Genomic DNA, 247,094 nt, shown 5'->3' with positions numbered 1-247,094 from the left:
AAGATTTTCAGTCAATGTTGTTAGACTTGGACTGGACAGAAAACTAGAAAAGCTAACTGGATCACTGATGGTTGGTCAGATCATTCAGTCCATAAGAACTGTCAAATAGCTGGGACCAAGAAAGCTGACTGGATCACTAGTAATCAACTAGTGTGGTCCAACTCTGGCAACACTGATTTCAGCAACTCACTCATTCTTTTCCTACTAAAAGCAGTGCTAATAAAATTAAGGCTCAATTTTGTAGGCCTGATCAAAGTACCATCATCATTTTTTTTTTAATCTTTGTCAAGGTCATCTGAACGCATCCTTAGCAAATCTTTCTTCATTTAACTGATCCACTATTCTGTTTGTTTTTTACCCTGCCCTTTAAGAACCTTCCACTTACACTAATTATTTCCGAGGAAATAAATATTTTAGAAATGTAAGGGCCCAACTGGGTTGCAACTAGTAGCTCAACTGTTCTTCAGTCAAATTTTTTACCACTAAGCCATTATCCATGACCCGTGTATCCATTCCTGACTAATGCAGTAATGCTTATGAAATTGTATCTTATTCAATTTATGGGATTCAAACAATTACAAGTTATTCTATTGTTTGGGAATATACGGTAGTTAGGTTTTGTGAACTCTGTACTTGACTGAGTATAACAAAAAATCAAATTCAATTTGCCTAATCTATTGTCAAATGCATAACTATTTCATTATGAGAAGATCAAGTACCTGAGAAACCTCATTAAGCAGTTATGTACATCTTGAGATAATTCTGATTTTTTTGAGTATTTAAGTTAGGTTGATTATTAAAAATGTTGGCTTAGCTTCACATGGAAATCTTTGGTATCAGAAAGTTTTGAGCGAGGCTGGATATGTACCTTCAAGTTCTCAAAAATATCCTTTAGAAGGGGTTGTTTCTGCCATTGAGAATGCTGTGGGGGCTTCCCCATTATTGGTTTGCTCAGATGGTGCTGTGGAAGAACTTCATATATGCTTCTCTAAAAACCTGAAGGTAGACTCATTTCCTCACCCTTTGGAAATTGGACTATATGACACTCAGCCAAAAGAAAGATGCAGTGGAATCATGCTGCTTGGTACAGGCAGTACATATGAAATTTAACAAGAGGAATGGTCATTATGTTCTGAAACTTTTCATGTGTTGCAGCCTCGTAATTGTATAACCGACTCCAGAAGCACTTGTCCTCAACATATAACTTTTCCTGGCCCTGTGCCATTAAGTAAGTTACTTTTTATCCTTTATGATATCATCATTATGACTTGCTTAACAATTGCCTTCAAAGTAGGCTCATTTAGTTTGTACAGCTTTCTGTGGAATCTTCTGAGTTGTTACTAATTGGTTTCTACTGATTAGAACGTGCTAGGTAAGCCTCCCTTCACCTGTTTCTAGTCTTAGTTCTGTGAGTTAATATTTTCGTGACAATGTTCTTAAATATTGAAGTTGGTTCACTAGTTGCTTATTGAAGGAGACTAGACGTTGCAGGAATCTTCCTTGTGCAAGATGCTATGGGGTTCAAAAAGGCCTCACCTGTTCCAATTTCTGTCTTTATTTGATATAAGCTTCAGCTTAAAACTCTTAGCAGATGGCCAACACAAGCCCTTATTTGGCACACTTTCTAAAATTAAGATATTGGAACTTTAAATAGCTTGTATTATACAGGGAAAGCTTCAAGTCAAGTCTGGTTATGGGTTTGATGTGGATGGGGGGAATAAGCAGGTAGCTGTTTTAAAGCATCCGCAACCAAATAGACAATTTGTGTTGTCAGATCATAACTTCATGTGACAAGAAACAGGTTAGGTTATGTAGGAAAGCTCCCTACCTGACCCAATTAGGAGACCTTTTTTCCTGTAAGAGTATTGTTTATAGATTGTATGACCAAACCAATTTGTTTATTTACTCATTCTGTTCAATTAAGTCATTATGAAATTTATTTTCTTCTTTTGATATCCATCAATATTGTCATAATCATCATCATTGCCTTGTCCCAACTATAAATGGATCAACTAAATGAATTCAGTTCTGCCATTCCATTCTATTCAGTGCAATATCTGTTAACAATACAACTGAAAATCTAACCTGAAGCCAACAGTACAACTGAAAAATCTGAGAACCAAACCGATCAGTTTGGTTTTGCTTTATTTTTTAGAGGTTCAGTTTTTGGTTTTGTTTCGTTTAACCTAGGGAAAAAATCGCAGTTAACCGAACCATCTGGTATATTTATAATATATATATATATATATATATATATATTTATTTATTTATTTATTAATTTATATTATAATTATATAAGTTTCAAAATTGTCAAATGCTAAAATGACATTTGAGATTGCCGTTTGTAAACTCACTCAGCCACCCCTCTGCTATTTGAATTCCTCTAGTTAGGGTTATTTGTATTATTTAATAAGTTGAATATTGTGTTGTTTTTTGACAATATTGTGGATGATTTTGAATTATTTGTGCTTGGCTTATTAGAAGTTGTCATTGAAGATTGACGTGGTTTTATAATAATTATTAGTTGTTTGGTTCATTTGGTTGTATTTAGATAAATATTGTTGAAATGTTATTATAGATATTTTGTTTTGTTGGTGATGAAATATTAGTTGGTTGTTTTCTTTAATTTAGGGAAAGAAGAGATTTTTTTTTGTTTACATGAAAATTACAATAAAAAACCAATAAACTGAACCAGTTTTGGTTCATTTAGGAAAATATGCTCACGGTTTGGTTAACCGAATCATGAGCACCCTTACTTGAAGCCAATGATTGATTATATTTAATTTACATTTTTCCTTGTGCCTATTTCTGCAGGGTCTGAAAACTGCATCACTGAGGTCACAGAGTTATCTGAGAATGAAACTTAAGCTCATTGCAGTATCAGTTGATAAAGGTCTATAATTTGTGCAGTAAAATTTGACGAGAATTGATCTGAGCTTTATAAGTATTAAGTAATTGTCAAACACTAAAATGCCTTGTAAAACACCAAGTTATTTAACATTCTTTCAACTTTAGGTGTCTTTGCATTCTTGTCAAGATAGTGCATAGTTTTACCATGCTACTTAAAACATGAAGATAGAAGCTTGGCGTTGGCTGATAAAACCCATGGATAAATAGATCGGAATGTTGGTACACTTTCTGCTGTTAGAAGTTTTTCTTAATGGGCAGTGCAGGAAATTTCTGGTGACACACATGGTGGGGAATATCGATGTTTTGAAAACCATACCGGGCATTAATCCAGAAACCAGAAAAGCTCCTTTCTGCGGCTTGACTGGTTTGACTGTAACATCAACATAATGTCATGATGTCATAAATAAGTACAAATAGAAGAAACGAACAATATATGAACTGTTCCAATTCTTCATGCCTAAACGGTTCAAACTTCAAACTAGTTTAAACCAATGTCAATGGTTTCTAAGAATAATCTGGGTGGTTCTTATTTGGGAACTAGGAAGGTGTCTGGTTCTGGTAGAACCAGCCAACCTGGTTGTAACTGGCCTGTCAAGTCTGATTGCATTTGGGGAGTATTGGGCCCATCAAATAACAGTTTGAACTTGAGCAAAAACCGATATCTAAGATATATGAGCAGAGAAGAGAAAAGAAGTAATCTCCCAGTCTTGACTCTTGATCGAGCAAGTACAAAGCAGAAATCGTTTGAACTTTGAATACGCTTTAAGATTACATCATTATGAACTCTTACCAAACACTTGAAAGCTTTTCTTGCTCAATTTTACTTGCCACAGCCCAAAGCTCGACAGAAGAAACCTATCCAAACATAATCCTTCATTACCCTTGCCACACACTAACTAAAGAGAAAGAACTAAAACGTAAGGGTAAATAAAGAAATAGACGGCAAGAAGAAAAGGACATATCAGCTAGTTGGCTACTCTTGGTAATTGGTAATTTTAATAAGGGGAATTATCTAAAACTCACCATGAATTTTCAACATTTCTCTTAAACTCAATACAACTTTTCAAAATGTCTAATACTCATCATGTCAGTAAGTTTTTATTTTCCAAACATCACCTTCTGTTAGCGCACTGTTAATGCTTCTTAACAGAGGTGTCCATGGCAACATAAATAACAATTATCATGACCAAACTACCCTTGAATGGTGAATTAGAGGAAAAATGGTATTTTTCAATTTTCAATTTTCTTGTTCTTTATTTGCATTTTCAGTATTTTGTTATAATTTCCAATGTTTTTTATAATTTCTATTTTTTTTTACAATTTTCTCTTTTCTACAATCTATAAATTTTCTTGTATTTTTGTTATTTATTTGCAATTTCTGTGTTTTTCTATAATTTTTGGTGTTTCTCTACAATTTTTATTTTCTGATTTTTTTCAATTTCTATAGTTTCTATAATATGAAAATATTTTTTTTTATTTTGTTTCCAATTTCTATAATTTTTATATTTTTTTTGTAATTTCTATATTTTTATGTATTTTATTTTTGAAAATATTTTTTAAACCTTTTTTTCATGTCTAAATATCAAAATGGTAATATATTAACACCTGTTAATTTATTTTGTATATATTTTATATTTTTCTATGAAGGTTAAAATGGTAATATATTAACACCCGTTAGTTTGTTTAATGTCAAGTGAGTGACATGGTGAGTTTTAGACATTTTTAAAAGTTGTGGTGAGTTTATGAGAAATGCTGAAAACTCATGGTGAGTTTTAGATAATTTCCCATTTAATAAAAAAGAGTAATTCTTGCAAGATTTTAAGCAATAATTTCTGCAATTTTGGATAAATTTCAATGAACTATTTATTTCTAATTATTGCTAGTAATTATTAATAATAAAAAAATAATTGATAATTATTATTGTAATTTATATTTAGAAAAAAAATAATTTAATATAAAGGTTTCCACGCTAATGAAATCTACTGAAAAATGATTAATTGATAATTATTTTATTTATTGAAAATAATGAAAAATATTGTCACAAGTCATGGCAAATTTCAACGAAATAATCTCTTTTTACATGAACATACCTGGTTGAATTATTTGATATTGTTACATTTAATATTTTGCTTTATTTATATAGATTATTGTAATTGATATAGCCATTACTATCCATGGCGGATCCAATCCGATCCGAAGATCCAGTCAAATCCGATAGGCAAGGATCTAAATTTGAATCCGATCGGGAAGTCAAATCTTTGGATCCTATCGCATCTGAATTTGTTTTTTTTAATTATTAGACGATTAAAAGAAAAAAATAAAATATACCAATTTAAATAAAGAAAAAAATACAAGTATTTTTTTAAAATTATTTTCATCATATACATACATGTTTTTTTATAAAAAAATTAATATAATTAATTTACAAAAATACAATATAAATAATATATCTGTAAATAAATAACATATATATGTATTATATATATTTATATAAATAAATATATAACATATATAGGATCGGATAGGGGGTGATTTGAATCCGATCCAAAGATCCGAATAGGGGCTATTCGAATCCGACCAAATAGGATTGGATTGGATCATGATCCGATCCATTTACACCCCTAAGTAGATTTATGGATTTTTTCAAAAAAAAAAAATCCAAAAATTACAAAAACAATTTATTTTATGTCTAAAATGATTTATGAAACCACTGATCCAACAATAATTTATGCCAAAAATGATATCTTCTCTTCATTTTTGGTAATTTACACAAAAATAATAAAACTAAAAGTCTAAAATGATCATATTAATATTTATACATATTGATTATTTGATGAAATAAAATTATTATTTATCTATATGTTTAAGATTTCTGATATTGCTTGTTGTTGCCAAATATAGAGTCTAGGGCAACAACGTAATTTCTAGCGTCTGAGGTCGATGGGTCCAACCTGTTGAGAGAAAGCAGATGTTAGAGGCTCTAAGAGTTATCCCAGGGAAGAAGACTCTGACGGTCAAGTTAGCAGAAGGCTGCAAGGGTCGGATCAAGCAAGAGAGGAGACTTAGAGCTTAAGTTCCAAAGAGTCTTTATCTCAATGTGGGAGACCCTTTTTATAGTTGGAGTTAGGGGTGCTCACGGTTCAGTTAATCGAACCATGGAGTAAATTTTTTGACTGAATCGGTATGTTTGGTTTTTACATTTAATCGAACCAAAACCGAACCAATGCAATTGATTAATTGGTCAACCGGTTAACCGGTGGATCGTTTAACCGTGGTTCAGTTTTTTCGGTTTTTTATGCCCTTAAAATAAAAAAAGGAAAAACAGTAGAAGAGAACTAGGATGCCACTTTGTCGGTGTCGCCGAGATACAATAGAGCCTCTAACTTGTAGCCAAGCCTTCGGTGTCGCCGAAGAGGCAAGAGAGAGAGCTCAGAGAGAGAGAGAGAGAGGCGAGAGTTGCAAGACGAGAGAGAGAGAGAGAGAGAGAGAGAGAGAGAGAGAGAGAGAGAGAGAGAGAGAGAGAGAGAGAGAGAGAGAGAGGGAGTATGAGGGAGTGAGAGTCCAAGAGAGAGAGGGGGAAAGAAAGGGATGAGGGAAATAGGGAATAGGGATCCTATGCATACGGGGCGGGTGTTAGAGTCAGACGACTCAAACTATCAGACAGGCTGTTCGCCAGTCTGGCAGCTTGAAAGTCTCAGACTATCAGTAGTCAGCTTGGTAGTTTAAAACTTTAAATGTGTTTATTAGATTTAAAAAATATATATAATATATATAATATTATATAAAAAATATATTACTATATATCGGTCGGTTCGGTTAATCGTCAATTTTTTTAAAATGATTAACTGAAACTGAACCAGAACTGTTAGTTTTCTGAAAATATTGAACCAAAATCGAACTGATCGGTTCGGTTTTTTGGTTATTTTTTCTCACCCCTAATTGGAGTTGCCTTAGAGGAGGAGCATGTGGGAGCAGGGGGCGGCGATTGGCAGTGGTTAGTGATGAACGACCTAGATACATCCGACCAACGCCACGTGCCTAGGTCCCTAGGTCGGCTAGATATTCCTACATCACTTGCCCCCCACTTTTGAGGCCGTATCGGCCAAGGCCAGTTGGCAAATTTTGCAGAGGCCTCAACTTTGGCTGAAGAGAGTATGGAAGATGCGCGTAGAGGCGTCTGCCTAGGCTGTAGAGCTCTTCTCAGTGACTGTACGGTAACTGCTCCTCCATTCACCCTTTGCGTCAATAAAGGACCACTCCAGACTGAGGGGATGTGACTGTGGCTCGTGCAGTGTAGGCTATCCACTCCATTGTCCATGGCCCGTACGGGTGTTGATGTCACCCGTCATATGTCCGTATGCAGGATGGGCATTGGGGTCGATTGAATGAAGTTGTAAACAAGACGATATTTGGGGGGGGGGGTTCTGCGTATCCTTGAGTCGGAGTTGACGGGTAAAACAACCCCGTCTCTTGGCATCATTTCGTCTCCTGAGGTTGGTGCTACATGGAGACCATCGGTTCGGGCTATCAGGTCTGTAGGTCCATTGCCGTTGGATCAATTGGATTTGAGCTGTACATTTTTTTTTTTTAAATAGGGAGGACACCTCGGCTATCAACAACCAATCTCTTAGACCCTCTTTAACTAACATTTTTAGGTAAAGAGTTCCTATCCCCAACATGTTGGCCTTGGATTTTGGTTGTGAGGCTTATAACTTTCTTGACTGGAGTAGTCTTAGCAACACTCCTAGTAGTGATGGGAGTGATAATAGTGACTCTGAAAACTCCTCTCAGACATATAGCATCTAAGTGTTGAGAGAGAGGATCGTGTCTCATGGGGCTGAGCGTGACCATCAGATTGCGAACTTTGCTAATGAGAGTACCAATTCCATGCGGTCGAGGTCTGATGCCCCAAGGAATGTTCTTGGGCTCCTTGATGTGTAGGAGTGTAAATGGATTGGATTCGAATCGGATTAGGCAATATCTGAATTCAAATTCGATTGGAAAATTTGATATCCAAATTCAATTTGATATCCGACGGATATTGAAAATTAATATTCGAATTTGAATCCGATTAAATATTCGAATATTCGATTCAAATTTGATTAATTAATTATTTTGGATAATTAATATATATATATATATAATAAATGTTTTATTGATATAAAGTATATAAATATATAATTTTTTATATAACTTAATTATTATATATAAATTATATAAAATATTTTATATATTATATATAAGAATTAAATAATCAGTCGAATTTAGATATTTATCAAATCGAATTAAGTCATTAACGAATTCGAATCCGATTAACTATTCAATATGAATAGGATATCCGAATTTGATCGATTAGATTATTTGAATTATCCAAATTTGATTTGATTATGTCGAATATCAAATTCAAAATCGGATTTTTGAATACTGTTTGCACCCCTATTGATGTGGTAGATGTGGAAGAGGCCAAGGAGCCCACTACTGAGGTTGAGTGTTAAGGCATGATGCTAGGGCATTATCCCCGCTCTGATCTAGATAGCACTCTCGGCAAGGGGCAAGTTAGCGCGTTGGTTGATAAGTACTACATTCCAGGGGACTATAGGGTAATAGTCCCCTATGTAGGTGATTGGTCATGGCTTGCTCCTGAAGGGGAGGTGTGCGACCACAATCATTACCTTCACTTTGGGTTGTAGTTTCACTTGCACCCCCTCATTCTCGAGATCCTGAACCATTATAGCCTCACCCTTAGCCAACTCGTTCCCAATGCCATTAGGACGATAGTGGCCATATTGGTGATGGTCCATCTCCGAGAGGTGTCAGTGACGTTGAACATATTCTAGAGTTTGTTTGCATTGAAGAAGCATCCTGATGGGGAAGGCTTATGGTACTTCCAAGGCCAACGAGAAGGGTGGTGGACAACCCATCATCTATCCACAACTAGAAGAAGAAAGTCTTATTTGTTAGTTGCCCCCAAGGTTGGTCCTTTCGGTCTAGTTGGGGGAACCTAGATACACTGGCCGAGAGGATTAAGCCATGCAACAACGATGAGGACAAGGTTGTGACAACTCGAATTTGGTTGGGCAGGACAATTCATACGGAATCCTTGATGAAGGAGGAGGCCTTGGTGATGGCTGGCCTTAGTTCTGCCCTTGTTGGCATGGACTCTCCCGTTGTCTGCCAGTTTCGAAATTACTTGAGTTTTGTTGGTGCTCTTTTGACCCATTTTCTTCTCTTGTTTGCTGAAATGGAGGGCAATAGAAAGGAGAAGTTGCTAGAGGCCGCGACATCTAAGAGAGCCATTGGGAGCATGCCTTGGCGTCCACCAGAGGATGGGGCCACCAGACAATGGGCCAAGGTCGAGGCGGCCCATAAGAAGACACCGACATAGAAATGCTCTACAGAAACGATCCAAGACCCTCAGGCAAAAAGAATTCAGCGGTGCAAACTGCAGTAGCCTAGAGGACCTCGGGTGGGCTCATCAGCCGGTACCTCGGTCGCTTGACCCTCGAGAGAATGAGCCGCTCACCACTCATCGAACCTACTAGCCCCAATGGGGTGTCCGAGAGGGGGCTCCTTATCGGTTCCTGGCATCAACCAGCAGCTAGCGGTTGGCATGTTCCTTCTCGAGGACTGCTAGTCTTGGATGCAACACTCAATGGATTCGGTCTGGGACACACTTTTGGACAAGGCTGCTGAGGTATGCACACACTTATTTAAGCCTATTGTGTTGTTGAGGTCTTCTTGATGAAATGTGATTGACAAATTTCCTTTTTTATGTATAGATGGTCTCTTTCTTGGTCGGCCTTTGCGATAAGGTTGAGGTGTTGATCCAACAGGTTCGACAGGTGCAAGAGGATATTGAGCGCCTAAAGCAGTAGATGGCCGAGGGTCAGGCATGCGACGGGCATGAGTATCACATGAAGGTTGAGGTCAAGATAGCAAATAATAGGGAGCTCATGAAGGAGCTAAAGTCATCCCTAGCAACAATGAAGCAGCATCTGGAGGAGTCGGCCGCAAAGACAGTTGAAAAGTACAAGACCTTGGAGGAGCACGTGACCACCTTTGCCTCCTAGGCTTACTTAAAGGGCTTCGACGATTACAAGGCTCAAGTGACGAAGATCCTTTTGAGCTTCGACATCGGCTAGCTGGATTCATTCGTTATTGAAGCTCAACAGATAATAGATATATTGGTGATGGACGAGAACCCAACCGTCGTTGCTACTGCCCAAGCCGCCGCTTAGGCTGGAGGGGGCCAATAAACTGTTTTCTTATTTCTGGGCCTGTGTGCCCCTAAAACTTCTACATTTTTCCTTCTTTCTTTTTTGTAAGGGGTTGACGGCTCCCCCATAAGAGGCCTTTCTTTTTGAAAGATACTGGAGTAAATGGAACTTAAGTTTCTTGCCAAAAGATGCTCTTCCTTTATTCTGTTCTCTTCTTTTTTTTTTTTTTATGTGCAAGGGGCCGAAGAGGCATCCTTGTGAAGAAACTTGCCGTCCTTTAATAAAGATTCTTTATTTTTAAAATGTTGGTCTTTTGTGAGGACATTCCGTATTAGAGACTTTTGGGCTGATGCCGACACCATGTGACGCTCAATAGCAGCTATCGAAGTCTTGGAACTCCTTGCCTTAGCGAAAATTATGGTCGAGGCCGACATCATGCTTAGTGCATCATTACACAAGGGCTTTGTGGCCAAGGTCACGAGTGGTTGCCTTAGTGGAGAAATGCTATCGTCGTGTTTTTATTAAGTAATTAGCCGATGTTGGCTCTTTGGTCTTCAAAAGATTCGCTTCTTTAAGGGTCTTTGAGGCTAATGTTGAGGTCATAGGCCACTTATCAACAGTTGCCGTGAAGGGATTAGAGATCCATCATATGGATGGCTGAACCCTACAGGAAGGTTGGGTGAAATTTCAAAAATTTCTCTCCCATGTGAGAGTTGCATTCCCTATTTTAGAAAACTGCATTTTCAAGGATCAATTTTGAAACCAAACCAGACCAGATCTGAAACCAAAAGGGAGGAGAGGGATATACCTGATACGGAGTAACAATAACTCCCAATGAAGGTGTTCACGCCCAAGGAGGAAAACCAAAGACTGCTTCCATCGAAGATGACATGGTGTGACGTGAAGCAGAATCAACAGGATGGCTCTTCAGCAACAATCGATTTCTTCAACAAGAATATGATGGAGGGCTGGTGAGCACGGTTTCAGATTGCCTTTTCTAGCAAAAGGCAATATCAAGAACCTTTCTTGATCACTCCCACTGGTGGAGATTGAACTGGGTAAGGGTGGCAAGAGCAGGAAAGAAAGGAGCAGAAGATAAGAACAGTCAAACTGTATTGTCTCTCTGTAATCTACGAACTGTAAGTTGTGCTTTGAGGTCCGCCCTACTCTCCTATTTATAGCCTTAAAGAGAGGTTCTCGTAATCTCATTAGGAGTTTCTTAATCCAAATATTTTATTTGGATCTGGACTCTCTTTAAGAGATAAGGATAATCCCTTATCTTATCTGCAGATAAAGATCAGCCTTCCTAATCAAATTAGGAGTTTCCTGATCCAAATTTTTATTTGGATTTGGACTTTTTAAATGGATAGGGATAATCCTTTATCTTATCTGCTAATCTAAATCCCAGAACCGCCTCTATTTAATTAATCTTATGAAGCTAGTTTGAATTGGGCTTTAGGCCCATTAAGTCTTTGTGCTCCCTAGCCCTCTTAATTTGCTGCTAAGTTGGCTATCCTTGTATGACGAGGGACCCAAACATTGATCTACACATCAACTACATGGGTTCGGCCCAGCCTTTGTTACTAGCCCTGGCCAAATTCACTATAGGAGACAATGAACCCCTGAGTCTATCACCAGGGGCTCTTAATGGGCCCAACATTTACACTAAATGGTCCTTGGGTCCAACCACCTTATGAAAACCCAAGGATTGTGGGCATATGCAAGATTATCCTATCAGGTATTACCCTTAATGGTTTTACACTTAACCTCTCAGTCCATAATGATCAAACACTGCCCGACAAGAAATGACCTCTCCCTCGACTGTAAGGTACAGTGCTGCACTCTTTACTCATATGGATCCTGAGAATTAAAATCTTTTGCAAAAATTTTGAAACCATAATATATATATGTATATCTTTATATAATTATATTTTGCAAAACAAATTTCAACGGTTGACATTAACTGCCGGCAATTTAGGTTTCCATCAGAGAGGGTGCATCCCCGATCATTCACTTTGTCCGATAAAGGGGCTGATCCTGTCACTATGATCACCCATTTAGATGAATTCTCAAACTGTCCCAACATACCCAGGTTTTGACCCCCTCTAAGGATCTCATTGATTGACATATCAAAGATAGTCCAATCCAACACCTAGTATAGTATCATAATCGAGTCTGGGGGTCAGGTGTAACATTCCAGTTTTGCCCATCTATCTCCAAGGTACCGGGCAATATTGGAATTTTGGTCTGGTTTAGGGTTTCAAGAAAACCCACACAACATGTACCTCTAGTCTCACCCTGGCAGCTGAGACAAGCCACCCCAACCAACTTGGCGGCACATCAGTGTCAGCATTGGTAGGATAAATCTCCCCAGATCTATCCAATGAATGTGAAGATTCTAAACTAACACGAGTCTCATTAAGTGTCCAGTTTAAGGGTATTACATAGAAACACACCACAATGACATGAATCAATTATGTAATTTATTCATTTACAATAAATGTCAAAAAGGTACACCAATCTGATTAGAGCTAAAGGGCATAACTGTCTAACAACCGAAGGCCCGAAAGCTCTTGCCTTTGTTAAAGAAGGCCAAAAAGCAACTAAGCATATGATTCACAAAGTGTTGTATGCCTTGGGCCGACACCTAGTCCACACGTATGACCTTAAGGAAGGTCGTGTGTTGCGGTTGGTCGGCTGATGGGGCCGCTGTCTGATCTGAACGTATAACCTTAAGATAGGTCGTTTGTTGTGGTTGGTCGGTTAAGGCATCCTGATGACTGGGAGGAGTGAGAATGTTTACACAAAGAAGGATCTAAAGTGAGAGGAACTTGCACTTTTCATTTACATTTTTTCACTAAGGTATTTACAACCTTATTGATTGTACATTCGGAGGTTTTTGGAGTTCCAAGTGTGAGGCATTGATCTTGTACCCTTGTATTCTAGCCGAAAGGTGCTAGGTCCTACTATTTTCTTGATTCTATAGGGCTTTTTCCAATTTGGGCCTAGCTTTTCAACGTCGGGTTCTGGAACCATGACCTTTTTGAGGATGAGGTCACATTCCTTGAAGTGACGCTCTTTGACTCAAGAGTTGTAATGTCTTCTAACTCTTTGCTGGTAGGCTGTGACCCTGATTTGGGCTTGTTCTTAGACACCTTTTAATTGGTCAAGGTTGTTCCTTAACTCTTTATTTTTCTCAGCTTCCTAGTATGCCTCAGCCCAAAGCGTTGACTGGTTGATCTCTGTTGGGATGATAGCCTCTGTCCCGTATGTCAAGTTGAAGGAAGTTTCACCCATGGCAATTCGAGGTGTCGTTCGGTAGGCCCATAGAATGTTGTACATCTCATCCACGGAAAGCCCTTTTGGCTCTGTCTAATCTTGCCTTTAGTCTATCTAGGGTCTTTCTATTTGTGACCTCGGCTAGTCCATTAGTTCATGGGTGTTGACCGAGGTGTACTACAACCTTATTCCTAGGCTTCCACACCATTCTCTAAACTTGGCATCGTCGAACTGTTAGTTTTCAGTGATGATCATGTGTGGATACCAAACTGGCAAATGATATTATTCTAAAAGAAGCTTTGAGTCGTCTTAGCTGCAATGGTTTCCAAGGCCTTGGCTTCGACCCACTTGGTGAAGTAGTTTACTACCATTACGAGGTCTCTCCTATTCTTCGTGGTCAAGGGGAAAGGCCCAAGGAGGTCCATTCGCCATTTTTCATAGGACCAGGGGCTGTTGAGGGCCGAGAGGGTCATTGTAGGCCGTTGGAGGATGTTGGAGTGCCTTTGGCATTGATCACATTATGTACCAACTTGATATTGTCCTTTTAGATGGTCGGCCAGAAATATCCTTGTCTGAGTGCCTTCTATGCCAGGGCCTTGCCCCTAGATGGTTGTCGCTGGATTTCTTTTAGTAGGAACTCGCCCTCCTCTCGGCGGATGCATCTGAGATAGGGCAGGGTAAGGGAACTTATGTACAACTTCTCTTCAAGTACACCATATCATGCTAACTGTCATCAGACTCTCCTTACCTCGTTCCTGTCAGATGGTAATTGTTCATGTTGCAAGTAGGTGAGAATGGGATCCATCCTTCAAGGTTCATCTTGGATAGGGAACACTTACCTATCTTCGCTGCTGGGATGTGTCAATCTCTCGATGTATATAGTGTGGCTGAGGCCGGACCTGAATAGCTTGCAAGTTTTGACAGGGCATCGGCTCATGTGTTGTTGGCCCATGGGACTTGGTGGAGAGTGATGTGCTGGAAGTGGCCGGTTAGCTCTCGAACTTTGTTCAAGTATTCGTCCATATTTGGTTCTTTGGCTTCATACTCTCCATTCACCTGGTTCACAATGAATTGTGAGTTGCTGAAGATCTCAATGTGCTTGCCTCTGAGGTCTTTTGCAAGCTGAAGGCTGGCTAGCAAGACCTCGTACTTGGCTTCATTGTTGGAAGTAGGGAAACCAAACCACAATGCATATTCTAGCTCGTTATTATCCGGGGTAAGAAGTATGAGGCAGCCTCCGCTTCCCTTGGCATTGGAGGATCCATCGATGAACAAGGTCCATGTCAACAACTGTTCCTCTTCATTCTCAGGGGCTTGGTTGTTGCTATGGCTAAAGTGCTCCAATTAAGAAGTCTGCTAATGCTTGTGCCTTTATTGTAGGCTTCGGCTGATAGTGCAAGTCCAACTCTGATAACTCGATGGGCCACTTGGATAGTTAACCCGAGGTCTTGGGCTTTGAAAGCTTCGACTTGAGGGGGTTGGTTGGTCAACACGGAGATGTTATGGGCTTGAAAGTAAGGGCCCAGTTTCTTGGCCTAGATCACTAGCACAAAAGCTATTTTCTCTACCTCTGGGTATCTGGTCTCGACCTTGTGGAGCACCTTGCTGATGCAATATATTGGCCTTTGCACTCCCTTGTCTTCTTAAACCAACACCGAGCTAACTACCTCAACCCCAGTCTAGAGGTACAAGAATAAGGTTTATCCTGGGAGGGGCCTCATGAGCACTGGTGGTGATGCAAGGTAGGACTTTAACTCCTCGAAGTCTTTCTGGAAGTCTTTTGTCCATTGAAAATCCTTCAACTTCTTAATGGATCGAAAGAAGGGTATGCATCGGTCGACTGACTTGGACATGAATCGGCTAAGGGTCGTGACTTGGCCAGTGAGCCTCTAGGTTTAGTAGGAATCTGCTGAATTAAAAAATATGAATGAAAGTAGTTTATTGAAGAGAGAAGGAGAAGAAGAGAAGTTGAAAAGAAAAGAGAGCAATAATCTGGCCGCCCCTTCACTATTTATACTAAAATAATAGAACAGTACAAAGACACTATGCCCTTATAGGACGACAAAACATAAAACAACATATATAACACTAAAAAAATATAATAAAATTTGGACTCACATAACTATTGTGGTCCCCACTCCCTATCTAACAATTAACATAAAACATCTACTCAGAAAAATATCATAAAACTAATTAATCATCAACACTCGCCCTCAAGTTGGGAGTAAATGTCACATTCCCAACTTGTGTAGATCATGTTCAAGCTTGTTCCTTGCCACCCCTTTAGTGAGAACATTAGCCAGCTGCAACTCTGAAGAGACATAAGGCAAATAAAGTTCTCCGGTTGTTACCCTTTCTCTTATAAAGTGTCTATCAACTTCAATGTGTTTTGTCTTATCATGCTGAATTGGATTGTTGTTAATATTGATTGCAGCCTGATTGTCACAGTATAACATCATAGTTTCCTCTGCTTTTACCCCAATCTCACTCCAAAGAGATCTAACCCAAAGAAGTTCTGAGACACCATGAGCCATGGATCTATACTCAGCCTCTGCACTTGACCTTGCCACAACCGCTTGCTTCTTACTCTTCCAAGAGATCAGGTTTCCACCTACAAATGTATACACTCCTGATGTAGACCTCCTATCCTCTAAGCATCCTGCCCATCTGCATCTGTATAGGATTCTAGTTTCAGATTCTCATTATTTGAGAAAAGAATGCCTCTGCCAAGGTTCTTTTTCAGATATGCAAGTATTCTCTCAATAGCTTCCCAATGTTGAACTTGAGGTGCATGCATGTACTGACTCACAACACTGATAACATAAGAAATACCTGGTCGTGTCATACACAAATACAACGGTCAGCCCACCATTCTTTGATATCTCCCCACATCCTTTACTAATTCACCATCCACGCCATTAATTCTATGATTTGGATCAATAGGAGTGTCTGCTGGTTTGGTCCCCAGCTTCCTAGTCTCTCGTAGTAGGTCAAGTACATACTTTCTATGTGAAATGGAGATCCCGATGCTTGGATCTTGCAACTTCAATCCCTAAGAAGTATTTGAGCTCACCAAGATCTTTGATCTCAAATTCTTGTTGCAATGATTTTTTGAGATCATCAATCTCCTCTAGATCATTTTCTGTCACCACTATATCATCCACATACCCAATCATAATTAACACCAAAGCATCTCTCATCTTCACAAAGAGGGTGTGATCAGACTGTGTGTGTATCCAAAACGGATGGGTGCTGCTTTGGACCTGTCAAACCAAGCCCTAAGTGATTGTTTAGTTCCATACAAAGATCTTTTGAGTCTGCACACATTTCCTTTACCAAAATTTTCATAAAAGTCTACTAAATGTCCATATATACGTCCTCCTATAAGTCACCATTGAGGAAAGCATTTTTGACATCAAACTGGAACAAGGGCCATGAATAGGTGGCTACTAGAGATAAAAGGATATGAACTGAACTCATCTTAGCTACTGGTGCAAAGGTTTTCAAATAATCAACACCATAGGCCTGAGTATACCCTTTTGCTACCAACCTTGCCTTGTACCTCTCTATTTTGCCATTGGCCTTATACTTCACAGTGAATACCCATCGACATCCGACTGTCTCCTTGTCGGGGGGAGATCAACTATTTCCCAAGTTTGGTTTTTGACCAAAGCATCCATCTCATCTTGCATGATTGTTTTCCACTCAGGCTTGGAGAGAGCCTCAATAACATTCCTAGGTATAGATACAAAATCCAGGGAAGAAAGAAAAGCACGATAGGACGGTGATAAGGCATTGTAGGAAAGATTGTGTGAAATGCAGTGGGCTGTACACTTTCTCTTCCCTTACGAAGTGCAATGGGAAGATCAAGGTCAGTGAGATCAACTGCAACAATGGTGTTAGAGACAGAAACATTATCATCAGAAAACCTAACAGGCTCAGGCTCAAGAGGAATACCTGGAATTGTATTTTCCAAATCTGGAGTTTCAGAAGGACTGATAGAGAGTGGTGTGGGTTAAGGATGTGTGGAGTCAACCATAATTTGCTGACGTTGATATTGCTGTGAGGCTGCCCGTAGTGGCTTAGGTAATGAAACTGGAGGTGCAGGTGGTGGCTGGACTGATGTAGATGTGGGCTGAACTAATGAAGGCACCACATAAATAGGAAGATGAACAAATTGTAAGTTCTCCTCCCCAAAACTCGCCCCCTGAGGAGAACCATTCAAGAAGAAGAATGTGGATTCAAAAAAGGTAACATCCATAGTGACAACTCTGCTCCTCGACATTGGGTCATAACAACAATACCCTTTTTGGTTCTGAGCATACCCAAGACAAACACATTTTTTGTCCTTAGGATCTAATTTCTTGTGATGAGGGCCAAGAATGTGAACAAAAGAAACACAACTAAAAACCCTTAGACGTATATGAAATATCTCTCAATCTGAAAAAAAAAGGCTAAATGGCACCTTAAACCCCAAAGTCCATGAAGGAACATGGTTAATCACATGTACGACTGTAAGAACTGCACAGGAATTGAAGCACACACCATAAGACTCTGTGCCACATCCACAACGTGTTTGTTTTTCCTCTCAGCAACTCCATTCTGTTGTGGTGTATATGCACAACTGCTCTGATGAACTACACCATGTTCTAAGAAATATGTAGTTAGGTCCTTCTCAAAGTACTCTCTGTCATTATCTGATTTAAAAGCCTTAGTTCTCACTCCAAATTGTGTGAGAACCATCTGGTGGAATTGTCATACTAAGTTAGGAACCTCATCATGAGATCTCATCAAATATATCCAAGAATATCGTGTATAATCATCCACAAACAAGAGAAAGTAATGAAATCCTCCCATGGAAGGGATTTGATATGGCCCCCATATATCAGTGTGAACAATATTAAAAGCAGTACTTCTTTTATTAGGTTTAAAAGATTGTCTACAATGCTTTCCTAACTGATAAATCTCACACTCCAAAATAGATAATTGAATAGACTCAAACAACTTTGGGAAAAGATATTTCAAAGAACTAAAAGAAAGATGTCACAAGCAATTGTGCCAAAGCATAATCTAGTTCATTGACTCTGACCCACTACTACTACTGCTGCTATCATGATGGCCCTGATGTCTTGGAATCTCATCCAGAAGGTAGATTCCATTCTCTTCATGACCACTCCCAATCATCTTCTTTGACTCTAGATCCTAGAAAACGCAATTACTAGGAAAAAATGTCACATAACACTTCAATTTTTTTGTCAAAGAACTAACAGACAATAGGTTGGTATGAAATCTAGGGACATGTAAGATAGAAGATAGAGTTATATCATTAGTCACTCTAACTATCCTCTTCCCAACAATGGGCATATGTGAACCATCTGCAGAGCACAACTAATAGGAACTGAAAATGGTAGGGGCATTAGTCATATGCTCAAATGCTCTTGAGTCTATAATCCAGGGAGGTCCCTCCTTACATGAAGTGGATACAAGATTTGCAGTTGCATATGAACTACCTGTATGTAGACCTGTTCATGGGCCGGGTTGGGCTGGGTTCGGGCAGCGCTTTCACTTGTCACTAATGAAAATATACTAGGCCCAAGCCCGAGGCATGCCTGACCAACAGGCCTATAACTTGGGCCCGAGCCCGGCCCTGATAAAAAGCCCGAAGCCCAAGCCCGAGCCTGAAGCCTAACCTAATTAAAAAAGAAAATAACTTTTCTTATTCAAATTAGAATTAAAAATTCAGATAGTATTTTTTTTTTCTATTTAAATGAACAATGGGCCTACAAGATGGTATTTTTTTCCCTTTCTTTTATATTTTAAAACACAGTTTCACATTATTAAATCAAAAAATTTATTCAAATGGACATAATCACATAACTCATTTTAAGTTTAATATTAGGTTGGGCTGGGCCGGGCTCGGGCAGGGCTATTTTGGCAAAGCCCGAGCCCGGATCGAATTTTATGCGGGCTGGATTTTTAGCCCAAGGTTAAGCCCGTGGGCCAAAAAGCCTGTTCAAGCCCGTCCGGGAGCTGGGCCGGCCTGTCGGGCCACCCAACCCATGAACAGGTCTACCTGTATGTGCAAAGGAAGTGGTGTAGTTGGCTCCTACATTCTGCTGTTCATCTGGAAGGCTAGAGTTGGGTGAATCTTTCTTACTCATAAGATATCCAAACCTCTCCAACTCTGTTCTCACTGCTATTACTGGAATGGATTCCCAATCAGTTTGGGAGAGAGGGGATGAAGAGTCTCCTATAGTGGCTACATTTGCATTTCCCTTATTGTTTCTTATCCGAGCAGGGATAAGATTTGGATGAAACTTCAACAAGTGTCCCTGGTATGCTTAGGCTTCTTGCAATAATCACACACGAAGTCCTTATCTTCCCTTCTAGTCTCACTATTCCCCTTGTCTCCATTCGACTTAGGTTTTGTTGTACCAACCATAGCCGACTGGTCAATCCGAGGCTATCTTGGCATTACATTCCTCCTACTCTCCTCTCCAGAGACAAAAGCATAGGCCTGAGAGAGTGTCACACCCTCCCTAGAAAGAATGTGCTGCCTAGCAATGTCAAATTCAGGATTCAGCCCTACCAAGAACTCAAAAATCCTATTCCTTTGTACCAAATTGTGATAAGTTGTTGCATTATTTACACTTTCTCGTACCACAGTTTCTAAGTGATCTATTTCCTGCCATAGGGTTTACAGCATGGAGAAATACACGACAAGAGGTTTTTCTCCCTATTTCATACTTATCACCTGATTTCTTAACTGATAGGTTGTGGTTTCATTTTACTTCTGAGAGTAGGTTTCAGTCACTCCATCCCTAATCTCCTTAGTAGTATTAGCACATAGGAAATTTTTTTGCAATATGAGGTAACATAGAATTACACAGCCAGGACATTACCATGTAATTCTCTTGCACCCATCAAGAAGAGTCTGTATCAGGTTTCTTCTCCTCCCTAGTGAGATACCCTAATTTTCCACGGGCACCAATAGCCATCTTAGCTGATTGTGCCCACTCCAAATAATTCGTACGATCAAGTTTTATTGTAGTAATGATCCAAGACCCAAAAATATCACTACTACCTCCAACACCCAGTCCCATAGTATCGGTAGATTTCATCTCGGTATTCCAACTCTCCATTTTACTTCAAAAGTTCAACAGTAAGAAAAAATAGATTGAAGACCTTCAAAAAATAATTTAATACCACACACAGAAACCAACCCTTTCGAAAGTAGAAAACCTTAGCTGGAGGGAAATCTCTCTCCTCCCTATGCCTCCCAACAGAGAGAAAAGTGAATCGATCACTCCGGGAGGCCTAGAAAATTTCAGAAACCAAACTGCTCTCTTCAGAAAATTGAAAGAAAACTAACAATACCTGGGCACCCAAGATCAGATACAAAACAAAGACTCTAGCTTTTCTGGGACTCTTCCCATACTCCAGTTCTTCCTGATTTTGATGCTGAATAGTAGATCACCTTCCTGATGTCTAGATCCCACCAAAAACTCCAAGAACTGGGCAATCTATAGCATATCAATTTTCCCTTTACTACTTCATGCAGTCGGCTGATCTAGGACTGCATGAGAATGCTTCAATAAACCCTAGCCGATGCTCTGATACCAAGTAAGAATCTGCTAATTAAAAAATATGTAAGAAAGTAGTTTCTTGAAGAGAGAAGGAAGAGAGAAGAAGAAGAAGAGAAGAAGGGAAGTTGAAAAGAAAAGAGAGCAATAATTTGGCCGCCGCTTTCACTTATTATTTATACTAAAATAATAGAACTGTACAGCGACAACTATGCCCTTATAGGGCGACAACACATAAAACAACATATATAACACTCAAAAAACATAATAAAATTTGGACTCACATAACTACTGTGGTCCCTACCTCCTATCTAACAACTAACATAAAACATCTACTCAGAAAAACATCATAAAATTAATTAATCTTCAACAGGTTTCTAGATAGACCGAGGTGGCTCCATGTCCAGTATGGCTTGTGTCTTCTTAGGGTTGGCCTCTATGCCTCGTTGGGTGACTACAAAACCCAAGAATTTTCCTGAGGTACCCCAAATGTGCATTTGGTGGGGCTCAGCTTCATGTTGTACTTTCTTAGTACCCCAAATGTCTTGCCGAGTTTTGAGGTGTGTTGGCTAGCCCTAAGACTCTTCACAACCATGTGATCAATGTAGGCCTCAATGTTCCTCCCTATTTGATCTCTAAAAATCTCGTTCACCTGTCTTTGGTAAGTGGCCTCGACATTCTTTAGTCCAAAAGGCATCACCTTATAGCAATAGGTGCTGTGCTCGATAATGAATGAAGTCTTTTCCTCGTCGATCGAATGCTTCTTTATCTGGTTGTAGCCGGAGAAAGCGTCAATGAAGCTTAATAGCTCGTACCTTGTGGTGGCATCGATGAGGTGATCAATCCTTGGCAAAGGAAAGCTGTCTTTGGGGAAGGCCTTGTTGATATCTACGAAGTCGATGCATATGCGCAGTTTCCCATTAGCTTTTCTAACCACGACCACATTAGATGGCCATTTGGGGTAGTGTACTTCTCTTACGAAGTTGATACCGAGTTGCTTGTCCACCTCCTCTTCGATGGCTTTTGACGCTGAACCTATTTGTTATGATCGAGGGGTTAATTCTTAGCATAGCAGTGGTGGACCAATCAAATATGTTAGTATTGGATTTAAGGAAGCTTACTAGTTTGAAAAGTATGTCCTGAGGGAGGCGAGACCCGACTCGTACCATTTTGTGGGGGTCAGCCTCGTCTAGGGGAACCGTGATGAGGTCCTTTTTTAGATGGCCTTGACTGGACGGTTCATCCCTGAGGTCGATCCCCTCTAGTGGTAGGGTTTCATTGTTCTTGGCTTTTAGCCCTGTAATGTTGCACTATCTGGTAGCTTTCCTTTAAGCGTCCCTGTGGTCAAGCCCCTCCATGGACAACTTCATAGCGAGATGGTAAGGTTTGACGATTGCCTTGAGTGCTTGAAGGGTCAGCCTCCTTATGATGGCTTTATAAGGTGAGTTTATCTTCACGACGTTCCAAGGTTCAATCCTTATAATGACCAATAGGGTTATTTTTCCTTCGGGTCTGACAACTACATCTCATAGAACAAGATGTCAGCTGAGGAGCCAATGTTTATGAGGATCCTTTTCACCATGTAGTTGGCGATAGTCATTGACACCACCAATGCGTCATCTTGGGGCACAAATTCCCTCCATATAGGTCATCATCTAAGAAGGAAATGAGGTCATCCGACTTGGCCTCTTCAGTGCTTGGCTCTAGATGTTGTATTACTGTGCGTATGCTTTCTAAGATGAAGGGGATGCTCTCCCCGAGGCTGAGCCTTTGACTATGACTTCAATGACTCTGGCTAGGGTGTGATGATTGTGGGGCTTGGCTTATGACTGTTGCGAGGATGATGCTGGGGCATCGCCTTCTACAAAATCCTTTAAATGCCCATGACGGATGAGGGACTCGATCTGGTTCTTGTGCTTGTAGCAGTTCTTGGTGTCATGGTTGGTGCTGCGGTAGTACTTGCAATACTTATTGGGGTTCCCCCTTTTTGGGTTACTCTTTAACTTAGACGACCACTTCATGAATTCTTCCTTATTTGCATTAGTATGTGCGTTTAGGAGGAATTTAGCAGCGTGTACTTATTGAAGGAAGGTTCTCCCCACATGCATGGAGACCAAAGGGTCGAGGTCCTTGACCTCGAGTTCTTCCTCATTGAACCTCTTCATATATGCTCGAAGGCTCTCCTCGAACTTCTGCTTGACGAGCATCAGGGAGATGATGGATTTTTGACACCGTTAGCTGCTCATAAAGTGACCTGGGAAGAGGTCCACGAACTGTTCCCTAAGAGCCGATGGAGTGTAGAGGAATCATTAGTGCGTTGCTCCCTTGAATTTGGCCTGGAAGGCCTGACACATTAGGGTGTCAGAGTATCTATGTAGGAGCATAAGGGCCTGGAAGCTTTCTAGGTGGTCCTTGGGGTCTGTACTCCCGTCGTAGGTCTCTAACGTCGAGGCCTTGAAATTTGGTGGGAGGGGCTCAGAGAGGATAGAATCTATGAATAATTCTATTCAAGACCTGCCAAAGCTGGTCTTGAATGGCGTCAATCTACGCCTAATTATCTTCGAGGCACTAGTCGATGTATGGCATTGTTGCTTTGGCTTAGTCTTGGTTCTCTCTCACGTAGGATGGGCCGACCCCATTTCCAGAGTGATTGAACGCCCACACATCCTAAGCCTTGCGGGCACAACGATCATTTTGGAGGTCATGAAGGTCGGAAACTGGTGGGGGAGGGGTGTGGCGCTGGCCTCCTGCCTTTGGATGGGGGTTGTAGTGGCTTGAGTGCCCGCTGTCGTCTCGGTTTGGATGGGGGTTCTTGTGCTTGGCATGGGACCCCACGGGGTCGGCCCCTCAACTGGGGAGTCGAGGGGTTGTGGAACGAGGTTTTCTAGCCCATTGGCTACTATTTTTTTGGCTCTGAGGGGTCAACTCTCTCTAGGCTGCCCAAGTGCTGGCTTAGCGAGGTATGGGTGGATCACCCACTGTGTTGCCAATGGCTTCCTATGGGGTGGCCACCCTATGTGTAGCCTGTTCAGGACTGGCTCGAATTGGTCAATTGTGACTAAGTTTCGGATGTTAGGGAAGGGGTCTTGCTTATTAGCCATTTCAGGGACACTAAAGGGTACATTTTTTAAACTAACCTTATGATTTAGCTAATTGACTAAATATACCCTTACTATTTAAAAATTGACTGATGTCCTATTATTTCTGACAATTGACTAAATCTACCTTTATTATTAACATCCGTTCGTATTCCATGAAAACTCTTTTTATTTACCCTCCCTCATTGGCTTCCTCCTCAAAACCAGAGCTGATAGAGAAACAATGACCCATTTATCTCTAGACTCGACGGTTGAGAGAACCAGGTGTTGTGGCCGTGGCCATGCGAAGCTCCTAACCTGACATCTAATAGGCTCAATTGCATGAGGTACCTCCAGAGCTTCATATCGACTCCAGATCCTAAATCAAAGCAGTTTCTGGGTTATTCCGTTCTGGGTTCTCTAAAATCTCCATTTCAAGCTTCTTGAAGATGTCGACTGATGGGAATACGTGGATCTGCCTATCGTTACCTATGATTTCCCTTCCATTCTTTTGTTTGTTTATTTAGAATCCTCCGTTCTGATTTTCCTTGATCTGCAACGTGATGTAGACGTCAATGTACTGAAGAAGGTCATTTAGTGAAAGGCATTGCGGTGACAGTTAAGGGCGCTAGCCGCCAGGTCTGTCAGCTCATGCCATCCGCTCGCTCTCCCACTCCCCTCGAACCGAAATCTGTTGGGTTTGAGGCACTACTGTACTTTGTGTTGGGTGTGAAGGTGAATCAAGAGTTGAAGGCGGAGAGGCATCGGCACAGAGGTTCTGAAGATGGGGTTTATTGTGGAGAAAGTGTTGAAGGAAGGAGGGAAGGGACGAACTGGAAGGGTTTTTGGAATGAAGGACGAATCCAAAATCTATGGGGATGCACTTCGATGCGTTGGCGAATGTGGAGGGAGAGAAGGTTGTACCGGAAAGGGTGGTGCTGGTTAGAAGATAGTGTTGCGCCTCACATCCTCACTGGTAACATGACCATGTCGAAGACCCCTGTCTTACACCCTCCTCCGAATCCCTTTACCTTGTGAGATTTTTGCTTGAACTTTACCTCCGAATCCTTTTACCTTGGAATCCCTTAAAAAAAGCTGGTTTCAGCTTTCAATTTTCAAGAAAAAATAAAAAATTGTAAATAAAGAAATGTTATAAAAAGAGTTCGTCCCCTCTACCCATTCTTCGATCAAGGGAGATAACTAAAACTGAGTGATGTTGCCGCTAGGTTCATCGTTCTTGTTGGGGAAAATGACAGACTGCGTTGCTTAGTTGTCCATAGAGAGAGAGAGAAATTAGGGAAGAAGAGTTGCCGCTGGTTTTCTCGACGGTGGGTTTCTGGGTGGAGCTCTCCTACGACCTCCTGATTCATAACAACTTTGATCAAACGCCATCTCTGTGCTGGCCGCTGCTACTGATTTGAGTAGAAGGGTAACCAATCAATGGGTATTTTGTGTAAACGGTATGTGACAGAGACTTAATGGGGAGGGAGTTGTGCGTCAATTGTCAGAAAAAGTAAGGGTGGAATAGAGTTGGTCAATTTCCTAAACTTAGGATAGTTTAAGAAAATTTTCCTTTATTAAATTAGGTTTGTTTTTTTAAGGGAAAGTTTTTAAAACGTTTACAAATAACGCCAATTGTTGATCGGGGGCAACAACATAATTTCTAGCATTTGAGGCCTATAGGTCCAATTTGTTGAGAGAAATCTCAGGGGCGAAAACTCCAATGGTCAAAATAGCAAAAGGCTACAAAGGATTAGACCAAGCAAGAGAGGAGATTTAGAGCTTAAGTTTTAGAGAGCCTTTACCTCAATGTAAGAGTCCCTTTTTATAGTCGGAATTGCCTTAGAGGAGCAGGTGATGGCAGTTGGCAATGGTTGGTAATGAACATCTTGCATACATCCATCTAATGCCACGTGTCAAGATCCCCAGGTTGACCAGATATTCCTATTTATTGTAACGTTTTTTTTTTTCATAAAGAATATTGAAATACGTATTTATCATATAGTTATACCTTATACATGATTATTTTCACCTAGATTTAATATCATGTGATTTATGAAAGTTTTTTTAAATGTATCATATTTTTTCCCCGTATCCATCCATGTGTAGGAGTACCATGATATATATCGATGTCCAAACTTACCATAACATACAACATCAATACTGATAGCTTGGCCCACCCAACTAGCTTTAATTTATTCGAGGGTAGAAATCGTGCAAGTTTTATATTCCATACCCATTTCTTTCAAAAAAAAAAAAAAAAAAGAAAGAAATTCGATACCCATTGAAATATTGAATGGATTTATCTTCTTTTCTATTCTCATATAAAAAGAAAGGAGCTTTTTTGTTTTTCCATGCATATCGAATAAATTGATATCCGTTTCCTTTCTTTTCTTTTTTGTGCTCTGAGCATGGTCCATATGGGTGGGTGGAGACCGTGGAGCAGAAAAGGCTTGCTGCCTTTTGACAGTTCACCCAATAATAAGGCTTACGCTTCCCTTCTTTTAGTTTAGTCATTAGACAATAGTTACTGTTTTGAAGTTAAAAGGTAGTGCCTTCAAGTGTTGTAGGAATCAGGACTGAAAATCGAGAGTTGTTAGATCAATTTCTTCATCTTAATCATCTTTGAGACCAGAGAAGAAAGTATGGCCGGAGTTGTTTCCAGCGCGGTTGCAGAGGAATTGGTCAAGAAATTGATTTTCACTGTTTCCCAAGACTCCCTTTTGGCATGGGATGTCCAAGGGGTGCTGAAAAAGCTTCAGGGAAGCTTAACAGTCATCCAATACTTTCTTCGGGACGCCCAAAGGCAGCAACTGCACAGTTCAGAGGTAAGAAGCTGGCTGAAGAGGCTTAAAGACGTAGCGTACGATGCAGATGACCTGTTGGATGAGTTCGAGTATGAAGCTTTATGCTGTAACATGGAGATCCAGAATACCCAGGACTCCATCGAGAGTGAGGTACGTGACGCCTCTTCCTTCAGCAACCCAATTGCATTTAGTTTCGAGATGGCTTCTAAACTGAAGGATATAAATGGGATCTTATATGGTCTAATTAGGGATGCTGTTAGCTCATCAGTCCAACTTCAAATAGAACCCATTTCTGGGGTTGGAGTTGGAGGGAGGGAAAGTGGTTATGTGTCTGCAGATACAACCAATCTGGGTGGAACAGGAAAGATGGCACTGAATGCAGTTAAGAGTACTCTAGGAGGTTTGAGAAGTGGGAGTGGTGATATTTGGGACAACAGTGGAGTCTCAGCTGAACTGAAGTTGAGATATGATCGTTTGCCATCACCTGTTAAGCAATGTTTCGCGTATTGCTCCATTTTGCCCAAGGATGGTACCCATGAGAAGGATACTGTAATCAAGTTGTGGATGGCGGAAGGATTTCTTGAAGTAGCTGCAGCCAATTGAAGTAAACTGATGGAGGACATTGGAGATGAGTATTTCAATACGTTGGTATCGAATTCTCTGTTTGAAGTTGAAAGAAGAGACACTTATGGGGACGTTCGATATTTCAGAATTGATGGGTCTGTACATGATCTTGTGAAGTTAGTTGCAGGGAAGGAGTGTTCGACAGTGAAGGACAAGGAAGGTAGTAGCATGGAAGGTGTTTCTGAGATTCGTCGCCTGTCAGATGAAATAAAAACTGGCCCAAAATCTTTGCATGAGGCGAAGAAATTGCGGACTGTTCGTTCCACAGATGTATCGTCCTTGTTATGTTTCAACTGTCTGCGTGTGTTGGATTTGCGAGGGATTATGGTCAACGAATTGCCGAGTTCAATCGGCAACTTGAAACATCTAAGGTATCTTGACCTCACAGGCTCCACTATTAAATCAGGGTCACTACCAGACTCCATTACTAGACTCTACAAACTGCAGACCCTGAAAGCACTCAAACTTCGTTGGGGTTTTTGGGAGCTTCCGGTAGAAATGAGAAAGATGATTGGCTTGAGACATCTGGAGGTTGAAAGGTGGAAGGTGCCAATTGAGGTAGGACGACTAAGTTGCCTTCAAACTTTACGTTTCTTTGCTGTGGAGCAGGAAAGAGGAAATGGGATCGAACAATTGAGAAATCTAAACTTCCTGAGAGGCTTCCTAGAGATTATTTTATTGGAGAAAGTGAGAAATGGAAGGGAAGCCATGGAGGCCAATTTGAAGCAGAAGAAATACCTTCAAGAGTTGAAATTGCAATGGGTTGAAAACGATACTATTACTGATGCAGATGATGTCTTGGAAGGCCTCCAGCCTCATGAAAACTTGAAAAAACTGGAAATTTATGGATTTGTAGGTCTGCAATTTCCCACATGGTTGAACTGTACATGTTATGCCTCACCACTCCCTAATTTGGTATCCCTCACTCTGTATCATTGCAATGGATGTGAAAATCTCCCAATGCTTGGACAGCTACCTTCTCTTAGGTATTTTTATATATTTACTATGGAGAATGTAAGGTGTTTGGGAGGGGAGTTTTATCAAGGAAGAAGTAGTACTGGTTATGGTGAAGTAAGAGGCAGAAGAAGAATACTTCCATCATTGGAAGAACTTGTTCTATCTGACTTGCCTAAACTAGAAGAATGGCTAGAAGCAGAGAAAGAATGCAAGAGGCCAAATGAAGATCAAGAACTAGTTTTCTTCCCTTGCCTCAGAGAATTGAGTATTGACAAGTGCCCTCTTTTGAAAAGATTGCCAACTCGGTTTCCTTGTCTTAAGCAATTGCACATGTTTTCCATCAACAGCACATTGCTTTGGTCATCAGCAGCCACCCTGCTGACCTCTCTCACTACCCTTGAGGAGTTGCTCATTGGTAGCTTTGTTGATCACCCAGATTATTTCACAGGAGAGGGTATCCAACACCTCATCTCCCTCAAAAAATTTGGTATTTCTCTTTCTATCTTTTCAGAAGATTATTAAGATGTGATGCATGACGACGATGGGAAACTTTATGTGCAGGCACCAATAAGGTACCCAGAATATTAGGATTAGGACTGCACTTGTAATTTTTGTTGTAAAAGGAAGCTTGTAATAAAACCAATTCTCCAATATGTTCAATGTCGATGATATTCAGTCGCAACATGATAGTATTAACACCGATATGGATGCTATTGATATTGACAGGACTTCCACCCCTAGTAATGACACTAGGGGAAAGAAAAAGAATGCCACAAAATTGATTAACCCAGTTTGGAAGATATTTAAAATAAAGGAGGTTCAGGGGAAGGGAAAAAGAGTTGTTTGCCAAAAATGTAGGAAAGACTTGTGGTATTGGCCATTTGGACAGACATTTGCTCACCCATGAGAAAGAAGAAGAAGAAGAAGGGAGAGAAACAACACAAACACAAATTGGGTAAGGGGGTTGGTACTTTTAAATATTCTCAAGAAAAAATGAGGCAAGAATTAATAAAATATATTGTATATGCTGAACAACCATTTTTATTACCTGAAGATACTAAACTTGAAAAATGGTTACATAAATTTGTAAATCCACAATTATCGGTCATTTTATTGATTATGGTTTTTAAATAAAAGAATTTTAAGTTTTAGTAGACTTGAATGGCCACATACTAGGTCAGCTATTACTACAAATATTTTAAATACTTTACATGCTTATGGAATTGACATTAAATTATTTTCTATTAGTTTTGATAATGCTAGTAATAATGATTCAGTAATAAATATTTTAAAATTTCAATTAAAACCATGTTTAAATGATAAATTATTTCATATCAGGTGTGCATGTCACATCTTAAAGTTATGTATTCAAGATGCTTTAAATATCATTTCTATCATATTTCTAGAATTAGAAATTGTATTATATATATTAATAGTTTTGGAGCAAGAAAAAAAGAATTTAAATATTTATGTCAAAATTATGGTTTAAAATATAAACATTTTATATTAGAAGTTAAACATAGATGGAGTTCTACCAATGCTATGTTAGAAAGTTGTATTTTTAACAAACAAGTTTTTAGTGATTTTTATAATGCCAAAATGCCTACTGATATTATATTTGAGGAAGGTTAGGAAATGACAATTTGTATAAGAGATTTTTTAAAACATTTTTATGATACAACAAATGAATTATTGAGTATTTATTATCCAACTAGTTGTAATTTAACTTATCAATTAATGATGATTAATAATTGTTTTGTAAAATATAGAAATGATCCACAATTTAAAAGTATTGTTGAAATAATGGAAAATAAATTTAAAGAATATTGGGAGAACATTTCTCCTCTTTATTGCTTAGCTATAATATTAGATCTTAGGATTATGAAAGATGGTTTAGATATTTTACTTGAGACATATTGTGAAAATATGAATATTAAAATTGGAAATAAAAAAGAAAAAACTAATAGCTTATTATTTGAAATGTATAGTTTATATGAATTTGAAATAACAAGGAATAATAAAATTTCTATAACTTGTATAACTGCATCTTCCAATTTTGAACTTGAGTCTAGTAGTGGAAGAGAAAAACTTTTTTATATAATGAGAGGTAGAAATCCACTGCTTCAACAATAAGTTCATTTATTGAACTTAATTTTTATTTACAAGCAATTTTTTCTACTTTAGGTGATTCTTCCTTCACCTCGAAGAGAACAAATAATTTTGATATTCTAGTCCAGTGGAGTGAATATGCAAAAAACTTATCCAGTTCTCGCCGCCATGGCACGTGATCTACTAACCCCTTTGGTGTCTACAATTCCATCGAAGTCTTGTTTTAGTGTAGGTACTAGAGTTTTGGACGACAAGAGAAATTGTATGAATGGCAAAAATCTAGAGATGTGCATCTGCTTTAAAGATTGGCTAAATGCTGAAGATAGATTACAAGACAAAGGAGGGCATGACACTACACCTGATGTTTCACCTAAAGCAGTTGATCAAAGTCAAGAACAATAGGAGAAAATGATAAAGTCAATATTTTTTGTATACTCAATAGTTGTATAGCATTATTTCAAAGTACTTTAAATTTTGTTTTAATTTTATTTAACTTATTTGATATTTTTTTAATAACATAATTTTTTATCTTCAATTTGTAACTATATTGTGTTTGTATATTTTATTAATTTATTCAATTTTCCAAATTTCATATTTCATTCATCTAACCATTGTGTGCTTTGTATCATTTAAATTAAATGAAATAAAATTCCTATTTTTCTTCCAATTTGTTATTCACTTTGAGTTTTGCCTCTTTGACTTCTTATTTGGTTAAGTACTTTTTTTTTTTTTAATTTCTTTGTTAGATTTCATATTTTTTCAAATAGTTTCCAAAAGAAAGTTAAATATTTTAGTTTTACTTAGCAAGAAAAAAGAAATATATAAGAAAACAAAAAAAGCCAGTCTAGCCTGATTCGGTCCATGCCAAGGCTCGACTTGTGGCCTAGCTTGGTACGGCATGGGCCCGCACGGGCTTGGGCCATGCTAAGCCGATCCCCACCCCCAAATTATCCCTAGGGAAGGCGACACGGCCCAGGACGTCCTACAGGTCGACACAACACAGCCCATTTTACACCTCTACAAGTTCCAAAAACAAACCAAAATCATTTGATTTGAAAACAATTTTGGTTCTTAAAATGGAAACACAGATGCAGGTTCTTGGTCATACATGGCTTTCTTTTTTTTTCTTTTTTTTTTGTTTCTAAAACTGAACTGTTTATAAAGAATATGTTTTCGCATGCTGATTTATCATGTTCCATAAATCATATAGTGGTACCTTTGTCACCTCTACTCAATGTTTTGTGTTGTTCAATACTAATTTTTGAGAAATTGTCTTGTCATAAGAAAACCATTTCCACTAAAAAAACGTATTAGATTAAGTGTTGGCATTTATAGTAGAAGCACTTCGACATTTTGTAAAGAAACAACAATGATTTCAAATGTTGTATTGATAACTCAAAGCATTTTTGGTAAAAAAAAATATTTTCTTATAAAATATATATTGACCAACCGAAAACGTTGTAAGTGGAAGTGGCAATGGTATTGATGTAGCTCAAATAGAAAGAGAAATTGTGAAAGAAACTTGTTCAAAGAATTGGAAAAGAAGGAAAAAGAAATTTGGATAAAACTTCACTAATATGAGATGACTTGCAATATAAGGCGATATGGTTGGGGACTCACTCAATCTAAGAGAGGACTCTCTCAACTCTCAAAGAAAGCTCTAAGCTTCTCTAAACAAAGAAAATAACATGATACCTCTAGCTTGATATTACAAAGCTTTATATAAAGAACAAAAACAAGTAGTTGGAGCAATGAAATATTTAATATAAAACTAACCGTTAGAAACCCATTAACAACTTAATCATTAGAAGTCCACTACTAAACTTGTTGTTGGAAGCCCATTAACCAAAATGGTTGTTGAAAGCTCATCAATGAGTTCAAATTCATGCCTATTTGCCTCCTTTTAAAATAATATGGTGCTTCTTGGGGAAGATTACTACTTCGCCAGTGTCGTCAGACGACATACCACCCAACCAAACTTGACTGAATAGGATGACATAGGCTAGTCCTAGCTACTAATTGGAGTCCGTTATTATCTGCTCTATACTTCTGCGAAATACAAACTGAGAAATGAGGCAATATCTGAAATGCCTTAAGCCTATAACCTCCCTGGTTCCATACGTTCTCCATGATTTATGGATATTACTTTTTTTTAAGCTTAAAAACACAATCGATTAGAGGAACCAATAAACCCTAATACACTATGGTCTGCATCAATTATCTATAGTGTAGTTGCAGTTATTTCCAAATAAAGAATTAGAATAAGTATGCCAGAGAACAGACCTACAAGATATTCACATTGCTAACATCCCTATAGCACATTACATGTTATATATATGTTCTAGTGTTCCTCATTGATGCATGTCAATAGTTTGCAATTCAAGGGAGATAAATCCCTATCAATAAACTAAGAATTACAATTCATGCTGACCTTTTTTTTTATGAAAAGAACAGAAGTGTACTACACACAAGGTGAGGAGGGGGCGGGTAATACATCCCCAAAAGTCAACAGAACAAATAAGAAGAAGAGAAGGAAGAAGAAATGAGATGCTAAAATCTACAGAGGAAGAAGAAGAAAGAGCCTCACGAGCAAGCCAGTCGATCACCTGATTTGCTTCTTTGAAAATATTTTGATACTGAAGACCTCCTTCAATCAGATCTCTCCTCCGCAAGCAGCGTAAGATAATGCGTTTTAGCTTTCAAGGAATACCTACCTTTATTTTGAGGCAAGAGATGACAAGAGACGAATCTCCCTCAATGATGATAGGAAACTCCTTGTAGTTTGTGGCATGGACGTGGGCTTTTCATGCAACCCATGCTTCAGCCTGGTTGATAGAGCTTGTACTAAGTTTATAAGCTTTGACCACTAGCACCCTACCAAGATGGTCCTAGACTATACTAGCCATTGAACATTTTCCATCGCTATTGTGAGAGGTATCAAATTTTATTTTAATATAGCCATATTTTGGAGCATTCTAACTAATTTGTTTCCAAATATTGCGAGATGTGATAGAGGTAATAAATTTACTCCCATAAATAATTTTCATAATCATATTGAGAGCTCTATCTAAAATTAATTATTGGAATGGGAATAGTAACATCATTAAAGGTTTTGGAGTTCCTATTTTTTCAGACAAGAAAACAAAAGCTAGTTTTTCCTTTACAAATAGAGTTTTATTTTCTTTTTTAATAGCGGGGACTCGTGCTATGAACGGAATGTGAAAGATTTAATAAATTTATTTACTTTTAATTAATATTAAATTAATAATCAAAATTTGTTGTTAATTAACTAAAAGTATTCAAAATTATTGTTAATATCTAAAGTTTTAATAATTGTAATTTTCATTTAATGTTGATTTATAGACAATAATTATTGTTAATTTAATATGAACAAATATTTTTTAATAAACTTAGTTTTATTAATAATTTGTAGTAATTTTAATAATTGTTATTATTTTATTATATTTAAATGAAAATTTTATCAACTTTAAATAAATAAAAAGTAATTATAAAAGCTAATACATTTTTATTAATTTGACTAACAATTAGCACTTATATAGGAATGACAATGGGGTGGGTTCAGCGTGGGGCACCCCATCCCTATCCCTGCCGCATAGTCAAGACACTCTACTCCATCCCCGCCTTGTCCCTAGTGTCAGGCGGGTTCAGGGCAAGGCAACCACTCTTCAATGTTGGGCGAGTCCAAGGACAAGGCCTCCCACTCCTCATTAAGGATGGGGAATCATCAAATTTCCCCGCCCCGTCCCTAGTATTGGGTGGGTTCAAGTTTAGGTGTAAATCGGGTGTGCGGGCCGTGTTGTATTGGCCCACAGAGCGTCTTGGGCTATGCCTCCCTCCCTTGGGATAATTTGTGGGGTTGGTTCAGCATGACCCACGGCCTGAGCCCACACGGTCGTGCCATGCCATGGGTCGGGCTGGTCCATGGGATGAGCCTTGGGCCAGGCCAACCTGTGGACTAGGCCAAGATGTAAGAGGTCCATTTAAAAAAAATGGAAAAGATGTTTAAATTTTAATTTCATATAATTTTTGATGTATACAATTGTCTATATAAATTAATATAAAATTTGTTGTTTAAATATTATCTAATAATATTTACCATATATGCATATAACTTCCAAGTTGGGCTTATTAGCCTGGCCCCTATCTACTAAAGCCATCATTGGACTCCAAGAGTTTGATACCCAATTAGACTTCGAGCCCAACTTGATACTATTACATATATAAAAAAATATTTATGTTATATATAGTAAATATATATATATATATATATATATATATATATATATATATGTGTGTGTGTGTGTGTGTGTGTGTGTGTGTGTGTGCTTTTTAAATTATTAATAGATATCAATTTACTATTAGGAAATATAATTTAGTTTATTAATTATTAAATTATTACTAAATTAATATAATATTAATTTATAACAGTATATTGAAAATAAGACATTTTGTGTACAGATCAGGCTTCGGGCTCAGGCTTGAGCTTCGAGCTTTATACAAGGGCTGGGCTTGAGCTCAAGGTCTAGGCCCGATGGTTGGGCTAGGCTCGGGCTTGGGCTTGCACATTTTCTATTGATAAAGAGTCATTTGTTAATTATAAAACTATGTTTTTTTATAAATTAGCATTTTTATTTAATTCTAGTCTAGTATAAAAAATATATAACATTTCTCTATATATATTAATATAAAATTTGTTTTTTAAATATTATATAATAATATTTACCATATATGCATATAACGTCAAAGTTGAGCTTATTAGGGGTTGTTTATCTTGGGCCCTATTCGCTAAAGCCATCATTGGACTCTAAAAGTTTGATACCCAATTAGACTTCGAATTTAATTATCCTTAATAATGTGTGAGCATGATGCATATCTCAGCTAGACCTAACTCAAAAGAAAATAGTTGCTTTAACCTGCAAATTTATAAATTTAATCGAGCTAGGTTAAGTTATAAACAATTAATAGTACTTCCATCACCCATTGCCAACGGGATCTCATTTTAATGAGATCTCTAGCAAGGAGGATGCCTCTCCAGGCCCAAGAGATTCATTTTTTAGTTTTGATGTTCAAAAAGTTTTTCCTTCTCAAATATTTACTCTTAATAACTTTCACCCATAAGTTATTTTCCTCATTTATTATCCCCCACCCTAATTTAGCCAAACAGGCCTCATTGACCCAGTGGAGTCTTCTTATTCCCATACCTTGCCACCTTTTAGGAGTGCAGGTTTTTCCCCAATTCACCAAGCGGAGAGCTTTCTGACCATTAGTATTGTTCCAAAAGAAAATCCCTTTAAATTTTATCTAACTCGTTTATAGCATTTTTAGGGATTTTAAAGGAACTCATTATATAGTGAGGCATCATGTTTGTTATTGAATTGATGATGGTTAATCTATCCACAATTGATCGAGAATGTTTTTTTTTTAATTTGCCAATTTATTCATTATTTTTTCTTTGATCTGAGTAAATGTGCTTTTTGTAAATCTTCTGATGATATTGGGGGCCCCTAAATAAGAATTAGATTTAACTTCCAAAGGGATTCTAAGCATTTTAGAGAGCATCTTTTGGAATTTATAAGGAGTATTCTTTGAGAAACAAACTACAGATTTGTTAAAATTTGGAGATATTGGCTTGAGGCTTTTGCATAATTTGTAATGATTTCCTTAATATTCATGCACGTAGGAATGGTAGTATTTGCAAAAATGAAACAGTCATACGCAAATTGCAAGATGAGAATCTTTGGACCCCCCATCGAGATTCTACAACCAATCTACTTTTCATTATCCCTTGCTTCTTTTTTTAGTTTCTTTGAAAGTGTTTCAACACATAGAACAAAAATGTACGGAGATAGAGGATCTTCTTGCTTAATACCTCTACTAGGTTTAAATTCATTTGTTGGACTCCCATTAATTAAAATCTTATAGGAGACCATTTTTATACACTCCATAACCCATGCAATCCTTTTTTCTTGAAAACCAAATTTCTTTAGCACATTCTCAACAAATTCCATTCCATTTTATCATAGGTTTTCTCCATATCAATTTTATAGGCCATAATTCCTGAGTTTCCTTTCTTCTTTTTCATAGTATATTTCATCTCATGTGTAATAAGGATATTATCAGTTATTTGTCCGTTTAGCACAAAGGCACTCTAATAAAGGAATATAATTTTGTCTTGGAGATGTTTAATCCTATTGACAAGGATTTTAGTAATGATTTTATAAATGACACTATAGAGATTGATAGGCTTATAATCATTCATAGTTTTAGGGTTCTTTTTTGGGATGCGAATGATAAAAGTTTGGTTCAAAATTCTAGGTAATTTTCCACTATGGAAGAAAGCTTTAACTACACCACACACTGATCTCCTATAATATTCCAGAATTTTTGGAAAAATAATACATTTAAACCATCTGGACCTGGAGCCTTGAGATCCTTCATAGACTCAAGAGCCTCGTGAATCTCAACATTTGTAACATCTCTAGAGATTTGAGCATTCTGCTCCTCAGTCACACACTGGTTAATGTCATTTATGAAATTTTTGATTTCATAAGTACCCTCTGATTTGAACGCTTGCCTATATTTTTTTGTGAAGTGAGATGTAATTCCTAGTTGGTTGTTGATCCAATCACCATCACATTTTTGACTTTAATAATTCTATTTCAATATTTTCTAATAATAGCCATTGTATGAAAGAACTTATTGTTCCTGTCTCCCAACTTGATTCAGTCAATTCTTGCTCTTTGAGCGCAATAAGGCTCTTAAAAAACAATTTGATAAATTGTTGGAAAGGGATAATTTAATACTATAAGTTCTCCACTTTGGAAAATCATCTGCCAATCCTCAGGCATTATCGCCAATGAGCTAGTGCTCATAGTTGCAACCAATGTTCAAAATATCGATACATCTGATACGACGGTATGGGCGTATTGGGCGAATTGATACAACTTTTAATGCTTTTTTTTTTTATTTTTTTTTCGCAACCGGTTTAGAGGGCTGGGTTAGGGCTCCTCCACCCCTTGAACTAGTCAGACACCCGATACACCCACTATAGGGGCATATCGGAGGGGTGTCAGAATGATATGTATTGGTTGATACGTATTGATACTTTGAACCTTGGTTGCAACCATCGAGGAGGATTGTCTCTCAAAGAGGTCTTGCTAACTCCAACAGTTCAGAGAAGTATGTTCAAGGGCGAGTACCCTGAGTCGGATGTTTTTGATTGAATTGGAATTGTCCTTAATTAGCTCAAGAGATAGTAATTGATGCTATTTATCGAGGACTGCGAGAGTGCAAAAAAAAAAAAAAAAAGAACGAATAGGTGATAGAATTTGTCCCTCCTTAGCTCAGAAGAATATTCATCCAACACTTTCTCGATCTGTGGGTTGATAAGAGTTGGTCCCTCGTTGTTTAATTTCTTCCGTTACTTTTTGCAAAAGGTATATATAACTTGCCTTTGGCAGATCTCGTTAGACCTTCTTCCCATCTATCACCTCTGAGTTCTTTCAGCCGCAATCCCTGCAAAGACTACGTTTTGGGCATCTCGAAAACTCAAAGTTTACTTGGAAAATCAAATCAAATAAATCAAAAATTTAAAAATCAAAATAGAAGAATAAAAACTGAACGAAAACCAAAATAGTTGAAACCAACATTTTTGGTTTGGTTTTTTGGTTAAAACTGAATTTCATTAACATACGTAAAATATTATATATTATAATGTATTATATATGGATATATTAGGAAATTGAATTTCATTATAATATTTTATATATTATATACAAGGATAAAAGTATTGGGATCGAGTATCGTATCGGATCACTTAGATATGGATACAAATACAAATATGTCTTTGAAACGCATGAATACGAACGAAAAAATATGGAGACGCTTGGATACGTTAGGAAAAGCATATAAATTCCATAAATATATTAATAACATTATATTTAAGGTCAAAATAACAATAATTGATGCATAGATATAAAGCAAATGTATATTTTAATGGTAATTGTGAAGAGATATATTACAATCACTATAGCAGGATACCTAGAAATCATAAAATTTTATTAATAATGTATCAACCAAGAGTTCTAGAACATACTATATTTATTTTTGCAAATTAACACATGCACATAAGCTATTATCGTATTATTTTCTATTGAAGTTGAAGGCACAAAGCATATGCAACTATTATATATGAAATATTATATCAATTATTTCATATTTTACTATTTTTAGTTTTTAACATTAACACAAAAGTCAAGTAAAATTCATTTTCAAATGTTTGGTAAACAATATTTTTATTTTTATAAACAATAAACATATTATAAAATTAATTAAAATTTTAATTAATGATTTATAAAAGTATATAATCTTAAAAAATATCAAACATATTAAAATTTATACGATACATACCATATGAAAATTCATAGTTTTTAATTACTAAACTAATTATTTTATTATTAATATTTTTATTTATATAAATTTTATGAAATAAAAAATCTTTTTGATGTGAAAGTAAATTAGTGGATTTGAAAAATTCAATTTATACTATATTCTCAAGTATTTTATAAATATTTTTATTTTTGTAAATAATAAATATGTTGCTATTTAATGTAAATTAAAATATTAATTAATAATTTATAAAAATTTTAAGATACATATCATGCTCAAATTTACAAATTTTGAGTAGTAAAATAATTATTCTATTATTAATATTTTTATTTACATAGATTTATTGACATTAAAAACCACTTTTTGATATAAAGGTGGATATGGGAAATCATTTATTGTATTATTTTATAAAATAATAATTTTGAATAATATTTTTTCATCTTTAGTTGATGTTAAACATAAGTATAATTTATTTGTTGGGATAACATTTAGATGTTTGAATGAATAAAGGTTACTTTATTTCATTAATTATCACAAGATCAAATTCGATCTAGTGGTTTAAAATTGTATTTAAATTTTGCATTTTGCATGATTTGGGTAAAAATCGTCCCAAGCGCATTTTTTAGATACGTGGAACTGTGGAAGTTGAAACTTCAAACATGCTCCTTAATGTATCATATCAATGCATATCGGCCGATACAATACAATACGAGCTGGTACAAGTGTGTATTGGAGCGATACATACGATTAAGGGGATATGGGTTTAGTCGTAGCGTATCTCGTATCCCCCTTGACCGATACCAATACGATACGCTCTGTATCGAACTTATCGTGTTGATATTTAAATCCTTGATAATATATTAATATATAAAAATATAATATATTATATATATTACATGCTATATAATGAAATTCGTTTTTTTATTAATCGAATTTCTAAATTTAAAAACCAAATTAACCGAACTGAATTAACCAAAAATTAAAAAATTGAAACCAAAATTTTTAATTCGGTTTTTCGGTTTTAAAAACAATAATGTTCACCCCGAACAATAGGGGGTTTCCTACGAGAAAGGTCTGCTCAAACTGCCTTCCGACATGCATTCCATTCCTCTTCTTCTAGCAAGTCTAAACAGAAAGCTCGTGCCATAATCGGGGGTTCCAGCTTTTCCACCTCGACGTGAATCTCAATCTTCAACCCTAAGACAAGCATCCCTCTAGATAATCTTCAGGCAACCCAATCTCAATCTTCAACCCAAAGACAAAGCACCCCACTAGATAATCCTCAGGCAATCCCTTTTACTCTGCTAGACAGCCTTTGAAATTCCTTCATGTATTCTTGCATCATCGTCACCTGGCTTAGTATAGAGAGATGACCTACATAGTTGCTACCTTGTGGGCTGATAAATCTGGTTACCATGGTTGTGACAAGCTGTGACTAGGTGGGGTTCGGTTGGTACTCTTTGAACCAGCTGTGCCATTCTACCACCTTCCATTTAAAACCCAGATCGGCTACCGTGGCCCAACGCTCCTCCGGTATCTCTTCAATCTCCTAAGTATTGCCCGACCAACAACAGTCGTCCTTCCAGGCTAGTGCCGTTGAATTTGTGTAGGTTCACCTTCCAAAACTTCAGTTGGGTGCCTAGGACACCTCCCGACTGCAAGGAGCACTCCCCATTTATCTTGATTCGCCATTACCATTGGGAGTGAGACTCTTACAATGCCTCTGTTCGTGAACCTTGCCAATTTAGACATTCAGTGATCTCCACCAATTGCTTCAGGATTGCTTCTTGGGTTTTCTAGAAGGCCTCTTACAACTTCTCCATGCTGTTGAGTCATTCTTCAAGGCCAATCATCTGGTAGTCCCATGAGACCGCTTTGCCACGCCCAAGCTGTATGGCATTCACTTGGCCCTCCAAGCAAGTCAACCAAATTGAATGCCCAAGACCCTTCTTGATAGGTTGCTTAAGTACTAAGGACACACACCAAGGCACACAAGAACACACCAAGTATTGTAGGAGGAAGAAATTGTATTGTACTAGAAGAAAAAAGCTTACAACTCAAGGAATGCTCTTACAACTTGGATGCCTGTTGCAAATGGAGGGGACTCCTATTTATACACTAACCTCCTCAAGGAATCCTCCAGAACTATGTACACTTATCATCTAGAAGCACCTCTAGAACATTCTACCTTCTATACTTTTCTAGGGGATACCCATTCTATAAGATACAAGAACACTCTAGAGTAAGTCTAGATTACTCTCAACCCCTTTAGGGCATTCTACACAAACCCGGATTGTTCCACAAAGTTCTAAAGAGTACCACCAGCATCTAGTCTCTTCTAAACACACGGAGAATACTCCAGAACACCCTAGAACGCTCTAGAGCAGCCCAGAAACATGCAGAATTGGCTAAGAGCCTCAGGAAACATTTAAAAAACCTCTAGCCAAGCAACCCATTATATCACCTGTGACAACTTACCACAATGTCATGGACCTCTTCTCGTTGCCAAGAAGAAAGGCTTGGATTTAAGCTATAGTGACGACACCGCTTGAAGAGGATACACGGGAGAGACAAAAGGATTAGTTAGAGAAATATTGGATTCAAAAAGCAAGATGTCTTTATTTCTCATACTATTTATAAGCAATGTTGGTTACAAATTTACAATCATTTGACACGTCACCAGAATCATAACAGAATGAGATGTCAGAAAAATCATAACATAAATGATTGAAAATAATAACTGCCTAATGATCGGCCTTTCGACCGTTGGGGTGTTTGGGGGAATATTCTCAGTGGCCAGCTGGTGGACGCGGTGATAGAGACGATGGGGATTTGATTGTTTGAGAAAGAAGAGAAGCGAGGTTAAGTGTGACAATTTATAGATATTATGAACCAACCAAAGATAATGAAATAAAGAAAGTAGAAAATATTTCATAAAGGAAAATAGAAGAACCACATTAATCAAGATATGGGTGATGTATAATAGAGAAAGAGAGCCACCCGATTTGATGTATCAACGGTAGCAGAGGAAAAAACTTGGTTGATAGTGGAAGAAAGGTGACTGAAACAAAAAACTACATAAGAATAGGTCTGATCATTGTAGATAAAAAGAGTGTCTACCAACTCATTCCAATCTGTCAACCAAGAGAACAATACATCTAATAGATGCTGCTAATTCGGTCAGAAGTTAGGCAAAAGAGAAAGAGAAGAAGGGGAGAGTGAGAGACGTGAACAATGGGACTCACCTGCAATTAATATTTTTATTAATTAATTATTAAATAGAATTAATTATTTTTTGTTTTTATTCTTGGTCATTTGTAAACCAATGAGAATTTTAAGTGAGATTCAGCTCAATGAATGACCTATTATATCCATAGAGTAATTGGAATTTCTTCTTTAATGATTTTTCTTTTATTTTTTTTTATATTTTCATGATCCAATTATAAGAACTGAATATATTGTAGATCTATGGATGATCTATCATATCCATAGAGCATTTGAATGCATTGTAGATCTATGGTGTGCAAGCCTAAAAAATAAGGGGGTTTTGGGGTGCGAAGGGTGGGGTTCTTTAACAAAGCTTTGTTGGGAAAGCGAATGTGGAGATTTAGAAGAGAGAGGAACTATGGAGGAGAGTAGTGGCTGGTAAATATGGGGTGGTGAACTTTGGGTGGCATTCAAAGGAAGTAAGACACTCTTATGGGGTATGTGTATGGAAAGGAATAATGAGTTTCAATTCTTTAATGGTTTCTCATTATTCCTGGAGGGTGGGGAAATGATTGGTCTGGATTAGGGAAGTTCCGTGAAATCTATCCAAGGTTGTACAAATTATGTCAGAAGGGTGTACCTATTCTGAATGTTACGAAGTCTCAAATGGTTCTGTGGTGTGGACACCAAATTTTAGAAGACCTCTACTCAACTGGGAGCTTGAGGAATGTGTGGAACTGTTGTCAAAATTGCAATATTTGGAAATTAATCCATCATCTGGTGAGTGGTGCCATGAGATGGTGAAAGGAATGCATTGATGGAAAACTTACAGTCAAGTCAACGTACTCTATTCTGATAAGAAATATGATGGAAGCTGATCCAATTTCGGGAGTGTGAGGGAAGCCAGTGCCCTCAAGAGTGGAAGCCTTTGCATGGTTGATAGCCAGTGAGTGTATCTTGACTCAGGACATCATAAAGAGTCAAGGATTTCAATTTCCAAGCAGGTGTGCCCTGTGCTTATCTAGAGAAGAAAACATTATGCATTTGTCCTATAAGTGCAGCTTCATTTCCCTAATATGATTCTACTTCTTTAAGATGTTTAATGTGGATTGGTGGTCAATCTCAGATTAGTCTGAAATCTTTAGACATTGGCCAAGAGTTCAGGGTGGTTCTAAGGTCAAGCTGACATGGTGTTGCATTCCATTTGTGGTGTGCTGGGAAGTTTGGAAGGAAAGAAATAGAAGAATCTTTGAGAATAAGAAGAAAAGTTGGGAACAGGTGCTGGGTCGGATCAGCTCTTAGTCATTGATTAGGTGTTAATTCTGCCAGATTTTCAAGGATTAAAGAAAGAAGATTTTGGGGTGAACTTCTAGACCTCTTTGAATGCTTAATTTTTTGGGTTTCTGATGTATTTTGCATATCCATATGTATCTTTTAGTGTTTACATGTATGTATCTTAAATTTTCTCCAACACATGCATATCTAAGTGTGTATCTTGATACATCTCTTAAAATTGCCATTATAATACACTTGGCATTTCTGATATTTTGAACCTTGGTCCTGGGTTCTGCCTTGGAATGAAACTGAACCAACCCATGCTCACCCCTAGTTATACCCCTCAGTTCCATCAAATAAACAAACAAGGAAACAAATAAATAAATAGATGAAAGTTGCTATGGCCATTAGCCAATCTTGAAAAGTCAAACAAGTTAATCGGAGAAAAGAAAAGTTAAACATATATTACAGTTCTTACATTGAATGTTGGCAATCAGCATCACGCAATACCTGATGGCTCTATCCCTGCATCATAAAGTTTGGTATGTTAGTGAAAAAACAAAATCAGAGCCAAAAGTTACCTTAAGGGTGCAGTATTTTAGTAGAATGACCAATTATCCTATCACCCCAACCAAAAATGGCACCAAGGTGGAAAAACCTTGACATGATAATGCTTTAACCTATGGAATATTAATTGCAGAATTAAAATTATGCAGAAAAATCCATTTCACTTAGCTTGAAGGTAGAAGGCAAATGGCCTCCCCAAAGTTCCATAGAGCACAGAATTGGAGCAAAGTGTGATAAACATAGTCAAGTTATAAAATAGAAGTGAAAGGTTTCTTTCAGAATCTAGGCACCCACAGGCTATGGTTCTTGTAGTTTTGGTTCAGGTAACATACATTAACATATATATTGGCAAAGTGAGCCTACATTATGTACGCATGTGGCAATACCCAGACTAAAAATAGAGGTAACAAGAATTTGAAAATGATAATATCATACTAATACAAAAAGTGATAACATTGCTTCCAGGAACTGTAATTCATAGTAACCAACCTTTACAACTAAAAAATGCCTTCTAGTTTTACTGCCCACGTTTGGGTGGCTTGGTCAAAGAAGAGCTGCTGCTGGTTTTTCTTGAAGCTTGGAGGCACATTAAAATGGGAAAAGTTAGAGCTAATTAGACAAAAAAAAAAGGTAATACAGTCCTTGGACCAGTAAAGAAGGTAACTGTACAATTTTCAAGGAATATCAGCTAACTCAGCAAGATATCAAACTATACATACTTGGTGACAACTTAGACAAGTCCTTAGACGATGATGGCCGAACCATTTTTTCTTGCCCCTGCTTCTGTATAATTGCTGACAACTTAGACAAGTCCTTAGATGATGATGGCCGAACCATTTTTGCTTGTCTCTGCTTTTGTAGTGATGGTCGAAGCATTTTTGATGGTGCTTTATCCCTGCATCATATAGTTTGGTATGTTAATAACAAAACTCAGTCAAAAGTTACCTTAATGGTGCAGTATATTTAGTAGCATGCCACATATCCCATCACCCAACCAAAACTGGCATCAATAAGGTGGAAACCTTGACATGATTTTGGTTTAACCAATGGGTGATTAATTGCAGGATTAAAATTGTGCTGTAAAATCCATTTCACTTAGCTTTAGGTTAGAAGGCAAGTAGCCTCCCCAAAGTTCAATAGAGTTCATAGTTGGAACAAATTATAAGAAACCGGTAGTCCAATTATAAAATATAAGTGAAAGGTTTCTTACAGAATCTAGGCACCTGAAGGCTATAGTTCTTGTAGTTTTCATTCAGGTAACAAATCTTTTGCATTCTATCATTTGTCATGTGTAATACTTAATTTATCATATAGAGCCCCAATAACCATTTCACAAAAAAAAAAAAAAAAGGAAAGAAGAAAAATAATTCAGAACATCAATATGGAACATATATAGAACATAGCCCTTTCAAATAAATACAAAGCATTATGGTATGTGTAGTGATGTAATTATGAGAATGCTGGTTTCTGCACATCAATCAACTAGCTGCATTAGAAAAGCAATTAGAATAATATAAGCACTAACATGTTGTTTGTGTCTCCAACTAATTAAGCAAACCATCAAAAGCTTTGGAGTTTCAACTTTCTGTAACTACTATGGTAAGAATTATGTCCCCAAACAGGCAAAGACACATGGAAAAGAACGAAAAAAAAGAGAAAATACTCACTTCTCTGTGCTCTCTGCTGGTTTTGAACCCTCAGGGCTTTCTGGTGGTTTTGAACTGTCAGGGCTTTCTGGTGGTTTTGAACCCTCAGAGAAAGGACTGAACTCGACAACACTGCATATTGAGCCATCAGTTTCTGTACCCATGGAGAGGCCACTGTCAGATATGTCACTTGATCTCTCAGAATCTGGATTTCCAAACCCTAAAAGCTCAACGTCTGCAGAAAAATTTTGTCCTGAATCCCCTGCAGCAAGCTTTGACTGACAGAAAAGTTCCTTATGATGCCTGAAGTCGTCTAGAGATTGCTGAGAACTAGCATCAGAGTGTTTATCATTGTTCTCTGAGCACTTGTCCTGGTCAGAAGTTGCTTTGTCATGTTTTGAGCCTTTCTCCCCTGACTGTCTTTGGCTTTGTGAAGGAGTTGCACTAAGAGAGTGTTTGCTTGGTAAGGAAGATCCGCGCCACAGAAGGCTTGTGTCCTGCTTTTCACAATTGACACTGGGAGACATAGTTCTAAGATCTTTCAGTAGTTGCAACTGTTCAATTTCCTCATCTTTTTTTGCAATTGTGTCCTTCAGTGATGCCACCTGCAAGGTCAATAAGAAATAGATGATAATCATGTAAATGAGCTGAAAAAATATGTAAGATAACATTTCATTGATTATTAATAAAATATTCACATATTCAAATGTACATTTACATAGGGATGGCATTATTCAGTTAAAACCGAAAAACCGAATTGGAAATTTCGGTTTTGTTTTTGGTTAATTCAGTTTTTTAATATTTTGGTTTTGGTTTCGATTTTTAAAATTAGAAATCCAGTTAACAAAAAAAAAACCAAATTAAACGAATTTTGTTATATAATATGTAATATATAATATATAACATATAATATATTATATTTTTATATTAATGTATAATATATTCTAATGAAATATGGTTTCGTAATATATATTATATATTATATGTTATGATATCTATCTATATATATATATATATATATATATATATATTATTGAAATTCAGTTTTAACTGAAATAACCAAAAACTGAACTGAAATTTTCAGTTTTCCTCTAGTTTGGTTTTTGGTTTGGATTTTAGTTTTTAATTTCGGTTTATTTGGTTCTGTTTCTAACCGAATAAACCAAATGCTTACCCCTAATTTGGTTTTGGTATGAATATGACGCACCTTTCAAAAGTATTCATTAATTATGGACAAAGCCAGAGTTGAAGTTAGAGATTTCTTAGAAATATCTGAACAAGAATGGGTTATTAGACGCTATACCTAAAGAATGCAAAGTCCATTTTGTAAAGGCAAAGTTTAAGGAACTGACATTAATCTAGTGGAATTGGTTGATTGGGAAGTAGATACCTGACAAGGGAAACAATGACTTATTACCAAGAGTGAAAACAACAAGGAAAGTATTTCTTTAGAACATCTTGACAAAAAAGAAAATAAAAGTGACCATCTAATCAATTGGGAATTGGGATAGTGTTGGTAAATATGAGAGATAGGGACAAAGGGACAATGGGATTTAGAATTACTTATTTGATTGAGATGTGGTTGTGGAGGTTCCCTCTTTTTGAAGGCGGACCTTATTTGTAATCAAGGGCATTTATATCATTTCATGTGGCTTTTCTATCTCTCTATTAATCAAGGATCAAGGATATCTTTGTAATTTTATACATGATCATATATGCATGGGGCGTGGGCCTCACAATGGTTCACAATATTGGTGATATTTGTTTGCTAGGTGGTGATATGAAATTTTCTGAGAATATTTTTTTTCCAACATCTCCAACATTTTGCCAAATTGTTGGTAATATTTTAGATTTCTTGATAGAATATATTTCTAAGATTTAGGATTTTAAAATATTACTAACAACTTTCGATATTTCAATAAAATCATTATAAATTTTTAAATCTTTTCCTAAAAGAACCAATGGGGAACTGGTGATCAGATAATTGGCTACTATTTTGATATGGTTCACTTACAAGTTACCATTAAGGTTGGTTTATATGTTCTGAAGTTAGATACAAATGCCAGAAGGGGTATGCCGGTGAAAAAGTAGCAGAGAATCAAACAAGGGGTGAAAAATGTTTTTATAAGTCCATCCCCAAGGGTACCAAATCCCCTATTTATAGGAAAATGTGGCCATGCAGATAGGCATGGCCTCTCGATACTCCAGAACATTCTGAGGAAGTTGTAAGTTGCAGCTACAGATCCTAGGTTGTCATGGGTGAAGACACATTCCCGGAGGGGACTTGCATGGTTTTCCCTATCTCCTTCACGATCTCACCACATGGTGCGATCTAAGCTTCTATACTCTTCATGCGTAAAGTACTAATTTGTTTGGATGTGAGGGCTGTGAAGCCAGGTTTTGGCGAATACTCCTGTGAGATTCACTAATTTACGCACTCAACAAATGTTGCGAATCTTAGAATCCGAATATTAAGGAATCACAATGCTTTAATGCAGCGCCATGACAATAGGCATGTCTATCCCCTTAGAACTATAATTCAAAGGATTCTCAATCTAATCAAAACATACAGTAACAAAAAAAAAAAACAAAGTCAAAATGGCACGTAAATGACATATTTAATGATGCTAAAAGACTAAAAGGGAGACAGAGAAAGATTCCTATTGACATCTCTTAATTTTCTCTTATTTGATTTATACATTACTTTGCTAAGGTTTTTAAGCTTTAAATGTGCAATTATACTTTTCTAACAATTCTTTAACTAATTGTGTTTCTAGGAAACTTCTTAATTTTTAGTTTTATGCAACCCCATATTGCTAGAAACTTTATGTTCTTAGAGTCAATAACCCAAGAAGAAGATTTTGATTGAGAAGCAATACAAGCGATACATGACTTTGCAAGAGTCACAGTATTATTGGAAGAAGAGCTACATAGCTGTTCATACTCCTTATGAGTAATAGATAAAAGTTCCTTCCCTATCTCTCCACCTGAAGCAACCATCATATCAGCTGATGGATTCTCAATACTAGGTGAGTAGGTGACTCACAAGCAAGGTTTAAAATATCAATACAGGCCGATACGCCGGTAGGGGTATATCAACCTCTATTGTGGCTTGCCTTTTATTTTTTTTGTTATTTTTTAGTTTTTCTTCTCCAACTGGTTCAGAGGGGTCGGTTTAAGGTCCTTCTACCCCCTGAACCAGGTCAGACCCCGAAACACCCCCTGTAGGGGTGTATCGGGAAGCCACCAATACGATACGTATCGGTCGATATGGCCTGATACGTAACGAAATTTTGAACCTTGTTCACAAGTCGTAGCTGCATGGTTGGCCTAGGTCAAAGGTGGGTCATGTAAATCATAGCAAGAGTTAATGGTATGACCATCAGCTCCATAATAACACTTTCAAGTAATGCCCCTTCCACAACCATTTCTTCAATGAACTCCCCCCAGCTCCTTACCTACATCTCGTCCAACACCAATATTTTGAGAAGCACATCTACCACCCTTGGCACCCCTTGCACTTCCTTTCTCCACATCCAGCACCTTTAACTACTACCATAGCTGTTCTGTTCCCATGAGTATTAGAAACTGCACCGTGATTCATCAAGGAGGCTCTCCTAACCCAAGAAAACACATCTGTAAGAGAAGGAAGCTCACTACTCCCCAGTATCTAGGCCCGTATTGGTTCAAACTAGGTCTAAGTCCTAACAAGAACCTTACTACATCTAATTAATCACAGTATTTTTGTTGCTTTGAAAAATCAAGTGTGAGGGGTTGATCCAGTTCATTCTGAATATTTTGAGAGTGAAATAGTACTCCACATTTTTACCTTCTTGTTGAAGTAGAAAGTAATCTTGATAAAGCTGATATATTCAGGTAATATTATTTTGTCCAGAATACAAGTGCTTGCAATGATCTCATATTTACTTTGTTGTGTCCAGATACATAATGTTGGTCCTGATTTTCACCTCCATTGTCCATACTATTCCACAACCAGGTCATTATCTATGCATTTTCCTGTACCCACTCACTATAGTTACATGAAGTGGTTTCTGGTTTGTCTTCAAAGGTATGCTTCTGCTTTCCATTAGTTGTCAGGAATACTTCAATAAACTTGGACCAAGGAACATAATTTTCTCCATTCAGTTTTGTAGAAGTCATTTTACCAATAAATATATTAGGACTAATAACCAGTCCAGATTTGAGTCCCCACTTAACTAAATTGACATGACTCACTCTAAACTTGAAACTGACTTGAAGGTAAGAACTAACTTCTTTAAGATTTGAAGAGAAGGATGACCCAAATGACAGTGCCACTGGTGAGGTGTGAAAGAAGAATGGAGATTTTTCTGTGAACCACCATCACCATCCAAATAGTAAAATTATCCAACTTTCCCATCTTGAGATCCTGAAAGACACAATAAGAAGGATAAAAGGTGACTAAGCAATTAAGAGATTCAGTTAGTTTGCTCACAGACAAAAAACTACAGGGGAATTTGGATACATAACATAGAATATAAAGCGAGGTCATAATCAAGAGACACATTACCAATACCAGTGATAGGATCTACCACTCTGTTAGATAGAGTGAATACCCTAAAAGTGACTTCTCTAATGGATACCTAAATCTACCGGCAGTACGTTTCAATTGGTTTGAAACCGGTTTTGCAAAATGTATATTATATTAAAAAATGGTTTCATTTCAAAATCATAATCATTATATTCATCATCCAAGCCTTATACCAACTATATAGGATTGACAACATGAATCCTATTTTTTCATTCCATACTGTTGAAAGCCATATCCATTGTTAAACTATTGGTGCTTAAATCACCTTTTGCTACTTCTATCCAAGTTCTTTTTGATCTACCCCTAGCCCTTTTTATCTCTTTCAATTTGCAACAAATCACTTCTTCTTATGGTTATGGGTGTTGTTGACTTCTATGCACGTGACCAAACAATATATGTCTACATTCTCTAATAGTTTATTTTCAAAATGGGTTTTCAAAGTTTCCTGGGATTCCATCATGACAGAAGATATGACACTGATTTTATCTCAATGGGGAATAAGTCCTTCCCTTGTTTATAACAATTATGTTGCAAATGTTTGTTAGGCCCCAAAACCTAATAAAGATGTTTCAAATTAGGCCAATGGACTGGACCTAGAATAGGTCCAAATTCACTCTGTGAATTTGACTCTAAAGCTTGGCTTGATTTGAACTCCTATGAATCCCACACTATACAAACTACCTCTCTTACTCATATATCTATTTGAATGAGAAATCAAAGCCTTGCCTTGGAAATGCCCTTGGTGAGAAAATCTGCCAATTGTCCTTCAGAAGTAATGAATGGAAGACACACTTCACCGGAGGAGACTCTTTCACGAATAAAGTGTCTATCAACCTCAATATGTTTGGTTCTATCATGTTGTACCGGGTTGTGAGCAATGTTGATGGCAGCCTGATTATCACAGTACAACATCATGGGTTTGTCATGATCTACCCCAAGTTCTTCCATTAAGGACCTTAGCCACAACAATTCCGAGACTCCATGTGCCATGGCTTTATATTCTGCTTCTGCGGAGGATCGAGCCACAACTGTTTGTTTCTTACTCCTCCAAGAGACAACATTACCAGCCACCAGACTGCAATACCCTGAAGTAGATCTTCTATCATCAATATTTCCAGCCCAATCAACATCAGTATAGGCTTCAAGTTTCAGATGACCATGTTTGGCAAATAGAATTCCTTTTCCTGGAGAGCCTTTCAGATAGCACAAAATCCGTTCTGCTGCTGCCATATGGGTATCTCTAGGAGCATGCATGAACTGGCTAATGCAACTGACAGCATACGCAATATCTGGCCTAGTCATGCACAGGTACAAAAGCTTCCCAAGAAGTCTCTGAAAGACCCCTTTGTCTTCCAACAAAGTTCCATCCGAAGCTGAAAGTTTGTGACTCATATCAATAGGAGTTGCAGCTGGTCTTGCACCCAATTTTCCAGTTTCAGACAACAAATCAAGGACATATTTCCTCTGAGAAATAAGAATCCCATCCCTGGATCTGGCAACTTCTATGCCAAGGAAATATCTCAACTCCCCTAGATCCTTAATCTCAAATTCTGTATGGAGGAAAGACTTAAGGCCCAGAATGCCTGAGGCATCATCACCAGTCACTATAATGTCATCAACATACACAATGAGATATACTGCTAGAGACCCACCTTTCTTCACAAAAAGAGTATGATCTGACTGTGTCTGAACATAGCCGAATTTAACAAGTGCAGCTCTAAATCTCTCAAACCAGGCTCTAGGAGATTGTTTGAGGCCATAAAGAGATTTCTTCAGTTTACATACCTTGCCTTGCATATCTTTCCCATACATTCCTGGAGGAAGACACATGTAGACCTCCTCATGTAAGTCACCATTCAGAAATGCATTCTTTACATCTAACTGATAGAGAGGCCAATCAAAGTGAGCTGCCAGAGATAAAAGAACTCTCACAGATGTCATCTTAGCAACAGGGGCAAAAGTCTCCAGATAGTCAATTCCATATGTCTGTGTGTAGCCCTTTGCAACAAGTCTGGCCTTGTACTTCTCAATAGTCCCATCTGCCCTGTATTTAATGGTAAAAACCCACTTGCATCCAACTGGATCCTTCCCTTCAGGCAAATCCACCACCTCCCAAGTACCATTTTCATGTAGAGCATCCATTTCAGCCTGCATGGCATCTCTCCATTCTGGAATCCCAAGAGCTTCTGATACAGACCTAGGAATGGGGTTAGAAGCAACTGAAGAGAGGTAGGCACAATATGAAGGGGAAAGTAGGTCATAAGAAAGGTGTTTGGAAATGCAGTGTGCAGTACATTTCCGCTTTCCTTTCCTAACAGCAATGGGGACTTCAAGATCTGGGAAGGAGGATTCCAAGGGAGCTGAAGCAATACCTGTTATCTCATCCGTGATTGGGAGGGTATGAGCCTCATCTGTTGTAAGGGAAACCACTTGCTCATTCCTGGATCTCTGCCTTTGATACACTTTGGGATTATGGGTAGGACGAGGAGGTAAAGAAATAGGAGCACTAGGACAAGAGGAATGAAGTGGTTGATCCTCCTTTGATTCATTTGGTGAGGATACAGATTTGTCAAGAGACTGAACTGGGACAGGAAGGGGAAGAGCAAAAACTTGTGACAGACTCTCCCCCTGTTGACAATGTCCTTCCTGAGAGGAACCATAAAAAGGAGAAAGTTCATCAAAGGTAACATCCATAGAGACATGTCTGGTGCCAGTCTTTGGAACAAAACAACAATAACCCTTTTGTGTGGGGGAGTAACAAAGGAAGATGCATTTGTGGGCTTTTGGTTCAAACTTGTGTCTCTGCACACTTGGAATGTGAACATAACAGGTACAACCAAATACATGAAGAGGAATTGGGAAGAGATTCTTATCTGGATGAAGAAGACTGAAGGGGGATTTAAACCCTAAAACCCTGGATGGCATACAGTTTATGAGATAGGTAGCAGTAAGTACAGCATCACCCCAAAATCTTGTGGGAACATGTGAGGCAAATAAAAGGCTCCTTGCAACTTCAACAATATGTCTATTTTTCCTCTCAGCAACTCCATTTTGTTCAGGGGTTCTAACACTGGAGCTTTGGTGAATAACCCCCATGTCAGAGAGATACAACGATAAGCTTTTCTCAAAATACTCTTTTGCATTGTCAGATCTGAAAACCTTAAATCTGGTACCAAATTGAGTTAAAACAAGCTCATGAAATTGCCTCACAAGTCTCGGGACTTCGTCTCGGGATTTCATTAAGTATATCCAAGTGAATCTAGAAAAGTCATCAATGAACAGGATAAAGTATTTGTAGCCCCCCATAGAGGATAAGTGGTAAGGCCCCCACACATCAGAGTGTACAATATGAAAAAGAAAAGAGGATCTTTTATTGCTCACAGGGTAATTTTTTCTACAATGCTTTGACAATTGACATGACTCACAATTGAGACTGGACACACTGACTCCCTTAAACAGTTTGGGAAGCAAATGACTTAAAGCAGAAAAAGGTAAATGACCCAACCGACAATGACTCAACATAATTTGACTGACAGACTCTGAAGAAGTAGAACCAAAAGCAACATTCTTGGGATGATCAAAGCATTGGTCAGGGGTGTCGAGCAAGTATATTCCATTCGCTTCATGGCCACTCCCAATCACCTTCCGAGACTTCAGGTCCTGAAACACACAGTGAGAAGGGAAAAATGTTACACAACAATTCAATGACTTGGTCAAGCTACTTATAGATAACAAGTTGGTATTTAACTTAGGTACATGAAGAGTGGAAGATAAGAGTAAAGAGTCTGTAGGCTTGACAGTTCCCTTGCCAGAAATAGGGGCAAGAGAACCATCAGCTAAGGTGATTTTGTCACGACCAAGAAGCAAATCATATGACACAAACAAAGTGGAAAGGTTGGTCATGTGATCAGAAGCACCTGAGTCAATGATCCAAGGGGTCTTGGGATTACCTGAGGTAGATGCATGGTTAGCAGAAGCCCTTATACCTGAGTGAGCAAATGCAGTGGTGGCTGGACTTCCAGAAGGGTTGGATGATGAAGTTACACCTTCAAGCTGGCTGATCATCCTTCCAAACTTCTCATATTCAGCTTTCATGGCTGCCAATTGTGCACTTGCAGACTCAAACTCTGTATCTGTACTTGTGGCTGTATGTGCACTTCCTGTCTTTCTACTGTCATTCTTCTTCTGGAATCGGATAGGGACAAGACTGGGATGCAATTTCCAGCACTTGTCCTTAGTGTGTTTCGGCTTCTTGCAAGATGTTTTGCTTTGTAATGTCATATTCAGAATTCAGCCCTATCAAGTACTCAAAGACCCTATTCCTTTCAACCAATTTCCTATATGTTTCAGCATCCTTAGGGGTATCCCATGTCACGGCCTCTATCAAATCAATCTCTTGCCATATAGATTTTAGGGCTGAGAAGTATGCTGCAAGTGACTTCTCCCCCTGTCTTAGATTCTTCACATCACTTCTCAGTTTGTAAGCTCTGGCAACATTCAACTTCTGGGAGTAAGTTTCTGCAACACTATCCCAGATTTCTTTAGCCGAGTTCATCCACAGATAATGCTGACTAATCTGTGGCTGCATTGAATTCACAAGCCACCCAATCACTGTGTAGTTTTCTTGTACCCATCTCTCATAAGATGGATCATCCTCTGGAGGAGCTTTCTTGCTCCCAGAAATAAAACCCCATTTTCCTTTGCTACAAATGTGGATTTTCACTGATTGTGACCAAGCCAAGTAGTTGGTCCCATCAAGCTTAACTGTAGTTACAGCCAGCATAGAATCAGTTGGGGTTCCCAAAATCTGTCCATATTCAGCAGCATTCTTGTTTTCAAGACTTGAGAAAGCCATCATGTAAAGGCTCCAATTAGGATTTTTAAAAGGTTTCTCAAGGAACTGGGGTCTTGATGAGTTTAGTTTGAGCTGAATAGGCAACAACAACTAGCTCACAGAATCAGTTCAGACTTGATAACTGTGACAGTCCAGTTCGGTGGTAGTTTTTTCTTTACTGTTTCACCCTTTAAAGGACACCCAACAAACCTCCAATCACAAGGTATTTCAGGTTCTCAACAACCGTTGTCCCAAAGAGAAGAAAACAGGGCCACGGTCCTTAAGAGACCTTTTGTCGAACACTTGGTGTGCAGTAGTTAACAGCCTACTGTTAACTAGAAGAAACCACTTCAAGGTGTTCAGTATAGGTCCAAGAAGAGGCTAGGATGAAGATGAGACTAGTACCACTTAGTTTTAGATCAGTTTTAGCAGCTTGGCAGTCCAATAATCAGCCGAATAGCACTTCCAAAACAACCCAGAAAAAACAGTCCAGCAACAGTGGGCCGAATGTTGTGGGCTTTGAATGCTTTAATAGTCCTCCCAAACAACAAAAAATAACTCAGCAAATGACTGAGAAAAGACTTACAGCAAGAGAGTCTCTGGTTTGTACTATAAACCAGGCCGAACACTTGTTCTCTGAGATAACTTCGAAAGTCCTTTTCTCTGATTTCAAATCAGGCCAAACAACTTGCTCTCTGATTCTTCCTGGTCACCGAACCCTTCTCCAAGTGTATAGAAACTTGGGCACCCTCCAATGACCTCCAAGAACCAGGCGGACGACTGTAAACTTTCAGCCCTAGAACCTTCTCATGTAGTTGGCTGAACTAGAACCACATGAGAGACACGCCAAGCAATGGCCCGCTCTGATACCAAGTTGAAAAACAGCCCACTTGATGTATGGAACTGTTTGAGATTAGATGCAAACCAGAAAATGAACAAACAAGAGAGGAAGAGAAGAGAGAGCTGGCGGCAATGAGTGTTAGAGAGTAAGAGGTTCGAACATAACTTCTCTCTAACACTCTAAACATCTTATTAATAAGTTAATCGTTGACAAATTACAGAGAGGCCCTTGAGTGAGCAGGAGAATACAAAAAACAGAATATTACAGAGTATGGGCCCAGAATAAGGCCCACAACAGAGAGAAACATAACATAACATGAAATGACAGTCTATGGGCCATTCGGCCCATCTTCTCTACAGAGACCACTAGTGCAACTTGAACACTCCCTGCCCCGTGAGAGGAGTGACCTGGCTGAACTAAGAAGGGTCTCTCTCATAATTCAATAGGGATTGCTCTAGAGTTTAAGAGAGGCTTTAAGAAGACTCTTAGAAAACCAATTTACAAGTTTTCACAACTTTGAGATCGACCATAAACTAGCATTTTTTTCTAACAGTAGTAGAAACCCTATTTACAATTTGAGATCAACCCTATTCTTCTAACCTTGGTGTGTTGATTTGATCTAGCACCTTTCTTCTTCAGTTCAAGCTCTCAAAGAGTGGGAAATCAGCTAGAGAAGAATCAGGATCTGTGAAAGAGATAGAAAAATGGGTGTGAACACCATAATGACCTGCTGCACTCAAGGTGGGATTTTTCATCGGGTCTGTTTTTCTTTTTCTATGGTTTTGCGTCTGAAACATTGTGGAAAAATCCCCAGTTCGATCTAATCCTAGATAAAGGGTTTCTCCTAGTGTTGTAATCATTCAACATACTGCAGTTTCCCAGGCTAAAATTTTGAAATTCACCCAGTTGTAAACTAGATTACTTCACCGTTTCTGATTAAAATTCGTACCAGAGCAAGTCTGAAGCTTAGAGATTAGATCATATTTGGTTCAGACCAAGTGGCCTTTGAAGCCTTCTTGAAATCATTTTTCCCTGTAGAGCTGGTTTGTGCAATTTAATAAAAACTAGCGCATCTCAAGTTTTTAGAGATTGGTTCTCTCAGGGCACTTGTAATCTGAATTAGGGTTTGATTTTGTTGCTTGGTTTTTCATTATTGTTATATCTGAAAGGTGATTTAGAAGTTTTCTTGATTCCCCTCGAGAGGCCACTTCTGATGCTTGGTTTTCTAGGGTTTTTATTGTTTATTATTTAAATTTCCCTGCAATCATTAGATGATCATGTAGTAGGAAATTTATAGTATCCATGCTGATATTAGACACGGAATGAGAGGAATAGATCCCTAATGCTTCTAAATCTTTAGTTGACATGATAAACAGTCAAGAAGGAAAGTCAAGTCCCAAAGAACACCAAATACAGCCTCTCTTAAACAAGAGTAACTAGAACACCTCACCTTTACAGGAACAAGACTGAGGTTTCAATGTTGGCCTTTTAACACACCCTGTTCTAGGAGAAAACTCACAAATGAGAAGGGCAGAAAGTCACTTTTATCTGGCTATTCATTCCCTCCTTTCTTTCTTCTCTTCTCTTTCTCCTTTCTTCACCCTCCTCCATTCTTCATTTTATTTTTGTTATTAATCTCGTCCTTGGTATCAGAGCAGGGATCTAACCATCCTCTGTTGACTGCACAATTTGCGAGATGTTGGTATCATCCCTTCTGTCAGATGAATATGATGAAATTATTATATATATATATATTATTTTTTTAGTAAACGAAATTATTATTTTTATAAGGTTATCTCCTCATCAATATAATGTTTTCATATGAAATTTAAACTTATTTGATCAAGATTATTGCTAATTTTTGGTAAAGTTGATTGCTGATTGCTATGAAACCCAATGACTTCGAAAAAGATCTAAGTTCTTCCAGAAAATCCTTAACACCAAGGTGACCAGGTGCTCCCCTGTCACAATTTTATACTAGTAGATAACTAATTATAAGAGGACCAGAAAGAACTCCTCCCCTATTGTTCTTTTGTTTTATATTGTTAGTAGTATTTTATATACCATCACCCAACTATGTGTCACCACAAATAAGTAAAGCAATTAGCATGTATATGAGATAATAAAGGTATGAAACAAATTTTGGTTGATTCATTTGACTCAATGTTGGTTGGTCTAGTTGATGCTTATTTGTCCCAGGAGACCACATCACTGGTATCAACTGACAAGTTAGTGATGCGAACAGTAATGCCCTCAACTAATTAGTTAGTTGATTATTCATTGCTTTGATAAAGGTGTAATCAGTATGCACTAGTCAACAAAAAGTTTTCCAACAAGGGTCTTTGTGCTTCCTACACCATTAATGCTATAATGTTTATAACCTATTTTGTTTACTTTTGTTTTTCGTTCTTTTACATTTTCTGTTGTTATTTGTTTGTTCAACTTTGATTAGTTTCTATGGTTAAATTGTCATGAAATCCAATAAATTTTTTTACTACATTCTAAATTGAAACTCAACAAGTTGAAGAAAACTAGAGATGAAGCCATATCTAAATAAGAGCAAGTAAGTTGCTATGAAAAGAAATTAATCTAATGAGAACTGCAAAATGAAAAGCAAAAGAAATCTGATAACATCCTGATTGTTAGCCAAAAATCTCAGAATGTACATGCCTGGTGTTAGTTGAGTAACATGCAAAGCGTTGAAGGAATGTATTATATTTTCTTTGGGTTAACTCCAAAAGGATAACAACACTTCTAATCATGTATGCTTAGAAATTTATGGCACTTACCATCACTAACATTATTAATCTTACTGGATAAGAACATTTCATAGTTGTCACATTTTCCCATAACTCTTTAACCAAGAATTTATTTACTAGAAGAGGGTGATCAGAAATTGACTTCCAATGCAAAATGTTTTGAGATGATTGAAAAAGCAACATTTGTAAAATGAAAAACAGGACACAATATATCAAGTACCTGTTCTATTAATTCTCTAACATCTTTACCCTCTTTGCTACTCCGTGCAGCACCTAGCTCAACTCCAGAGACCCTCTCAGCAAACTTCAAAGTACTCAGAGTCTCAGAGTAAGAATTCAAATCTGGATTAAGTTGCACAAACATGAGAGTCTTTGCCTGACCACCTATAGTGCGAGAGGGAGATGAAAATAATCTAATCAATGAATTTGAGAGGAATATTGAGAGCTGCAAATGTAATATCATTTTACTCAGTACAAGAGAAGTAAGCATGATCAGCAATAGAAGTAAATGCACCTAGAGAACTTTGAAGGACTTGAGTTAATTTGCTGTTTCTATATGGCACATGAGGGCTCTTTTGTGCTAGAGCAAAGATGACATCTCCAAGTGCGGATAAAGATTTGTTTATGTGTTGCGCCTCTTTAAGTCTTTCTCCAGTTACTTCAGAGCGATCAACTCTTTCACTTCCAGCAAGATCTACCAAATGAAGACTGCCACGTAAAGAATCACCAGAAGCCAGGTCCATTCCACGAACATGAACAGTGAGAACACTGCATACATAAATCTATATAAAAAACAGACACCAAGAGGTCAACTATTTAGGAGACAAGTGTGATTAAGATAATAGACAAAAAAACCTGTGGGATCGGCTACTTCTTTGATTCATAGCAGTGGAGCTTACAGCCCTGTTCGTTAGTCCAATTTGCATTAAATCCAGTACATCTGTGGTTGATTTGACAGGATGCATGCTTGCATCTGGGACAGCTAGCCCATTGGGTTGTGCACTGGTCCATACCCCAAGCGTTTGGAAGTCAAGGAAACACAAAGTTTATCGAGTAAAAAAAATGGTAGAAGATGCCATCACCTTAAACAGGGACTACATTATGCATAGAATAGCGTGACTCTCTACATGTCTAACTTTTGTTTATTGGAATGACCGACTGAGGACTCAAATGAATTCCATAAAAGAAACTATTATCTTATTGTTTAGTTTTGGGCTGATATCACTTGTTTTTATTTACATGGCATAGTTAGAGAGTTATTGGGCCCAAGGCTCATTAGTTTATGTTTAAATTAAGAGTGTTTATTTAGATTTTACAAGTAGCCGACTTACTATGGGCATACTTATCTTTGTATCCAGTTTTTATTTGTGAGTATATAAGCTAATGAAAGGGGTGGCTGGACCAAAATTTTGGCTTCTCCCATTTTCTTCAATTTCTCTCCTCTCTTCTTCTTTGCATAAACCTTCTCTTCTCTTTCCTTTTCTCTTTCTTACACAGATTTTATATCAAAACAGATCTTTTACACTTTTCTACTTGGTAACAGAGCAAGTTTAGAGATTGTTTGAGTTGTTCCATCCACTTGGTAAGCCTAGTTTTTGAATTTTTTGGTGGATTTGCAATCCCTTGTATCTGGTCCAGAGTCCTGATTTAGTAGGACTCTTCAATTTTGACCTAAGAAGTGGTGCTCTAGCTTTTTAGGGTTTCTTGAGGTTTTCTGAAGAGGGTTGTTCAAATCCCAACCTTTTTGGAGGCCTCTAAAGGGAGCGGTAGCCTCTTTTCTTTCTTCTCCTGTTCCCACAGAGAAGGGAATCTTTGGAGGGAGGAGCTTTTAGGGTACCGGGAAGGTCTTTAAGGTTTCTAAAGGAGATAAACCTCTTTCTTTTCATCTCAAATTGATTTCCTAATCTGTTTTGGGAGTTATAGAGGGTTGTGGAGTTGAATACAAATTTGTAGGTGAAATATGACCAAGTGAAGGAGGTGTTGGTGATCTCTTCAGGGCTAAGACCATCACTACAGTCAAGTTGGATGGTACAAACTACTTAGAATGGTCACAATTTGCAAAGATGCCCATTGGAGCTTGTGGGAAATTGGGGTATGTCATCGGTGAAGAATAGAAACCTGAGACTAACTACTTTTGGTGGGTACAAGAGAACTACGTGGTAATGACTTGGCTGTGCAATTTCATATTACCCCATATAAGTAAGAACTTTTTATGAGCTAATACAGCTAAGGAGATTTGGGATGGATTAGCAGAAACTTATTCACAGAATGAGAATGTTGTTAGAGCCTACCAGTTGAGGAACCAGGTGATTGCTACTAGGCAGGGAGATAAGCCTGTTGCCATTTATTTTTAACCCTCAAAATCTTATGGCAGGAGATAGATCATTTGGAGACTGTGGTTTGGGAAAGTAGCAAAGATGCAACAACTTATCAGAAGTTGGTAGAGAAGAATAGGGTTTTTGAGTTTCTAATAGGAGTTAACCTTGAATATGACATTGCACGACAACATATTCTTTCCCAAGACTGTGTAACTCTCTCTCTTTGGCATATGCCTTTGTGTTTGGAGAGGAGAGTAGGAGGAATGTGATGATGAAGAATCCAAGCCTTGAGCAGCTAGCTATGGTTAGCACAGTGAAGCCTAAGCCGAGTGAGGATAAGGGTGGAAATGAACCAAGGAAGGAGGACAAGAAAGATCTGATTTGTGACTACTATAAGAAATCTAAACATACTAGAGATACTTGTTGGAAGCTTTACCCACACCTTATACCAAGCCGGCTCAGAAACAAGAAAGGAAACGTGAATATGGCAGACTGATGATTTATCAAGACCACCTACTACAACTTCTCTAGAGTCTGTTGCAGCAGTTGCAGTGAGGGCCGTATTGGAGAGATAGGGCAGTCTTTGAATCAGAGGGATACAACCAGCTCCAACTCATTATCAGGTGGACAACAAGGCGTAGGTGGATTAGGAGGTAGTCAATCTACTATGTTTGCACATATAGGTAGTTCACATGCCACTGCAAATTATGCATCCCTACAGGTAAGGGGGAACCTCCCTGGATTATAGACTCCGAAGCCGATGGATCACATGTTCCCATTGATGAAAAAGGGTCTGTCAAGATAACTGATGCCATTACCCTACCTTTTGTCCTTCATGTTCCTAGACTGAGTACTAATCTTTTATCTGTTAGTAGCTAGACAAAGAATTTGAACTATTCAATGATTTTTTTCTCTTGGTTTTTGCAAGATTTGAAATCAAAGAGGACAATTGGGAATGGTCGTGTGGTGAATGGAATCTATCTTCTTGATGCACTTCCCATTCATTAAAGTCATCATGTTAGAGGGAACATTGAGTCAGTCAATGGGTCAGATTATGCTTTGGAATAATCGGTTAGGGCATTTATCTTGTGCTTCTTTGTGTTTTTTGTTTCCAAAATTGTTTGAGTTTATTAGTTTGTCCAGCTTGGAGTGTGAGGGTTGCCAACTTGGAAAGCATTGTAGACATTCCTTTAAAGCAAGCAATAAAAGATGTTCTATTTTTGATATTGTTCATACTGGTATAGGGGGCCATACCATATTTCCTCTATGGGTGGCATTCGATATTTTCTTTTGTTTGTGGATGACTATTCTTGATACTCTTGGATATATTTGATAAGATCCCGTAATGAAGTACTATCTTTGGTTCAACAATTCCATCAGATGGTGCTGTGAACTGAATTGAGAGCAATAACAAAATAGATTTAGGGGGGTCAAGAATAGTTGACCCCCACCCCAAAGAGTCTCTTTTATATTAAAGAGATAAAAGGTATGTACAGTTACAAGAATGCCCTTACAGGGTGGAAAGATAAAAAGAACAAATAAAATAATAAGAATTATGATACTGTATAACAAGGACTACTCTAATAATGTACATCAAGATATATCTTCACACTCCCCCTCAAACTGATGCGTAGACATCAGCATCAGTTTGCCCACAAGAATGAGATGTTGACTTTTAGTAATGGCCTTGGTGAAGATGTCGGCAATCTGCATGTGAGAGGCTACATGAAGAAGAGACATAGAGCCTGCAACAAGGAGGTCTCTAATAAAGTGACAATCCACCTCAATATGTTTAGTCCTCTCATGAAAGACTGAATTAGATGCAATCTTGATAGCGTTGGTGTTGTCGGCATACAGAGGGATAGGAGTAGGAAGAGAAATACCAAGATCCATGAAAAGTGACTTCAGCCAAACAATCTCGCTACATTCAGAAGACATATCTCTATACTTGGCTTCAGTAGAAGACTTAGAGACAGTTTGTTGTTTCTTGCACTTCTAGGAGATGAGAGAGTCACCCATGAAGACGCACCACCCAGTAGTGGATTGACGAGTGTCAGGGCAACCAGCCTGATCAACATTAGCATAAACCCTCAACTGTATGGATGATGAGGAAGAGAAAAACAGTCCCTGAGAGGTTGTTCTCTAACATAATGAATGATGCGGCGAACAACAGTCATATGAGGTTGTCTCGAAGCAGAGACAAATTGATTGACGACCTGAACAACATGTGAAATATCAGGCCTGGTCATAGTAAGATAGATCAAAGAGCCAACAAGCTGGCGGTACAAGGTAGCATTAGGAAGGATGAGGCCTTCGGATTTCGATAGCTTGACGTTCAGCTCCAAAGGGGTATCAACATGTTTCTCATCAGTGATTCCAACTAGTTTGACGAGATTAGAGGCGTATTTCTGTTGACAAATAAAATACCCTCAACTGCTGCGATGAACCTCCAAACCCAAGAAGTAAGTGAGAGGACCAAGATCCTTCATGTGAAATGAGTTATGAAGGACTTCAGCTTACAAATGCCGTCATGATCATCCCCCATTAGAAGCACGTCATCAACATACAATAGAAGAATAGTAATACCCTGGGGTCTTCTCTTAACAAAGAGGGAGTAGTTAGAAGAACTCTGATTATACCCAGCTGCTAAACAGTAGATATGGCCATATGAGTCCGAGCTGTGGTGATCTTAGCAACCGGGGAAAATGTTTCTCCATAATCAATCCCAAATTCCTAATTGTATCCTTGGGCAACTAACCGGGCCTTATATCGATCAAGAGAAGCATCTGAAGGAGCTGGCACAAGATCCCAAGTATCATTCTCATTGAGGGCTTGAATTTCAGCATCCATAGCTTCTTTCCACTGAGAACTTCTAATGGCTTGCTGATAACGTCTAGGGATATCTGTGGAAGAAAGTTCAACAGAAAAAAGGAACTATGGTTTGAAGGAAAACCATAGTGGTAAGGAGGTCGAGAGATACGGGTAGAACGACAAAGTGGAATAACTGAACTACTATCTGAAATAGGAGGATCTTGGGTCAAGGTATCACTTATAGAGGATATCTGAGATGAATGCTTTGGACAGGGTGAAAGGAGGGTTGTAGGCACAGGAGCCGAGACACGTAGTCGCTTGCGGGTGAAGACAAGAAGATCTCTCTCAGTTGAGGAAGTAGTAGTGTCATTTGAATCAAAGTCATACAAAACAAAGATGGAAGGAGCAAACAATCTAGCAACCCCAGCAAAGAAGGAGATATGTTCAAGAAACACAACATTCCGAGAAATCCGAATACGACGAATAGCAGGATCATAACACAAATATCCTTTGTGGTCAGGACTATATCCCATAAAGGCACACATAGCAGATTGAGCAGTTAATTTAGATCTTTCACGAATAAGAAGATGAACAAAACAAAGACAACCAAAAACATGAAGGCTAGAGAAATATGGGGGATAACCAAAAAGTTTTTGAAAGGGAGAAGTGTTGCCTAGAACAGAGGATGGAAGAAAATTGATAAAAAAACGGCTGTACTGGCTACTTCTACCCAAAACGAAGTTGGAGTATGAGACTCCTGTAGTAATGTTAGCACAACATTGAGAATATGTCCGTTCTTCTGTTTAGCTACACCATTCTGTTGTTTAGTGTCTGGGCAGCTGCGCTGAGACTGAATTCCATAACTCCTCAAGTATGCCAAGAAGTCTCCATCTCTATATTCTCCCCCTGAATTTGAGCGGAGGATAGTCACATTGCACTTGAATCGATTTTACACCATAGTATGGAACTGTTTAAATGCACCAGAGACTTCTAATTTGTGTCGCAGAAAATAAATCGAAGTATATCTGGTACAATCATCTATAAATAATATGAAATATCTGTACCCCAATCGTGAAGTAATAGAAGCAGACCAAACATCACTATGTATTATCTCAAAAGGTTTAGTGGCATGTTCAGATGTATGAAGAAATGATAAAACATGACTTTTATTCAAACAACATGTAGTGCAAGAAACATCATAAGTATCAACAGGGGGAATTTTATTCTTAATCAAACCAAAGTCAAACAAAAATTTTAATTTTTGGGAATACGGATGACCCAATCGTTTATGCCATAAATCCCAAACATTATTTCTATAACTCAATAGAGAATCAGACAAAGAGGAACTAAGTAAAGATGAGGATGCCCCCGATTGAGACGGCCTAGCCTACGCCCCTTCCCTTTCACCTTTCCGGTGTACTGGTCCTGTATTAAGCAACCATCATGATAAAAAGGTGAGAACATTTCCTTTATCAACAAGTTGGCCAACAGAAATTAGATTAGTAGTAAGGTTGGGTACTAAGAGGGTTTTGGAGAGAGGGAAGGATCTGGTTGGTGACAGTTTTAGGGACAGATCATTACTACCATTGATGTCTAACTTTTCACCATTAGTAGTAATAATATGTTTATGGTGAGTTTTAGTGGAAGGGATTGGGTGATTGAGGTAGGCTCTTGTAAAATGGTTGGTGGCACCTGAATCTATAATCCAAGCATGTGAAGGGGAAAAACAATATACAGAGAACTTACCAAACAAGTCAATAGCAGAGAAAGCAGAGGAAATAGCAGAAGATACCAGTTGCCGAACCCTTTCTTCATCTATGACACTTGTTGAATAACCTTTCATTGAAGACTCACTCTTGGTAGATACAGTGTCTGTTGCTGGTCCATTTGTTGCCCTATAGGCCCGGGGCTATCTTTTTCTGAGAGCCCTTAGCTGGTCGGACTAGGTAGTCTGGAATGATGTGACCATGTTGCTTGCAATAGGTACACACATTCTTCTTCTTACAGTGAGATGCAATATGTCCAAAACCCTTACACTCATAGCACTGGGTTTTGGAGAAGCCCTTGGAGGTTGGCTTCTTACCCCCATGAGCAACAAAGGCTGTTTCAGCCCCAACTTCAACCATCTTCCCATCAAACCTGGCTACAGTAAGAAGTCTAGTCTCTTCCCTCAGAAGTTCCCCTAAAACAGAATCCATATTTGGAAGTGTTCGCCTACTCAGAATGTTGGACTTGATTATCTCATATTCAGGTCTAAGTCTCATCAAGAACTGAGTCAACTTTCTCTTCTCAAAGTGCTTTTGAAGATATTTCACACTCTACTGGATCTGAGGGTTCAATGTGAACAATCTCATATTCAGCCCATAAATCAAGAAAACCAGAATAATACTCTTGTATCCTCCTATCTCCTTGGCTGTAAGAGAATATTTCTGATTCTATCTGATATTGTTTAGATACGTTGGACTGTTGATAGACTTTTTCTAGATACACGTACATCTCATATGCTGTTTTCGTTCTCCTCATGGGTACAGATATATGATAGTCAATAGAACTCAGAATCCAAGAAACAAGTTTACCATTATCCAACTTCCATTGTTGTAAAGCTTTGGCCTCGGTCTTAGTTGGTTTGGTGACCCTTCCATTCAGATATCCTTCTAAACCCTTTCCTTCAACATAAGAGTCAAAATGGAACTTCCACATCCCATAGTTCTGTCCATTCATCTTTACGGGAATGATATCACCTCTGTCTGAAGCCATTACAGCAAAAAAAATAGCACAAAATAGGGTTCAACTGAAGTTTAAAGAAACTAAACTGAAGTAAAACTTGATCCAAAAAGGAGTGAAATAGGCTGTAATCAATCCAAGAGAGTCAAAAAACTGATATAGAAACCCCTTACTTTCACCGGTGATTGTTCAAGATCCAAAACAAAGAAAAGTTGAACACACCGTCCAGAAAAGGAAAGTCTGGGTGCAGCCGCCAAGAAGAAGAGTCCAGATCTCTCTCAAAACTTCACGGATCTCCGTAAAAATTTCAGAATATGTTGAGAAGGGCTATGCGACAACTCCTTTCAATTCTTGCCACAAACGGAAGCCAAATGAGAGAGATCCAATAAAATCTCTCTCTGGATGCGTAGAAAACAGCAAAGGGGTTCCTGGAGAGATCAAAACAGCCCAGGACCACTCGATAGAGATGTAGGTTCTCAATAGATCACGAAAACAAGGTGGATCTTAGAGAAGGAAGATCAAAGGGCAACCTGCTCTGATACCATGTGAACTGAATTGAGAGCAAGAAGAAAACAGATTTAGGGGTGTCAAGAATAGTCGACCCCCACCCAAAGAGTCTCCTTTATATTAAAGAGATAAAAGGTATGTACAGTTACAAGAATGCCCTTACAAGGTTGAAAGATAAAAAGAACAAATAAAATAATAAGAATTACGATACTGTACAACAAGGACTACTCTAATAATGTACATCAAGATATATCTTCATTGGTGCTGACGTAATTTGGGGCATGAGTGAAAGTGTTTAGATTAGATAATGCTAGGGAATACTTTGAAAAAACCTAGCATCATACCTATTGGAGCATGGAGTAGTCCATCAGAGTAGTTGTACATACACTCCACAATAGAATGGTGTAGCAAAAAGGAAGAACAGACATACTGTGGAAGTAGCAAGAAGCATGATGTTGAGCTCTATAGTTCTAGTTCATTTTTGGGGTGATGCAGTTCTTACAACAATTTTTTGATCAATCGGGTGCCTTCTCGTGTTCTTGGATATAGCACTCCGTTCAACCTTCTTTTTCTTGAGTGGGAGATGTTCCATATTCCTCTAAGGGTTTTTGGGTGTGTATGCTTTGTCCATGTTCTTGGTCTTCACCGCTTAAAGTTGGACCCTAAGGTGAAGAAATGTGTCTTCCTTGGGTATGTAGGAAATCAGAAGACAGAAGGGGTATTGTTGTTATGATCCAGTCTCCAATAGTCGATATGTTACTATGGATTTCACCTTTTTTGAGCCCACACCTTTTTTCTCGGGGGTTTCTTCTCAAGGGGAGTGTTTTGGGGAAGGAAGTGAGCAATCTATAACACTTCCTGTTCTAGATCCTTTGTTCACTCTAGTGACTCCACCCACTTTGCCACCTCCATTGCGTCATGCCTCTTTGTGTTTTACACGACAACACTGACAACAGCACAGGGAGGTTGATTCCACAGCAGAGGGACCCACATCACTCCCTATCATCTCATTGGAGATTCTTGGTTTAATTGACAGACCCAGGTATGCCTCTTGTTTCCTCTGATGGTTTAGTTCCTATTGATATAACTACCCCTACTCCTAACATCATTGTAGATGACCTAGATCTCCCTATTGCACTACGAAAAGGGAAGAGGAAGTGTACTGCTCATTGCATCTCACACTATCTTTCCTACAATGGATTATCTCCTTCCTACCGAGCCTTCCTTTCCTCCCTCAACTCTGTGTCTATACCCAGGAGTGTTAGTGAGGCTCTCTCCAGACCTGAATGGAAGATACCTATGCAGGAGGAAATGAAAACACTAATTAAAAATCAGACATGGGAGATTGTGGATTTACTTGATGGCAAGGAGATAGTTGGATGTGGATGGGTTTATACAGTGAAATATAAGGCTGATGGAAGTATAGAAAGGTACAAGGCGAGGCTGGTTGCAAAAGGGTACACTTAGGCTTATGGAATAGATTACTTGGAGACTTTTGCACCAGTGGCAAAGATGAGCTCAGTCCGTATTCTTCTATCACTAGCAGTTACATACTCTTGGCCACTCTTCCAACTTGATGTGAAGAATGCTTTTCTTAATGGGGACTTGCAATGGGAGGTGTCCATGGATCTTCCAACTGGTTTTTATAGTGATGTGGATAAAGGAAAGGTGTGTAGATTAAAGAAGTCTCTATATGGTTTGAAGTAATCACCCAGAGCTTGGTTTGATAGATTTAGAAGTGCATTGGTTGCATTTGGCTATACTCAAACTTAATCTGATCATACTCTTTTTGTAAAAAGGAGGGGGTCATTAGTGTCAATTTTGATAGTGTATGTGGATGACATGGTAGTCACAGGAAATGATATGAGTGAGATTGATACTTTGAAGAAGAACCTGCACAAAGAGTTTGAGATTAAGGATCTTGGGGATAGGAAAACTTGGGGCAAGGGTAGCTGATACACCTATCAATCAGGACCACAAGATAAATGCTTCGTGAGCTAGTGAAGGATGTTGGAAGGTATCGGAGATTAGTGGGTCGGTTTCTATACTTATGTATGACACAAACAAACATCTCTTATGCAGTGAATGTAGTGAGTCAATAAATGCATGCCCCACAAGTTCAGCATTTGGAGGCCATTGATATGATACTTTCCTATTTGAAGGGACAACCAGGTAGAGGAGTACTTGTTTGATGACCATGGACAGTTGAAGTTAGAGGCTCACACAAATGTTGATTGGGCAAGGTGCCTAGATGATAGGAGATCTATATTAGGAGTTTGCATTCTTGTTGGAGGTAATCTAGTTTCATGGAAGAGTAAGAAACAATCAGTTGTAGCAAAGTCAAGTGCAGGAGCTGAATACAGAGCTATGGCACATGGTGTTTCAAAGCTCCTCTGGGTTCGATCCTTGTTAGGGGAGATTGGAGTTGAGGCCAAAGAACCTATGGTTAAGGGTGTAAACAGATCGAATTCGAATTGGATAAGGTAATATCCGAATTTGAATCCGATTAGAAATTCCGACATCCGAATTCGATTTGATATCTGACGGATATTGAAAATTAATATTCTAATTCGAATCCGGTTAAATATTCAAATATTTGATTCGATTCAAATTCGATTAATTAATTATTTTAGATAATTAATACATATATAAAATAAATATTTTATTGATATAAAGTATATAAATATATAAATTATTTATATAACTTAATTATTATATATATAAATTATATAAAATATTTTATATATTATATATAAGAATTAAATAATTGGTCGAATTCGGATATTTATTGAATCGAATAAGGCCATATCCGAATTAGAATCCGATTAACTATTTGGTATGAATAGGATATCTGAATTCAACTGATTAGATATTCGAATTACCCGAATTCGATTTGATTATGTCAAATATTGAATTCGAAATCAGATTTCAAATACCATAGATACCCCTACCTATGGTGCTATACTATGACAATCAAGCAGAAATTAACATTGCCCACAATCCAAGTCAGCATGATAGAACGAAGCATATAGAAGTGGATAAACACTTTATAAAGGAAAGGGTGACATTCAGAGAAGTGTGCTTACCATATGTTGCATCTGACTTGCAGTTTGCAAATGTTCTTACAAAAGGTGTTGCAAGAAACAAGCTGGAGCACGATCTATGCAAGTTGGGAATGTGTGACATCTATTCCCAACTTGAGGAGTGTTGAGTTTTGGGCTGATATCACTTGTTTTTATTTACATGGCATAGTTAGGGAGTTATTGGGCCCAAGGCCCATTAGTTTATGCTTAAGTGAAGAGTGTATTTAGATTTTACAAGTAGCCGACTTACTAAGGGAATACTTGTCTTTCTATTCAGTTTTATTCGTGAGTATATAAGCTAATGAAAGGGGCAGCCAGACCAAATTTTTGGCTTCTCCCATTCTCTTCAATTTTTCTCCTCTCTTCTTCTCTGCATAAAACTTCTCTTCTCTTTCTCTCTTCCTTACACAGATTTTTTATCAAAACAGATCTTCTACACTTTCTACTCTCATCCCTTTCCAGAATACTATCAAGATTGGGAAGCAAGAAATAACTCAATGTGGCCTCTTTTGTTGTCTTGGTTTGATAGTTCATAACAAGGGAGAGATAGAGGATGGTTTAATGTCTTATATGATAGGTGAATACAACTTAGGATAAAAGGAAAATTTTGTAAAATGATTTCTTATGTGATAGATATAAGACAAAAGGAAAATTTTGTAAAATGACAAGGCTAGAAATATTGTATAGGGCATGCTAAGTGGCAAGTCAACAAGGATTTTAAATCTTAATATGGGTGCCCCATACTTAATAAGGGGAAGAACAGTAATTGTAATCAGTAAAAGAGATCAGCATAAAGCAGCTGACTGGGATAGATCAGTGGATCTTTTCCTTCCTCCTTTTATCATCAAGTCTAATGCAAAACATGATATGAGAGCATGTTGTAGGCTACAATCTCCTTTGAAGAAGGTTGCAATCTCATCTCTGTTCTCTTCTCTTTCTTTTTTTCTTATTTCTGATCTATTTCTATTAAAGAATCAAGAATGTAAGAGCTGTGGTGTCCTCCTTTCTCCTTGGTTCTGGTTGCAGTCATCATGAGTGACTATGGTGTGTGTTGAGCAGGAGGAGAAGGAAAAGAAGAAGGGAAGAAGAAGGAAGAAGAAGAAGAAGAGGCTACAGAGTTAAGGCCTAAAAAACTTAGCTTCAGTCGAGTGAAGCTTTGCATTTATACTATTCTGGCTGTACATAACAATATGTCTACAGAATTACAAAAATACCCCTGCGGGTACTAAGTCTGTGAACAGTACATATAATACACCTGTTAACACTCGCCCTCAAGTTGGGGCATAGATATCAATCATGCCCAACTTGTCACAGAGACCTTGATGTCTGGAATGGTTTATCCCTTTTGTAAATAAGTTTGCTAGTTGGTATTCAGAGCTGATGTATGGAGTGCATACTTCACCTGTGATGATTTTCTCTCTGATAAAATGCTTGTCAACTTCAATGTGCTTTGTTCTATCATGTAGTACCGGGTTGGCAGCGATACTGATAGCTGCCTTGTTGTCACAGGGTAGAGTCATGGGTTTACCAACTAGAAAACCCAACTCTCCCAATAGATTCTTTATCCACATACCTTCGGCTACTCCGTGTGCCATTGCACAGTACTCAGCTTCAGCAATCTAGCAACAACGGTTTGCTTCTTACTCCTCCAAGTAACAAGGTTCCCTCCTACAAAGGTGCAGTAACCACTAATAGACCTTTTGTCATTTTGAGATCCAGCCCAATCCGCATCTGTGTAAATTTCAACCCTCAAGTGTCCATGTTTCTGGAATAATAAACCAGCACCTAGGAACTTCTTAAGATACCGAAGTACTCTCTCTGCTGCTTCAAGATGGGTGGACCTAGGTGCATGCATGAACTGACTGAGAACACCAACAGCATATGCTATGTCTGGACGAGTCATAGAGAGGTACAACAATCTTCCTACAAGCCTTTGAAATTGCTTCACATCCTTAAGAGGTTCACCTTGGCTGTCACTTAACTTATGGTTGGGGTCAATGGGAGAGTCAGCTGGTTTAACCCCAATCTTTCCAGTGTCTTTAAGCAAGTCTAGGACATATTTCCTTTGGGAGATGAAGATACCCTTTTTTGATCGGGCAACCTCAATTCCAAGGAAGTATTTGGTAGGTCCTAGATCTTTCACTTCGAACTGAGTGGCAAGGAAGCCCTTTAAACTTTGAATTTCATCCTCCCAGTCACCAGTAACAATTATGTCATCCACATATACTATTAGGGCAGCCATTTTACCTTCTACCCCTTTTACAAACACAATTTGAAAACACGATTTAAAAGCACTAAGCCCATGGGGTGAAGGTCCAATAACACCTAATAAACAAAAAGAAACTAAATTGCAACAAATTCCTCTAGACTCTGCCCATGGGCCGAAGGCCCATAAGTTTGTGTGTGTCCCTTCCAACCAGCTCCACTTTGTACCTCTCTATACTACCATTATCCTTGTACTTTACAATAAACAACCACCTACATCTAACTGTCCCCTTATCAACATATAGATCAACAATCTCCCATGTCTAATTTTTTATCAAAGCCTTTATTTCCTCCTACATAGCTATCCTCTACTCAAGTTTAGAAAGAACTTCACTAACATTCCTAGGTATAGACACAAAACCAAGGGAAGAAAGAAATGTACAGTAGGGGGGAATTAGCTACTATAAGATAGATGGTGTTAGATATAATGGGATGTACACTTTCTCTTACCCTTGTAGAGAGCAATGGGAAGATCAAAGTCATTTGCATCAATAGTGTTAGGCACAAATGTATCATCAATATGAACAAAAACATCAATAAACACAAAAGGAATACTTGGATCTATGCCGAACCTAGAATCTCAAATGAGTCAATGGAAAGTGGTATGAATTCCCTTATAAGAGCATGTATAGAGTCAACCTTCTATGCTGCCATGTAAAGAATTGTGAGACAAGACGCAATGGAGCAGGCAAAGGAGCTAGAGAGACTAATGCAAGTAAAGGAGCAAGAGTAGAAAGAGAAATAGGATGCTTACTCTCCTCCCCAAAACAACACTCCTGAGGAAAACTAGCAGAAAAGAAAGGCATAGACTCAAAGAAAATGACATCCATAGTGACATACCAACTCCTTGACACCGGGTCATAGCAATAATACCCCTTTTGGTTTTGAGCATACCCAAGAAAGACACTTGTTGGCTTTGGGATCCAATTTAGTACAATGACGACCAAGAATATGAAAAAAATGCACTTAAAAATCCTCAAAGGAATATGAAACATCCACCCCCCCACCCCCCAGAAAAATAAGACTATATAGTACCTTGAACCCAATGACACAAGAAGGTAAATGATTAATCAAAAAGACAACAGTAAGAACCAGAACACCCCAAAAGTGAACTGGAACTAAAGTATACACCATAAAACTTCAAGCCACCTCCACAATATGTTTGCTTTTCATTTTGTACAATTGCTTTGACGAATCACCCTATGCTCCAACAAATTAGATGCCAGGTCCTTTTCAAAATATTCCCTAGCATTATTTGATATGAAAACCTTAGTCCTAGCTACAAATTGTGTGAGAACCATCAAATGAAACTGTTGCACAAAGGAGGGCACCTTAACAAAAGATTACATCAAATATATCTAAGAATGTTGTGAATAATCATCCACAAAGAAAAGAAAATAATGACCGACATCCATGGAAGAAATGTGATATGGTCCTCAAACATTAGTGTGAAAAATATGAAAAACTAAAGAACACCTTTTATTACTTGATTGAAATGAATGTCTACAATGCTTTCCAAGTTGACAACTTTCAAACTCCAGATTGGGCATCTTAAAAGACTTAAATAACTTTGGAAATATAAAACATAAGGAACAAAGGATAAATGCCCGAATTGATTATGCCAAAGCATAATTTGACTCACTAACTCTGACCCATTACTCCTGCTATTGGTGTAATGACACTGGTAACTTGGAAACACATCAAGAAGGTAGTCCCCATTCACCTCACGACCGCTCCCAATCGTCCTCCTTGACTCCGGATCCTGAAAAACACAATGACCAAGAAGAAAAGTCACTTAACAATTCAATTTTTGTATTGATCTACTCATAGTTAAAATATTAGTTTGCAATCTAGGAACACGTAGAAAAGAGGTTAAGGTAAGGATGTTAGTCACTCTAACTGACCTTTTCCCAACAATAGGGATATGGGAACTATCTACTACACAGACACAATCTCTATTAGAAGTCTAGAACACAAATGGTATCAAGAAAATAAAGTAGATACACTGGTCATGTGCTTAGAGGCTCCTAAGTCTATAACCCAGGGAGGTCCCTCCTTACTTGAGATGGAAACATAATCTGTATTTGCATATGAATTACTTGTATGAGCAAAAGAAGTGGTATGACCAGTTCACAAGCTATCTACACCCTATTGTCCACCTTATGAAGAACTGGAACTAGCTACATTCTTCCAAATTCAGCCCTAACTTTCACTTCTGCAAGAGACATCAAGGAAGCTGGAATAAGTGATCCTAATGAATCCCAATCACTGCCATATTAGCATTCCCTTTCTTGTTCTTGAGTCAAGTTGGTATAAGATGAAGATTGAGCTTCCAACAAGTATCCCTGGTGTGCTTAGGCTTTTTGCAATAGTCACAAAATAAATCCTTCTTATCCTCTCTTTTATTCTCATTACCACCCTTATGCTCACTAGGCTTAGGTTTGATAGTGCTAGCATTAGCCAATTGCTTGATACTAGAATTTCTCATCATAACGTTCCTCCGACCATCTTCTCAAAATCCAAAGGAATATGCTTGAGAAATGTACACTATCATGGGAAAGAATGTGTGGTCGTGCAATATCATACTCAAGATTAAGGCCTACCAAGAACTCAAACACTTTGTTCCTCTCTATCAATTTCTAATAGGTAGCAACATCCTTAGTACTCCCCCAAACCACAATCTCTAAATGGTTTATCTCTTGCCATAAAGTTTTTAAGACAGAAAAATATACTACAGGAGGCTTATCTCCCAATCTTGCGCTAATAACTTGGCTTCCTAGCTGGTAGGCTCTAGACACATATTGACTTTGTGAGTAAGTCTTCGCAGGCCTATTCCAAATTTTCTTGGTTGTATTTTCCCACATAAAGTTTTTGCTTATATGAGGAAGCATAGCATTACATAGCCAAGTCATCACCATGTAATTTTCTTGCACCCATTGGGAACATTTGTTTCAAATTTCTTTTCATTACCAATAATATATCCCAGTTTTCCATATGCACCAATTGCCATCTTGGCCAATTGTGACCATTCTAGATAGTTTGTATCATCTAACTTAACAGTAGTGATAGTACATGATCCCAAAGGGTCACTAGCACCTCCCATACCCAGTCCAAGGCCACTAGTCAATTTTTGTTCACTCCACCATCCATAGCTTCTTAAACCACTCAGTATCAATAAAAAATAGGCAATAAACCTCCGGGATCAGATTGATTTCTTCTGAGCAACCCAAAAGATCTCTTGCAAACACAAAACACTTAGCTAGAGAAATTTCTCCTTCCTAGAAAATAATAGAAGCAAGAGAAAAGGTTACGATCACCCTAGGAGCCCCAAAAACATATAGAAACTGAATTCCCCTTAAAGAATTCTCCTAGAGATCCAAAAAAACCAAAGTTCCTCCAAGTCAAATCCAAAGAACCCACTGCAATTAGGACTCTTATTCTCTCTTTAGTTCTTCCTGATTTTGATGATGAATCCATGACCACTCACCTAGTGTTTGAAATCCACCAAAAAAATACAACAACTAAACCTTTCTTGAACCAATGATCAGCTCCCTATTCCTCTATGCAGTCGGTTGTTCTAGAGATGCATGGATCAAGTCCAAGAATCTCTAAAGAATGGCTTTGATGCTAAGTAGAAAATAAAAGAACCAAAAAGATTTAAGGAAAAGAGAAGAAGGTTTCTTGAAAGTATAAAAGAGAAGAAGTTGGGAGTAGAAGGAAGAGAAGGCCGATTAAGATCTGACTGCCTCTCTCAGTATCTTTTATATTAAAAGAATAGAAAGGGATACAATGCCTAATATATCCTCAGTAGGGTAGATACTAAAAATTCACTTAAAAACACAATTTAAAAGCATTAAGCCCATGGGTCAAAGGCCCAGTAACACCTAATAAATAAAAGAGAAACTAAATTATAGCACATTTCTCATCAATAAAAGTTATAAAATATCTAAATCCATTGTATCACAAACACGATTGGGACCCCAAACATCTAAATGAACATTGCAAAAGGACACATGACTCATTTATCTTTTCTGGGAACAAAATGGATTTTGTGATGTCTACTAAGCTGACATGACTCACATTCCAACTAAGTAACCGATTCTAGACTAGGGACCAACTGCATCAAAGTATGAAAGGATGGGTGACTCAAATGACAACACCACTAATGAGTGAGAGATGAGTGAAGAGCTCTTCTTGGATCATTGTCATCCAGGTAATATAGTCATCCAACTTCACGACCTTCACCAATCATCTTCCCTATCATGAAATCTTAGAAAACACAATAAGAAGGATAAAAGATTATAGAACAATTAAGTCATTGAGTCTACTTATACACAAAAGACCATAATTGTCAAGGTGTTTAGGTGATTCTAGGTGACACTAGGGCACCTAGTCGCCTAGGAAACACCTAGGCAATAAGAATTTAATAATATAAAGAACTATTGGCTAGTTCCCTAGTTTTATATACCATTCGACATGCATATTAATTGAAAAAAATAACAATTCTCTTCATTATTTCAAAATTAATACTACTATAATAAGTATTTAATAGTGCAATTTCAAATCAATTAGCAACTAAAGAAGGTTATTAACTTTATATAATAAAAATTCAAGATGGAAAGTAAAATAAAAAAAGATGCAGTTGTTTTATTTAATTGGAGGGAGAGGAGAAAAAAAAAAAAGAAACCTCTCTATACTTCTATTTTTTCTTTCTTTTTATCTCCTCAAAACCCTTTGATCTTTTAAATTTCAATAGAAAAACATTTAAAAAAGTATGATATGATATATATAGTATATAATAGAATGTATTCACACACATATTAATAAGATGCATCAATATAAATGATATTATGATAAGGTGCCCACCTTTTCATTTTTGTCACCTAGGCAAGTGCTTAGTTGCCCAGTCACCTAGGCGGCACCTTGACAACTATGCAAAAGACTAAATGAAAACTTAGGTACATAAAACACAGAAGTTAAATGGAGGCCAAAACCAAGAGACACATTATTGATGCCCGTAATAAATGAGGATGTTCCATCAGCTAAGGTTACAGTTTGAAAAGTGGAAAAAGGGGGACACAAACAAGTCTGAAGTTCCAGTCATACGATTTGAAGCTCCTTGATCAATTACCTAGGCTGTAGTTTTTGAACTGGAAGCAAGACATGCTGTACCTGAATGAACAAGTGTAGCAGTAGTCCTAAAAGAGAATAGGCAAGAAACCAACTCCTTATCCTTACCAACTCCCATAGCAGGTGATTCATCAGTAGGAACATTCTTTCAAGTGCCATCCTCTACCAAGGCATTATTGGCCCAAGAGGTTGTCATGCAAGGCATGGCAAAAGTTAACTATATGGCCTTCATGGCCACAGTAGGAACACTCTTGGACTTGACCATGTCTACCATTATTTTAGAGAAAATGCAACTATTCTATTCATTCTTAAACAAAAGACATGCTTCATGACTAAGGAAAGAAATGTCATTATATTTTCAGAATAATTATGAACTACAAACAAATAAATGAAAAGTTGTGATGGATGATAGTTAACCATTTGTCTGTCACAAATGATTAACTATCATTTGTGGGTCTTACCACCTCAAAAAGTAAGGTTCCCTTGTGTGATTTTAGTAGTAGGGAACTGGTCCTGGAATTGGGGGGAGTTACGAGTGACGAGTTGCTAAGAGAACGGGCAAAGAAGAAGGATTGAGATCATCAGTCTTCATAGGAAAGTTGGGGAGGGGTTTAGGTAGGAGGAGATTTGAAGCTGTGTCGAAGTTGACTAATCATGAGAACCCCAAGGCAAGGGAGTTGAGAAAAAAGAAAGGATCCAGCAATGGGCAGCTCATTCATGTAACCAAGGTTTTTCATCATCTCAAGGAAGGACTGGTCGGGGACGGGCCATGTTGCAGATTTAAGAGAAAATACAAAAGGAAAGGATCTAAGTTCATATCTAGAACTCAGAACTGTTTGACAAACAGAGGTGATGCAGATGGTTTAGTTCCTAGCTCAGACAAAAAGGCTCAGGACATCAACTTAAGTAATCAAAACGAGGAAGCTCTCACAAGGGAGATGGAGGAAAAGAATAGGATAAAGTCTACTGAGAAGAACTTGGAGGAAGAGAGAGATAATGGGAAGAAGGTTATGGAGAAAAGTGATGAAAAAGGGGGGATTAGTGAGAGGGAGAGGGAAATAGGATGAAGTAAAGCTGAAGAAATCCCCAAGGTAAATATCTTGGAGAAGGGAAAAGTCGGCATTGATCAACTAGTAGACAGAAAGGTGGCAGCTGGGAAATCTCTTGGTATTTTCGTTTTTTAGGGGAGAAGCAGTGGTGAGGAAGGCAATCAAACAATTAGAACAGAATAGAAGGCAGGAGAGCAATAAGAGGAATGCAGATGGGGAAGGGAGTGAGAAATGGGAGGAAGGTGAAGGAGAGGAGTTAGACCTCATTGATGAAGAGTGAAGTGTGGTGCTGGTAATGACACAGGTGAGAGAGTGAGGCATGGATGTCAGTGGTTGTTTTACAATGGCTCCCAGGCTCAGCTTGTTTGTTCAAGAGGATGTTTCGAGTTCTGGGTTTTGATTTTTATGTTTTTGTAGAGAAGATGGGCCGAATGGCCCATAGGCTGTTACTGTATATTATCTTTATGTTCTTCTCTGTAATGGGCCTTATTCTGGGCCCATACTCTTTTATGTTCCTTTTTTGTAATTTTTTGTCCAACTAAGGACCTCTCTTGTAATTACTAAAAGATTAACTTAACAAAAGAGTATTAGAGTGTTGGAGGGAGGTTAAGTTCGAACACCTCATCCTCTAACTCTTCTTGCCGCAGCTCTCTCTTCTTCTCTAATATTCTCTTGCTAGTTTTCTTTGTTTCCAACACAGTCCCTACTTCTAGGACAGTTTTTCAACTTGGTATCAGAGCAGGCCATTGCTTGGCGTGTCCCTCATGTGGTTCTAGTTCAGCCAACTACATCAGGAGGTTCTAGGGCTGAAAGTTTGCAGTCATCCACCTGGTTCTTGGAGGTCATTGGAGAGTGCCCAAGCTTCTACACACTTGGAGAAGGGTTCGGTGACCAGGAAGAATCAGAGAACAAGTTGTTTGGCCTGATTTGAAATCAGAGAAAAGGGTTTTCGAAGTCATCTTAGAGAACAAGTGTTCGGCCTGGTTTATAGTTCAAACCAGAGACTCTCTTACTGAAAGTCTTTTCTCAGTCCTTTGCTGGGTTATTTCTTGTTGTTTGGATGAACTGTTAAAGCATTTAAAGCCCTCCTCCATTCGGCCCACTGTTGCTGGACTGATTCTACTCAGAAATTTCTGGGTTGCTTTGGAGGTGCTATTCGGCTGATTATTGGGTTGGGAAGCTGCTGAGACTGTTTTAAAACTAAGTGATACTAGTCTCATCTTCATTCCAGCCTCTTTTTGGACCTATACTGAACACTTTAAAGTGGTTTCTTCTAGTTAACAGTAGGCTGTTAAGTATTGCACACTGAGTGTTCGACAAAAGGTCCCTTAAGGACTGTGGTCTTTTTTCTTCATCTTTGGGACAATGGCTGTTGGAGCCTGAAATACCTTGTGTTTGGAGGTTTGCTGGGTCTCCTTTGAAGGCTGAAACAGTAAAGAAAGAACTACCACCGAACTTTGCATGATGGATTTCTCAAACCTTGAAAACAAGAATGCTACTGAATATGGGCAGATTTTGGGGACCCCAATCGATTCTATGCTGGCTGTAACTACAGTTAAGCTTGATGGGACCAACTACTTGGCTCGGTCACAATCAGTGAAAATCCATATTTGTAGCAAAGGAAAATGGGGTTTTATTTCTAGGAGCAAAAAAGCTCCTCCAGAGGATGATCCATCTTATGAGAGATGGGTACAAGAAAACTACACTGTGATTGGGTGGCTTGTGAACTCAATGCAACCACAGATCAGTCAACATTATCTGTGGATGAATTCAACTAAAGAAATCTGGGATAGTGTTGCAGAGACTTACTCCCAGAAGTTGAATGTTGCTAGAGCTTACAAACTGAGAAGTGATGTGAAGAACCTAGGACAGGGGGAGAAGTCACTTGCAACATACTTCTCAACCTTAAAATCTATATGGCAAGAGATTGATTTGATAGAGGCTGTGACAAGGGACACCACTAAGGGTGCTGAAACATACAGGAAATTGGCTGAACGGAATAGAGTATTTGAGTTCTTGACAGGGCTGAATTCTGAATATGATATTACAAAGCAAAACATCTTGTCCAAGGAAGATGTTTCATTGTCACAAGCGTATACTTTGGTCAGCAGTGAAGAGAGTAGAAGGCAAGTGCAGGTTCAAGGAGTTGGTATCAATGATCATTTTGCAAATATGGGAATTAAACCCAAAGGGGTTACAGAAGCTCACAGTGGCACAGGAAGGAAGGAGGTGGTGTGTGAATATTGTAAGAAGCCGAAACACACAAAGGACAAGTGCTGGAAATTGCATCCCAATCTTGTACCTATCAGATTCCAGAAGAAGAATAATAGTAGAAAGACAGAAGTGCACATGCAGCCACAGGCACAGATACAGAGGTTGAGTCTACTAGTGCACAGTTGGCAGCCATGAAAGCTGAATATGAGAAGTTTGGAAAGATGATAAGTCAGCTTGAAGGTGTAACTTCATCATCCATCCCTTCTGGAAGTCCAGCAACCATTGCATTTGCTCACTCAGGTATAAGGGCTTCCGCTAACCATGCATCTACCTCAGGTAAACACAAAACCCCTTGGATCATAGACTCAGGTGCTTCTGATCACATGACCAACCTTTCCACTTTATTTGTTTCAGATGATTTACTTCCTGGCCGTGACAAAATCACCTTAGCTGATGGTTCTCTTGCCCCTATTTCCGGCAAGGGAACTGTCAAGGCTACAGACTCCTTACTCTTATCTTCCACTTTTCATGTGCCTAAATTAAATACCAACTTATTATCTGTAAGTAGCCTGACCAAATCATTGAATTGTTGTGTAACCTTTTTCCCTTCTCATTGTGTGTTTCAGAACCTGAAGTCTCAGAAGGTGATTGGGAGTGGCCATGAAGCGAATGGAATATACTTGCTCGACACCCCTGGCCAATGCTTTGATCATCCCAAGAATGTTGCTTTTGGTTCTACTTTTTTAGAGACTGTTAGTCAAATTATGTTGAGTCATTGTCGGTTGGGTCATTTACCTTTTTCTGCTTTAAGCCATTTGTTTCCAAAACTGTTTAAGGGAGTCAGTGTGTCCAGTCTCAATTGTGAGTCCTGTCAGTTGTCAAAGCATTGTAGAAAAAATTATCCGGTGAGCAATAAAATATCCTCTTTTCTTTTTCATATTGTGCACTCTGATGTGTGGGGGCCATACCATCTATCCTCTATGGGGGGTTACAGATATTTTATCTTGTTTATTGATGATTTCTCTAGATTCACCTGGATATACTTAATGAAATCCGGGGATGAAGTCTCAAGACTTGTGAGGCAATTTCATGAGCTTGTTCTAACTCAATTTGATACCAGAATTAAGGTTTTCAGATCTGATAATGCAAAAGAGTATTTTGAGAAGAGTTTATCCTTGTATCTTTCTGACATGGGGGTTATTCATCAAAGCTCCTGTGTTAGAACCCTTGAACAAAATGGAGTTGCTGAGAGGAAAAATAGACATATTGTTGAAGTTGCAAGGAGCCTTTTGTTTGCCTCACATGTTCCCACAAGATTTTGGGGTGATGCTGTACTTACTGCTACCTATCTCATAAACTGTATGCCATCCAGGATATTAGGGTTTAAATCCCCCTTCAGTCTTCTTCATCCAAACAAGGATCTCTTCCCAATTCCTCTTCTTGTGTTTGGCTGTACCTGCTATGTTCACATTCCAAGTGTGCAAAGACACAAGTTTGAACCGAAAGCCCACAAATGTCTCTTCCTTGGTTACTCCCCCACACAAAAGGGTTATTGTTGTTTTGATCCAAAGACTGGCACCCGACATGTCTCTATGGATGTTACCTTTAATGAACTTTCTCCTTTTTATGGTTCCTCTCAAGATGGACATTGTCCACAGGGGGAGAGTCTGCCACAAGTTTTTGCTCTTCCTCTTCCTGTCCCAGTTGAGTCTCTTGACAAACCTGTATCCTCACCAAATGAGTCAAAGGAGGATCAATCACTTCATATCTCTTGTCCTAGGGACCCCATTTCTTTACCCCCTCGCCCTGTCCATAATCCCAAAGTGTATCAAAGGCAGAGATCCAAGAATGAGCAAGTGGTTTCCTTTACAACAGATGAAGCTCATACATTCCCAATCACAGATGAGATAACAGGTACTGCTTCAACTCCTTAGGAATCATCCTTCCCAAACCTTGATGTCCCCATTGCTGTTAGGAAAGGGAAGCGGAAATGTACTGCACACTGCATTTCCAAACACCTTTCTTATGACCTGCTTTCTCCTTCATACTTTGCCTATCTCTCGTCTGTTGCTTCTAACCTCATTCCTAGGTCTGTCTCAGAAGCTCTTGGGATTCCAGAATGGAGAGATGCCATGGAAATCGAAATGGATGCTCTACATGCAAATGGTGCTTGGGAGGTGGTGGATTTACCTAAAGGGAAGGATCTAGTTGGGTGCAAGTGGGTTTTTACCATTAAATACAGGGCTGATGGAACTATTAAGAGGTACAAGGCTAGACTTGTTGCAAAAGGCTACACACAGACATATGGGATTGACTACCTGGAGACTTTTGCCCCTATTGCCAAGATGACATCTGTGAGGGTTCTTTTATCTCTGGCAGCTCACTTTGATTGGCCTCTCTATCAGTTGGATGTAAAGAATGCATTTCTGAATGGTGATTTACATGAGGAAGTCTACATGTGTCTTCCCCTAGGGATGTATGGGAAAGATATGCAAGGAAAGGTATGTAAATTGAAGAAATCTCTTTATGGTCTGAAACAATCTCCTAGAGCCTGGTTTGAGAGATTTAGAGCTGCACTTGTTAAATTCGGCTATGTTCAGACACAGTCAGATCATACTCTGTTTGTGAAGAAAAGTAGATCCTTAGCAGTGTATCTCATTGTGTATGTTGATGACATTATAGTGACTGGTGATGATGCCTCAGGCATTCTGGCTCTTAAGTCTTTCCTCCGTACAGAATTTGAGATTAAGGATCTGGGGGAGTTGAGATACTTCCTTGGCATAGAAGTTGTCAGATCCAAGGATGGGATTCTTATTTCCCAAAGGAAATATATTCTTGATTTATTGTCTGAAACTGGAAAACTGGGTACAAGACCAGCTGCAACTCCCATTGATATGAGTTACAAACTTTCAGCTACAGATGGAACTCTGTTGGAAGACAAAGGGTTTTTTCAGAGACTTCTTGGGAAGCTTCTGTACCTGTGCATGACTAGACTAGATATTGCGTATGCTGTCAGTTGCATTAGCCAGTTCATGCATGCTCCTAGAGATACTCATATGACAGCAGCAGAACGGATTTTGTGCTATCTGAAAGGCTCTCCAGGGAAAGGAATCCTATTTACCAAGCATGACCACCTGAAACTTGAAGCCTATACTAATGCTGATTGGGCTGGAAATATGGATGACAGAAGATCTATTTCAGGATATTGCAGTCTGGTGGCTGGTAATGTTGTCTCTTGGAGGAGTAAGAAACAATCTGTTGTGGCCAGATCCTCTGCAAAAGCAGAGTATAGAGCCATGGCACATGGGGTCTCAGAATTGTTGTGGCTAAGGTCCTTAATGGAAGAACTTGGGATTGATCATGACAGACCCATGATGTTGTACTGTGATAATCAGGCTGCCATCAACATTGCTCACAACCCGGTACAACATAATCGAACCAAACATATTGAAGTTGATAGACACTTTATTCGAGAAAGAGCCTCCTCCGGAGAAGTGTGCCTTCCATTCATTACTTCTGAAGGACAATTGGTAGACTTTCTCACCAAGGGCATTTCCAAGGCAAGACTTCATCATGACACTGGCAAGCTGGGCATGATTGACATCTATGCTCAGCTTGAGGGGGAGTGTAGAGAAGATGGGCCGAATGGCCCATAGGCTGTTACTGTATATTATCTTTATGTTCTTCTCTGTAATGGGCCTTATTCTGGGCCCATACTCTTTTATGTTCCTTTTTTGTAATTTCTTGTCCAACTAAGGACCTCTCTTGCGATTACTAAAAGATTAACTTAATAAAAGAGTATTAGAGTGTTAGAGGGAGGTTAAGTTCGAACACCTCATCCTCTAACTCTTCTTGCCGCAGCTCTCTCTTCTTCTCTAATCTTCTCTTGCTAGTTTTCTTTGTTTCCAACATAGTCCCTACTTCTAGGACTGTTTTTCAACTGTTTTCCTTTGAGGTGGTTGGGTTTGTAAGATGTTTGGGGGCCTTTGGTGTTGGGCTCTAGATGTATGTTGTTCCTTAGCTTTGTTTGGAGGTGTTTACTCACCTATCTAGGTTGTATTTGCTTTTTCTTTTTAATAAAATTTCTTTTTACTAATCAAAAAAAAAATCATTTGTCTAGCACTAAAAACTGAATGCTCATTCAGTGCAACAGAACTAAGAATCTAGTCTGATCTAAATCCCCAAATTTATCAATTACCAGAGAACAATAATCAAACTCAAGAAGTTAAGGATATCTTTTTTGAGAACCATCACTTGAAAGTAAATCACGCACTTGTTCATTATATATTTCAACCATTTGAACACCAACTTCATATGAAACGGAACTTTTCCTACTTTGAGAGATTTCGAAAAGGTCATTTAGAGCTCTGTAATTGACACCCCAATCCTCCTTACGTGCTGCATCTGGGCCAGTCTAGTTGAAGAGACATACTTAAATTCACAAGGTATTTAGAACTTCTCAATAAATACGAAATAGCTTATAAAATCGAACCAAAACAAGTAATATCTATGTACAAAATAAGTGATTCACATAGGGAGGAAGGTATAAGGAGAGTCCATACAGCATACCATTGTATAGGTCTTTCCTGAACCGGTCTGACCATATGCAAAAATGCATACATTGTAACCATCAAGAATAGAACGTATTAATGGTTGGGTGTCTAAAAATACTTCCGCTGTCAACATTAATAAGACCAAGTATTAATTCAAAAGATCATAAATTTTCTTATAGAATCAACAAGAGAAGTAAAGAATACTAAAATGCAAACAAGAAAATAATAACAAGAACCATTGGGTGGGCCCAACCTGAGCCCGAACCAACCTATCCAGCGATTACACACAAGCTGAGCTTGGATTTTCAGAAATTAGGCTTGGCCCGGGCCCAAAAGTTTGGGCTTTTTTATATTTTTTTTGGGCCAGGCCTAGGCCTAGCCCTTAGGTAGCCCAAACCTGGCCTGGGCCCAGACATTCTCCAGGTATTGTTCTCTTACATATGTATACACATGCATACATGCATACTCTAGAAGTAAAGAGAGGAAGAGAGAAGGAGAAATAACAGAGAAGAAGAAAGAATATTTTCTGGAAAAGTGTCAGTGGCAGCTGCCTCATTGACTTGTATATTAGGGTGTCTAAAGAAAAGAGAACATTACAACAGTACCCTTGGTTACAATTTAACAAAGAAAAGATAACAATAGAAGTATAATAAGAGCCTAACAGCAGTCCTAACAGCAGTCCCCCTCAAGTCGGGCTGTATATATCAATCTTTCCCAACTAGGTACAATATCAACATGTCAGGTACTAGTAAGTAGCAACGCCCTTGGTGAAGAAATCACCCAATTGATACCCAAAATTAACATATGGAATGCAGACTTCACCACCTTCAATTTTCTCACGAATGAAATGCGTATCCACTTCAATATATTTTGTCCTCTCATGCATCACAAGATTGTGGGCAATATTAATCACTGCCTTATTATCACAATACATTGACATTGGATGTTGAACTTCAATTCCCAGCTCCGTTAACATATTCTTAAACCCTAACACTTCAACTATGCCATGTGCCAGGGTTTTATACTCAGCCTCCACACTGAACCTCACAACCACAGCTTGCGTTTTACTTCTCCAAGTTACCAAATTACCTCCAACAAAGGCACAATAACCTTCGGCAGATCTTCTATCATCAACCAAACCTGCCTAATTGGCATCCGTAAAAGTCTCTACCTTTAAATGACCATGCTTGGAGAAGAGAATACCTTAGGGAACTTCTTCAGGTACTTAAGAATCCTCTTTGCTGCAACAAGATGAGTGGTTCTACGGGCACGCATATACTGGCTTAACACCCCCACCGCATAGGCAATATCAGGTCTAGACATAGACGAGTATAACAATCTCCCAACAAGTCTTTGAAACTGTCTCACGTCAGAGAGGGGAACACCACTTTCTTCACCAAGTTTATGATCAACATCAATTGGAGTATTAGCTAGTTTGGCTCCAGGTTTACCGGTGTCATGAAGAAGATCTAGGATGTAGTTCCTCTGAGACATAAAGATGCCTTTATCCAATCTTGCAACTTCAATTCCAAGGAAATACTTTAAGGGGCCTAGATCTTTCACTTAAAACTGGTTACCAAGAAATTCCTTTAGCTTTTGTATCTCTACCTCCCAGTTCCCTATAATAACAATGTCACCCACATAAACAACAAGTATAGCAATTAGATCACCTTCTCCTGCCTACCAAACCAGGATCTAGGAGATTGTTTCAAACCATACGACTTCTAGAGACAACAAACTTTCCCTTTGGCTGCTGCTTTATTTAATAGGGGGGAGAGAGAGAGAGAAAAAAGAGAAACCGCTTTATAGTTCTATTCTTGATTTCCTTTTCTCTTCTTAAAACCCTTGAATCTTTTAAATTTGAAAAGTAGAACTTTAAAACAACATATAAATTGCATATATAGCATATAATAGAATGTATTAAGATATTAGCATACATATTAGAAACATATAGCAATATGAATGATATTATAATAAGGTTTCAGCATTGCCATTCTTGTTGCCTAGTCACCTAGTCATCACCTTGACAACTGTGGTATAAGGGAATCTTAACTTCCTAATGTGCTCAATCTATACTACTATTAAAAGTGTGAATGGAAGTGTGGAACTTTTGTTTGACTAAAATACCCAATTTTTTTAATTTGGTTGCTCTTTAATTATAAGGATAAAAATGTAATTTGAACAACCACTTTTCTCCTCATTCAAATCTCTCTCATTAAGTCTTATATTTAAGGTATTAATTCCCATTAAAATTCTTTGAATCCTATTCTTGACTAGATTACCCTTATTTTTTGAATTTGATCTCTCTATAATTGTGAGGGCACAAAATGTAATTTGAACTATTACATTTCTTCTCATTCAATTCCCTCTCATTAAGTCTTATAATTTAAAGTGTAGTTGGATGAACTCAAGGGATGGATTTAATTGGGATACTAAGGTTTGGAGTATCAACTGTCCTCCAAAATTGAAGATTTTCTTATTTTTGCTTCTTAATAATAGACTTCCATTGAAAAGCATGCTTAGAAGTAGAGGGTTTAATATTGATGGCTGTTGTAGCCTTTGTGGGGAGGATGAGAACTTGGATCATATTTTCGAGAGACGTTCTACAGCTAGACAAATTTGGCAGAATTTTTCTCCATCTATTGGGGGTTTGAATGACATGGATGCCTCTATAAAAGATTGGTGGTCCAAAATTTGTATTAATGATATCTCAGGAGAAGAATACATAAAGGAAAATGTGTTTTTATTCTATGGCATCTCTGGAAGAATAGAAATAAAAAAACTTTCAATAGCTTGTCTGACCCCCCTCAAGTGGTTTAAAAAAGGGCTAGTGAGTCCTATTTTGAAAACCATAATTCCATCAAGTAATGGAATTTCGATGCTTTGTGTATTGAGGATGTGCTTTGCTCGGTGGACTGCATTGCAAGAAATCATCTTGGAGAAGTGAATCTTAAGGCTTACTACCTAGGGTCTACAACCATCAATGTGGAAGAAGCATGGATGGCATGAGAAGCCCATAACATGGCTTTAAACTTCAAGGACCATCCCATTATTATCAAAGGCGATTCAAGGTTGGTGATCTCCTGTCTGCAACATCTTCTCAACCCACCTTTGAGACTAAGGAAGGGTCTAGTGTATAGGCATATGTTTTGAGAGGCTAACCAAGCTGCAGACTGGCTTGCCCATGAAGCTTTAGCAGATGTGAACGGGTTTGTTTCCTTTAACCTTTGTGATCTTCCCTGGTCTCTTTCTTTTATTTGTTTTAGCAATGTATGGGGACCCCCCCCCCCCCCCCCGGGTTCTTGTGCGGCCCCTTCTGGATTTATCAAAAAAAAAAACTCTAATTCTTTCACTGAATCCTATATTAATTAACTATATTAACGAAAAATAAGTGTGATAAAGAATAATTGTTTTTATTAATGATAGAAATAAAATAGAAATTTAAAACCAACACAAAGATGGAATTGTTTTCCTATTTGGTTGTGAATCAACAATTCAACCTTTTGGGTCAAATGTGTAAATCCTTGATGTCATAATTAAAAAAAGATGAAAAGAAAAAAAAAGTATACAAAATTGTAGAAAACATTTGGGCACATCTCTAATATTGTATATTCATCATATTATACAAAAACAACTGTGACAAATAAAAATAATTTTTATAGACATAGAAATATAAAAATGTAGAAAATTTTGGAAACATTTTATTTTCTATCATCATCATCATCATCAAAAATTGCCCTTGCCATGTGCAAAGGACATACACACTTACTAGTTTGATTAAAATTCTTGAAGGTTGTTCTTGGACCCTTCCAAGCTTGATGGTACCATTTGGACTATGTCACCCTCAGACTCTTTCTCCTATGCCCTTTCTTCAAGGTCCTTTATCATCCCCTTCTTCCCTTGCAGTCTCATTTTTTTTTTCTTTTTTGATAGTAAAATAAAAACAAAATTTCATTAAAGAAAAGAAAAAAGATGCATCATATCCAGTTGTTAAGGCAACACCCAACTTTTGTGAGAAATACAATAGAAACTTTCAAATTTCCGTTTGAGAACTCAACTTCCCCAAGTTTTTCTCTCACCAGAACTTATCTAGATTCTGGTAATACAAAGACCCAATCTGCAACAGATTTTCTAACAGCCACCACCATCCTTTCGAGCTTACAATCCTTGTCCTCAAAAATCCTTCTATTTCTTTCCTTCCATATATTCCAGAAAATTGCAAACGGTACGCACCTCCAAACCATCCTCGCTATCTTCCTTACTTTTATCTTTGGCCTTGATGAAAATATTTCTACAGGCATCACACCCCCTTCTTCCCCCCAACCTTTTCAAAGACTCCTAGGTCCCAGATGACCACCAACTCTCCCAAGAAACCCACTGCATTCACTTCCACCCACGCCCCAACCTTAGACCCCCATATCTTCTTCATTCTTTTTTTTATCAGTATATCTCCTTCATTCTTATATCAAATGACTCCAGTTTCATTTCCTGTAACACACCACATCTGGAGTTTGTTTTCTCGAAATGTTCATTACAACCCTTCTCCTCCTTTCATCTCTCAGGCCCCTTACATTCCACAAGACGAGCTTTATCTTCAAGTTCAATCTCCAAACCTCACCCTCCCTCTATTCCTCATCAGCAATTCCTTCTTCCCTCTCCTCCCCTTCTTCCCCAATATCTTTCTTTCTATTCTGTTCTTCCCTTCCCCTTCTCTCAAACTGTTCAATTGCTTTCCTCACCACTCCTTCCCCTCCATGAAAAATAGACCCAATGATTTCCCAATCTCGACCTGTTTATCCAACAACCAACCAATACGCACTCCTCCTTTCTCTAAATTATCTTCCCCAATAGCCTTCTCAGCTTTGCCCCCACTTTCTCATCTTCTCCCTCCCCTATAGCTTCCCCATTCTCCCTCTGTTCCCCCATTTCTCCCCTTTCAACCCTGACTCCTATCACATTTTCCCCACCGTTTTTTTTCCAGTCATAGACCCTGTGTAAATCCTTCCCAGCACCTTTTCTCCTCCAATTATTGCTCCCTTTCACCTTGAAGTCTTATCCTGTAAAAGAAGTTCGGCAGAAGCCTATACCACCAAGAATTAGAGCTTTTAGTTGGGAGGTTTTCATTAGAAGATTAACATGTGACTTGCTATGGAAATTGAGATATAATTATTGCTTATCTCCTCATTGGTGCATTCTTTGCAAAGCAAATGAGGAGACCTGCTTTAACTTATTGATCTCCTATCCTTTTGTTGCTTACAGTTGGATAGTTTTCACTTTGATTGAATGCAGGTGGAACCATCTAGATTGAATCAAGTTTATTTGCTCTCACTAAGAAAACCTTTCCTCTATAGGTGTTAGATGCCACCAGAAAGAAGGTTCATTAAATTTAACTTTGATGGTAGTTGTAGGGGAAATCTAGGGCCTTCACGAGTGGGAGGTATTTCTGAGAAAAACTCTGGTTACATTATTGTGTTATTCTTGGAACCAAATGGTATTGGAGATTCATTAAGGATTGAGATAATGGCTGTTATGCAGGGTGTGCAAAGAGCAAAGGATATAAATGTAAATAAAATGATTATGGAAGGATATTCATGATTTGTGATAGGGTGGCTTCAAAAAAGGAGAATTCTCTATGGATCTACAGAAATGAATTAAAAAAAAAAGGTGGCTAGTTAGCGACATTGAAGCAAGATTTCATTGGATGAAAAGAGAGTGTAATAGCATGGCTGATTCATTAGCACAATGGGTGGGGAGAGATCAAATGTTCTAGGCACAGTTGTAAATGAAAATAGATTGAGGGTAGGATATAAGTGGCTCCTAGGAAATATTGAAATTCTCCAAGATCTTTTGTTTCAAATTACTAATGTAAAAATTGTTTCAGCCAATGCAACTAATAGGATTATTACCAGTTGCTATATGATCAACATAAACAATAAGTGCAGTAAAAAAAGTACCTTCTTGCTTAATGAATAAGGTATAATCAGCGTATGACTAAGTGTATCTAAACCTCTTAAAGCTCCTTTGAACCACTTGAGGTACATATGTACCGATTATGTAAATGATGTTTTCACCTAAAACAAGCTAATTAAAATTATTATACCTCTAAATCATTTTGCATTTAAAATTTTATTTTTTAAATACATAACTACTATTATAGCTACTCCCTTTCTATTATTTACTTCTTTCTCCCTGTCTACCATAGTTTGTAGCCATCGATTTCTTTAGCCTTTTTCCCTTGCATTTAGTTTCTTGTAAGCATGCAATATAAGTCCTTTTCCTCTTAATTGTGTCTATTAATTCTATAGTTGTTCTTGTTAATTTTTCTATGTTAGAAGTGGTAAATCAAATTCATATTTCCTGGAATGACTTATTTATCAATACTTGTCCAAAACAATGTAGGAACCTTTTCCTATTTCCACCATAATCAAGCACATTGCTTCTAAGGAATGCCCTAGTATGAGGACGAAAAGATTAGATCCAAGACCATAAGAGTTTAGCAAAAGTTTTAATGCCAATTGCTAACTTGACACAACCCTCCTTTATCCGGGCTTGGGACCATCAAAGTAATACAAGCTCAAACTAGAAGAGTTGGGTCATGCAAACTTATGCTATTGATTACCAAAAAAGGAGCAAAAGGCATTTTGTGCCTGACGCACAAGGCACAAGGCCACATGCAGGACTTTTTAAAGGAAGGCACAAACTTCAATTTTAAACTAAGTATTTTAAAAAACCCATTAGCTTGAATTAAATACATAAACATAACATATAAAACAAATTTAAAGTGAAAATGCAAAAATAAAATAAAAAACAGCATATAAAACCATTTCTTTATATTATTGCCAACTGCATTATTTCAAATAACTAATATGATGTTAATCATCTTTCATTCCTATCTCTACAAGCTGCCTTTATACCAAGCCCCTTGAGGCAAGCCCAAACAAGTCCATTTTATGGTCTTAAAATCTTAATCCCTACAAAAAAAAATGATTTTATAGTTTTAATTAAATTTTAAAAGCATCTTTTACTAGGATGAACGAAATGAACAACATTAGCAAATAGGGGGTTTCATCCTAAGAAAAGAAATTTTTTGAAAGAAAATTCAAATTATAAAACCATTTTTGAAGGGATTAAGAATTTAAGACCTTAACATGGACATATGGACTTGTTTGGGCTTGCTTCAAGGGGCTTGATCACGTTTTTGGGAACTTAGACCCTAACCCATCCACCATGCTTAAAAACACAAAAAGCGAAAAAAATAATAATAATAATAATAATAAAAAGGCACACATTTGGGTTGGGGCACAAAGTGCACTAGGTGTATGTCATTGTAAAGGGGCTGCATGCAGACCTAGACAAGGTGCCAGCCCTAAAATGCGCCTCGTCTGTGTGCCTAGGCGTGCCTTGGGCATGTCTTTTAAATCACTGATTTCTCTACCAACTTAATGTGGAAAATGGGTTCCATAGTTTTCAGAGCACCAAGGCAAGGCAAGGTAATAGGAGGTGCTACTTTGCCTAGGCATTGCTTAGGCAATGGTTAAAAAAAAAAAACCTAAATCCTAGAGTAATTCCCTAGGTTCCATAGCAACCAACAAACATATTTCACAAGTAATTATCAATAGTCTTCATAAAAAAGTAGAAACTTCTTATTCAAACTTACAAAATCAACATATTCATAACAAGAAAAAATGATGAAAAGAAGATTTAGAAAATATAGGTGTTGAGCCCCTAGTTTTGCCTTAAAAAAAAAAAAAAAAGAAAAGATGGAAGAAGAAAATAATAAAATGTGTTGACTGGACAAAATCTTTAAGTTTTTCGTTGCTTATTGGTTCAGGTTTTGAAGCCTTCATAGGTTCAAGTCAGCTACATTGACGTGTTGGTTGATGCCTAACAAATAAGAAAATAACAAGAAGAAAGTAGCAACACAATAGAAGAGAAGAAGAGAGAGAGAGAGAGAGAGAGAGAGAGAGAGAGAGAAGAGAGAAGACAAGTTTAGAAAGTCAAAAAGTTAGGCCGGCGGTGCCATCTATTGTATTTAAACTGGGGCAACCAAAAAACATTATAAAAGGATAGAAAATTACAACTGTGTCCCTGTGGCACTAAATAATAAACTAATAACTTGTTCTAACACTCCCCTCAAGTTGGGACATAGATTTCAACCTTGCCCAACTTGTCACATAAGTCATTGTGTCGCAAGTGATTTAGACCCTTTGTAAAGTACCAGCTAGTTGGTCTTCAAAACTAACATAGGGAGTACACACCTCCCCACTTACAAATTTCTCCCAAATAAAGTGTTTGTCCACTTCAATGTGTTTGGTTCTATCATAGAGAACTTAATTAGATGCAATATTGATGGAAGCTTTGTTGTCACAGTACAAGGACATGGGACTATCAACAGAGAAACCTAGATCACCCAACATATTTTTAATCCACATAATCTAAAGCACTCCATGGGACATTACCCTATACTTTGCTTCAGTACTAGACCTAGCCACAACATTTTGTTTCTTGATTCTCCACGTAACTAGGTTCCCTCCCACAAAGGTACAATAACCATTAGGGACTTTTTGTCATCGACTGCTTCAGCCCAGTCAGCATCTATATACACTTCAATTTTCAAATGCCCATGTTTCTAGAATAGTAAAGCAGCCCAATAGTCACCCAACCTATGATTTGGCTCTGGAACTACTTCATATTTGACAGTCTCACCACAATAGTCACCCAACCTATGATTTGGCTCAATGGAGAGTTGATCATCTTGACTCCTAACTTTCCTGAATCTTGTAGCAGATCTAGAACGTATTTCCTCTAAAAAATGAAGATCCCCTTTTGTGAGCGGGCAACTTCAATTCCAAGGAAATACCGCAAGGGACCTAGATTCTTCACCTCAAACTAAGTGGCTAGAAACTCCTTTAACTTCTGAATTTCAGTTTTCCAATCACCAGCATTCACTATGACATCAACATATACCATCAGAGCTACAGTTTTCCCTTCCCCTCTTTTCACAAATAATGTATGATATGTCTAGCACTGTTTGTAGCCTATTTGTTGCACCGCTAAATGGAACTTGCTGAACCAAGCCCTTGGTGATTGTTTCAGCCCATACAAGGATTTCTTCAACCTATACACTTTTTGCTCACTGCCTCAAGCACAAAAAACCTGGGAGTTAAACCATGTACACTTCTTCTTCAAGGTCATCATTCAAGAATGCGTTTTTGATATCCAATTGATGGAGATCCAATCAAGATTTGCAGCTAGAGAAAAAAGGACTCTAATAGAATTCATCTTAGCTACTTGGACAAAGGTCTCCGCATAATCAACCCCATACACTTGAGTGAAACATTTTTCCACTAACCAGGCTTTAAACCTTTCCATGTTGCCATCGGCTCTATGCTTCACTATAACCCACTAACACCCTGTGGGTTCCTTTCCTTTAGAAAGGTCCACCAAGTCCCATGTACCATTTTTATGTAGAGCATTGATCTCCTATTTTGTTGCATCTGTCCATTCAGGCATTAAAAGAGATTCTGCCACATTCTTAGGTAAGGATATTGTCAATAGAGGATACAAAATCACGAAAAGAGGGTGAAATGTTCTCATACGAAACAAAATGGAAAATAGGGTGTTTAATGGTGTAGGACCTAACTCCTTTTCTTTGTGCAATAGGGATGTCAAGATCATCAGTACTAGAAGAGTCAATAGCAATGGGATTAGACATATCAATGGGAATGAGAGTACCTGGTTGGATAGGATCTGCCCCAATGAATCTGATGGTGTTGTTGATATAGTTTCAGGTTGCTCCACTACTCTTGAACTTGTTTGGCTTTCGATGACAAAGGAATACACAAAACGGAGGAGGATCAAGGAGTGGAGAGAGCTGAGCCTGAGCCTAAACTTGTTTCTCCTCAACCCTACACTCCCCCTAAGGAGAAATAAAGAAAAAAGGGTCATTTTCAAAAGAAGATACATCCATTGAGACATAATACTTCTTGGAAGCAAGATCAAAACAATGGTAACCCTCTTGAAATAAAGGGTAGCACAAGAAAACATAGGGAGTAGTGTGAGGATCAAGCTTACCATGAGTAGAGGATAAGTCCTAAACAAAACAATGACAACCGAACACACGGAATGGGATAGGAAATAAGGGTACTTTTGGAAATAAGAGTTTTTGTGGGGCCTTGTACTCCAACAACTGAGATGGCATACAGTTAATGAGATATGCAACACATAAAACAACATCCACCCAAAACCTTTTTGGAACATTCATATGTAGTAGTAATCCACGAGCAACTTCAAGATGATGGCAATTTTTTCAGCCACACCATTCTGTTGGGGAGTTTTGGTACAAGAACTGTGGTGAAGGGAACCACACGAAGCAAAAAATTCAATGAGATCGCTATGGAAACACTCTTTAGCACTGTTGGATTGAAAATTTTGGATTTCAGTCTAAAATTGAGTGAATATCATACTTTGGAAGTCTTTTACAATTTTTGGCACTTCTTTTCTGGATCTCATTGGATACAACCATGTATATCTAGAGTAGTCATCAATATGTGTAATGGAATACTTATATCTAGTCTCAGAGGGTAAAGTATAGGGCCCCAAACATCAGAATAAACAATATGAAAAGGAAATTCAGATTTATTGTTTCTTGAAGGAAAAAGGTTTCTACAGAGTTTGTTCATTGACTAGTTTGACATGTGAATTTGGACACTGACAATGACTTAAACAACTCAGGAAACAAGATATTTAATAACTCAAAAGATAAGTGGCCCAAATGACTATGCCACAAATAGGCTTAACTCTTACTAGACTGACTCTTAGACTTTGTGACTGCAAGAGCAGCTTTGTTCTCCAACATGTATATACCATCCGCCATACTACCTCTACCAATCATCCTCCCCGAGGCCAAATCTTGTATTACACAAGAGGAAGAAAAGAAGGTTGTTGACCAATTTAATGAATTTGTAATACTACAAATAGAAAACAAGTTTATAGGCAATTTTAGAACAAGTAAGACATTAGAAAGGGTAAGGCCGAAGGGAAGTGATATGGTTCATTGACCAACTATGGTGGAAGACAATCCATTCGCTAGTCTCACCTTGTCCCTACCAAAATTTAAGATTATAGGATCGAAAACAATTTGACTTACCAATCATATGGTTCGAGGCTCCAGAATCTATAATCCAATGAGAATCTGAAGAATGAAAAGGCATATGGAAATCTATGGAAGAGTTACCTAATGTAGACGCAAATGAAATCGAGGGGGTAGTGCTATAATCCATTTGAAGAAGAAATCTACCATACAACTCTAGATGATCACGGAATGAATTGATGATGTTCCTTGGGATTAGAACCAAAAGGGTGATCATGAGTCATAGTGGAACCTGTAGACTGGTGCTCTTGAGAGGCCATGTTTGCTAAATTATACTTTGAGATTGCAGATTAGGCTTCTTATTTTGTTCTGCTTTCTCACTTAAATCCTGAGCCCACTTGGGCTTCCCAAGGAGATCCCAACAAGTGTCTCTAGTGTGCCTACACTGCTGACAATGGGTGCACCAAAGCTTATCTTTATCATCTACTCTCTTTTTGGAATGACTCTTATTGAAGGAACTTCCATTGCTTGCATTTGCACCCCCCCTCCCCCTCCCCAACTACCAAGCAACTGGCTCCCCCTTAGAGGAGTTCATTACATTTCTCCTACTTTCTTCTAACTGCACCAAGGCATACACTTCTTTAATTAAAGGAAGATCTTTACTTCCTAAAATCTGTACCCTGATTGATTTATACATAAAATTCAGCCCCAAGAGGAAAGCAAAAACTCAATGAGAAATCAGAGACTTGTAGGCCTTGGTATTTGCATCACATTCCCATTCCATATTTAGGTAGTGATCCAAATCCCTCCAAATAGATGTCAAATTTGAGTAATAAGCTAAGAAACTCCTCTCCCCCTGTCTACAAGTGGAGGACTCAGCTTGCAGCTGATAGATTTTTGCATGTCCTTGTTCCAAATTTGTAGATTTAGCTTGCTCCCAAACTTCATAGGCTATCTCTGCCCATATAAAATTTTTTCTGACCTATGGCAACATAGAAACTAAAAGCCATGACATCACCATGCTATTCTCCTGGTTCGACTTTTCATGCTCTGCACTCCGAGACTTTGGCTCCTTCATTTTCCATATATGTAGCCTATTTTCCGCCTTGTTGTTATGTGTACTTTAATTCCCTTTGACTACTCTAGGTAGTTGAGTCCATCGAAATAAATGACAGCACAGGGAAGTTTATATCCAACCCCCCACTCGCTCCACCATGGCTAACAAACACACACCAGATGTGGCTGAATTCTCAAACGACATGGTAACAAGGACTCTTTCTACAGATCAGTCACACAGCCAGCAAAAGAAACAATCACCAGATTACTCACAACCCCCAAAAAAAATATTCACCACTGTCCGGAAAAAACACAGGTACTGGAACACCTCTGGAACTGATTCAGAAACCAAACAATGACAGAAAACAGATCAAGAAGGTATGGATAGGCTCTATGAATATCAAACACACATCTTCTAGGGCACATGGATACTACTGTCATCAAAGACAATGCCCAATTATGCTGTTACTGCAAATACAGGTCATCCAGACCTACACAACTCACCAACCTGGGTACAGAAGGATCACACGATCCACAAGGAACTGAAAAAAGGAGCTTCACAGCATCTGTTCACCCTTCTTCCAGGTGATTTCTTGGCACACGACCAAGAAAAAAAGAAAAAAAAAAAGCAAACAGAAACTACTTACAAATCAGTCGATGCTGTACTATTCCTGGTTTGATAAAAAATAAATAAATCTGGAGAAAGACTTTGATTGGACTATCTTCAACCCCAAAACCGATGCTCTGATACCATGTTATCTTGGTGGAAACACAGTAGAAGAGAAGAAGAGAAGAGAGAAGACAAGTTTAGAGAATCAAAAAGTTAGGCTGGCGGTGCCAGCTGTTGTATTTATACTAGGGCGACCAAAAAACATTATAAAAGGATAGAAAATTACAACAGTGCCCCTGCAGCACTAAATAATAAATTAATAACTTGTTCTAACACCTATTTTATCACTACAATGTTAAAAAATAAAGATTATAATAATATTTTATAATACCATATACAAAATATCTAGGAACTTAAGCAAGGCAACCCTCCAAATTTGCCTTGTCACCTAGGCATTGCCTTGACAACTCGAGGGAATTTGAAAAAGGAAGAATACATGAAGATTCTACTAGGATTTGATTATCCTAATGCTTAAGGAAAGCTGTGTAAGTAGAAAAAAGCACCATATGGATTGAAACCATTTCTTAGACCAAGGTTTGAGGGGTCCAGTTGTGCTATGGAAAAAATAGGATACAATTAGAATCAAGCAATTTGCAGACTCTTTATTAAGCAGGGTCTTATAGGTATGGTGACAGCAATTGTTATGTTGATAATATTGTTATAACTAGAGAAAATTGCAAGAAAATTGAGCAGATAACATCCTTTCTATTAAAAGAGTTTGAAATTAAAGACAGGGGGAATCCAAAATACTTTCTTGGGATTAAAGTTAAAAGATCCAAAAGGGGGATTTTCTTGGGATTAAAGACAAGGGGAATCTACTAAAGGAGACAGGAACATTGAGATCAAAACCAGGGCCAATCGAGCAAAATCATCACTTCGGAGACCAAAATGAGCATCCTCTTGTTGATGCTGAGAGGAACCAAATGGTTAGTTGGAATCCCGGTTTACTTATCTCCTCATTCCCAAGGCACTAAGTAAGAGAAGTAAGGTCTTTGGCATTAGGTTGAACAGATCATTCAAGTGCATTCCTAGATTAGCCAATGAATTAGATGCTGATTAGTTCCATGGTGATTATGGACCTCCTCATTCCTAACTAGGTAGAACAATAAATATGACCATTTCAAAGTCTGTCTCATCACTAAGAACAGATTCTATTGTACATCTGGAACGTTTTATAATAATAAAGTTCATAGTTCTATTTGTTCGAATGAACATTAATGTTGATAAAGGCTTCAAATTCCATGCAGTCGATGAGTGGAAAATGGAGATATTAATAAAAGAAATGAAATTGTTTTCTTTCTAGAAGAGAGAGAGGACAGAGAGGAGAAGAGATAAGAGAGAAGAGAAGAGAAGAAGAGAGGGTCAAAGATGTTAGAGGGTCAAAAGTTCTGGCTGGAAGTACCCAGCTTCTTATTTATAATTGTTAGAATGATCGAGTCGGGTATTTTGGTCATTCTGGTTTATCTGCTTGAGAGTGAAAGGTCTATTGTATCTGAGTTTAAGTTATGTGTCCCATCTCCTATGAGGGACAAAATGGTCTTTCTTGTAACTTTATGTTTTGAATAAATACAAGTGGGTCGGCTAGGGGAGAGGTGATTTTTACTCTCTTCTGGTCTGGCTGAACCATCTTTCTCTTCTTCTTCTTTCTCTTTTCTTTCTTCTTTTCTACTTCAACCTAAAATCTACTAGGGTTTACTTACATGGTATCAGAACGGTAAGGTCATATTCTCCTCACCTTTTCTTGCTGCTGTTCTCTTTCTGGGTTCGCCGCCAACTTTCACAGTCATCTTCTTCTTTTTCGGCTACCTGAGTGGAGGTTCAATAAGGGGCTGAAAAGGAGCTGTCATTTTGTGGGCCTGGAGGTGAGAATGCCTCCGGCCGTTGTCGTGGTGGTCGTTGAAGTGGTATACTAAACCCTCTATTCAGTGTATGAAGAGGGCTGAATGTGGACAAGTATGAACACTGCTGCCGTTTGTCCAAGTAAAGGACTATGAATGCTGTTTTTTGCTTCAAAAGTTGGTTGTTGTGCAGCTCGGTGTGACTGATATGCATGTCAGTCATGTTCCTCTTCATTTTTTTTATATATATGTGTGCTGAAAGAAGAAGAGTTGTCGACTGCTGAAGTTCACAACAGCAGTGGTGTGGTGGTGGTTGTGTCGTGGTGATTGGTGTATCTATGATTCTAAATACTTAAAAGTGAACTCCTAGACTTTGTGTGTAATCAGTTCTGCAGTATGAAGAACAAGTGTTCGATGTAATGACTGAGTGATTCCAGCCTTAGTGTGTTGATGGTGAATGGTTCTGCAGTGTGCAGCCCAGGTGTTTGATGTGATGACTGAGTAATTTCAACCTTAGTGTGTGGTGTGTAATGTGCATTTGAAGAAGTTGGAGTTGGTGGTGTTATAAGTGAGATAAGTCTTGTGATAATGTGTGAGGTTCTTCTGTATATTTGAAGGTGAAATAAGTAAGATGGCTTCATGTGAAGATGGGAATAATAACAAAACAGGTGTCATGCTTTCTCCAGACTATCTAAGTGTTAAATGACATCCATCAAGTTGAATGGTGAGATTATGTACCATGGGCAAAATCTGTGGAGGTGTTCTTGAAGGCCAAGAGGAAGGTAAAACATGTGGGAGAGGAGAGACCTTCCTCTGATTCCCCGAGGTTCAGTGACTAGGAACAAGAAGATGCACAGATAATGACATAGCTTTGGAACAGCATGGAACCAAAGATTAGTGTGAACTTCATGTTCCTAGATACAGCTAAGGAAATCTGGGATCATGCTAAGAAGTTGTACTCTGGACAAGACAATACAACTAGGGTGTATCAGTTGTACTAAGAGTACTTCAATTTGAAGCAAGGGAGTCAAAGCTTAGAAGAGTACTGTAGAGGAGATGGGCTGAATGGCCCATAGACTGTCATTTCATGTTATGTTATTCTGGGCCTTATTCTAGGCCCATACTCTGTAATATTCTGTTTTTTGTAATTTCTTGCCCACTCAAGGGCCTCTCTGTAATATTTCAAAGATTAACTTAATAAAATGTTTAGAGTGTTAAAGGGAGGTTTAGTTCGAACCTCTCACTCTCTAACTCTCATTGCCGCCAGCTCTCTCTCTCTCTCTCTTCTTCCTCTTAATCATCTCTTGTATGTTTATTTTCTGGTTTGCATCTAATCTCAAGCAGTTCCATACATCAAGAGGACTGTTTTTCAACTTGGTATGAAAGCGGGCCATTGCTTGGCGTGACCCTCATGTGGTTCTAGTTCAGCCAACTGCATGAGGAGGTTCTAGGGCTGAAAGTTTACAGTCATTCGCCTAGTTTTTGGAGGTCATTGGAGGGTGCCCAAGTTTCTACACACTTGGAGAAGGGTTCGGTGACCAGGAAGAATCAGAGAGCAAGGTGTTCGGCCTGATTTGAAATCAGAGAAAAGGATTTCGAAGTTATCTCAGAGAGCAAGGTGTTCGGCCTGGTTTGAAGTTCAAATAAGAGATTCTCTTATTGTAATTTTTCTCAGTTTTTTTGCTGGGTTATTTTTGTTGCTTGGGAGGACTGTTAAAGCATTCAAACCCCTCCTCCATTCTGCCCTACTATTGCTGGACTGATTCAACTCAGAAATTTCTGGGTTATTTTGGAAGAGCAGTTCAGTTGTTATTGGACTGCCAAGTTGCTGAAACTGATTTGGACTAAGTGGTACTAGTCTCATTTTCAGCCCAGCCTCTTCTTGGACCTATACTGAACACTTTGAAGTGGTTTCTTCTAGTTAACAGTAGGCTGTTAACTACTGCACATTGAGTGATTGACAAAAGGTCTCTTAAGGACCGTGGACTTTTTTTCCCTTCTCTTTGGGGCAACGGTTGTTGGGGACCAGAAATACTTTGTGATTGGGGGTTTGCTAGTTGTCCCTTGAAGGCTGAAACAGTATAGAAAGAGCTACCACCGAGCTGGACTATCATAGTTATCAAGATTGAATTGATTCTGTGAGCTGGTTGTTGTTGCCCATTCAGCTAAAACTAAGCTCATCAAGAACCCTAGCACCTTGGAAAACTTATTAAAATCCTAATTGGAGCCTTTGCATGATGGATTTCTCAAACCTTGAAAACAAGAATGCTGCTGAATATGGATAGACTTTGGGAACCCCAGCCGATTCTATGTTGGTTGTAACTACAGTTAAACTTGATGGGACCAACTACTTGGCTTGGTCACTGTTAGAGTGAGCCAAATAAGGGTAATTTAGTAATCTTATGTCAGTTAAGTACTTTGCTTATGTGGCTGTTTTATTAGAGTACTCTGCCCCACACTTAAGTGAGGGCAGTTTAGTCTTTGTAAGTGTAATTAGAACCTAATAAACACAAGGGGGTCGACTGAATGGGAGTCTAATCAGTTCGACTAAACCCTCCTGTTCTCTCTTTCTCTTGTCTTCTTCCTCATCTTCTCCTTCCTTCTTCACTGGTTCGGACTACTGTAGCTGCTCCAAAACATGGTATCAGAGCAAGGTTTCTGACCTGCTTCCGCTTGCAAAGCATCTCAGCTGTGTTCGTGACACCCTCCTCTTCGTTTCTAGTTGGTTAATGGAGAGAGCTGGTTCACCCTAGGTCTGAGACATCACAGTTCGTTGCTCTCTGCTGCGCACAGTTTTCTTCATCAAGGAAGGTGATTTCAGCAGTGAATGGTTGGCTGATACTCTCAAAGGAAGGTTGGTTATTTAGTCCTCTTGTGTTGCTGGTATTTCAGGGTAGGAACCCTTCAAGAATCAGTTAGTACTGATTAGAACCTAGAGAACTAGGTTCATTGTTGCCCTAAAAAGGGCTGTGTGTGCAGTAGCCGAATGGTGTAGGGCTTCTGTGAGTTGTTGAGTGGTGTTAGGGCTGCTGTAGGTGGCCGAGTGGTGTAAGGTGGAATGCAGTGACCTTGCCAAGCTCCCTGTGGTCGTGTAATGCCCTCTTAAGTGTGTTAAACAAATCTGAACTGGGTGTAGCAGTTTGACTGTGTTGTGGTGCTTGTGATGCGCAATTTTTTTTTTATTGAGTGGTTGTAAGAGGGCCTACTGTTGTGTTGTGGTGCTTGTGATGCTTATGTGGGTCGTAGGTGTGTGAAGTCAGCAGTAGTGTAAAGAAGAGCAAGTGTGTGCTCCCACTGTTGTGTTTAGGGGCTGCAATAGGTGCTGAAGTATCAAACAGTGAACAACATCAATCAACTTGTAGCTGAGAAGTAAGGTTAGAGGCAACTGTGAAAGAGTACAATGGCAGCAATAGGAAATGGCTACAATGATTAGAAACCTAATGTGGTAATTTCCTCCGACTACCTAGGGGTACAAATGACCTCAATTAAGCTGAATGGGGAGAACTATGTTCCATGGGCCAAATTAGTGGAAGTGTTTCTCAAGGCAAAGAAGAAAGTAAAGCATGTAAGAGATGAAAAGCCATCGGAGGTCTTTCCAGGGTTTGATGATTGGGAGCAAGAAGATGCTCAAATCATGACTTGGCTGTGGAATAGTATGGAACCTAAAATTAGTGCCAACTTCATGTTTCTTGATACGGCTAAGGATATATGGGAGCATGCTAAGAAGCTATATTCTGGACAAGATAACACAACAAGAGTGTATCAGCTTTATCAGGAGTATTTTGATTTACAACAAGGAACCAAAACACTAGAAGAGTACTATGCCAACATGAAGAATATAAGGAATGAACTCAATGTCTATCACCCCCTTACTCCAGATATTAAAGTTCAGCAACAGCAAAGGGAGCAACTAGATGTTACAAGATTTTTAGTGGGGCTGAAGTCGGAATATGAACCAGTTAGAGCCCAAATATTGGGGGGCTCTACTCTTCCTACACTTGAGGAAGTATTCTCAAGGCTTCGTAGAATCTCTTTGGGACAGACAGAGAACTCCACACAGTCTGATAGATCAACACTTGTGACAGCTCGAGGGGTTGGATATAGTACAAGAGGGGGAGGTCATGCTCCCCGAGGAGGCCGTGGCAGTTCCATGATTAGTCAGGGTGGTCGTGACTCAGGGGGAGGCCGTGGCAGAGGGAAGAATAACTCTACAAGGAAATGCACTCATTGTGGTAGAGAGGGACACACAAGAATAACTCTACAAGGAAAAGCACCCTCGTCTCCACCCGCACTTCCTCTTCCTCTCCCTGTCAGTGATCCAGTTCCAGATGTTGTTGTTGGAGTAGACTCATCACCTCATCCCATGCAGATCACCACCGAACGTCCACCAATCCGGCAAGTGTATACACGTCAAACGGCACCGGCCCCTCCTCCAGCTTCTACCTCATCTGCGGATCCTCTCATGGCTCCTATTGTTGAACCCTCAAACCTTGATCTACCCATTGCCTTACGGAAAGGTAAACGTAGTTCTACCCTCCATCCCATTTCCAATTTCGTTTCATTATCTCGTCTTTCTACATCACATCGCCAGTTTGTTTCCCTTTTATCCTCTATTTCCATACCTAACAATGTCCAAGAAGCTCTCAGTTCACCTGATTGGCGGCAGGCAATGGAGGAGGAACTTTCTGCTCTTCAACATACTCAAACGTGGGAACTTACTACTCTCCCACCTGGTAAGCATGCTGTGGGATGTAAATGGGTGTATACTGTGAAATACTTGCCAGATGGTAGTGTAGAGCGTCTGAAGGCCAGACTTGTTGCTAAAGGTTACTCCCAGTTGTATGGAGTAGACTACATGGAGACATTCTCTCCGGTGGCTAAGATTGGTTCTGTTCGTGTACTAATTTCCCTGGCAGTTATGTATGATTGGCCTCTGTTTCAGCTTGATATCAAGAATGCCTTTCTCCATGGTGATCTTGTGGAGGAGGTATATATGAAGCAACCACCTGGGTTTGTTGCTTAGGGGGAGGATGGTAAGGTATGCAGATTGAAAAAGGCAATTTATGGGTTGAAACAATCGCCGCGTGCTTGGTTTGGGAAGTTCAGTGAAGTGGTGAAGAGTTTTGGAATGAAGCAGTGCCAGGTAGATCACTCAGTGTTCAGCTATGACTCAGAAGCTGGGAAGATTCTATTAGTGGTCTATGTGGATGATATTGTCATTACTGGCAGTGATAAATTGGGGATTGGCAAATTAAAGGTTTTTTTTGCAAAACCATTTCCAAACAAAAGATCTTGGAACATTGAAATATTTCTTGGGAATAGAGGTTGCCAGGTCAAAACAAGGTGTAAATCTGTGCCAAAGAAAATATGTTCTTGATCTATTGGAAGAAACAGGATTGTTAGGTGCAAAACCGGCTGAGACCCCTATGGAACCAAATGTTAAGTTGAGCAGTGATACAGGAAAAGTATTTGAAGATCCTGGAAGGTATAGACGACTAGTGGGGAAGCTGAACTATCTAACTATAACGAGACCCGACATATCCTTTGCAGTCAGTGTGGTGAGCCAATTCATGCAGGACCCTCGTATACCTCACTGGGATGCAATTCTTAGAATTGTGAGGTATCTGAAAGGAGCTCCAGGCCGTGGACTATTGTATAAACCAGGAGGAAAACTTGAAGTAGTGGGGTATACAGATGCAGACTGGGCAGGCTCAGTGAATGATAGAAGATCTACTACGGGCTATTGCACATTTCTTGGAGGAAATCTTGTGACGTGGAAGAGTAAAAAGCAGACGGTTGTGGCCAGAAGTAGTGCTGAAGCTGAGTATAGGGCCATGGCACATACTACCTGTGAGTTAGTGTGGTTGAGGAATCTTCTACAAGAAATTGGGTTTCACATGGATAAACCTATGAGACTGTATTGTGACAACCAAGCTGCACTCCATATCTCATCCAATCCTGTATTTCATGAGAGAACAAAGCACATAGAGGTTGATTGCCACTTTGTGAGGGAGAAGGTCCTTGCTGGAGAGATAAACACAGAACATGTGGGCTCGAATGATCAATGGGCAGATTTGTTTACAAAAGCTCTAAACTCAGGGAAAGTGAATCATCTATGTAACAAGCTGGGATTATATGACATATATTCTCCAGCTTGAGGGGGAGTGTTAGAGTGAGCCGAATAAGGGTAATTTAGTAATCTTATGTCAGTTAAGTACTTTGCTTATGTGGCTGTTTTATTAGAGTACTCTGCCCCACACTTAAGTGAGGGCAGTTTAGTCTTTGTAAGTGTAATTAGAACCTAATAAACACAAGGGGGTCGACTGAATGGGAGTCTAATCAGTTCGACTAAACCCTCCTGTTCTCTCTTTCTCTTGTCTTCTTCCTCATCTTCTCCTTCCTTCTTCACTGGTTCGGACTACTGTAGCTGCTCCAAAATAGTCACAATCAGTGAAAATCCATATTTGTAGCAGAGGAAAATGGGGTTTTATTTCTGGGAGCAAGAAAGCTCCTCTAGAGGATGATCCATCTTATGAGAGATGGATGCAAGAAAACTACACAGTGATTGGGTGGCTTGTGAATTCAATGTAGCCACAGATTAGTCAGCATTATCTTTGAATGTTGCCAGAGCCTACAAACTAAGAAGTGATGTGAAGAATCTAAGGCAGGGGGAGAAGTCACTTGCAACATACTTCTCAACCTTGAAATCTCTATGGCAAGAGATTGATTTGATAGAGGCTGTGACATGGGATACCCTTAATGATGCTGAAACATACATGAAATAAGTTGAAAGGAACATGATCTTTGAGTTCTTGATAGGGCTGAATTCTGAATATGACATCACAAAGCAAAACATTTTGTCCAAGGAAGATGTTTCATTGTCTCAAGCATATGCTTTGGTCAGCAGTGAAGAGAGTAGGAGGCAAGTGCAAGTTCAAGGAGTCAGTATCAATGATCATTTTGCAAATATGGGAATTAAACCCAAAAGGTTTACAGGAGCTCCCAGTGGCACAGGAAAGAAGGAGGTGGTGTGTGAATATTGCAAGAAGCCGAAACACACCAATGACAAGTGCTGGAAATTGCATCCTAGTCTTGTCCCTATCCGATTCCAGAAGAAGAATGATAGTAGAAAGACAGGAAGTGCACATGCAGCCACAAGTACAGATACAGAGGTTGAGTCTGCCAATGCATAGTTGGCAGCCATGAAAGCTGAATATGAGAAGTTTGGAAAGATGATCACCCAACTTGAAGGTGTAACTTCATCATCCAACCCTTCTGGAAGTCCTGCCACCACCACATTTGCTCACTCAGGTATAAGGGCTTCTGCTAACCATGCATCCACCTCAATCCCAAGACCCCTTGGATCATAGAATCAGGTGCTTCTGACCACATGACCAACCTTTCCACTTTGTTTGTTTCATATGATCTACTTCCTGGTCGTGACAAAATCACCTTAGCTTATGGTTCTCTTGCCCCTATTTCTGGCAAGGGAACTGTCAAGCCTACAGACTCCTTACTCTTATCTTCCACTCTTCATGTACCTAAATTAAATACCAACTTATTATCTGTAAATAACTTGACCAAGTCATTGAATTGTTGTGTAACCTTTTTCCCTTCTCACTATGTGTTTCAGGACCTGAATTCTCGAAAGGTGATTGAGAGTGGCCATGAAGCGAATGGAATATACTTGCTCGACACCCCTGGCCAATGCTTTGATCATCCCAAGAATGTTGCTTTTAGTTCTACTTCTTCAAAGTCTGTCAGTCAAATTATGTTGAGTCATTGTCGGTTGGGTCATTTACCATTTTCTGCTTTAAGTCATTTACTTCCCAAACTGTTTAAGGGAGTCAGTGTGTCCAGTCTCAATTGTGAGTCATTTCAATTGTCAAAGCATTGTAGAAACAATTACCCTGTGAGCAATAAAAGATCTTCTTTTCCTTTTCATATTATGCACTCTGATGTGTGGGTGCCTTACCACTTATCCTCTATGGGGGGCTACAGATATTTTATCCTGTTTATTGATGACTTTTCTAGATTCACTTGGATATACTTAATGAAATCCCGGGATGAAGTCCCGGGACTTGTGAGGCAATTTCATGAGCTTGTTTTAACTCAATTTGATACCAGAATTAAGGTTTTCAGATCTGACAATGCAAAAGAGTATTTTGAGAAGAGTTTATCATTGTATCTCTCTGACATGGGGGTTATTCACCAAAGCTCGTGTGTTAGAACCCCTGAACAAAATGGAGTTGCTGAGAGGAAAAATAGACATATTGTTGAAGTTGCAAGGAGCCTTTTGTTTGCCTCACATGTTTCCACAAGATTTTGGGGCGATGCTATACTTACTGCTACCTATCTCAAAAACCGTATGCCATCCAGGGTTTTATGGTTTAAATCCCCCTTCAGTCTTATTCATCCAGACAAGGGTCTCTTCCCAATTCCTATTCGTGTGTTTGGCTATACCTGTTATGTTCACATTCCAAGTGTGCAAAGACATAAGTTTGAACCAAAAGCCCACAAATGCATCTTCCTTGGTTACTCCCCCACACAAAAGGGTTATTGTTGTTTTGATCCAAAGACTGGCACCCGACATGTCTCTGTGGATGTTACCTTTGATGAACTTTTTCCTTTTTATGGTTCCTCTCAGGAAGGATATTGTCAATAAGGGGAGAGTCTGTCACAAGTTTTTGCTCGTCCTCTTCCTGTCCCAGTTGAGTCTCTTGACAAGCCTGTATCCTCACCAAATGAATCAAAGGAGGATCAACCACTACAATCCTCTTGTCCTAGTACCCCTATTTATTTACCTCCTCGTCTTACCCATAATCCCAAAGTGTATCAAAGGCTGCGATCCAGGAATGAGCAAGTAGTTTCCCTTACAACAGATGAGGCTCATACATTCCCAATCATAGATGAGATAATGGGTACTGCTTCGGCCCCTTTGGAATCGTCCTTCCTAGATCTTGATGTCCCCATTGCTGTTAGGAAAGGAAAGCGGAAGTGCACTGCACACTGCATTTCCAAACACCTTTCTTATGACCTACTTTCTCCTTCATACTGTGCCTACCTCTCTTCAGTTGCTTCTAACCCCATTCCTAGGTCTGTATCAGAAGCTCTTGGGATTCCAGAATGGAGAGATGCCATGCAGACTGAAATGGATGCTCTACATGAAAATGGTACTTGAGAGGTGGTGGATATGCCTGAAGGGAAGGATCCAGTTGGGTGCAAGTGGGTTTTTCCGTTAAATACAGGGCTGATGGGACTATTGAGAGGTACAAGGCCAGACTTGTTGCAAAAGGCTACACACAGACATATGGGATTGACTACTTAGAGACTTTTGCCCCTGTTGCCAAGATGACATTTGTGAGGGTTCTTTTATCTCTGGTAGCTCATTTTGATTGGCCTCTTTATTAGTTAGATGTAAAGAATGCATTTCCGAATGGTGACTTACATGAGGAGGTCTACATGTGTCTCCCTCTAGGAATGTATGGGAAAGATATGCAAGGAAAGGTATGTAAATTGAAGAAATCACTTTATGGCCTCAAACAATCTCCTAGAGCCTAGTTTGAGAGATTTAGAGCTGCACTTGTTAAATTCGGCTATGTTCAGACACAGTCAGATCATATTCTTTTTGTGAAGAAAAGTGGATCTCTAGCAGTGTGTCTCATTGTGTATGTTGATGACATTATAGTGACTGGTGATGATGCCTCAGGCATTCTGGCCCTTAAGCCTTTCCTCCGTACAGAATTTGAGATTAAGCATCTGGGGGAGTTGAAATACTTCCTTGGCATAGAAGTTGCTAGATCCAAGGATGGGATTCTTATTTCCCAGAGGAAATATGTCCTTGATTTGTTGTCTGAAACTGGGAAAATGGGTGCAAGACCAGCTGCAACTCCCATTGGTATGAGTCACAAACTTTCAGCTTCGGATGGAACTTTGTTGGAAGACAAAGGGGTCTTTCAGAGACTTCTTGGGAAGCTTCTGTACCTGTGCATGACTAGGCCAGATATTGCGCATGCTGTCAGTTGTATTAGCCAGTTCATGCATGCTCCTAGATATACTCATATGGCAGCAGCAGAACGGATTTTGTGCTATCTGAAAGGCTCTCCAGGAAAAGGAATTCTATTTACCAAGCATGGTCATCTGAAACTTGAAGCCTAACCGTGCCTTCAATCGTTCCACACTGCCATCAAGAAGATGCTTCACTGTATAGACCCACTTACACCCAACAGTGTGCTTACCAAGAGGAAGAGTGGTGAGTTCCCACGTGTGATTATGTTGTAGAGCAGAGAGTTCTTCTTCCATGGCTTGCCGCCACCTTGGGGAGGTAAGGGCTTCCTGTACAGTCTTGGGAATGGGAACTGATGAGAGTAATGATATAAACTTGCAATGAGAAGCAGAAAGGTGAGCAGTGGAAACATAGTCTGAAATGGGATGACGAGTACAAGTGCGTTTACCTTTCCGCAAAGCAATAGGAAGATCAAGATCTGAGGGAGAAGGAGCAGTAGCACTTCTGCGGGTATACACTTGAGTAATTGGCGGCCTCTCTGTAGTAACAGGCATATGATGTGCATCTGCAGTACGAATGGGAGCTACGGGAAGGGGGTCCACAACCGGAACAGGAAGAGGAACCACAGAGGGAGAAGAAGAGACCCTGGCATCTGAGAAAAAATGAACTGATTCAAAGAAGGTGACATCAGGGCACACAAACGATTTATGAAACTTTGGGTTATAACACTTGTACCCTTTCTGAGTCCTTGAATAGCCAAGAAAAATACACTTTGTAGCTCAAGCATCTAGCTTGTCTACTCCAGGCCCCAAGTGTTGAACAAAACAAACATAGCCAAAGACCCTTGGGTGAGAGGAAAGGGAGACAAAGTGGGAAACAACATGGAGAAAGAGGATTGACTTCCAAGGATTGACATGGGCATCCAATTTATCAGAAAACAGGATGTAAGAACAACATCACTCCAAAAATGCTTTGGGACATGCATATTGATCATCAAGGACCGAGCAGTTTCAAGAAGATGTTTATTTTTTCGTTCAGCTACACCGTTTTGTTGCGGGGTGTAGGCACAAGAAGTTTGATGAATTATTCCATGATGTTCTAGGTATTGCTGAAATGGTGAGGAGATGTATTCTTTGGCATTATCGGAGAGAAGTATTTTAATATGAACACCAAATTGAGTGCGTATTTCAGCATGAAATTTCTGAAAAATAGAGAACAATTCACTACGGTTTTTCATAAGATAAATCCATGTCATCCTTGAAAAGTCATCAACAAAGATTATAAAATACTTAAACCCATTGTATGACACCACTTTAACTGGACCCCATACATCAGAATGAAATAAAGCAAAAGGACTTGAGACACGACTATCAATTCTTGGACTAAATGAGACTCGATGATGTTTTCCCAACTGACATGACTCACACTCTAATGATGAAAGATGACTCAAGGAAGGAACTAGCAGCTTCAAAGCCTTGAGAGAGGGATGACCAAGTCTGCAGTGCCATTGGAGAGAGTAAGAGACGACTGAAAAGCCACTGGGGGGCCACCACCATCAAGGTAATACAAACCACATGCTTCATGCCCTCCACCAATCTTCTTCCCCATCTTGAGATCCTGAAACACACAAGAAGAAGGATAGAAGGTTACAGAACAATTAAGGGACTTGGTTAATCTGCTAATAGACATAAAGTTAAAAGGGAACTTAGGAACATATAAAACAGATGCTAAAGACAATGAGGAGAGATCAACATCACCAGCACCACAAATAGGAGATGTAGAACCATTAGCAAGTGTAACTGTCTGGGATGTGGAGGAGCGAGAAAGGGAAGAAAATACATCAAGAGACTCAAACATATGGTTCGAGGCTCCAGAATCAATGATCCAGGGTGAGGCTTTGGAAGCTAAACAAGTCATACCTGAATGGGCAAGTGTAGTTGTGTTCTGCTGAGATGTTTGAAGGAACTGCTCATATATTGCCTATGGTACACTGACCATTTCCTTCCCGGAAGCACAAGCGGGTGTGGAGGGGGTTGGGGCAATTTGCCGGCTTTCAGTAATTGTGCTAATACTCTTAGACGTAACATGGTTAGCCCAACTGTTGGGTGGACCACGAAAATCATAGCAGAAATTAACTGTGTGCCCCTCTAAGCCACAATGTGTACATTTTCTCTGAGCATTACCCCTTCCTTTTCCAAGGCCTCCCCCTGACTCTCGGCCTCCAGTCCGGCCACTAGCCCAGTTAAACATGTGTCCACCACGGTTGCTTGGAGGGCCATTGCTGCCACCACCACTTCTACTTCCACGGCCACTCCCTTTAGTCACTACCAAACCAGATCTATCAGAGAAGGAAGAATGTTCCACCGGCTCAATGGATGTCCTCTTAAGACGGGCAAAAACTTCTTCAAGTGAGGGGAGAGTTGATCCCCCCAATATCTGTGCTCTGATAGGCTCATACTCAGCCTTCAAGCCCACAAGAAACCTAGTCACATCAAGCTGTTCATGTTGTTGTTGTTGGATCTGGACATCTGATGTTAGAGGGTGATACACATTTAGGTCATTGCGGATGTTCTTCAAACTTGCATAATACTCTTCTAAGCTTTGACTTCCTTGCTTCAAATTGAAGTACTCTTGGTATAACTGATATACCCTAGTTGTGTTGTCTTGTCCAGAGTACAACTTTTTAGCATGATCCCAGATCTCTTTGACTGTATCTAGGAACATGAAGTTCACACTAATCTTTGGTTCCATATTGTTCCAAAGCCATGTCATTATCTGTGCATCATCTTGTTCCCAATCACTGAACCCAGGAGAATCAGAGTAAGGTTTCTCCTCCCTCACATGTTTTACTTTCCTCTTGGCCTTCAAGAACACCTCCACAGATTTTGCCCATGGTACATAGTTCTAACCATTCAACTTGATGGATGTCATTTGAACACATAGATAATCTGAAGAAAGCATGATGCCGGTTTTGTTGTCATTCCCAACTACAGTTGAAGCCATCTCAATTATTTCACCTTTGAATATACACCACAATCTCACACTCGTCACAAGACTTATCTCACTTATGATACCACCAACCCCACTTTCTTCAACTGCACATTACACACTACACTCTAAAGCTGAAATCATTTAGTCAACACATCAAACACTTGGACTGCACACTGCAGAACCATTTACCATCAACACACCACTGCTGAAATTACTCAGTCATTTCATCGAACACTTGTTCTTCATACTGCAGAACTGATTACACACAAGGTCTAGGGGTTCACTTTTAAGCATTTAGAATCGTAGATACCACACCACTGCTGTCGTGGACATCAGCAGTCTACTACTCTTCTTTCAGCACACATGCGAGCAAGAAAACAAAAGAACATGACTGATATGTATATCAGTTTCACCCAGCACCACAACAACTAACTTTTGAAGCACAAAAAATTAGCATTCACAGTCCATTTCTGAACACACGACAGCAGTGCCCATACCTGTATACGTCCAGCCCTCTTCGTACACTGAATAGAGGGTCTAGTATACCACTTCAACGACCACCACAGCACCAGCCAGAGGCATTCTCACCTCCAGGCCCTCAAAACGGCAACTCCTTTTCAGCTCTTTATCAAGTCTTCAATCAGGTCAGCTGTAGGATGATGAAACCTACTGTGAAGCTGGCGGTGAACCCAGGGAGAAGACAACAGCAAGAGAACACGAGACCTTAATGCTCTGATACCATGTGAATAAACCCTAGTTGATTCTAGGTCAAAGTAGAGAAGAAGAAAGAAGAAAGAAAAGAGAAAGAAGAAGAAGAAGGAGAGGAGAAGAGTGTTCGGCTAGACTAGAAGAGAGAATGTTTTAAAATCACACTCTCCTAGCCGACCCACTTGACTTTTATTCATAAAACTTGAGTTACAAGAAAGACAATTTTGTCCCTCATAGAAGATGGGACACACCACTTAAACTCAGATACAATAGACCTTTCACTTTCAAGAATATACACCAGAATGACCAAAATACCCCTGACTCGAGCATTCTAACAGTACCTAAAGGGTGCTCCAGTTCATGGTTTGTTATACCAAAATGAAGGAACTCTTGAGATAGTAGGTTACATAGATGCTGACTGGGCTGGCTCTATATCAGATAGGAGATCAACTACAGGGTATTGTACCTTCCTTGGTGGCAATCTTGTAACTTGGAAGAACAAGAAACAAACAATGGTGGCAAGAAGTAGTGCAGAAGCAAAGTACAAGGCTATGGCCCATACCACATGTGAACTAGTATGGCTGAAGAACTTGCTACAAGAGATGGGATTCTCAGTTGACAAACCCATGAAACTATACTGTGATAACCAAGCTATTGTTCACATCTCTTCCAATCCCGTCTTCCATGAGAAAACTAAGCATATTGAGGTTGATTGTCACTTTGTAAGAGAGAAAATTATAAGTGGGGTGATAACCACATCTCATTTGAGCTCAGGAAATTAGTGGGCAGATCGCTTCACAAAGGGATTGTCTCGGGGAAGAATAGATTACATTTGTAACAAGCTGGGACTATATGATATATACTCTCCAGCTTGAGGGGGAGTGTTAGAATGCTCGAGTCAGGGGTATTTTGGTCATTCTGGTTTATCTACTTGAGAGTGAAAGGTCTATTGTATCTGAGTTTAAGTTATGTGTCCCATCTCCTATGAGGGACAAAATGGTCTTTCTTGTAACTCTATGTTTTGAATAAATACAAGTGGGTCGGCTAGGGGAGAGGTGATTTTTACTCTCTTCTAGTCTGGCCAAACCATCTTTCTCGTCTCCTTCTTCTTCTTCTTTCTCTTTTCTTTCTTCTTTTCTACTTCAACCTAGAATCTACTAGGGTTTACTTACAATAATAGCATGAAATAAATAAAAGAAGCAAAAAGAAATTCTTGCCCCTAGTGGGACACCCTAATAAAAAAACAATAAATAGAAGATAAGAACATGTTGATAGCACCCTAAACTAGCAGCACTCTAACAGCAGAAAAATAACAGCTCTAACAACACTCTCCCTCAAGTTGAGTTGAATATATCTATCATGCCCAACTTGTCACACAGCTCATTATGCCGCAAGTATGGAAGCCCTTTTGTGAGAACATCAGCCAGTTGCTCCTTGGAGTTGACATAAGGAGTGCAAATTTCATCTTTCTCCAATTTCTCTTATGAAGTGCTTGTCCACTTCAATGTGCTTTGTCATATCGTGTAGGACAGGATTGCCAGTAGTGTTTATGGTTGTCTTGTTGTCACAGTAGAGGGACATAGGGCTGTGAACAATAACCCAAGCTCCCCTAGAAGATTCTTCTGCCACAGTACTCCAGCCAGGCAGCCACCCCATGTGCCATAGCTCTATACTCTCTTGCAACTACACTCTGTTTTCTACTTCTCCATGTCACTAGATTTCCTCCCACAAACGTACAGTACCCACTTGTGGATTTTCTATCATCCACAACACCTGCCCAAATAGCATCTGTATAGACTTCCACTTTCAAATGGTTATGTTTACTGAATAGCAAACTAGTTCCTAGATACTTCTTCAAAAACCGGAGAATTCTCTCCACTGCCTCCATGTGTGGTCTCTTAGGGGAATACATGAATTGGCTTAGGACCCCAACTGAATAAGGCTACATTTGGCATTCCTTATTTTAAAGACTTATCTCCTTTTTGCAATTAAAATGCTCCTATTAATACTGAGTTTTTTATAGAAAAAAGGAGATAAGTCCTTAAATAAGGAATGCCAAATGCAGCCTAAGCAAAGTCCAGACATGTCATAGACAAATAAAGCAACCTTCACACTAACCTCTGAAACTGGTTTACATCTTTCAGAGGTTCACAATCACAATCACCCAGTTTATAGTCAACATCCATAGGAGTATCTGCTAGCTTTGCACCTAATTTGCATGTGTTTTGTAACATATCAAGGATGTACTTCCTCTAAGAAATGAAGATGCCCCTTTTTGAGCAAACAACCTCAATTCTAAGAAAGTACTTTAGTGGACCCAGATCTTTCACTTCAAATTGGGAAGCTAGGAATTCCTTCAACTTTTGTATTTTCGAGCTTTGGTTCCCTACAATGATGATATCATCTACATACACTATAAACATTGCAACTTGTTCCTGGCACCTCTTCACAAAGAGAGTCTGATCAGACTGGCATGTTTCAATCCAACTTGTTGCACCGCCATATGAAACCTATTGAACCATGCTCTGGGAGATTGTTTTAGGCTATAGAGGGACTTTCTTAACTTGCACACCTTATCTTCACTTCCTTTGGCACAAAAACCTAGTGACTGAACCACATACACCTCCTCTTCCAAATAACCATTTAAAAAGGCATTCTTTACATCAAGTTGATGCAATTCCCAATAAAGGTTTGCAACCAATGATATAAGAACCCGAATTGAGTTCACCTTAGCTACTAGAGCAAATGTCCCATCATTGTCAACACCATAGACTTGAGTGTACCCTTTTGCTACCAACCTTGCTTTGTACCTTTCAACTATCTCATCCGCCTTGTGTTTTACTGTAAACACCCATTTACATACCACTGGGTCTTTCCCTTTTAGAAGATCCACCAATTCCCAAGTGTGATTCTTATGAAGGGCATTAATCTCCTCCTTCATAGCATCTGTCCATTTAGGGCAAATTAAAGCCTTTGCCACATTTCTAGGCATGGAAATGCTATCAACTACAGATAGGAAGTCAGGGTAAGAGAGGGAAATATTATCATATGATACATACTAGGTAATGGGGTGTTTGGTAGTGCATGACCAGACTCCCTCTCTTTGAGCAATAGGAATGTCAAGGTCATCCACAACCGAAATGGGAGCAGGGGCATCAACAGGAGCAAGGGTGCCTAGTCATTTGGACTTACCTCTTGGGAATCTGAAGGTGTCGGTTACTCGGTATCTAGTAGCTCCACATCTTTATCATGTTGCTGATCTCTACGGCACTTACATATGAAGGCATGAAAAGGAGCAGGATCTAAAACAGAAGCAAGGGATACTTGACAAACCCGCTTTTCCTCCTCCACGCTACTCTCCCCTTGAGGAGAAGCAGGGAAGAGTGGTTCAAACTCAATAAAGGAAACATTCATAGAGACAACAAACTTATGACCAATGGGATCAAAGCACCAGTAACCCTTTTGAGAGGAGGGATACCCCAAAAAGATACATGGAATAGACCAAGGGTCTAACTTACCATGAGACGGAGATAAATCATGGACAAAAGCATGACAACCAAACACTCATGGGGATGGAAAATAAAGGAGACTGAGGGGACAACTAATGAGGAACCTTCTAGTTCAACACTCTGGAGGGCATGCGATTGATGACATGAGTAGTAGCAAGTACAGCATCTATCCAAAATCATTTTGGTACATTCATCTGTAACATCATCCCTCGTGCTACCTAAAGGTGTTTGTTCTTTCTTTCTGCAACACCATTCTATTGTGGTGCTCTCGCACATGAACTCCTATGAAGGGATCCATGAGAAGCAAAAAACTCATTGAGCTCACCATGGAAATATTCATTTGCATTATTTGATTGAAAAATATAGATTTCAACATGAAATTGTGTAAACACCATCCTCTAGAAATCCCTCACAATCTTTGGAACTTCGTCTTTGCTACGCATGGGAAATACCCCTATATAGCAGGAAAAGTCATCAGTCAATGTGATAAAGTAGTTATACCCACCCTCTAAAGTTATAGTAGTAGCCCCCCAAACATCAGAATACACAATATGGAAAGGGAAACTTGATCTTTTATTACCTGAATGAAATATTATTCTACATTGCTTGCTCAACTAACATGTTTGACACCAGAAATCTGACATTGAACATGACTTAAATAAAAAAGGAAACAAAGGCTTCACTACTTAAAACGACACATGACTTAACCGATTATTCCACAGAAAAAAGACTCCTATTTGATTAACTATGTGACTCTAGAGATGACACTGGGAAACCAGCCTTGTTGTCAAGAGTGTAGAGATCATCCACTAAGCTTCCTCTACCAATTGTCCTCCCATAAGTCAGATCCTGAAAAACACATGAGCCAAGAAAAAAAGGTTAAACTACAGTTTTAACAGCTTGTGATGATGCTAATGGAAAGAACATTGATGGGAAGTTGAGGTGCATGCAACACATTATTCAGGTTAAGTCCATGAGGAAAGGAAATTGATCATTAGCCTGCAATGAAGGAGAATGATCCATCTAGAATCTTCACCTTATCCCTTCCTGACAAAAGGCTATAAGACTAAAAAAGATTTGGCTTACCAATCATGTGGTTAGAGGCCCCTAAGTCAATGATCCAAGGGGAATCAGTGACAATGGAGACATGGAAGGCAAAGGCTACATTACCTGATGTAGAAGCAAATGAAGTAGGAGTACTAATAGTTGAATTATCCATCTGGTGCAAGGCCCTACCAAATGACCATGAAATGAATTAATGATATCTTCCTTGGTGTCAAAACCAGTGAAGTGCTCCTGAGCAGTACCAGTTGACATCCTAGCAGGCTGAGTATCTTGGGTTGCCATATTTGCTGCATTAGACTTCTTCTGACCCTACACCTTAACCTGTTCTTGGTTCTTTACATCCCACTTTGACCTTCCATAGAGCTTCCAGCATGTGTCACATATATGTCTTGAACGCCGATAGTGAGTACTGATCAACTTGTCCTTATCATCAACTATCTTGGAATCACTCTTCTTTCCCATATTGTTACCACCCACTGTAGCTAATGCCACCTGTTGCTCCCCCTTAGTTATAACCATCACACTCCATCTACTTTCCACAAACTGGACAAGGGCATACACCTCTTGAACTGAAGGCAACTCTTTACTTCCCAAAATCTGAACTCTAAGAGATTCTTATACGGGGTCTAGTCCCAACAAGAAAGCAAAAACCTATTGTTGAGAAACCAACTTCTTATAGGCTTTAGCATCATCATCAAGTTTCCACTCTATAGCTTGATAGTGGTCCAACTCCTTCCATACTGAAGTAAGGGCTGAATAATAGGCTAACAAACTACGGTTACCCTGTTTATCAGTTGAGGATTCAGCTTGTAACTGGTAAATCTTGGCATAGTGCCTTTACTTAGAGTTGGTGGTTTTGGTCTATTCCCACATTTCACTAGCAGTTTCTACCCACACAAAGCTCTTCACATCAGGTTCCATGACTGCAAGAAGCCAGGACATCACTATACTATTCTCTTGGTCCCACCTATCATGTTCAGTTTTCCCACTCTTAGGTCCTTCCTTTTACTCTTCTGTTTATGTAACCAGCTTTTCCCCTTGCTGTAGCATAAAATTTTACACCTTTAGCCCAGTCCGGTAGTTCAGGCCATTTAAAGGGGTAATTGGCATAGGAAACCCGGATGAAGCAGTATCATCATTTGCCATTGAGAAAAAATTCTATAGGACAAAAAACAAGAACCACAGGTGCACAAGACTTGTCCCCACTCAGCTACTACCACTCACAGTCACAATTAGGAGACTAAACACCAAAAATTCTGCTCCTGAAGTAAAGAAAATACTGCTGAAATCCCATTGGCAGCAATTAAACAGTCCAGAAATTTAAGTTCTAGTCACCATTAGACCACACACTACATATACCAAACAATCACAGCACATGCATGTGACAAAGGGTATCACACACAACACATACCAAGCAATCACAGCGCATACCTGTGACAAAGGGTATCACACACAACACATACCAAACAATCACAGCACCTGTATGAAGGTGCAAACCCAAAGGAAAAGAGCCTTCACAGCATCGGCCACCTCCAACTAGGGTTACCTTGGTGTTACGATCAAGAACCCAGAAAAACCAGTAAAAAAGTGTTCTGACCAGTCCGATTAGGGTTTCTTGTCTTCACTGTCCAAGAAATCTGAAAACTGAGTAAAGTGAATGTGATTCAGAGAGAAAAAAGGATTCCTATCGCCCAGATTGTGCTTTGATACCATGTTTTCTTTCTAGAAGAGAGAGGAGGGAGAGGAGAAGAGAGAAGAGAAGAAGAGAGGGAGAAAGATGTTTGAGGGTCAAAAGTTCTAGCTGGCGGCGCCCAGCTTCTTATTTTTAATAACATGAAATAAATAAAAGAAGAAAAAAGACATTCTTGCCCCTGGCAGCACACCCTAATAATAAAACAAGAAATAGAGGATAAGAACATGCTGACAGCACTCTAACAGCAGAAAAATAACAACTCTAACAACAGAAACAATTTGATAAAATTGACAAAAATAAAAATGCAAACCTTGAGTAGCAGTTGGACCAAAGACCTTGTTGAACTTAAACATCCGGCAGCTGTCTTTTCCTTGTTTGGAGGGATTTACAACAGCTAATTCACCGTTATCACCAATATATTCTATGGTTGTCTGCCTTCCATTCTGCCCAGGAAGGAATGGCCTTATACGACAGTACACCCTAATATTACCTATCAAAGAAAAACAAAACTAAGAAGCAAAATAATTAACAATAATACAGCCATTAATTGTAACTTACTAATTAATGGCACCTTTCAAGTCCTGAACATCATTATAAAGCCTCCGGTTTTCTGCAAGAACTACGTGATAATTTTCAACTGTCTCTGCTAATCCTTTAAGCTTTTTACCTGCACAAATTGAATGTTGAGAATAAAAATTGGACATACCAGTATAACTCTAATAGGAATCTATTGGGTTAATAAATCATACCCAAGTGACTAAATTCCTCTAAATAGGTTTGTTGTGTACTTATAACCTCTTGCTTGATGGACTCAGAAGCTACCCTCAGTTCCTGAATGGTTTCAAAGCATGAATGAAAGGTTTTAAGTGTAAGAGCACTGAAAAAGATGAGAAAAGAGTTCAGAACACAGTAAATTTAGCAAACCTGAAGAGCTTCAAACTGAGACTTTATAAAACTCAGGTAGCTGCATTCCTTTTTCTTCCAATTTTCAGCTTTAGAACTGGAAAATGCCTCAAATTCTTTAACTTCCTCCTGTGAAGTTTTTAAAAGGAATTCAAGCTCCTTTAATCTCTCCTCCAGGTCATGTTTAGTTCCCTTAGCCTCTGATTCCAACTGCAAACAACGCTCTTCGTAAGTCCTTTTGGCCATTACTAATTCCTGCTTCAGGGAAGATATTTCACGATCAGTGAGGTCCTTCTCTTTCGGTAGTCTAAGCACATCCTGCTCATGTTTCATTCTCTCTTCCATTTTGGTCTTCTCTGTCTGCAATGAGCAATAGATAACGAGAATAGTAATGCAGCAATTAAATATGCAAATACATGTTAGACGCAAAGTAATATGTCAAGAATATGATTAATACATTGTAATAGTAGTTTAGTAATATGTTGATTGTTAGAATACAGGTTACACGCTTATAACTATGATAGCAGAGTTGTAATTTCAGCATTTATTATAATAGACACCTTTCTTGGGTGGACTAGAAAGATTAGGTTGAATGTCTATTGCTCTCCCTATTTTCTCTTTTTCTTTTCTAACAACAGAATGAATTTCATTTTTTATCAATAACTCAAACTTTCATTAATAAAAAGAATTAAATACAGTAGAAAGGGAGATAAAATCTCTTAACTCCCACACCATTAGACAAACAAAAAAAAAAACAAAGAGAACAAGATTACAAGTGAGCCCAAAACATAGAATCCTTAGCCATCCCTTGTTTGGCTAACCCATCAGCAAAGGAGTTAGCACTTCTTTTTACCCAGTTCAGTTTGACTTCAGTATCCTTAGTCAGTCACATAAATGTCCTCTTCTCATTGCTGTAGTTCCAAAAGCTAGCATTATCTTCTTTTAGCCAGCCCACTACAATTTAGAATCTCCCTCTATAACCAATTTAGTGATGTTCATCTCATTAACCCTTTGAATTCCTTCTAGGACATCTGAGATCTCAGCTCGGAGAGCATCACCCACTCCAATTGGCCCTGAAAACATAGCTAATACCCTACCCTCCTCAATTCTTAGGACACCCCCAATACCTGAAGGACATGGGTTTCCAACAAGGTTTTTAAAACCGACCTGAAGAACAAACCGGTCAGGGGTCCGGTTCCCAGGTCGAACGGTCGGCCCGTTCTGACAAAAAAAAATAAAAACTAAAAAACGGTCAAAACGGTTCGAACGGTTAACCACCCGGGTCAGCGGTTTGCTGACCAAAATCAATGGTTTTGGGGAAAATCCGGTTTTGGGGAAAAACGGAACCAGTCACCTGACCGATTCCCGGTTTTCCCTGTCCGACCGTCCGGTCCGGTCCGGTTTTGAAAACCATGGTTTCCAATGCTACTTCCATCGAAGTTTAATTTGAAGAAACCACGAGGAGTCCAAGAAGGTAGGGGGTATCCTTAGCTGGAGCTGAACTTACAATTTCGTTCCAATTTCTGACCCAATCCATCGCTGTAAAGTCTTTAAACAGGTTCAAAGACTTCAGCCACTGCACCACTCTAAGGAGGATCACATCCAGAAGATCTTGTGGACTTCTATCTTTATCTGAAAAAACTCTTCCATTCCTTTCCTCCCATATAGTCCAATAGACAGCAGCCCTTAAATATCTCCACATTACTCTTCCTCTTTTCTTTGGTGAACTAAACAAAGTAGGGGCAAAAAGAGTTTGTACATCCGACGGGGGAGATCACCTGCACCCAAACAAAGAGAAACAACATTCCTAAATATAATTAGTAAAAGAGAAAGAAATCAATAAGTGGTAACCAATCTCATCCATAGCCTTGCGCATAGAACACACCAATGATGAGAGATAGATAACAATTAGGTCTCTTTTTCTGAAGTAAACCACAAGTGTTGAATCTTTCTGAGAATGCTTCCCAACAAAAACTCCCAACCCTTGGTGGAATAGGTTTGCACCCGACTTACTTAACCAGAAAAGGTTTCCTTGGAGGACCAAATGATTGAATTAAACCTTTGAAATAGGATGCACAAGAAAAGACCCCAGAGGCTGACAAAGTCCAAACCCTACTGTCAGATTTAGGGGGATCCATAAAAACCCCCTCAAGAATGCTTAGCAGAAACAAGGTACTATTCAGTCCCAAATTCCACCCAAACCCTGAATTTTCTTGTAAGCATACTAGAAAGTTGGAGAGGCCCATTTTTCAAGTTAGATAAAGCAAACAAGGATGGGAATTGATCTTTCAAGGGAGAATCCCCAATCCAGACTTGTTCCTAGAATTTAATGTAGAGAAAATAAAGGGTAGTTTTGTAATTCTACTGTATTTTATTATTCTTTCTTGTACTATAATAGGCGTGTACATTAGTGCACAGTTCTTTTATTTTCTTTGTAAGGAGAATCTTGTCCATTCACTTAAGTTTAATATAAATACATATTTTCTGGGTTGGTTTGTTCAGATTGATCAACCCTAACAGATCTGAACTTGTGTTTCTCTTCTAGCTCTTTCATCTTCTCATGAACTGACATAGTATCAGAGGAGGCTGCTCTCTGATCTGTTTCTCTTCTTTCTTGATAAGTTTGAGAGCTATCATCATTGCCGATTGGTTATGGACTCTTTTGATCTTTCCAGGGACCATTTCTCTGTGTTTTGCACATCTAGTAAGAGAGATTTCATTAGATCTCTCCCACATGACATCAGTTTGCAGTAAGACTTGAAAGGAAGTGTCGCTTAGCCATCCTCATCATATTCTGAAATTTTTATTGAGATCCAAGAAGTTTTGAGAGAGATCTATACATCTCTTCTAGGTGGCTGCATCCAGACTTTCCTTTTCTGGACTACGTATCCAGTTTTCTCCTATTGTTGGATCTTGGACAATCTCTTGTGACTGTAAGAGGTTTCTTTTCTCAGTTTTTGACTCTCTTGGATTCGATTACTGCTCCTCTTGCTTGCTTCAATCAGTTTTTACTTTGTATTCTTTTCGACATGGCTTTGGAAAAGAATGAAATTATTTATGTCAAGTTCGATGGAAGAAACTATGCTTTCTAGAAGTTTCATTTTCAGTATTTTGTTGAAGAGAAAGGTATGGGGTTATATTAATGGCTCCACACCTATGCCAAATGCCAGTGATGTCAAAGGGCTGAAACAGTGGAGAACTAAGAATGCTCAGGTTACTTCATGGATACTTGGCTCTATCTCTATGGATGTCAGTATTCCGATAAAAGGTCTCAAATCAGCCCATGACATGTTCCAGTACCTTGAAAAGGTATATCAAAGTTGCAGAAACTAGGGTTTCAAGAGAGAGGAAGAAGAGAAGAGAAGAAGAAGAAGAAGAATAGGAAGAAGGGAGCAAGTGTCGAGAGGTGTGTGTTATTCACTGTTCACACCCTCAAAAGATTACTTTATAATTTGAGAAAATAATAATTACAAGAAGGCCCCTATATGGGTGCCCAAATACTGAGAGGGTATAAGAAAGGAGAAAAAAACCAAAAACACCCCTGTCTAGCCATTCTCAACACTCCCCCTCAAGCTGAGCATATATGTCAATCATGCCCAACTTGGCAAGGTTCTTAGCAAACTTTGGATGGTGAACACCTTTAGTGAGGCAATTAGCTAGTTGGTCTTCTGACCTTACAAAAGGAAGGCAAATCTCTCCGCTAGCAATTCTTTCTCTAATAAAGTGTCTATCCACCTCAATATGCTTTGTACGATAATATTGGATAGGATTGTGAGCAATATTTATGGCTGTTTAATTGTCACAATATAGTCTCATTGGAACATCTGCTTGGATGCCCATCTCAGTCAATAAGGTCTTCAACTAGAGTAGTTCAAACACTCCATGAGCCATTGCCCTGTACTCTGCCATCAACTCTTCTAATAAATAAGGTGTGGTCAGCCTGAGATTGAGAAAAAACAATCTTTAGGATGGCATTCTTGGACTTGTTAAACCATGCTCTTGGAGATTGTTTTAGCCTATACAAAGACTTCTTCAAGCGGCACACTTTTCCATCACCGTTAGGAAAACTTACCCCAAGTGGTAAGCCCATATATACTTCCACTTGTAAGTCCCCATTAAGAAAGGCATTCTTTACATTCATTTGATATAAAGGCCACGAGTAATGGGCAGCAAGAGACATGATCACACAAATAGAGTTCATTTTAGCAATTGGAGCAAAGGTTTCCAGATAATCAATGCCATAAGTCTGAGTGTATCCTTTGGCTACAAACCGACCTTTGTATCTTTTAATTGAGCCATCTACCTTGTGCTTAACAGTATAAACCCACTTACAGGAAGAGGAGGAAGAGGAGAAGAAGAAGGAATAGAGGTAGGAATAGGAAGGCAGAAGGTAGTCCAATCTTCACTTGCATTCTCCCCCTGAAGAGAAGGACGGGGTGACTAGAAAAAGGAAGAGGATTCCAAAAAGGTAACATCCTTAGAGACATATCTCTTGCCAGAGAGAGCATAAAAGCATCTATAGCCTTTCTAGACTAGAGGGTAACCTAGGAATACATACTTAACTGATTTAGGATCAAACTTGCGCTAGGAAGGACTCATATCATGAACAAAACAAACACAACCAAAGACCTTAAGGGGTAGATTAAGAGGTTCATCAGGGAAGGGGGGTTGATGAGGAGAATGAAGGTTAAGGACCCTTGATGGGAGTCTGTTAATGAGATGTACAGCTATCTGTCGTGGAACAATAAGCCTCGAACAACTTCAACCACATGCCTATTTTTTCTTTCAGCCACCCCATTCTGTCGTGGAGTATGACTACAAGAACTTTGGTGAATAGTGTCCCTGTCTTCAAGAAATCTATGCAAGTGACATTCAAAGTATTCCTTGGCATTGTCAGATCTTATTATCTTAACTCTTTTCTCAAATTGTGACTCTACCATATTCATGAAGTTTTGAACAATCATATGAACTTCATCTCTATTTTTCATCAAATAAAGCCATGTATACCGATTGAAGTGATCAATGAAGAGAATGAAATATCTGTACCCCCATAGTTTTCAAGGCAACAAGGTGAGGCTAGGCGACTATAGGCGGGTGCCCAGGCGATGGATATTTTATGTTAAAAACATAGATCCTAGGGCAGTTCCCTAGGTACCATAACCATATTTCTTTAATAATTATTCATGATAAAAAGTATAAATTTAGTTGAAAAACAGTCCACTTGATGTATGGAACTGTTTGAGATTAGATGCAAACCAGAAAATAAACAAACAAGAGAGGAAGAGAAGAGAGAGCTGGCGGCAATGAGTGTTAGAGAGTAAGAGGTTCGAACATAACCTCCCTCTAACACTCTAAACATCTTATTAAGAAGTTAATCTTTGACAAATTACAGAGAGGCCCTTGAGTGGGCAAGAAAATACAAAAAACTAAACATTACAGAGTATGGGCCCAAAATAAGGCCCATAACAGAGAGAAACATAACATAACATGAAATGATAGTCTATGGGCCATTTGGCCCATCTCCTCTACACTCCCCCTCAAGCTGAGCATAGATGTTAATTATGCCCAGCTTGCTAGTGTCATGTTGAAGCCTTGCCTTGGAAAAGCCCTTGCTGAGGAAATCTGTCAATTGTCCTTCAGAAGTAATGAATGGAATATACACTTCACCGGAGGAGACTCTTTCTCTAATAAAGTGTCTATCAACCTCAATATGTTTGGTTCTATCATGTTGTACCGGGTTGTGAGCAATGTTGATGGCAGCCTGATTATCATAGTACAACATCATGGGTTTGTCATGATCAATCCCAAGTTCTTCCATTAAGGACCTTAGCCACAACAATTCCGAGACTCCATGTGCCATGGCTCTATACTCTGCTTTTGCGGAGGATCGGGCCACAACTGATTGTTTCTTACTCCTCCAAGAGACAACATTACCAGCCACCAAACTGCAATACCCTGAAGTAGATCTTCTATCATCAATATTTCCAGCCCAATCAACATCAGTATAGGTTTCAAGTTTCAGATGACCATGCTTGGTAAATAGAATTCCTTTTCCTGGAGAGCCTTTCAAATAGCACAAAATCCGTTCTGCTGCTGCCATATGGGTATCTCTAGGAGCATGCATGAACTAGCTAATGCAACTGACAGCATACGCAATATCTAGCCTAGTCATGCACAGGTACAGAAGCTTCCCAAGAAGTCTCTGAAAGACCCCTTTGTCTTCCAACAAAGTTCCATCCGAAGCTGAAAGTTTGTGACTCATATCAATGGGAGTTGCAGCTGGTCTTGCACCAATTTTTCCAGTCAGACAACAAAACAAGGACATATTTCCTCTGGGAAATAAGAATCCCATCCTTGGATCTGGCAACTTCTATGCCAAGGAAGTATCTCAACTCCCCCAGATCCTTAATCTCAAATTCTGTACGGAGGAAAGACTTAAGGGCCAGAATGCCTGAGACAACATCACCAGTCACTATAATGTCATCAACATACACAATGAAATACACTGCTAGATATCCACTTTTCTTCACAAAAAGAGTATGATCTGACTGTGTCTGAACATAGCCGAATTTAACAAGTGCAGCTCTAAATCTCTCAAACCAGGCTCTAGGAGATTGTTTGAGGCCATAAAGAGATTTCTTCAATTTACATACATTTCCTTGCATATCTTTCCCATACATTCCTGGAGGAAGACACATGTAGACCTCCTCATGTAAGTCACCATTCAGAAATGCATTCTTTACATCTAACTGATAGAGAGGCCAATCAAAGTGAGCTGCCAGAGATAAAAGAACCCTCACAGATGTCATTTTAGCAACAGGGGCAAAAGTCTCCAGGTAGTCAATCCCATATGTCTGTGTGTAGCCTTTTGCAACAAGTCCGGCCTTGTACCTCTCAATAGTCCCATCAGCCCTGTATTTAACGGAAAAACCCACTTGCACCCAACTGGATCCTTCCCTTCAGGCATATCCACCACCTCTCAAGTACCATTTTCATGTAGAGCATCCATTTCAGTCTGCATGGCATCTCTCCATTCTGGAATCCCAAGAGCTTCTGATACAGACCTAGGAATGGGGTTAGAAGCAACTGAAGAGAGGTAGGCACAGTATGAAGGAGAAAGTAGGTCATAAGAAAGGTGTTTGGAAATGCAGTGTGCAATACACTTCCGCTTTCCTTTCCTAACAACAATGGGGACATCAAGATCTGGGAAGGATGATTCCAAGGGAGCTGAAGAAGTACCTGTTATCTCATCTATGATTGGGAATGTATGAGCCTCATCTGTTGTAAGGGAAACTACTTGCTCATTCCTGGATCTCTACCTTTGATACACTTTGGGATTATGGGTAGGACGAGGAGGTAAACAAATAGGGGCACTAGGACAAGAGGAATGAAGTGGTTGATCCTCCTTTGATTCATTTGGTGAGGATACAGGCTTGTCAAGAAACTTAACTGGGACAGGAAGAGGAAGAGCAAAAACTTGTGACAGACTCTCCCCCTGTTGACAATGTCCTTCCTGAGAGGAACCATAAAAAGGAGAAAGTTCATCAGAGGTAACATCCATAGAGACATGTCAGATGCCAGTCTTTGGATTAACAACAATAACCCTTTTGTGTGGGGAAGTAACCAAGGAAGATGCATTTGTGGGCTTTTGGTTCAAACTTATGTCTCTGTACACTTGGAATGTGAACATAACAGGTACAGCCAAACACACGAAGAGGAATTAGGAAGAGATCCTTGTCTAGATGAAGAAGACTGAAGGGGGATTTAAACCCTAAAACCTTGGATGGCATACGGTTTATGAGATAGGTAGAAGTAAGTACAGCATACCCCAAAATCTTGTGGGAACATGTGAGGCAAACAAGGCTCCTTGCAACTTCAACAATAAGTCTATTTTTCCTCTCAGCAACTCCATTTTGTTCAGGGGTTCTAACACACGAGCTTTGGTGAATAACCCCCATGTCAGAGAGATACAATGATAAACTCTTCTCAAAATACTCTTTTGCATTGTCAGATCTGAAAACCTTAATTCTGGTATCAAATTGAGTTAAAACAAGCTCATGAAATTGCCTCACAAGTCCCGGGACTTCATCCCGGGATTTCATTAAGTATATCCAAGTGAATCTAGAAAAGTCATCAATAAACAGGATAAAATATTCGTAACCCCCCATAGAGGATAAGTTGTAAGGCCCCCACACATCAGTGTACAATATGAAAAGGAAAAGAATATCTTGTATTGCTCACAGGGTAATTGTTTCTACAATGTTTGATTCATGTTGTTTGGTATAATTCTGTGTAAAACCCTAAAACTGGACACTTATAGAAACTTGTGATAGTTTTAAATATTCACAGCCATTGGATAAGTCTGGGGAGATTTATCCTGCCAAGGCTGATATTGATGTGCCACCAAGTGTTGGGATGGCTTGTTTCAGCTATCAGGGTAAGACCCAAGGCACATGCAGTATGGGATTGCTTGAACCCTTGAACCGGACCAGATTTCCAATATTGCCCTAGACCTTAGAGACAGATGGGCAAAACTAGAAAGTTACACCTGACCCCTAGACTCGATTATGACACATCACTAGGTGTCGGATCGGGCTGTCTTTGATGTGTCAATCAGTGAGATCCTTAGTGGGGGTCAAAACCTGGACATGTTGGGGCAGTCTGAGAATTCATTTGAGTGAGTGATCATAGTGACGGAATCAGACCCTTTGTCGGACAATGGTAATGATCGGGAATGCACTATCTTTGATGGAAACCAAACTTCCGGCAGTTGATTTCAATCGTTGGAATTCTGTTTTGCAAAATTAATATATAATATATATATATATATATATGTATATGTACAGTTTCAAAAGATTTGCAAAAGGTTTTAATTCCCAGGATCCATGTGAGTAGAGAGTGCGGCACTGTTCCTTGCAGCCGAGGGAGAGGTCTTCTCTTGTCGGGCAGTGCTTGATCATTAAGGGCTGAGAGGTTAAGTGTAAGACCATTTAGGATAATACCTAATGGGCTAATCTTGCACCTGCCCACAGTCCCTGGGTTTTTATAAGATGGCTTGGCCGAGGGACCACTTAATATAAGTGTTGGGCCCATAGGATCCATGTGATGGGCTCAAGGGGGTCACTGAGTTTTTCAGTGAATTCGGCTGGGCCTTGTAATAAAGGCTGGGCCGAAACCATGTGGCTGGTGTGTAGATCAATGCTTGGGTCCAACGCCATACAAAGAAGCCCAACTGGGCAGCAGATTGGAAACTAGTTAAACACTGAAAACTTAATGGGCCAAAAGCCCATTTCGAATTGGGCTGATATGATCACCTATTCATGGGGCGAATCTGAGATTAATGTTACTAAAAGAATTGGGTCTTTAACCTTATCCACTCTAAGAGACCAAATTCAAATTAGATTTGAATCTGGTAACCTCCTGATAAGATCAGGAGTCAGTTAACTTAATCTGTAGATAGGATTAAGATTATCCCCTATCCAAATACTGATTTGGATTGGGATAACTCCCAAAAATTAGGAGGTTTCTTAATCAAGAAGAAAGAGGAGAAAACCCTAACAGAAATATCAAATTTCGAACTAGGGTTTGTATGCAAGAGATACTTCCTGCGAATAGAGATTTGATCTCTCATAGACTCCAGAGAGAAGAGACACAATTCAGCCCTCTTCGTCCCTGGATTTCTCCTCCTCCAGCAGCCGCCATACCCTGTTGCAAGATTGAATCTTTGCAGCAGTAGGAAGTCAAGAAATCAGTTCTTGACAACAGTCTTGCAAGAAAGACCAAAAAGATTCGGTGTTCAAGGTTTCCAGAGGATTCTTGCAAAGAATCCCGTGTGTAGGACGCACCCTGCTGGTTCCGTTCCATCCACAGCTGTGTCATCTTCAGTAGGAGCGGATCTTGGTTTCTTCTTTGGGCGTGAACACCAACTTTGGGAGATATTGTTTCTCCGGATCAGGTATAATCCTTCCTGTTTCCTTTTGATTCAGATTTGGTTTGATTATGGTTCAAGTGGAATCCTTGAATATTGTATTCTAAATTTAGGGAATATGATTCCCAGTTAGAAAAAGGTAGGAAATTTTTAAAATTCACCCACCCATTCCGCACCTTTCATGGCGTCCATTAGATGGATCCTACCATTCTTTCACTGACATGACTCACAATTGAGACTGGACACACTGACTCCCTTAAACAGTTTGGGAAGCAAATGACTTAAAGCAGAAAAAGGTAAATGACCCAACCGGCAATGACTCAACATAATTTGACTGACAGACTCTGAAGAAGTAGAGCCAAAAGCAACATTCTTGGAATGATCAAAGCATTGGCCAGGGGTGTCAAGCAAGTATATTCCATTTGCTTTATGGCCACTCCCAATCACCTTCCGAGACTTCAGGTCCTGAAACACACAGTGAGAAGGGAAAAAGGTTACACAACAATTCAATGACTTGGTCAAGCTACTTACAGATAATAAGTTGGTATTTAATTTAGGTACATGAAGAGTGGAAGATAAGAGTAAGGAGTCTGTAGGCTTGACAGTTCCCTTGCCAGAAATAGGGGCAAGAGAACCATAAGCTAAGGTGATTTTGTCACGACCAGGAAGCAAATCATATGAAACAAACAAAGTGGAAAGGTTGGTTATGTGATCAGAAGCACCTGAGTCTATGATCCAAGGGATCTTGGGATTACCTGAGGTGGATGCATGGTTAGTAGAAGCCCTTATACCAGAGTGAGCAAATTCGGTGGTGGCTGGACTTCCAGAAGGGTTGGATGATGAAGTTACACCTTCAAGCTGGCTGATTACCTTTCCAAACTTCTCATATTCAGCTTTCATGGCTGCCAATTGTGCACTGGCAGACTCAACCTCTGTATCTATACTTGTGGCTGCATGTGCACTTCCTGTCTTTCTACTAACATTCTTCTTCTGGAATCGGATAGGAAAAAGACTGGGATGCAATTTCCAACACTTGTCCTTGGTGTGTTTCGACTTCTTGCAATATTCACACACCACCTCCTTCTTTCCTGTGCCACTGGGAGCTCCTGTAACCCCTTTGGGTTTAATTCCCATATTTGCAAAATGATCATTGATACTAACTCCTTCAACCTGCACTTGCCTCCTACTTTCTTCACTGCTGACCAAAGCATATGCTTGAGACAATGAAGCATCTTCCTTGGACAAGATGTTTTGCTTTGTAATGTCATATTCAGAATTCAGCCCTGTCAAGAACTCAAAGACCGTATTTCTTTCAACCAATTTCCTGTATGTTTTAGCATCCTTAGGGGTATCCCATGTCACAACCTCTATTAAATCAATCTTTTGCCATAGAGATTTTAGGGCTGAGGAGTATGCTGCAAGTGACTTCTCCCCCTGCCTCAGATTCTTCACATCACTTATCAGTTTGTAGGCTCTGGCAACATTCAACTTCTGGGAGTAAGTTTCTACAACACTATCCCAGATTTCTTTAGTCGAGTTCATCCACAGATAATGTTGACTAATCTGTGGCTGCATTGAGTTCACAAGCCACCCAATCACTGTGTAGTTTTCTTGCACCCATCTCTCATAAGATGGATCATCCTCTGGAGGAGCTATCTTGCTCCTAGAAATAAAACCCCATTTTCCTCTGCTACAAATATGGATTTTCACTAATTGTGACCAAGCCAAGTAGTTGGTCCCATCAAGTTTAATTGTAGTTACAGCCAGCATAGAATCGGCTGGGGTTCCCAAAATCTGTCCATATTCAGTAGCATTCTTGTTTCTAAGGTTTGAGAAATCTATCATGTAAAGACTCCAATTAGGACTTTAATAGGTTTCACAAAGTACTGGGGGTCTTGATGAGCTTAGCTTGAGCTGAATAGGCAACAACAACCAGCTCATAGAATCAGTTCAATCTTGATAACTGTGACACTCCAGCTCGGTGGTAGCTCTTTCTATACTGTTTCAGCCTTCAAAGGACACCCAGCAAACCTCCAATCACAAGGTATTTCAGGTTCCCAACAACCGTTGTCCCAAAGAGAAAGAAAAAAGGCCACAATCCTTAAGAGACCTTTTGTCGAACACTCAGTGTGCAGTAGTTAACAGCCTACTGTTAACTAGAAGAAACCACTTCAAAGTGTTCAGTATAGGTCCAAGAAGAGGCTGGGATGAAGATGAGACTAGTACCACTTAGTTTAGATCAGTTTTAGCAGCTTGGCAGTCCAATAATCAGTCGAACAGCACTTCCAAAATAACCCAGAAATTTCTGAGTAGAATCAGTCCAGCAATAGTGGGCCGAATGGAGGTGGGCTTTGAATGCTTTAACAGTCCTCCCAAACAACAAAATAACCCAGCAAAGGACTGAGAAAAAAACTTACAGTAAAAGAGTCTCTGGTTTGAACTTCAAACCAGGCCAAACACTTTGTTCTCTGAGATAACTTCGAAATCTTGTTCTCTGATTTCAAATCAGGCCGAACACCTTGCTCTCTAATTCTTCCTGGTCACCGAACCCTTCTCCAAGTGTATAGAAACTTGGGCACCCTCCAATGACCTCTAAGAACCAGGTGGATGACTGTAAACTTTCAGCCCTAGAACCTCCTCATGTAGTTGGCTGAACTAGAACCACATGAGGGACACGCCAAGCAAGGACCCGTTGTGATACCAAGTTGAAAAACAGTCCACTTGATGTATGGAACTGTTTGAGATTAGATGCAAACCAGAAAATAAACAAACAAGAGAGGAAGATAAGAGAGAGCTGGCGGCAATGAGTGTTAGAGAGTAAGAGGTTCGAACATAACCTCCCTCTAACACTCTAAACATCTTATTAAGAAGTTAATCTTTGACAAATTACAGAGAGGCCCTTGAGTGCAAAAACAGAACATTACAGAGTATGGGCCCAGAATAAGGCCCATAACAGAGAGAAACATAACATAACATGAAATAATAGTCTATGGGCCATTCGGCCCATCTCCTCTACAAATTTCATGTTAAAGTATAGAAAACCAACATAATCACGAGAAGAAAAGGAATAAGGAAAATAAAACTCAAAAAATATAGGGGCTGAACCCTTATTTTTGTTATAGGAAAAGAAGAAAATAAAAAGTATTGGTAGTAGTAGTAGTGGTAGAAGAAGAAGAAGAAGAAGTAGAAGAAGAATATATGGAAGAGAAAAATGTGCTGATTAGATAAAACATTTAGTTCTTCCTTACTTATTGGTTCAGGCTTTTAAGTCTTTGAGGGTTCAATGCAGCATTTAGCAATGTTTATGTTGATTAAACCCTAATAAATAAGAAAATAATAAAAAGAAATTAGTATATAAACACACAAAATGATTATTATAGTTTAATAATGTCTATTTTATAATTATAATATCAAAAAAGAACGAATATTACAGTAGGAAGTAGAAAACAGTTAGGCGATTAGGTGAGGCAAGCCTCAAAGGGCGCCTTGTCGCCTAGGCGTCGCCTTGACAACTATGGTACCCCCCCCCCAAATAGGGGACAGCATATGGGCCCCAAACATCAGTATGAATCAAGTGGAAAGCAACATTACTTCTTTTACTGCTTGCAAAATATGTGTTTCTACATTGTTTGGATAAATGACAAACTTCACATTCAAAATTCAATTTAGACACAAAATCAAACAATTTTGGAAACAAAAACTTGACAAAATTGACAGACATATGACCAAGGTGACAATGCCATAATTTCAAAAGACTAATTTTCTCATTAGAACAAGACTCAATCTGGCTTGACAATCCATGGTCTAAAGGTCCATCCAAGAGGTAGACTCCATCCACTTCATGCCTAATTCAAATCGTTTTCCCCGTGCTCGGGTCCTGAAAAACACAATGGTTAGAAAAAAAAGGTCACTGAGCAATTATGGGATTTTGTTAGAGAACTAACAGACAATAATTTTTTTTGTAGCTGGGCACATGTAGAACAGATTCAAGAGAAAGGTTATTAGTAATTCTGACTTCACCCTGACCCGAGATTGGGGTCTGAGATCCATCCGCAACAGTAATCTTGCCCTTCCCCGGGGTTAACTTATATGAGGTAAAATGTGAAGACATACCAGTCATATGGCACTGGCCCCAGAGTCTACAATCCATGGGTTAAAGGAGGTGGAACAAGCAAGTGAAGTACCTGTCTTGGCATATGAACTAGATAGATTACTAAGTCCAGAACCAGATAATGAGGATGTACCACCCTTCTCTAGCTGCAACAATATATTCTTGAGTTTGTCCATCACATTAGCAGATTCAAGCACATCCAAGGGCTGAGCATCATTACCAACTGTATCCAAGTGACCATTGCCCTTCTTCCCGGTTTTGTACTTCTCCGGTTTTAGATGAGGATTGATCTTCCAGCACCTTTCTTTAGTGTGTCTTGGCTTCTTGTAGTACTCACAAATAACATCCTCGACATTCTCTGCAATGGGATGTTTGCTAGTATTTTGCTTGGGTCGAGATGACATTAAGGCAGAATGATCACTCACGGAGGATTACATCATGGCGGTTCTTCAGCTTTCTTCCCCTTGTATAAGAGAATAAGCAGTAGCAAGAGAGACAACGCCTGCAATAAGAATGTGTTACCTGGTGAAATCAAACTCTGGGTTTAAGCCTTTCAAAAAATCAAAGACTCTGTTCTCCTCTATGTACTTCCGATACTGCTCACCATCTTCAGGGTCCTCCAAACTGTAGAGAAGAGAAATACATAGCAACAGATCTCTCCCCTTGACGCATACTGCAAGCTTCCCTCCGAAGTTGATACACACCAACAATATTGTTAACGTGGGAATAAGTAGCAACCACCCTATCCCAGATATCCCTAGCAGATGGAAGAAACATGTATTTTCGGGCAATATGAGGTTGCATTGAGCAAATCAGCCATGACATAACAAGGGAGTTGTCCTATTCCCACCTTGCAAATTTCAAGTCTTCAGGACTCGGCTTCACTTCCCTTCTTGTGATGAATCCCAATTTACCCCTCCTAGTAACGATAAGTTTAGCGGACTAAGACCAATCTAAAAAATTAGTTCCATCTAGTTTAACAATAATTATCATACCACTGGAAATATCTACAATTCTCGAGAGCACGCTGGGCCCATCTGAAAATCCTTAGATGATTCCATATTCTAACAAGACACCTTTTCACCAACCAAAAAGGACCCCCAACACTTTAACCGAGGTTCTAGACCTAAAAACTAGGTTACCACACAGTTAAGAACCAAAGGAAGTGCGAAAAAACTAGGTTGGCGACAAAATAGAAGGAGAAAAAAATCTCCCAAAAATCACATAGTGCTCAGAAAATTACGAGATTACTTCCTGTCAATCCCAAATTGAAAAACGGCCTGAATGGTCTAGGTTTTACAGCAGAAAAATATAATTAAACATGTACATGGCTCGACATCAGATCTATAATTTCTGCAATTTTTTCCTTAAAAATTCCACAAAAAATCATAGAAGCTTCATAGACTGCCGCCGGCACTTGTACGGACTGCTGACATCATCCGGTGGCGGTCTGACGTTAGCAATCACCTCTAGGTAGGAGATCAGCAAAGAACAACTCCCAGATGCTTCTACCCTCTCTGATACCAAGTTGCAGAAACTAGGGTTTAAAGAGAGAGGAAGAAGAGAAGAGAAGAGAAGTGAAGAAGAAGAATAGGAAGAAGAGAGCAAGTGTCGAGAGGTGTGTTATTCACTGTTCACACCCTCAAAAGATTACTTTATAATTTGAGAAAATAATAATTACAAGAAGGCCGCTATATGGGTGCCCAAATACTGAGAGTATAAGAAAGGAGAACAAAACCAAAAACACCACTGTGTAGCCATTCTCAACAATCAGCAATTGAATATGTCTATGCAATATCAAATTGAAATTGATATCTTCTCTTAAGTTCAAGGGGAGAAGTGGATTCAGGAATATTATGCAAGGTTTGTGAATCTTTGGACTGAATATGAATTGACTCATTTTGGGGATCTGTTTATAGACTGTTGTGTGAAAACTATGAAGAAACACTTCTAAAAGAGAAAGACCATGCACTTTTTGATGCACCCCAGGCCTGATTATGAGACTCTATGCTCTAGTATACTTAGCAAAGAGCCAGTGCCTAATCTTGATGCAATTCTTGGAGAGTTGTTAAGGGAGTAAACTCATCTTCTTACCTTGTCTACACTAGATTAAAAGAAAGAACATGAGATTGATACAATGTTTTTGGCTACCAAACAGAAAGGTAAGAAAGACTTCTCGAAGATGCAATGTTATGAATGCAAAGAATATGGTCACGTGGCATCCCACGTCAAGAAGAAAAACTTTTGTACCTACTGCAAACAGCAGGGACACATTATAGTGGAATGCCCAATTAGGCCTCCCAAGAAAGGACAACATAAGGCTTATCAAGCCTTGGCTGAACCTGTTTCTACTGATATTGTCGCCTCATCATTAGCTCATAAACCAAGTGCATAGGGAAATCTGACTGAAGAAAAGATTCATGAGCTCATGTCTTCAGCTATTTCCTCTGCTTTTTCTGCTTTTCGACAAGCTGGTAAGTCTGCTTATTTGTGTTCATCCCCTTCTCACATGTGGATTATTGATTTGGGGGCCTCAAATCACATGACTAAACCCTCACAGAGCCATGTCCTCAGTATGCACTAAAATAGTTTGGCTTAAGGCACTACTTCATGACATGGATATTGATCACTCATCTACTATTCCTCTATTTGCTGACAACATGAGTGCAATAAAGATTGCATCCAATCCCATATTTCATGAGCGTACTAAACACATTGAGGTGGATTGTCACTTCATCTATGACCTTCTCCACATGGGTCACATCTCTCCCACATGTTTCATCAGGCCTACAGCTTGTGGATCTCTTCACCAAAGCCCAACATAATTTTCTTGTGGACAAACTAATGCTTATACCCCCAACATCAATTTGAGGGGGAGTGTAGAGAAAAAAAGGGTAGTTTTGTAATTCTATTTTATTTTATTATTCTTTCTTGTACTATAATAGGCGTGTACATTAGTGTACCACTCTTTTATTTTCTTTGTAAAGACAATCTTGTCCATTCACTTAAGTTTAATATATATACATCTTTTATGGGTTGGTTTGATCAGATTGATCAACCCTAACAGATCTGAAGTTTAAGGTTGCCAGAATGCAAATCGTACATGATCCAGGGTAAAAAGTGAGGCAAAGAGGCATGGATAGCTTTCCAAGGAGAAGCTCTTGTAGTCCTAGCCGACATTCCAGCATCCCAGCCATTACCAGCAACCCCATGAATATTTGTCATAATCTTTGCCCACAACTTCTCTTTTTCTAAGGGAAACCTCCGTACCCACTTACCCAATAATCATTCCTTGCTTTTACTAACCAATTCCCACCTAACCCTATGATCATTCCTCTCTCTCCTGGGTCCCACAAAAATCTCTCATTAACTACTCCAATCTCCTAGAAATCTTTTCTAGCACTTTAAAAATTGACATAAAGTAGATCGGCAGATTAGCTAATGTGGACTTAACTAAGGTGACTCTTCCCCCAAGAGACAAATAGTTTCTCTTCCACAAAGTTAGTCTCTTTTCAAATCTCTCTACATCCCAGAAATTGTCTCAAAGGGTTATCGCCGAGGGGCAATCCGAAATACTTCAAAGGCCAATTGGAAACTTCACAACCTAATAAGCATGCACACTCAACCACCTCCCTCACCTCTATGTTTAGACCTTTTAAACAGCTTTTGTCAAAATTCACCTTTAAATTCGACATTTGCTCAAAAAGTTGTACAGTCAGCTTCATAATTCTCAACCAACTAAGGTTTCCACCTGTAGAGAACATTAATGTGGTCCCACCTTATTTATGTGGTCCCCACCTTGTTTATGTTTGTTTATTTATGTTTAGTTTCAGTCAATAACTATTTTTCAGTTGGTAGTTATTGGTAGTTATTCTCTTTTCATTGTTTATGTAAACAGTAGGGGTAATTCAAGCTTTTCTCCTATTTTTCAGTTGTTAATATAAATTGTTACGAGGCAACAATCATAGACATGACCCACAATTCTGTTGACTTCTCCTCTTCGTCTCCTTCTTTTTTCTTCTCTCCTTCTTCTCTTATTCTCAAACTACTCTTCTTATTTTGTACATTATATCTAGGACTGACTGCAGTCCTACTATACAACTTAGTATCAGAGCCAATGGCTTCTCATGTTAGTCTAATCAAGCCAACTACATGAGAACTTCCTAGGGTTGGAAGTTCCAGCAGAAAGAAGATCATCGGTTGATTCTTGGAGGTTGCTGGCAGTGTGCAGCTGCTACTCAAGGGACTGTAGAGCCTTGGAGAGATCCAGCGATCAGGAAGAATCAGAAGAAGGGTAGAATCCTCAAGATTAGGGTTCAGACATCAGTTTGAAGGTGGCGGCCAGACTTTTTTTCTGAAGTTGATTTTTTTTTTTTGAGATCGATCTGAAAAGAAGCCTTTTTTTATTATTCTGAGAGATGCGGCTAGGAAATCTCCCCTTTTCTCCTGAGCTTTAGGGTTTTAATCCCAGGACTAATCATAGATCAAGAGAAAACCCTAAAACTCAAGACTGTTGTTAATTCCGGGGCAGTAGTTGGACCTGTTTCACCATTCCAGACTAAATGATCTAGTTTTCTGGAAATCTAGTGTTGAGCAGGAGAAGGAGAAGAACAAAGGAAGAAGGAAGAAGAAGAGGCAACTGAGTTAAGGCCTTAAAAAGAACTGCTTCAGTCGATTGAAGCATTGTATTTACACTATACTGGTCGTACAACACAATAGGTCTACAAAATTACAAAAATACCCCTGCAGGTACTAAACCTGTGTAAAGTACATATAATACACCTATCAACACTCCCCCTCAAGTTGGGGCATAGATATCAATCATGCCCAACTTGTCACAGAGACCTTGGTGTTTGGAATGGTTTAGCCCTTTTGTAAAGATGTCTGCTAGTTGGTCTTCAGAGCTGATGTATGGAGTGCATACTTCGCCTGTGATGATTTTCTCTCTGATAAAGTGCTTGTCAACTTCAATGTGCTTTGTTCTATCATGTAGTACCGGGTTGGCAGCGATACTTATAGCTGTCTTGTTGTCACAGAGTAGAGTCATGGGTTTATCAACTGGAAAACCCGGCTCTCCCAATAAATTCTTTATTCACATACCTTCGGCTACTCCATGTGCCATTGCACGGTACTCAGCTTCAGCACTGGATCTAGCTACCATAGTTTGCTTCCTACTCCTCCAAGTAACAAGGTTCCCTCCTACAAAGGTGCAGTAACCACTAGTAGACCTTCTATCACTTTGAGATCCAGCCCAATCCGCATCTATGTAAATTACAACTCTCAAATGTCCATGTTTCTGGAATAATAAGCCAGCACCCGAAAACTTCTTAAGATACCTCAGTATTGTCTCCGCTGCTTCAAGATGAGTGGACCTAGGTGCATGCATGAACTGGCTGAGGACACCAACGGCATATGCTATGTCTGGACGAGTCATAGAGAGGTACAACAATCTCCCTACAAGCCTCTGAAATTGCTTCACATCCTTAAGAGGTTCACCTTGGCTGTCACTTAACTTATGGTTGGGGTCAATGGGAGAGTCAGCTGGTTTAGCCCCAATCTTTCTAGTGTCCTTAAGCAAATCTAGGACATATTTCCTTTGGGAGATGAAAATACCCTTTTTTGATCGGGCAACCTCAATTCCAAGGAAGTATTTGGCGGGTCCTAGATCTTTCACTTCGAACTGAGTGGCAAGGAAGTCCTTCAAACTTTGAATTTCATCCTTCCAGTCACCAGAAACAATTATGTCATCCACATATACTATTAGGGCAGCCATTTTACCTTCTACTCCTTTTACAAATAGCGTGTGATCTGACTGACATTGCTTGCATCCCCTCTGCTGAATTGCAGTATGAAATCTACTGAACCAAGCTCTTGGTGATTGCTTCAGCCCATATAAAGACATCTTCAACTTGCACACCTTTTGTTCACTTCCTTGAGCCAAAAAACCGGGGGGTTGAACCATATAAACTTCCTCTTCAAGGTCACCATTCAAGAAGGCATTCTTGATAACAAGCTGATGTAGATCCCAATTCAAATTGGCAGCAAGAGAAAAAATGACTCTAATAGAGTTCATTTTGGAAACAGGGGCAAAGGTTTCTGCATGATCAACCCCATATACTTGAGTAAAACCCTTTGCCACTAAACGAGCTTTATACCTCTCCACGGTTCCATCAGCCCCATGCTTAACAGTGAACACCCATTTACATCCAACTGGATCCTTTCCCTTAGGGAGATCAACAAGTTCCTACGTGCCATTCTTATGAAGAGCATCAATTTCTTCCTTCATGGCCTTCGTCCATTCTGGTATGGAGAGAGCTTCTGCCACATTCTTGGGAATAGGGATACAATCAATGGAGGTAAGAAAAGCACGAAATGAAGGTGAGATGTTCTCATAGGAAACAAAGTTGGAAATGGGGTGTTTAGTGGTGCACGACCTAACACCTTTCCTATGGGCAATGGGAAGGTCAAGATCATTAGCAACAGGGAGGTTGGGAGTCAAGTTACCTGAGTGAGTATGATCTTCCCCCAAGGAATTTGATGGCTGTTGAGCAAGAGCAAGAGAAGAGAAGAGAAGAGAGGAGAGAAGAGAGGGAGAGAGGAGAGGAGAGCCGAGAGGACCGAAAGCCCCTTCTGAACTTAGGGGCGAAAGAATGATATATTATTATTTATACTAGTACAGTCGAACAATATAAACAGAGGAGAAATTACAACAGTACCCTTATGGTACTAAACCTGAATACATAAACAACTGACAACACTCCCCCTCAAGTTGGAGCATAGATATCAATCATGCCCAACTTGTCACAAAGATCATGATGTCTGGAAAGGTTTAAACCCTTTGTAAAGATGTCTGCAAGCTGGTTCTCAAAAGTGACATAGGGGGTACACACTTCGCCTGTGATAACTTTCTCTCTGATAAAATGCTTGTCAACTTCGATGTGCTTTGTTCTATCATGTAGCACCGGATTGACAGCAATGCTTATAACTGCTTTGTTATCACAAAATAGAGTTATAGGTTTAGTCATTGGGAAACCCAACTCCCCCAACAAATTCTTTATCCACATGCCTTCAGCAACCCCGTGGGCCATAGCACGATATTCAGCTTCAGCACTGGATCTAGCTACCACATTTTGCTTTTTACTCCTCCATGTAACAAGGTTCCCTCCTATAAAGGTGCAGTAGCCACTGGTAGACTTTCTGTCACTTTGGGATCCAGCCCAATCTGCATCTGTATAAACTTCAACTTTCAAATGTCCGTGCTTTTGAAACAACAAACCAGTACCCGGATACTTCTTCAGATATCGGAGGATTCTCTCTGCTGCTTCAAGATGAGAAGACCTAGGAGCATGCATGAATTGACTGAGGACACCAACAGCATATGCAATGTCTGGGCGAGTCATAGAAAGGTAATAACAATCTCCCTACAAGCCTCTGAAACTGTTTCACATCCTTGAGCGATTCACCACAGTTGTCACCTAATTTATGGTTGGGGTCAATGGGAGAGTCAACTGGCTTCACCCCCATCTTTCCAGTGTCCTGAAGTAAATCTAGGACATATTTCCTTTGAGAAATGAAGATACCCTTCTTTGATCGAGCAACTTCAATTCCAAGGAAGTATCTGGCAGGTCCTAGATCCTTCACTTCAAACTGAGTGGCAAGAAAAAGTTTCAATTTCTGAATTTCATCCTCCCAATCACCAATAACAACTATGTCATCCACATATACAATTAGAGCAGCAATTTTACCTTCTCCTTTTTTCACGAACAGTATGATCTGATTGACATTGCCCGTATCCTTTCTGCTGAACTGCCACATGGAATTTACTGAACCAAGCTCTTGGTGATTGTTTCAGCCCGTATAAGGACTTCTTCAACTTGCACACTTTCTGTTCATTGCCTTGGGTTAGAAACCTAGGAGGTTGAATCATATACACTTCCTCTTCAAGGTCACCATTCAAGAATGCATTCTTGATGTCCAGCTGGTGTAAAACCCAATCCAGATTGGCCGCAAGAGAGAAAAGGACTCTAATGGAATTCATCTTGGAAACGGGGGCAAAAGTTTCTGCATAATCAACTCCATACTCTTGAGTAAATCCCTTTGCCACTAAGCGAGCTTTATACCTTTCCACTGTTCCATCAGCCTTATGCTTGACTATTTACACCCATTTACATCCAACTGGAACCTTTCCCTTAGGAAGATCAACAAGTTCCCATGTGCCATTTTTGTGAAGGGCATTAACTTCTTCCCTCATGGCATTTGTCCATTCAGGAACTAAAAGAGCTTCTACCACATTCTTAGGGAGGGACATTGTCAATAGAGGTAAGGAAGGCACGGAATGAGGATGAAATGTTCTCATAGGAAACAAAGTTGGAAATGGGATGTTTAGTGGTGCACAATCTAACACCCTTCCTGTGAGCAATAGGACGGTCAAGATCATTAGCAGTAGAGGAATCATTTTCAATAGATTCAAGGACATCATTGGGAGCCAAAATACCTGAGTGACTATGATCCTCCCTCGAGGAGTATGGTGGCACTGGAGGTACAGCTTCCGGATTCTCTACAGCTCTTGGATTTGGCTGGCCTTTGCGACGACGAGAAAAAACACAAAAAGGTGGGAGGGTCAGGGAGAGAGGGAAGCTGAACCAGTTTCTCCTCATGTCTACACTCCCCCTGAGGAGAAACAGGATAGAAAGGCTCATCTTCAAAGAAAGAAACATCCATGGAGACATAGAATTTACGAGAAACAGGATCAAAAACACGGTATCCCTTTTGAGTGAAGGAGTAACCAAGAAATATGCAAAGTATAGCACGAGAATCCAATTTCCCACGGGTGGGAGACAGATTTTGGACAAAACACCGGCAACCAAAGACACGAGGAGGAATAGAAAGAAGGGGAGCCTTAGGAAAGAGAAGTTGATGTGGGGCTTTGTACTCTAACCGACGAGAGGGCATACGGTTTATAAGGTAAGTGGAACAAAGAACAGCTTCAAGCCAAAACCGTTTGGGAACATTCATATGAAGTAGTAAACCTCGAGCCACTTCAAGGAGATGTCGGTTCTTCCGTTCGGCCACACCATTTTGTTGTGGTGTGCGGGCACAAGAGCTACGGTGAAAGGAACCATGCGAAGCAAAAAATTCCGTGAGGTCACTATGAAAAAATTCTTTTGCATTATCTGATTAGAAAATTTGGATTTCAGTTTGAAATTGAGTGAAGACCATCCGCTGGAAATCTTGAATGATTTTTGGTACTTCTTCCCTGGTTCGCATCGGGTATACCCAAGTAAATCTAGAATAATCATCAATGAGGGTAATGAAATACTTGAAGCCACTCTCAGATGGTAAAGTAACAGGGCCCCACACATCAGAAGGAACAATGTGAAATGGAGATTCAGATTTACTATTTCTTTGAAGAAAATGAGTTCTACAATGCTTACTCAACTGACACATTTGACAAAAAAAATCAGAAACAGACATTGACTTAAACAGTTCTGGGAATACAACTTTCAAAGACTCAAAAGATAAATGACCAAGATGACAATGCCACAAATAGACTTTTTCTTACAGGACTGACTCATAGACTCTGTAACATGAAGACCAGCCTTATTCACCAGCATGTAAAGTCCATCAGCCATACGACCCCTACCAATCGTCCTCCCCGAGGCCAGATCCTGAATCACACAATGAGAAGGGAAAAAGGTCACTGAGCAATTCAAGGAATTAGTAACACTACTAACAGAGAACAAATTAATGGGAAATTTTGGAACATGAAGAACATCAGAAAGGGTAAGGCCAAGAGGAAGAGAGAGAGTTCCTTGACCAGCTATGGAAGAGTATGATCCATCGGCTAGTCTCACCTTGTCTCTTCCAGAAAGAGGGTGATAGGTTTGAAAGTAAGAGGACGTACCAGTCATATGTTTTGATGCTCCAGAATCAATGATCCATGGAGAGTCAGGGGTGTGAGAAGCAACATGGAAAGTAGTGGCAGGGTTACCTGACGTAGATGCAAATGAGGTTGAGGGAGGAGTATCCATCTGACGAATTGCTCTACCATAGAGCTCTAAATGGTCACAGAAGGAATTCATAATGTCCTCCCTCGAGTCAGGTCCAGTGAGATGTGTCTGAGTCACAGTAGAAATGGGGGGCTGATGCTCCCGAGTAGCCATGTTGGCCATGTGATGTTTCTTTGTACTTTGCTGTCCGTTCTTCTTATTCACCTCTGAACCTTGCTTCTTAGTCAGATCTTGAGCCCATTTTGGTTTCCCATGAAGATCCCAACAGGTATCTTTGGTGTGTCGGGATTTCTGGCAATGAGTGCCCCACAATTTTTCCTTATCTTCTGTTTTTTTCTAGAGATCTCCTTTCCGGGAAGAAGATCCCACACCAGTAGATACACCCCCTTTTGCAACTAACACAACAGCATCCCCACCAGGGCTGTTCATCAAATTTCTCCTGCTTTCTTCAGATTGTACAAGAGCATAGACTTCCTGAACAGAAGGGAGATCCTTAGAGCTGAGAATCTGAACCCTGATAGATTCATACATAGGATTCAGACCATGTAAGAATGCAAACACCCTTTGCTGGGAGACAAGCTGTTTGTACTTCTTAGCATCCTCATCACACTTCCAATCCACACTCTGGTAGTGATCCAACTCCTTCCAGGCAGATGTTAAGTCAGAGTAATAGACTGATAAACACCTCTCCCCCTGTCTACAAGTAGAAGATGCTGCCTACAGTTGATAAATTTTGGCATAGTGTCGCTATTCTGAATATGTAGACTTTGCTTGTTCCCAAATTTCATTCGCAGTTTCAGCCCACATGAAATTCTTCCTGATTTGAGGTTGCATGGAAACCAAGAGCCAGGACATAACAATACTGTTCTCCTGATTCCATCTATCATATTCAGCACTCCCGAAGGATGGTTCTTTTATCCTCCCATTAATATAGCCTATCTTCCCCCTTGCAATGATGTATAACTTGATCCCTCTTGACCACTCTAGGTAATTTAAACCATCAAGAGGGACAACAACCATAGGAAAGGATAGGTCACCCCCACCCATTCCATTCAGCATTGAGGAAACTCCAGATGTGGCTGAATCTTCACTACTCATGATTTCGGGTTTAAGAAAAAAACAGCAACCAAAGGGGTACTTCCGTACAAGGCTATTATAGAAACAGGTCCTTCTGACCTACAGTTTCACTGGGAGCAAAGACTGAACACTGCTTTTGCAGTACTGGAACAGGTCTGTATAACCTACGGTCTTGTAGGAATCCAAAAAACAACACTGCAGTTGCAGTACATAACCAGGTCTGTATGACCTACAATTGTACAGAGGTCATATGACCCCCCAACAGAATGGAAAATACAAGGTGAAGTTCACCACACCCCTAATCGGCAGGCCTGGTAGCCGAACAGTCAATGACTGAGATCAATACAACATCTGCTTTAGGGCATCAACAATCCATGAAAGGGGTAAAGAAATACAAAAAAATTGTCGAATACAGCTGCTTTGTTAAAGAAATACAGTCCATCAATAGTCCATCAATCGGCTTTTAGTCAATCAATAAACAGTCAATCCGTAGGGCAGCCGAACAGTAAATGAACAGTACCTCTTTTAACTTCAGATGATAGCCTCTCTGTAAACCAGAACTCCCTCTATGAACCTCAAATGATAGCCTCTCTACAGTCGAACAGATAATGAATACAACTTCTGGGCTGCAAGATGAAAAGTCTCTATAACTTCTGGGTCGAACTGAATACAATTGATTAGTAGTTCGATGGATACAGCTCTGGGAGATGAAGAGACTATCTGCTCGACATTGAACAACAGGTTTGCTTGACACCACCCTTCAAGCCTGGATGACTTGCTCTGATACCATGTTGAGCAAGAGCAAGAGAAGAGAAGAGAAGAGAGGAGAGAAGAGAGGAGAGAAGAGAGGGAGAGAGGAGAGGAGAGCCGAGAGGACTGAAAGCCCCTTCTGAACTTAGGGGGCGAAAGAATGATATATTATTATTTATACTAGTACAATCGAACAATATAAACAGAGGAGAAATTACAACAGTACCCTTATGGTACTAAACCTGAATACATAAACAACTGACAACAATGGCATTTGAGGAACGGCTTTTGGATTCTCCAAAGCTCTTGAACCTGGTTGGACTTTACGACGACGAGAAAAAACACGGAAAGGTGGAGGATCAGAAGGAGAAGGGGAAGAAGCAGAAGGAGTAGGAAAAGGAAAAGGAGGAAGTTGAACCAATTTCTCCTCATGCCTACACTCCCCCTGTGGAGAAACAAGAAAGAATGGCTCATCCTCAAAGAAGGTAACATCCATGGAGACATAGAATTTTCGAGAAACAGGATCAAAGCAATGATACCCTTTCTGAGAGAATGAGTAGCCAAGAAATATGCACGGGATAGCACGAGAGTCCAAATTCCCCCGGGTGGGATATAGGTTTTGGACAAAGCACCGACAACCAAAAACACGAGGAGGAATAGAAAGAAGAGGGGCCTTAGGAAAGAGAAGCTGATGTGGGGCTTTGTACTCTAACCAACAAGAGGGCATTCGGATAATGAGGTATGTAAAACAAAGGATGGCCTCAAGCCAAAATCGTTTGGGAACATTCATGTGGAGTAGTAAACCTCGTGCCACTTCAAGAAGGTGTCGGTTCTTCCGTTCAACCACACCATTTTGTTGTGGCGTGTGGGCACAAGAGCTCCGATGAAGTGAGCCATGTGAAGCAAAGAACTCTGTGAGGTCACTATGAAAAAATTCTTTTGCATTGTCTAATTGAAATATTTGGATTTCGGGCTGAAATTGGGTGAATACCATCCGCTGAAAATCTTGGATAATTTTTTGTACTTCCTCATAGGTTCGCATTGGATATACCCAAGTGTATCTGGAATAATCGTCAATAAAGGTAATGAAGTACTTGTAGCCACTCTCAGAAGGTAAAGTAACAGGGCCCCACACATCAGAATGCACAATGTGAAAAGGAAACTCATATTTACTATTTCTTTGAGGAAATTAAGTTCTACAATGCTTGCTTAACTGACACGTTTGACAAGAAAAATTAGAAACAGACACAGACTTACACAGTTCTGGGAAAACAACTTTCAAGGACTCAAAAGACAAATGACCCAGACGACAATGCCACAAATACATCTTACTCTTTCTGAACTAACTCATAGACTCTATAACATGAAGGCCAGCCATATTCTCCAGCATATAGAGTCCATCAACCATATGTCCCCTACCAATCGTCCTCCCCGATGCCAGATCCTGAATCACACAATAGGAAGGGAAAAAGGTCACAGAACAGTTTAAGGAATTTGTAACACTACTGACTGAAAACAAATTCATAGGGAATTTTGGAACATGAAGAACATTAGAAAGAATAAGGCCGAGGGGAAGAGAGAGAGTTCCTTGACCAGCTATGGAAGTGTATGATCCATCAACTAGTCTCACTTTATCTCTTCCGGAAAGAGGGTGATAAATTTGAAAGTAAGAGGACATACCAATCATGTGTTTTGACGCTCCAGAATCAATGATCCATGGAGAGTCAAGGTCGTGAGAAGCAACATGGAAAGTTGTGGCAGGATTACCTAATGTGGATGCAAAAGAGGTGGTGGGAGGAGCATCCATCTGGCGAATAGCTCTACCATAAAGATCCAAATGGTTAACAAAGGAGTTTACAATATCCTCCCTTGGGTCAAATCCAGAGTAGCTATGTTGGCCATGTGGTGTTTGAGTCACAATAGAAGTGGAGGGCTAATTCTCCCGAGTAACCATATTGGCCATGCGGTGTTTCTTGGTACCTTGTTGCCTGGGTCTTCTAATTACCTCTGAGCATTGCTTCTTAGGTAAATCCTGAGCCCACTTTGGTTTCCCATGGAGATCCCAACAAGTATCTTCGGTGTGCCAGGGCTTCTGATAATTTGTGCACCACAATTTTTCCTTATCTTCTGCTTTCTTCTGGAGATCCGCTCTCTTGGAAGAAGGACCACCGCTAGTAGAGGAACCCCCCTTTGCCGCCAACACAATTGCATCCCCTCCGGTGCTGTTCATCAAGTTTCTTCTGCTCTCTTCAGATTGGAGAAGAGCATAGACCTCCTGAATTGAAGGAAGATCCTTAGAACTTAGAATTTGTACTCCGATGGATTCATAGATAGGATTGAGACCATGTAAAAAGCAAAACACCCTTTGCTGTGAGACAAGTTTCTTGTACAATTTTGCATCTTCATCACACTTCCAATCAATATTCTGGTAATGGTCCAACTCCTTCCAAACAGTTGTCAAGTCAGAGTAATAAACTGATAAACTCCTCTCCCCCTGTTTACAAGTAGATGAAGCTGCTTGCAGTTGATAAATCTTGGCATAGTGTCGAAATTCAGAATGTGGATTTTGCTTGTTCCCATATCTCATTTGCATTTTCAGCCCACATGAAGTTCTTTCTTATTTGTGGTTGCATGGAGATCAAAAGCCAAGACATAACCATATTGTTCTCCTGATCCCATCTATCATGTTTTGCATTTCCAAAAGTTGGTTCTTTGATTCTTCCATTTATGTAGCCTATTTTTCCCCTTGCAGTTATGTATAGCTTGATCCCCCTTGACCACTCTAGGTAGTTTAACCCATCAAGAGGAACAACAGCCATAGGGAAGGATAGGTCATTGTTCCCACTCATTCCATTCAGCATTGTGGAGATTTTGGATGTAGCTGAATCTTCACTATTCATGATTCTAGGTTTAGAAGTACACAAAACCAAAGGCACACTACCTTACAGAGCTGCTACAGTCTACAACTAGGCACTTGCAGATTTTCGGTTTCACAGAGAACCAAGCACAAACACTGCAGTTGCAGTACTAGGTTGTATGACCTACACTGTGTAGGAGTCCACTAAACAATATACGAACTACACTTGCAGTGTAACCAGGTCTGAATGACCTACAATTTTACAACTTTAATACAGCTTCTCAGCTGAAAAAAAAAAAAAAAAAAAAAACTTAGTAGGAACAGCAATACGAGTGGTGGTTCACCACAACTAATCGGTTGATATCCACTTTCCAGGGCAGCCGAACAGTCACTTAGGGTCTAGGGTTCATCAACAGTCCCTTAGAGAGCTGAATAGAGCAACACACAATCGGAGGAAGGGAGACAGTCCCTACTCAGATTTTGGGACATCAACAGTCGTACAAGAAGAGAACCATAAACAGAAAAAAATCAGTTCAGTGCCTAGGTCACTCGAACTGTGAATAGGCAGTATAGTCATGGACTCAAACTTCTCTTCAGATCAGAACCTTCCTTCGTACATCTGGGATGGTTTTCTACAGTCTTCTTAGCTGAGCAACTCTAGTTACCAGCACCTAAGGTTGAAGGATGAAGGAAGAAGAAGAAAAACTTGTAGCAGAACACTGTTCTATGCTAGGAAGTTGAACAGTCGGCTTTCTTGTAGCAGAACCCTACTCGGCAGTAGAGACTAGCAGCAGAACTAGAGAATGCTTCCTCTTCCTTGTCTTCGAGCATCAGGACTATAGCTTCTACGCAGCAGTGGAGAGAGACATCAGCTGGTTGTTTTCCAGGCCTGGACGGTCCTGCTCTGATACCATGTTGAGCAAGAGAAGAAGGAGAAGAAGAAAGAAGGAAAGAGGAAGAAGAAGAAGAAGAAGAAGAAGAAGAGGCAACTGAGTTAAGGCCTCAAAAAGAACTACTTCAGTCGAGTGAAGCATTGTATTTATACTATAGGTCTACAAAATTACAAAAACACCCCTACGGGTACTAAACCTATGTACAGTACATATAATACACCTGTCAACATCTAGCAGAGTTGTTCTAATATTTCTGGGTAGTTGCCAAACCTAATTCACCCTCCTAGTTCGGCTGTTAACAAATTCTAGGTGCAGTTTCACTTATCTCAATGCTAAAAGGGGTGCTTTTTTACCAATATTTTGACAAGAATGGAGTTAAGAATCAAGGGGAAGGTGTTTTGGGGGCTGGTGGTTCTGGTAACATGTCTAAGAACACATATAAGATTACAACTGTCAAGTTTGACGGATCAAATTACTTGGAATGGGACCAATCAGCCATGATGGCCATTCGGGGTAGAGGAAAACTGAACTATTTGTTGGGGGATGTGAAGGAACCAACTAAGGAGGACCCGACCTATGCCAAATGGGTTCAGGAGAACTATTTGGTTATGACATGGCTGTGCAACTCCATGCAGCCTCGCATCAACCGGAATTATTTATGGGCAAAAACAGCTAAGGAAAATTGGGACATCATGAAAGAAACCTATTCCCAATCTCTTATTGTGGCTAGGGCTTATGAGCTGAAATGTGAAATGAACAACCTTAAGTAAGGAGAGAAACCGATCTCAGTTTACTTCTCAACCCTGAAATCCCTGTGGCATGAAATTGACCACCTAGAGACAATTGAGTGGGAAAGTCAGAAGAATGCCCAAACTTACAGAAGGAAAGTTGAAACTAATAGGGTGTTTGAATTCCTGGCTGGCTGGAATTCTAAATATGATATTATGAGACTTCTCACGAGAGAAAGTGTGACCTTATCACAAGCCTACCTTAGTACATAGTGAAAAAAGTAGGAGAAAAGTTATGCTACAGCATCAACCTTTTGAATCAGCCTTGGCAATAGTCAAACCAAAGTTTGGGGGTGACAAGGAGAGGGATATGAAGAAGGAAGATAAGAGGGAGCTAGTATATGAACATTGCAAGAAACCAAAGTATACTAAAGACACCTGTTGGTAGTTACATCCTCATCTAGTTCCAGCAAAGAGAATTACCACTACTGTTTACATAAACAATGAAAAGAGAATAACTACCAATAACTACCAAATGGAAAATAATTACTGACCGAAACTAAACATAAATAAACAAACATAAACAAGGTGGGGACCACATTAATGTTCTCTACACCACCCTCACAAAAAAGCATTGTATCATCTGCAAATTGCAAGTGATTGAGTGAGTCAATGGTGCCCTGTCCCTATCCACTCTCAAACCTTCTCATTAGATTCCTAGAATATGCTCTAGTAACTAATCTTCCCAGAACGCTTGCCATCAATGTGAACAAAAGCGGAAAAAGTGGGTCTCCTTGCCTTCTCCCCCTCAAAGTTGGGAAGAAATCAACCACTGTGCCATTTACCAAAATGGAGTAATGACAAGTTCTAAGGCATCCCATCACCCACTTACACCATCTGTCTCCAAACCCAAAGTTCACCATCACCTGAAGTAAGAAAGACCAAACCACCATGTCATAAGCTTTTTCCAAGTCAAGTTTACACACCACTCCTTACTAGATTTTTTGAAGTCCTCCACACTTTCATTTGCTATTAGGGTTTGATTGATAATTTATCTCCCCTCCACAAAGGCTCCTTGATTTGGTGCAACGATAGAAGGTAGGGATTTCCTAATCCTACGAGCCAGCACTTCGCTATGATTTCGCAATCCTATGCCTGCTCCAACTCTGTGCAAGCGGAATCTAAGTTCAGAATCTTGTAACAGGACAAAAAGAAAGATAGGGAAGAATTGTTGGCCACCAAGAATAAAAAAGAAGAAGGTCTGGAAAGGATAAAGGGAGTGGCTGGGGGAGAGCAAGAAGTGGCAATAGAAGGAAACATCATGGAAGACAATCCTCTAACCTTGATGTAGAGAAGATGGGCCGAATGGCCCATAGGTTGTTTATTCTTCTTGTTATTTTGGGCTCATCCTGTCAATATTAAGTTCTTTGTAAATTCTTGCCCAACCAAGGGCCTCTTTGTAATTATTCAAATATATCTAATAAAACAGTGTTAGGGGGCTGAGAGAGGGTGAGTTCGAAATCCTCTTCTCGACAAGAAGGAATGAAAGCAGAGCCACTAAAGAGGGGGAGAACTTAAAGGGAGATTAGAGGATTGAGACTGAAGGAGCAAAGGAAATAAGAATTGTGGAAGAGAGGTGGGGGAATAAAGAAGGAGAAGGGGACAGATGTGTAGAAGGGAAGGAAGGAGGGAAGAAAGATTTGGGGATTGAAGGAGAGCAAAGCGAAGGTGAAGAAGGTAAGAATTGAGGGGGGGGGTTTAGAACATATAAGAGGAAAAAGTACAGAACTTTCCCTCTAGAGGAGATTAGAGATTAGAGAGGAGGGGATGGAAGTGGATTCAGGGAAGGAAAATAAGTCTGAACCAATGATCAATGAGCCTCATTTGGTAGAAAACACTGCTAACAATGAGGAAGTAGTGAATAGGGGAGTGAAAGTTAGCAAAATATTGGGCCTTTTTTTCTAGGAGGGGAGGAATTTGCAAAAGAAGCCTTTAGATCTGTGGAGGAAACATCTGGGAAGAATAAAGGTTTGATAAATCTGCCAGCGGTTAATCCTAATTGCAATAACTCAACAAGGCAAGAGATGGAAGCGATTGCCAGAGGTTGCGGAGAGAAGCCAAAAGAAGTGGTTGAGGGGTTGGTGATTGAAGACAGGGGTCAAAATCCAGCAGGGAATCCTAAAGCAGCGGTGGAGAATCTAAACACAGTCAGAAGATTCAGAAATCAAAGGAATAAAAGATCCCAACAGCAGATCCCAGTCTCTAAGGTTTTCACAAGGTTAAAGGGTGGACTATTCGGAATGGGACCTAACAAGCTCGTCAGAAACCCAAAGGATCAGTCAACAAACGACAACAAAACTGTACTCAAAAAGCTGAGAAAGATGCTTGAAGTGGCAAGTTGCGGTTTGGGTGTATTTCTTGGGATTTTGCTGGGCATCGGGCTGTTTTGATTTCTGGTTTGTTTCGCCTTTTATTCTGTAGTGTATTGTTATGGGTAAGGGGATTTCGTTAGTTGGGTCTTTTTAGTTTGATGGTTGATTTGGGTTTGTTTTGTTCTCATCGGGTTTTTGTTTGGGTCGGCCTTTCTTTTCGGGTGATTGCTTTTCAGCTTCCTTGTATCTTCTTTTTGTTTCAATAAATTTTTTCTGTTATCTTAAAAAAAAAAAAAGAATTCTTTTCCGTTTCTACCATAGTCAACAACTATATTAGGAATTCTTCTTGCTTCTTCTATTCACCTGTTTTTATTTGATCATTAATACTTGTGGCTGAATTCTACTGTTGTGTGGACAAATGATGCAGGAGCTGAAGAGTCAAAATTGGAAGTTTATGAAATTTTATGTATTTCAGTATTTTTTGACAGTACTCAGTAGGGGTATTTTTGTCATTTTGCACTTTTCTGTGGGGTCCAATGATAGGGTTTAACTTGTCTAGTTATATTTTGTTTATGTTCAAAATTTCAGAGTCATTGCATAAGTAGGATTAGAGTTATTGAGTCTTCTTTGAATTGAAATAAGATATGACAGTTGACAGCTTAGTTTGAGTCCTACTAGGATTATTGAGTCTAACAGTTTGACTCCTATGACTATTATGAGTCAAACAGTTTGACTCCTAGGATTATTATGAGTTTAGAGTCTATAAGTATGTATGGACGTTTTAAACAAAGAGCAAAGAAATTTATTGAGTTTTCTTCAGCTTATGCTAACTATGGTGAGTATGCCCTAGTGTGATCCCAGGTATTTTCTCTCTTCTTTCTCTCCCTATTTTATCTCTTATTCCTTCAAGAAGCCATTACAGCCATCAACAGCCATAAAATTCTGATCGAAGAAGACAATTCAACATTCTCTAAGGACTAGAACTGAGCTGGTCCTACATCAACAACCTCATTCTGCTTTATCTTCAGTCTCTTTGTTGCCACTGAATTAATTCTTATACAAGGTTAAATTGTAGGAAAAGAGGAGGAAGTGGAGGAGAATAAGAAGCAGGGACTGAAAGAATGACAAAGCAGGTTTAGAGAATGTATGGATTCCCTACCCTTTAATTTATTAACCTAATTATAACAATAAATACATCCCTCATAAAATGGATTAAAAAAAGATCCAACCAATATAGGAAGCCACCACTCAGAACCAGTTTATGTATCAAAACGTACAATTTGCAATATGGAATCCCACAATCAACAGAAACATAGTAAGGAATTCCTACCAGAATCAACAAAAGAACCAAACCATAATTCATTTAACAGATTTCCAGACATATAGGTGCATCTTTTAGTTATGTACTATAAAAATAAACCACATCCTAATTCATTGCATATTGCAGTGTCCTAAAAATGTGTTCATCCAGTTCAGAGGCAAAAATTTTCATTAACAAATTTTGCAACTATACAGATGGATCCAAGAAAATATTGAAAATGAAAGATATGATACACCAATATTTTGAAAACTGAACTGGATCATCCAATTAGTAAGGAAAACCAGGAACCAGGTAGCTTTCCAGTTATATGTTTTAGAGGCATTTTGCCAGTCAAGAGGTTGAACTGCTTGATTAACCAGGAACTGCATTGCTTCCCAGTCTGATCTCTGATCCAGATTTAAAAAATTGTGATATGCACAAAGAAATAGCAGTATATAAAGTGTGAACCAAGGATCTATGGATCTATGTAAAAAAAAAGAATAGAAAAAAGACGATGAAATTGAAGATGAACAAGAGTTGTAATAAAGAACTGGTATTATCTTGGAAAGAAGAAAATGAGATCAATAACCAGATTTGGACCTTTGTCTGCTGAAGTTCATTAACAATCTGTACAAAAACCATTTTCAAATTAAAAGAGTGAACATTACTGGTATAATAAAGAACCTAAAATATGCCCATGCCTATTGCCCAAACAGTTCAAAATGTATGATTATCAATTGCTCAAACACCTTGGTCTTCTCATTAGTCCCAGCTGCAAGGGCTTCAAGTACTCTGATCCTAGATTTATACTTCTCTTCACGAGCCTTGTAGAGATTGTTTTGCTGCAGAAACAAGAAAATAATAATAATAATAATAATAATAATAATAATAATAATAATAATAATAATAGTTATAAAGGAGAACAAATAATTTAATTTCAAAAAACCAATTCCTTGAAATATATTACAGTTCTTAAGTGCTCTGCTTGAGTAGAAATCCGCCGTTCAATCTCTTGTACAACTTTTCTCAATAGACATGCCACACGCTTCACAAAGAATACTGCATTAGAGGTTCTGTTATTCACATGTTCATTCATTAATATAAAATTGATTTGTTTGCTCACTGTCATACATGAGGTATTTCCCCATTCTTCCTTTCAATACTTTCATCTAAAATTCCATTTACAACACTTAACAGTGACTGAGTGGGAGCATTCTGCAATAAATAAATAACATAATTGAAAGGGGGAAGGTGAGAATGAATTGGAGGCATGATATTGAGTATTATTTACAAGAAAAAGGTGCAGGAAATTACATCCAAACTGGTTGATTTCAGCATTTCAGAAATCTTAGCAGGAGGAAGATCAGCATAACATCCTTGTTTCAATTGAAATACCTCATGGAATTTATGTCCAACATGATGTATCAATGCAGCCGATGACTCTACAAAGAAATGCAACAGAAAAATAAACTATTTAAACAAAAAGCATATAAATATTCATCTGATGCACAACCCTCCATCTATTTCATACCCTGGTAGACATGTTCATTTCTAGGCATTACAAAAGTATAAACATCAATGTTGTTGTAAAGTTCTACTTTGTGCTTCATTATTAGCACAGGAGCACTATTATCTCCTTTCATGTTAGTAAGTCACCCTAATAAAATAATACAGGTGTGTCACTAGACCCATCAGAAATCTTTCTCCTACAATTCACTCTTCTTGTCGGCTCTTTCCTTCACAAGTTCACTGGATTTTGAGGTGCTTCCACCAAATAGAAGCATGTTTCTTCAATTTGATAGCCACAAGCTTCACCTTTAGATGATCAGGTATATCCTTCATTCAAATTCAAAAATTTCCACCTTGCTGTGAAAATCTCAATGGAAGCTATCATTCCCTAGAGCATGATGATAGGAAAAAGCCTCTTCACTCAATACTTCATGATGGAAGGGGTTAATCTTTTCTCTTTCCTCATGAAACTATTCCTGATCAAAATCATGATGCATCATGACTCAAGGCTTCAAAGCACTCTAGATGTTGTTGGAGTTGCTGCATTTTCCTCCTCAACTCATCCATTTCAACATCATACAGGTCTCTCTCTCGTGGAAAACAATCACTACTTCACCAAGCCATGTCCATGAACCATTGGAGCAAACTAAAAGCCTTAAACTCCCAAAGTAATGAACAAAGCTCAGATACCAACTTGATGTCAGAAAAAAAAAAAATCTCACAATAAGTCTGAGGAAGAGAAACAAAATAGAACTCAAATAGGCATTCTCACCACTCAGGGAATCCACCAAAGAGATAAGAGCAAGATACAAGAATCCCTTCTTAGTTTTGAAGATTAATCAGTTTTGTGTTGTTTTATGATTAGATGTTTTATGTTAGTTGTTAGATAGGTGGTGGGACCACAGTAGTTATGTGAGTCCAAATTTTATTATGCTTTTGAGTCTTATATATGCTGTTTGTACTGCTCTTATATTTTTAGTATAAATAATAAGTGAAGGGGGCGGCCAGATTATTGCTCTCTTTTCTTTTCAAGATCTCTTCTTCTCCTTCTCTCTTCCTTCTCTCTTCAAGAAACTACTTTTTCTGTTCATATTTTTGAATTCAGCAGATTTCTACTTGGTATTAGAGCCATCGGCTAGGGTTTCTTGAAGCATTCTCATGCAGCCCTAGATCAGCTGATTGCATGAAGTAACAAAGGGCTGATCGATTTGCTATAGATTGCCCAGTTCTTGAATTTTTTGGTGGGATCTAGTCATCAGGAAGGTGATCTACTGTTCGACATCAAAATCAAGAAGAACTAGAGTACAGGGAAGAGTCCCAGAAAAGTTGGACTCTTTGTTTTTTATCTAATCTTGGGTGCCCAGGTATTGTTAGTTTTCTTTTGTTATTCTAAAGAGGGCGGTTAAGTTTCTGGATTTTTCTGAGCCTCCTGGAGTGATCGATTCACTCTTCTCTCTGTTGGGAGGCATGGGGAGGAGAGAGATTTCTCTCCGAATAGGGTTTTCTTCTTCCAGAAGGGTTGGTTTCTGTGTGTGTGATATTGAATTGCTTTTGGAAGATCTCCAATCTATTTTTTTCCTTACTATTGAACTGTTTAAAGTAAGATGGAGAGTTTGGAGTACCGAAGTGGAATCCACCGGTACCATGGGACTGGGTGTTGGAGGTAGTAATGATATTTTTGGGTCCGGAATCATTACTACAGTAAAACTTGATGGTACAAATTATTTAGAGTGGACACAATCAGCCAAGATGGCTATTGGTGCCCGTGGAAAATTAGGATACATCACTGGGAGGAGAAGAAACCTTATACAGATTCTTCCTTATGGGTGCAAGAGAATCACATGGTAATGTCCTGGCTGTGTAATTCTATGTTACCTCATATTGGAAAAAATTTCCTATGGGCTAATACTGCTAAGGGGATTTGGGATGGAGTGACTGAAACCTACTCTCAGAAGCAAAATGTAACCAAAGCCTATTAGTTAAGGAATCAGGTGATTAGTATAAAATAGGGAGAAAAACCCCTTGCCATGTATTTCTCCATGCTAAAAACCCTTTGGCAGGAAATAGATCACTTAGAAACTATGGTATGGGAAAGTATAAATGATGCAGTAACCTATCAAAAACTGGTAGAGAAATATAGGGTTTTTGAGTTCTTGGTAGGGCTGAACCCTGAATTTGACATTGCTAGGCAGCATATTCTTTCTAGGGAGAGTGTGACACTCTCTCAAGCCTAAGCCTTTGTTTCTAGAGAGGAGAGCAGGAGGAATGTCATGCTGAGACAGCCCGGGATTGACCAGTCGGCTATGGTTAGTACAACCAAATTGTTGACAGGTGTATTATATGTACTGTACACAGGTTTAGTACCCGCAGGGGTCTTTTTGTAATTTTACAGTCCTATTGTGTTGTACGGCCAGTATAGTACAAATACAATGCTTCACTCGACTGAAGCTGAACTTTTGAGGCCTCAACTCAGTTGCCTCTTCTTCTTCTTCTTCCTCTTTCCTCCTTTCTTCTTCTCCTTCTCCTGCTCAACATGGTATCAGAGCAGGACCGTCCAGAACTGGAAAACAACCAGCTGAGGTCTCTCTCCACTGCTGCATAGAAGCTATAGTCCTGATGCTCGACGACAAGGAAGAGGAAGCATTCTCTAGTGCTGCTGCTAGTCTCCACTGCCGAGTAGGGTTCTGCTACAAGAAAGATGACTGTTCAACTTCCTAGCACAGAAAAGGGTTCTGCTACAAGTTTTTCTTCTTCTTCCTTCATCCTTCAGCCTTAGGTGCTGGTAACCGGAGTTGCTCGGCTAAGAAGACTGTAGAAAACCATCCCAGATGTACGAAGGAGGTTCTGATCTGAAGAGAAGTTTGAGTCCATGACTGTACTGCCTATTCACAGTTCGGGTGACCTAGGTACTAAACTGATTTTTTTCTGTTTATGGTTCTCTTCTTGTACGACTGTTGATGTCCCAAAATCTGAGTAGGGACTGTCCCCCTTCCTCTGATTGTGTGTTGCTCTATTCAGCTCTCTAAGGGACTGTTGATGAACCCTAGACCCTAAGTGACTGTTCGGCTGCCCTGGAAGTGGATATCAGCCGATTAGGTGTGGTGAACCACCACTCGTATTGCTGTTCCTACTGAGTTTTTTTTTTCAGTTGAGAAGCTATATTAAAGTTGTAAAACTGTAGGTCATTCAGACCTGGTTACACTACAAGTGCAGTTCGTATATTGTTTAGTGGACTCCTACACAGTGTAGGCCATACAACCTAGTACTACAGCTGCAGTGTTTGTGCTTGGTTCTCTGTGAAACCGAAAATCTGCAAGTGCCTAGTTGTGGACTGTAGCAGCTCTGTAAGGTAGTGTGCCTTTGGTTTTGTGTACTTCTAAACCTAGAATCATGAATAGTGAAGATTCAGCTACATCTGGAATCTCCACAATGCTGAATGGAATGAGTGGGAACAGTGACCTATCCTTCCCTATGGCTGTTGTTCCTCTTGATGGGTTAAACTACCTAGAGTGGTCAAGGGGGATCAAACTATACATAACTGCAAGGGGAAAAATAGGCTACATAAATGGAAGAATCAAATAATCAACTTTTGGAAATGCAGAACATGATAGATGTGATCAAGAGAACAATATGGTTATGTCTTGGCTTTTGATCTCCATGCAACCGCATATAAGGAAGAACTTCATGTGGGCTGAAACTGCAAATGAGATCTAGGAACAGGCAAAATCCACATTCTGAACTTCGACACTATGCCAAGATTTATCAACTGCAAGCGGCTTCATCTACTTGTAAACAGGGGGAGAGGAGTTTATCAGTTTATTACTCTGACTTGACAACTGTTTGGAAGGAGTTTGACCATTATCAGAATATTGATTGGAAGTGTGATGAAGATGCAAAATTGTACAAAAACTGGTCTCACAGCAAAGGGTGTTTTGCTTTTTACATGGTCTCAATCCTATCTATGAATCCATCAGAGTACAAATTCTAAGTTCTAAGGATCTTCCTTCAATTCAGGAGGTCTACGCTCTTGTCCAATCTGAAGAGAGCAAAAGAAACTTGATGAACAACACCGGAGGGGATGCAATTGTGCTGGCAGCAAAGGGGGGTTCCTCTACTAGCGGTGGCCCTTCTTCCAAGAGAGGGGATCTCCAAAAGAAAGCAAAAGATAAGGAAAAATTGTGGTGCACAAATTATCAGAAGCCCTGGCACACCAAAGATACTTGTTGGGATCTCCATGGGAAACCAAAGTGGGCTCAAGATCCCTAAGAAGCAAGGCTCATATGTAATTAGAAGACCCGGGCAACAAGGTACCAAGAAACACCACATGGCCAATATGGTTACTCGGGAGAATCAGCCCTCCACTTCTACTGTGACTCGAACACCACATGGCCAACATAGCTACTCTAGATCTGACCCAAGGGAGGATATTGTAAACTCCTTCCTTGACCATTTGGACCTTTATGGTAGAGCTATTCGCCAGATGGATGCTCCTCCCACCACCTCTTTTGCATCCACATCAGGTAATCCTGCCACAGCTTTCCATGTTGCTTCTCACGACCTTGACTCTCCAATGGATCATTGATTCTGGAGCGTAAAAACACATGACTGGTATGTCTTCTTACTTTCAAACTTATCACCCTCTTTTCAGAAGAGATAAAGTGAGACTAGTTGATGGATCATACACTTCCATAGCTAGTCAAGGAACTCTCTCTCTTCCCCTCGGCCTTACTCTTTCTAATGTTCTTCATGTTCCAAAATTCCCTATGAATTTGTTTTCACTCAGTAGTGTTACAAATTCCTTAAACTGTTTTGTGACCTTTTTCCCTTCCTATTGTGTGATACAGGATCTGTCCTCGGGGAGGACGATTGGTAGGGGACGTATGGTTGATGGACTCTATATGCTAGAGAATATGGCTGGCCATCATGTTACAGAGTCTATGAGTCAGTTCAGAAAGAGTAAGATGTATTTGTGGCATTGTCATCTAGGTCATTTGTCTTTTGAGTCCTTGAAAGTTGTTTTCCCAGAACTGTGTAAGTCTATGTCTGTTTCTAATTTTTCTTGTCAAACGCGTCAGTTAAGCAAGCATTGTAGAACTCAATTTCCTCAAAGAAATAGTAAATATGAGTTTCCTTTTCACATTGTGCATTCTAATGTGTAGGGCCCTGTTACTTTACCTTCTGAGAGTGGCTAAAAGTACTTCATTACCTTCATTGACGATTATTCCAGATACACTTGGGTATATCCAATGCGAACCCGTGAGGAAGTACCAAAAACTATCCAAGATTTTCAGCGGATGGTCTTCACCCAATTTCATACCAAAATCTAAATATTTTAATCAAACAATGCAAAAGAATTTTTTCATAGTGACCTCACGTAGTTCTTTGCTTCACATTGCTCACTTCATCGGAGCTCTTGTGCCCGCACGCCACAACAAAATGGTGTGGTTGAACGAAAGAACCGACACCTTCTTGAAGTGGCACGAGGTTTACTACTCCACATGAATGTTCCCAAACGATTTTGGCTTGAGGCCGTCCTTTGTTCTACATACCTCATTAACCGAATGCCCTCTCGTTGGTTAGAGTACAAAGCCCCACATCAGCTTTTCTTTCCTAAGGCCCCTCTTCTTTCTATTCCTCCTCGTGTTTTTGGTTGTCGGTGCTTTGTCCAAAACCTATCTCCCACCCGGGGGAAATTGGACTCTCGTGCTATCCCGTGCATATTTCTTGGCTGCTCATTCTCTCAAAAAGGGTATCGTTGCTTTGATCCTATTTGTCAAAAATTCTATGTCTCCATGGATATTACCTTCTTTGAGGATGAGCCCTTCTTTCCTGTTTCTCCTCAGGGGGAGTGTAGGCATGAGGAGAAACTGGTTCAACTTCCTCCTTTTCCTACTCCTCCTTCTCCCCCTTCTCCTTCTGATCCTCCACCTTTCCGTGTTTTTTCTCATCATCGTAAAGGCCAACCAGGTTCAAGAGCTATGGAGAATCCAGAAACCGTACCTCAAATGCCATCAAATTCCTTGGGGGAAGATCATACTCACTCTGGTAACTTGACTCTCAACCTCCCTGTTGCTAATGATCTTGACCTTCCCATTGCCCATAGGAAAGGTGTTTGGTCGTGCACCACTAAACACTCCATTTCCAACTTTGTTTCCTATGAGAACATCTCACCTTCATTTCGTGTTTTTCTTACCTCCATTGACAGTATCCCTATTCCCAAGAATGTGGCAGAAGCTTTCTCAATACCAGAATGGACGAAGGCCATGAAAGAAGAAATTTATGCTCTTCATAAGAATGGCACGTGGGAACTTGTTGATCTCCCTAAGGGAAAGGATCCAGTTGGATGTAAATGGGTGTTTACTGTTAAGCATGGGGCTGATGGAACCGTGGAGAGGTATAAAGCTCGTTTAGTGGCAAAGGGTTTTACTCAAGTGTATGGGGTTGATTATGCTGAAGCCTTTGCCCCTGTTGCCAAAATGAACTCTATTAGAGTCCTTTTTTCTCTTGCTGCCAATCTGAATTTACATCAGCTTGACATCAAGAACGCCTTCTTGAATGGTGACCTTGAAGAGGAAGTTTATATGGTTCAACCCCCCGTTTTTTTGGCTCAAGGAAGTGAACAAAAGGTGTGCAAGTTGAAGATGTCTTTATATGGGCTGAAGCAATCACCAAGAGCTTGGTTCAGTAGATTTCATACTGCAATTCAGCAGAGGGGATGCAAGCAATGTCAGTCAGATCACACACTATTTGTAAAAAGAGTAGAAGGTATAATGGCTGCCCTAATAGTATATGTGGATGACATAATTGTTTCTGGTGACTGGAAGGATGAAATTCAAAGTTTGAAGGACTTCCTTGCCACTCAGTTCGAAGTGAAAGATCTAGGACCCGTAAAATACTTCCTTGGAATTGAGGTTGCCCGATCAAAAAAGGGTATCTTCATCTCCTAAAGAAAATATGTCCTAGATTTGCTTAAGGACACTGGAAAGATTGGGGCTAAACCAGCTGACTCTCCCATTGACCCCAACCACAAGTTAAGTGACAGCCAAGGTGAACCTCTTAAGGATGTGAAGCAATTTCAGAGGCTTGTAGGGAGACTGTTGTACCTCTCTATGACTCATCCAGACATAGCATATGCTGTTGGTGTCCTCATCCAGTTCATGCATGCACCTAGGTCCACTCATCTTGAAGAAACGGAGAGAATACTGCGGTATCTTAAGAAGTTCCCGGGTGCTGGCTTATTATTCCAGAAACATGGACATTTGAGAGTTGAAATTTACACAGATGCGGATTGGGCTAGATCTCAAAGTGACAGAAGGTCTACTAGTGGTTACTGCACCTTTGTAGGAGGGAACCTTGTTACTTGGAGGAGTAAGAAGCAAACCATGGTAGCTAGATCCAGTGCTGAAGCTGAGTACCATGCAATGGCACACGGAGTAGCCGAAGGTATGTGGATAAGGAATTTATTGAGAGTTGAGTTTTCCAGTTGGTAAACCCATGACTCTGCTCTGTGACAACAAGGTAGCTATAAGTATCACTGTCAACCCAGTACTACATGATAGAACAAAGCACATCGAAGCTGACAAGCACTTTATCAGAGAGAAAATCATCATAGGTGAAGTATGCACTCCATACATCAGCTCTGAAAACCAACTAGTAGACATCTTTACAGAAGGGCTAAACCATTCCAGACACCAAGGTCTCTGTGACAAGTTGGGCATGATTGATATCTATGCCCCAACTTGAGGGGGAGTGTTGACAGGTGTATTATATGTATTGTACACAGGTTTAGTACCCGCAGGGGTATTTTTGTGATTTTACTGTCCTATTGTGTTGTACGGCCAGTATAGTATAAACACAATGCTTCACTCGACTAAAGCAGAACTTTTGAGGCCTCAACTCAATTGCCTCTTCTTCTTCTTCTTCTTCTTCTTCTTCTTCCTTCCTCCTTTCTTCTTCTCCTTCTACTCCTGCTCAACACAAACCTAAGCCAAATGGTGATAGGGGGAGTAGTGAGACTAGAAGGGAGGATAAGAAGGACTTGGTGTGTGATTATTGTAAGAAGTCTAAGCATACCAGGGATACTTGTTGGAAGCTTCATCTAAATTTTATGCCTACCCAGATAAGGAACAAGAAGGGAAATGCAAATGTGGCCACTACAGGAGACTCTTTGGCCCCTCTTTCCCAAACTGATTGGGAATCCATTGCAGTAGCAGCAGTGAGAACAGAATTGGAGAGGTTTGGACAGCTTATGAATAAGAAAGATACAACTAGTTCTAGCCTTCCAAATGGACAGCAGGGTGCAGGAGCCAACTACACCACTTCTTTTGCACATACAGGTAGTTCATATGCAACTGCAAATCTTGCATCCACTTTCAGGTAAGGAGGGACCTCCCTGGATTATAGACTCAGGAGCAACTGAGCACATGACTAATGTCCCTACCCTTTTCAGTTCCTATCAGTTGTGCTTTGATAGAGACAAAGTCTCTACAGCAGATGGTTCACATATCCCCATTGCTAGGAAGGGGACAGTTAGAGTGACCAATGATATTACTTCATCTTCTGCCTTACATGTCCCTAGACTTCATACCAACCTAATTTTTATTAGTTCTTACATGTCCCTAGACTTGCTTCAAACAACCCCCCAAGCTTGAGTAATTTCCAAGAGAACTAATTACAATGAATCACATATAACAAGATTCATGAACTACTCCAGAAAAACTGGACTTAGAAAGTTGAAAAGGCATGGACAAACTCAAAGAACTCGGAATTAATACATTTTTAAATTCTGGCAGTCAGCTCTGCACCCTTGGAAAAAAAAATGGTCATAACATTATGTAGGAAATGCCAAATCATACTCCATGTCTTGCATTGAAAAGAAGAATCATAAAGCTTTCTAGAGGCATATGTCCTTCCTTGTAAAACATATAGGTTCAGGTACGAAATGGGCCTAAAATCTGTGACTGCACATTTTCCAAATTGTATTCAAAATTAAACTTGGATAAGTCCTTCTCCATGCATGTGGTCACTCCTATTTTAATGGCCAGCTAGAACAGTATGGTACGGCTCTTCAACAGTTGGAAAGGAACACTCAACTCCTTTTACATCTTTTCTTGTGAGCTCAAGTAAACAAGTTGATACACTACATGTTTTCACCAGCCCTCCTAAGGCCTCCTCAATCAATGACCCTGAGGCATCTAATCATATGACTGGTAATCAAAGCCATCACCATTAAAGTGATCCACTGGGTGAAATCTTTAAATTATTTGAGGATATTTCTGCTGCTGACTTGATGAGTAGTTGGAAGGAAGTGGCTGATTCTGCTCCTATTAAGGCTGTCATGAGACTACTTTGGTCTCCTCCAATAAGTGGTTTTATTAAGCTGAAACTTTGATCAGAAATTGGGAGAGTTTTCAGAAATGTTGAAGGAAGAATATTCGAAAACTTATAATTGAAGGGGGTTCAAAACTGGTTATAAAATGGCTTTATAAGGAAGAGGAGCCGGGTTGGTGGGACTACATTAATAAAAGAATAAGGTTTAAGTGGTTGACACGAGGAATAGAAGTGAATATGCTTTGGGTGAAAAGAGATGCTAACTGCTTTGGTGATGTATTGGCTATAAAAGGGAGGGAAAGAATCAACTATTTTGGGCTATGTTGTAGCCTTATGGTACTGCTTAGGGAGAGTTAAGAGAGTTTATCTCTCCCTTCTCCTTGTACTTCCTTATTTTACTTAATTAATCTTTTTCAGTTATTTATTAAAAAAAAAGAAACCCCTACTACAATAATGTCTCCTTAGGTTACCTTTTAGGCATCACCAACTAATAGTGGGGAGAGAGAGAGAGAGAGAGAGAGAGAGAGAGAAATCCAAAAACAAAATGCATAATGAATACTAGGTAACTTTGCTTGGTTAACTAGGAATACATAATTCTAGCAACTGAATCAGTGAGGCAGGAAGGGGGGATGAAAAGACTCGGAAAAGAATTGTTAGAACCGGTTTTGAGATGGAAATTGAGGGCGAGGTTGAGGGACAGGAAATTTCTTGCAGTGATGAGCTCACTGGAGGACAGGCCGAAAGGAAAATTGAAGAAGGTTTGGATGACGAAGATTTGCATTATGAGGAGATTCAGGTTGGAAGGAGATGTGGGTCAAAGGGTTAATCATGAAAAGGAGGAGGAGGATCAGAATAATGGGATAATCATCAAGAAACTGCACAACTCGAGATCTCACAACATTGTTCATGTGACAAAGATATTTTCAAGGCTCAAACTTGGTCTGACAGTGGCAGGACCTACAAAAAAAATTTAAATGGGTATATAGAAGAAAAAGATGGAGAGCCAATGGAACTACTGACGCTGATCATAGAGGGGTGACTGCCAATTCAGTCACTGGCTACCCTTATGTTGAAGAAACGTCAGGAAGACAAGAGGACTGGTGATGTTTCTGACCCTACTGTGACCAGCCCACTGCAGAACTCTGATGCAGTTGAAGAAGAATTAAAAGGAGTGACTTTACAGAATCTAGTCAACAGAGAAGTTACGATTAGGAAAAGCCTGGGACTGTTTTTCTTGGGTGGTGAGGGATTTTCTAGGAAAGCATTTGAGGAATTGGAAAGAAGAAAAAAGGAAGACAAAGAGAAAAAGAAAGCTCATCCACAATGGAGAGGGGAATGGAACGAGGAATTCTCAACCTAAGAAGATGAATTCACAGATGAAGACTGATGGGGGCTTTAGGATAGGGACCTTTGTTTTTGGTTAGGGTCGGGCTAGTGGCCCTTTTTTTGTGGGGGGGAGGGGGGGCGTGTTGGGTCTATGCTTTTGGTTTTCTTTTGGGTGATTTGGCAATAATGGTCATGGTTGTAAGCTGTGGTTGCATTGAGCCTTTTGGGTTTGGCTCTCATGCTTTTGGTGATGTCTTATGACCTTCTGCTGTACTTTTTTTAATGAATTTTCTCTTTATCCTTCAAAAAAAATACATAATTCTAGCAAATAATGGTCATTTGCAAGACATATGGCAGTAAACATCTAACTACAACAGCTCCCATGAAACTCTGGTAAGATACATTCCTCTCCCCGCCATAACAACAATTATAACCATACCTGACATGACAGGACTATGCAGAACATGCTGAAATTTTGAGTCTGAACTATAATTTTTTGATTGATAGTCTGAAAGATTCTTCTGTCTCTCTTCTACGGATAATGTTGTATGCTGTCCAGATGAAGTAGCATCCCCTTGGCTGCCAGTATTTCCCTCCAAATGTTCATTTTCTGAAACTCTCCATTTCTTCCTCTGCTGGCTTCCAGGCTTAGAAATTGAAACCAAATTATTATCTCCCCCAAGACTGGAACCAAATTGTTGCTTAAGTGTCCAAAGGCACTCCAAAACTGTAGTCATAGATCCCTGCATGATACACAAATAAACTATGAAAGACTGAGTAGAAGTGGATGGATATGTTGTAGAGAACTAAAACAAAAAAGGGCCAATATTCTTCGAAGAACAACTCTTTTGATATATGATTGGAGTCAGGATCTGCCAGAAACAAGGCATGGAAGCCAGACTAGAAACACCAAATCAGAAGTAAACATTCCAGTTGATGGTATTTCTGATAACAGTACAGAACATTGACGTATTTACTTCTGACTGATGTTCCCAGCCTGCTTTCCATGTGTTGTTTCTAGCAGATGCAAAGTTGTATTATTGTGAGTGCAACACATACATGCATATACTAATATGCATAAGTATATACATATATATGTTTTAGTGTGTGATAAGATGAACACTATATGTGTAGGATCAGGTATACACCATGTAGAAGCAACAAGCTATGTCTGAGTATCATGCTAATTCTTATGTGACCAACAGTTCCTAAATCTTGTAAGTATCATGCTATATCTGAGTATCATGCTAAAAAGCAACCAACAGTTCCTAAATCTTATGCAAAGGCTGAGTATCGTGCTTTGTCTGCTGCCTGCAGTGAAATTATATGGTTACAAGGCTTACTTCAAGAGTTTCACTTTCCTCTCTCCGCCCCACACCTCTTTATGTAGATAACTTGAATGCTTTTCAGTTTTCCTCCAACCCAGTGTTTCATGAGCTCACCAAACATCGAAGTGGATTGCAATTTTATCCGAAATCATCTCTTTGCTAGCATTGTCTCTCTCCCTCATGTCTCCTCAGATCTTCAGCTTTTTGACATCTTCACTGGGGCTACTACATAATCCCAGCACATTGCTGACATCTTCACTAAGGCTACAACATGCTCACTGCACAACTTTCTTGTGAATAAACTAATGGTGTCACCACCTCAATTGGAGGAGTCCAGACAAATGTGTACATAATCTAGTTTAATCATGTGTCCTTTTGTAATATTGTGGGATGGGATGTATCATATTCTTTGTTTCTTCTCTGTTTTATAGATGTACAGTACCTCATGGGCATTATTGTGAATGTATATAATCATGCTCTCTTAATAAAGTATACTCTTTTTTATGAATAATGAAGAATTTTATTAGGATAAAGTTTAATCTATAAAGTACACTGACAAGTGGTTACAAAAACAGAGTTCTCCCAAAAGGCGCGAGTTGCTGCCTTACATACAAAGTAAAATTAAAACTGAACCCAGAATAAGTGATCCTTGTTCATCCCTTGCTTAGCTAGTAGGTCAGCCAGCCCAAATGCCGACATACTCTCCCACTGAACTCTCACAGTGAGATTAGAGGTAAGCCACCTGAATCTTCTCAACTTCCCCCTAAAAGACCAAGCTACCGTCTCCAGTTCTTTCAGCCACCCAGTTACACTTTAGAGTCACTTTCAATGATCAACCTCCTAAAGTTCAACTCTTTATAAAGTTGAGCTTTATAAAGCCTTCTTCTTGAGGCTTCCAGTCTACTACAGGTTTGTCCTTAACTGAAGAAGAGTTTGCAACAGATTCCCAGTTTCTCCACATATCATCAAAGGAGAAAGTTGAGAATAAGTCCATAGATTTGGCCCAGTTAATGGCCCTTGTTAGGAGACGTTCCTAAACAATAGCTATATCCCTTTCTTTACCATTAAAAGTCCTGTAATTTCTTTCCTCCCAAACTGTCCAAACTAAAGCAGCCCTAGCTCATCTCCATAATGCTCTACCTCTTATCTTAGACCACCTGAAAATTGTAGGGTCGAAAATCCCCCTGATTTGTAGAGGCATCATCCACTTACACCCAAAAAGACCAAAAATTTTTTCCCAAAGATTCACAACAAAAGGGCAAGATATTAGAAGATGGTAACAGCTCTCTCAATTTGCTTTGGGGTGAGAGAACTTGTTCTAGCTTGTTGTTGTTACTAAAGCAAGGACACATGCCAGGCATATTTTTTTTTTCATTGGCAAACTGAAGCTTTTATCAAGGAATCAATTTCAGGGCGAGTTTTATTGTATCGTGAGATTACATACTAGATCATCAATTCATGGGCTTTCTTGACCTTTTGTAGACTGGGTGTTCTATTGTAAAATGAGATTACATACTAGATCATTCTTTTGTATTCTCGTGTAATTCTCATGCAAGGACAGGATGGTCCTTTTTCATTCTATTTTGACTTTAATAAGCCTGGATTCTGAGTAACGTCATCAGTCAGACACACCTGTGCAGATCTATTTTCCTTCTATTCGAACTGCTCGACACACCATGCACAATTGCACATTGTGGAAGCATACATGAGATATCCATGGCTCAGCTTTGCAGTCCTTGCATTCAAAACATAAAAGAAAACAAGTACAAGTCCATCAAACAAAAATATACCTGCTCTAGATCTGATAGTTCGAACTTGGGCAGCCCCAATTCATCCATGGCAGCCAGAAACCTTTTAACATTATCCATATACACCTCAGAAGAAAGACCATAACTACTCCCCTACAGGAAAAATAAAACTAAATGAAAAACCCAACTTCTAAAGCTAACAATTAACAGCATTAATGTTTTATTTGAACATTCAGATATGGATAAAAGAATCCAACCCAACCTCATTTACAGGCCTAGGACTGAGCCTGTTTGTAATACAACATAGAACAGCCCCATCAATCAAACATGCTCTTATGTCCTCTTCAGAAGATTCCAACGGCAACCTTAAATCAGGAAGAATACCATTTAACCACTCCACCAAATCTGCTCGTTTCTTATCTGTAAAACAAACTACAAGTCAGTGCCATAAAAAAGAGCAGAAGACGGAAGATGATAGAGTGACTTTCCATACCCTCAGCTTCAATATTGATATTTAGTGTCGTATCAACAACATCCCCATATAGAGAAGAATTTGAGCTATTAAAATCCCCATTTTCTCTAATTCGACCTTCGGGTTGAGAATTCATGATGAGATTGTCAGAGAAGGGGCATTTAGCTTCAGAGATCAATTCTTGAATGCCATGCCAAAAGCAGATAATCCTGTCCTTTCGTAAATCTAAGGAGACAATTTATCTCCAATGAACCAATAACCTACTCTGTGCATATATTTAAGCACAAATGCAGCATTCCTGGAAATAGAAATGCGCCACCAATGAGCAAGTAATTAACTCCATATATTCTGTATTGTATGCCTGGTATAAGATACAAAGATCATGTCATTTAGCAATTAACACCCATCAACTTTTGGCATTTCGATGTCAGGTTTCTTCAAGGACAATTATGAAGCCATGAAGATTGAAGGCCGGTTTCTGGACAATTTCATGCACTAGAAGTGACTCTCTGTTAGTTCTTTTAGTTGGTTCGTTGGACCGGAAAGGTCTTCCTAAAACGCAATCGACGTCGTCTCATTGTTGGCTCGTCGTGGCATACGTTGCCGGAGATGCTGCTGTTGACGGCGAAGCTCTCCTAGGCGCTGCTTTGCCGGGAGCCCATGGAACCACTGTTTTGACCGACCAACAATCAATCCGAATTTCAAACTTCACTGGTCGTGCCTCGGACAATTACTTTAAACCAAGGGTGTTTTTCCCTCTGGGCCTGATGTTAGATACGTTGCATGGTATCGGGGAGGTCTATTTTGATGGGATAAATTTTTGTCGATGCTCTAGCGGTGGAAGAAATTGGTGCTGTTGTGATCGGCGCCGGAGAAGACGATTTTTCCGGCGACCTGACTATTGGGGTTCGGGTTTTAAGGAGCTTAATCATGGCGGGACTATTGGCGCTTTTTGCGCCAGTCTGTTTATTGTTGATGACGTGGATATAAGGACTTCAGTGGGAGCGCATTTTTTTCTTTTTGGTAGAGAGGAAATACAGAAGTCTAAACCAGCTATGAGCCATTCATTCAATCCATAATTATACTTATCAAAAAAAACACAACTCTTTTTCTTTTTTCAGAAAGGAAAGAAAAAATAATACGATTAGGAGGTTTTCTTAAGTAGCCTTAGCTTTTAATATTCAGGAAAATATTAATAAGAAGAGCCTTCGTTATTTATGGTTTTTTGGATAAACTTTTAATTACATAAAAATGTTACATATGATAAATCATATGAGTAAATTTATTATTTATATGCATAATAATTATATAATTTAATTTATAATAACTATAATTATTACTTTAACAAAATTTAAATTTAAATTAGTGTAAGGGAAATTGTCTAAAATTCACCATGACTTTTCAACATTTCTCTTAAACTTACCATAACTTTTCAAAACCTTTTGGGAACCCCATGTCATTGACTATTTATTTTCCAATACTCACCATCCCATAGAACACTAATAGTGTTTATTGAGAGAAATTGTCCACATCACCATAAATGCAATTTTTACGATCAAACTGCCCTTGAAGGGATGTCAATTTTATTAAATATATTTTTATGTCATCCTAATTTTTATTCAATACACCTTTATTCTACCTGACATCTCATAGAAGTGGGTATTAGGTCCTACAGAGCCACGTGTCATCTTCTTGACCATAAATCTTTTATTGATCCCATTTCTTGTTGCATTTGAAATTTGAAGGGATAAAGTGACAGTTGTAATGTGCAAGTAGGTATGGAACATTAGATGAGTTTGATTTGAATTAAAAGAGTTCTTTTTTTATTTGAATCTCCCTTTTTACTTAAATATGTAAAATGGGCAAAAAAAAGTTTTATACTAAAGTATATGAGATGTATTTTTGTTGTTTTTTTATCAAAGTTTTGCTTTATTTTTCATTTACAGCAAACTAAAGGGTGAATTAGTAATCTACTAATATCCATTAGTCTATTTAACGTCAACTTACTTACATTGGGTTCCATTAATGTTTTGAAAAGTTATAGTGAGTTTAAGAGAAATGGTTAAAAGTCGTGATGAGTTTTAGACAATTTCCCTTAGGCTCAATTTGAAAAGAGTACAAATATAAATATATACATTGCAAATACATACACAATAATATAAAATACATAATTTGCACTCTAAATATTTGTATTTGTACTCCTTCCAAACTTAGCCTAAACCGCAAATACTAAAGCTTAAGTTTACAAATTTAATGTGTAATTACTTTTTTGGAGAGGTTCTACTTTGGTACCTTGAACTTTGGGGGTAGTGTCAAGTTAATACCCAAATGTTCAAACATGTCACTATAGTACCTAAACTTTCAAAAGTGTCAAGTTGATCCCTGCTGTAATGTTAATTAACATCAGTTTGTTGAGAATGGTTAGATAGGGGTGTTTTTGGTTATTTTCTCCTTTCTTGTACTATCTCTGTATTTGGGCACTCAAATAGGGGCCTTCTTATAATTATTAATTTTCAATTATAAAGTGAAATTTTGAGGGTGTGAACAGTGAACATAACACACCTCTCAACACTTCCCTTTCTTCTTCCTCTTCTTCTTCTTTTCTCCTCTCCTTTCTTTCACTCTCTTAAAACCCTAATTTCTGCAACTTGGTATCAAAGCGGGTAGAAGCATCTGGGAGTTAGTTTTTGCTGATCTCCTACCAAGAGGCGAATTGCTAACGTCAGACCACCGTCGAATGATGTCAGCAATCCACACAGGTGTCAGTGGTAGTCTATGAAACCAACATAGTTTGATTTGCCCTAATTTTAGAAAAAATTTAGTATGACTCTTGTCATTATACGAATTTTCTATGATTTTTTGTAGATTTTTCAAGGAAAAAATTGCAGAAATTCCATATCTGATGTTGAGCCATGTACAACAGGTTTAATGATTTTTTTCTACTGTAAAACCTAGACCATTCAGGTCGTTTTTCAATTTGGGATTGACAGGAAGTGGTCCCATAATTTTCTGAGCACTATGTGATTTTTTGGAGATTTTTTTATCCCTATATTTTTCCGCCAACCTAGTTTTTTGGGTTTCCCTTTGGTTCTTAACCGTGGGATAATGTGTTTTTGGGTCTAGAACCGTGGTTAAAGTATTGGGGGTCCTTTTTGGTTGGTGAAAAGGTGTCTTGATAGAATATAGAATCATCTAAGGATTTTCAAATGGTTTCCGGTGTGCTCCCAAGAACTACAAATATTTTCAGTGGTATGATAACCACTGTTATGCTGGATGTAACTAATTTCTAAGAGTGGTCTCAATCTGCTAAACTTACTATTACTAGGAGGGGTAAACTGGGATTCATCATAAGAAGGGAAGTAAAGCCGGATCTTGAAGACTTGAAATTTGCAAGGTGGGAACAAGACAACTCCCTTGTTATGCCATGGTTGATTTGCTCAATGCAACATCATATTGCCCAAAATTACATGTTTCTTCCATCTGACAAGGATATGTAGGATAGGGTAGTTGCTACTTTTTCCCAAGTTAACAATACTGCTAGAGTGTATCAGCTTCAGAGGGAAGCTTGCAATATGCGTCAGGGGGAGAATTTGTTGCTATGTATTTCTCTTCTCTACAGTCTATCTAGGAAGAAATGGATCTGGAAAGCTCTAGTTTGGAAGGACCCTAAAGATGGTGAGCTGTCTAGGAAGTATATAGAGGAGACTAGAGTCTTTGATTTTTTGGCCGACTTGAACCCAGAGTTTGATTTCACCAGACAACAAATTCTTAGTAAAGGCGTTGTTTCTCTTGCTACTGCTTACTCTCTTGTATAAGGGGAAGAAAGCCGAAGAACCGCCATGATGCAATCCTCTACGAGTGATCATTTTGTAAGGGATGAGAGATCCATCATATGGATGGCCGAACCTTGCAGGAAGGTTGGGCAAATTTTCAAAAATTTCTCTCTCTCCCATGTGGGAATCACATTCCCTATTTTAGAAAACTGCATTTTCAATGATCAATCTTGAAACCAAACCGAACCAGATCTGAAACCAAAAGGGAGTATAGGGATATACCTGATATGGAGTAATAGTAACCCCCAATGAAGTTATTCACACCCAAGGAGAAGACCAAAGACTGCCTCCAACGAAGATGACACAGTGCGGGGTGAAGCAGAATCAGCATGATGGTTCTTCAGCAAGAACCGAATTCTTCAACAAGAATATGATGGAGGGCTGATGAGCACAACTTCAAATTGCCTTTTCCAGCAAAAGGCAATATCAAGAGCCGTTCTTAATCACTCCCACTGGTGGAAATTGAACTGTGGCAAGAGCAGGAACAAGAGCAAAAGACAGAAGTAGTCGAACTGTATATTGTCTTCTCTCTTAAATCAACAGACTGTTAGATGATCTGGAGGTTCGCCCTGCTCTTCTATTTATAGCCTTAAAGAGAGGATCTCCTAATCCCATTAGGAGTTTCCTAACCCAAATCTTTTATTTGGATCTAGACTCTCTTTAAAAGATAAGGATAATCCCTTATCTTATATGTAGATAAAGATCATCATTCCTAATCAAATTATGAGTTTTCTAATCCAAATCTTTATTTGGATCTGAACTCTTTGAGTGGATAGGGATAATTCCTTATCCTATCCGCTAATCCAAACCCCAGAACCGTCCTCATTTAAGTAATCTCATTAAGCCAGTTCGAATTGGGCTTTAGGCCCATTAAGTCTATGTGCTAACTAGCCCTCTTAATCTGCTGCCTAGTTGGTTATCCTTGTACGGTGTGGGACCCAAACATTGATCTATACATCAACAACACGGGTTCAGCCCAGCCTCTGTTACAAGGCCTGGCCGAATTCACTGTAAGAGACAGTGAACCCCTGAGTCCATCACCATGGGTTCTTAATGGGCCCAATATTTACACTAAATGGTCCTTGGGTCAAGTCACCTTATAAAAACCCTATGATTGTGGGCAGATGCAAGATTAGCCCATTAGGTATTACCCTCAATGGTTTTATACTTAACATCTTTGTCCATAATGATCAAACACCGCCTGACAAGAGAGAATCTCTCCCTCGGCTGCAAGGTACAGTGTTGCACTCTCTACTCACATGGATCCCGGGAATTAAAACCTTTTGCAAACATTTTGAAACCATAATATATAAATGTATATCTCTATATAAATATATTTTGCAAAACAAATTTCATCGGTTAAAATCAATTGCCAGTAGTTTTGGTTTCCATCAGAGAGAGTGCATCCCCGATCATTCACTTTGTCCGAAAAAGGGGCTGATTCTATCACTATGATCACCCACTCAGATGAATTTTCGAACTGTCCCAACATACCCAAGTTTTGACCCCCTCTAAGGATCTCACTGATTGGCATATCAGAGACAGCCCAATCTGACACGTAGTGTAGTATCATAATCGAGTCTAGGGGTCAACTATAACATTCTAGTTTTGCCCATCTATCTCCAAGGTCCAAGGCAATACTGGAATTTTTGTCCGGTTCAGGGTTTCAAGAAAACCCACACTGCATATACCTCAAGTCTCACCCTGGCAGCTGAGACAGGCCACCCCAACCAACTTGGCGGCACATCAGTGTCAGCCTTGGCAAGATAAATCACCCTAGATCTATCCAACGGTTGTGAAGATTATAAACTAACACGAGTCTTATATGTGTCAAGCTTAAGGGTATTACACAGAAACACACCATGATAACATGAATCAAATATGTAATTTATTCATTTACACTAAATATCATAATGTACATCATTCTGATTGGAGCTAAGGGCATACACTGTCTAACAGCTCCCACTTGCACTTAGGTCCGATCGGGTATAAGCCGGAGTCCCATGCTTTCCACGTGTTTCTCAAATACTTTGTGTCAGTGGCTTAGTCAATGGGTTTGTTACATTTTCCGTTGATGCTACCTTTTGAATCAGGACGCCCCCTCTTCCAACTATCTCCCGCAGTACATGGTACTTCCTCTCGATGTGCTTCGACTTCAAGTGGGCTCGTGGCTCCTTAGCCTGAGCAATGGCTCCAGTGTTGTCACACAACAATGGAATGGGTGATGTGTTGGATGGAACTACTCCTAATTCCTGAATGAACTTCTTCATCGATACGACTTCTTTCGCAGCTTCACTTGCGGCAATGTATTCGGCTTCGGTTGTGGAATCCGCTGTGGACCCCTGTTTGCTACTTTTCCAGCAAACAATACACGATCCTATCGTGAAGATATAATAGGATGTAGACTTTCTATCATTTAGATCTAACTGAAAATCGGCATCAGTATACCCCTTGGTCTGTAGTGAACTACCATTGAATACTAGACAAAACTCTTTTGTCCTTCGAACGTATTTTAGTATGTTTTTCACCACAGTCCAATGCTCCTGCCCTGGGTTAGATTGGTATATGCTTACCACACTCACTACCTGAGAAATGTCAGGATGAGTGCACAGCATGGCATACATAATGCTCCCTATGGCTGAGGCATAGGGAACCTCTTTCATGCCCTCAATCTCTTCGGGAGTCTTGGGAGACATACCCCTGGAGAGAGTGACTCCATGTCTGAAATGAACATTTCCTTTCTCAAAGTTCTCCATGTTGTACCTCTTGACTATTTTGTCAATGTAGGCAGACTGGGATAATCATATTGTCCTCTTTGATCTATCTCTATAGATTCAAAGACCCAAAATGTAAGAGGCTTCTCCAAGATCTTTCATTGAGAATTGTTGTGAAAGCCACACTTTCACCATAATTAACATTCCTACATCATTCCCAATGGGTAGAATGTCATCTACATACAAAACTAAGAACGTAACCTTATCACCATTGGTTTTTCTATAGACACAGGGTTCATCTAGATTTTGCTCAAAGTCAAATTGTTTGACGGTAGAATCAAACTGGATGTTCCAACTCCTAGAAGCTTGCTTAAGTCCATATATGATCGATTGATTTTACATACCAGGTGTTCCTGACCTGCAGCTATGAAACCTTGCGGTTGCTGCATATAGATATATATCTTCGATAAGATTTCCATTCTGGAATGCGGTTTTGACATCCATTTGCTAAATCTCATAGTCATGGTATGCTGTTACAACTAGCAGGATCCTAATGGATTTAAGCATGGCCATGGGCGAAAATGTTTCCTCATAATCAATTCCTTCTTTCTGAGTGTACCCTTTCGCCACAAGATGAGCCTTGTAGGTCTCAACCTTACCATTGGGTCCCTTCTTCCTCTTATAGATCCATTTACAACCAATTGCTTTTACTCCAAGGGGCGGATCTACCAGAGTCCAGACTCCATTGGTCTCCATTGAGTCAATCTCTACTCTCATGGCATCTACCCACTTCAAGGAATCTATGTCCAACATAGATTTTGTATAAGTCACGGGGTCCTCCTCACTAGTCGTGGCTTCCACCAAGTAACTTTCTTGGTCATAGCCATAACGAACTGGAGGCCTTGAATCCCGGGTAGATCTCCTAGGTTGGTTATTAACTAGAGCTTGTGGGACATCGCTCACTACCCCTGAGCTCTCCTCATCAAGAATAACTTCTTGACGATGATTGTTCAGGTTGTAATCATCTTTCAAGAAATGGGCATTTCGACTATAGCACACCTTCTGTTCTCCTAGGTCATAGAATAAATACCCTACAGAGCCTTTTGGGTAACCTACAAAAAGACAACGACTAGTATTGGATTCCAATTTTTCAGTACTTGTTCTTTTAACATGTGCCGGAAAACCCTAAATCTTCAAGTTTCTTACACTTGGTTTCTTACCGGTCCTAAGCTCATAGGGAGTCTTCGGAACGGATTTGGTTGAAACCCGATTCAGCACATATATCGCAATCTATAATGTGTAACCCCGAAAGGATGTGGGTAGCTCTGAATGTACGAGAAGTGATCGGACCATATCCAATAAAGTCTGGTTCCTCCTCTCTAACACACCGTTTAGCTGTGGTGTAGCAGGAGAAGCTAGTTGTGATTCTATCCCATTGGCCTTTAAATAGTCATCGAATTAGTCAAAGAGATACTCGCCACCTCGATCTGATCGAAGGGTCTTAATTTTTCTCCCTATCAGTTTCTCAACTTCTTGTCTGAATTCTTTGAACTTTTCAAAAGACTCAGACTTATGCCTTATTAGGTACACATAACCATACCGTGAGTAATCATCGGTAAAGGTTATGAAATAAACGTGTTGGTTACGTGTCTTAACATTCATGGGACCACATACATAAGTATGTATCAGGCCAAGTGTGCCTGTTGATCTTTCAGGCTTACTGTTAAATGGTCGTTTCTTCATCTTACCCTAAATGCAAGGTTCACATGTTGAAAGATCTTCTATAGTTAGAAAATCCAAAGGACCATCCTTTACCTATCTTGTGATATGATCTATGTTAATGTGGCCAAGTTGGTAATGCCACAGGCACATGGGATTAACTGTATCACGGGTTCTTTTCTTGGTGATATCATCCAACGTAGTTTCAGTTACTAAAGAGAATAAAATATCCATCCGCACACAGTTTTGAAATAGAAATCAAATTTCTTCTCAAATTGGGTACATAAAGACAATCTTTTAATGTAATTGATCATTCTCTGAAATACAATTCTGCAGTCCCTATGGCTGTAGCTGCAACATTTGCAGAAGTCCCCAAGTAAAGAATCATCTCTCTGTCACTCAGTTTTCTACTTGTCCTGAACCCCTGCAATGTATTACATGCATGAGTAGAAGCCCTGGAGTCAATACACCAGGAAGTAGAAGTTACCAACATATTGGTTTCTATGACAAAGGGTTTAAAATTACCTTGTTTCTTGGTCTTCAGGAACTGAGGACAGTTCCTCTTCTAGTGGCCCGCCTGCTTGCAGAATTGACAAGCATTTGATGCTTTGTCCTTCCTCTGCCTTTTGGGCTTGCTAATTTTCTTCTGTGGCTTCTTCTTCACCTTCCTCTTCTTCTTGCCCGATTTTCCACCCTCAACAAGCATGGAAATGGCCTCATCCTTCTTTATCAGTTCCTCGGCCCTCTACAACATATTGTTGAGTTCCTGGATACTAACATTTAGCTTGTTCATGTTATAGTTCATGATGAACTGATTAGAGGAAGGAAGCAAAGAGTTCAGGATGACATCAACCATGGTGACATGATCTAACTCATATCCAAAAGCCTCCAGTTAATTGATGTATCTCATCATCTTAAGACAATGGTCATGAACTAACTGGTTCTTGGACATTTGTGCGGTGATGAACTATTTCAGGACCTTCTGACGAGTAGAACGATTCTACTCCTCATACATTGTACTTAGACTATCCAAGATATCCTTGGACAATTCGATCTGATTGAATTGCCATTGTTTCTGATTATCTAAGAAGGCAATGATATAGCACCAAGCAAGAGAATTTGTCTCCTCCCAATCTTGATAATCCCTCCTGCGGGCCTTAGAAGCCCTATCACCCGGACGTTCCGGAGCAAGGTTCTTAGCTACCTTGTCCAATTTTTTGGACGTTAGGACCAGCATAAGGTTATGATACCAGTCAGCGTAATTTGGGCCTTTAAACTTGTTGTCGTCCAACAGTTTAGTGAATTGACCGTTTGCCATTTCAGATAAAGGGCAAAGCAAATATTAATCTCCAACCTTATTTGATTCATGTTATCTACATAGATATGACTTTTAATCTATGTTCTATTTCCATTTATTCATTTTTAATATTTCCCTCCTATCTCAGTGACGGGGACCACAAATTTTGTCTCTACAAATGTGAGAAATCACATAGGGTGCATGGAGCCAACTGTTTCAGCTGCATAACCCCATCACCTTGTATGAAAGATCATATCCACTCATCTTATGAGCTTTCCCTTTGGCCTCTATCAGACAAGGTTTATTGCCATTTTAGGTTAAACCTTTATGTCCAGTGAATGCTCATCCATCATATTCATGAACGCTAAGGTACTGTGAGAGAGTCTTCCATTTTAGGATATGATAGCCCAATTTTATGGTGCATTTCCTCATTAATGAAGAACCCATCTTCATGTTAATGATTGAAGGCCTTTAGAGAGTTCATCACATGAATTTCCCTATCACATGCACTCATATTTCAGTGGAAGGAATGAAAGATTAAGCCCTAGTTTAATTTTGGTCAAACCAAAGTGGCGCCCACTAGTTTTCATAAAGTCGGAATTAGATGGGCCCTAAACGGCTAGGATTCCGCACGGTTCCTCTTGGGGAGGAAACTGGTGTGGGGCCCACCACAAAGGGAGATCATCCAATGATCTTAAGGACACCATGGTAATGATGTGCATTCAGCCATGATGTGTGCAAGAGCCACTATCAAATCAGCAAGGACCAAGTACAAATGGCCCATGAACGCTGCACATAACACATCCATACATCACATACATGAAATCCATAATTGATCCAATCAATTAATAACTATAAAACCGATAATTAAAGCCATAAATTTTTGTAATATTACTAATTAATATTATCTAGGTATATGGGCTAAAGTGCAAAGAGCAGTTTGGCCCATATAGCTTTTATGCTGAAATTGGTTTAAAGCAATTTTAACAGATTAGAACTGGGTTTCACAGATGTGGGATGAATTGCATCTTGCAATTAATCATCAATTCCTTGACCAATATATGAAATTTTAGGGCTATGAACAGCCCTCATCGAACCATAGATTCAATCCAACCAATTTGGTCCAATCTAGTTCGAATGGGTCTAGGGTTTGATTTTTAATTCAAGATTCAATTCAAGAATGATGATCTGAAATTAAATAACTAATACAAGATAATGAATAATCAGTAGAAGGGTTGTTCGTTGGACTGCTACCCTGCAAAACAAAAATTAGATCGTAGTATGTAGTTTCCAAAACTGCAAATCGTAGATGGCTAAATCCATATTCCAACTCGATTGAAATTGCAGGCATGTGGTTGAAGTTGCTCGAGGCTCGTTGTTCCAAACTCATGTTTCAACTTGAGTTTGGGGTGATGCTATTGAGATAGTTGTGTACCTCATTAATAGACTGTCATCAAGGGTCCTTAACCTTCATTCTCCTCATCAACTACTATTCCCTAATGAACCTCCTTTTAATCTACCCCTTAAGGTCTTTGGTTGTATTTGTTTTGTTCATGATATGAGTCTTTCCTAGCGCAAGTTTGATCCTAAATCCGTTAAGTGTGTATTCCTTGGTTACTCTCCAGTCCAGAAAGGCTATAGATGCTTCAATGCTCTCTAGAAAGATATATGTCTCTAAGGATGTTACCTTTTTGGAATCCTCTTCCTTTTTCCAGTCATCTCATCATTCTCTTCAGGGGGAGAATGCAAGTGAAGATCAGACTCCCTTCTGCCTTCCTGTTCCTACCTCTATTCCTCCCTCTCTTTCTACCTCTATTCCTTCTCCTCCTCCTCTTGTGTATCGAACTCGGTCCTAGAAGTAGTTTTTCATCAGGCACAATAAGAGGGTGGCTCCTGAAGCAGAAAGCCCATCACAATCTAATTCCCTAGACTTAGGTAATATTGAGCCTCCTAACAATCCTACTATTGATTCTGACCTTGATCTTCCTATTGCCATTCGAAAAGGGAAGAGAACATGTAGCAAGTATCCTATCATGAACTATGTGTCTTATGATGCTCTCTCCCCTTCCTATTGTGCCTATTTTTTTGCTATTTCTTCTGTTTCCATCCCTTGTAGTGTTACAGAGGCAATGCAGTGCCCCAATTGGAAAGAAGCTATGAACCAAGAAATGGAGGCCCTAATAAAGAACTAGACTTTGGAGGTTGTTCCTTACCCTAAAGATAAGATTCTTATTGTAGCCAAAAGATACACTCAGACATATGGCATTGATTATCTGGAAACCTTTGCTCTAGTTACTAAAATGAACTCTATTCATGTGCTCATGTCTCTTGCCGCCCATTACTTGTGGCATTTATATCAAATGAATGTAAAGAATGCCTTCCTTAATGGGGACTTACAAGAGGAAGTGTATATGGATTTACCACCTGGGTAAGTTTCCCTAATAGTGATGGAAAAGTGTGTCGCTTGGAGAAGTCTTTGTATGGGCTAAAACAGTCTCCAAGAGTATGGTTTGACAGGTTCAAGAATGTCATCTTAAAGATTGGTTTTCTCAATGTCTAGTGACCACCTTATTTATTAGAAGAGTTGATGGTAGAGTAACAATGTTGATAGTATATGTTGATGACATTGTTGTGATAGGTGATGATATCGTTGGTATCTTTCAGTTAAAGTCATTCCCTGCTTCTGAATTTGATATTAAGGACCTTAGTGATCTCTGATACTTTCTTGGCATTGAAGTTGCAAGATCGAAGAAGAGGATTTTTCTATCACAAAGGAAATATGTACTTGATTTGCTTCATGAGGTTGGGAAATTAGGGTGTAAGCTTATAGAAACTCCAATTGATACCAATCACTAGTTGAACTCTACTGAAAGATAAGTTCTTCCAAACAGGGGTTATATCCGAGATTGGTGGGACGCCTTTTGTATCTTTGTTTGACTAGACTTGACATTTCCTATGTGGTTGGAATGGTTAGCCAATATATGCATGAACCCATGACATCTTATATGCAGGCAGTTAACATAATTTTAGCATACCTGAAAGGATGCCCTAGTAAAGGGATGTTGTATTTCAACCACGACCATCTAAAGATTGAGGCTTATACAAATGTTGATTGGGCAAGGTCCATCGATGATAGAAGATTTACATCTTCTTATTGTGCCTTAGTTGGAGGCAATGTAGTTTCCTAGAGAAGAAACAATCTGTGGTTGCTCGTTCTAGTGCTGAGTTATAGTACAGAGCAATGGCTCATAGAGTGTCTAAACTACTCTGATTGAAGACCTTATTAACTGAGATGGGCACCCAAGCAAATGTTCCAATGAGACTATATTGTAATAACCAAGCAGACATAAATATTCATCACAATCTTGTCCAACACGATCATGCAAAGCATATTGAGGTGGATAGACACTTTATTAGAGAAAGAATTGTTAGCGGAGAGATTTGCCTTCCTTTTGTAAGGTCAGAAGACCAAATAGTTGATTGCCTCACGAAAGGTGTTCACCATTCAAAGTTTGCTAATAACCTTTCCAAGCTAAGCATGATTGACATATATGCTTAGCTTGAGGGGGAGTGTTGAGAATGGTTAGATAGGGGTGTTTTTGGTATTTTTTCCTTTCTTGTACTCTCTCTGTATTTGAGCACCCGGATAGGGGCCTTATTGTAATTATCAATTTTCAATTATAAAGTGAACTTTTAAAGGTGTGAACAGTGAATAATACATACATTCAACACTTCCCTTTCTTCTTCCTCTTCTTCTTCTTTTCTTCTCTCCTTTCTTTCACTCTCTTGAAACCTTAATTTTTGCAACTTATCTGTTGAAAATGTCAAAACTACCCTTCAAAAGAAGACATTGTTCATTGTCTTCTACTTTGAGACTAAACCAGTTTAGGTGTTTGAGATTCTAGACTAATGTAGCCATTGTCGTCTACCTTTAGATCTGAAATACATTATTGTCTAGTTCTTTTTTTGCTTTCAGTTATTATTTTCCTCTATCATATTTAATGGTTTTCTCTCTTTTTATTTGAAGATAACTGGTTCAGTCTCAAGGTAGAAGACAATGAACCATGTCTTCTTTTAAAGGGTAGTTTTGACATTTTCAATAGATAACTGGCAGTCAGTTAATGGTAGGGACCAACTTGACACTTTTTGAAAATTTAGGTACTAAAGTAACAACCCAAAGTTCAAGGTACTAAAGTGAAAATTTTCCTTAGGCTGCGTTTGGATGGGGTGTAAAATCCGATTCGGTGTCTTTTTACATTCTAGTCCAATTTTGCGGCTGTTTCGATGGGGTGTAAAAATACACCGAAAACCAGTGTAAAAGTGATTTCCGTTTTTGTTTTACTTTGGTTATCAAGCCAATGGCTCTTCGTCTTCGTCTCCTCTGATCGTCTCTCTCTCACTGTCAAGCACTTCGCAAGCCCCTCTCACTCATTATGCTGGTTGGGCTAGGAGAAATTTCTGCTCATGTACTCCACACCTCTGTGTTTGAACTCCATCAGAGGAGGGTCCCGAGGAGCAAACATGGTGTGATTGTGCAGGGGACAAGGGTTCATCTTGATGCCCTAGCTTACTGGTGGATTGGCCGTCGACAACCAGGTGATGGGCTGTAAACCCTACCACCAACAACCCATAAGTGAACCTTGTGAGTTGAACCTGCAGCAAGGCTTCTGTCTCCTTGAGATTGGGGTGGAGGCTCAGCAAAGCTGGTGATGACTTGAAGGGCATGGTCTGGTCGAGCGTGTAGTCGAGCGAAGCTTCCATAAAATTGATGCCATGGTTGTTGAGCAGAATGAGAGGGCCATCCTTGTCATTTGCTCCTAATCTGCTAGCCCACTCTCTATACTCTGCTAGGGCCTTGTCGAGGCCTTGCTCTATGGTTGCATTTGGAGGGGTTGGTGGTCGGTACACATAGGTTACAGCTATGTGGGTGTTGTAGGTGACCTTGTCAAAGACGCTCAGAGGAATGCAAGCAATTTTTGAAGGAGGAATATCTTCTTCGTAGTTTGGCTTTACAATCCTGGAGCTTGGGTTTGATAACACGTGCTTGGGTCACCTACAACTAAAGCCAAACTAAGACGTTTGATAGCACGTGCTTGGGTCACCTACATGAGGTTGGGTTTGATAACACATGCTTGTTACAGTGGAAGAATAATCTTCTACTACCGAAGACGTTCAGTGGAAGACACATAGATTACAGCTAAAGCCAGCATTGTTACAAGAGGGTTGTGTGGAGGATACAAGCTTTGTGGGTTGATTGAGTTTGACAAACTGGGTTAGACCTATAGACGTGTTTATATACTAACACTCCGACACAACCAACCACACGGTCTGTGACGAATTTATCACAGAAAGTAAGGGAGGAAGCTATAGCAAAACAACAACAGACATAAATATATAATTAATTATTGTTGCTTCATCTCTTAGTTACTATAGTGTCTGCAATCTTATTTGTCATCGATACATGGGTATAGTTTTACACCATTGTTCATCCAAATGCATACAGAAAATACGCTAATGTTTTACACTATTCTTCCAAACGCACAACAGTGTAAAAGCTCCATCTATCCGGTTTATTTTTTGCGCTTACATGATGGACCACTCTTCTTTTACATCGATAGAGTTTTTCCTTTACACCTCAAACGAAGACAAACTTAACTTTTCTATCACATGTTGGTCACTCTAGTAAAAATATTGATTATTGTATATGATGGAGGGTGATTTGGCCCGACATTGTAGTTCAGGTACACGTGGGTGTGACCCTACTCAAATAGTGACTCAGCATGACAGCGCAATGGACGTGAGCACAACTCGGAGGGAAAATCCCGCCGAATTTAGCACGGCAACTCGGCAGACAAACTACTCGCCGAAAGTCGCCTTGCCCGCACCTCCTCCCCGGGGTTAAGGCACTTCAGGGGGCCCCGAGTTTGGGGCACTTGACCCCTTTTGAGGCCTGAGCTCCTCCCAATGGACCTTGAGCCATTCCCTAGCAAAACGCACTGATTCTTCTCCGGACGCCGAGGCACAAAGACCTCGGGTCGGCTAGCTTGGGATAATCGGTTACAGGTAGTCAGTCACTCAAAGGACAACCTAATTCAGGGTAATTCGCAGGAGAAGAGTTCGATATACCATAGGAGGGCTTCCTGCCCGACTGCCGAACTCGAAAATCCTGTGGACAGTAGGAATGTCCCCCTCGCCGCGCCTGCCACCTTTAGAAAGGCATCCCACACTTGACAGGCACGTACTCTGCGCGACGGTCCCGTTGAAGGGATAGGAAATCCATCATATGGACGCCCAAGATTGCGGAATAAAGGGGGCGAATTTCAAAATTTTTTTTTCCCTTCAACTGGGAATCGAATTCCCTATTTAGAAAATCATATTTTCAAGGATCATTCTTGAACCATAAACTGAACCAGATCTGAACCAAAAGGAGGAGAGAGAGATAATACCCGATACAGAGAAATAATATCTCTCAATGGAAGTGTTCACGCCCAAGGTAGAAACCAAAATCTGCTCCCACTGAAAATGGCGCAGTGCAAGGTAGAGCAGAATCAACAGTGTCCTTCCTAAGAACTTGATTCTTCCCAAGAATCACCTGAACAGCTTGTGAATACAACTCCTACCAATCTTTACTCCAAAATATTGGAATCAAGATCCAATCTTGATTTTTCCCAAGCAATGGAGATCAAACTGCAAAAGGCGGTAGCTGCAAGAAAGAGGCGGCTAAAGAGAATTTGCAGGGTGCAGAATTCTCTCTTCTGTGATCTCAGCTCTGAAGACAAGACTGTTGGTTATCTGTTGAATTGGATGTTCTGTCTAAAGGCTGCCACCCCCTCTTCATTTTATAGATTTAAAGGGATCAGCTCCTAATCCCATTAGGAGTTGCTAACCCAAATCATATCTGGATTAGAAGTCCCTTTAAGATAAGGGATAATCCTTATCTTATCTGCAAATTAGATCAGCCAGTTCCTAATCTAATTAGGAAGTTTCCAAATCTAAATCTCATTTAGATCTTGGACTCTCTGAGTGGATAGGGTGTGGGCCCAATCCTATCAGTTGATCTTATCTCAGAATTCGCCCCTTAAAGACTAATCAAATTAGCCCAGTTCGAAATGGGCTTAAGGCCCATTCAGGGTTATGTATTCATTAAGCCTTCTAAACTGCTACCCAGTTGGGCTTCCTTGTATGGCGTGGGACCCAAACATTGATCTACACATCAGCCACATGGGTTCAACCCAGCCTTTGTTACAAGGCCTGGCCGAATACAATGTTATGGACAATGCACCCCCTGAAACCCATCAGATGGGCTCTATGGGCCCAACACTTACCCTAAGTGGTCCCTGGGCCAAGCCACCTTGTAACACCCAGGGACTGTGGGCAAATGGAAGACTAGCCCATCAGGTATTATCCTCAATGATCTTACACTTAACCTCTCAGCCCATAATGATCATACACTGCCCGACAAGAGAGGACCTCTCCCTCGGCTGCAAGGAACAGTGTTGCACTTTCTCAAGTATGGATCCCGGGAATTAAAACCTTTTGCAAATCATTTCAAAACCATAATTTATATATATTTTTATATCTCATATAAAATATATTTTGCAAAACAAATTTCAACGATTGAAATCAGTTGTCGTCAGTCTTGGTTTCCATCAGTGAGAGTGCATCCCCGATCATTACCTTTGTCCGACAAAGGGGCTGATCCTGTCACTATGATCACCTACTAAGATGAATTCTCACACTGTCCCAACATACCCAGGTTTTGACCCCCGCTAAGGATCTCACTGATTGGTATATAAAAGACAGCCTAATCCGACACCTAGTGCAGTATCATAATCGAGTGTAGGGGTCGGGTGTAACTTTCCAGTTTTGCCCATCAATCTCCAAGGTCTTGGGCAATACTGGAAATCTGGTCCAGTTCAAAGATTCAATTAATCCCACACTGTATGTGCCTAGGGTTTCACCCCGATAGTTAAGACAAGCTGCCCCAACCAACTTGGTGGCACCACAGTGTCAGCCTTGTCAGGATAGGTCTCCCTAGACCGACCCACTGTCTGTGAACATTCTAAACTTACACGAGTCTCATTAAGTGTCCAGTTTAAGGTTATTACACAGAAACATTAAGTGTTCAATTAATCCCCTGAATTCATTTACAATAAATTCATAAAGTACATCATTTTGATTGAAACTTAGGGCATACAAAACTGTCTAACACCCGCACGTGTGACCTCAGCCCTGCCTGTAACGACTGTGGAAGGCTGACAGTGGCGGTTATACCTGCCTTATCAGAGGTTAGAGGGCCTGAAGCAACGAAATTCAGTTATAAGGGGTTTATTCTTAAGGAACAAGGTATCTTCGAATCACTTGCGTAACCTGCACTCTTAGCCTTCGTTCTCCTTTCGCTTCTTGAACTCAATACTAACTTAAGCATCGGAGCGCTCCCGCCGGGAAACCCCCCGGGAGTTCTTCCTCTTTCCTCTCGTCTTTGGTACCTATCAAGGGCTACGCAAGCGCCAGCTAGGAGTGACCGGATTGCGCTACATCATTTGGTGCCGTTTGTGGGAATCACTTCAAAAGGCTTTTCTCTCTAAAATTTATGAGTTCTTTTCTTCCTTGAAACAATCCAACGCTCATGGCTTCCTCCAGCAATGTCGGACGAAACACGGAAATGGATAACTCCAGGGAATAACCCCAGCTTCCTACTATCTGTGTCGGGCAGTTCACCGTCCCCCTCTCAGCGGATGGGATCCCCAGCTTGAATGTGCCTCTCGCAGTGGCACCTGTCGTCGCCCCACTCCCTATTACAGTCAGAGCGACGTTCACCGAACCCTTGGTCGTGCCCCCAGCGGTCTACTCAAACCAACTGGAGGTCTTGATGCAGTGGATGCGGGCCATGCATGCCCAAATGCAACAGTTCCAGCAACTTCAGCTCTATCAACAACACGTACTGCACCAGGTCTCCCAGTATCAGTATTAGCAGCAGTTCCCTCAGCTGCCTCAACCTCAACTTCAGTAGCCGCAGTTCCCGCCTCGGCACCCGGCCTCACAGCAAGCTAAGTCTCGTTGTCAGGACAAGCGCCCCTCAGGCCGAGGAGAGGTCCCCCAAAACCTCCCAAAAAATCAGGCCTCCCTACGCAGCAGATGAGAGAGATCGGCTACCCTGATCTCACCACAGGCGGATAGGTCAGGAGGACCCCAACTCGCCAGGTCTACATCACCTCGGCAGTCGAAGTTTGAAACCCTGCTCCTTGAGAACCGGTTTGAGGTCCTGGCAACAGACTCCAAGCAAGACCCCTTTGTTCGCAGCCATCACCAGCAGACCGGGATACTCCCTGCGCAGACCATTCCGGACAGCGCAGAGGTGAGCAGCACGAACGCTGAGCCCACCAAGAAGCAGAGACGTCGTCGCCGAGCTCGCCGATCTGTCACCCACGATTTGCCCGAGCTCATTGGAAAAGAAGAGGTAAGCCCGGCCAAAGTCAAAGCCCCCTACTATCGGTTCCATCCCCCTGTCTTCCGAACTCCTGGCAGTCCCGATGCCCAAAGACTTCAAGCTCCCCCCTCTGGACAAGTATGATGGGTCGTTTGACCTAAATGATCACGTAGATGCCTTTCAATCACAGATGCACCTGACGCGAGCTAGTGAGTTGTGCAACCGAAATAGAAAGGACACAACTCGGGGGGCAAGGCCGGGTCAACTATTCCGACCTCCTGTAGCGGATCGAGCCTATTACACCCCACTGAATGCGAAGAGGGCTGAAATCCTGATGGCGGTCAAGGATGCCCCGTACGTGAAGTGACCGCCCCATTTGAGGGGGAATCCCAATGAAAGAAATAAGAATTTGTATTGCAGTTTTCACAAAGATCACGGTCACAGTACCAAGAGTTGTAAAAACCTCCGCGATGAGATAGAGGAGCTCATCCGTCGCGCGTATCTAAGAAACTTTGTACAGAATAATAATAACAGTGGCAAAACAGGTCGGCAAGGGGAGCACGGTAAGGATGCTCCCGAGTCTAGCAGTAGGCTGGACGAACAGCCGCAGAGGCAGCCTTCGGAGGAGAGGCCAATCTAGGGAACCATCCACATGATACTGGGAGGTTCTATCATCGCGGGTTGCACTTCAGCAGCAACTCGGACTTTGGTTCGTGAAGCCACTCGGGAGGAGCAGAACCCCCCAAAGCGGCCTAGGACAGAAGAACCAATTTTCTTCACAGAAGATGATGCGCGAGGAGTCCACTACCCCCACGATGATGCGCTCATAATAAAGCTAAGAATCAACGACTTTGAGGTCAAGCGTGTACTCATCGACTCAGGCAGCTCAGCCGACATCCTCTTCAAATATGCGTTTGACCAGCTCCAGTTGCAGAGAAGCGACCTGAAGCCTGCAGATACTCCTTTGGTAGGTTTCAGCGGAGAAGAAGTCCAGCCCCTTGGGAGAATAATAGTACCTGTGGAAGTTGGCACGTGGCCCTGTGTGGTCATATTCAAGCACGACTTCTTGGTGGTCGCGACCCCCTCCCCCTACAATGCCATAGTAAGTCAACCGATCACCCATGTCCTACGGGTGATGGTCTCCACCTACCATCTGGCTATGAAGTTCCCTATAGATTTCGGTGTGGGGGTAGCGCGGGGTGACTAGCTCGTGTCCCATAAGTGCTATGTCGCCGCCTTGAAGGGTGAGACCAAGGTAGCCAACGACCTCGAACTGGAGCGACCTATAGAGCAAGGTGAAGAACGAGCCGCGCCAATAGAAGAAATAGTCACGGTTCCGACCTCAGCAGTGGACCCAGCTCAAACGCCTCAGATCGGCGCTTCCATCTAGGAATCTCTACGATCAGAACTAGTAAGTCTCTTACTTCAAAATTTAGATATTTTTCCATGGTTCGCGGCAGAGATGCCCGGTATAGACCCTGAACTCATAACTCACAAGCTGAACACTGATCCTATAGTTAGGCCCGTTAGACAGAAGAAACGCAACCTAGCCCCGGAGCGGTGGAAAGCAGTCGACGAGGAGGTCGAAAAGCTCCTCTCAGCTGACTTCATAAGAGGAGTCCACTACCCGAATCGGGTAGCCAATCCCGTCCTATTAAAGAAGGCCAACAGCAAGTGGTGCATGTGCGTCGACTACACTGACCTAAATCGAGCTAGCCAAAAAGATTGCTTCCCGCTCCCCAGAATTGACCGCTTGGTGGACGCGACCTCAGGGCACGAGTTGCTAAGTTTCTTGGACGCCTGATCGGGCTATAACCAAATCAAGATGGACCCGACAGATGAAGAAAAGACTGCCTTCATCACGGAGTTCGGTCTGTACTGTTACAAGGTTATGCCCTTCGGGTTGAAAAATGCAGGGGCAACCTTTCAAATGCTTGTAAAAAAATTGTTTGCACCATTAATCGGTAGAAAAGTAGAATGCTATGTAGATGATATGGTCGTCAAAACAAAATTCTCACATGAATTAATACAAGATTTGCATTCTGTTTTTTGAAATTCAATGTAAGTGCTAGAACGCCGAGATAATGAAAAGACCTCGGCAGCATACAATATCTAGTTCTCATCGGCATAGGCTAAATGCTTGCAAAACCTAAGGCACAGGCACTTCGGCTAGGAACCCTGTGACGGATAGCCCGTCCTGGCATGCGACAAGTTAAACCGTAAGAGACAACCAAATGCCAATTCAATCCGGGTGCAGACAGGTCGGGCATGTACCCTACTATGTCACTCATCTCGGTGTACACAAGGCTACCCCTACTAAGTGTCAGAATACAGTTCGGGACCGCAATGGTTGAGGAACCCACACTCTGGGTAATCAGCCTAGTAGCCTTACAGTTCGGAGTAAGACAACCGCTTCGGCAAGTAAAAGAAAATTATGCAAGTATTTGGCGAAAAAATGTTCCTCGTTATATAGGCTCCATTACACTACATAAATACATTTAATACAAAAGAGAGGGAAATCGAGCTCGCAGGCCCAGAATACAAGGAGCGCCTAACTACTTGGGAGGCTCGTCGGCCTTACTCAGGGTTTCATCAGGGGTTTCCTCAGAACAATCATTCAGATCAGTGGCGTCAGCCTCCCTGTTGTTGTCGTCGTCTTCAGAGTCTGGGTCATCCGCGACCTGGCGTGCCATGTCATCTGTGATGTTGAAAGAAGTGAAGGCACTTATATCAAGATCGGGGTAGGTATGCCTTATCCACCATTGGCCAAGCTTGAACCCCTTGCGGTAGGCCTTTGACATTATGTTGTCGAACCTTGAAGACTTGACGTAGTCGACGATGGACTGAACCTTGGTCTGTTCTAGAGCATCGTGAAATATTTCCATCTTCTCCTCGATATTGGCCTTGAGAGACTCCACCTTGTGCTCTAGGGCCTCCTTGGTTCCCTTGAGGGCCTGCATCTCGAGCTGCGAAGCCTTTTGGGCCATTTTGAGGCTTTCCACCTCGAGCTTTAGGGCTTCCTGACCAACTCGAAGCCCGTTCACCTTTGCCTTTAGTCTGTCTCATTGTCGGGCCAACTCCTCCCTCTCTAGTGCCAAGGTGTCGTTCAAATCTTTCTGGGTAGCGACAACACTCTCCAATTGATGGACCTTGTCTTGTGTTGCCTTCAGCTCGGCATGGGCCACACGGGATGACTCCTTGGCAGCCAAAGCGCGCCTCAGGTGTTTATCAGATTGGAAAGTTAAGGCATGCACGCCAGTGTTCGCCTAACAGAAGGAAACTAGTCAACAAAAAAAAAAAAACGAACTTACCACCATAATGTGGGTTGCCGCACGGCCTCCGAGCTGACCTGGGGAGAGTTCGGCCCAACTCATGACTTCTGCATTGATGAAACCCCTCTTGCTTCGGTCGAGGCTGACCTCAGGATTAAAGATGGACTCCTCCTCTTCGGTCCCCGAGCTGGACACCGCCGGGTCTGTAGTATGCTGAGCTGACCCCTCTGTTAGCTCAGCGGCCGCCCTAGTTGAGCTCAGAGCCTCAGTAGTAACCCCTACTGAATCATTCTCCAACCCCCTCGCAGTCTTGGGCCTTTGGGGGGGAAAGTCGTCCTCCAGATCTATTACCGGAGGGGTGTTGCTGAGTACGGTCTCAGGGGTAGGAGCCCGGGAATGATCGGGTTCGGAGGAGGGAGCCCTCGGTGAGTCAACACGAGCACTTTTGGCGACCTTCTCCACGGTCCGCTTCTTCCTCCTCTTCATTTGGTTAAGGAGCTGAGTGGCCGTGATTCTCTCTTCTTCATCCATGGAGCCTACAACAAAGTTAGCATCAGTAAATCTAAAAACAACGAACAGATAAAAGCAAAGCGCCAAAAGACAGAAATAGACCTACCCGAGCTAAAACCGGCCTGAGCGAGCTTCTCTTCGGTGATGTATTCCCGATGATCGAGCTCAGCCTGAGCCCACGAGTGGAAGGCCTCCCACATCTATTGGTTGAGGGCGATGCTAGTCGCCTGGGTAGCCACCCTCCAGCTGGTAAGGAAGGGCCATCTTCTGCTGGCTCGGACCACAAAGTAGTCCCGCTTCCAAGCCGGGACCTTGCTCGGGAACTTATGCAGTAACTTAAAACCTGGGCAAAGTGATAAGTAGTAGACATGCCCGTGCTCAGGGGGAGTGTTAGATGCACTCTTTTTTATCAGCAGTATGGAGCAGAGTATGTTTGCGTCCAAAGAGAACCGCTTTTCATGGCAAAGAGAAATGGTCTCCACTAAATTCCGAATGGAATTGGGGTGGAGCTGATCCAGCGTTATATTGAAATGCCTTAACACCTTAGGGATAAGGGGGTGAAGAGGGAGACGAAGCCCGCCAATGAGTTGTTCCCTGAAAATCACGACCTCATCTGGACCGTGCTCCCAGGGGACGTTACCGGTGGGAAGGCTGTAGTTGTATTCAGAAGGAAGGTTGAACTGCTGGATGAGGTCTCGAAGCTTCTCCGATGTCAGAGTAGAGGAACCAAACTGGTCCGACACCCGACCACGATGGGAAGTGGACGCCAACTTACCCGAAGATGCCCGTGCTTTGCGGGCAGGTCGGGTCGGGGAAGGGTCACCATGACCCGAAGTACCTGCCTCGGTCTCGTCGATGAGACTGTCCACGCTAAACGACATACCGAACTAAAAGAAAGAAACAGACTAAAAGGGAAAAGGAAGCTCGGGAGGACTCACCAAAGAAACGCAACCGGACTAGAAGAACAAAATGAACTGGAGGACCCGAGCTAAGAGACTCCTGGTGCGAGCTCAAACGCTAATGACGATAGCTTTGTGGCGAAGAAAATGGGCAAGAGACCCCCTATTTATAGCCGCGGCCGCAGGTTCTTCAAGGCGAAAACGATTTAGCGCGTTTTTTACGTCTGCGAAGTTCAAGTCACGTGAAGTCCGCGCGTAATCTGCTAGATGGAACGCGCGACTCGCCAAATCTACCTAGCTTGTCATGACCTCCCCACGCTGGGTCTCCGCCGCCAGCGCAGGGAATGGGGGGCAATTGATGGAGAGTGATTTGGCCCGACCTTGTAGTTCAGGTACACGTGGGTGTGACCATACTCAAACAGTGACTCAGCATGACAACGCAATGGACGTGAGCACAACTCAGAGGGAAATCCCGCCGAGTTCAGCACGGCAACTCGGCAGGCAAACTACTCATTGAAAGCCGCCTTGCCTGCACCTCCTCCCTGGGGTTAAGGCACTTCAAGGGGCCCCGAGTTTGGGGCACCCTGACCCCTTTTGAGGCCTGAGCTCCTCCCAATGGACCTTGGGCCATTCCCAATGGACCTCAGGCCATGTAGGGTCATTTTGCCATTTGATAATCACTCTTTTTACAGGGGGTTCCATAGGGTTATCTAAAAGCTAGGGAAATTTTAGACATTGTCTATTAAGCAAAGAGAGGTTTTTAGATAATTTGGTCAAATGCGCGTGCTAGGTTCATGGCTGAGCTGTAGTTTGCGTTCGAATGCACGTGCTAGGTTCATGGTTGTGACCAGGTTGGGAGGGTGTTGCATCTCCATGTCCACCCTTAGGGGTTTAGCTAGCCCCGCGGTGAACATGTCGACTTGCTGATCTGCACGAACTGAGGTTCCTCTGGCGAGAAGAGTTTGGAACTGGCGTTGGTATTCTGCCGCGGTTCCAATTTGCTTGAGGTTGACTAACTCGCCCAGCGGGTTGCTTGTCAACGGTGGTCCGAACCTGAGGAAACAATATGACTTGAACGGATCCCTACTAAGTCCTGGTTCTTCCTATTCCACTCGGTATAACCAGAGTTGCGCTTCGTCTGTCGGATGGAACGTGGCCAGGCTGACCTTATCCTTCTCCTCCATGCGCTGATTACGGAAGAATTGCTCACAATGGTACAACCATCCCAGTGGGTCGCCACTGCCGTTGAATGAGGGAAACTCTAAATGGCTATACTTGGGAATAACTGCGGCTGTCGGGGCAGCGATCTGTTGTTCGCTGGATGCCTCTGCCCAGTCCGAATGACGACTGTTTGTGTTGGCGATTCCCTCAGAACTCCTTTCTTTGTTGGAGAGGAATGCTTCCAGCAGGCACCACACTCCCATACATCTTCCTTGACTTCACGAACCTCCACGCTGGTTTCTGCTAGACTATGTTCCGGTTCGTGGACCTTGGATGATAGCTGCTCCATATTGCCCATGATGTTTGGCTCTGATACCAGAATGTTATGGGCCCAAGTGTAGGATCTCATCACGGGTCGGTCCACGGTGAGAAAGCCCTGCTTTCCCTTGCGCCCTCCCTTGCGTGCATACCCTATTCTGGGAAACCGAATGGGTGATTTGTCCAAGAGACCACCCAAACTCTTCGAATGGGTGATTTGTCCAAGAGACCACCCGAACTCTCCTCACTCTTTTCTTGACTGGAAAAACTGAATGCCTTTATTTCAATTTGTAGCTCCTTAAATAGGAGATTACATAAGGAAATTCCTTGTTGGATTCGGCTAGGCTAGGGCAATCAAACTTAAACTCAAACTCCTAATTACCTACTCCTAATGGTAACACAACTCTTACTTAAGATAAGATAAGGATAAGGAATGAGAGATAAGGGATAAAGAATAGTGTAGCTAGCGGCGAGTTGGTGAGCAGAGCTGATGTGGTAAGATAAGTGTGGACCCACCCTGATAAGCTGTCGTGTGGACCCCGCCCTACTGCTGCTGCCGGGCAGTGTGCGCGTCTCGCAGTGCTGCTTCCGTGAGGTGTGTGTTGCTGATGTGCGGTGCGCGTTGCTGTCTACTGCTGCTGCCTAGTGCTGTTGCCATGCGGTGCGTGCTACGCGCTGCCAGGCGGTGCGTGCGGCGCGCTGCTGGGCTGCTGTGCAGTGTTGCTTTGCGGCCTGCTATACATGTTGCTGCCTATGACTGCGCCATGGTGCGCTGCCGGGCTGTGTGTCCATAACAAAAAATGCCAAAATTAAAGGAATTAACCTTAAAATTCCAAATATAAAATAAAAAAACTGAAACATTTAACAATTTAAAGAGTAAAGACTAAATAGAAAAAATTAAAGAGTGAAAACTTCTAACAATGCATAAATAGTCTCAATTAGACATGACGATCGGGTCAGTGGGTTGACCCATGACTCAATCGAACCTAATTTTTTTCGGGTCGGGCCATTCTCATATTCAGATAGTTAAATATGAGACCCTAACCCTGTTTTTTCGAGTTAGGTTGGGTTGCGGGTTAGGTCAACTTTTTGCTAGGTCTAACTAAACATAAAAGAATATTTTATGAAACTTGGACCAATGAAAATGAAAAATAAACAAATTTTAACGTGTTAGACTATCTGATATATACTGTATAAACTATTAAATTACCTTTTATTAATGCAACACTAATAATAGGATGCAAAAAGGACAATGGTTCTCTGTATGAAAATGCATGCCTAGGGGTGAAAAACCTGAGCCATCTAACTTAGACATGATGAGGACAGATGTAATAACAATTTATTAGATTCTCTAAAGTTGTAATAAGGATAGACGTAATATATACAAAGTACCTTTTCACATTCACTTAGACATTTCATTCATGTAATCTCAACTTTGAAAATGAATGAGTTAGTCATATTTAATACATTATTTATCCATTCCGATAGGATATATCCAAAATACAACACTTTAATAAGCATATTATATGATAAAAAAACCAACAATTTAATAAACCAGCAAAGGTCTTCCCGTGCTCGTCTTTGCAATGGAAAGCCAAGTTACTAGTACTGCAAGTACCCTGTCTTTGTCCTTGTTCGGTTTAATACTAATTCAATTAAAGACTTAGAAAATTTAAAGGTTTCTACTTTAATGAGTCTTCTCCCTATGCTTTGTTCCTGTCCACATAGAATTTACATCCACCTTCCTCTACGTTATCAAAACATAGCATTGTTATATAATATATATTTAAGTAAACAATATCTATCTATCTTTATATATAGTCGTGGCAATTTATATTTTGAATAAATGGAATCTTGTAGCGCACGTATGAAATTGCCGAAGGGTGTTTATCAATTTTTTGTTCTTCTCTCTCCCTTTCTCTTTGTGTCCCGTCTTTCTCTCACCCTTTTCTGCTCACTCTTTCAGTCTCTCTCAGAGATCTCTCTCTCTCTCTCCCCCTCTCCCTCTTTCTTCGTTTTTCATCCCCTGTCTTTCTCTTCCATGTGAAGTCGGGACAGAGAACTGGAGAGTTAGGGTTTTGAGTTCCTTTGTTCAGATCTGGTGCTGATCTTGGTGCTACCCTCTTGAAGTCGAGACAGAGAACTAGAGAGTTATGGTTTCGAGCTCCTTTGTACAAATCTGGTGCTGCCTGCTCCTTTGTCCAAATTTAGTGTTGCTCGCTCAAATTCCCTTCTCCCTCTCTCTTCATTTTTCATTTTCCCCTTTCTCCCTCTCTGCCTTTCTCTTCGTATCCCCTCTTTCTCTTTCTCTCATTTACTGTCTCTCTCGCTCTCTCTTCGTTTTATTATAGAGACGTCTCTTTCCCTCTCTCCTTCTTTCTTTGTTTTTCATTTTTAGCTTTCTCCCTCTCCACTTTCCTCTCTATCTTTCTCCCTCTTTCTTCGTTTGGTATTCCAGATGAAGCTCTCTGAAGATTTAAAGTCAGGACAGAGAACTGGAGAGTTAGAGTTTGGTGCCTCGCAGAGATACTCTTTGACCTCCTTTGTTCAGATCTAGAAGTTGGTGCTGATCTTGGTGTTCCGATGAAGTTCTCTGAAGATGAAAAGTTAGGACAGAGAACTCGAGAGTTAGGTTTGGTGCCACGTAGGGATATTCTTCATGTTTAGATCTAGACCAGGTGCCATGGGCATCCGACATTCAGATCTGGACTCTCTGAGTGGATAGGGTTAAAACCCAATCCTATCTGCTCATCTAATATCAGAATTCTCACCTCATTTAACTGATCAAATCAACCCAGTTCGAAAAGAGAATTAAGCCCAATAAGGTTATGTGCTCACTTAGCCTTCCAAACTGTTGCCTAATTGAGTTTCCTTGTATGGCGTGGGACCCAAATATTGATCTACACATCAAGCACATGGGTTCAGCCCAACCTTTGTTACAAGGCCTGGCCGAATACACTGTTATTGACAGTTCACCCCCTGAAACCCATCACATGGGCTCTATGGGCCCAACACTTACCCTAAGTGGTCCTTGGGCCAAGCCACCTTGTAACACCCACGGACTGTAGGCAGATGCAAGATTAGCCCATCAGATATTACACTTAATGGTCTTACACTTAACCTCTCAGCCCATAGTGATCAAACACTGCCTGACAAGAGAGGACCTCTCCCTCGGCTATAAGGAACAGTGTTGCACTCTCTACTCAGATGGATCCCGGGAATTAAAACATTTTGCAAACATTTAGAAACCATAATATATACACTTTTATATCTCATATAAAATATATTTTGTAAAACAAATCTCAACGATTGAAATTGGCTGCTAGTAGTCTTGGTTTCCATCTGAGAAATTGCATCCCTGATCATTACCTTTGTCCGACAAAGGGGCAGGTCCTGTCACTATGATCACCCACTCAGATGAATTCTTAGACTGTCCCAACATACCCAGGTTTTGACCCCCGCTAAGGATCTCACTGATTGGCATATCAAAGACATCTCAATCCGATAATTAGTGCAGTATCATAATCAAGTATAGGGGTCAGGTGTAACTTTCCAGTTTTGCCCATCAATCTCCAAGGTCTAGGGCAATACTGGAAACCTGGTATGGTTCAAATATACAATTAATCCTACACTGCATGTGCCTTGGGTCTCACCCTGGCGGCTGAGACAGGCCACCCCAACATTTGGCAGCACACTAGTGTCAGCCTTGGTAGGATAAATCTTCCTACACATATCCAACGACTGTGAACATTCTAAACTAACACGAGTCTTATAAGTGTCCAGTTTAAGGGTATTACACAAAACACACCATAAGAACATGAATCAAATATGTATTTTGTTCATTACAATAAATTCATAATGTACATCATTCTGATTGGAGCTAAGGGCATACAACTGTCTAACAGCTCCCATTTGCACTTAGGTCCAATCCGGTACAAGCCGGAGTCCCAAACTTTCCACGTGTTTTTCAAACACTTTTTGTGTCAGTGGCTTATTCAATGGGTCTGCCACATTCTCCGCTGATGCTACCTCTTAACATCAACCTCCCGTTGTCACACAACAGTGAATGGGTGATGTGTTGAATTCCAAATTCAGGAATGAACACCTTCATTCATAAGGCAGCCTCACTTACGACAATGTGTTCAGCTTGGGTTGTGGACTGTTAATTTGCTACTTAGGACCCCTGTTTGCTAAAATTAAGGAAACAACACACGATCCTATAATGAAAACATACCCAAATGTAGACTTTCTATCATTTGAGTCCGACTGAAAATCGACATCAGAATACCCCTGGATCTGTAGTGAGCTACCATCAAATACTAGACAAAACTCTTTTGTCCTTCGAAGGTACTTAAGTATGTTTTTCACAGCACTTCAGTGCTCCTACCCTGGGTTGACCTGAAATTTGCTTACCACACTCACCGCCTGAGTAATGTCAGGACGAGTGCACAACATGTCATACATGATGCTCCCTACGGCTGAGGTATAGGGAACGTCCTCCATGCCCTCAATCTCCTCAAAGGTCTTGGGAGACATTTTCTTGGAGAGAGTGACTTCGTGCCTGAAATGAACATTTCCCTTCTTGGAGTTCTCCATGTTGTATCTCTTGACAATTTTGTCAATGTAAGCAGATTAGGATAATCATATTATCTGCTTCGGATCTATCTCTATAGAATCGAAGACCCAATATATAGTAGGCTTCTCCAAGATCTTTCATAGAGAATTGCTGTGAACGCCAAACTTTCACCATAGTCAACATTCTTATATCATTTCCAATGAGTAGAATGTCGTCTACATACAGAACCAAGAATGTAACCTTGTCCCCACTGGTCTTCCTGTAAATACAAGGCTCATTCGGATTCTGCTCAAAGTTAAACATTTTGACAGTAGAGTCAAATCGGATGTTCCAACTCCTAGAAGCTTGCTTAAGTCCATATATGGATCTATTTAGTTTACATACCATGTGTTCCTGACCCCAAGCTATGAAGCCTTGCGGCTGCTGCATATAGATATTTTTAGTAAGATCTCCATTCAGGAATGCAGTTTTGACATCCATTTGCCAAATCTCGTAGTCATGGTATGCTGCTACAACTAGTAGGATCCTAATGGATTTAAGCATGGCCACATGCGAAAAGGTTTCCTCATAATCGATGCCCTCTTTCTGAGTGTACCCTTTTGCCACCAAACGAGTTTTGTAGGTCTTAACCTTGCCATTGGGGCCCATCTTCCTCTTATAGATCCATTTGCAACTAATTGTTTTTACCCTAGGGGATGGATATACTAGAGTCCAGACTCCATTGGTCTCCATTGAATCCATCTCAGCTCTCATGGCATCTACCCACTTAAGGGAGTCTATGTCCAACATAGCTTCCACATAAGTCACGGGATCCTCCTCACTAGTCAAGGCTTCCACCAGGTAACTATCCTGGTCATAATCAAAACGGACTAGTGGCCTGGATACCCGGGTAAATCTTCTAGGTTGGTCACTACTTGAAACTTGTGGGACTCCTCCCTCTACATCCGAGCTCTCCTCATCAAGAACAATTTCCTGACGATGAGATGTAATCATTTTCCAAGAATTGTGCATTTTGACTGCAGAACACCTTCTGCTCACTTGGGTCATAGAATAGGTAACCCATAGAGCATTTTTGGTAGCCTACAAATAGGCACCGACTGGTCTTGGATTCCAATTTGTCCGGACTCATTCTTTTAACGTGTGTCAGACAACCCCAAATCTTCAAGTGTCGTACACTTGGTTTCTTTCCGGTCCAGGAGTCTTTGGAACTGATTTGGTTGGAACCTGGTTCAGCACGTATATCGCAGTCTCCAATGCGTATCCCCAAAAGGATGTGGTTAACTCTAAATGGATGAGAAGTGACCGGACCATATCCAATAAGATCCTATTCTTCCTCCCTAAAACACCGTTAAGCTGTGGTGTAGCAGGAGGAGCCAATTGTGATACTATCCCGTTGACCTTCAAGTAGTCGTTGAATTCGTGAAAGAGATACTCGCCACCTCGATCCGATCGAAGGGTCTTAATTTCTCTCCCTAACTGTTTCTCAACCTCTTGTCTGAACTTTTTGAACTTTTCAAACGATTCAGACTTATGTCTCATTAGGTACGCGTAACCATACCGAGAATAATCATTGGTAAATGTAATAAAGTACACGTGCTGGTTAGGGTCCTAATACTCAGGGGACCACATACATCAGTATGTATAAGGTTAAGCGTGTTTGTACATCTTTCAGGCTTACCGTTAAATGGTCGTTTTGTCATCTTACCTTGAAGGCAAGGCTCACAAGTGGGAAGATTTTCTATAGTTAGAAAATCCAAAGGACCATCCTTTATCAGTCTTGTGATTCAGTCAATACCGATATGGCTAAATCAGTAATGCCACAGGCACGTGGGATTAACTGTATCGCGTACTCTTTTTTTGGGGATATCAGCCGACGTAGTTTCAGCTATGTTAGTTTCTAAAGAGGGATGTAGAACATAGAGACCGTTCTCCAGTTCCCCGTGTGCAATGAATTTATTGTTTCTTTTAATAGTAATTGTATTACTGAAAATGACAGAATATCCATACGCACATAGTTTTGAGACAGAAATCAGATTTCTTTTAAATTTTGCACAAAAAGACAATCTTTAAGTACATTGGACCCTTCTCTAAAAAGTAACTTTACGGTTCCTATCGGCCTAGCTGCAACACTCGTAGAAGTCCCCAAGTAGAGCATCACTTCACCTTCATTCAACCTTTTGCTTACCTTGAACCCCTGTAGAGAGTTACACGCATGAGTTGAAGCCTTAGAGTCAATACACCAGGACATAGAAGCCACCAATAAATTGGTTTCTATGACACAAGATTCGAATTTACCTTTCTTGGATTCCAAGTATTGAGGACAATTCCTCTTCCAGTGGCCGGTCTATTTGCAGAAGTGACATGCATCCGATGCCCTGTCTTTCTTCTACTTCTTGGGTTTGGCAGCTTTCTTCTGAGGCTTCTTTGCCTTCCTCTTTTTCTTGCTTGATTTGTTAGTTTCAGCAAGCATAGCCACAGGCTCATCCTTCTTAATCAAATCCTCGGCCCTCTGCAACATGTTATTGAGTTCTTGGATGCTGACATTCAACTTATTCATATTGTAATTCATTATGAACGGATTAAAGGAAAGAGGCAAAGTGTTAAGGATGGCATCCACTTGCATGCCAAGATCTAGCCTGGATCCAAGGGCTTCAAGATCGTTGATATAACCCATCATCCAAAGACAATGGTCGTGAACCTGTTGCTCCTTGGACATTTGCGCGGTCATGAACTATTTCAAGACCTTCTGCCAAGTAGAATGATTATGCTCTTCGTACATCATCCTTAAACTATCCAATATGTCCTTGGCTAGTTCGATCTAATCGAACTGCCTCTGTATTGGATTGTCTAGGGAGTCAATGACATAGTAGCGGTCTAGGGAGTTTTCATCCTCCCAATCTTGGAATTCCCCCCTTCGGGCATCAGAAGCCTTGTCACTCGGATGCTCCACGGCAAGATTTTTTACTACCTTATCCAATTTTTCAGATGTTAAGACCAGCATGAGGTTACAGTACCAATCGGCATAGTTCGGGCCCTTAAGCTTGTTGTCGTTAAGAAGTTTTGCAAATTGTCTGTTTGCCATTTTCTGGTAAAACAACAAACATTAGTCCACAACCTGATTTGATTCATGTTCATTACATAGATAAGACATTTAATCTATGTTCCATTTCCATTTGTTCATCTCTGAGATTTCCCTCCCATCTCAGTGACAGAGACAGCGACTTGTCTCTAGAAATGTGGGAAACCACATAGGGTGCATGGAGCCAACTGTTTCAGTTGCAAAACCCCACCACCTTTCTGTGAAGGATCATATCCACTCATCATATGAGTTTTCCCTTTGGCCTCTTTCAGACAAGGTTCAGAGCCGTTTTCAGGTAAACCTTTCTATTCAGTGAGTGTTCACCCATGATATTCGTGAATGCCAAGGTACCGTAAGAGAGTTCCCATTTTCTGGTGAAGCCCCTCCCACATCGGTCTATGACGCCCCTATCATCCTATGAAACACTCAGACAAGCCCAACAGCAAATGGATATCCCATTTTTTGGTGTGTTTCCTCATTACTGAAGGACCCATCCTCATGCTAACGATGGAAGGCCTTTAGAGAGTTCATCATATAAATCTCCCTATTACATGCACTCATATTTGCTGGAGGGAATGAAAAAATTATGCCCTACTTTAATTTAGGTCAAACCAAAGTGGCTCCCACTGACTTTCATAAAGCCAAATTTAAGTGGGCCCAAATCGGCTAGGGTTCTGCACGAATCGTCTTCAGGAAGTGTGGGGCCCACCACTGAAGCAGGTCATCCAATGACCAGTAGGGACACCATGGCAATGATGTGTATTCAGCCATGGCGTGCGCAAGAGCCATTGTCGAATCAGCATGGGCCAAGCATTTATGGCCCATGAACATAACACATCACACATTCATACATCACATGCAGGGAAGAATTGATCCAATCAATCAATAACTGTAAAGTCCATTTAAAGCCCAGAATATTAACCATTAATATTATCTAGGTATATGGGCCAAAAGTAGGGTTGATCAATTCGGTCCATATAGCTTTATCTACGAAGTAGGCTTTTGGTAGTTTTAACAATTTAAAACTGGGCCTTTACAGGTTGGGCCGAATTAAACATTCAATTAATTATCAGTCCTTAGGCCCATTAGTGGGAGAATTAGGGCTGACATTCAGCCTTGATCAAACCATAGATTCGGTCCAACCAGTTTGGACAAATCTGGTTCGAATGGGTCTAGGGTTTGATCTTTAATTAAATATTTAATTCAAGAAATTAATCTAAAATTAAATACTGATAAAAGAAAAACAAGAATCAATCAGATAGGGTTGTTCGCACAATCCATCCTATAAAACAGAGGTTAGATCACAGTTTGCAATTTCATAAACTGCAAATTATAGATAGTGATTTTCCCATTTGCGAAATCTCCTTCCTTGCGCCGCCATCTTCGATCCAAAATAAAATTAAATAGAAAACCTAATTTCTATTCATATTACATCAGATCGAATGCGTATACATCCAGTCTAAAAAATAAAAAAATATATATTTTACAGACCAAATGTAATAAAATAATCAAGAAACTGCAAAATCGTAGGTTCCCTATGCCAATCAAGATTTTGATCTCCATGTGTACGAACAACCCAAAAATCAAGAAGATTATAAAAAACAATTCTAAATAATATTCAGATTTATAAAATTTAATTTCATATTAATCGCCCATCAACTGGAAACAAATTTTCTAGAAAAACCTTAAATCTACGCAAATCGGGTAGAACGCCTTCTGCCCATTTGCACGGTTCGGATTTGACCCAATTCGGTTCAAGATTTGAACCTGGATCTAATACCACTGAAGGGAGGAGATATCCATCGTATGCATGCCCGAATCTTGTGGAATAGAATGGACGAATTTCAAAAAATTCTCTCCATCCTACTGGGAATCCTATTCCCTATTTTAGAAAAATCATATTTTTCAAGGATCAATCTTGAACCATGAACCAAACTAGATCTGAACAAAAGCAGTAGGAAAGAGATATACCTGATATGGAGAAATAGTATCTTCCAATTGAGGTTTTCACGCCCAAGGAAGGAACCAAAAAATGCTCCCACTAAAAATGGCGCAATGCAGGATGCAGCAGAATCAGCAGCGTTATTCAAATGAACCAAATCCTTCACAAGAATCAGCTGGACGACACGTGAGCATTACTTCCAATCAGTCCTTTCACAAAGAACTGATATCAAGATCCAATCTTGATCACTTCTACTAACAAGAGGAGTTCGAACTGGCAGATATGGCAACGACAGGAAGGAGGCGGCAAGAGAGATTTAGCAATAGTGATGCTGAATTCTCTCTTCTATGATTTCAGCTTTGAAGATAGAATGTGATTATGAATGTCTTCTAAAGGCTGCCGCCCCTTCCTCCTTTTATAAGCTTAAAAGGATCAGCTCTTAATCCCATTAGGAGTTGCTGATCACCCAGTCCTATATGCTAATCTAATATCAGAATTCGCCCCTCATTTAACTGATCAAATCATCCCAGTTCGAAATGGCTTTAGGCCCAATAAGGTTATGTGCTCACTTAGCCTTCCAAATTACTACTCAGTTGGGCTTCCTTGTATGGCGTGGGACCCAAACATTGATCTACTCATCAGTCACATGGGTTCAGCCCAGCTTTTGTTACAAGGCCTGGCCGAATACACTGTTATTGACAGTGCACCCCCTGAAACCCATCACATGGGCTCTATGGGCCCAACACTTACCCTAAGTGGTCCTTGGGCCAAGCCACCTTGTAATACCAAGGGACTGTGGGCAGATGCAAGATTAACCCAGATATTACCCTCAATGGTCTTACACTTAACCTCTCAGCCCATAGTGATCAATCACTGCCTGACAAGAGATGACCTTTCCCTTGGCTGCAAGGAACAGTGTTGCACTCTCTACTCAGATGGATCCCGGGAATTAAAACCTTTTGCAAACGTTTAGAAACCATAATATATATATATACACTTTTATATGTCATATAAAATATATTTTGCAAAACAAATCTCAACGATTGAAATTGGCTGCTGACAGTCTTGGTTTCCATCAGAGAGAGTGCATCCATGATCATTACCTTTGTCTGATAAATGGGCTGATCCTGTCACTATGATCACCCACTCAGATGAATTCTTAGACTGTCCCAACATACCCAGGTTTTGACCCCCGCTAAGGATCTCACTGATTGGCATATCAAAGACAACCCAACCCGATAATTAGTGCAGTATCATAATCAATTTTCGGGGTTAAGTTTAACTTTCCAGTTTTGCCCATCAATCTCCAAGGTCTAGGGCAATACTGAAAATCTGGTCTGGTTCAAAGATTCAATTAATCCTACACTGCATGTGCCTTGGGTCTCACCCTGGCAGTTGAGACAGGCCACCCCAACATTTGGCAGTACACCAATGTCAGCCTTGGTAGGATAAATCTCCCTACACTTATCCAACAGCTGTGAACATTCTAAACTAACACGAGTCTTATAAGTGTCTAGTTTAAGGGTATTACACAGAAACACAACATAAGAACATGAATCAAATATGTACTTTATTCATTTACAATAAATTCATAATGTACATCATTCTGATTGGAGCTAAGGGCATACAACTGTCTATCACGACAATACTGAGATCAGGTTAGATAGTAATTTTGTTTAATTTTTAGTTTATTTACAATTATTATACTTTTAATTTGATTTGGTTTAATATGCAAGTAATGAGGCAACGTGTTGAATGAAAGGCCACATGTTGCATGATATGGACACGTTGTCTAACAGGGTGCATTCAACGCTTCAAACCTTCAAAATCTTCCACGAGATCGTCAATTTTTATTTTATTTAGAAATAATGTATGTTTAATTTAATTTGATTTAATAAACATGCATTAAGGCAACCTGTTGGATGAAAGGCCACGTGTTGCCTATTTTGATTTCATTTATTATTTGTCTTAATATTTTATATTTTCATTTATTTTTTTTTTATTTTTTGATAAATCTGAAATGTTGATTTGATGGCTGGCGGGAGCGACTCAGTGATAATTTGTCAGCAACGAATATATTAATACTCTCTTAACTAGAGTTTCTCTTCACATCGCACTAACTCTTCTTCACATTACAGAAGTCCTCTTCACATCACAACATCAGAGTAAGTTTGAAACAATCTCTGAACTGTTTTAACCTGTTAGTACCTTTGGGCTTCAAAGCTCCGTTAGCCAGACTTTATAGTATCATTATTTAGATACTATAGGCTATGCCACAGGATTTTTTTTAACATTTTCTGCAATCAGAAATAGTATTTGATTTGTAGTGTTGTAGGGAAGGGGAGAGTTTTATTAGGATTGGATCAGAGTAGTGGTGGATGCTAAATTATCACCTGGGCCCAGAACTGGATTGGATCAAACTGATACTGTAGATGTATTTAAGTATCAATTATGAGTTATTTTCCCTTTTCTTGTTCTTAGCTTTTTGTAACGGGTTATGTTTTCTTTTTTTATTTGCAAAGATTGAGCAAATAGACAATAGGTTAACTCCAATATGAATTCTTGTTCAAGCATTGATCATATTTTGTTGTTCAAATATAGTGTGGTTTTTACTATTACTTTAATTAACCATCTGAAGGGATATAAATTCGTAGCATAGAAGTTATAAAGTGAAAAGTGAATAAAAAATAAAAAAATTGAATTAAATACATAAAATACTAAGATTAAATGATCAGTATATAAGATAGCTAGATTGATAAAAATTAAAGATGGTGCAGATGGATGATTCATTGAAAAGTTCCAACCATATACCTATGTTTCCCAATTCAAAACTTTTCACAGTTTAGGCAAATATGCAATTATTGCAGTTAAGCCTCAAGACTTTTCCAAACCTAACAAATATTTACTTTTAGTCTTAAAATAACCCTAGGCAAGTAATAACCATCCTGTAGTCAAAGCAAGTGGCCCTACATAATTTGGTGAATTGAGAAGATAATTGCTTCCTTTTATGATTCAACAGAATTAGTTTCATGCTGGAAGAAAACTTCTGAGTGGTACCTGAGGATCAATCTGGAGAACCTTTAACTCTTCAACCCCACAAATCAACCTAATGACCAAAAAATAAAACAATGTCCATTTTGGGTATTTGATAATTGTACAAATTGGTTTTTGTTTTGCATATATCATGCAAAACAAAAATGGGACTGACTGTTGATCTTCTATTGTAGCCACTGTACTTTTGGTATATCATTACACCAATAAAGAATGGTAACACTTCAAAAAAAAAAGAAAAGAAAAGGACTCACCACCATCTAGAAACTTTGAAATAAAATAGTCAAAAAATTATTATTTTTACTTGTTTTTTGGCACTATCTTGAAGCAACAAGCTTATTCTCATTCTCCAAGTGTTAAATAAATAAAGTTTAACAAGAAGACAGAAAATTAAATGCTCAATCAAATCCCAAAAATTAAATACGGTTGTCATTAACCCCTGTGATTGCATGAACAGCATAGAAGAATCTAATCCAATTAAAAGAAATAAACTTACCATTTGTGATCGTTATTAAGAAAAACAAACCATGTACAACAAGATGATGTACACAAGTATGCCCCCACCCTGCTTTGCAAAAAGATTTTCATATAAAAAAGCGAACCGACAGCTATATTTTTAAAGTGCAAATGGCGCCCATAAGGCAGGAATGCATTTTTTCCAAAATTTTATGAAAAAGAGAATCTGAAGAGCTAATCTTATTTTTGAAGATTTTTGTATTTCTTTCCTGCCATAAGCATCAAACTACACCACTATGTTCTAGATCAGTTTTCCTCTTTTGCTCAGACCTATTCAAAAAGTTGAATTATTCTTACAACTTAAAACGCAAATTCTTGTGCAAATCCCATCTTCCTGGACTTATTTATACTGAATAGAGGACCTGCAAATTGTTGCAAATGCCAACAGTGCATTAAATCCTACATTTTCCCTTTTTTTGTTGGGTGTTTTCTATAACTTTTATATAATTGTCTTATAATTGTTTAAGTGTAACAACATCCGTAAGTAATATCTTTCACCAGAAGTAGGATTTGCATAATATAATCTTCCAATTGACATTGCCCTTTTTCTTCTAGCCCAAATTTTACTATTTTGATTCCAAATAAAATATTGTGGAAATTCGACATATGTCAATTCCTTTGCTTCTGGATATATTTGATTTGCTTCAAACAAAGCTGTAAACATTGTCCTTTCAATGCCATGTTTTGACATAATATGATATAAATTATCTGTCACTAAATACAACAAATAGTTGGTTCTCCAGATGAAATTGTAGTCTTTTTATAGGGGTTTGTCTTTGTTGTAATGAAAATTCAAAATTTCTCCAATATGCTTCTGAAGCAGAAACATATTGTTGGATTTCATTGACCCCTTGACTTTCAGAACTGTTGTTGCACATATCTCACATTTGTCCAAATGTAATACCAAGTATCAAATGATCATCAACAAAAACACTAAAATTGAAGAGGTAAATGATATTGTACTTACACCGACAAAGGTATACACATTTACACCTTTCAACAATTATATGAGTTGGTCAATTGCACAAAACAGATAGGTAATAATTTTTACAATATTAGCATGTCATTTAACTTTTATCAAATTTCAAAAATATTACTCATATTAATTTCTAATTATACTACAGATATTCTTGCCATGCAAAAAATAGTTTTTAGGAAAAATGACAACAAAGAAATAGTACTTCGAGAAATCATAATAATTGATAAAAAATACTCTTAATAAATTATTTACACTGATTTCTCATTATTGTTTTCAATATACACTAACTCTTTTACCATTTCATATTACAACATGCAACCTACAGTCCTTACCACATGGCATAGCTTTGCTACAACAGAAGGAAAGCTTCTTGCAGAAAAATTTAAACCTATCATTCTTGCTGAAGACTTGGCAATCAAAAACTACAATGGTAAAAACTAAGTTAACACTTTCAACTTTATAAAACCATTACCATTATTTAACCTCAAATATTCATAACGGGGCAAGTATCTCTCTCTACCAAAGCATCAAGTAATATAATAGTAGCTCCCAACATAGCTGAGGCAAAAGAATTTGAAACTTTGTATTCTCATTGCTTTATTTTTTTATAAGCTTTTTGAAAAAAACATATTTATCTCAAATGTCATAAACATGTATACTAATACAATACTGTATTGTCCGTCACTTCATAATGAAAAAGGTTTGACAAAAAAGATGGAAGAGAAAGCACATGCACCATTTAGAAATATGGAATCAAGCACATTGAAGCCAAATGTAACTATAATTCAAGACATTTCAGATTTTGCAAACATGTTATAAATATATCTCTTTTTATTATTTAAATCATATATTTATATACTACTTTAATATTCTCACACTATACCATTCTTTTAAAACAAAGCAATCAATATATAAAAGCTTATGTTGCAAGCTTAAATGCATAACAATCTTTTTGGTACATGGCTTGCAACTAATGCAACAAAAGACTTTTGAGAGTTATGAAATATCTTTTAAAGCGAAAGGTGTAAGAAACTTAGTATAGCAACTCCAAGATAATACTTTATTATTATATTTTTTTATAAAAACTTAGAAATTTAATATCATAACAATTTAAAATTACATGTATCAAATCATTGGTGAAATAACTGATCCAACAGCTTCCATGCCAGTCGTTATATTTGGACAAGAAGCTAAAAAATTATTTAGTTGAACAACAAAACAACTTATGGACCTTACACAACATGTACATTTACTAAATATTTTAAAAAATACTTTCTATTATTATTTAACTACATTTCTTTTACATTTTGTAGGGTCTCACACATCAAATCAAGTAACAAATGGTTGAATACTTACATAAAGTTTATCTCTTCTATGTCAAGTTAACTATGATGCCCAACAATCAAAAGCAGCTCACTATCAGTAAAATCGAAGATATTGACAAAGAAATTACAAACTAATGTTTCTAAATATTCTTTTTTGGATCTGATGGTGCGCAATCCGGCCGGTCCTAGCTGTCAACAATTTTGACTCTGACTGGAGCAACGGGGAGCCTGAAACGGAGAAGATGAAGGAACTCCGGGGGGAACCTGGTGAGATAACTCCGAAGCTCAAGTTAATATTCTCTCAAAGGCAAGATAAAGACCAGATGGCACAAAGTTCACATGCCTTGTTGTTGGGGGTAGGGGCCTTTTATAACCACTTCGCGCACTCACTCCGAGGCCTCTGTCAGGTCGGGTATGATTATCTCTGTTTCTGCCAGTTCGGGTGTCATCCTTTCTACTGGGACAGAACCGCCACTGCTCCTTGTCGGAGCCATCTCTGTAACTTGAGATGGCGGTGTCAGGTGGCGGTGGCAGGTGGCCGTTTGAAGTGCGGCCATCAAGCATCAAATCCCAAGTCAGTCAGGTGCGCCGCCCCTGGGTACGAACTTCCTCGGTGTCAGGCATGGTACGGTTTGTTCAGTTTGGCGTCCTGGAGGCGAAGTGCTAGAGTGGTGAGCAATGTGGTTTTGAGTTCGGAGGTGTGTCCCGAACTGCCATAAGGCAGGCCAGTTCGGAGTGTGTCTCGGACTGCCACAAGGCAGGCCAGTTCGTGCTTGGCCTAACCAGGAGAGATGCCCACTTCGTCAGCCGACCGGAAACCTCGGGCTTGAGTAAGACTTGTCTAAGAGGTTTGTTAGTCAAGACGACGATGGTGTGAGCCTGGAAATATGGGCGGAGTTTCTGAGCTGCAATCACCAGTGCGTACGCTAGCTTTTCTATCTACGGGTATCTCGTCTCTGCTCCCTGCAGAATTTTACTAACATAAAAGATGGGCCGTTGGACCCGATCTACTTCCTTTATTAGTACCGAACTGACCACCTTGCCACTCGCCAAGAGGTACAGTTCTAAGACCTCGCCCTCCTCGGGTCTGGCTAAGGTTGGCACAGTGGCGAGGTAGGTCTTTAGCTCGTCGAACGCGAGCTGGCAATCTCGGGTCCATTCGAACCCTTTGCCTTTGATTGCCTTAAAGGCAGATAGCAGTCTGCCGATTTGGACATGAAGCGGTTCAGAGCGGCTATGCGGCTGTTTAGCCTCTGAACCTCTTTTACTTTTTGGGGTGGTCTCATATCTTGGATGGCCTTTATCTTGTCCGGGTTGGCCTCAATACCGCGCCGGTTGACAATGTACCCTAGGAACTTGCTCGAGGTGACACCGAAGACACACTTGTTTGGGTTCAGTCTCATGCTATATTAACGCAGAATTTGGAAGACAGAATCTAAGTCTTTTATTAATTCATGCGAGAACTGCGTTTTGACGACCATGTCGTCTACATAACATTCTATTTTCGTGCCAATTAAGGGCCAAAAAATCTTATTTACAAGTCTTTGGAAGGTCGCCCCAACTTTCTTTAGTCCAAAGGGCATGGCCTTGTAACAGTACAGGTCGAACTCAATTATGAAGGTGGTTTTTTCCTCATCGGACTGGTCCATCTTGATTTGGTTGTAGCCTGAGTAGGCGTCCAAGAAGCTTAGCAGCTCATGTCCCGAGGTCGCGTCCACTAGGCGGTCAATTTGGGGCAGGGGGAAGCAGTCTTTTGGGCAAGCTCGGTTCAGGTCGGTGTAGTCGACGCACATGCGCCACTTGCCATTTGCTTTTTTCACCAGCATTGGGTTGGCTACCTAGCTTGGGTAATGAACTTCCCTTATGAAGTCCGTTGCGAGGAGATTTTCGACCTCTTTGTCAACCGCCCTCCAGCGCTCCGGGGATAAATTCGTTTCTTCTGTCTAATGGGTCTGACTACAGGGTCAGTGTTAAGTTTGTGAGTTATAAGGTCAGGGTCAATATCGGGCATATCCGCCGCGGACCATGCAAAAATATCTAAATTTTGGAGTAAGAAACTCACAAGTTCAGTTCGTAGAGGTTCTTTGATGGAATAACCGATCTATAGCATTCGAGCCGGATCTGTAGCCAAGGTCGAGATCGCGACCGTTTCCTCTGTGGGTGAAGCTCATTCCTCGCCCTGCTCCATAGGCCGCTCCAGTTCGATGTCGTCGGCTGCCTTGGTTTTTCCCTTCAGGGTGGCAACATAACATTTGCGGGACTCAAGCTGGTCGCCCCGCGCTACCCCCACACCGAAGTCCATGGGGAACTCATTGCCAGATAGTAGGTGGAGACCACTACCCATAGAATATTCATAATTGGCTGTCCTATTATGGCATTGTATGGGGAGGGGGTCGCAACCACTAGGAAATCATGGTTGAGTCTGACCGCGCAAGGCCATGCGCCAACTTCCACAGGTACTATTATCTTCCCCAGGGGCCTGACTTCCTCTCCGCTGAAGCCCACCAGAGGAGTGTTTACGGGCTTCAACTAACTTCTCTGCAACTATAGTTGGTCAAACGCCGACTTGAATAGGATGTCCGTCGAACTGCCTGAGTCCACAAGTACGCGTCGGACTTCGAAGTCGCTGATCCTTAGTTTTATGACGAGCGCGTCATCGTGGGGATAGTGGACACCTTGCACGTCGTCTTCCATGAAAAAGATCGGTTCTTCCGTCTTCAGCCTCTTTGGAGGGTTCTACTCTTCTCGGGCTGCCTCGCGAACTGACGTCCGTGCTGCTGCCGACGTGCAACCTACTACCACCAAACCACCCACTATCACATGGATGGTTCCCCGAACTGGCCTCTCTTCTGGAGGAGGTCCTTGCAAGACTTCGGCCGGTCTACTACTGGACTTGGAGGCATTCCGTGCTCCCCTTGCCGACCTGCTTTATTATTATTGTCATTATGTTGTATAAAATTTATCAAGTATCCACGACGGATGAGTCCCTCTATCTCGTCCCGGAGATTATTACATTGTTCGGTACTATGACCGTGATCTCTATGAAAACTACAATATAGGTTTTTATTTCTCTCATTTAGATTACTCTTTAGGCGAGGTGGCCACTTTACATAGGCGTCCTTGATCGTCATCAAGATCTTGGTCCGCCATGTGTTCAACAGCGTGTAATCCGTCCGAACTGCTAAGGGAGCTCGGGATAGCTGGCTTGGCTTTGCCTCTCGGGCCTAGCTTCTTCTATCGCCTGGGTTGGAGGGCTCACCTTCCCTTTTTCTTTTCTCGACCCCCCCTTCGGTTCTTTGGTTGATTTCTTCCTCTATTCTCATGAACTTGTCCGCGAGCTTGAGGAAATCGGCCACGGTTACGGGCTGGCTGGCCACCATGTGCTATTTGAACTCCTTGTGCGTTACTCCTCTCTTGGCCGTGGCGAGCTGTACTGTGGGGTCTAATCGCGGTATCTGCAAGCATGCTTCATTGAACCGCTTGTTGTAGCTCCGGATTGATTCCCCTTCCCTTTGGACTACCCCAAAGATACTTTCCTCGATTCTGGGGCACCGTTTGCTGGTAACAAAATGTGCGGTGAAGATCTACACGAACTGGGTTCAGCTTCTTATTGACCTGGGGGCTAGGTTCCGGTACTAGGTGCGGGCCACTCCCTTGAAGGTGGTGGTGAAGGCCATGCACATGCATGACTCGCTGGCCCTAGAGAGGTGCATTTGCGACTGGAAGGCGTCGACATGGTCATTGGGGTCAAAGGACCTATCATACTTGTCCACAGATGGAAGCTTGAAGTCTCTGGGCATGGGGACTGCCAGGAACTGAGAGAATTGGGACAGTTTTTACCTCGTCCGAGCTTGTTTCTTCCTTGCCTCTGAGCTCGGGTAGGACATGGGTTGCAGTTCGGCGACTTCGCCGGCGCCTTCGTTGAGCGGGCCTGGTGCTGGCGCTGCTAGCCTCCGTGTTGCCGAGCTCGATGGGCCCAGAATGTTGGTCTGCTGCTAGGGCGCTGAACCGGTTCTCCGTGAGTGGGAACTTAGGCTTGGAGCGCCGAGGTGACTTTGTGGGCGAGGTTCCCGACCCACCTGCGAGCTGCGAGGCGGGGGTAATTTTTCTTTGCTTTCGGCTTGGGGATGAGGCCTGGCTATTAGGGAGGTCCTGGAGTTGGGAAGCTTCTCCTCGGTGAGGGCGTCCACCTTGAGGGGAGGCCTTAACCGGCTTCGGGACAGGGTGCCGGGGGGGAAGCAGTGACTGGTTTAGGGGTAGCTGAGGGAACTGTTGCTGATAATGGTGTTGGGAGAGGTGGTGTAGTACCTGGTGTTGTTGGAGTTGATCCTGCTGGAATTGTTGCATTTGGGCTTGCATTGCCCGCATGCATTGCATTAGGTCGTCCAGCTGGTTCTGGTGGGTCGCTAGTGGAACAGCAGTTGGTTCAGCGAAGGTTGTCTCGATAGGGAGTGAAAGAGGGGTGTTCAATGCAGGAATGTTCAGGGGCGCCACTACTTGTGGTGCATTCAAACTGGGCATCCCATCCACTGAAAGAGGGATGGTGAACTGCCCGATGCACATCACAGGAACTTGGAGTTGCTCTCCAGTGGTGGTCGTTTCTGTGCCACATCCGGAATTGTTGGAGGAAGCCTTGGGTGTTGGAGTTCTTTTGGAAGAAGAGTAGGTAAGAGAGGTAAGAGAGATTTAGAGGGAGGCTTTTAGAAGCATTCCCACAGACGGCATCAATTGATGGTGCGCAATCCGGCCGGTCCTAGCTGTCAACGATTTTGCCTCTGACTGGTGCAACGGGGAGCTTGAAACGGAGAAGATGAGGGAACTCCGGGGGGAACCCGATGAGATAACTTCGAAGCTCAAGTTAATATTCTCTCAAAGGCAAGATAAAGACCAGATGGCGCAAAGTTCACATACCTTGTTGTTGGGGGTAGAGGGCCTTTTATAACCACTTCGCGCACTCACTCCGAGGCCTCTATCAGGTTGGGTATGATTATCTCTATTTCTGCCAGTTTGGGTGTCATCCTTTCTACTGGGACAGAACCACCACTGCTCCTTGTTGGAGCCGTCTCTGTAACTGGAGATGGTGGTGTCAGGTGGCCGTTTGAAGTGCGGCTGTCAAGCGTCAGATCCCAAGTCAATCAGGTGCGCCGCCCCTAGGTACGAACTTCCTCGGTGTCAGGCATGGTACGGTTTGTTCAGTTTGGCATCCTGGAGGTGAAGTGCTGGAGTGGTGAGCAAGGTGGTCTTGAGTTCGGAGGTGTGTCCCGAATTGCCATAAGGCAAGCCAGTTCGGAGTGTGTCCCAGACTGCCACAAGGCAGGCCAATTTGGTGTGTCCCGAATTGCTATAGGGCAAGCCAGTTCGGTGAGGTGTGTCCCGAACTGTTATAAGGCAAGTCAGTTCAGTAAGGGGTGTCCTGAACTACTATAGGGCAGGCCAGCTCGGGTTTGGCTCGGTACCCAAGGGAGAGTTCGGTTTCCTAGTAGGGAGTTCGGACTGCTGGTAGGGAATTCGGACCGCTGGTTCCTCCCTTTAGTGCTCTTGCCTTAGGCGCGCTGTTTGTGATGAATTGTTGCCTTTGCCACATGTTGTGTAATTACGAGGCCGGGCTAAATCTTCCTTCATCAGGATCCATTTTGTATAATCATGTAAATATGAGGTTTTCAATGCATATACATTATAATTGATTTCTGTAACATTTAAGATTTGGTTTGCTATCAAATCTAGAGAGAATATATTTGCTTCAAAAATGTTTTGAATCACTTTCCAATAATTAAATAAGAAATTTTTTTTCTATTTGCTCAAACAAAAAGACATAGAAAATTAAATATTGAGTCAATTCCCAAAAATGTTGAGTCTGTTTGGTTTTTGTGAATTCTTGGCCGCCAATGTCATTGTAGATGTGGAAAAACTCGTTTTTGGGTTTTTCCTTGATTTTTTCCATTTTAATATAAATATAGTTTGAGTTCTTCCTCAACCCCTTATTTGTATATCTTTTCCAGCTTCATTAGTTGTATTTCTACGATCACCATTTGAGGTGGAACCGCTAATTGGTTAGGCTTCCAAGCCATATTCTTTAAATATTTTTCTCTCCCACTCGTCCTCTAAATGCTACCACCATCACCTTTTGTATGCACATTCCATTTCTCCCTTGTGATGGTGGCGTACAATGACCTCTTTATTCTAAATTTCTAAATTTCTTAATCTTTCACATCTTAAACCTACATTGCTTTCTCTCTCAAACCTCATTAGGTTCCCTCCATATGTGCAGGGAGGAGTTCAATGTTTATATAACTATATTTATTAAGATTTTCCTAATCATCAAGTTTATTTAAGCTTTACTCTTTTTCTAAATTCCATTTAAATCCTCAACACTTGTGTGATTAGATTTTATCAGCCTATGTAGTCAGTTGTATCTAATTATTTTGTCTTCATGTTAGGTCTCATTTTCAGTTTTGTCAAATCCAAAAGTGTTTAGCATATTAGATTGTTCCGATGAAAACACTTGGCAAACTCTAAGTCCACACAACACAACTTCACCTCATCTGTCCATAAAAAGAAGTTTGAGTTAATATCCCTATTATGCTACAACAGTCCAACAACGATTATATCAGTTCCAATTCATACCCATGTGAAATTGCACATGAAACCTAATGTTGCGCGATCTAGTTGCTCCTTGTTGGAGGTGTTTTGCCTTCTAATTGGATGGCGGACTAGGTTCATCTGCAAGAGGAGGATTAGAGAATCCAAGGTTGCTAGTTCGGCGAGGTCGCTCCGATGCTTAAGTTAGTAGACCGTTGCGAGCTAAAAAAGCTTAAGAGCGTAGAGAGCTAGAGAGCAGAGTAATTACGCATACCTTGTGCCCTCGAGGTTGGAGCTTTTATATAGTTGAGTCCTCGCAGGTTTCGTGGAGCGGTTCCGGGATCCTCATCATGATAAGATCCATTTTCGCGTTAATTGAGGGATAACGTCGACAACTGATAAGGCTTATTAATTCCACCCGAATCGGGCGGGGAGGAGATAATGCTAGTTGTTACACGGTGTGATCCCGTGTGGTTCAGAATCCGTTGGAGGGATTTTCGGGGTCACCACGTAGTGATCCAAAGTTAGTATCCCTGAGCTGATGCTTTTAGGTTCGAATAGAGTCAAATTCCGAAGTGCCTTGGGATTGAAGTGATCCTATTGCGATCTAGTACCGAGGTGATCTTGTCCGAGGTGGCCTTGTCCCGAGGTCACCTTATCCCAAGGTGGTTGAATATCCGAGCTCAAAATGTTGTGGACTGGTCGTGTAGGCTGAGCTATCATCTCTTGGTTAGGTCATGTCCATGTGTCCCCTCTTTACTAGGTCGGGCCAAATCACCCTTCATCAATTGCCCCCACTCCCTGAACCAGGGGTCTCGACCCGGTGCGGGAGTTCATGACAAGTCCAAGTGGATTTGGCCCGAGGTCCAAGCGACTTGTCGGGCGAACCGCTGGTCGGACCTGTTCGGCTGCTCGACTCAACCAGGAATGACCCAGGTTGCATTTGGTCTACGCGTGGACGTCACGCGATCTATAAACTCCACGGACATCAAAAAATGCGCTAAACCGATTTCAACCTCGAGGATCGTGCAGTCGGTTTTCCTAGGCGCTGTTGGATTGCTTCGATCTCGATCGTTGATTCTCGGACACAGCGGCTGTAAATAGGGGGCCCAAGACTCATTTGCTTTGCCACAAATTTGCTAGCCTTCAATCTGAGGTCGCATTCAAGTTCCTTAGCTTGGTTTCTCTAGTTCGGTGTTTTCTTTCAATTCGGTCTTCTTCTTAGTGGGTCTTCCGTAGCTCTCCTTTCTGATTCAATTGTCTTTTCCATATCTAGTTTTAACTTTGATAGTCTCCTAGATGGGAGCGGTGAATCCGTTGGGGCCGAGGTGGGTACCTCGGCTCAGGTCATAGATCGCCTCACCGAAGAAGCTACTTCGGGTCAAGAAGCGGTCCATGGTCCTCCCGAGGTGGAATCACCCCGGGAGGCGCGAGAGGCCTCCGGTGGTCTGGCGTCTACCTCGCACCGAGGTCAGTAGCCAGATAACTTTGGCCCATCGACGATGATAGTGGACAGGCTCCAGACCTTAGTAGCTCGGTATAGGCTTCCGAGCAACCTTGTCTATAGTCTTCCTCTAGGTAACTTTCCCTAGGAGCATGATCACAACGAGATCATGATTTTTGAGGAGCAGCTCGTAGATGGCCTTTGCCTTCCACTTCACCCCCTGATCATCAAAGTCATTAAACTCTTTAACATTACCATAGATTAGTTGCACCGAAACTCCATCCACAACGTAGTAGGAACCATCTCACTCTTCCATGACTATAACCTGCCCCTTGAACTAGATATTTTTTATTCTATCCTTTCAATAAAGAAGAACTCCTCCTGTGTTCTACCCAAGCACAGGCGGACTTACTACTTGTCTCCTCATTCGGGCTACAAGCTCTTGCACGGACTCCCAAGCAAGGTCTCGACTTGTAAAAGGGGCTACTTTTTGGTTCGTAACACTAAGGTATGGCCTTTCCCAACCCACTGGAGGGCGGCCATCCAAGATCTTGGTGTTAGGTTGGACTTGAAGACAAGGGAAGTGCTCCCGTCCTGGGTGGAGCTCGGTCTCAAGTTCATGGACTACGTGACCGAGAACAAGCTCGTGCAGGCCAATCTAAGTCCTGGTAGGTCGATATTTGTTGTGTTGCCTTTGTTTTATTTCGATATTGTTTTTGATGTTTTGCTTTTGTTGTAGCAACCATGAAACTCCCTACGAACGAACTCCTTGGCTAAATGAAGGGGAAGAAGAAGCGAGTTGCCAAAAGAGCTCGTGTCGAGTCTCCACAGGCTACTATCCCTGAACCTGAGTAGCCCTCCGCTACGCAACCTCCAGTGATCGATCTGGTCAAGGAGGAACCAGGAAAGGTGTCCCCACCCCGTGCGCCCGAGGATGCAACATCTTCGGAGCCCATCCCTGCGGTTGCCGCTTCTTTGGGCAGCGAGAAGGTAGTTCAGAGCATCCTGACTCCAAAGTATAGCCTTCTCAAGAGCAAGAGCACGGTATATGCCGAGGAGGTCACAAACTGGGCCGAGCTGTCGGTCGCTCAGCTCGGAGCTTGAGCGGATACCCATTGTATGGTGGTAAGTTCTGTCTTGACTTTCAATTTTGCACTTGAAACTTTTCTTGTACTAATTGTTCTTCTCTTGGCAGGTGAACTCCGTTGTACATGCTCTGACGTACCAGTCCGACTTGCATATGAAGCGGGCTCTTGCAACCAAATCTTCATCTCGTGAAGCTCATGCAGAGCTGAATTTAGCCCATAGCGAAGTCAACCAGCTGAAGAAGGATGTGCGGGCTCAGAAGGAGCTGATAACACAACTGTTGTCCAAGAAGGAGGAGATCACGAGGGAGAAAGCGGCGTTGAAGCGGGAGGTGGAGAACCTCGAGGCCCATGTCAAGGAGCGAGCTGAGATACTCCTCCAGGCGATGGAGGAGGCAAAAACCAAGGTCGTCGTGGAATATAAAACCTCAGAGGAGTTCCATCGAGAGCTGATTGAGGCAGGGACAGAAGGCTATCGCAAGGGCTTCAAACTTAGTAGTAGGTGGCTAACTCGACACGAATTCCCTCAACTTGACCTGAAAGACATTACTACTTCGAGGGTCACAGATGAGATGGTTGTCGAAGCTACCGAAGATCCGGACTCCAAGGCGGAAAGTGATAGCGAGCTGCTCATCGACATTGAAGAGATTGGTGCTGAGGCCTCGGCTAATGGCGAAGAGCGGCAAAACGAATACTTTATCTTCTACATTGTATACCCCAGGCCACCGAGCTCATTCTGTAGTGATGATTTTTTTTTGTACCAAACTCTTATATCAATGAAATACATTTTTGACTTATCTTTTTGTTCAAAAATGTTCAGTGCAAATAACTCCCAAACTGGCGAACAAAACAAGTAGGAGTAGATGTATAGGTTACCTCAGACTGTCGAGCTACTGAGCTAGACAACAAGTAAGGATAACTGAGAATTTCTCCAAGTGAAGGTTACCCCAAACTATCGAGTTACCGAGCTAGACTACTAGTAAGGGTAACTTCGCATAGTGTACGCCGAGGTGAGCATTGTAGGGTATATACCTAACTTGCCTGCACACAGGCTACTCGCTTAAATGTCGATTGTCCCTTTGAGCTAGTGGGTTCAACCTATTATTATATGTCGAACTGGGCTAGACATCGTAGGGTTTATACCCGAACTGTCTATGCCTTAGGCATTAGTGGTAGTTTGCCTATGCCGAAGAGGCGACTAGGACTTGTCTGCCCATGCCGAAGAGGTGACTGGGATTTGCCTACCCAAGTCGAAGAGGCGACTAGGACTTATCTGCCCATACCAAAGAGGCGACTGGGACTTGTTGTAATGCCGAGGTCTTATGTCAGCTCAACATCATGGCCCTTGGGCTTCTGGGAGTGACTCGCCATCCTCTCTCTAGTTCAGCAACCACAGTTAGTATCGTCTCAGGATGCCTCTGACACTTGTCGAACTTTTTGACAAGTTCAAGTGCGTCTGCCTTCATTGTGGGCCAATAGTACCCTTGTCGTAGCGCTTTTTGGGCGAGAGCCCTGCCCCCCAAGTGTCCGCCACACAAGCCCTCATGAGTGTCGTGGAGAACGAGCTCAACCTCTGAGGGTCACAAGCAGCGCAAGTAGGGAAGCGTGAAAGATCTCCAGTACAGCCGTCCGTCTATAAGGACGTGCTTAGTCGACTGGCGCTCTAACCTTCTGGCCGCATTGCGATCTACAGGAGGGTTTCGTGAAGCAAATAGCTCGTCAGTGGATCAATCCAGTTCGACTCTGATTGTTCTAAAGGAGTGACCTCGCTTGCACCACCCCACCCCTCGAGAATGCTAGGCCGAGGTAGGTCCTCTATATACACTGTCCTCATTGTGTTACTGCTCGTGCTGGCTAACCGGGACAAGGCGTCAGCCTCAATGTTCTCGGATCTCAGGATCTGCCTTATGAAATAAGATGGGAAGTCGCGTAGTACTTCTCTGACCTTGGCCAAATAAGCAGCCATGGTGGGGTCGCGGGCTTCATACTCGTTGACCACGAGCTGGGAGTCATTGCAAATGATGAGATGTTTAGCCTTTACTCTTTTCGCTAAGGTGAGCCCTCGTACTCTGCTTCGTTGTTGTACGCTGTGAATCCGAACCGTAGCGCATATTCCAGTTTCACCCCGCTTGGACTGTACAGAATTAAGCCTGCTCCACTTCCTTGCTGGTTGGACGAGCCCTCAACATGGAGGATCCAGGGCTCCTTGTCCCAGGTCGGACTTGCTCGAACTGGGATTGGTGTCGCGCTGGTTGATGCTTCCTCCGTGTGCCCGAGCTCGGCCAGTTCAGGGGTTGCGGTGCTGAATGTGCATTCTGCCATGAAATAGGCTAAGGCTTGGACCTTAATCGTCGTTCAAGGTTCGCACTAGATATCGTACTCACAGAGTTCGATAGCCCATTTTGTCAGTCTGCCAAACACCTCGGGCTTGAGCAGGATCTGCCTCAGATGCTTGTTGGTGAGGATGATGATTGTGTGGGCTTGGAAGTAGGGATGAAGCTTCCAAGCTGCTATGATTAGCGCGTACGCCAGCTTCTCGATCTTTGGATACCTTGTTTCAGCATCCTGCAAAACCTTACTAACATATTAGATGGGTCGTTGGACCCGATTTACCTCTTTTATTAGTACCGAGCTGACTACCTTGTCACTCGCGGAGAGGTACAGCTTTAAAATATCTCCCTCCTCGGGTCGGGTCAAAACCGGGATACTAGCTAGGATTTTCTTTTCTTTTCTTTATGGTTGACTACCTTGTCACTCTGTGGTCCACTCGAAGTCTTTGCTTTTCTTCGTGGCTTTAAAGAAAGGCAGGCAGAGATCTGCCGACTTAGACATGAAGCGGCTTAGAATGGCTATCCTGTCATTCAGTCTCTGAACCTCCTTTAGTTTGCGAGGTGGTCTCATATCTAAGATGGCCTTTATTTTCTTGGGATTGGCTTTGATGCCATGTCGGTTGACTATGTAGCCTAGGAATTTACCCGAGGTGACAACGAAGACGCACTTATTGGGATTTAATTTCATGTTATATTTATGCAAAATTTCAAAGACACTTTGCAAATCATTTAATAAAAAATTTGAAAGTTGGGTCTTAACGACCATGTCATCTACATAGCACTCAATTTTGTTGCCGATCAACGACTCAAAAATTCTATTCACAAGTCTTTGAAAGGTCGCCCCGGCATTTTTTAGTCTGAAGGGCATAACCTTATAACAGTATAGTCCAAGCTCGGTTATGAAGGTCATTTTTTCTTCATCGGCAGGGTCCATTCTAATCTGGTTGTATCCCGAGTACTCGTCTAGAAAGCTCAGCAACTCATGCCCTGAGGTCACGTCCACTAGGCGGTTGATCTTGGGCAACGGGAAACAATCCTTTGAGCAGGCTCGATTCAGGTAAGTATAATCGACACACATGCGCCATTTACCGTTGGCCTTTCTTACCAAAACTGGGTTGGCTACCCAGCTCGGGTAATGGGCCTCCTTGGTGAAATCGGCCGCTAAGAGTTTCTTGACCTCCTCGTCAACTATCCTCCAGCGCGAGGTTGCGTTTTTTCTGTCTAACGGGCCTAACTGAGGGATCAGTATTTAGCTTGTGAGTTAGGACTTTAGAAATCTATGCCGGACATTTCTGTCGTAGACCATGCAAATATGTCTAAATTTTTAAGTAAAAAACTTACTAGCTGAGAGTGAAGCGGTTCCTCGGTCGAAGCGCCGATCTAGAGAGTCTTAGCTGGACCATTGAGATTGGGATGTGAGTCGTCTCTTCTGTTGGTGTAGCTCGCTCCTCGGCATTCTCCGTAGGTCGCTCGAGCTCGATGTCAACAGCTAACTTGGTTTTCCCCTTGAGGGCGGCAACGTAGCATTTCAACACTTGAGTTGGTCACCTCACACAACCCTTACTCCATAGTCCGTAGGGAACTTCATCACCAAGTAGTAGGTGGATACTACCGCACGTAGAGTGTGCGTAATGGGCCGACCTACTATGGCGTTGTATGGGGATGGAATCGCGACCACTAAGAAAGTGTGCTCGAACCTTACAATATTGGGTCACGTGCCGACCTCTACAAGTATTGAGACTCGCCCTAGCGGTCTGACCTCCTCGTCGTTGAAGCCTACCAAGGGGTATCTGTCGGCTTGAGATTGCTTTCTTGGAGCTGGAGCTTGTCGTAGACGTCCTTGAATAGAATGTCGGCCGAACTGCCTAAATCCACTAGGACGCGCTTGACTTCAATGTCATTTATCCTTAGCTTTATTACTAGGGCATCATCGTAAGGATATTGAATCCTACGTGCATCATCTTCTATGAAGTAGATGTGATCTTCGAGCCTGGGTCGCTTTGGTGGGTTCTGCTCCTCATTCTCTAGTTCGCGAACTGAGGGTCAATCTACTGCCGAGGTGTAGCCCACGATAATGGACCCGCCAGTAATCATGTTGATCACTCCACGGATCGGCCTTTCTTCGGGCAAATGTCGTGGCGGCTGCTCACTCTGTCTACTACTGGACTCGGGGGCATTTCTTCTCTGGTCCCCCTGTTGATCTGTGTGGCAGTCAGCTTGATTCCTGTCTTCTTTTTGTATGAAGTTTTTTAGATATCCGTGACGGATGAGCTCCTCGATCTCGTCGCGGAGATTTCTACAATTTTCTGTACTTTGTCCATGGTCTTTGTGGAAGTGACAATAGACATTTCTATTTTTGGTGGCGGGATCTCCCCTCAACCGAGGTGGCCACTTCACGTAGGAGGAGTCTTTGATCGCCATAAGGATTTCTCCTCGCTTTGCGTTGAGGGGTGTATAGTTCATCCTTTCAACCGGCGGAGTTCGGGAACGCCGACCTGACTTATGAGATCGAGAAGGAGATCGGCTCTCGAACTTGTTTCCTCCCCTAGTCGGGGACTTGCGCTTTCTTCATTTGTTGTCGCCATTACTTGTGTTGTCACCTTCTCTTTTCTTATTTTCTGCTGGATTTTCAGTCTTCTGGTTCATTTCGTCCTCGGTCCCGATGAACTGATCGATGAGCTTGAGGAATTCGGTGATGTCTTTAGGATTATTAGCCATTACATGCCACTTGAATTCCCTATGGGTTAAACCTTTCTTTACTGCCGTAAGCCTCACAGTTGGATCTAGATCGGGGATCTGTAAGCAAGTGTCATTGAAGCGTTTGATATAGCTTCTGATAGACTCCCCTTCTCTTTGCACTACATTAAGGAGGCTTTCTTGGGACCTCGGGCACTTCTTGCTGGTAATGAAGTGCGAGGTGAACATCTCTACAAACTACGCCCAACTTCTTATTATTCCTAGTGCGAGGTTCCGGTACCATGTGCGAGCTACTCCTTTGAACGTGGGGGAGAATGCTACGCACATGCAAGACTCGTCAGCCCCAGCTAGGTGCATCTGGGACCGAAAGGAGTCTACATGGTCATTTGGATCAAAAAGTCCATCATACTTGTCGAGAGGAGTCATTTTAAAGTCCTTCGGCGTCGGGGTCGCCAGGAGCTCGGAAGAGAGAGGGGATGACCCGGAGAGGAGAGGAACTGTCTTTGTTGCTACTAAGCTCGCCTCCAGCAGTTCGGCGCGCTTTGCGACGTCTTCGCTGATGCTTCTTCGTCGGCTCCGCATTAGTGCTGCTGACCTCTGTCTAGTCGGGAACTGTTCTGGTGCGGAGTGGCTCTGGATGCTGAGGCTGACTGCCATGGACGGAAGGGCCTTGCCTTGAGTTCGCGGCTAGAACCCCAAACCGGTTTCCCACGAGTGAACCTACTTGATGCGAGGGCCGAGGTAAGATAGCCCTGACGGGCTGAGTGTCTCCTGATCTGCGGAGTGACATGTCTATCCCTCCTGCTGTGGGATGAGACCTGGCTCCCAAGAGGAAGTGGAACCTGGGGAGTCTCGCCTTGGCGAGGAGAATGAGTGTTCTGAGGACGAGGCTGATTCGGCTCTACTACTGGGTGCCGGGGTGGAACTAGCCGCTGATTATGCTGCAGTGGAGTAAATTGTTGCTGATACTGTTGCTGGTAGAATTGGTGGAGGACTTGCTGTTGATAGTGTTGGAACTGCTGGACCTATTGCATTTGGACCTGAATGGCCCGCACGTAGTGTACCAGGTCATTGAACTGGGATTGACCGACTCTAGGGGGAACCACAAACAGTTCAGCGAAGGTCACGCCAACTACAAAAGGGAGCGGCGCGTTTACCTATGTAGTCGCTTAGGGCATGGTCAGTGTTGGAACCCCAGCCGCAATAAGCGCTATGGTGAACTAACCAATGCAGACAGACGGGAACTGAGACTGCCCCCTGGAGACGTTCACTTCATTGTTTTGTCCGGCATTGCTGGAAGGTGCCATGGATTTGAGTTTGTTATTGATAGTGGAAAAGGCTTTCTTGTAGTGTTTCCCACAAACGGCGCCAAACGATGTTGTGCGATCTAGCTACTCCCTACTGGAGGTGATCTGGCTTCTAGTTGGATGACGAACTAGGTTGATCTGCAAGAAGAGGATCAGAGAACCTAGGATTGCTAGCCCGATGAGGTCGCTCCAATGCTTAAGTTAGTAGACTGTTGCGAGCTAAAAAAGCTTAAGAGTGTAGAGAGCTAGAGAGCAGAGTAATCGCACGTACCTTGTGCCCTTGGGGTTGGAGCCTTTATATAGTTGAGTCCTCGCGAGTTTTGTGGAGCGGTTCCGGGATTCTCATCACGATGAGATCCATTTTCGCGTTAACTGAGGGATAACATCGTCAACTAATAAGGCTTATTAATTCCGCCCGAATCGGGCGGGGAGGAGATAATGCTAGCTGTTACACGATGTGATCCCGTGTGGTTCAGAATCTATTGGAGGGATTTCCGGGGTCACCACATAGTGATCCGAAGTTGGTATCCCCGAGCTGATGCTTTTAGGTGCGAACTGAGTCGAATGCCGAAGTGCCTTGTAATCGAAGTGATCCTATTGCGATTTAATACCGAGGTGTTCTCGTCTTAGGTGACCTTGTCCCGAGATCACCTTATGCCGAGGTGGTTGAATATCCGAGCTCGATCTATTATGGATTGGTCGTGTTAGGCTAAGATATCATCTCTTGGTCAAGTCGTGTCCACGTGTCCCTTCTTTACTAGGTCGGGCCAAATCACCATTCTTCAAAACCCAGAAAAATCACTTACATAATAGGGGCATGCATAACATGTGTCAATTATTCTCCAATACAGTAATGCATTCTCCACATCCGCATAGGCACGTAATCTTCAAACGTAACGTAATGTTTGATTTATTTGAGGGAAAAATAAATGATTTACAAATATTAGATTTGAGGAGAAAATAGAAAATAAAATGTTAACCATTCTTTAAAACATTTTGTCAAACATGCTGTAGGCAGGTGAACAAACTAGGCAGAACAGACAAACTGGATGGGCGGGTGGAATGCATGGGTGGGTGGGCAGGGCGTGTTACACGTGATGAGCGGATAGGTTAGGTGGGCAGTCAAGCATTTTGTTGGGGAATTTGATTTGTATGATATCTGAAAAACTTCTGACTAATCAACTGGAACTTACGTGGTAGCAATCAGGTGCTGTTTATCAAAATTCATGGATATCATATTTTTCGGTAATATCCAACGATGGGCCATAGCTTCCTTGGACTGCGAAAACACATCCAACCAGTTCGTTTGAAAAGGAAGAAAACTTCTGAAGCTTGGTTATCCTCTTGGATTTGTCGTAGTCATTGCCGTTGAAGAGAAACTACCACTAAGAGGTGTCTTTGTCCATTGTCTGAAAAGGGGTGAAGTGAAACCGTCATTTAAGCATGGATCCTAAAAGGGTAATTTAGGAATTTAAAAAACATATATGTCACACGCTAGCATAGGTTGTAATTAATCAATTTGTTAATTAAGTATTTTATCCTTAAAAAAAAATAAAATTATAAGTTCAACCCATTCTAGCCCGTTGAAGGATCAAAGTTATTGTTCATTTGGCCAAAAGGATAAAATGAAAATAGAGAAACAAAAGATTGAGGCAAACGAACTTGGGTAATTAAGGTAAATAGCCTAGCTTAACTTGGTAACTAAAACAAATTGGGCCTTTAAATTACACATCCTTGTAATTTTCATTTAGGCTGAATTTGGAAGGGGTATATATGCAAATTTGTAAAGTGTAAAACCTTATATTTTGTATTATTTTGTATGTATTTATACTGTACATATTTACATTTGTACTACTTCCAAATTGAACCTTAGAAAATGCATAAAAAATGTCCCAGTGCAAGTCTACTGGTTGAACTACACATTCAATTTACAAAACTAACCTCTATCACTGAGATATAAGGACTTCAAGTTTCAAAATATAACTATTAAGGTTATGTTTGGTTTAAAGGAAAAAGGTAAGAAATGGGAGGGAAAGATAGGATAATGTATACATGGTTTGTAAAGATTTCTCTGCCTCCAACCACGGCCTTAGGAAAAGGGTAACTTCGTACCTTTTCTGTAATTTTCATTTACAAAATGCACAAAAAAAATGCCCCCGTTAAGAAAAGGGTACCATAAAATACAGGGGTGAGGGGGACCTCCGTACCTCTTTGTAATTTTCATTCACAAAATGCAAAAAAAAAATGCCCCCATGCAGGATCGACCTACAGGCCTTTAGATTACAAGACTGACACTCTACCACTGAGCTATAGGGGCTTTAGGCATTCAAAACTCGGAAATAATATTATAACCTAAAATAGTAGATTGGTTGTCCCCAAACACACGGAGAGAGAGAGAGAGAGCATCCATCATCCATGGCTTGAAAAGGAGGAGCACGCGCTGTCCCAGAGATGGACACGATGAGTCTGGAGCAGTTGAAAGCTTTAAAAAATCAATCTGATCTAGAGGCGAATCTTCTAAAGACAACTCGAGCAACATCTTAACTGCTACTGTTCGTCTCGTGATATATTCCAATGCTCTTCATGATCTTTCACTCCGTCCCAAGGTTCTCTCTCTCTAGATCTCTTTCTCTCTCGCACAGATACACACAAACACTACAGACCAGGACTTAAATCTTCAGTCTGTTTTTGTTCTTTTGATTTTCAGCGATTTCAGGGTTGTTATTTTATTTTCGAAATTGAATATAGGGAAGAAAATGCTGGTGCCGCTTACGGCTTTCCTGGGATACTTGACGATGCCGATAAGTTTTTAGTAGTCGGTGTTGGCACTGGATACTTCATCGAGGTTAATTGCTACGGCTTCTCTTTATGTTCCTGGGATGCTTGACGATGCCGATAAGTTTTTATTCAGTGTTGCCACTGGATACTTATCGAGGTTAGTTGGTAGGTTCATATATTGTAGCTTAATTTTGTTTAAACTCCTCTCCTTCGGGGCTGGCCTGGCCCAGCTCGTTTTATATCGAGTTTGGACAAATTTTTAAGCCTGCAGGATTGGGCTTGGGCTGCAAACACCGGGCCGATTTTTTTGAGTTAGACTTGGACTTTCCCAAATAAGCCCAACCCGAGATCAAGCCTAACCCAATAATATTATATAATATATTATAATATGATTAGAAGCAAAAAGAAGTATTATATTATAATAATATATAATTAATATATTATCAAATTTCTGTTCAGATTGGGCTTTATATAGGACTAGGCTTAGTCATTTTTTGTTTATAAAGAGGCAAAGCCTAATCTGAACCCGTCTTGACCCAGCCTAGCCCAGTCCAACCCATGAACAGGTCTATTTGTGATTGTGAATAACCAATACATGACATTCAATGATTCAAGTGCCCGTAAAGTGATGTTTTGATAGTTTTCTCCTCGGAAAAAATTGGATAAAGTATTTAAGAAAGCTTGGTGAAGTTATCCCTAATATATGACATTTAAATTTCCTGGTAGTAAGTTTTGAATTTCGGTTGTTTCCAAGTTTTCTCTTTTGCTTGATCATTTAGTAATGTGGTTTCTGCTTTTTATCATGCATGTTATTACATGGAAAGTTAGGATACAATTAATGTTGTTTTCTTTCTTGCAGTTCTGCTACCTGATCGGATTTGGGTTCTTCTCTTTAAAGTCTATTGAAGAACTCCCTGTGCATCTCATTTAAATTTCCCACATTAGTTTTTTCCTTTTTGTTTTTATGTATAGAAATCTTTCATTCTAAATTTTTGTGGTATCGATGTGATACCCACACTTTTAATTTTTGGCTTTATTTATTTATTTTTTGGCTTTATTTGTGTGGTCTCAAGATGTTTTGATAGTTTTCTCCTTAGAAAAAATTGGATGAAGTATTTAAGAAAGCTTGTTGAAGTTATCCCTAATATATGACATTTAAATTTCCTAGATAGCTGCTAGATCTAGTAAGTTTTGAATTTCGGTGAACATGGGTAGAGTTTTCATTTTTCACTGTAAAATGATTCTAATCCTAAGGGTTGCTTCAAATTGGCCACTTCAAAGCATGCATTAAGCATTCAATCTAGGGACTTATATTCTATTAGGTGTCTTTATTTTACCAAGTTTTCTTTCTTGCTTGATCATTTAGTAATGTGGTTTCTGTTTTTTATCATGCATGTTATTACATGGAAAGTTGGTATACAATTAACACCAGTAAAGCCAAACTTTCATATGCGATAGTTATTTCTTTTTTTCCAAGGTTTCCAAGGAAGCTTGGAAAAATTTTTCTTAAATACTTTAACAAATTTGGGTAATGTGGTTAATTTCTTTTTTTCACATGCATGCATGTTATTTCTTTTTTCTTTTTTCTTTTTTTTTTTTTTTGCCTTTCTGTTTTTGTCATTGAACACTTTATAGAGTAAATACCGGGTAGTGACACTTGAGAGCCTAAACTTTCATATGCGATGGTTTAAGTAATCTAAACTTTCTGAAATATACATTTTAGTCCAAAGTCCAATTCCGTTTAAAAATGATGACAAGAATAAAATTATAAAAATGCCCTTCTCTTTTTCATTCTTTTTTATTTTTGAATTCAAACAATGGTGGCAAAAAATTATGGTGGGCAGTGCATTGATATTAAGGATGGCAATTTTCCCCAACCTCGATATATATAATTTCAAAATCAGAGTTGGGGATGGGAATAGAATCCCTGTCCTGAACCTGTTCCGATGCCATTCCTAATTCCTAATTTGTATGGGTTCAGAAAACATTTAAGCATATTGTTGTCTGAAGGCACAAAATATTATGATGGGCAGTGCATTGATATTAAGGATGGCAATTTTCCCCAACCTCGATATATATAATTTCAAAATCAGAGTTGGGGATGGGAATATAATCCCTGTCCTGAACCTGTTCCGTTGCCATTCCTAATTCCTAATTTGTATGGGTTTAGAAAACATTTAAGCATATTGTGGTCTGAAGGCTTCACTAGAGAGTTAAATGTTCTCTGCAAACTTTGGCTGCTTTGTTATTTCGTGAATGACACTGCATGGATTACATTGATATTTTGAATGTGACATGAACAAGAATTGGAATTATGCCATAGATGCCTTTCCTTGTAGGTTCCATGTGACAAGTTGCTAACAACACAATCATCTAAATCTAAATATTTAAAAATATTTTAAAAACAAAAATAAGGAAAGTTTCCCATATGCTTTCATTGCCTAATCAAACAAAGGAAAATTAGTTTTCCCTACTTTTTCATTGATTAACCAATCAATGGATAGGGAAACCGGAAAACTTTTCCATTCTTCCTTTCCCTTCTCTCTTTTTCCCTCCTTTCTATATTTTTTCCTTCCCTTCTTTCCCTTAAAACCAAACACGGCCTTAAATCTATGTATCAGCATTTGCTGGACGGTCGAGGAACCACTCGACACCCACTTTGTGCAATGAGTTTGATTGGAGATAATATATCCATATCTGGGTCGTACAGTATCCTGGCCAAATGATGGTTTATCACACTTTATCCTGCCCTTGAACTGTCCCTCTCAGCATGCAAATTTGTTAACACCCAAAGGCATTTGTATGCTGCAGCCATGTTGGAATCTGGATCTTCCCTTGCACGCATCACAAACTCAAAGATGTACATATGCTCTCCTACCATTACCATGGGAATATCCGGAATCTAAAATTCATTTAGAAGTTCAAGCTGGCAAATTCAATTTGCAAAAAGTACGTTTCATCCATGTAGAAAAGCAGTGCTTAGCCAAATGTTCAGGTAAATCCACCTACACAACATGACATGACGAATCAGAAAAGCCTGCAGTTCATAAGAATAAATGGAGTAACAAATATGAGATACGTCATAACAGGTCATCTAGCATTAGATGAAACAACCAACAACAGGCTGGATTTCTTTATTCTATTCATTAGGTAAAGCTTTGGATAATGAACATGGTATAAACTTATAGTCTGACCTCTGATGAAATAACACCCTTTAGGCATCTGTGCATCATTGATATACGAGTACATGACATTTATAGGAGAAAAGTCCTAGTTGGGTGAATATGGTGGGAAGAAGAGAGAAATTAAGGATCTGTGATCTGAAAGTTATTAGATACGAAGTTCCATTAAATCAACTCCTAAATTCCAATTACAATGACTCCATATAGATAAAACATGACAGCTCGGATTGACACCAATTTCAACTAGGGAACTGACCCAAAATAAATTCAAACTTTCTGACTACTTTAAAACTAAGGCAACTCATTAAGTAACTCATAGGAACACTAAAATAAAGACTAATTCCTAAAATAACTTTAATGGTACCTTCCTAATGCTACTAGAATTAACTTATTGTAAAGACAACAGGAATTGCTAAAGAGGGTAAATCATGATTACACTATGAACAGTAATTATGGCAATTACCAAAATGGTAAATTTGAAAGTTGACAGTAATTATGGGAATTACCACAAATGGTAAATTTCTAGAAAATTGACAGTCAGCTCAATTCCTTAGACACTAACTGAAAATACTAAAGCCCAAATAACGCAAAATTACAGAATTTCCATTATTTAAGAATATGAAGCATCTTGATTTCTTTTTCGGCTTTTCCAAGGCTTCCCTTCTCTGCTTTCGTGCCTGCATCAATCATCTTCCCTAGAATTTGTCACCTATCTAAAATAAGGCAACGCTCTGAAATACCTTATTAGACACCTATAGCTAGTGCTTCCAAATGAGAAAACACCATGTATTGTTCCACCTAGAGTCGCCTCTTGGGAAGTGGCTTCTGTAAAATTAAACATCTCTCACCTACTCTAAAAGAAAATGAATGCAAGATCATATTTCCTCGTGGCCATCATGTTCCTTCAGGATGAATAGTCAGTTGGTCAATCAACTCTTTGATTTGTGGCTAGGAGGCTTAAGAATTTCTTGTTGCATCTAGTTGGCTGAGTGATAGACATACAATTTTATCAACATGCCCAAGCTGTTGTTTTAAAAACAAAGAAGATAATAGCAATTCTTTAACCAATATTCCCACAATCTCTTATGTATTCTTGTTATTTTTATTTTCTAAGTTAAATTGTACCTTTTTTGTCAGCCTAAATTAAGTTAAATTGTACCTTCTTAAATGTGTGTACATTCCAAACAAAAAATCATATTAAAGAAGTCTTCAAATATGTAAGATCCAACTGCAATAATGCTCATTAGTAGAAATCGCACTGCTCCCCTCATCTTTACCAAATTGCTCTAGTGAAGGCCTATTGATAGCCTAAATTGCTTCCAACATTGAGCTCTCTAGAGTTGGGTGTCTAGCACACTTTGAGGCTGTAAAGTCTGAGGTGTCAAGAGAGGTATTTTAGATACAATTAGGGTTTCCACTTCTCAAGGATTAGGGTTTAGCAATGAGTACCCTTCTAGACTTAGGCCCCCATTTCACAGTTAATTTCGGATTCCTAATCCACATTCCATCTCCTGCTTCATAGAATAAAATCATATCATCAACAAGCTGCAAATGTGTGATTGATACCCCATCTTGCCCAACTTTTCGTCCCCTCACCAATCCCAATGAATCTTCCCTAGAAATTATTTTCCCAAGGATCTCAGCGATTAGAGTGAAGAGCAAAGGTGAGAGAGGGTCCCTTATCTAATTCCTCTCAAAGCCAAAAAGAAATCCACCACAATTCCATTCACAAATATAGAATGATGACAAGTCCGAATTCACCCCATTATCCACTTACACCATCCCTCCCCAAATCCAAAACTTCTCATCACTTCCAACAAAAAGGACCAACCCACCATATCATAAGCTTTTTCCAAATCTAACTTAAATAAAAAACCTTTTTTTCTTTCCCTTTTCAACTCCTCCACACTGTCACTTGCAATTAGAATTTGATCAATGACTTGTCCATTCTTCACAGAGGCCCCTTGATTTAGTCAAATAATATTTGGGAGAGCAACTCTAATCCTTGGAAACAGAACCTTAGCTATTATTTTATATAAGCTATTCACCAAGCTAATGGGTCTAAAATCTCTAGGATGTAAAGCATCGAATTTTTTAGGCACCAGAGTAATGAAAGTTGAATTCAAATATGGATTTATTATTCCTCTCCCAGAGAATTCATTGAAAGCTTCTTGCAAGTCCTCTTTTAATATATCCAACAATCTTGGTAAAAGGCCATTGTGAACCCATCCGGCCCAGGTGCTTTACATTTGTCCATAGAAAACACAACCTCTTTTATTTCCTCTTGTTCAAAATTCCTCTCCAACAAAACTTTAACCTCATTTTGTTCTCTTGTTCCTTCTGCATGCACTCCACAGGCAGCTGTGATTTTTTTGAACACATGCTGCTTTGTTCTCCTCAAATGGCATTAGGATAGCCAATTCATTAGTCTGAACTTGTCCCCATTACTGCTTCTAATAATTCCTTCCAGTCATCTACCTTCTTTTTAGAAGACACCACCATCTTTTTCTCCCAGTTTTCCTTATTCCCTCTCAATGCCACCTTCAGAACTGTTGCCAAGCAAATCAATGACACCTCTTGCCTGTCCATCTCTGCCTTTTCTTTCCTATTTTCATCTTGACACCCTAGATTCTCCTTTTGGCACCTGTTCTTCTCCATATTACTCCAAATCCTTGGAAAAATGCAACAACCTGTTTTGATCAAGTCAGCACACTCAACCATAGCAGTAGGTAAGTGCAACTAGATTTTCTATGTAGTTTGTATTTACTCTAATAATTATTGATAGAGGTGGTCATTTAAAGGCATGCAAGTAAGTATGAAATACGTATGCATTTATATATAATTTTTAATATGGAAAGCCTGTATGCTCTAGAAAGTGTCTTGGAATCACCAAAGCTTTAAATACAATATGTGCATGAGTTTTCCAAATGAATAATCAAGTTACATGTTTTTTTGTTGTTGTAAGAAAGTGCCATAGCATGTAAGATACATGAAAAATAAAACAGCAGATTGTAATAAGGTGTTAGTGTCTGTATTTAATAGAATATCAAAGAATATTAAGAAATATGAAAAGAAAAAAAAGTTGAATAAGATGTACAATACATACACAGGTGCATATAAAAGAAAGTTGAACACCTAGAAATGACAGGGATGTTGTATTGGGAGTTGGAATCAAGGTATCCGTTGAACAAAAAAAGTTATAAAGGGGAGGTCTGACTGGTGAAAACCTGCTAGGTTCCAACAGATTGGGGCTATTAAAGGGTTATGCTGGGTTATATTTTGGTATGACCTGTAAGTTTGTTCTTTGTCTTTGTACTTTTTGGGAAAAGAATTCCTGTAGTTAAAAGAGGGTAAAGAGTTGTAATGATGTGGGTCTTGACTATTGTTCTTGTGGGGTGACATCATGTCACCTGTTTCTGCTTTCTCTTTTCTTTAATAATTTTTTTTTATTTATTACTAAAAAAATAGTATCTAGATATGCATACATAAAAAGAAAAATAAAAAACATATAAGATATGTCTTCTTGTGCATGTTTGTATAAAAAACTTACACTGCTCCATGCAGAAGAATAATCATCAGTAGAAAGAAACCAACTTCCAGCCCCAGATTGCAAACTCCTCCATCCAAGTGAAGAATCTAAATCCACCAGCTCACTATCACTGCTGCCAACATGATCATAGCTCCTTCTCCTCTTTTTCTTTCTAGATTTTGCTTTTTTCTTCCGCCTGGATCTAACAGAACCTCTTTCACCCAATTCAGACCCACTTTCATCTGAGAAACCCTCAGGATGTAGCAAGGCATACTTCTCAGACATACGAAAGCTTATTCCATTCTCAATGAATAGTGTTTCCCATGATTTAGTAGTCTCACATTCTTCTGATAATCTGTAGTGAAGAACCCAAGATATAAGCCCAAGCCATTTTATCATTTCTTTTGTCTTCATGCTCAATTGTTCTTCCATGAGTGGGGCCCAAAAATTGGTCATGCCCAAACTTGTACTTATCTCAAAAACAAGATCCTTGATTTTTCCTTTTTGCTCTTCATCATCCTCATCACGTATGAGTCTTAGAAGTTGTCGGCCTTGACTAATAATTGCATTTAGTAGGAGTAACTCATCGATTGATGCACGACCATTACACGAAGACAATATAATCTCAAGCCAACAAGAAGGGTGAACAAGATCCTTGGGGTCCATTCTTGAAGGAAGCAACCCACAAATCATGTTCAAGAAAGCAAAGAGGTCTTGCTCGTCAAGGATAATGAGAAAGTGGTGACAGAGATCAGAAAATGTCTCTTCTTCCAAGAACACATTTATGACTTCCCATACTTCTTTGGAATCCTCTTCGTACATTAAACTGACAAAATGATCCACAAAGAACTTGGTATCTATGAGAAAAATTTCACCCCCTTTCAATGATTCAGCAAGCTCATTAGATGACCAAAATTCAGGCACATTTTCCAGGAAATTTTCAACTGTTCGTTGGACATCCAAATCAAGAAAATAATGAGGCTTTGTAGCAACCATTGCAGGTGATTGTCCATGTTTTCCTTTCCACTCAAGCTCCTCCCAGCAAATATCCCGATTCACAAAAGCAAACTGGGACAATGCCCTGGAACCTTTTCCGTGCTCAAATTCACCACCAGTGAAAAAAACATCAAAAAACTGCAATATACGCTTTGAATTTCCTGCATAATTTAAAGTAATGATGTAAAAATGTGGGGTCCATCTAATGCAATCAAACCATATCTACATCACTACATGACCAAATAAAGCTCTAAGTTCCAAAAGAATTTAGATATGGCTCAAGTCTGGAATAAGGGAGCCCAGTCCCGGTATGGGTAAGGAGCTAAGGGCATACCCAAGGACTCAGTGGAAGTAATTGTGTCCAATGTAAGAAACCTAACTAACAGTTGCTAAATAATACAATAATCAGAGTAGAAAGCAGAAACTAAGGCATCCACTGCCTAATGTGTACATCATAAAGCGTATGTTTGGTTCTATGAGCGTTTCCTGAGAGGCGATTTTCAGATAAACGTTTATCTGAAAAACACTACTTTAAATGTTTTTTGCTTTTTCTATTTGGTTGGACGTTTTACGGGCGTCTGAATCACCACATCAGCATTTCATTTCAAGAAATGCCCAGGCATTGGGTGAAACATGAATTTGACATTTCCCCAAATACCCCATGCACATAAATCAAAACGTTTCAGTTTTCTAGTGTTTATTTGATAAATGGTGAAACCAAACGGTGGTTTCATATGCAATAAATACCAACACCTATATGGTGCTGATGTGGCAGCATTTTTCAATAAACGCCCACGGAACCAAACGTATACAAAATCAGTTTTCTAACTGCACATTGTTACATATGGTGCACATTTATGGCACTTGAATTCGGCATTTGATAGGTTAAGACTAAGAAATCATAGAAAAATGGATATGCTATCCTAACAATTCCATCCACTGCTTTCAATTTAGGTGGTCAAGAAGAGAAAGAAATGGAAAATAATCTAGGAAAAGAAGCCCATAACCCATTGACATAACCTGTCTATATTCAAATCAAAGGTACACCACCCAACCCAGTACATTAATCATATGAACTGCTTTTCCATTCATTAACAAAACTTAATGGCAGGTTCAGTTCTCTGAAGACCGAAAAATATAATTTGAGCATTAGAAAGAAAAGCAGATAGCTGTAGTACAAAATTGAAAGAATGCATACACTAAAGATACAAATGCAGAATTGCAATTGCCATTTCCCAAATGAAACAATATTACGACATAAAGCAGACTATATGATTACAGAAAAGAGAATATATTGACAGAAGAACATAATACATGAAGGGTAAAAGCAACCTGCCTTGGAAGAACTTCTCAAGGATGTAGCTTTTCTTGGCTATGATGTCCGCAGCTTTATGAGGCCTCTTCTCGAAGATCACCTGGATGAGTTGAGAAGCTAGGGCTCGTTTTGGAGGCCTAGAACTCAACAGTTTCATAAATAGTTGGCGCTGATGACGGGGAGAGATGGGATTAATGCACGATATGGTGTTGCAGAGCCACATGCGAGCCTCGGATCGAATTCCAGACGTGATAAGTGACCATAGAACGGATTCCAACTTCTTCAGAAGATCTAATTTGTCTCTGAAGGCATCAGCGTCTCCATTTTCAGTCTCGAAGGGTTCGGTTAGGAACAACTGAACCATTGATTGTTTCTTGAGAGCTAACCACTTCCCCTGCTTCAATGCAAGAGAGAGTCAGGATAACCAGTGAGTATAATTGTTCAGAGCTCTGAGAATGGAAAAAGGGTTTCCTTCTCTCGGTTCACCGTCTATTATCCTCGCAAGTTCGCAACGGGAGGATGCAACGGAGCTCTCTGACCAGAGAATGGAAAAGAGTTGGTCAGATCGGGCTTAGTCCGGGCTCGGGCCTTAGGCCCAAGTCTTAGGGTTGGGCCTACATTGACCTTGACCCCGGCCTAACTCACTCAGTAGTCAGTTCGGATCTGCTGACCACAAACATATTTACTAATCACATTCACCCACTCACCTAACGAGGGTAGCCCAGTTGGTGCGCCAGATGAATTTGCCAATGCAACACCATTTTCTCAAAAAAACACCTCTTAAAAAAAGGCAATGGTTCCAAACACTACCTATATATCACCAATACTTCAAATATGGAACTGAGTGAACATGATCAACAATATGTTGTGCTTGTGGTCAGCAGGTCCAATTTAGCATGTTTTGGATGTAAACTTACTAATATTATTTTCCCCCTTTTCTCCGATTTTACAACAGAAAATGAACTTCATCTAGGGGGGGAAATTCTTGTTACATAGTGATGGACCATGAGACCAGGGCAAAGAGTGACCCTACATACAATCAACTACCTCATCAAGATCCAATTCATTTATAAATTGAAGCTCACATGCACCTCCACCAGATAATTAATTGTACCAACTATATACTTGGTTCTATGACAACAACAACATGGACCATCAAGTGCTAAAAGGCACAATTATAAACATCAAAAGTGGAAGAGATGAAGAAAGCAAAGACAACATTATCATTCTTTTAAAATGTATCCAGTTCCCATTTGCAATTACTTAAATCTGAGCTACACAGGAAACTAAAAACAAAAATTAAATTTTTGACTCAAGCTAATTCCTAAATTAATTTTACTAAGATGTGCCCAGACCTTATATCTATAAAATATTAGTTTTGACACTAACACATATTAGTTCAAATATGTGTTATATAGCCTGTCAATGATATCTGAAATTCTACCACCTGTTCTGACATTCAATTCAATTATCTTAGATTCAGATGGTATGTTCATATAATAGGATTGGATTTGGATTTTGTAATATGCATCCGATTATAATTATATAGGATTCAAATTTGACTCTATCCATCCAAATAAAATCCGAATATGATTATATTACAATATGTATTGGTTTTAATATATAAATTTATACAATTATGTTCAAAGGTATAAACATTTTTATATAATATTATATATGAATTTAAAAATAATTTTTTGCATTTAAAAATATTAAAGTGAAGCCAAATTAAGTCCAAATCCAATTCGAGTTCATTAGGACTCAAATTCAAATTTGAGGTCTTTAAATCTGATTGAATTTTTTTTTGTAACAATCTGATCAGATTTAGGTGCAAGTTTTCAATAATTAGATCGAATTCAGCTGCTGAATCAGATCTGAATCTCATCCATTTACAGCCACACTGATATAAGCTTAAAAAGCAGCTCAAATTAACAGTACAAGTACAAATATGTATAGTGCAAATACAAGGTTTTACATTGTTTTGCACTATATATGTTTATACTTGTTCTTTCCAAAGTTTGTTTGTAGTACAAATTTCATTTGCGCTAGTCATGAAGATCTATATAGACACATAGATCCATGGATTCATACATCTCGATCATAAAAAGAATCAATAGAAAAAGAAAGAATCAGAATTGATCAATATCTTTTTTGAAACAAATGTAAATTCCATGGATGGAATAAGGTTTGACCCTATTCATGGGGATTCCGTAAATTTGCATGGGTGAAAATAAGCTGAGTGCAAATTCCAGTTTACTTTTTGCTTCATATTTGCATTGCTACATAAAGTAGCCCCCACTTTATATTAAAGAGAATGGAGATACAAGGAATTGTTTGTTTGAGAGCTTGGCGGGAAGCAACATGATGTGGTTTCCACTTTATATGAGAGAGAATTCGGGTATGAGAAAGAGTGTTGCAAACTTTGTAACATCTCTCGGGATACAAAAATTTGTCACTACAGTGACTGCAAATGAGACAAGTATATATTTTGAATCAGTAGGAGTGCATAGTTATAAGCAGATGCAAAACTGAAGCGAGTGCAATAGGTCACATTAAAAATATTACTTAGAAATGAAGAAGATGACTCTCTCCTCTGCTACTAAGTGCTTTAGAATATGTAATGGTTCAAAATACATAGCATGGATATTGTCTAGGTCCGGGCTTTTTTTTTTTTTTTCAAGAGAGGAGGAAGACATTTAACAAACATTGTTTGATATAGATACTTGCATTTTCTCTAGCCGATTCTGCAATTAAGAATGTAGTAGAATAAAAAGTGAGAGTGCAGTGGAAAAACAAACCCAAATAATAGTGTAGGTCTAACTACTTCTGCAATTACAACAAAGATGAATAGTTTTTCCTCTCTTGAGGTTCTTAGAAGCGAGCAGTGAGGCAATAGTGTTAGGAGAGGTTTTAGGGGAAGGATACGTTTCTTATAAGATGTTTGTCAGCTAATTGGGAAGGGGGTAGAAAATGAGGAGAGATAACCTCTCTCTCTCTCTCTCTATCTCTCTCTATCTATATCAATTAGTACAATTTACAACTGGAGGAAAAAGTTGAACATTTTATTCATTCTAAGAATTCATAGAAAGAACCAGAAGGGTAAAAAGTTACTTGATCAAAAATGATCCTTCTATGACTTAACTAAATAGTAAGAAATGCACAAGAGAGTCAGAGCCTGAGTCTGCACAAAACACTAAGTAATAATGTAGTTCTCACCAATTTGCATTGATGAACTCAAAACGTTTCAGGTGGAAACAACAATGGTAATTAATGCACTACAACAAACGGATGCACATCTAATGCATAACAATTTCTTTTGAGTTTTGACATAGAAATAAATCACATTTCAGCAAAGATCTCATAAATGGCCAAAATTATAATTTTTGTTAAATAATCATAATCAGAAGAAATACAACTTGAGAGTCTCGTGCCTCAATTTCTAGTTTGCCTCTGCTCACGTGATAATTTGTATAGCAACTTCCTACTCAAATTCACCTCTTCTGATCTTCCTTTTGATCTTGCTTCTTTTTGCACGTGTGATTTTGGGGACCGAGCTGCCCATTCCGTCAACTTCGCAGTCAAATGACTGAGACAGAGAACCAAAGGGCTAGATTATAGAAGAACGTTCTGTAGATTTCTGAGTGGTTTAACCCCTCTAGAATTCTCCCATAATAAACTAAAAAGAAATACTTTCAGGACTAAATCATATCCCATTATGTAATCAATTACAATTAATAAAAACAGAAAGAAATTAATAAAATTGAACAAATATAATATCGACTGTTTCTACACCAATCAAACTCAGGAAAAAGAAACAATAATAACGTAGCCCGGCATGCGATCGTGACGAAGAAACACATCTATGAGTGTTCGTCTTAAACTTGGAAGGGCCATGGCCAGTCATTCATGCCCTCATCATGGATCTTGGCGCTCCTCTGCATCGAAGCACTTCTTTCACCATCTCCTTCAACGTAAGCATAATACCTCAACGCAAATGCCAGAGCTAACACCACCCATTCCAAGCAAAACATCAACACGCAGAGCCCACCTGCCAGTCTCAAGATCACCACTGCATCTTCTTCCCTAACGTAAGACTTCAGTTCCCCCAAGAAGTCACCGCTTTTGGAAAAGATGAGCACTGACACCGCGCCTTGAAATATGGCTGTAAGGACTGTCGCCACCATGTGGACTGCATACCATTGGTTGGTCCTCGATGAGGCCGCAGTGCAGCCAGAGACCGCCCCTGCTATTGTGAAGATGTGGAGAAGAATGAAGAAGAACCCACATAGAGATGGAATGAGCCGGAGGGAGAGGGTAAGGAAGATACAACTTGAAGCTGCTCCCAGGAGGATGTAGTTGCAGAGAAGGAAGACCTTGTGAGTGTGGTAATGTGATTGACTGTTGGAAGATGATCCATTGTCGATGGCCAACCCCATTGTCGAAATTCGCCTGAATCCTGAAACGGGTTTCTGATATAATTGGGTAGTTGTGAAGAGAGATTGTCAAGTGGGCAATAGGGGTGGGGTGGTGCCTCGGAATTTGATCAAGGAGATGCTTCTCCGACAATAGATTGATGGGTGGAAGAAGATGTTTTCAGGTGAATTTTCCGGTCAGTGATTTCTGAGGAAGGGAGATAGACATGTCGAATGAGAGAGGCGAGAAGAGAAGAAATAGGGAAGGAAATGTGGGGCAACTGTCTGATTTGGAGCTTGACAGTCGGTGGAAATGTGACCGTTGATGGAGAGGAACGTTGGCAAACGAGTATAACGGCTTCTTCTGCTTTTCTCTTAACCCGAAATGGACAATTTCGCTCGGAAGGCACATACTCGGACATCGAGTTTTTTATTCGAAGAAGAAAAAGACTACTTAAACATCCCTTGGGTTATCTGACAAACTTAAACCCCCCCCCCTTTTCCCTTTCATTAGTCATTACTCTTATTAATGAATGCTTTGCATTTGTAATCCCATTTTTACCCTTGTCAAACTTTGTTAGGATGAATATTTATAAAGGAGGGATCTTAAAAAAAATTGTGAGAAGTTGGAGTTTGAAATCCAAATTGAAATGGTCCAACAATTTGGTTGGATGGAATCAAAATCCCATTTTCATTTTTGGTGGAATGGCATTTTCCTCCCCCATTTGAGAAAATGGCATTCCCTCTCCTTTTCTTGGAAATAAAAATCCATTTCAAATTTTCAATTGATTTTGATTCCCGTCTAGACCTATTTTTAGGTAGGAGGCATACGATCAGAGTTGATCTGCAGCGTAGTCTACCCCTCTTGGCCCAAGTGTCCAATTCACATTATTTTTATGGAGTCAGAGAGAGATACAGCCTAACGAAGAAGGGTCCTGCCCTAACTATCCATTACGCTACACAAATATACCTACGATCCCACAGGAGATCCGAAGAGAATTCATAACTTTCCAGCAAAAAACTTTCAGCAACATTTCGCAACCCTGTAGTGAAACTTTGATTTGTAGGGGTGGACTGAGTCCAGATCTCCTACACAATTGACCTGCACATTTTTTCTCCACATCCTGTCATAATGTGCCACCTCAATATTGCAGGGTTTAACTTTTACATGTGCAAAAATTAATTAACGGATCTTAGGAAACTTATGTTTCTTTTACTTTTTTATTTTTAAATACTAAAATAAATTAAAAATGATAAAAAAAAAAACCCTTTCTTCTTCAATGAAGGTTTGAGCTCTTCCATTTTCTTTTCAAGAAGGGAAATCTATGTATAGGTTTCTTAGGTTGTATTTTCTCTTTAATTTGTTATGATAAGACATTTACAAAAAGAAAAATTAAGGCAAATATAACAGCCCAGAGCAGACTCAAAAGCCAAGAAGGTTGAAACACATTATGGGAGACTCCATTGGTCAAGCTTTTCTTTGTCTCCCAAGTTGTGATGTCGAAAGGAAGTATTGAACAACAGCAATGTTGTACAAAGGCATGGAGATTGAACACAAGGAGTGAAATGAAGAGTTTCGGCCTTTCAGGTGTTCACGTATCCATGCCCATGTGTAGATTTGTTTCAGATCATGAAAGAGGAACTGTGACTGAGCGTCTAAGTGATTTTCCTCAGTTGCAGATAGAATAAAGGAAATGTGAAAATAAACTGCAAATCTTATCATTTTCCCTTTGTTGTAAATTAGAAATACAGTTTATTTCGAGAGATCAGGCAAATAATTTCCCTAAAAACCATTAGGTTTTTTTTTCTCGTTTTTGTTTTAATTTATTTTAACATTTAAAAATAACAAAAAATCAAAAGAATCAAAAATTTTCCCAACATCCCTTAATTAGTTCACACATCTAAAAGTTCAAATGTATAATGCTGACTTGGCACATTATGATAGGATGTACAGGAAAAATGTACAGGTCGTATTGTGCAAGAGATCCAGCTCATTTATTGGCAGGACCACTGTATTAATTTTTTGTTTTAGTCTTGCGTTAATACAGTGTGGTAGCAAAAATGAATTCCGTAGTAAAACTCCACTCGGATTCAGTTTATGTATTTAGGTGAATGAAGTCTTATATCGATAATCTTAATGGATGTAAAACCTCGTCAGTTATAAAGTTTTACATCGACTATCGATATAAAAACTATATCGATCTTATCAATATAAAACTTTTCATCAATCATTATTTTCAACAAAGGAAGAATCACTTTCTGGTTCACTGTAAAATATCATCAGTTTAAAATCAAACACTAGTTGGTCTTTTGAGAGCTGTAAAATCACATCAGCATTTAAAGGAGAAAAGTGTGCAGCATCTCTAGAAAAGCAGAACTAGGCAACAACTAGCCGTTACACTCATTTGCAATTGCCAACGTTTCCCCTCCCCCATCAACGGTCATATTTCCCGTCTGTAAACTGTAAAGCTCCAAATCCGACCGTTGTCCGTGCCCTACATCCCCTACATTATTTCTTCTCTCATCTTTCGCCTCTCATTCCACATACTTCCCTTCCTCGGGAATCATTGCCGAAAAATTCACCTGAAACCACCTTTTACCCATCAATCTATTTGCCTGAAAAGCATCTCCTTTGATCATTTTCCGAGGTGCTTCTATTGCCGACGACAATCATCCGCTCAGCCACTAACCAATTTCAGGATTCAGGCGAATCTCTACAATGGGGTTGGCTATCGAGAATGGGTCATCTTCCAACAGTCAATCACATTACCACACTCACAAGGTCTTCCTTCTCTGCAACTACATCCTCTTGGGAGCAGCTTCAAGTTGTATCTTCCTTACCCTCTCCCTCCGGCTCGTTCCATCTCTATGTGGGTTCTTCTTCATTCTTCTCCACATCTTCACAATAGCAGGGGCGGTCTCCGGCTGCACTGCGGCCTCATCGAGGACCAACCAATGGTACGCCGTCCACATGGTGGCGACAGTCCTTACAGCCATATTTCAAGGCGCAGTGTCAGTGTTCATCTTTTCCAGAAGCGGTGACTTTTGGGGGGAACTGAAGTCTTACGTTAGGGAAGAAGATGCAGTGGTGATCTTGAGACTGGCGGGTGGGCTCTGCGTGTTGATGTTCTGCTTGGAATGGGTGGTGTTAGCTCTGGCGTTTGCGTTGAGGTACTATTCTTATGTTGAAGGAAATGGTGGAAGTAGTTCTTCAATGCAGAGGAGTTCCAAGGTCCATGAGGAGGGGATGAATGACTGGCCATGGCCCTTCCAAGTTTAGACAGACGGGCAAAAGATAGAAGTGTCTGTAATTACTCCGGCACGATCATATGCCGGACTACTTATTTGTTTTCTTCTGTTTGATTGGTGTGGATACAGATGAGATTATATTAATTCAATTTTGTTCATTTCTTTTTGTGTTCATCGTAATTGATTATATATTGTAATGGGATTGATTTATTCCTGAAAGTAATTCTTTTTAGTTTATTATATATTGTTTCTCTTGCCTCTTGAATCGTTATTGGGTTGTTTTTAATTCGGTATTTAATTTTGTTTCTTGCTTTTTTTTTTTTTAATTCACCACCCAGCCTGAACAAAATGCTTTGAGTTGTTCCGGTATCTGGGAAACACAGGGTTGGGTTCTGCAATATTTTTGGATGATGCTCAGATGCTCTGCTCCTCCAGTCAATAAATCTGGTTCGGAGCCAGATTTCTTGCATTCAGAAGGTTTCTGGAAAGCAGGCAGGGAAGAGTGAACCGGGTGAAAAGCAAGGGGGGGAAGGAAGAAGAAGATTCGATATTTTTGAATTGTAGGGTGAGTAGCTGGATCTATGAGAGCCAGCGGTGGAAAACCTCGATTCAGATTTACAAGTATAGAATAGTGTTGTCGCTCGGATTGGCCGAGGGCAACAAAGTAATTTCACTCCTGAGATCCAGGATTGAACTGAGGGATTCGGGGCTCCGAATACTTCGTCAGGGAGCCGAAGCCAAGGGCTTGTTGAGGATCGGTGGGGTCTGCCGCGGCCGAGGCAGATCACCTTCTTGGATATGGAAGAGGCCGAGGACCAGTGGCCAAGGTGGATGGTCTCGGAAGAGATGGTGTCGAAGTATAAAGCTACTCGTCCGTGTGTACGAGGGATCCGAAGGAGTCCGAAGAGTTTGCTCTGCAACGAAGGAAGTGTCATAGGTTTTGGGCGAAGACCCGAGGCAAGGAATTCGACGATC

General features: G+C 40.1%; 7 protein-coding genes, 1 long non-coding RNA gene and 1 other non-coding gene across 10 annotated transcripts; 4 read left to right on the top strand and 5 right to left on the bottom strand.

Annotated features, from left to right (window-relative positions):
* Window positions 1-26,890: 26,890 nt before the first annotated feature.
* Window positions 26,891-28,472, top strand: LOC148873405 (putative disease resistance protein At4g27220). The gene is made up of 2 exons (XM_088955974.1): window positions 26,891-27,023; window positions 27,122-28,472. Exons 1-2 carry the CDS (start codon window positions 26,935-26,937, stop codon window positions 27,474-27,476), a joined length of 444 nt encoding a protein of 147 aa, XP_088812100.1. The 5' UTR covers window positions 26,891-26,934; the 3' UTR covers window positions 27,477-28,472.
* On the top strand, window positions 27,486-28,976 carry LOC148873404 (putative disease resistance protein RGA3). Its single transcript, XM_088965807.1, has one exon. It carries the CDS (start codon window positions 27,486-27,488, stop codon window positions 28,974-28,976), a length of 1,491 nt encoding a protein of 496 aa, XP_088821933.1.
* Window positions 28,977-44,134: 15,158 nt separating this feature from the next.
* On the bottom strand, window positions 44,135-171,556 carry LOC148873403 (kinesin-like protein KIN-14C). 2 transcript variants are annotated; one of them, XM_088975188.1, is made up of 21 exons: window positions 170,617-171,556; window positions 170,386-170,543; window positions 170,166-170,276; window positions 167,487-167,790; window positions 156,197-156,324; window positions 156,014-156,097; window positions 155,850-155,927; window positions 155,632-155,724; window positions 155,483-155,509; window positions 120,878-121,216; window positions 120,703-120,784; window positions 120,525-120,620; window positions 120,264-120,443; window positions 85,342-85,448; window positions 85,008-85,186; window positions 59,527-59,691; window positions 59,186-59,439; window positions 58,892-59,055; window positions 45,689-46,272; window positions 44,741-44,916; window positions 44,135-44,597 (listed from the first exon to the last, which is right to left on the bottom strand). In XM_088975188.1, exons 1-21 carry the CDS (start codon window positions 170,729-170,731, stop codon window positions 44,539-44,541), a joined length of 3,483 nt encoding a protein of 1,160 aa, XP_088831314.1. In that variant the 5' UTR covers window positions 170,732-171,556; the 3' UTR covers window positions 44,135-44,538. The 2 variants fall into 2 exon arrangements, with proteins under 2 accessions (XP_088831314.1, XP_088831318.1); XM_088975192.1 differs by lacking the exon at window positions 155,483-155,509.
* A 12,837-nt stretch (window positions 171,557-184,393) lies between these two features.
* LOC148873402 (agmatine hydroxycinnamoyltransferase 1-like) lies at window positions 184,394-185,368 on the bottom strand. The gene is given in 3 exon segments (XM_088965787.1): window positions 184,394-184,727; window positions 184,729-185,201; window positions 185,354-185,368. Coding segments are annotated over 3 exon segments (612 nt in total). The 3' UTR covers window positions 184,394-184,603.
* Window positions 185,369-228,903: 43,535 nt separating this feature from the next.
* TRNAT-UGU (transfer RNA threonine (anticodon UGU)) lies at window positions 228,904-228,975 on the bottom strand. Its single transcript has one exon. It is a non-coding gene; the product is annotated as a tRNA-Thr (tRNA).
* LOC148873400 (uncharacterized) lies at window positions 228,928-230,581 on the top strand. The gene is made up of 3 exons (XR_016095113.1): window positions 228,928-229,264; window positions 229,407-229,593; window positions 230,296-230,581. It is a non-coding gene; the product is annotated as an uncharacterized LOC148873400 (long non-coding RNA).
* A 1,137-nt stretch (window positions 230,582-231,718) lies between these two features.
* LOC148873399 (uncharacterized) lies at window positions 231,719-239,112 on the bottom strand. The gene is made up of 3 exons (XM_088963313.1): window positions 238,480-239,112; window positions 236,169-237,304; window positions 231,719-232,441 (listed from the first exon to the last, which is right to left on the bottom strand). Exons 1-3 carry the CDS (start codon window positions 238,820-238,822, stop codon window positions 232,358-232,360), a joined length of 1,563 nt encoding a protein of 520 aa, XP_088819439.1. The 5' UTR covers window positions 238,823-239,112; the 3' UTR covers window positions 231,719-232,357.
* Window positions 239,113-242,148: 3,036 nt separating this feature from the next.
* LOC148873398 (uncharacterized) lies at window positions 242,149-243,116 on the bottom strand. The gene has a single exon (XM_088963312.1). It carries the CDS (start codon window positions 242,892-242,894, stop codon window positions 242,334-242,336), a length of 561 nt encoding a protein of 186 aa, XP_088819438.1. The 5' UTR covers window positions 242,895-243,116; the 3' UTR covers window positions 242,149-242,333.
* Window positions 243,117-245,391: 2,275 nt separating this feature from the next.
* Window positions 245,392-246,361, top strand: LOC148873397 (uncharacterized). The gene has a single exon (XM_088963311.1). It carries the CDS (start codon window positions 245,590-245,592, stop codon window positions 246,148-246,150), a length of 561 nt encoding a protein of 186 aa, XP_088819437.1. The 5' UTR covers window positions 245,392-245,589; the 3' UTR covers window positions 246,151-246,361.
* Window positions 246,362-247,094: the final 733 nt, after the last annotated feature.

Source organism: Nelumbo lutea, chromosome 1 (genome assembly GCF_056320005.1).
Source record: "Nelumbo lutea isolate HS-2025 chromosome 1, American lotus-T2T, whole genome shotgun sequence".
Taxonomy (NCBI): domain Eukaryota; kingdom Viridiplantae; phylum Streptophyta; class Magnoliopsida; order Proteales; family Nelumbonaceae; genus Nelumbo; species Nelumbo lutea.
The sequence above is the reverse complement of the archived record's forward strand: the minus strand, read 5'-3'. Positions and strand labels throughout refer to the sequence as shown.

Coding starts and splice junctions, on each gene's coding strand:
- LOC148873405 (XM_088955974.1), top strand. CDS start 26,935: ATGCAGATGACCTGTTGGATGAGTTCGAGTATGAAGCTTTATGCTGTA. Junction 27,024..27,121: donor AGGACTCCATCGAGAGTGAG/GTACGTGACGCC, acceptor TGGTCTAATTAG/GGATGCTGTTAGCTCATCAG.
- LOC148873404 (XM_088965807.1), top strand. CDS start 27,486: ATGGAGGACATTGGAGATGAGTATTTCAATACGTTGGTATCGAATTCT.
- LOC148873403 (XM_088975188.1), bottom strand. CDS start 170,731: ATGAATTCTCAACCCGAAGGTCGAATTAGAGAAAATGGGGATTTTAAT. Junction 170,544..170,616: donor TATCAATATTGAAGCTGAGG/GTATGGAAAGTC, acceptor TTTGTTTTACAG/ATAAGAAACGAGCAGATTTG. Junction 85,187..85,341: donor CAGGAAAGACCTATACAATG/GTATGCTGTATG, acceptor CTCTTCAACTAG/ACTGGCCCAGATGCAGCACG.
- LOC148873399 (XM_088963313.1), bottom strand. CDS start 238,822: ATGGTTCAGTTGTTCCTAACCGAACCCTTCGAGACTGAAAATGGAGAC. Junction 237,305..238,479: donor CCTTGAGAAGTTCTTCCAAG/GCAGGTTGCTTT, acceptor TAAATTATGCAG/GAAATTCAAAGCGTATATTG. Junction 232,442..236,168: donor ATTCTTCTGCATGGAGCAGT/GTAAGTTTTTTA, acceptor CATGTTGTGTAG/GTGGATTTACCTGAACATTT.
- LOC148873398 (XM_088963312.1), bottom strand. CDS start 242,894: ATGGGGTTGGCCATCGACAATGGATCATCTTCCAACAGTCAATCACAT.
- LOC148873397 (XM_088963311.1), top strand. CDS start 245,590: ATGGGGTTGGCTATCGAGAATGGGTCATCTTCCAACAGTCAATCACAT.